The 288358-nt window shown below is 44.2% G+C and overlaps 2 protein-coding genes and 2 long non-coding RNA genes across 8 annotated transcripts in view; 1 reads left to right on the forward strand and 3 right to left on the reverse strand.

Moving 5' to 3' along the window:
• palld (palladin, cytoskeletal associated protein) overlaps positions 1-22072 on the reverse strand; it is a 452869-nt gene extending 430797 nt beyond the window's left edge. The window contains exon 1 of one of the 2 annotated variants that reach the window (XM_063049510.1): positions 21773-22072. The gene's annotated coding sequence lies outside the window, so the exon portion shown is untranslated. Of the gene's footprint in view, positions 1-21440; positions 21578-21772 lie in introns of those variants that run through there. The other variant, XM_063049511.1, reaches the window with a different exon arrangement.
• Positions 22073-56903: 34831 nt separating this feature from the next.
• Positions 56904-66656, reverse strand: LOC134347217 (uncharacterized). Its single transcript, XR_010018109.1, has 3 exons — positions 66451-66656; positions 63088-63172; positions 56904-57571 (listed from the first exon to the last, which is right to left on the reverse strand). It is a non-coding gene; the product is annotated as an uncharacterized LOC134347217 (long non-coding RNA).
• Positions 66657-66844: 188 nt separating this feature from the next.
• Positions 66845-239838, forward strand: LOC134347212 (probable ATP-dependent RNA helicase DDX60). 3 transcript variants are annotated; one of them, XM_063049505.1, is made up of 37 exons: positions 66845-67431; positions 69162-69231; positions 77773-77962; positions 81530-81886; positions 89308-89424; positions 90922-91086; positions 101521-101676; positions 104129-104273; positions 106022-106177; positions 109306-109411; positions 109976-110094; positions 112612-112793; positions 113372-113627; positions 120844-121022; positions 123957-124115; positions 131955-132104; positions 135300-135419; positions 136414-136509; positions 144815-144930; positions 145945-146075; positions 148130-148239; positions 151280-151384; positions 159319-159447; positions 170790-170917; positions 177763-177921; positions 178955-179093; positions 180748-180900; positions 195082-195186; positions 196809-197009; positions 199018-199122; positions 200681-200822; positions 208396-208517; positions 210671-210818; positions 216476-216624; positions 220294-220445; positions 225004-225066; positions 238156-239838. In XM_063049505.1, the coding sequence occupies exons 1-37, from the start codon at positions 67050-67052 to the stop codon at positions 238259-238261; spliced, it is 5568 nt and encodes a 1855-aa protein (XP_062905575.1). In that variant the 5' UTR covers positions 66845-67049; the 3' UTR covers positions 238262-239838. The 3 variants fall into 3 exon arrangements, with proteins under 3 accessions (XP_062905575.1, XP_062905576.1, XP_062905577.1); XM_063049506.1 differs by having other exon boundaries at positions 101524-101676; XM_063049507.1 differs by lacking the exon at positions 220294-220445.
• Positions 135043-223542, reverse strand: LOC134347216 (uncharacterized). Of its 2 annotated transcripts, none has more exons than XR_010018107.1 (5): positions 222770-223542; positions 182634-182832; positions 177812-177901; positions 171090-171177; positions 135043-135449 (listed from the first exon to the last, which is right to left on the reverse strand). It is a non-coding gene; the product is annotated as an uncharacterized LOC134347216 (long non-coding RNA). The 2 variants fall into 2 exon arrangements; XR_010018108.1 differs by lacking the exon at positions 135043-135449 and adding an exon at positions 160298-162170.
• Positions 239839-288358: the final 48520 nt, after the last annotated feature.

The raw sequence follows: 288358 nt of genomic DNA on the forward strand, positions 1-288358 counted from the left end.
AGAGTGAACTTATCTATGCCAGTTCAGGAGCGAAGTGAAGATGGCGCTAAACAGCGACTCCTTTGTTTGCATCTTCACAAACAGCTCTATTTCCATCTTTCATATCTCTTTTTTTCTTTTTCAAGGTTCTTTAGAAGACCCTGACCTGGAATTACACTCTGACTTCAGTTCTTTGCGAGAATGGGATCTGCTCTCAGGGCCTCACGACTGGTCGCTTTTTGATATCCCAAGGACACGCCTTTGGGGTACAAGATTTTTGTGGCTCTGGAGACAGGCTGACTCTAGGTCAGTGCCCTGACTGAGGTGTCGCAGGAGAACACAGAACATTGGGAGCAGTGGGTTAGCTGCCGTGGGCTGTGTGTCCAGAGACCTGAGCCTTTCTGGAGCCGACTCTCTGGGCACAGAGCTCGGAAGAAGCAATGCAACAGATTTTTAACATCGTAAATCAGCGAGTTGTTTGCCTTGTCTCCCCTCTCACTGTGAAACGGAGACACCTCTTTTTCCCTTATTAGGGAGAGAGAGCGCCTGTGGTATGTCAAACACCGGGGAATGAGTAGTCTTCAGGGTACTGTAAGTCTGTGCCTTTATTGATACTTTGCTGCATGCTTGAGTGCTTGGTGGAGGGCACTGATACTTTTTTGCTGGTGGGGGAGGGGGGCTTGTTGCTTTGCTACTGCTTGTGGGAGAGAGGAGCTGGGGGTGTTGGGGTTCTAACGCTTAACTGTCATTCATTCTTTGAGGCACTCTGTTTTCGTGTATGTTTGCGGAGAAAAAAGAATTTCAGGATGCATATTGTATATATTTCTCTGACATTAAATGTACCTACTGAATCGCCGTTTTTTTGACTTTGTCATGTTAGGCAAAGATCGCAAGATCCTACATCTACGGACTCCAGAGCCTGCCGGCCCCGACGCTAGCAGGCATGAACTTCAGATTGCGGCTCCTGCCATTGATCTCGGCGGCTCCAACACCTCAGGGCATATTCAAAACCCGGACTCCAGCAACGACCATGGACACCTTCACAGCGATCGCGCAACCACCAACTGCATCTCCAGCCTTGAACTCCAGGCCGGGTCTTTATGTGCTGCTGTTGTGACTCCCGTCTCCCCTTCCCCCACCACCACTCCGCAGCCCCGTCTTCCTCAGATCCCACCGTCAACTCCTGGGCCCTCAGAGGCTCCATCTTCCTCTCACCCCAACCCTCCCCTCTCCATTGACACCTCCAGCCTCCCCCCTCCCCCCTCTGATCCCAGCTCTCATCCGTGCCGGGTCTTTACCATCCCCTCCGACCTTCAACTGTCAGAGGCAGAGCGCTCTGTCCTCAGTAAGGGCCTCACCTTTGTCCCCCTTCGCCCACACCTCAGCGAGTTCCGTGTTCGCCACGATGCGGAACTTTTCTTCCGCCGTCTCTGTCTCCGAGCCTACTTCTTCGGCAAGGACTCTTCCACTCCCACCGATGACCCCTTCTCCCATCTTCAACCCTCCTCTTCTTCATGGACACCCCGCTCTGGTCTTCTGCCTGCTCTGGATCTCTTTATTGCTAACTGCCGACGGGACATCAACCGTCTCGACTTTACCGCACCTTGTCCCCATTCCAACCTCACTCCTTCGGAACGCTCTGCTCTCCACTCCCTCCGCACTAATGCTAACCTTATTATTAAACCCGCCGATAAGGGGGGTGCTGTTGTAGTCTGGCATACTGACCTCTATCTTGCCGAGGCACAGCGACAACTCGCAGATACCTCCTCTTACTTACCCCTCGATCGTGACCACACTAAGGCGCACCAGGCCATTGTCTCCCACACCATCACCGACTTTATCCGCTCAGGGGATCTCCCATCCACTGCTACCAACCTTATAGTTCCCACACCCCGCACTTCCCGTTTCTACCTCCTACCCAAGATCCACAAACCTGCCTGTCCTGGCCGACCTATTGTCTCAGCTTGCTCCTGCCCCACCGAACTCATTTCTGCATACCTCGACACTGTTTTATCACCCCTTGTTCAATCCCTTCCGACCTATGTTCGTGACATTTCTCACGCTCTTTAACTTTTCGATGATCTTAAGTTCCCTGGCCCCCACCGCTTTATTTTCACCATGGATGTCCAGTCCTTATATACTTCCATCCCCCATCAGGAAGGTCTCAAAGCTCTACGCTTCTTTTTGGATTCCAGACCTAATCAGTTCCCTTCTACCACCACTCTGCTCCGTCTAGCGGAATTAGTCCTTACTCTTAATAATTTCTCCTTTGGCTCCTCCCACTTCCTCCAAACTAAAGCTGTAGCTATGGGCACCCATATGGGTCCTAGCTATGCCTGCCTTTTTGTTGGGTTTGTGGAACAATCTATGTTCCGTGCCTATTCTGGTATCTGTCCCCCACTTTTCCTTCGCTACATCGACGACTGCATTGGCGCTGCTTCCTGCACGCATGCAGAACTCGTTGACTTTATTAACTTTGCCTCCAACTTTCACCCTGCCCTCAAGTTTACCTGGTCCATTTCCGACACCTCCCTCCCCTTTCTAGATCTTTCTGTCTCTGTCTCTGGAGACAGCTTATCTACTGATGTCTACTATAAGCCTACTGACTCTCACAGCTATCTGGACTATTCCTCTTCTCACCCTGTCTCTTGTAAAAACGCCATCCCCTTCTCGCAATTCCTCCGTCTCCGCCGCATCTGCTCTCAGGATGAGGCTTTTCATTCTAGGACGAGGGAGATGTCTTCCTTTTTTAAAGAAAGGGGCTTCCCTTCCTCCACTATCAACTCTGCTCTTAAACGCATCTCCCCCATTTCACGTACATCTGCTCTCACTCCATCCTCCCGCCACCCCACTAGGAATAGGGTTCCCCTGGTCCTCACCTACCACCCCACCAGCCTCCGGGTTCAACATATTATTCTCCGTAACTTCCGCCACCTCCAACGGGATCCCACCACTAAGCACATCTTTCCCTTCCCCCCTTCTCTCTGCATTCCGCAGGGATCGCTCCCTACACAACTCCCTTGTCCATTCGTCCCCCCCACTGGGAGACCGCTTTGCTGAACATCTACGCTCTGTCCGCCAGAGAAAGCAGGATCTCCCAGTGGCCACACATTTTAATTCCACATCCCATTCCCATTCTGACATGTCTATCCCCGGCCTCCTCTACTGTAAAGATGAAGCCACACTCAGGTTGGAGGAACAACACCTTATATTCCGTCTGGGTAGCCTCCAACCTGATGGCATGAACATTGACTTCTCAAACTTCCACTAATGCCCCACCTCCCCCTCGTACCCCATCTGTTACTTATTTTTATGCACACATTCTTTCTCTCACTCTCCTTTTTCTCCCTCTGTCCCTCTGAATATACCTCTTGCCCATCCTCTGGGTCACCCCCCCCACCCCGTCTTTCTTCCCGGACCTCCTGTCCCATGATCCTCTCATATCCCTTTTGCCTATCACCTGTCCAGCTCTTGGCTCCATCCCTCCCCCTCCTGTCTTCTCCTATCATTTTGGATCTCCCCCTCCCCCTTTCAAATCCCTTACTCACTCTTCCTTCAGTTAGTCCTGACGAAGGGTCTCGGCCTGAAACGTCGACTGCACCTCTTCCTAGAGATGCTGCCTGGCCTGCTGCGTTCACCAGCAACTTTGATGTGTGTTACCTACTGAACCTATTGGGCCACCTGTTTCTGAACCTGGTGGTGGGGGATCCACAGCTCCTGTACCCCCTTCTTGATGGCAGCGGTAAGAAGAGAGCATGGCCGGGATGGTGGGGGTCCCTGATGATGGATGCTGCTTTCTTGTGGCAGTGCTCATTGCTCATTGTAGGTGTGTAGAGGGCTTTGTCTGTGAAGGACTGGGCTGTATCCGCCACTTTTTGTAGGCTTTTAAATTCTTGAGCATTGGTGTTTCTTCACCAGGCTGTGACGAGACCAGTCAGGATACTCCCCACTGTGCATTTATAGAAGGCTGTCAGTTTTAGGTGACGTGCTGAATCTACACAAACTTCTAAGGAAGTAGAGGTGCTGCCATGCCTTTCTGTAATGGCGCAGGGCTGAATCACTGATATGATAACACTAAGGAATTTAAAGTTACTAGTCCTCTCCTGCTCCCAGCCCCTAATGAGTTCTGGCTCACGGACTCCGCTCTCCACCCCCCCCCCACCCACTTCTTCCTCCAGTAGTCAATAACCAAACTGACATTGAGTGAGAGGTTGATGTTGTGATACCATTCAACCAGATTTTCAAACTCCCTCCTATATGTATCAATATCATTCTGTAACTCAAAACCACCACCCTTACTATTAACATCGACCAATTTTCATGTCATTCACAAACTCGCCATTCATTCTTTTTATATGTAGAATTAAGTCATTAATCAACAAGGATCCCAGCGCAGATCCCTACTGACCAAATCGCTAATTACTAATCACAAAATCAATCTTTCTCTCCTGTCCCTCCTCCTATCATCTTCATCATTATGTGCTTATTCGTATGACGTAGATGATCATGGTCTTCCCGCTATCCTGCCTGGTGTCAGTGGTTGCATAACTAGGACTTGTGACATGTACCAGCTGCTTATATGACCACCTTACACCTCCTTTGGTAGAGACGTATCTCCACCCCACCATCCAATCCTCCTCCTATCACCAAGACAAGTTCAAATCCAATCTGCCAAATTGCCCTAGACCCACTTGTGGAATGTGGAACCCTGCCTATGGCCTTACTGAAGACTAAATCAGGTGATTTCCCCTTTGAGGCACAAGTGAGATTTCAGATGCTGGAACCTGGAGCAATCTACAAGATGCTGGAAGAAATCAGTGCGTCAGGCAGCAACCATGGAGGGAAGTAGATATCCTTCAGTCCAGATGAAAGAGTAGTTTTATTTGTCACATGTACATTGAAACATGGACACATACAGTGAAATACATCACTTGGGGATGTGCTGGGGCAGCCCACAAGTGTCTCCATGCATCCAACACCAATGTAGCATGCCCATAACTTCATCAGTCCTGATGAGGGGTCTTGGCCCGAAACATTTACTCTTCTCCATAGATGCTGCCTGGCCTGCTGAGTTCGCCCAGCATTTTGTGTGTTGTTGCTTGGATTTTCAGCATCTGCAGATTTTCTCTTGTTTGTGGATGCCCACAATCTACTCGTTCTAACTTGTACTGGAAAGTGGAAGGAAAGCAGAACATCCCGAGGAAATCCACACAGTGAAGGGGAAAATAAACAAGCTCCTTACAGATGATCCTCCACGAGGACCATAGGGTTTGGAGGCTTGCATGCCCCAATGACTTGGAGAGCTACATCGGCTGGAGTCAGGGCTTTATGCTTTGGTTCTGGGCAGGGTCACCCACACCAAACAGGTCAAAGGGTAGAGACCAGACTAAGGTTGGTCCACTGATCCTCCAAGTTTAGGGGTACAGCTCAGAGTTAATAACCCTGATGGTAAAACAAAATTATTACGGAGGCAGCAATGAAGAATCCTTCTGCATTTGAGCGCGATGGTACTCCTGAGCCTCCACCAAGGACTTGAATGACTGGCAGCGGTGAAAACCGAGAGGAATCTTCCAGCACAATGAAGAAAGCCCTGAACACCGCCAGAGATGGAGGACCTTCACTGCTGCCCTAGATGTCAGTGGTGTAATGAGCAGTAAGTAAGTAAGTTCCAGACAATGGAATGAACTGAACTCCGATTCATGATTATTGGTGCTGTAAAGTGTTATGCTAACTGGTACACCACTGTGCCAGATGACAGGGCTCAACCCAAAATATCGACAGTCCGTTTCCTTCCATAGATGATGCTTGACCCACTGAGCTCCTCCAGTGTTTTGTGTGACTTCTTCTCTGACAGATCAGCACGACTCAACCACTCACCACGAGGGCTACATCAACCGCACAGCCCCCGCCTGCTATTCCTTCAAATGAAAAATTCAATCCAGTTAGTCGGACAGAATCTCCCCTCTCGTTGGCTCTGTGGAACAATTCAGGAAATAGATTGCAGCTGCTCTCTCCGGGGTGTCAGCTGTGATTCAGCTGAGACAGAAGGCTCTAGATGAAATCCCACCCCAGTCACTGGAGCACAGAACTCTCAGCGGATGGCTCGAGAAGTGTTGCCAGATCACCACCACTGAGGAGAGGAAGGACCCGAGAGGCCGCCTCATTGTATCCGCGGCTCAGCGAGGCCAGCAGAGTCTAAATCCTTCAAATGTGAGGATAGAAAGCTGAGAGAAACGTGCAACTATCTCTCGGGAAGAACTTGGCTCTTAGCCCATTGTTCATTGAAATGCTTTTGATCGGCAGGCGTTTGGGAGGACGTAGGAGAAGAGGTAAGTAGAGTCATGGTAAATGAAGCCATGACCCAAGATGAAAATAAAGTTCAAAGTACAAAGTAAATTTATTATCAAACTGTGCTGTATAGATGTCACCATACACTAATTACCCTGAGATTCATTTTTCTTGTGGGCATTCATGGTAGATACAAAAAACACATTAGAATCAATGAAAAACCTCACAAAAAGATGGACAAACAATCAAAGTGCAAAAAATGACAAACTGTACAAATACAATAAATAAATAATATTCAGAACTTGATTTGAAGAGTCCTTGAAAAGGGAGTCCATAGATTGTGCAATCCATTCAGTGTTGAGGTGAGTGAAGTTATCCACCGTAGTTCAGGAGCCTGATGGTTGAAGGGTAATAATTGATCCTGAACCCGGTGGTGTGGGACCCAAGGCTCCTGTACCTCCTTCCATATAGCAGCAGCAAGATGAGAGCATGAAGGGGTATAAATGGATGGGTAATGGATAGTAGAGATTCAGAGGGCTGAAGGGCCTGTTGTATGTCTGTGACTCAATGACTTTATGATCTCATTGAATAGGCTCAAGGATTAGTGTTGATACATACACTATCAAACATTAGGAAATTATTTTGCACAGAAAGAGTTCACGATGGCTCCCAGAAGAGTAAAACACACAAAATGCTGGAGGAATACAGCAGGTCAGGCAGAGTCTATGGAGAAAAATAAATAATCAATGTTTCATCAAGACTCAGCCCAAAACATCAACTGTTTATTCCTCTCCACACATGCTGCCTGACCTGCTGAGCTCCTCCAGCATTTGTGTGTGTTGCAGCATGTGCAGAATCTCTTGTGTTTATGATTGCCTACAGCAATCCCATCAACCCTCTCCCTTTCTCATTATTTCCCAGTAACACTGAATTTATTCTGTTTTCATGGCCATCATCTCTCCTTTGATTCCTTTGTTATGAACTTACACGGAAGGGTACAATGCCAATAAAAAGTATTCACTCTCCTTGGAAGTTTTCATGTTTTATTGCTTTACAACATTGAATCACAGTGGATTTAATTTTGCTTTTTTGACACTGATCAACAGAAAAAGACTCTTTATGTCAAAGTGAAAGCAGATATCTACAAAGTGACCTAAATTGATTAAAAATATAAAACACAAAATAATTGATTGCATAAGTATTCACCCCCTTTTATATGACACACCAAATCATCACTGGTGCAGCCAATTGGTTTTAGAAATCACAATTAGTTAAATGGAGATCACCTGTGTGCAGTCAAGGTGTTTCAATTGACTGTAGTAAATATACAACCATATCAGGAAGGTTCAACTGCTGGTGAGTCAGTATCCTGGCAAAAACTACACCATAAAGACTAAAGAATACTTCAAGCAACTTGTGGCAAAGTTATTGAAAAGCACTGGTCAGGAGATGGATACAAGAAAATTTCCAAGTCACTGAATATCCCTTGGAGCATAGTTAAGTTAATCATTGAGAAATGGAAAGAATATGGCAAAGCTATAAATCTGCCTAAAGCAGGCCATCCTCAAAAACTGAGTGATCATGCAAGAAGGGGACTAGTGAGGGAGGCCACCAAGAAACCTATGACAACTCTGGGGGAGTTACAAGCTTCAGTAGCTGAGTTGGAGAGACTGTGCATACATCAACTTTTGTCCGGCTGCTTCAACAGTCACAGCTTTATGGGATAGTGGCAATGAGAAAGCCACTGTTGGGGGGAAAAAACTCACATGAAATCTTGCCTGGAGTTTGCCAGAAGACGTGGGAGACTCTAAAGTCAGCTGGAAGAAGCTTCTATGGTCTGATGAAAATAAAATTGAGCTTTTTGGCCATCAGACTTAACACAATGTTTGGTTTATGCCTAACACTGCACATCATCAAAAGCACAGCATCACCATTGGGAAGCATGGTAGTGGCTGCGATATGCTGTGGGGGTGCTTCACTGAAGCAGGCCCTGGAAGGCTTGTGAGGTTTGAGGGTAAAATGAATACAGCAAAATACAGGGAAATCCTGGAGGAAAACCTGATACAGTCTGCGAGAAATTGTGCCTTGGGAAAAGATTTTTTTCCAGCAAGACAATGACCCCAAGCATAAAGTCAAAGCTACACAGGAATGGCTTAATATGTGGCTGCACTTCGAAAGGGCCGTTCACTCACAAATCCCCATGCAATCTGACAGACCTTGTGCAGTTTGTGAAGAAGAATGGGGAAATATTGCAGTGTCCAGATGTGCAAAGCTGATAGAGACCTATCCACACAGACTCAAGGCTGTAATTGCTGCCAAAGGTGCATCTGCTAAATATTTAGTTGAAGAGGGTGAGTAATTATGCAGTCAATTTTTTGTGCTTAATAACTGCAATAAATTTAGATCAATTTGTTTTCACTTTGACATGAAAGAGCCTTTTCTGTTGATCAGTGTCAAAAAAGCCAGATTAAATCTGCAAACAACAGGAATTCTGCAGATGCTGGAAATTCAAGTAACACACATAAAAGTTGCTGGTGAACGCAGCAGGCCAGGCAGCATCTCTAGGAAGAGGTGCAGTTGACGTTTCAGGCCGAGACCCTTCGTCAGGAAGTTAGTCCTGACGAAGGGTCTCGGCCTGAAACGTCAACTGCACCTCTTCCTAGAGATGCTGCCTGGCCTGCTGCGTTCACCAGCAACTTTTATGTGTGTTGCCAGATTAAATCCACTGTGATTCAATGTTGCAAAACAATAAACACGAAAACTTCTGGGGGGAGTGGTGGTGGTGTGAATATTTTTTATAGGCACTGTAACATACAACAGCCAATGAACCTACTGGGGTAACCAATCAGCAGTCTTGGCATTTATGTAGGAGGTGTTGAGCTCACTGGAACGTCTTTGGGATGTTGGAGCACCAGAGGAACTCTGTGCAGGAGCTCACGGAGAAGGTGTAAGCTCTCGGGAGAAGAACACTAGATGTCAGGGTCAGAGTAAGGTATCTGGAGTCTAATACCACACACCTCAACAATAAATAATTAGATAGACAGATGAAATTGAGAACATTAGTTGTGAAGTCCTTGAATGACAGGACCCTTGCTAATGTGGGCAAATGGGAGTAATGTAGATGGGATCAAACGTCAACATGGATGTGATGGACTGAAAGGACAATTTATAAAAAAATACATTCATTCAAGAGGCATGGGCTTTGCAGGCTGAGCCAGCATTTTAATAGTCTATTTACGTTGCCCTGGAGAAGGTGGTGGAAAGCTGTCTTTGACCACTGCAGTGCTTGAGTTTAGGATTATCTTTGTCATGTGTACATCAAAACATGCAGAGAAATCCATCATTTGTGTCAAATCAAATCTGAGAGGATTGTGCTTGGCAGCCCGCAAGTGTTGCCACATTTCTGGCGGCAACATAGTATGCCCACAACTCACTAGCCCTGACCTATGTCCGTGGAGTGTGGGTGGAAAGCCATATGGTCACGGGGAGAACATACGAACTCTTTACAGACAGCGGGGGGGGGGGGGATGGAAATTGAACCCCGATCTTGCAGCTGGCTCTGCAAAGCTTTTGTTTTGATCCAGTGACAGTGAAAATTAGACAATTATGTTTCCAGGTCAGGATGGAGTGCGGTGTGGGGGGCAACCTCCATAGCATCATAGAACTACACAGCATGGTAACAAGTCCTTGGCCTAAATGGTCCATGCCAACAAAGATGCCCAATCAAGTTGGTCCCATTTTCCAGTGTTTGACCTACAATCTTCTACACCTTGGCTATCCATGTATCTGTCCAACTGTCTCTTAAAACAAGATTCGAAGTTCAAAGCAAGTTTATTAACAAAGTGCATATATATCACCATACACAACCCTGAGATTAGTTTTCTTGTGGACTCACTTTCAAGGACTCTTCCTCTCATTTTCCTCATATTTATTGCCATTTACTTATTATTATTTCTTCTTTTAGTATTTGCGCAGTTTGTTGTCTTCTGCATCTGGTTGAATACCCTAGTTGGGTGGACTTTCATTGATTCTGTTATGGTTATTATTCTATAGATTTATTGAGTGAAGTTATCCCCTTTGGTTCAAGAGCCTGAGGGTTGAGGGGTAATAACTGCTCCTGAACTGGTGGTGTGAATCCTGAGGCTCCTGTACCACCTTCCTGATGGCAGCAGCGAGAAAAAGCATGTCCTGGATAGTGGGGTGGGGAGGGGTGTCCCTGCTGATGGATGCTGCTTTCCTGTGACAGTGTTTCACGTAGATGTGCCCAATGGTTGAGAGGAATGGACTGGGCTGTACGCATTACTTTTTGTAGGTTTTTCCCTTCTTGAGAACTAGTGCTTCCAAATCGGGCATGATGCAGCCTGTCAATACACTCTCCTCCACAAACCTATAGAGGTTTGTCAGAGTTTTGGGTGTCATGCCCTGTAGATGAGGATATTCCCATGCTTTAGGTGCCCTTATCCTTGTAGTTGTACTAGGATCGTGCACGTGATTGGAAAATGCTACAGACTGTTGCAAACTCAGCCGGATCTATCCTGAGCACGAGCCTCCCCGGCATCACAGACATCTCCAAAAGGTGATGCCTCAGAAAGGCAGCATCCATCATTAAGGGCCCCCATCACCCAGGACATGCCCTCTTCTCATCGCTACCATCAGGGATAAGGTAGAAGAGCCTGAAGATAAACACTCAATGTTTCAGCAACAGTTTCTTCAAGGAAAATGAGCTCATGAACACTACCTCATGACTTTGCTCATTTTGCACTAATTATTTAATTTTCATTTTTTATATATTTTATAGCTTTATTATTATGAATTGCAATGCACCGCTACCACGAAAGAACAAATGTCAGGATGTGTGCCAGCAGTATTAAAACTGGTTCTGAGTAAGGAGCGATGTAGACTGTGCTAATGTGGTAGCAGGGAACTGCATACAACGCCAGCAAGTAGAGACATGGAACGCAGCGATAACATCAGATGCCAGGCAACTTGATAGAGGTGTACATGATTGAGAGGCATAGACAAAGTGGACAGCCAGTGTCTTTTTCCCCCCAGGGTCTCAATGACTAATATGAGAGGCCATCATTTTAAGGTTGTTGGAAAGTATAGGTGAGAATATCAGAGGTAGATTTTTTTGCACACAGAGTACTGGGAGTGCAGAACCTCCAGGGGTGGTGGCTAGGCAGATTCATTAAGGGACAGATTTAAGAGCGTCGGTGGTGTAATGGCTTTGGCACTAGACTTCGAAGCGGATGGTCCTGAGTTCAAATCTAGCTGGGTCCCAGCAGCAGTATCTGCACAGAAGAAAGACCGGGCAATCTACTGAAAACCCTATGGACAACTACACTATCTATAGGGTAGCTATCAATCAACGACGACTCAGTGGCACCCAACAGCAACAAGAAGATAGTCTTACATAGGCACATGGACGAAAGAAATAGGGAAGGTTATGGCCTCTGCAGCAGGGAAAGGTTAGATTGATCATGGAGTACATTTATATTGATTGAATTTATTTAAATCTTATATCCATCCCACAACATGACGGAGTAAAAATCTTTGCGTTATGAATCCATCGCATTAAGTCAGTGCAGTTCCTGTATCAGTGGTGATACAGCCAGTCAGGATGCTCTCAACGGTGCCCCTGTAGAAGGTCTTGGTGATTTGGGGGCTCATGCCGAACTTCTTCAGTCACCTGAGATGGAAGAGATGCTGTTGTGCTTTTTTTTTGCCACAAACCTGACATGTAGAGTCCAGCTGAGATCTTCAGTGATGTGTATACTGAGGAACTTGAAGCCACTCACCCTCTCAACTACAGTCCTATTGATGCTGATCAGGCCGAGCCTGTCCCCATTCCTGTAATCCACAACCAGCTCTCTTGATTTTTTTGGACATTGAGGGAGAGGTTGTTATCTTGGCACCACTGTGTCAGGGTATTGACCTTTCCTCTGGCACAACATCGTAGGCAGAGGGCCCATGTTCTATGTTGTATATTCTAAATACTGTAATTGTAACCACTTCCTCTGAGAGCTCGTTCCAGATCTGGACCATGTGGACATGGCTGAATTGGGTGGGGGGTCTTAAACAGCAACTGATTAACTTGGTGGCTGACGCTGCTAGATTTAACTCACAACGCCGGATCATCAGCACAGTCAGGGGGAGTCTAGGACCAGAGGGCATAGCCTCAGAATACACGTATGTCCCTTGAGAACAGGGATGCGGAAGGATTTCTTTAGGAGGAGGGTGGTGAATCTGTGGAATTCATTGCCACAGTTGGCCTTGGAGGCCACGTCATTGGGTATATTTAAAGTGGAGGTTGATAGGTTCTTGATTAGTAAGGGCATCAAAGGTTACGGGGCAGCATGGTAACACAACGCTTTACAGTACCAGCAACCCGGGTTCAATTCCTGCCGCTGCCCGTATCGAGTTTGTACATTTATCTGTGACCGTGTGGGTTTCCTCCGAGTGCACTGGTTTCCTCCCACGATCTAAAGATGTACCGGTTAGCAGGTTAATTGGTCGTTGTAAAACTGCCTGGTGATTAAGCTAGGATTAGATCAGGGGATTGCTGGGCGGTGCGGCTCAAAGGGCCAGGGTTGAGGGGGTAATAAATCAGCCCTGATGGAGTGGCAGAGCAGACTCGATGGGCTGAGTAGCCTAATTCTGTTCCTACAGTATGTTTTAAGCTCTTATGGCATCACACTCTAGTGACTTGCGTTACTTTTGTTATTCATGGGCACAGTAATTTTTAGACCACTGCCAGCTCCTTCTAATTTAGTAGCCTGCAGAGCCTTGTACCCAAGGGGGAATTCTTTGGCAAGCCTGTACAAATCATGGCTATTTCAGCTCTGGACTAGGGACTTACAAATAACTCTGACATCACTCAGTCACTCAGCAAAATCACTGACCTGCATGCACGTTCACTGTGGTCACTGATGTTAAGCCCTGATAAAGTACAGTGGGAGCATGTAAAGGCACAGAATAGACGATTCAATTAGCGTTTATCACTCTGAGCTTTGTGCCAATGGCCCAGGAACAGCATCCATTACTGAACTTCTAAGGACGTAATTTCACAACCTTCATTTTATGCCTCCGACAACTGGACAATTTCAAAAATGGGAAAATCAGCAGATGCTGGAAATCCAAGGAACACACACAAAATGCTGGAGGAACTCAGCAGGTCCGGTAGCAAATATGGAAAAGAGTAAACAGTCGCTGTTTTGAGCTGAGACCCTTCATCAGAAATGTTGACTGTTTACGCTTTTCCATAAATGCTACCTGGCCTGTTGAGTTCCTCCAGCATTTTGTATGTGTTGCTTGGACAATCCCAAAACTAACTTTTGCCTCTAACCTCTCCAGGTTGACCATCAAGTGCCCATTCACACTGACCCCATTTTATTTCCCACCCCCACGAAACGCCACAATTTACTTACTCACCAGGAAAAACTTATACTGGCCAATTAACCTACCAAATCACACACTCTTGGGATGCCACAAGGAACAAGAACATCCAGGGGAAACACAAGAGGTTCTGCAAATGCTGGTAATCTCTTACAAAATGCTGGAGAAACTCAGCAGGTCAGGCAGCATCTACGGAAAGGAATAAATGGCCAATATTTCAGGACTGGAAAGGAAGGGAAATTAAGAAGGTGGAGTGGAGGGAAGGGAAGAAGTACAAGCTGGCAGGTGATAGATGAGACCAGGTGAGGGGGAAGGTGAGTGGGTGGTGAGGGCAGATGAAGTTAGAAGCTGGCAGGTGATGGGTGGAAAAGGTAAAGGGTTGAAAAAGGAAGACTCTGATAAGAGTAGAGAGTGGACCATGGAAGAAGAGGGAGGCAATAGGCAGGTGAGGAGAAGAGGAGGGGCAAGAGTGGATCCAAAATGGTGGGGGGGGGTGGGGGTAAGAGGGAAGGGAGAGAAAATGATCAAAAGTTGGAGAAATCGATGTTCATGCCATCAGGTTGGAGGCTAACCGCACGGAATATGAGGTTTTGTTCCTCCAACCTGACAGTGGACTCATCGTGGGAGTAGAGGAGGCCATGGAGTGGGAACGGGGAGTGGAATTAAAATAATTGGCCAATGGGAAACTCTGCCTGTTGCAGATGGAGAGAAGAAGCTTGACAAAGTTGTTCCATATCTATGTCTGGTCTCGATGATGTAGAAGCAACTGCACTGGGAGCACAGGATACAGACCCACACAAATCATAAAGGAGAACATACAGTTTCCACACCAACAGCATCAGAGGTCGGGACTGAACTGAGGTTGCTGGAACTGTAAGGTAGTGGCTCTAGAGCTGAGCCACTCTGAGCACAGCCTTGCCCTCCCCTGGCGTCTGCACTTCTTGGATCATGTATGTGGAGTGGTATTAGGGGAGTTTCAATGGCCTAATTCTGCTCCTATGTCTTGTGCAGTTGCTAGGTAACATACACCAGAAATAACACTGGTTGTTCATTCCCTTCACCCCTACCTTCTCCAGTATCATCCCTATGATTAATCACACCTTTTCCTACCCCCACTCCCTCTCCACTTTCTGTAAGGATCACTCTCTACCCTGACTCCCTTGTCCACTCATCCCTCCCTCCCAGCACTTACCCCTGGAAATGGAACAAGTGTTACACCTGCCCCTTCTCCTCCGCCCTCACCACCATTCATGGCCCCAAACAGTCCTTCCAGGTGAAGCAACACCTCACCTGTGAGTCTGTTGGTGTCATCTATTTTATATGGTGCTCTCAGTGTAGGCTCTTCTCCATTGGTATGACCCAACACAGATCTGGGGACCACTTTGACAACCACCTTCATCACGTCCACAGCAAATGGCAGGATCTCCCAGTGGCCAGCCATTTGAGTTCAACTTGCCATTCCCATTCCGACATGTCAGTCCTTGACGCACTGAACTGTGTCCACTTCTCCACTGCCAGGATGAGGCCAAGCTCAAGGTAGAAGAGCAACACCTCATATTTTGTCTGGGTAGCCTCCAAACTGATGGCATGAACATTGATTTCTCTAACTTTTTCCCAGAATTCCCCCTCCCTTCATCTTTTTCCATTCCCCATTCTGGTTACCCTCTCAGCCCTTCTCACCTGCCTGTCAGATCCCTCTGGGTTCTCTCCCCAACCCCCACCCCCATGGTCCACTGTCCTCTCCTCTCATGTTCGTTCTTCCTCAGCCCTTTATCCCTTTCACCTGTCACCTCCCCCACCCATGTTCCCCCTCACCTGGTCTCACCTGTCACCTGCCAGCTTGTACTCCTTCCCCTCCTCCCACCTCCTAATTCTGGCTTCTTCTCCCCTTCCTTTCCAGTCCCAACGAAGGGTCTCAGTTCAGAAGGTGAACTGTTTATTCCTCTCCATGGATGCTGCCCTGACCTGCTGAGTTCCTCCAGCATTTCAGATATTTCTCCGGTGGTATAGTGTGAGATAATTATTTGCCCCACCATCCTACAGTCCAATTGGAATTGACTGAGAACTGGGGGAACATTTGCATGAATACTGAATAATAATGAGGCCACCCCTGGCTGGAGAAGCAACATCTTGTATTCCATCTGGGTACACCCAGTCCGATGGCCCGAATATCAATTTCACCTTCTGGTGACCAAACCTTCCCCCCACCCTTCCCTTGTACCCCATACTGACCTTTTACTACTTCTCAACTGCCTACGACTTCCCCTGGCTCCCTTCCTCCTTCCTTTTTTTCTCTTCTCCTTGACCTTTCCCACCCACCTAGCTTCAGCTATCGCCTTCCAGCTAGCCTCTTTCCCTTCCCCACCTTTTTATTCAGGCATCTTCCCCTTTCCTTTCCAGTCCTGAAGAAGCATCTCGGCCTGAAACATCGCCTTTTTACTCTTATAATTTTTTTCATTGATGCTGCCTGACCTACTCAGTTCGTCCAGCGTTACACTAAATTATAAAACCATTGAAATACAAACATAAAAATCTCCCTATCCAGATGTACGCTGCTCTGTCCTAGGCCACAAGAAACTGCAGAGTTGTGCACAAAGTTCAGCACATCATGGAAAACAGCCTTCCCTCCTTGGACTCTGTCTACACTCTCTTGCTGCCTCAGTAAATCAATCATCACAATCAAAGACCCTACCAAACCTGCATATTCTCTCTTCTCTCCCCTCCCAGCGGGCAGAAGTTACAAATGCATGAAAACACCTTCCACCGGGCTCAAGGACAGCTTCTATCCTAATGTTCAAAATTCAAAGTAAATTTATTGTCAAAGTACATGTATGTCACAATATACTACCCAGAGATTCACTTTCTTGCAAGCATTCGCAGTAGAACAAGGAAATACAACAGAATCCATGAAAGCTATGCACAAAAACGGGCAACTGATGTGCAAAAGGCAAACTGTACAAATACAAAAATATAACGCTAATAAAGTCAATAAATAATACCGAGATCATGAGATGTAGGGTCCTTGAAAGTCAGTCTGAAAGTTGTGAAATCAGTTCAGAGTTGGGGTGGGTGAAGTTGTCCACACTGATTTAGGAGCCTGGATGGTTGTAGGGTAATAACTGTTCATGAACCTTGTGGTGTAGGACCTAAGGCTCCTGTACCCCCTGCCCAATTGCAGCCGATTATTGAATGGTCCTCTAGTATGATAAGATGGAATCTTGACCTCATAATCTACTTTGTCATGAGCTTGTACCTTGTCTGCTTGCACTGCACTTCCTTGTCACACTGTGACATTTTCATTCTTCATTCTGTTATTGTTTTCCCTTGTACTACCTTAATGTACTGAAGTAATGAAAAGATCAGTATGGATGGCATGCAAAACTAAGTTTTTTTTTTAACTGTACCTCTGTACATGTGACAATAATAAACCAATTTGCCAATTTACGATAAACACAAGAGATTCAGTAGATGCTGGAAATCCAGAGCAATTTGCCAATCTCTTTCGAGCTATACTGGTAAAAGATTTCAACCCAACACTCCAGTAACAGAGTAACAGAAGGTGATATGGCAGCCTTCTCTTAGTGGCCATGTTATGAGGTACTGCCTATACCTAGTGAAATGACCACTGAGTCTGTTTGCGATCATCTGCTGCTGTAGCCAATCCACTTAAGGTTTGAGGTGCTGTGCATTCAGCGCACCACTGTTGTAACATATGGTTATTTGAGTTGCTGTCACTTTCCTGTCAGCTAGAACCAGTCTGACCATTCTCCTCTGACCTCTCTCATTAACAAGGAGCTTTCATCCACAGAGCTGCTGCTCACTGGATCTTTTCCACACCTAAATCTGTAAACTCTAAAGACTTTATGTGTGAAAATCCCAGGAGATCAGCAGTTTCTGAGATGCATAAACCAACAATCATTCCATGATCAAAGTCACTTGGATCACATTTCTTCCCCATTGTCACTTTTGGTCTGAACAACAACTGAGGCTCGTGCCCATGTCTGCATGCTTTTATGCATTGAGTTGCTGCCACATGATTGGCTGATTAGATACTTGCATTAATGAACAGGTGTACCTGATTAAGTAGCCATTGAGTATATTAACACATGGCAACTCCTAGAATGATAAGTCAAGACCATTTTTCCCTTTAGATAGAATGGTGACATAGGACAAGAGACAGTGATTCAGTCCCTTGCGTTCTGATGAAGGGTTGCAGACCAGAAACATTTACTGTTTCTTTTTCATGGATGTCAAGTTTTTCCAGTGTCTGGTGTTAGCCCCTTAAAGCTGCTCCATCAGTCAATAGGATCATGCATGATCCAGATCTGGCCTCAAAACCACTTTCTACTTCTCATTTAACTTCCGTGTAGTTTTAATCTTTGTGTTGAATATATTCGATAACCCTTCTCCAAGATGGAGAGGACTGTGAGTTCCTGATATCCTGTGAGCGATGCTGTCTGGATTTTAGCCATCTAGCGCCTTGTTCCTGGTGGGCTTACCCATGGCGGTCAGGTCAAGAGGGAGGTTCCAGACAAATCAAGACCTCAACAGTGGAGCTGGCAGAAGATGATGTCACACAATGCCATTGAAAGTGGGGGAAGGCTGCAGCCGTGAAGGGTCGTCAGTTGTCTTGCATTCAAAGCCACTGGATCCTGACCCTGATCTGTCAAGCACCGTGCAGTGGCTGCCCATGCATCAGACTCCCCATGTCAAACAAAGTTGCGCACAGACATTCTCCATTAAGGGAATTCATCCTAACAACGTGGAGACAACTCTTTAGGAGAACATCATACTTGACTCAAGCGATCACACTATTGCTATTCAACAACTACACTACCTGAGGTAAAAAGTTCCAAATGTTCTCTACACCACATGAGACAGAATTACACACCACCAGGTTCAGGGACAGTTATTACCCTAAACCATCAGGCTCCTGAACCAGTGTGGATAACTTCACCCACCCCAACACTAAACTGTTCCCACAACCTATGGATTCACTTTCAACGACTCTACAACTCATGTTCTCAATAGTATTTATTAGTTTTTTGTTTTTATTATAATTATTTTGTTTTGCAGTTTGTCTTTTGCACGTTGGTTGTTTGTCTGCCTTTGTGTGTAGATTTTCATATTCTACATTGTAACCACTGTGAAGAAAATAAAATTCAGGGTAGTATATATGTAATTTAACTTTGAATTTTTCATCCACATGGTCCCTCATTCTGACCCCCCCTCCCCGCCCCCCCCAGTTTCTAGTTTCTTGCTTGGAGGTTTTTCAGCTTTGCCCTGTCAGTCCTTCTCAATAAAGTCACCTCCAAAGCGTTATACATCCCTTCGTAAGTTAACCCCTTCATGCCCAGATTCAACCCTCTCCAAACTGCCTCCAGAGCAAGTACATACAGATGTGCGCTCAGCTACTTTCTGATTATTGGGTGGCACGGTACCGCAACGGTTAAACATAACACATTTACAGCAGCAGCAACTGGGTTTCAATCCTCATTGCTGTCTGTAAGAGTTTGCACGTTCTCCTTCTGGCTGTACAGGTTTCCTCCGGGTGCTCTGGTTTTCTCCCACAATCCAAAGATGTACAAGTTAGGTTAATTAGTCACATGATGTAACTGGGCAGCACGGGCTCGTATGGCCAGAAGGGGCTGTTACTGTGCTGTATCTCTAAACTAAAATATTAAAATTAAATTAAATTCTCCTTTTGATCCACTTTCCATCAAGCTCAGGGATTTCTTCTATTTCACTATTATAAGTGGTTGATGGCTCTGGGCCTGTACGCATTGTTTAGAAGAATGAGAAGGGATCTGATTGAAACCTATTGCATATTGAGAGGCCTAGATAGAGTGGACATGTAGAGAATATGGGCAATAAAATTCAAAGTTAAAAATAAATTTATTATCGAAGTATTTGTCACCATATACAACCCTGAGATTCAATTTCTTGCAGGTATTCACAGTAGAGCAAAGAAATACAATAAAGTTACACAGACAAAATACCAACAAGCAATCAATTATGCAAAAGGAGACAAACTGTAAGTACAAAAAAAAATCATAATAAATAAGTAAATAAATAATATTGGGAATGTGAGCTGCAGTGGCCATGGGTTGTGGAATCAGTTCAGTGTTGGGGTGAGTGAGTGAAGTTATCCCTTCAGGTGGAGGAGCCTGGTGGTTAAAGAGTGATAACTGCTGGTGCTGGTGTGGGAGTGAGGAGTCTAGCACCAGAGGGCACAGCCTCCGAACACAACGACATCACTTTGGAACCGAACTGAAGAGGAGTTTCTTCAGCCAGATGATGGTGAATCTGGGGAATTCAATGCCACAGACGGCTGTGGAGGCCAAGTCATTGGGTATATTTAAAGTGAAGGTTGACAGGTTTTTGATTAGTCAGGGCGTCAAAGGTTACAGGCAGAAAACAGGAGACTGGGGTTGAGAAGGTAAATGAATCAGCCTTAATGGAAGGAAAATAATGAAATGCAATTGTGAGAAACTATACATAAAGTATGACTATTATGACTATGAAATAAATACTGACAAATACTCATATGGAAAAGAAAACAAATCATGCAAATAAAATATGATAAAATAATACTGAGAACACGAGTTACGGAGTCCTTAACACCTAGACTGTAGGTTGAGGTGAGTGGAGTTATCCACACCGGTTCAGGAGCCTGATGGTTATAGAGCAGTAACTGTTCTGAACCCAGTGATGTGGGACCCAAGGCTCCTGTACCTCCTTCCCGATGGCAGCAGCAAGAAGGGAGAATAGCCTGGATGGTGAGAGTCTTTGATGGTGGATGCTGCTTTCTTATGGCAGCGCTCCTTGTAAATGTACTCACTCAATGGTGGACAGGGCTTTGCCTGTGATGCGCTGGGCTGTATCCATCGCTTGGACCCTCCGGCAGATTGTTGGTTACAATATAGAACTTTCCCATTAGCCCCACTGAGCCTGATGCTGGCAAATCACCCCCTTTTTGTAAATTCCCCTTGAATCAGCTTTCAGGCAGCGAAAACCAAAAAAAAAAGAGTGAATTGCAATCAAAAACACAAAGGAAATGAACGTTCCCTGTCATTGAACCGGGACCCCTCTGTACCCTGAGCCAAGTATAGATTTGGACCACACAGTCATTCGCCAACTTTTCACTCTGACTAAGCTAAGGTTTTAACTACAATCAAATTGCTGCATGAACTCAGCGTGTCCAGCAGCATCCGAGGGGGTGGGGAGGAGGGTAAAGAACTGTCGAGATTTCGTGTCGAAACCCCCAAATTGCGGCTCAGGATGTCTGGGGATGGCGTGCTGCTCCAGATTCCGGTATCTGCCGTTTCTCGAGTCCCTGAAGATTTGCTTCAATCGATTATTCCATTTCTTAAGACCATAAGATGTAGGAGCAAAGTAGGCCATTCGGCCCGTTGAATGCTCCGCCATTCCACCATGGCTGATTTATTATTCCTCTCAACCCCATTCCCCTGCCTTCTCCCCGTAACCCTTGAATCCCGGTTGCGTTACGGCTTGTAATGACAACTGTTCTCCCCAAGACCGCAAGAAACGGCAGGGAGATATGATCACAGCCCAGTCCATCACCCAAACCGACAGCCCCTCCATCTACACTTCCCGCTCTTTCGTGAGTCATGAAGATCGAGGACCCCCTCTCCTCCCACCCCGGCCATTGTCTCTTCTCCCCTCTCCCGTCCCGGAACGTACAAACGCCGGAGACCACGAACCGCCAGACTCAAAGGCAGTTTCTAACCCGTCTGTTATCAGATTATTTAACGTACCTCTCACACTCCGAACGATGAACTCCTGATCTCCCGGTCTACCTTGATTCGGCCCTTGGCATTTTATTTGTCCGCCTGCACTATACTTACTGAAACACTGTATTCTGCAATCTCTTTTCCATTTTATTGCTTCCAGGTAATAATATATGGAATAATCTGTCTAGACTGTACGTAAACTTTTCAACGAGTCACTTATTATGTGTCAAGAATAAGATACTAGGATACAACACCCAGTTCCCGAATTATCCAACAACCCTATCGCTTTGTGCTGCCGATAGAGCCACACTACAGCCCACTGCCGACGGACGAATCCGCTTTAAAAAGGGTATTACCTCTCCTGTTCGACGTGAAGCAGCGGTCCTGACCGCCAGCAGCTCCGAGACCCGTCGGCGAGGTGGGGGTAGCGGTTCTGGGAGGGTTCCTCCTCCTCCGCGTCGATGGCCGGGGATCACCCCGTGCACACCTCCCCGCCCCCTCCTCTCGGCAGGCGCCTGCACTCGGACCGAGCCTCCGTGGGGACCGCAGCGAGCGGCCCACCGCAGTTAACATCTGCCGTGTGCCCGCGGAGTCACTGCCGGCACTCGTCTATATTTGGAGACGGGGATCAGGTTTCAGTGGAATGCCCTGTATCAGGAGTTCTTGCAGCAGACTCCCTCCGCTTAGGAGCCTGGAAACTGGGAGTTTGCCGGACCTCTGAAACTTTAGCAAACAAAAGCTTCTGTGCATTGGACAAGAAACCGGTCAGGGATGCAACAGATCTGATCCGTCCGTGGTAATCAACAACCTGGCGGCAGGAACTTAGCATTTAGTTAATTAAAATTACCGTGTTACTGAAGCTGGAAAGAGTTCACAGATATGTTACTGGGACCAGGGGACTTGAGTTAATAAGAGACTGGATAGGTTAGGAGTAATGGACACAAAATACTGGAGGATCTCAGCAGATCTGTGGAGGGGAATAAACACTGGATGTTTCCAGTCGACTGCTCACACACTCACAAAATGCTGGAGGAACTCAGCAGGCCAGACAGCATCTATGGAAAAGAGTAAACAGTGGACATTTCGGGTCAAGACCTTTCTTCAGGACCACGTCGTGTGCGTCAAATCACGACAGGTCTCAGTCCGAAATGTGGGCTGTACTCTTTTCCATAGAAGTCTGCTGAGCTCCTCCAGTATTGTTGCTCTGGATTTCCAGCATCTGCAGAATCTCTTGTGTACTGGGACATTTTTTCCCTGGAGTGTAACAAGGCTGAAGGGTACACGATTAATGGTTTAAAAGATAACTTTATTTGTCAAAGCATACAGTGAACTGAGTGGTGTGCATCAAATCAAATCGATAAGGGATCCACGTAGGATGCTCACTGCTTACTAACGCTAACCAGTACGTCTTTGGACTGTGGGAGGGAACCGGAGCACCCGGAGGAACACACGTGGTCACGGGGAGAACGTACAAACTCCTTACGGACAGCAGCGGGTATTGAACCCTGATCGCTGGTGCTAAGAAGCATTGTGCTAACCACAACGCTATCCCAAGAGGTTTATAAAATCATGAGGGGCACAGATAGAGTGATGGTCACAGTCTTTTACAGAGGGTAGGGAGTCTAAAATTAGTGTACCTGGGTTTAAAGTGAGAGGGGAAATGTTGAAAAAGGGGTGTAAGTGTAAACTATTTTGCACACTGTGTTTGGAATATGGAACACATTGCCAGAGGAAGCTGCAAATGTACAGACCTCGACAATGTCCAAAAGAGTTTAGACAGATGCATGGATAGGAAGGGTTTATAGAGGAATGGGCCGAGTGCAGGCAAATGGAATTAGATATGGTGGATGAGTTGGGCCAAGGTCCTGAAGAAGGTCTCGACCTGAAACGTCGACTGTTCATTCCCCTGGCCCGCTGAGCTCCTCCTGCACTTGTGTGTGTTGCTCTGGATTTCCAGCTTCTGCAGACTTTCTCGTGTTTGCAAAGGGCCTGTTCCCATATTGTATAACTCTGAAATGACCTGATGAAGGGTCCCAGCCTGAAATGTTCACTGTTCATTCCTCTCTATAGATGCTGTCTGAGTTGCTGAGTTCCTCCAGCATTTAGTGTGTGTTGTTCTGGATGTCCAGTGTCTGCAGAATCTCTTGTTTTCATGATTCTAACATGATGTAGACCTAAAATATTACCTGCAGATATAACAACAGTGAAGAGCCGGGTTTCCATGAAGGCCCAACAACTTCAGCTCTGTCCTGTGGGAAGTTGGCCTAAAGATTAAAAAATTTGGACGATTAACTTTATTTGTCACATGTAATCAAAACATACAGTGAAATGTGTTGTTTACATCAATGACCAACACAATTTGTGGATTGTGCTGGGCGGCCCACCATGCTTCCAATGCCAACATGGCATGCCCGCAACTTACTAACCCTGACCAGTAGGCGTCTGGAATGTGGGAGGATACCTGAGCACCCGGAGGAAACCCACGCGGTCACAGGGAAAATGTACAAACTCAAATAGCGGTAGGAACTGAACCTGGATCGCTGGCATTGGAAAGTATTAATGCTAACCACTATGTCACCATGTTGTAATATCTGTTGCAATATTTGTTTTTAGGCTGCCTGACCCATAGGTACAGTAATTCCAGGCATTTTCCCCACAGCCAACTCACATAGTTCAAAAAGTAATAAACACTGCTTTCACCCACATCCTTGAAGAGGAAAGAATTGACAATGGTATTTTTATATGAAGTAAGTCAACGGACAACTGCATGTGAGGGGTGTTTATACAACTTCGAGTCAGACAGTCAAGATTAATATGGCACCAAAACAGGCCCTTCAGCCCAACTCATCCATGCTGACCAACAAGCTTCACTCAGCTAGGCCCACTTGCCTGCACTTGGTTCACATCCTTTAAATCTGGGTTTCTCAACATTTTTTATAGCATGGAGCCTTACCGTTAACTGAGGGGTTCGTAGACCCTGGGTTGGGAACCCCTGCTATAATATTTTTATCCATGTACTTGTCCAAATGTCTTTTAAACATTGATATTGTACCTGCCCCAACCATGTCTTCTTGTGCCAAGATGAGGCCACCCTTAGGGTGCAGGAACAACACCTTGTATTCTGTCTGGGTAGCCTCCAACCTGATGGTATGAATGTTGATTTCTCCTTCTGGTAAAATAACCTCCCCCCTTTCCTCTTTTCCCCACTATGATCTTCTACCTCTTCTCACCTTGCCAATTACTTACCCCTGGTTCCCCTCCTCCTTCCCTTTCTCCCATGGTCCACTCTCCTCTCCTATCAGATTCCTTCTTCTCCAGCCCTTGACCTTTCCCATCCACCTGGCTTCACCCATCCGCTTCCAGCTAGCCTCCTTTTCCCTCCCCAACCTTTTTATTCTGTCACCTTCCCCCTTCCTTTCCAGTACTGAAGAAATGTCTCGGCCTGAAAGTTGACTGTCTTTGCTTCCAGAGATGCTGTCTGGCCTGCTGAGTTCCTCCAGCATTTTGTGAGTCACTTCTTCTTGTAGCTTGTTCCATGTATGCATCACTCTCTGTGTTAAGAAGTTACCCCTCAGATCCCTCTCTCCCTTCTCTCCTTAAACCTATGCCTTCTCGTTTTTGATTCCCCAAATATGGGGGAAAAGGTTGTGTGCTTTCTCCCAATCTATGTCTTTCATAATGTTGTACACTTCTGTATAATCACCCCTCAATCTCCTATGCTTCAAGGAATAAAGTCCTAGCCTGTTCCTTATAACTCTGTCCCTCGAGTTCTGGTCTGATCCTCATAAAACTTGATAATGATTTAGTGCGAGGATAACGAATGGTTAGCCGTGTTTTAGTCTTTAAAATTCTGATTGTGTTTCTTTCTGAATGCAAAATTGTTAACAAAAGTTAAAAGCTTTCAAAAAATGATTTTCAAAATCAGAATGTTAATATATTCCCGGAAGTGGATGACACTAGCAAAGCCAGTATTAATGGTCCACTTCTCATCTCCCTCTGAAATGAATGGCCATCTGGACTATTTCTGAGAGCTGCCAAGAGTCAATCAGTTTGGGGGATTTGCACTCACAGAGAGGGCAGATGAGATAGGGGTGGCTAAATCTCCTCCCTGGAAGAAAGCAGATGAGTTTATACCAATAATCCAATAATTCTGTGGTCACCATTACCGATACAAGCAGGTTTAGCTCCTTAAATTTGAGTTCTCCATGGTTGCCATGGCGAACTGTCTGTTGGCCAAGGCCTTGAAATACAGGCCCAACATCGTAACCACTGTGGTACCATAAAACCCAGCTCAATCCCGGAGAATTTTTGGCTGAGAGGTGTAGAAACTTATTGGAGAGGAAACGATGGACAAATGAAAAGTTAGTTTGCCATATGTGACAACGGTAGGGGAGTGTGCCCCATGAAGGATAGCAACGGCGACAGAGATGTCAGGATCGCTTTTGGAATGAACTTTTGGGAGCCCTTTTATTACCGTTCTACCTCCAGACTACTGTGAGGTCAAAAACATCAAAGCCCAAGTTTGCTCTCTGCCTAAGCTTAGCAACTTAAAAATAACACCAGCTATAGTGTAGAGATCGAATGCCAATGCATAAAATTAACTCATTGCTCTCTGATTGCCCAGGACTGTTCAAACCACCTGTGTGCAACCTTCATAGAGGCTGTTGGGTCAATGAGGAGAAGGTGAGGTAGGGGGCAAAGTCAATAGAAACAGGCCCCACTCTTAGGGCAAATTGCATTTGGTATCAGCTGTTGGGGTGGTGGGGGTCGGCGGGGGGAGAAGGAATTATAAAAAGCTTGGTGGGCCAAAACAGCAGTGAGGTTACTTATCGAGAGCTCTTGGGATGAAATCATGTGTGGTCTATTTTGGGAGCATTGTGCCATCAGTCAAAGAAGCTGTCAGATTCTATGGCTCTTTAACGATTGGACAGTTAGGCATCAGGAAAGTGGGACATGACCGACTGTACTGGTATCAGGAGCAAGTTCAATCATTAAAGGGGTAGTCATGAGCTGAGCTCAGAGGAGGGAAGAACAGAGCTCGAAAGCTGATCAGCTATTTTTTCCTTCTGAGAGGAAGAGGGTGTATTTAGTTCTCTGTTCTTACTCTGTCATTCTTTTCTGCACCTTCCGGACAGCAACCTTGCCGTTTCTCTTTCACTTTTGTCTGTTTTTTTACGAGACCAAGTCGCTGGCTCGACCCAGCACAGATGGAAAACGTGCAAGGAGCTGGCCGGATTCGAACCCTAGAGCACTCGCCTTGAGGTCCAGTGCGGATGCCACAACACCACAGGCCAACTTTCTGTGCTTACTTTGCTACTCAGTAAAATAATAAGATAATATTAGTTTATCTGTCGCATGTACATCAAAACAGTGAAACGTACAGTGAAATGCATCGTCTCGCATCAAATCAGATCAGTGAGGATGTGCTGGGGGCAGCCCACAAGAGCGTACAAGCTTCTGGCACAAACAGAGCATGCCCACAACTCACTAACCCTAACCCCGACCTGTGCATCTTAGGACTGTGGAGGAAAGCAGAGCACCTGGAGGAAACCCATCCGGTCACGAGGAGAACGTTCCAACTCCTTGCAGACAGTGGTGGGAATCATAGTTATGCACACAAAATGCTGCAGGAACTCAGGAGACCAGGCAGCATGGTGCAGTTCTGATGAAGGATCTCTGCTCGAAACATCAACTGCTTGTTCCTTTCCAGAGATGCTGCCTGACCTGCTGAGTTCCTCTAGCATTTTGTGTGTGTGTTGCTATGGATCTCCAGCATCTGGAGAACCTCTTGTGTTGATATTTCCTTTGCCTTGCTCTACCAGCTGAGTAGAGTCGGAGAAAGCTACAGCTGCTTCAGCTTACCAGGTCCAAGCATATCATCAACCCACTTACCCTAATCTGATCTCAATTCCTTCTTCGCATTCTTCCCACACACCCTTCAACTCCCCTACCCCCGCCCAGATGCAACCCCTCATCTACTTACAAGGGACATTTTACAGGGACAGATTAATCTGCCAGCTAGATGTGGAGGGAGATCAGTTTGCTGAGGGGAAACCCACGCAATCAACAGGGCAAACTCCATACAGGCAGTGCTAAGGTCCATGATCAAACCTGGAAAAAGATCTATGTGTGTGTACGTGAGTGTGTGGATATATAATTTATAATTATAATTTATAAGGATTGATTTTTTTTTAATTTCTGAGGAAGGGTCTCTGCCCAAAACATCAACTGGTTATTCATTTCAATAGACAATAGGTGCAGGAGTAGGCCATTCGGCCCATCGAGCCAGCACCACCATTCATGGTGATCATGGCTGATCATCCACAATCAGTATCCTGTTCCTGCCTTCTCCCCATATCCCTTGACGCCGCTATCTTTAAGAGCTCTATCTAACTCTTTCTTGAAAGCGTCCAGAGAATTGGCCTCCACAGCCTTCTGAGGCACAGCATTCCACAGATCCACAACTCTGGGTGAAAAAGTTTTTCCTCAACTCCGTTCTAAATGGCCTACCCCTTATTCTCAGGTTGTGGCCTCTGGTTCTGGACTCCCTCAACATGGGAAACATGTTTCCTGCCTCTAGCGTGTCCAATCCCTTAATAATCCTACATGTTTCAATCAGATCCTCTCTCATCCTTCTAAATTCCAGTGTATACAAGCCCAGTTGCTCCAATCTTTCAACATATGACAGTCCCACCATCCCAGGAATTAACCTCGTGAACCTCTGCTGCACTCCCTCAATAGCAAAAATTTCCTTCCTCAAATTTGGAGACCAGATCTGTACACAATACTCCAGGTGTGGTCTCACCAGGGCCCTGTACAACTGCAGAAGGACCTCTTTGCTCCTATACTCAACTCCCCTTGTTACGAAGGCCAACATGCCATTAGCCTTCTTCACTGCCTGCTGTAGCTGCATGCTTACTTTTAGTGACTGATGAACAAGGACACCCAGATCTCGTTGCACTTCCCCTTTTCCTAACTTGACACCATTCAAATAGTAATTTGCCTTCCTGTTCTTGCCACCAAAGTGGATAACCTCACATTTATCCACATTAAACTGCATCTGCCCACTCACCCAACCTGTCCAAGTCATCCTGCATTATCTCAACATCCTCCGCACATTTCACACTGCCACCCAGCTTTGTTATCTGCAAATTTGCTAATGTTACTTTTAATCCCTTCATCTAAATCATTAATGTATATTGTAAATAGCTGCGGTCCCAGCACTGAGCCTTGCGGTACCCCACTAGTCACTGCCTGCCATTCTGAAAGGGACCCGTTAATCCCTACTCTTTGTTTCCTGTCTGCCAACCAATTTTCTATCCATGTCAGTACCCTACCCCCAATACCATGTACTCTAATTTTGCCCACTAATCTCCTATGTGGGACCTTATCAAAGGCTTTCTGAAAGTCCAGGTACACTACATCCACTGGCTCTCCCTTGTACATTTTCATAGTTATATCCTCAAAAAATCCCAGAAGTTTAGTCAAGCATGATTTCCCCTTCGTAAATCCATGCTGACTCGGACCGATCCTGTTACTGCTATCCAAATATGCCGCTATTTCATCTTTTATAATTGACTCCAGCATCTTCCCCACCACTGATGTCAGGCTAACTGGTCTATAATTCCCTGTTTTCTCTCTCCCTCCTTTCTTAAAAAGTAGGATAACATTAGCTACCCTCCAGTCCTCAGGAACTGATCCTGAATCTATGGAGCATTGGAAAATAATTACCAATGTGTCCACGATTTCTAGAGCCACCTCCTTAAGTACCCTGGGGTGCAGACCATCAGGCCCTGGGGATTTTTCAGCCTTCAGTCCCATCAGTCTATCCAACACCATTTTCTGCCTAATATGAATCTCCTTCAGTTCCTCCATTACCCTAGGTCCTCCAGCCTTACATCTGGGAGACTATTTGTGTCTTCCCTAGATTTCCATAGATGCTGCCTGACCTGCTGAGTTCCTCCAGCATTTTACTCTGGATATCTAGCATCTGTAGAATCTCTTGCGTTTGGGAATTGTGGTTGGTCTTTCACTTCAGCGTCACTTTTCTGTGGTACCAAAAGTTTATCCTGAATATAGTCGATGACTTAACTCCCCTAGCCCTCTTATGCACTGAATTCCAAAGCTTCACTGCCCACTGAGTGAAAAAAATTTCTTCTCACAGCCCTGACTGACCAAGCCCTCAGCTTAAGTGGACTAGTGGTTCTAAATACCTCAGGCTGGAGAAACATCAGTCCCACCTCTAGCTTGTCGAGCTCCATGTGAATCTTGCGTATTTGAACGCATCCTCTGTCACACGGAGACTATATGTTCACTCCACTTAAAAGTTCCTTAAAGAATCAGAATCCAAATCAGATTTAATATCACTAGCATATGTCATGAAATGTGTTGCTTTGCAGTTGAAGTACATTGCAATACATAATAAAAGCTATAATTTACAATAAGATGTATGTGTGTGGGTGTGTGTGTATATATATATATATATATATATATATATACACACACACACATATATACATATATATATATATACACACACACACACACACACACACACAATTAAATAAATAATGCAAAAGCAGAGGAAACAAAATACTTAGGAAGTGTTCATGGATTTAATGTCGATTCTGAATTTTGATGGTGGAGGGGAAGAAGCTGTTTCTGAGACATTGAGTGTGTGCCTTCAGGCTCCTGCATCGCCTCCTTGATGGTAGCAATGAGAAGTGGGCAAATCTCGGTTGCTGGTGGTCCTTAATGATGAATTAGATTAGATTAAATTAGATTCAACTTTATTGTCATTGTGCCGATGAAATGCCAATGAAATGCATTTAGCATCTGACCAGAAATGCAAAGAATAGTGTTATTTACAAAATAACTGCGAATAAAAAAGTGCTACAGCACACAAATATAAAAGTACTGAGACAGTACAATATGGGTGCAATACTGCTCAGCGCTGTGATGAGCAGTTCAGCATTGTCACAGCCTCAGGGAAGAAGCTCTTCCTGTGCCTGCTGGTGCGGGAGCGGAGGCTCCTGTAGCACCTACCGGATGGGAGGAGAGTAAAAAGTCCATGGTTAGGGTGAGATGCATCCCTGATAATGCTCTTCGCCCTGCCCAGGCAGCGTTTACGGTAGATGTTCTCAATGGTGGGCAATTGGGTGCCAATAATCTGCTGGGCAGTTTTCACCACATGCTGGAGTGCTTTGCGGTCCGATACGGGACAATTGCCAAACCACACTGAGGTGCAGTTGGTGAGTATGCTCTCAATGGTACAGTGGTAAAAGTCCTTCAGTATCCTGGGACAGAGGTGAGTTTATAGGTGTCCTCACAATCTAATCTAATCTTCATGCTCCGCAGGAAACGCCGCCTTTCTGAGGCATCTCCTTTTGTAGATGTCCTGGACACTGGGGAGGCTGGTGCCCATGTTAGAGCTGGCTGAGTTCACAACTTTCTGCTGCTTTTTCCCGTCCTGTAGAGTGGCCCCTCCATTCCAGATGGCGATACACCTAAACTAGAAATCAATCTGAAGGACTTTCACTCGCTCCTTCTATCATGTCTCTTCTCAGCACATTAATTTTGCTGCGCTTTCTAAACATTGAGAGATCCCGAAGACCCACCCTCAACGTTCTAGAAGCAACTTCTTTCCCCACCATCAGATTTCCAAATGATCCATGAACACTACCTCACTATTTTGCTGTCATTTTGCACTATTTTTTATATATTCTTATTGTAATTTATAGTACTTTTAATGTATGAGGTAACTCCTGCACTGGGTAGAGTGGCCACTGACTCTACGCCCGTGGCCTTCTGCTGCCATAGCCCACCTGCTTCAAGGTTTGACATGTTGTGCGTTCAGAGATGCTCTTCTGCACACCACTGTAGTAGCATGAGGATCTTTGAGTTACTGTCTGCTTGAACCAGTCTGGTCATTCTCCTCTGACCTCCCTCATTGACAAGGTGTTTTCACTCACAGAACAGACACTCACTGGATATTTTATCATTTCTCACACCATTCTCTGTGAACTCTAGAGACTGTTGTGTATGAAATCCCAGGGGATCAGCAGTTTTTGAGATACTCAAACCACCCTGTCTGGCACCAACAATCATTCTACGATCAAAGATGCTTAGATCACATTTCTTCCCCATTCTGATGTTTGGCCTGAACAACAACTGAACCTCTTGACCATGTCTGCATGCTTTTATGCACTGAGTTGCCGCTACATGATTGGCTGATTAGATATTTGCAATAATAAGCAGGGGTACAGGCGTACCTAATAAACAGGCCATTTAGTGTATGCCAGTGACAATAAATTTGATTCTGATTCCTTTACTAGTACTTGCTTCCATTGCAATAAATGTTTCTGTATTGAAATCCTCTTGCAGTAATAGGGCAACTTAACATTTGCCTTCTTTATTGTTTAATATACTGTACCAGTATTGTTTGATATCTGATTTGTAGTGAAGAGTAACACACAAAAATGCTGGAGGCACTCCACAGGCCAGGCAGCATCTGTGGAAAAGAGTAAACTGTCAACATTTCGGGCCGAAGTCCTGCTGAAGGTCTCAGCCTGAAACATTGACTGTACTCTTTTCCATAGACGCTCCCTGGCCTGCTGAGTTCCTCCAGCATTTTGTGTGTGTTGGTTGGATTTCCAGCATCTGCAGATTTTCTCTTGCTTGTGATTTGGATTACTATACTACATTGCAAAGACTCTTCTGTGAATGCTTACCCTGAAGATGTTTAAATCTTCCCTTCGACCGGAGTTGAGTGAAACCCTCTCTCACTGCTCCCCCTCTGTGCTCTCTGCAGCTTTCCTGAGCCCTGCTGACAGGTCTCAGCCCGAAATGTCGAATGTACTCTTTTCCGTAGATGCTGCCTGACCTGCTGAGTTCCTCCGGCATTTTGTGTGTGTTGCTCTGGATTTCCAGCATCTGCAGATGTTCTCCTGTTTGTGTAGTGATGAATATGTTAACTGGTTGCATCACAGCCTGGTATGGTAACACAAATGCCCGGAAAATCCTGCAAAAAGTAGTCAATACAGCCCAGTCCATCACGGGTAAAGCCCTTCCCACCATTGAGCTCATCTACATGAAATAAGACCATAAGATATAGGAGCGGAAGTAGGCTATTCAGCCCATCGAGTCTGCTCTGTCATTTAATCATGGGCTGATCCAATTCTTCCAGTCATTCCTACTCCCCTGCCTTCTCTCCATACCCTTTGCTGCCCTGTCTAATCAAGAACCCTTCTATCTCTGCCTTAAATACACCCAATGACTTGGCCTCCACAGCCTCTTGTGGCAACAAATTCCACAGATTCACCACCCTCTGACTAAAGTAATTTCTCTGCATCTCTGTCCTAAATGGATGCCCTTCAATCCTGATGTCGTACCCTCTTGTCTTAGAATCCCCTACAATGGGAAATAACTTTGCCATATCTAATCTGTTCAAGTCTTTTAACATTCGGAATGTTTCTATGAGATCTCCCCTCATTCTCCTGAACTCCAGGGAATACAGCCCAAGAGATGCCAGGTATTCCTTATATGGTAACCCTTTCATTCCTGGAATCATTCTTGTGAATCTTCTCTCCAATGTCAGTATATCCTCTCTAAAATAAGGAGCCCAAAACTGCATACAATACTCCAAGTGTGGTCTCACAAGTGCCTTATAGAGCCTCGACATCACATCCCTGCTCTTATATTCTATACCTCTAGAAATGAATGCCAGCATTGCATTCGCCTTCTTCCCCACCAACTCAACCTGGAGGTTAACCTATAAGTTATCCTGCACAAGGACTCCCAAGTACCCTTGCATCTCTGCATTTTGAATTCTCTCCCCATCTAAATAATAGTCTGCCCGTTTATTTCTTCCACCAAAGTGCATGACCATACACTTTCCAACATTGTATTTCATTTGCCACTTCTTTGCACATTCCCCTAAACTATCTAAGTCTCTCTGCAGGCTCTCTGTTTCCTCAACACTACCCGCTCCTCCTCCTGTCTTTGTATCATCTGCAAATTTAGCCAGAAATCCATTAATCCCATAGTCCAAATCATTGACATATTCCTTCTGTCGCAGGAAAGAAGCATCCATCATCACAAACCCACACCAGCCTGCTCATGCTCTCTTCTCACTGCTGCCATCTTCACGCAACTTCACGTTCCCATCATTGAAATGTTCCCACAACCACTGGACTCACTCTCAAGAACTCTTCATCTCATGTTCTCCATATTTATTGCTTATTTATTTATTATTATTATTTCATTCTTTATCTATTTGCACAGTTTGCTGTCTTCTACACATTGGTTGAACACCCTAGCTGGGCGGTCTTTCATTGATTCTGTTATGGTTATTATTCTATAAATTTATTGAGAATGCCCTCAAGAAAATGAATCGCAGGATTTTATACGGTGACATATACATGTACTTTGATAATAAACTTACTTTGAACTATATGTGATTTGGTTGTGATAACATCGACACATTTATGATCATCAGTATTCCTCACCCTCTCAACTTTATAACACTGTTCTATCTTTTTTCCTAAAGTGAATCGCTACATCATACTTCACCCCTCCCCTTGCTACCCCCGCCACCCCTTTCCTTATCACCCAGGAGTCTCTCTGCATTGTTGTCATACCTCACACTGCTGACAATACTTGAATCATCAACAGACTCGAATATATAAAGAGAGATAAAGGTTAGTTTTATTTGTCATATGTGCACTGGAACATCGAAACATACAGTGCTATGCACCACTTGCATCATTGTTTTTGGTGCTCTGGGGGCAGCCCACAAATGTCACAGTGCTTCCATCACAGCATACCCACACCTTACTAACCCTAACTCGTATATGTTCCATCACAGTGTATCCACACCTTACTAACCCTAACTCGTATATGTTCCATCACAGCGTACCCACATCTTACTAACCCTAACTCGTATATGTTCCATCACAGTGTACCCACATCTTACTAACCCTAACTTGTAAATCTTCCATCACAGTGTACCCACATCTTACTAACCCTAACTCGTATGTCTTTTGAATATGGAAGGAAAGCAGAGCACTCACAGGAAATCCACACGGTTACAGGGGGAACCCTCAAGGACGACGGTGGAAATTGGATCTCCATCAGTTATCACTGGCAGTGTGAAGCGATGGTCCTAACCTCTACACTACCATGTCCTGTCATGTTATACCAAGTGCCTGGATGTATTGGGGTGTATGGGGTGTCCAGGGACGGGTCCAGAATAACACCTCCGGTGAAGGGACTTGTCATGTCTATTCCTGTGGTTCCACATAGCTGCCTGTATGCAACAGCAGCCCCACCTCTGCACACGGCTTCGACAGGTGGGCTAAACTAGGTGAGGGTAGCCCGCGGGCCTCATACCCTGATGAGACAGGGTCAGGACTGTCCGAGTGTGCAAAGTCAGCCCAGGCAGACTAGTGGACGAGATCTACCGTGAGATCTAACGGCCAGGAAGGGGGTTCTGCGACACTCCATGGACAGCGAAGGGCATGACGAGGCACAGAAGATGTCCTGGTCATCCACTGCAACTGAGGAACACCCCATTTGTGACACTTGTTCATACCACTGGACCTGGACTTCTGAGGTTGAGAGAGTGGAACAGCACCAGTCCAATGGTTGTTCCACTTTAATAACCACCACAATGGATATATTACACTTGATGTAGCATAGCTGCAAGAAGTGGCAGTAGTGTAGTGGTTGGTCCAACACTTTACAGTACAGACAACCTGGGTTCTGTTCCTGTCACTGCCTGTAAGGGATGTGCAAACCTCATGGGTTTCCTCCGGGTGTTTTGGTTTCCTCCCAAGGCCCAAAGATATACCGGTTAGTGAGTTAATAAGCCATTGTAAATTGATTCATGATTAGGCTAGGGTTAAATCTGGTGTTGCAGGGTGGTGTGGGTCAGGGGGCCAGAAGGGCCTGTCTGCCCCGTAGCTCAATCAATCAATAAATATAGTGATGTCTTCGGAAGGCAACATCCATTATTGGAGACCCCCCGCCATCCAGACCAGACCATGCCACCTTCTCAATGCTGCCAACAGGCTGGAGGTAGAAGAGCCTGAAGAACCCACAGGTTTAACTCAGCTGAGATATTGAATATGGACCAGGCACGTAGAATCTCATCTATTTCCTCAGATGAGCACTGTATGACCTTTTGTACCGGATCCTCATGTTTCAGCTTCTGTTTGTACACAAGGAGAAGGAGCACAGCCTGGTGGTCTGATTTACCTCAGCTTGAAGAAGGGATGGCTCGGTCATCAAAGATACTCAGGCCCCTAAGTCACTGGCTATGATGAAGAGGGCTTCATGGTATCCTGTTTCAAGGCCAGAGAGTATACTCTCAATGCCCTCTTTATGAGGTACCTCCTCTACCTAATAAAGTAGCCACTGAGAGTATGTTTGTGATCTTCTGCTGCTGCAGCCCGTCCACTTCCAGGTTTGACGTGTTGTGCATTCAGATATGCTCTCTGTATACCCATGACTGTGTCGCCACCCACAGCTCCAATCTGCGAATTAAATTTGCTGACGATACTACATTGATTGGCCTCATCTCAAATAATAACGAGGTAGCCTGCAGAGAAGTCATCACCCTGGCACAGTGGTGTCAAGAAAACGTCACAAAAACAAAGGAGCTGGTTGTGGACTACAGGAGAAGTTGAGACAGGCTAACCCTATTGACATCAATGGATTTGGGGTTGAGAGGGTGAACTGCTTTAAGTTCCTCGGCATACACATCACTAAGGATCTCATGTGGTCTCTACATACCGGCTGTGTGGTGAAGAAAGCACAATAACACTTCTTTCACCTCAGATGGTTGAAGAAGTTTGGTATGGGTCCCCAATTCCTAAGGACTTTCTGCAGGGGCACAACTGAGAGCATCCTGACTGGCTGCATCACTGTCTGGTATGGGAACTGTACTTCCTTCAATCGCAGGACTCTGCAAAGAGTGGTGCGGACAGCCCAGCTCATCTGTAGATGTGAACTTCACACTATTCGGGACATTTACAGAGACAGGTGTGTAAAAAGGGCCCAAAGGATCATTGGAGACCTGAGTCACTCCATCCACAAACTATTCCAGCTGGTACCACCTGGGAAACAGTACCACAGCATTAAAGCCAGGACAAACAGGCTCCAGGACAGCTCGTCCACCAGGTGATAAGACTAATTAATTCACACTGATACAATTGTATTTCTATGCTATTTTGACTGTCCTGTTCTACATACTATTTATTCCAAATTGCTATAAATTGTACATTTAGACAGAGACGTAACGCAAAGATTTTTACTCCTCATGTATGTGAAGGATGTAAGTGATAAAGTCAATTCAATTCAATTCTGCACACCACTCTTGTATGCATGGTTATTTGTGTTACTGTCACCTTCCTGTCAGCTTGAACCAGTCTGGCCACTCACTATCATAACGAGGGCTTTTTTGCACACAGAACAGACACTAACTGGATGTTTCTTTTGTTTTTTGCACCATTCTCTGTAAACTCTAGAGACTGACGTGCATGAAAATCCCAGGAGAACAGCAGTTTCTGAGATACTTGAACCACCCTGTCTGACACCAATAGCCATTCCATAGACCATAAGACCAATAGATATAGGAGCAGAAGTAGGCCATTCGGCCCACCAAGTCTGCTCCGCCATTCAATCATGGGCTGATCCAATTCTTCCAGTTATCCCCACACCCCTGCTTTCACCCCATACCCTTTGATGCCTTGGCTAATCAAGAACCTATCTATCTCTGCCTTAAATACACCCAATGACTTGGCATCCGAAGCCGCTTACGGCAACAAATTCCACAGATTTACCACCTTTTGACTAAACTAATTTCTCCGCATCTCAGTTCTGAAAGGACGTCCTTCAATCCTGAAGTTGTGCCCTCTTGTCCTAGAATCCCCTACCATGGGAAATACCTTTGCCATTTCTAATCTGTTCAGGCCTTTTAACATTCGGAATATTTACATAGAACACAGAACATAAAATAGTACAGCACAGTACAGGCCCTTCGGCCCACATTGTTGTTCCGACTCTCAAACCCTGCCTCCCATATAAACCCCCCCATCTTAAATTCCTACATATACCTGTCTAGTAGTCTCTTAAATTTCACTAGTTTATCTGCCTCCTCCACTGACTCAGGCAGTGCATTCCACAAACCAACCACTCTGAGTAAAAAACCTTCCTCTAATATCCCCCTTGAACTTCCCACCCCTTACCTTAAAGCCATGTCCTCTTGTATTGAGCAGTGGTGCCCTGGGGAAGAGGTGCTGGCTATCCACTCTATCTATTCCTCTTAATATCTTGTATACCTCTATCATGTCTCCTCTCAACCTCCTTCTCTCCAAAGAGTAAAGCCCCAGCTCCCTTAATCTCTGATCATAATGCATACTCTCTAAACCAGGCAGCATCCTGGTAAATCTCCTCTGTACACTTTCTAATGCTTCCACATCCTTCCTATAGTGAGGCGACCAGAACTGGACACAGTACTCCAAGTGTGGCCTAACCAGAGTTTTATAGAGCTGCATCATTACCTTGTGACTCTTAAACTCCATCCTTCGACTTATGAAAGCTAACACCCCATAAGCTTTCTTTACTACCCTGTCTACCTCTGAGGCAACATTCAGGGATCTGTGGACATGTACCCCCAGATCCCTCCACTCCTCCACACTACCAAGTATCCTACCATTTACTTTGTACTCTGCCTTGGAGTTTGTCCTTCCAAAGTGTACCACCTCACACTTCTCCGGGTTGAACTCCATCTGCCACTTCTCAGCCCACTTCTGCATCCTATCAATGTCTTGTTGCAATCTTTGACAATCCTCTACACTATCTACAACACCACCAACCTTTGTGTTGTCTGCAAACTTGCCAACCCACCCTTCTACCCCCACATCCAGGTCGTTAATAAAAATCACGAAAAGTAGCGGTGCCAGAACAGATCCTTGTGGGACACCACTAGTCACAATCCTCCAATCTGAATGCACTCCCTCCACCACGACCCTCTGCCTTCTGCAGGCAAGCCAATTCTGAATCCACCTGGCCAAACTTCCCTGGCTCTCATACCTTCTGACTTTCTGAATAAGCCTACCGTGTGGAAACTTGTCAAATGCCTTACTAAAATCCATATAGATCATACTCACTGCACTACCCCCAGCTATATGCCTGGTCACCTCCTCAAAGAACTCTATCAGGCTTGTTAGACACGATCTGCCCTTCACAAAGCCATGCTGACTGTCCCTGATCAGACCATGATTCTCTAAATGCCCGTAGATCCTATCTCTAAGATTCTTTTCCAACAGCTTTCCCACCACAGACGTAAGGCTCACTGGTCTATAATTACCCGGACTATCCTTACTACCTTTTTTGAACAAGGGGACAACATTTGCCTCTCTCCAATCCTCCGGTACCATTCCCGTGGACAACGAGGACATAAAGATCCTAGCCAGAGGCTCAGCAATCTCTTCTCTTGCCTCGTGGAGCAGCCTGGGGAATATTCCGTCAGGCCCCGGGGACTTATCCGTCCTAATGTATTTTAATAACTCCAACACCTCCTGTGCCTTAATATCAACATGCTCCAGAACATCAACCTCACTCATATTGTCCTCACCTTCATCAAGTTCCCTCTCATTGGTGAATACCAAACAGAAGTATTCATTGAGGACCTCGCTCACTTCCACAGCCTCCAGGCACACCTTCCCACCTTTATTTCAAATCTGTCCTACCTTCACTCCTGTCATCCTTTTGTTCTTCACATAATTGAAGAATGCCTTGGGGTTTTCCTTTACCCTACTCGCCAAGGCCTTCTCATGCCCCCTTCTTGCTCTTCTCAGCCCCTTCTTAAGCTCCTTTGCTTCCCTATATTCCTCAATAGACCCATCTGATCCTTGCTTCCTAAACCTCATGTATGCTGCCTTCTTCCACCTGACTAGATTTTCCACCTCACTTGTCACCCACGGTTCCTTCACCTTACCATTCTTTATCCTCCTCACCGGGACAAATTTATCCCTAACATCCTGCAAGAGATCTCTAAACATCGATCACGTGTCCATAGTACATTTCCCTGCAAAAACATCATCCCAATTCACACCCGCAAGTTCTAGCCGTATAGCCTCATAATTTGCCCTTCCCCAATTAAAAATTTTCCTGTGCTCTCTGATTCTATCCTTTTCCATGATAATGCTAAAGGCCAGGGAGTGGTGGTCACTGTCCCCCAGATGCGCACCCACTGAGAGATCTGTGACCTGACCCGGTTCATTACCTAATACTAGATCTAGTATGGCATTCCCCCTAGTCGGCCTGTCAACATACTGTGACAGGAATCCATCCTGGACACACTTAAAAAACTCTGCCCCGTCCAAACCCTTGGAACTAATCAGGTGCCAATCAATATTAGGGAAGTTAAAGTTACCCATGATAACAACCCTGTTATTTTTGCACCTTTCCAAAATCTGCCTCCCAATCTGCTCCTCGGTATCTCTGCTGCTACCAGGGGGCCTACAGAATACTCCCAATAGAGTAAGTGCTCCCTTCCTGTTTCTGACTTCCACCCATACTGACTCAAAAGAGGATCCTGCTACATTACCCACCCTTTCTGTAGCTGTAATAGTATCCCTGACCAGTAATGCCACCCCTCCTCTCCTTTCCCCCCATCTCTATCCCTTTTAAGGCACTGAAATCCAGGAATATTGAGAATCCATTCCTGCCCTGGTGCCAGCCAAGTCTCCGTAATGGCCACTACATCATAATTCCATGTATGTATCCAAGCTCTCAGTTCATCACCGTTGTTCCTGATGCTTCTTGCATTGAAGTACATGCACTTTAGCCCTTCTACCTTCCTACCTTTACACCCTTTATTCTGCTTCTCTTTCCTCAAAGCCTCTCTATATGTTAGATCTGGCTTTACTCCATGCACTTCTTTCACTGCTCTATCGGTCCGGGTCCCATCCCCCTTGCAAATTAGTTTAAACCCTCCCAAACCATGCTAGCAAACCTACCTGCAAGGATATTGCTCCCCCTCGAGTTCAGGTGCAACCCATCCAATCTGTACAGGTCCCACCTTCCCCAGAAGAAGCAAACTGTTGAGGCCAGTTCATTGGCTATGTTTAAGAGGGAGTTAGATATGGCCCTTGTGGCTACAGGGGTCAGGGGGTATGGAGGGAAGGCTGGGTTCTGAGTTGGATGATCAGCCATGATCATAATAAATGGCGGTGCAGGCTCGAAGGGCCGAATGGCCTACTCCTGCACCTATTTTCTATGTTTCTATGTTTCTATGTTTCTATATCAACCCTCAACTCTCCTTTACCCTTTATATACTTAAAAAAGCTTTTAGTATCTTTTTTGATATTAGTCACCAGCTTCCTCTCATAATTTATCTTTTCTTTCTGAATGACCTGCTTAGTTTCCTTCTGTAAGTTTTTTAAATCTCCCCAATCCTCTCTCTTCCCACTAGCTCTGGCTTCCTTGTATGCCCTTTCTTTTGCTTTTATTTTGGCTCTGACTTCACTTGTCAGCCACAGTAGTGTCCTTCTTCCCTTTGAAGATTTCTTCTTATTTGGAATATATCTGTCTTGTATTTCCCTCATTTTTTGCAGAAACTCCAGCCATTGCTGCTCTGCTGTCCTTCCTGCAAATGTCCCTTTCCAGTCAACTTCGGCCAGTTCTCCTCTCATGCCATTGTAATTTCCTTTATTCCACTGAAATACCGACACATTGGATTTTATTTTTACCTTCTCAAATTTCAATGTGAACGCGATTATATTGGATCACTGTTTCCTAAGGGTTCCGTAACCTTAAGCTTTCTTATGACCTCCGGATCATTGCACAACACCCCATCCAGCGCAGCTGATCCCCTTGTAGGCTCAATAACAAGCTGTTCTAAAAAGCCATCCCTTAGACATTCTACAAATTCTCTCTCTTGAGGTCCAGTAATGGCCTGGTTTTCCCAATCCACTTTCATGTTAAAATCTCCAACGATTATCATAACATTGCCTTTCTGACACACCTGTAATTTGTAATCCACATTCTGGCTGTTGTTTGGAGGCCTATATACAACTACAATTAGGGTCCTTTAACCCTTGCCATTTCTTAACGCAACCCATAGAGACTTGACACCTTCTAATCCTATGTCATCTCTTTCCAATGATTTAATATTATTTCTTATACACAGAGGCACACCACCCCCTCTGCCTACTAACCTATCATTACAATATCCTTGGACGTTCAGCTCCCAATGGCAGTCACCCTTTAGCCAAGTTTCAGAGATGGCCAAAACGTCATATTTGCCAATCTGTAGCTGAATTTCAAGATCGTCCATGTTATTCTTTATGCTGTGTGCATTCAAATACAACACTCTCAGTCCAGTATTTTTTGCTTTCTGTTTTAACTGCACCATGCCTCTATTGCCCTGTAACTCATCCCACTAGCTTTGATTAAGCCTCATCTCCTGCCTGTTCCTTCTGTAATCTCTGTTGCACGCTATCTTTGATTGATTTCTGTTTTCCTCTTCTTCAGCCCTATCACTCTGGTTCCCATCCCCCTGCCAAATTAGTTTAAACCCTCCCTAACAGCTCTATTAAATGTGCCTACTAGGATATTGGACTCCTTTGGGTCCATGGTCAAAGTCACTTAGATCACATTTTTCCCACTTCTGAAGTTTGGTCTGAACAACAACTGCACCTCTTGACCATGTCTGCATGCTTTTATACATTGAGTTGCTTCCACCTGATTGGCTGATTAAATATTTACATTAATAAGCAGATGTACAGGTGTACCTAATAATGTGCTCTCAGAGTATAATTCATTGAGTGCAGAATTCATGCCCGCTTGCAGTGGATGTAGACTGTTGCCAGGATGACTGAAGTGAACTCCCATGGCAGGTAGCATGGGAGACTCTTCACTGTTAGGTATTCAGGCTGGGTGAGCAGGAACTCACAAGGACTTTCGCATTCAAATACCATGAGGTGTTAGTTAGGAAGCAGACCCCTCTGCCTCTAACTTTGCCTGAGGGGGCCAAAAGTTCCATCCCATGAAATGAGAAACCCACTGGCTGTATGGTGCAGATCGGGCAAAACAGATGTAAGCCACATTTCAGTGAGACACAGCACAAAGCAGTACCTGGGTTCTCTTTGGTAGGTCAGTCTCGCTCTTCGTTCATTAACTTGTTTCTAGTGGCCTCAGTATTCAGTAGGGTGCTGGGGAGAGGTGGAGGAGAACTGGAACCCATGCTGCTTTGGTCTATCACATGCTACATTCTTCAAATTCCTTGCTTTGTAGACCCTTAGTTCTCCATCTTTTCCGGGCAGCAAAATTATTCATCTTTACACAATCACAAGATTTATACAGTGTGGAATAGCCCCTGCCAGCCCTTCGAGCTGTGTCACCCAGCAATCCTGGGATTTAATCCTAGCCTAGTCACAGGACAATTTACAATGATCATTTCACTTATCAACTGGTACATCTTGGAACTGTGGGAGGAAGACAGCGGTGGGAATTGAACCCTGATAGGTGGCACTGTAAAGTGTTGTGCTAACCATTATGCTACCGTGTTCCTTTCAGTTCTATTTCATTTTCTATCTCTCCAGCATGATTTCTCTTGGCTCAGTTGAAAGTGATATGCTTATCTACAGGAGCCTTTGCAGTCTAGTTTAATGCAGCTCAGAAGATTATTCTTATATTCTACTTTTCCTTTTCTTATCAATTTATTGGCTATCTTTTGCTGAATTCCAAAATATTCCCTATCCCCAGGCTTACACTTACAACAGTTTTGGCCTCTTCCTTTGATTGACTGCTATCTATAATTTCTCTTGTTAGGCATGGCTAAGCTACACTTTCTGCTGGGTTTACAATAGTAAGCTCTGAAATACTTACTGACTGATAGAGGGGGATGCCAGAGAGTGGTGGGTGTGTGGAACACGCTGTGAGGAGTGATGGTGGAAGCAGATACATTCGGGGCATTTAAGAGGCTCTTAGATAGACATGTGGATGATAGAAAAATGGCGGGCTATGTGGGAGGGAAGGGTTAGATTGACTTGGACAAAATGAAAAGGTCAACATAACATTGTGGGCCAAAGAGCCTGTACTATGCTGTACTGTTCTATGTTCTATGTTTTATTAGTGCACTGCACCATTTAACCTGCTCCAAGATCAATCTATCGTTTCCCTCTCGCATAGCCCTCCAATTTAAATTTTTTGGTTTACTCATTTGCCATAACTAACTCATACCTCCTGCTTTTTTAGTTTGATTCTTTCATGTTGAAGTACTTGGCTTTAGATTGGAACCAAAACATTTTCAATCTCTGCATGAAATGCTTACATACCATTTTATTAGAAACACCTGTACACCTGCTCATTAATGCAAATATCTAATCAGCCAATCACGTGGCAGCAACTCAATGCATAACAGCACGCAGACATGGTCACAAGGTTCAGTTGTAGTTCAGACCAAACATCAACATTGGGAAGAAAAGTGATTAATCACTTCGATAGTGGAACAATTGTTGGTGCCAGATAGGATGGTACGAGCATCTCAAAAACTACTGATTGCCTGGGATTTCCATGCACAGCAGTCTCTAGAGTTTACAGAGAATTGTGCAAAATTAAAATTCAGTGAGCAGCAGCTTTGTGGGCGAGAACACCTTGTTCAAAATGCAAAGTAGATTTATCATTAAAGTACATATATGTCACGATGTATAATGCCGAGATTCATTTTCTTGAGGACATACGCAATAAATTCATAATAGAATAATAGAATTAATGAAAGACTGCAGCAACTGGATTGACAACCAGTGTGCAGAAGACAATGAACTGTGCAAATACAAAAGGAAAAATAATGATTTTAAAAAGCAATAAATATTGATAACACGAAGAGTCCTTGAAAGAGAGTCCATAAGTTATGGGAACATTTTAGTGATGGGTAATATCTATACCTCATCCTGGTGGTGTGGGTCATGAGGCTCCTGTACCTTTTTCTTGATGGCAGCAACGAGAAGAGAGCATGTCCAAGGTGGCGGAGGTCCCTGATGATGGATACTGCTTTCCTGTGACAACACTTTGTGTAGATGTGCTCAATGGTGGGGAGAGCTTTACCTGTGATGGACTGGGCTGTATTCACTAGTTTTTGTAGGATTTTCCTTTCGATGGCATTGGTGATTCCATAGCAGGCTGTGATGCAGCCAGTCAATCTGTCGAAGTTTGTCAAAGTTCTAGATGTCATGCCAAATCTTCAGAAACTCCTAAGGAGGTAGTGGCACAGCTGTGCTTTCTTTGCAATTGCACTTGTCTGCTGGAGCCAGGACAGATCCTCTGAAATGATAACACTGAGGAATTTAAAGTTGCTGACCCTCTCCACCTCTGGTCACCCGGTGAGAACTGGCTCATGGGCCTCTGGTTTCCTCGTCCTGAAGTCTATAATAATTTCTTGTTCTTGCTGACATTGAGTGAGAGGTTGTTGTTGTGACACCACTCGGACAGATTCTCAGTCTCCCTTCTATATGCTGATTCATCACCATGTTTGATTCGGCCTACAATAGCGGTGTCATCAGCAAACTTGAATACGTCAAGTTTCAAGACAGAGGGCAGAGGAGGATGGTCAGACTGGTTCAAGCTGACAGGAAAGCTAAAGCAGGTGAAATAACCACATGTGACAACAGTGGTGTGCAGAAGAGCATCTCTGAACGCATGATACATCGATTGTCCTATGGCAGCAAAAGGACACACCAGGTTCCACTCCTGTACCTAATAAAGTGGCCACTGAGTGTACTTTGATAACTAAAAGCTCCTTAACCAAAAAATTAATTAGAACATACGACACATACAGCACAGTACAAGCCCTTCAGCCCATGATGCTGCACCGACATTTTAACCTTCTAAGGTCAATCTGACCCTTTGCTTCCACAGAGGCCTCCATTTATCTTTCATTAATTGACCTTCAACCTTGCACAGTCTGGATCTAAAAGAGCTTCACACACATTTCTGTGATGTGGCGCCGCCTCAGAATAGAGGGATGTCCATTGAGAATAGAGATGAGGAAAACTTTCTTTAGCCAGAGGGTGGTGAATCTCTGGAATTTATTGCCACAGGTGGCTGTGCAGGCTAAGTCACTGGGTATGTTAAAGCTGGGGTTGATAGGTTTTTGATTAATCAAGGTGTCAAAGATTACAGGGAGAAGGCAGGAGAATGGGGTTGAGAGAGATAATAAATTAATCATGATTGAATGGCAGAGCAGACTCCTTGAGCCAAATAGTCTAATTCTACTCCTATGTCTTGTGGTCTTAAAATCACCAGAGGAACTCAACAGGTCAGGCAGCATCTATGGAGGGAAATGGACAGTCAGTGTTTCAGGACTGAAAGAAAGGCTGTCTCTCTTGTTGCACATGGAAGGAATTGTGGCTTGAGGATGGTTGCTAAAGGGTACACCAGGGTATCGATCAGTTGGATGGTTGCCTCCAGGAGAACAGCAGGTTTGTAGAGCAAGGGAACCGAAGAAATTAGCATGAGTTAAAATACAGTGTAGGAGAAAGTAATGTCCTGTAAGCCCATGAAGTAATGACTTGCATTCTAACGTTTGAGCAAACCAAGAATGCTAGCTACAGGAAATTTCTGAAAACACAGCTAGTTCCTTTGGTGCTTTGTGTCTTGCTCCAGATTCCAATATCTACAGTCTCTTGTGTTTTTATCTAATATACATGTTCCCTAGTCAGTTCCTCACAATACCTCTGCAGAAAGCCATGACTTAAATAGTTCAGGAATTCAGTTTGCACACTATACATCTCATTGGGTTTGTCTGTGTTAGGATTGGTTAAATCCCATCACCTTTACTGGGGCAACACACATCAAAGTTGCTGGTGAACGCAGCAGGCCAGGCAGCATCTCTAGGAAGAGGTGCAGTCGATGTTTCAGGCCAAGACCCTTCGTCAGGACCCTTACTGGGGCATAGGCTGTCAGAGTCCTCTATCCCGGACCAGACTTTCACATTGTCCCCAGGTTTTATTTTATTTATTTATTGAGAGGTGCTGCACGGAACAGACCATTCCAGCCTTTCAAGCTGCTCTGTCCACTACTTAACCCCAGCCTAATCACGGGACAGTTTACAATGACCAATCAACCTGCTAACCAGTACGTCTTTGGACTGTGGGAGGAAACAGGAGCACCCAGAGGAAACCCACATGGTCAAGGGGAGGATGTACAGACTTCTTACAGGGGACACCGGAATTAAACTCCGAACTCCGATGCCCCGAGCTGTAATAGTGGCGCACTAACTGCTACGCTACCGTGGCGCATATCTTCTTGGAGTCAAAGATTCTTCCTCTCCCTGGGATTTAGGTCTTTGGAACTTCCATTGGCATTTTTGTAGCTCTGGATTTTTATAGGGGGGGCTCCCAACCCTCCTCCTTTGCAGCCAGGCTTGAGACTGTCTATGGCGGAGCTGAGATTGTCCAGACTTAATGTAATTAACATACCTCATGAATATTACTTGTAATGCACACACTTCTAGTTTCCTTATTTACACTGTCACGCACTACTTACATTCGGGACCAGTATACTTTGGCCCAATTAAGCGGCGGCACCAATTAGCTGAAGTTTCACAGAAATAGTTAAAAGGTGAAAAAAAGACAAACTACCATTTAACTGAGTAACAATGTATGTATTTAAATGAAATACAGAGCAAATTACAACACTACAAATTTGAAGACAGAATATAACATTAACAGTAAGACTCTTGGCAGTGTGGAGGATCAGCGAGATCTTGGGGTCCATGTCCATGGGACACTCAAAGCTGCTGCACGGGTTGACAGTGTTGTTAAGAAGGCGTATGGTGTGATAGCCTTCATCAACTGTGGGATTGAGTTCTAGAGCCATGAAGTAATGTTGCAGCTATATAGTACCCTGGTCAGACCCCACTTGGAGTGCTGTGTTCAGTTCTGGTCACCTCACTACAGGAAGGATGTCGATATCATAGAAAGAGTGTAGAGGAGATTTACAAGGATGTTTCCTGGATTGGAGAGCATGCCTTATGAGAAAAGGTTGAGTGAACTTGGCATTTTCTCCTTTGAGCAATGGCAGATGCGAGGTGACCTGATAGAGATTGCTTGTTGCTCCAGATTTCAGCACCTGCCATCTTGTGTGTCCCCACAACATAGAAACAGGCCAGTCATTCTATTATATCCATCCTGACCTGTGGGTTTCCATCTATGTTCATCCCATCTGCCAACTCTTCCCGTATACCGTGGGCTTTTCTTTTGCATTTGACCTGTCAAAATGCAATGCCTTGTATTTGACCAGGTCCCACTACATCTGCCATTTCTACACCCAAAATGATCTATAACCTGCTGTATCCTTTGACGACCTCCTTCAAGCCACAACTCCTCCAATCCTTGTGCTGGCATGTCAGAGCTGCACTGCTGTACCGTTTGAAAGAATGGTTCTGATTGGGTAGATTGGTGCGTGATGGAAGACTTAGCAGGGAGATGCAAAACAAATTCACTCAATGAATGGAGCTGGTCAATAGCTTACTGACTGAAAGGCTGTAGGAGGCAGCTCATATAAAAGTGGACACTTGCGGGCTGCCCCCAGCACATCCTCAGACTGTGTTGGTCGTTGATATAAGTAATGCATTTCACTGTATGTTTCGATATACAAATAAAAGCTACTCTGACCTTTAGAGGGCTACGGGTGCAATGCAGGCAGATGACAGTAGCTAGCTGGTCAACATAGTCAGTATCGATGAGTTGGGCCGAAGGGCCTGTTTTATGCCTCTATGACTCCGTGCCTTGGATAGACACTGAAATAACTGTGATCTGCAGGCTTTGGGCTGTTTCCATTTTAGGCGGTGTATATGGTAAGGCCCCCTCCTGTGACAGAAATCTCTAGGATTTCAGAATCGCTGGTTTACTCCTGGGCCTGTCATATTGTATAGAGTTCTGGTCACCTACTTACAGGAAAGATGTCAATAAGATTGAAAGAGTACAGAGAAAATTTACAACCGTGTTGCTGGGACCTGAGAACGTGAGTTACAGGGTAAGATTGAATAGATTAGGAGATTTTTCCCTGGAGCATGGAATAAGGGAAAATTTGATAGGCGTATGCAAAATTATGAAGGGTATAAATAGACAGGATAAATGCAAGCAGCTTTTTACACTGAGAATAGTGAGTCTCAGGTGAGGTGAAAACTAAAGGGCATAGGCTAAGGGTGAAAGGTGAAATATTTAAGGGGAACGCAAGGTCTGAGGGAATACCCTGTCAAGTCCTGGGGTTTATCTACTCTGATTTGCCTCAAGATAGCAAGCACCTCGTCCTCCTCAATCTGTATAGGTTCCATGACCTCACTACTTCTTTGCCTTATTTCCATAGACTCCATGCCAGTTTTCTTAGTAAATACAGACGCAAAAAACCCATTTAAGATCCCCCCCCCCATTTCTTTTGGTTCCATACATAGTCGACCACTCTGAAACTCTTTGGATTATCCTTCACTTTGACTGCCAAAGCAACCTCATGTCTTCTTTTAGCCCTCCTGATTTCTTTCTTAAGTTTTTTTTGCACTTTTTATACTCCTCAAGCACCTTATTTCCTCCCTGTTTTCTATACATGTCATACATCTGTTCTTTATCAGAGTTCCAATATCCCTTGAGAACCAAGGTTCCTTATTCTTATTTACTTTGCCTTTAATCCTGACAGGAACATACAAACTCTGCACTCCCAAAATTTCTCCTTTGAAGGCTTCCCACTTACCAATCACATCCTTGCCAGAGAACAACCTGTCCCAATCCACACTTTTTAGATCATTTCTCATTTCTTCAGATTTGGCCTTTTTCCAGTTTAGAACCTCAACTCGAGGACCAGATCTATCTTTATCCATGATCATGTTGAAACTAATGGTGTTATGATCACTGGAACCAAAGTGTTCCCCTACACCCACTTTCGTCACCTGTCCTAACTCGTTTCCTAATAGGAGATCTAATATTGCATCCTCTCTAGTTGGTACCTCTATATATAGATTTAGAAAACTTTCCTGAACATATTTTACAAACTCTAACCCGTCTAGACCTTTAACAGTATGGGAATCCCAATCAATATGTGGAAAATTAAAATCCTCTATTATCACAACTTTATGTTTCCTGCAGTTGCCTTCTCTGCAGATTTGCTCCTCCAATTCTCGCTGACTATTGGGTGGTCTATAATACCACCCCACTAATGTGGTCATACCTTTTTTGTTTCTCAGCTCCACCCATATGGCCTCGGTAGACAAGCCCTCTAATCTGTCATGCCTGAGCACTGCTGTAACATTTTCCCTGACTAGCAATGCCACCCCCCCACCCTTCATTCCTCTGCCTCTATCACGTCTGAAACATCAGAACCCTGTGAATGATGATAAACCTGATTCTGATACGGGTCTTTATTGTGGACTGAGAGTGGGAAGAGGGCCGGGAGACCATAAGACACAGGAGCAGAATTAGGTCATTCAGACACTCCAGTCTGCTCCGCCATCCCATCATGGCTGATTCCGGATCCTACTCAACCCCATACACCTACCTTCTTGCCATTCCTTTGATGTCCTGACTGATCAGGAAACGATCACCTTAAATATACCCACGGACTTGGCTTCCACTGCAGCCTGTGACAGAGTATTCCATAGAGGGGAATCATGGTAGGGAAAAGGGGAAGGGAGAGGGGAGGGAGTGGGAGACATTCTGTAATGATCAATAAACCAATTATTTGGATTCAAATGACCTTGCCCTGTGTTTCAGGGTCGTGTGTGTCAGCACCTGTGCCACCCCCTGCACCAGGCACATCTCCGTCTCTTGTCCCACACCCCTCCCGTGGTGCTCCACCCTCACCATTCTCAACATCCTCTGTTCCCACCTGATTTACAAACTCGCTCTCTGCTCCACGTTGACGAATACAGTACTGTGTAAAAGTTTCAGGCACCCGTGCTATAAACATGTGCCAGAAGGGTTTCGGCCCGGAACGTCGACTGTTCTCTTTTCTGTAGATGCTGCCTGCGCTGCTGAGTTCCTCCAGCATTTGTGTGTGCTGCCATATATATATGTGCCAAAGACTTTTGCACGGTACTAAACCTGCATGAGAGGTTTTGGATTCTGAAAACACTTTCAATAACAATTAAGCTGTCTAATCCAACGGGGGGTATGGAGGGCTGTGATCCAGGTGCAGGTCGATGGGACTAGGCAGAATAACAGTTCAGCATAAGCTAAAGGGACTGAAGGGCCTGTTTTTGTGCTTATGGTGCTCTATAACCTCTCCATTTGCAGGATCTTGTTCACCTTCATCGTTACTTTTAATGACTGGTGATCTTATGTCGCTCGCATGCAGTGAGGACAGGTGTAACCTTCCACTGGGCAAGGTTAAACTGGATTTAGTGACAGTGTTTACCTTTGCTCCCAGGGTATGATGAGCTTTTTCCCTATTAATAGATCCGACGCAGAGCAAGACGTACACGTTTTCTGATCGTCACTCAATAAAATGGATCGCTGCTTCTAAAACCTGACGGAAAAGTCAATGCCTTCCGTTCATTGTGTTTGGGCAGAGGCTGTGGTATACGTGACACAATCAAGGGAACACAGGCAGTGTTGTCAGCACGTTGACTCTGCACTGTCAATGCCAGGCGCACTTCACAAAGGCAAAACTCAGTGGATTATCTTGAAATGGAAACATTTTGTGTACACAATTCTGTAAGCACAAAAATCAGCCATCCCTATTTGTCCTGATTACATCAGTTCCTTCCCTTTATAATGCAAACCAACTTCCCCTCCATTGACTTATTCCAAGGGCAGAAATGCCCAATACAAGGGGGCATAATTTTAAGATGATTGGAGGAAAGTGCAGGGGAATGTCAGAAGTGATTTTTTCCTCACAGAGAGTGTTGGGTGTATGGAATGCTCTGCTGGGTGTGGAGGCAGAAGCAAATACATTAGTGCCATTTAAGAAAGTCTTAGATAGGCTCATGGATGATAGATAACAGAGAAATTAGAGGGTAGTGGTCGAAGGGACTTATTCTAACTGTGATTAGTGGTGTTGAGCTCTGACCAGTGACCAAATGGGAGATCAGAAGCTTGAGAGAAGGGAATTTCAAATTTCATTCAGGTCCACTGATGGAGTATAAAAGGGCAGCAACTCACAGCAGTTTGTTTGGAGCTTTGACCAGTGACCTATCGGCGTTCGGGATTGACTAGCAAGAACAAATTAAAGGAAGGCAGGGGCAAGTGGTGCGGCCAACAACGCAGTGGCCATCGTTGGAGTGGACAGAGTTAGAGTGACTATCGTTAGAGTAGACAGAATAGAGTGGTGTTCGTTAGAGTGGACAGAGTTAGAGTGGCCATCATTAGAGTGGACAGAATTAGAGTGGACAGAGTTGGAGTAGACGGAGTTAGAGTGGACAGAGTTGGAGTGGCCATCGTTAGAGTGGACAGAGTTAGAGTGGCCATCAATGGAGTGGACAGTGTTAGAGTGGCCATCATTGGAGTGGACAGAATTAGAGTGGACAGAGTTGGAGTAGACGGAGTTAGAGTGGACAGAGTTGGAGTGGCCATCGTTAGAGTGGACAGAGTTAGAGTGGCCATCAATGGAGTGGACAGTGTTAGAGTGGCCATCGTTAGAGTGGACAGAGTTGAAGTGGACAGAGTTACAGTGGCCATCGTTAGAGTGGACAGAGTTACAGTGGCTATGGACAGAGCATGGATCAGTACATGGAACTATGATGTGGCCATTGCAGAGACTTGGTGGAGAGAGGGCCAGGAATGGGTGCTTGATTTTCCAGGGTTTTGACATTTTAGAAAAGATAGAGAGAGGTGAACGAGGTGGGGGGTTGTACTACTAATCAGGGACAATAGCACAGCTGGCTAATGCAGCATTTGTCCTCTGAGTCTTTATGGGTAGGAAGGGTGCAATCTCTAATGGGATTGTCCTATAGACCCCCAAGTAGCCTCTGGGACATTGAGGAACAGATATAGTCATAGTCATAGTCACAGTCATAGTCATACTTTATTAATCCTGGGGGAAACTGGCTTTCGTTACAGTTGCTCCATAAATAATAATTAGTAATAGAACCATAAATAGAAACATAGAAAATAGGTGCAGGAGTAGGCCATTCGGCCCTTCGAGCCTGCACCGCCATTTATTATGATCATAGCTGATCATCCAACTCAGAACCCCGCCCCATAGTTAATAGTTAAATAGTAATATGTAAATTATGCCAGTAAATTATGAAATAAGTCCAGGACCAGCCTATTGGCTCAGGATGTCCGACCCTCCAAGGGAGGAGTTGTAAAGTTTGATGGCCACAGGCAGGAATGACTTCCTATGACACTCTGTGTTGCATCTCGGTGGAATGAGTCTCTGGCTGAATGTACTCCTGTGCCCACCCAGTACATTATGTAGTGGATGGGAGACATTGACCAAGATGGCATGCAACCTAGACAGCGTCCTCTTTTCAGACACCACCGTGAGAGAGTCCAGTTCCATCCCCACAATATCACTGGCCTTATGAATTAGTTTGTTGTTTCTGTTGGTGTCTGCCACCCTCAGCCTGCTGCCCCAGCACACAACAGCAAACATGATCGCACTGGCCACCACAGACTCGTAGAACATCCTCAGCATCATCTGGCAGAAGTTAAAGGACCTCAGTCTCCTCAGGAAATAGAGATGGCTCTGACCCTTCTTGTAGACAACCTCAGTGTTCTTTGACCAGTCTAGTTTATTGTCAATATACAGGCAGATTAAGGAAAGGTGTAAAAACAATAGGGTTGCTGCCACAGGGAACTTCAAGTTCCCTAATATAAACTGGGACCTTCTCAGATCAACTGCTTTAAATGGGGCAGAATTTGTTAGGTACATCCTGGTGAGCTTATACAAACAAAATAAGTCCCAGATATCCCATCTCCCAGTCGCACAGTAGGATCATCGCCCTGTCTCAACATGGCTTGAACATTAATGGGAGCCACCTCTAAATTCTGTACTTTCATCAGCTGACAGGCTATCTGTATATTCGTATTTTCTAACTTCGTAGCCCTGCTCTGAGCCATCAATAGTGATTTGCTCAGAATAATACAGCGCTGACTGTCTTCTTCCAATTCATTCTTAAAACTCGCTATCATTTTATACTGATGTCTTATAATTGTGCAAAAAGACAGAAAGCATCCCGCTGGCTATCTTTTCTTTTGGGAAAAGCCAATGATTTAAGTATAGAAACAAAGTGATGTCCCATTTCAACCCTGACAAAATCTAACCTGTCAGACTAATCCACCGGCATTCCATAATCCGTCGGTAAATTAACAAGACTTCCAAAGCCTGCACTATTACCAGTCCACCCTGGGACTCTGCGGCTCTCATACTGAGGGTCCTCTCTTTTAAATAACCTCTTAAATAAATACATTTCTGCTTAAAAAGGCAGACCCTGCTCACAGCGCCAAATGTGATGTTCAACCAGGTTTGTGGGATTGGCTAGTGATACAGAAAGCACTCTGCGAATAGGTATATTAGTCATTAATTTACAACCAGTAAAAGTTCATCCAAACATTCATGTACCCAGGATATTTGAAACTGGGCACCAGGCATCTATCCAATGGGAAAAGCAGCTGCAGTTTTTAAACTAACCAATCACAACAACGTGACTTTCGGCAATCAGAATAAGGCACGCCCCAACAGGACGACTGCACATGGGTGATCCCCATTTAACTAATTATGCGACTTCCAAATCCCATCGGCTGCACCAGTGATGACTTGGTGTTATACTAAAGGGGGTGAATACTTATGCAATCAATTATCTAGTGCTTTATATTGTGATTAATTTAGATCACTTTGTAGAGATCTGTTTTCACTTTGACACAAGTGAGGCTTTTTCTGTTGATCAGTGTCAAAAAAAACCCAAATTAAATCCATTGTGATTCAATGTGTAAATCAATAAAACATGAAAACTTCTGGGGGGGGGAATTCTTTTTATAGACACTGTATTTATACTTATTGTGCTTTTTTGAATTATTGTATTCATTAACTTTTGGGGTTTTTTTTGTGCTGGATTGGATCTGGAGTAATTTCGTTCTCCGTATACTTGTGCCCTGGAAATAACATTAAACAATCTTGAATCTTTAAACACACAGTCTATTTTCGTGCACAGTGATCGTTGTGTTGCTGTACCGAGGGAATGATTAGGGTTGTGCAGGTTGGTTCAAGAACCCAGTGGTTGAAGGGAAGTAGCTGTTCTTGCACCTGGTGGTGTGGGACTTCAGACTTCAGCGACTGCTGCCCAAAGGGAGCTGCAGAAAGATGGCATGTGGGTGGTGAGTATCCCTGATGATAGACATTGCCTTCTTGAGGTAATGCCCGCTGTAGAGGGATAGGACTGTGTTGGATTATGTCACAGTCATATAAGACTTCAATGAGGCATCATTTGGAATATTGTGTATGCCTTTGGTCACCCAGTTAAAGGAAAGATTGTATTAAACTAGAAAAGTCTGGAAAGGATTTACCAGGACGTTGCTCAGACTTGCAGTCTTGAGATACAAGGAGAGGTTGCGTAGACTAGGATTTTATTCCCTAGCGTGTAAGAGATTGAGGAGTGATGTGATAGAGGTATGTACGATCATGAGGGGCATGGACAGGGTGGAAGGATATTTTTCAGGGAGGGATGCTAAAAACAAGAAGGTTTAAGATCAGCATTGAAAGGTTTGAAAGGGACATCAGGGGCAGCTTCTTCACACAAAGGGTGGTGCATATTTAGAAAGAGCTGCCAGAAACAGTGGTTGAGGCAGGCACATTAGCAACACTTAACGGCCATCTAAATAAGTACATGGGTAGGAGGAGTTTAGAGGGCTAAGAGCCAAACATGGGCAGATGGTTTCCTACCAGATAAGGAAAGGACTGGACACAGTAGATATGGAGAGGATGTTTTCGTTAGTTAGAGAGTCTAGGAACAGAGAATGATGCCATTTCCCTTTAATACGGAGATGAAGAGGAATTTCTTCAGCCATTATGGGACCATAAGACATAGGAGCAGAATTTGGCCACTTGGCCCATCGAGTCAGCTCCATCATTTCATCACGGCTGATTTCTTATTCCTCTCAGCCCCAGTCTCCTGCCTTTTGCCCTTATCCCTTCATGCCTTGACTAGTCAAGAATCTATCAACTCTCCTGTAACTATACCCAGTGACTTGGCCTTCACAGCCGCCTGTGGTAAAGAATTCCACAGATTCACTACTCTTCTGCTAAAGAAATTCCTCCTCATCTCTGTTCTAAATGGAATTCCCTCTCCTCAGAGGCTGTGCCCTCCGTCGTTAGACTCCCCCACCACAGGAAACATCCTCTCCACATCCACGCTATCGAGAACTTACAACATTCATTAAGTTTCAGTGAGAACCCCCTTCATTCTTCTGAATTCCAGTGAGTCCAGTGTCATCAAATGCTCCTCATACGAAAAGCCTTTCTATCCTGGAATCATTTTCGTGAACTCCCTATGAACCTACTGTAATGACAGCACATAAGACATAGGAGCTGGTGGTGTACTGGGGGAATTCATTGCCACAGAGGAGGCCAAGTCATTGTGTGTTTTTAAGAAGAGATTGATAAGTTTATAATTCCTAAAAGGGTTAAGGTTAACAGGGATAAAGTGGGAGAACTACAATAGAATTGTAATTCCCACTAGGAGTACTGTGTTCCCGGAAATTCTGCTTTTGCCAGACGGAGCAGAGGTGCTTGAAAAAGTGTACAAATATGAGAAAGTCTGCAGAAGCTGGAAATCCAAAGCATCGCACATACAATGCTGGAGGAATTCAGCAGGCCAGGCGGCATCTATGGAAAACAATAAACAGTTGACACCAAGACCCTTCATCAGGTTGGGTTTCACCAAGGTAAAGGAGGAACATTTCTTATTATGTCCTTATGTAGGCTGCATTGGGAGCATTACAACAGATTTGCAGGAGTGTTGCCTCACCTGGAAGGACTGTCTCGGGCCCTATTCCTCCTCATTTCTGTTCTAAAGGTACGTCCTTCTATTCTGAGACTGTGCCCTCTGGTCCTAGACTCCACCACTATACGAAACATCCTCTCCACGTCCACTCTACCTAGGTCTGACGCTCTGCGGTGATGTTCTGTGTTCTGTTGCTTTCTTCCAGAAGGACATTTCCTACAATGCCAAACACATTCATAGTCCTTAATGACAGGCAGCACATCACGACCTTGCAATTATCTAATTATTTCCTTTGAAGAAGTCAGCTCTGAAAAGGGTTTGAGATAATGTAGATCAGAATGAATATTATCATGCTGTGTTGAAATGGGCAAACCATTAAAGACTCCAAGGTCATTACCATTTCAATGAACTTAATTAGACAAGCATTGTTAAAGTACAATGTTTTTGTGCATTAGAGCATGTGAGGAAATAAGTGAGCCTTGGGCTACTGGGAGTTCATTTCTAATGAGTACTAATGGATATAGAGTCAATCTTTAGCGGTAGAGAGTGAAGTTTATTTTGATGGACTGTGACTTTGTATACAATATAAAGGTAGTCACTGGGGTTACTTACAAGTCATGCCACATCTTCAGTTCATCTTTACAACTCTTTCACTATGATGTGCTCCTCAAGGTAGTACATTTCAGAATGAGGTTTAATATCACCGGCATATGTTGTGAAATTCACTAAGTTTACGGCAGCAGTGCAATGAAATACATGATAAATAAATACAGAGAAAAATACTGAATTACAGTAAGTATATATATGTCTATTACATAGTGCAAGAAAAAAACAGAAATAAAAAAAAGCACTGAGGTAGTGTTCATGGGTTCGATGTGGATTCAGAAATCAAATGGCAGAGGGGAAGAAGCTGTTCCTGAATCGCTGAGTGTGTGGCTTGGCTACCTCCTTCCTGATGGCAACAATGAGAAGAGGGCTTGTCCTGGATGGTGGGAGCCCTTCCTGAAGGCACCGCGCCTTGAAGTCACACTTGCATGTGATTTGAATATACCGCAGGCAGCGTGGCAGTGTAGAGGCTAGCACATTACAGCACCAGCGACCGGCGGTGAGCGATTGGGTTCCAATTCCCGCTGCTGCCTGCAGGGAATTTGTATCTTGTCCCCCTGACCGCGTGGGTTTCCTCCAGATGCTCCTGTTTTCTTACTTAGAAAATCTATGGATTATGTTCATTAACACAGAATTAATTACAGGGTAGTTAACATAGAATTACAAACTTATCTTAGCATAATTCCAAAATTATATTAACATTATATGGTAACTTCTGATATGGTATACATGCTGAAGGTGCTTTTTTCTTTGTTAAATGTGTTTGTATACATGGCAAAACTATTCTTGACTCCAGTAACTGCCTTTACAGAAGTGTTACGTAAACGGCAACAATGAATATCAGTCGAGACAGGTTATATAAAAACAACCAAACATTTATTAAACACGTATAAACAATAAGGGGAAAAAAACAAAGGAAAACTTTAACCGGAAGTTAACAGATATGCAGCCGTTCACCAACTCGCCACTTGGCTCTGGTTCTTAAAGCATTAAATGCGAAAACAGTTCTTAAAGCGATACAGTCAGATATAGTTCTTAAAGCGATAACTTCGAAAGTCCAACAGTTTTACACATTCAATTGGGAGAGACTTCTCTGGAGAAGGATTTCTTCACAGACACACCTTTGCTGCTGGTTCTGTCTACAGGATTCACGATGCCAAAAATAAACGGTTTAAATCGACTGACCTTAAATTCCTTTAGACAGAGAGAGAGAGAGAGCACCTTTTTGCATGAACTCATTGCTCTTTCTGGCAAGAGTTATCTCGATACAGGTACTCCTCCAACGAAGACTCAATAAGGTCGATTCTTTACTAAACTGCCAAACGATGCCGACTTCTCTCGATCCTTCGATAAATTCTTCACTCTCCCTTCAACTGTTGAAATTGAGTAAATTGGCACATCCAGCCACAAATTTCCAGTCCAAATAATAAGGTATTTTACAACAGAACGCACAACCGTTTCAAAAATGAAACCGCGTCACCAAAAACAAACACGCAACAGAAATGGAGATACAGCACGTTCTACCTGGAAATCTACAAACTCAAAAAACATACTGCGTCACCTGGGTCGACCCTTATATAGTCACGGGGCACATGTCATCACATGACCTCACACCGGCGGGAAAATCACATCAGGTGACCTCCAAAAGACCATTACATCATTCTCACTAAAATAAAGCAGATCTCCTTGAGCATGTAACAGAAGCTCCACCGCATCAGTGAGCTACTTGTTTTTCAGAGTAGCCGGCTGGTGGTTCAGAGAAGGTGAGTCAGCCTGTTGGTCCAAGAGAGTCAGGTCAGGCCAGCAGGACGAAGGATTCAAGTCAGGCCATCAGGCCGAGGGATTTGTCAAGCTGTTGAGCCAAGGGATTCGAGTCAGGCCATTGGGCCGAGGAATTTGAGTCAGATCATTGGCCGAGGAATTCAAGTCAGGCCTTCGGGCTGAGGGATCCAAATCAGGCCTTTGAGCTGAGGGATTCGAATCAGGCCTTCGGTCCGAGGGATTTGTCAGGCCATTGGGTCAAGGGATTTGTCAGGCCGTTGGGCTGAGGAATTTGTCAGGCCATCGGTCGAGGAATTCGACTCAGGCGGTTGGGCAGAGGGATTTGTCAGGCCATCGGTCGAGGAATTCGACTCAGGCGGTTGGGCAGAGGAATTTGTCAGGCCATCGGTCGAGGGATTTGTCAGGCCGTTGGGCTGAGGAATTTGTCAGGCTATCGGTCGAGGGATTCGACTCAGGCGGTTGGGCAGAGGGATTTGAGTCAGGCCTTCAGGCCAAGGGATTCGAGTTGGGCTGTCAGGCCGAGGGATTCAAGTCCGGTCATTGGGCCGCAGGAGAAGCCAGTTTGTGTTCGGAAGAGCAGATCATGCTACTCGGAGGCACTGGATTTGGTGCCTTAGAGTTGGCATGAAAGCAGCATGTAGTGAAACCATGAGTGACTGTCTTGGGCATTCCTTTTGTGATCGCAAGACCCTGTTGGACATTGATTGCCACAGGCCTGCTTCCCTTGTTTGGTGGGGAGGCAGGTAGTGAAGCAACAGTGTCGCCCCAGTTTTATCGAGGACTAGGCCTCCAGCTGTGGGCTTATGTTGTAACATGGTATCCAGGCTCTGCAGGGGGCGGGATGCCCTTTCCTGTCAGTGTTGGATCGGTGGAATTATAGCTGGGACCTGGAATCAACGTTTTGTGGGACTTGTCACTCAGGGTCTTGGACTAAAATTGTGTTTTCTTACGTGAGTATGTTTTTTTTTTCTCGTTATTTTGAATGCGTTTGTATGTTTTTGCACCTTGGCGCCAGAGGAACACTGTCTCATTCAGCTGTATCCACGTAGGGTTTGAATGACAATGAAACTTGATTGACTTGATTTGATGTAAAAGAAAACTCCATCTGCACGGCAGCAAAGACTACATGTGGGGGAGCTTTTCAGTTACTTCTTGACCGCACATCCGTGCAGCTAAGAGGGACCAGTGGTCATAGTCAGAGTCCTAGACCATGGAAACAGGTCCTTTAGTGCAACTCATCCATACAGACTGTGTTGCCCTGTGGACTTGTCCCATCCATGGTAAACCACACATCTTGTGCCGGTGTAAGGGAGAGTTGCTGGGAATGTCGGGAGAATTGATATTGGAATGTGAGCTGGCCTAGCCTTGATGGGCCGTATTGCCTACATTTGTCTGTGTCATAGAGTGATAGAGTCATACTACACAGAAACAGTCCCCACAGCCCAACTCCTCCCTGCAGACCAAGGTGTCCACCATTTGCCATTTCCAATTCACTCGTTACTTTAAGGACACCGTGTTCCTCAGATTAGGAGGCATATAACTTCAGCATTCAAATCCAAGTGTAGGTTGGCTGAATGGGGCCTCTCTTGGCAATTCCATTATTGTCCCTTTAGCATTTGTATTTTCACTACCTCAGTTTGCACCTTTCTGTTGCCCAAAACCATAAAACATAGGAGTAGAATTAGGCCATTTGGCCCATTGAGTCTATTCCACCATTTAATCATGGCTGACTTATTTTCCCTGTCAGCCCTGCCTTATCCCTGTAACCTTTGATGCCATTACTAAGAAACAACCCATCAACCTCTGCCTTTTTTGGCCTCCACAGCTGTCTGTGGTAATGAATTCCACAGATTTACCCCCTCTGGCTAAAGAAATTCCTCCTCATCTCTGTCCTAAAGGGGTGTCCTTCTATTCTGAGGCTGTGCCCTCTGGTCCGAGACTCTCCTACTGAACATAGTGTCGCGGTGTGTGTTCGCTGGAGCCAGGAGCAGAGGAATGGCAGACTCCGTCACGGCGGGTGCTGACAATGACTCAGCTCAGGTGCGGGGATGGCTGCCTCTGTTACAGTGAGTGCCAGCAATGACTCAGCCCACAAGCGGAAGAGGAAACAAGAGGTTACACACAGGAATACCAGCAGAGCATCCCAGGCATAGCCAAGCAACACTGCGAGACAAATCAGTCTCCACAAACAAGGACTCCACTACAGTGCTCAACAGGAGTCCCCTTTAAATAATCACAGAAAGTGGGAAACCCATGCCAGTCACAATTAACTTGACAAGACCAAACATAAAACACCAGGGTTTAATAGTAATTACAGGTGCTCGAAAAACCAAAGCCCAAGCCTCTCTGACAAGCTACAGAGGCCTGCAGGGCTCAGGGCGTTAAGAGGGTGACGGAGCTGCGGAATGAGCTGCCAGGGAACGTGTTGGAGGCAGGCACAGTAACGAGGTTGAATAGACATTTGTACAGTTACGTGGATGGGAAAAGCGTAGGAGCTCAGAATCAGAATCAGGTTTATTATCTCCGGCACTTGCCATGAAATTTGTTGTTTTGGGACAGTAGTACAGTGCAATACATAAAAATGTTGCTATAAGTTACATAAAAATATGAAAATATAAATAAGTCGTGCAAAAGGAGAGCAAAATAGCAAGGTTGTGTTCAAGGACAATTCAGACATCTGATGGTGGAGGGGAAGAAGCTGTTCCTAAAACATTTAGTGTGTCTTCAGGCTCCGTAAGGTGTCACTGATGTTCAAAGTTCAAAGTAAATCTTATTATCAAAGTACATATATCACCAAAAACAACACCGAGATGCTTTTTTCCTGCAGGCATACTCAGCAAATCTATAGATAGTAGCCATAATAGGATCAATGAAAGATCAAGACAACACACTATGCAAATGCAAATACAAATAAATAGCAATAAATAATGAGAACATGAGGTAATGAGATAAAGAGTCCTTGAAGTGAGATCATTGGTTGTGGGAACATCTCATTGGGATGGGAGAGTGAGTGTCGTTCAGGAGCTTGATGGTGGTGGGGTAGTAACTGCTCTCGATGGGGAGAGTTGTACCCATGGTGGAGTTCACGACTTCCTGCAACTTGTTCCAATCCTGTTCATCAGCCCCTCTATACCAGGCCGTGATGCTACCAGTCAGAATGCTTTCCACGGTACATCTGTAGAAATTTGCTTTGGTGACATACCTAGTCTCCTGAAAGTCCCAATGAAATATACTCACTGAGATGCAATTGGATCAATATGTTGAGGCTTGAAGGTCGAGGATCAAAGATGGCAAGTGCAGGAGTTGGGGCCCAGTATCTGCAACCCTGCAACTGCGAGTCCTGGTTCAATAACTGCAAGTCTAAGAGTCCAGGGACAAGGACTCTGGAGGCAGCCTGTCCTGGGGTTGGAGGGGTGTGTGTGTGTGTGTGTGTGTGTGTTGGGTGCGAGAATGTGTGATGATACTTACTGTCTGCCTCCAGCACGTCCTTAGGTTGTGTTGGTTGCTAATGCAAAAGATTCGTTTCACTGTATGTTTTGATGGACCCGTGATAAATCAATCTGAATCTGATGACTAAAAAGGACTTGTTAGCAAGGAGTTTGTATGTTCTCTCCTTGACTGCGCGGGTTTTCTCTGGGTGCTCTGGTTTCCTCCCATATTCCAAAGACATGCTGTTAGGATGAGTAAGTTGTCGACATGCTGTGTTGGCGTCAGAAGCATGGCGACATTGCAGCTGCCCAACACGATCCTCGTGGATTTGATCTGACCAAACAACACATTTCGATGTTTGTTTCGCTCGACGTGTACAAATAATATTATCTTATAAAATCTCTTGTCTTATTGTGAATGATTGAGAAGGCTATGAGTCAGTGACAATCAGATTTGTCTTGCTTTGGGAGAAAGAAGACAGGAACTAGATGATCCTAATGTGGTGGAGAGTATATTGACTGGTTACGTCTTGGCCTGGTATGGAAACATTGCCGCCCCGAATGGAAAATCTTACAAAAGTAGTGGATATGACCCAATCCATCGTGGATAAAGCCCTCCCCACCATTGAGCGTTGTTGTAGGAAAGCAGCATCCATCATCGGGGATCTCCACCATCCATACCACACTCTCTTCTTGCTGCTGCCACCAGGAAGGTGGTACAGGGGCCTCAGAACCCACACCACCGGGATCAGGAACAGTTATTACTCCTCAACCATCAGGCTCTAGAACCAGAGGGGATAACTTCTCTCAACTTCACTTGTCCCATTACTCACAAACTATGGACTCACTTTCTGGAACTCTTCATCCCAATTTCTCGATATTTAGTGCTTATTGATTTTTGTTTGTTACTTACAGTTTGTTGTCTTATACACATTGGTTGTTGGTCCATCCAGTTGGGTGCAGTCTTCCATTGTGTTCCTTGGAGTTACTGTATTTGCCTGCAAGAAAACAACTCTTAGGGTTGTATATGATGACATATATGTACACTGATGACAAACTTACTCTGAACTTGGAATATAAACTGATTTTCTTGCCCAGAGGAAATGGATCAAGTAATTTTTCTGTTATTATAACGATTTGTATAAGGCACAAACCTTTGGATTTGGAAAGAAACTGTGAATACTGGAGAAACTCCTCTGGATGGAATATAAAAATGGAAAATGCAGGTCAAAGAACAAGTGTCAGGGAATCATTCTGACACTGAGGAACACCTTTTCCAGGACCAGGGGATGGTGTTTGGAGTGTGACCGCTAGATGGCGATGTGGGCAACACTTTGCTATGACACCAGATCAGGCACGGGAATGTCAGAGGGAGAACTGGGGACAGAGAGTAAAGTAATACAGGCTTTTCGGCACACTCTGGTCATGCCGACCAATAAGCACACATCTATGATAAACCCATCTACGTCTACGCCTGGCTAGAGAAAAAATATCCATAAACTTGAAAGAATGCAGAGAAAATTTACAATGATGTTGCCGGGAATTTTGAGGACCTGAGTTATAGGGAAAGGTTGACTAGGTTAGGATTTTAGGAGCAGGGGATAATGAGGGGAGGTTGGATATTATGAGCGGTATAGATAGGGTAAATAGACTGCATGCAGGCTTTGGCTCCTGAGTTTTGGAGAGACTAGAAATTGAGGTCATATAGGTGAAGCATGAAAGGTGAAATATAGAAGGGATTCCGAGGGGGAAAGTCGTCACTGAGAGGGTGGTGGGAGTGTGGATCGAGCTACCAGAGGAAGTGGTGGATGGGGGTCCAATGGCAACATTGAAGAGGAGTTTGGATAGGTACATGGATGGGAGGATTAAGGAGGGCTATGATCTGGGTGCGGGTCCCAGTATAACTCACCACGGTCCTTGCATTTTATTTGTCAGAATCAGAATCAGGTTTAATGTCGCTGGCACATCATGAAATTTGTTAACTTTGCGGCAGCAGTACACAGAAATAAAAGCTATAAATTATAATAAGTGTAAAAAATAAATTAAATAACTCGTGCAAAAAGGGGAAAAATTAGTGAGGTAGCATATGTGCTTTCATTGTCCATTCAGAAATCTGATGGAGGAAGAGAAGAAGCTGTTCCTGAATCGTTGAGTGTGTGTCTTTGGGCTCCTGTACCACATCTTCGATAGTAGCAATGAGAATTGGCACAGCTCTGCAATTTCCCTGTAATTGTTGCACCTTATTCAGCAGTCTCTTGACGTGTTACTTCCTAAACATACTTATATCTGGAATAATCAGCCTGAATGGCACTCCCAGTGTATCTCTGTGTGTTTAACAATAATAAACTGACAGGAATTATGTTCTCCTTGCCAACAGACCAATATCATGCTGTAACCTCATGACTACTTATTCCAGCAAAAACAACGCTGATTTTCATATCGTTGGTGAAATTACTGATCAGGACTGAGGGACAGAATTAATCTCGACTTGGAAAGTCTGGGATTAAATAAAGGTTGTCAGGCAACACACATCAAAGTTGCTGGTGAACGCAGCAGGCCAGGCAGCATCTATAGGAAGGGGCGCAGTCGACGTTTCAGGCCGAGACCCTTCGTCAGGACTAACTGAAGGAAGTGTTGTCAGCGTGTCTTTGACAAAGTAAAGATCAGAATCAGGTTTAATATCACTGGCATATGTCGTGAAATTTGTTAACTTAGCAGCAGAGTACAATGTAAAACATTGTTTATACAGAAAAAGTCTGTGAATTACAGTAAATATGTACATTAAATAAGTAGTGCAAAAGTAGAAATAAAATAAAAGTATTGAGGTAGTGTTTGTGGGTTCGATGTCCGTTCAGAAATCGGATGGCAGAGGGGAAGAAGCTTTTCCTGAATCACTGAGTGTGTGCCTTCAGGCTTCTGTACCTCCTTCCTGACGGTAACAACGAGGAGAGAGCATGTCCTGGGTGATAGGGGTCCTTAATGATGGATGCCACCTTTTTGAGGCACCGTTCTTTGAAGGTTTCTCGGATACTACGGAGGCCAGGGCCCATGATGGAGCAGACTGAGCTTACAGCTCTGGATCAAAGTCAAAATCAAGTTTATTGCCAGATGCACAGATACAGTACATGGATTCACATTGAACGCAGCACAACACAGCACAGTCTCTTCAGTCCACCTTTCAAACTACTCTGAGGTCAATCTAACCCTTCCCCCTCCATTTTTCTATCATCCGCGTGCTTTTCTACGGGACCTTGAAAAGCCCCTGTGGCTCCGTAGCGTGACTCTATTACAGCATGGGGTGTCAGAGTTCAGAGTTCAGAGTTCAAGCCCGGCCCACAAGTAGGTTTTTTCCGGGTGCAGTTTCTTCCCACAGACCAAAGATGTAATGTTAGTTGGTCATTATAAATTGTCCTGTGTGGTTTGAAGGGCCTGAAGGGTCTTGTCCATGCTGTACTGCTAAATAAAATAAGTAAATAAATAAAATGAAATAAACCAGCCTCTACCTTGCCCCCTGGCAAGGCAAGTGCAATGAAAACCTTTCTTGTATCGCAGACACATAACATCAGGATTCACAAGAAAAACGTAAACTAGAAGTACATTAGAGACAATTTTTGCAAGCAGACACAATCCGAACAGAAGCAGCACACACTAAAATGCTAAAGGAACTCAGCAGGTCAGGCAGTATCTATTAAACAGTCGATATTTCAGGCTAAAACCCTTCATCAGGATTCATCAGGGAGAAAAAAACAAAGATCATTTAATTGTTGGAGGAGATACTCATCCAACTAATTTTGTATCTGGTGACATATATGCACTTTGATAATAAATTTGTTTTGAACGAACTTGGGGGATGGGGGCATCAGCAGCATCGGTGAAGGAAAGAAGCCGACAATGTTTTGCGTTAAAGCTGACGGCAGAAAGGCAAGATGGCTGACAAAGAGAGGAGAGGAACAAGAAGGTGGTTGGTGTAACTGAGGAGGGGTGTAACTCCTGCCTATCATCTAATTGATTCTACCCTCCCGTCATCAAAAGGTTCTTTAATCAACAATGCCAGCTCTTTTTGCCTGACACTGAAGAGAATTGAACTCTTAGTCTTGTTCCTCATCCAAGCACAGCACTCTGCTTGCCAGCAATCTAAGAAAGGACATGTTAGCATTGGAGAAGGACCAGCAGAGCTTCATGAGAATGATCCCAGGAATGAAAAGGGTTAACTTATGAGGTAACCCCCACCCCCACCTTCAGCATTCCCCATTTCCATTTCCCTCTTTCACCTTACCTGCCGATCACCTCCCTCTGATACTCCTCCCACTTTTCTTTCTTCCGTGGCTTTCCTATCAGATTATCTCTTCTCCAGCCCTGTATCTCTTTCACCAATCAACTTCCCAGCTCTTTATTTCACCCCCTCTTCTCCCGGTTTCACCTATCACCTTGTGTTTCTCCTACCCTCCCACTACTTTCTTACCCTGACTCCTCATCTTTGGTACTGAATCCCCTGACCCTGCTCCTGAAGCAGACGTCATTATCAATGCTCAGAAGAGGTTCCGTGTGCAAATCTGCACGGAGCTTGCCCTGATTAATTATACATCGGTGTTGTTGTTGTTTGATGTCACTGAGTCAGCTTACTTTCATTTTCAGCAGAAATGAAACTTAGTTGAGCCCAGTCATATAGTTTCAGTTACTGAGTATCAGTGGTTAATATCTCAGTGCACTGTACTGCTCAGAGTGGATCCCTCCGCGTTACAGTGTAGTTGACGACCAAAGTGAAGCAGAGACTTGGGTGACTTTCCATTTGGTGAGGTGGTGCAGTCAGGAGGACTAGAACAGCTTCTGAGCCCAGTCAAACAAGTGTCCTTTGGATTGAAGAAGGACCAAGCCATGGCAGAAGCCCCTGTGAGCCAGGACATCCTTGGTTCAAGGTCGTCCAAAGGCAAGGCGACAAGACCCTCTATGCTCAAGGGACAACACAGAGATGATCGAGACAGTCTGGAAGAAGAAGATCTGGACAAGGAAGATGAAGTATATCTGAACGAGGAAAGGGAGTACAGCCTAGTCAGAGACAGCAAAAAGAGTCTGGACGAAGAAAGTGAGGATGAATTTGATGAGGAAACCCAGCTGAGCCGCGGTGAGAACACAGATGATGCCGAGGTTCAGCTGCCTGAGATTTCCTTCAGCTCCTCAGAATCAGATGAGTCTGAAGAGGAAGGTGACTCCAGGGATCTAGCGGTGAGATCGAAGACCAACAAAAAAGGGGACAACGGTAAGCATCAGAGTCAAACCTCAGTAACTGCGAAGAGATGAGCTTAATGGTTGTTTTGAGGAGAGTTGGTTGGAGGGAGGGGAGACTGAGGTGGGACAAACAGCTGAGGGTTGGTGAACATTTCAGAAACAGAATTAGAATCACAATCAGAATCACGTTTGCTATCACTGACATATGTTGTGAAATGTGTTGCGTTGCGGCAGCAGAACAGTGCAAGATGTAAATTTACTGTAAGTTACAAAAAGAAATATGTAACAAATATGAAGTGCAAAAAGAGAGCAAAGTCATGAGGTAGTGTTGTTAGGTTCATGGACTGTTCAAAAATTGGATGGCAGAGGGGAAGAAGCTGTTTCTGATTCTTTGAGTGTGTGTCTTCAGGCTCCTGGACCTTTTCCCTGATGGTAGCAATGAGAAGAGGGCATGTCCTGGGTGATGGGGGTCCTTAATGACAGATTTCAAGATCTCCTTTCCCCCACACATACTGTATTTTCTTCTACATCTGGCTCGGCAGGGCGAAGAATCAGGCATTTGGGATGCCTGAACATCACGGGAGTGTTGCCCCGAGAGACCGATAAAGTGGTGGGAGAGAGGTAGACAGGGTGGAGAAGAAAGAGGATGGGATGAGATACTCTATAACCTCCCCGGCATCAAGGACATTGTCAAAAGGCGATGCCTCAAAAAGATGGCATCCATTGTTAAGAACCTCACCACCCAGGACTTGCCCTCTTCTCATTGAGGGAGAGAGGGAGAGAGAGGGGGAGGGAGGGAGGGAGGGAGGTTGGGGTGGTGGGGTGGAGATACGTCTCTACAAAGGAGGTGTAAGGCACTCCTTCCCTTTGCCAGCCTGCAGGTCACCCTTGGCAAGGTGTAGCATCAAACCCACCCACCCCCCCACCCCTCCTAAAGACACTGCCCAGAAGAAAGCAATGCAAACCACTTCAGTAGAAAGATTTGCCAAGAACAATCATGGTCATGAGACCGTGATCACTCATGTCTTGCGTCACAGCACACGATGATGATGTCATATAACACAACCCATAATGATGATGTCATACGACATGGCACGTAGGGATGATGATGCCTGATGGGAAGGGGATAGAAGAAAGAATGAAAAGGGTGGGAGGGTCTTTGATTATGTTGACTGTTTTTCCAAGGCAGAAGGAAGTGTAGACATAGAGTCCATGGAGTACAGGTTGGCTTTCCTGATGGACTGAGCTCTGTCCATATCTCTCCGTGGTTTTTTGTGGTCTTGAGCAGGGCAGATGCCATACCAATTTAAGACGCATCTGGAAGGGATGCTTTCTACGGTGCATCTGTAAAAATTGGTGATGGACAATTTGGACATGTCAAATAGAGTATGTAGTGGTTAGTGCGACACTATTATAGGGCCCAGAGTTCAGTTCTGGTATCTGTAAGAAAGTTTGTACGCTCTCCCCATGACCATGTATGTTTATTCCAGGCCCTCCAGTTTCCTCCCACAGTCCAAAGACGTACAGCCATGTAGGTTAATTGGTCACAGTAAATTGTCCTGTGATTAGGTGGGTTGCTCTGCAGTGTGGTTCGTTAGGCTGGAGGGGCCCGTTCCATGCCATATCTCTAAATAAATTAGCATTCTTAGTTGCTGATGAGATTCCTTGGCCAAAGTGTCCACATGTCTACATGAACCAGGGCAAGCTATGGCTGACATTTACAGTATTTTTAATTGATAACAGCCAAACTCTGTTTTTCAGAAGGGAAGAATATTAGCAAGATTTTGAAGTGGTTGTCATCGTGTATGGCTAGTTTATTTTCAGAATTCCGGTAAGTATTGATCCACAGACTTCCACAGACCAAAGTTGTCTATTGTTAAAAACACTAAGCAGGCCAGGCAACATCTGAAGAAGAAACAGTTAATGCAGTGGATTCCAGTTAATTTGGACACATCAGCACCAGTACATTTTGGCCCAATTAAGTAGCTGACCAAATTAGCTGAAGTTTCATGGAAATAGTTTAAAAAGGACAAGCTACGTTAACGGAGTAACAAATTATGTATTTAAATGAAATTCAGAATAAATTAGAATACTACCAATATTACTACAATACTCTAAAACTGTATTTGTTCCTAAGAGTTATCGACAGAGAATTCATATAGTGATTCTCTTTTGATTGTGTATAAATGAGCAAAATCAATGTGGGCACCTAGTGCAGATAATGAACTGCCTCCATTTCCTTCCTGCATGAGGTAGTATCAAAAATTACTGCTTTTTAACTTGGGGTCTGTCAGAACAAATGAATAACATAACACAAGCATACACAACAGACACTATATACAAACGTTTGTGAAAACTGTTCATTCTAAGCACGGTGTAGAGTCCAACGGCCACACAACGGCACATACCTGACACTAGTTAGAAACTGTTCAGCAAAAGTTGCCTGCCCCAACTAAGCAGCATAGTGCACCAAATAAGTGAAGAGAATCGCGGCTAAATTCTTGATTAGTTTTTGTTCTTTAAGAGTTGTCCCAGATAAACAGCTTCCCCAATTAGCCAATGGCCCGGTTAACCAGAATCCGCTGTACTTCAGTCTGAAGGCCCCTCATCGGAATAGAAGCCAATGAGTTAGTTTTAAGCACCGACAGGATAGGAGTGGGATACAGAGGACAAAGGTATCGTCTCTGATTACGAGGCTAAGGATGCCATGGTGACATGCTGTGAGTAAAAGTCAAAAATCAAGTTTATTGTCATGCACACGTCCACTTTAAGCACAGGTGCAGAGTACTTGCAGCAACTTCACAAGAAAAACATAAATTTACACAGTTTTTACAAGAAAGAGCACAAATAAACAAAGAAAAACACTAAGTCAATTCTTGTACAAAGCGATGAAAGAAATTATAGTGTTGATAAACTGAAGTAGTGATTGTAGTAACTTCTACTTTGAAAAAGGAACACTCGGCAATTTCATGCCCAAGAAACAACTTTATCTCAAACTTCAAAACCGTTATGTATATACAGAGGCTTTCACAACCCGTACGGCATGGCAGGCACACTATATACAAAGCCCACTGGAAGTAAACCCCCCCCCCATTATCCTAATTAGTATTAACTTACTTTTAATAATGCTCACATTACAACACTTCTCCCCCTTTAAAATCCAACATTTCCAAATGTAAAAAACTAGGAAATAAAAACAGTGGTGTTATTAACTTGCGTACCCCTGAAAACTTATACTAATATCTCAGCAACAGCTTATCAGTACAAAACATCAGGAAAACATGACAGATTCAACATTCAATCTAACAACAACAAAAAAGAACTGTCCCGTCAAAGATTCAGTCTGTCAGGAGGTTTACGAGTGCGCTGTGATCTGCGCACTACCCCCGGTGACCCAGCAGGCACCGCTGGTGAGGGTGTTTTGGGTGGGTCTGGTGTTGGGGGCATGAGAGGGGTCTGTGTGTCTGTGTGAGAATGTCCATCCTCCTCAGGGGACCCCGACCCCTCTGCCAGCATCTCTCCCTCTGGCAAAGTCACTGGTGGACATGCTTCCACCGTAGTCTGTCTCACAAATGGAAACTCCATGGAACTGCCTGCCTCTGAGCCGGTATCATGACGCAGGCGCATATGGTCCTGATGCCTGCTGAAAACACGCCCATCAGTCAGCTTAACAACATAGGAGACGGGACCACTCTGTTTAAGAATAACCCCAGACAGCCATTGCTGATTGTTTCTCACATAGACATTGTCATCCGGTTTTAACAGTCTCTCTGACGCACGTTGATCATGTCCCTCCTTCTGCTTTTCCTGCTTTCTCTCCACTTTCGCCTTCAAAACTGGATCAATGGGAGCTGCTCACCTTGAAAACTGGACGGGCTCAATAATGCCCAGCCTCTGTAAACAGTCCAGCTCCTCCTCGACTTTGCCCTTCATGGCATAGGGCACCGACCTGGGCTTAAAAAAACATGGTGTAGCCTCAGGGTCGACATGGAGTTTCACTGTCACGCCCTTCAGTGCTCCTAGCTCGTCCCTGAAAACGTCACTGTACCGCTGCAGAATGTCCTCCGTCGGGTGTGCATACTTAATTTCATGCCAGTTTAGCCGGATTTTGCGAAGCCAATCGTGACCCAAGAGACTGGGTCCCCCGCCCTTAGCTATCACCAGCCTGGCTTCAGCATTCTGACCCCCGGCTGAGATATCCACATGTAACACCCCTAAATGAGGTATGGGCTGCCCCGTATAGGTCCCAAGTTTGAGCTTTGACGATCTAATGGGAGGCTGGTTGGACCCTCATGTACTCCTGTAGGTCTCCTCACTAATGACTGATGCAGTAGCCCCTGAATCAATCTCAAACTTAATGTCCTTTTCCATGACAGTGACTGTGGCATAATATGGTTCAGGTGGTTCCTCATCTGTTTCCACTGCAAACATGTTGTAGGCACACGCTGCCTCTTCATCTGCTTCTTCTAGACGGTGTGTGGCTGCCTGAGCCTGTCGAGTTTTCCCCTGCCCAGGCTTAATCTTACCCTTTAAACTTCTGCACTTTTTAGCTAAATGTCCCTTTTTGCTACAAGCATGGAAGACAGTGTCTTTGAATTTGCAATCATTTGCATAGTGCGTCCCTCCACACCGGAAATAGTCCACCCGCTTTGCCTGTTAACTGTCTCCCTCCTGACTTGGTGCACTGCTGATGACTGCAACTCCCCATGTCCTTTCTGAATATCCTTGACATTATTAGCAGCCATCTCCATGTCTTGGGCAATCTGCTGCTGCTCCCGCTCGAAACATGCCGACACGTCCACAAGACCAGTTCACCTCGTCGCCAAAAATATGTGGTAACTTCTACTTTGAAAAAGGCACACTCGACAACTTCATGCCCAAGAAACAACTTTATCTCAAACTTCAAAACTGTTATGTATATACAGAGGCTTTCACAACCCGGTACGGCATGGCAGGCACACTATATATAAAGCCCACCGAAGTTAAAAAAAAGGAACGGAAGTAAAACCCCCCTATTATCCCAATTAGTATTAACTTACTTTTAATAATGCTCACATTACAACAGTGATTAATGTTGCTCGGGTTGGTTTAAGAACCAAATGATTAAAGGGAAGAAGCTGTACCTAAACCTGGTGGTGTGGGAGTTCAGGCTTCTGTACCTTCTGCCTGATGTTGGCTGTGAGAGGGTGTCATGACCTGGATGGCGGGGATCTTTGATGTTGGATGTTGCTGTTCCTCTCCATGACTTGTGCTGCATCGGGTGACAACCTTGCCGTTTCTTTAGCATTTGTCTGCTTTTTTTTACGAGGCTGAGTCGCTGGCTTGATGCTCAATGCATGTAGATCCTACTAATGGTGGGGAGGAATGTGACCATGATGTACTGGGCAGAGTCTACTTCATTCCTTATGTTCCTGCGCATTCATCTTGACTTACCAGACCATGATGTAACCAGTCAGAATACTTGTAGCAGTTTATTTGTGGAAGCTTGTTCGAGTATTCGGTGGCTTGGTGGGCCTTCTTAAAAGAATACTGAATGATAGAATTAAGAAAACCATTGGTGGCTACTTCATGATTTGCAAGGGAAGATGCGAGTGAGGAATTAAACAAAGGAATGTAAAAGCTGTGAAATGCAGGGCAGAGATGTTCCCGAGAGCTAAAAGCAAAACGAGAGCATTGGGAATGCCCAGCAGATCAAGTAAAATTGAAATTGAAAACCTTTCGGATGGGGTGGCACAGTAGAGTAGTGGTTAGTGCAAAACTTCACCCACCGGTGTCTGTAATGAGTTTGTATGCTGCATGGGTTTCCTCCGGCTACTCCAGTTCCAAAGTTCAAAGTAAATTTTATTATCAAAGTACATTATTTTACCATATACAACCCTGAGATTCATTTTCTTGTGGGCATACGCAACAAATCTATAGAATCTATAACACAGACAAAGAAAGACCACCCAACTAGCGTTCATTCAGAGTATAGAGGACAACAATCTGTGCAAATGAAAAAGAAGAAGCAATAATATGGATAGATAAGTAACAAATTGTCATGGTCCGGTCCGTGAAGTCCATGTTCCAGTTCACGGTCCAGTCCGTGGACTCCGGGTCTTCCGGCTGTCCCTTGTTTCAGTTGGACTTAATCATAGGCACCTGATGCTCATCTTGGAGCTGGGAATATCAGTGGCCCTAGGTTCGAGTGTGGGTGCTAGTTCGTCTCATCAATATCCCGTCCTCATCTCCGTGGGGTAAGTCAGGCCGTCTTTGCCGTTACCCTGCGATTGGATCTGTCCCTTCCTGTCCTTGCCTCCATTGGGTAAGCCAGGCCATCTTTGCCGTTACCCTGAGGCTGGACTGTTCCCTTCTCTTCCGTTTCTTCTGAAGCCTTGCCTGGTTCGCTGTCAAGTTCTACCGCTGGAGCGAGACCAGAGCCTTGCTGTGTCAAGATAAGAAATTGTCTATTGTTGTTTGAAACTGTCTCTTTGTGCCCTTGCCTTCGCTAGGTAGATCCGGCCGTTTGCCACTACCTTGTGTTGGGAACCGTCTTGTCGTGTTCAGCATTCTGTGTACGAGTCCCGGCCCTATGTCCTGCTCCCTAGGAGGGGAACTGACTCTCTGTAGAGCCCCGGCCCTAAGTCCTGTTCCCAAGGATGGGTCCCGGCTCTGTGTTCTGCGTTCCTGTCTCCCTCGACCAAGGCTCTGCATTCCTTTCTCCCTCGACCAAGTCAAGGCTTTGTGTTCTCGTCCTGTCCTTGTGCCTCACCCAGCCCAGGAGTACCTTGCCCAGCCTGGTGCTGGAGATTCCTTGTCCTAGGCTGGAGTTCCCTCATCCTGTCCAGGAGTCTCATGTCCCGTCCTGTAGCCACATCTTGTCCTCCCCTAGATCCAGGTTCCGAGCCAGAGTCAAGACCCAGGTTCTGGGTCCCTGTCCAGTCTCTGGTTCGGGGTCCTAGTCCAGTTCCTAGTACTTCAGTGTCTGTGTCTTGCATTTGGGTCCTCCACCAGCACCTCCCCCCCATTACACATATATTGAGAACATGAGATGTAGAGTCCTTGAAAGTGAGTCCACAGGTTGTGGGAACAGTTCAGTGATGGATGTAGTGAAGTTGAGTGAAGTTCAGGATTTTACATGTGATAAATAAAGCTCATCTTTATCTTTAAATGGATGACTATACAATAGAAATAGCCAGTTCTGAAACAAAGGAAGTGACCAAGGTCATAGCTTCCTGAAATTGGCTTCACAGGTTGATAGGGTAGTTAAGAAGGCATATAACACGCTTGCCTTTATTACTCGAGCCACTGAGTTCAAAAGTCAGGACGTTTTGTTACAGCTTTAGTTAGGCTGCATCTGGAGTATTGCTACAGCTCCATGTAGTTGCACCACTATAGGAAGGATGTTGAAGCTTTGGAAAGAGTGCAGAAGAGGTTTACTGGGATGCTGCCTGATTAGAGGACATGTTCTATAACAAGAGGTTGGACAAACCTGGGTCATTTTCTCTGGAGTGGTGGAGGCTGAGGGGAGATCTGATAGAGGTTTACAAGATTATGAGTGGCATAGATAGAGTAGATGGTATCTTTTCCCAGGGGTTGAACTGTCTAATACCGGAGGGCATGCATTTAAGGTGAGAGGGGTGTAATTTCAAAGGAGCTGTGAGGAATAGGTTTTTTACAGAGTGCTGGCTGCCTGGGGTGATGGTAGATGCAAATACATTACAGCCTTTTAAAAGACATTTAGATAGACAGATAAATGTGAGGAAAATGTAAGGATATGAACAATCTGTAGGCAGAAGAGATTAGTTTAGTTGGCCTTTTATTTTTATTTGGCTCAGCACAACATTGTGGGCCGAAGGGCCTGTTCCTGTGCTGAACTCTTCTATGCTCCGTGTTCAATTACCTGAACTGTTCGATTTTAAAAATTGTATCCAGAAGACTACAGTATGCCTAGACACGTTCATTGACTTTTTTCCTAATTCTTTTTTGTAAATGTATAATTAATGTTTAATCTTTTGAGCGCTACTTACATTTACCTGTGATGCTGCAGACAGTAAGTTTTTCATTGTACCAGTGCGCATTGCAAATTACTCAACTTTGACCTTGACAGTCCACAAGGTGCCGTCCCTCAAGCATAAATTGCCCCTTGTTGGAGCAATACAGGAAGCCAAAGGCAGAGAGATTAAAGTGTGAATAGGCTTCAGTACCAAGTCCAAGTTCAAGTTTATTGTCCTTCAACGGTGCACACGTATACCGCAAATGAAATAATGTTCCACCAGACCAACACAACACAGTACATATAATTCACACACACAACACATAAAGTAATATTACTCGCAGTCGACCATGGATGTTATATCCCAGCTGTGTATGTGATAAGCAAGCCAGGTCAGTACAATATGGAGAGCAAGCTGTTGCCTATGCTGCAGACTCCCTTTCTCCAGCAGCTGATGAATCCAGAAGAACGACAGGGACTGATGTCGTTTGGCACCGGCAGTGTCGCAGGAGATGCCAGTCGTGTTGAACTCAATGTAGGACTGCCTTAGGGACTCCAGCTCCTGATTTTTCCTTGGGGTTTACTCCTGAAGCCTTCTTCATAAGTGGGTATAGCTACAATGTAGTGGAGGTTTGAGATTAGAGTTTTGCCTCACCTAGGTGAACAGCCAACCACAGCTAACAAGCCCTAGCTGCCCAGAAGGACTGGTTTTAAGGCACCAGTAACTCGTCTATGCCCCTTCTCCTGACAGTAGAAATAAGAAATCAGAGTGGAGGGGGAGGAGCACAAGGTGAAAGGTGAATCCATGTGGGAAGGAGAAAGTAGTAAGATGGGGGGAGGGCTGTGCAAATTGGAAAGTGAATGATATGAGAAGCTGGAGCTGGCGGACATAGTGAAGGGTGATCAGGGAACTCTGCTCTTCTCTCCAAAGAGGCTATGAGCAGGAATCTGGGAAAGATTGTGTCAACTCTGAAGGGGAAGCCACAACTAAGGAAAAATAAAGATGTTTCAGGGAGGCTGAATTGACAGTCTACACCTGCAAAATAAACAACAACATACACTCTGTGGCTACTTTGTTAGGTACGCCTGCTTGTTAATGCAATTATCTAATCAGCCAATCATGTGGTAGCAACTCAATGTATAAAAGCATGCAGACATGGCCAAGAGGTTCAGTTGTTGTTCAGACCAAACATCAGAATGGGGAAGAAATATTATCTAAGTGACTTTGACCATGGAATGATTGTTAGTTGCAGATGGGATTGCTTGAGTATCTCAGAAACTGCTGATCTCCTGGGATTTTCACCTACAACAGTCTAGAGTTTACAGAGAATGGTGCGAAAAACAAAAACATACGGTGAGCGGCAGTACTGTGGGTGAAAATTCTTTGTTAATGAGAGAGGTCAGAGGAGAATGGCCAGACTGGTTCAAGCTGACAGGAAGGTGACAGTAACTCAAATAACCATGTGTTACAACAGTGGTGTTGTCCTGCTTGGTAGTGCAATAATATCAGCGCCAGACTCCGGAGTGAAGGTTCCCGAGTTCAAATCCAAGTCGGCTTGAGTGTTGAGCTAGCAATTCGGCCTCGTAAAAGCAAGAATAGCTTGCTACAGAAACACTGTCAAAAAGACGGTGCCCCGATAGCTCCACTGCCGAGTTAAGGGCTATTAAAAAAAAACAACAGCAGTGGTGTGCAGAAGAACATCTCTGATCGCACAACATGTCGAAACTTGAAGTGGATGGGCCACAGCAACAGCAGACCGTGAACATACACTCAGTGGCCACTTCATTAGGCACAGCAGGTACCACTGAGTGTAGGTATAATGACACTAAAGCAAGATTGAGAGTGAGAGAGAAGAAAGCATATAGTCCAAGGTTGCTCTCTGAAGACCTGGCATGAGATATTTAGCAGGCAAAGAAGTTATCTCATCCAAGATAGTTTTAATGCCCCAGTATCTTGTGTGGGATCTCACATAGTTAACTCCCTTCGGAGTGTTACCTAGTGATTCATATATGGCACTGATGAGCAAGGGTACAGATACCTGCGGTGATACCAACAACACATCCTCGCTAATACAGAGGGTGTGCTTATCCGTTAAACCACCGGAAGTCAGAGACTAAAGTCAAAATCGGGTTTATTGTCATCTGCACAAGTATGTGTGTGAACAGGCACGATGAAAAACTTACTTGAGCAGCAGCACAAGCACAGAGCATCAGGTAAGCAGCAAATCTGCCAAGATCAAGGTCATAGATAGACCATGATCTCCGTCATACAACACGGCACGTAATGAATAACAGTGACTCCTCTTCTGAAGTACTACATTGGATGAAATTGGCTTGGGCTTCTTGAAAACTTCTACGGTAAATACAAGCCTCTATTTAATGTTTTTCTTCAACCAGCATGACCAGTCTGCTTCGCGACTTCGTTGAGTCAGAGTTCTTTGTCATCGATGGCGACTCGTTAATGATAATGTACATTCACAATTCAACTGTTGACCCTGGGCAGAACCTGCACTTTTTTTATCTGGTGGAGTGGTTCCTGTTTGATTTGATCCAAAAGCAGGCCAAGTTCATCATCACATTCTTTAAGGTGAGAATTAAATAAAATTTTGTCAAATTGATGTTATTTTTATTGAAAGGGCTGGTTGTTTCACCTGGGACTATATGAAGGCATTCCACATGTGGGCGTGGTGGCATAACAACACTGAGCCAACACAGTTCAAATCCCACTAATTAAAGGCAATGTTGGAAAATCCTATCTGGTTTACAGATGTCCTTCAAGAAGGAAATTTGCAATCTTTATCCAGTCCTGTTTAACATATGAGGAGCATTTGATGTCTCTAGGCCTGTACTTACTAGAGTTGAGAAGAATGAGGGGGGATCTCACTGAAAGTTGGGGAGTCTAGGATCGATCAGAGGGCACAGCCTCAGAATAGAGAGGAGTCCCTTTAGGACATAGATAGAAACGTAGAAATCTACGGCTCACAATGTTGTGCCAACCATGTAACCTACTCTAGAAACTGCCTAGAATTTCCCTACTACATAGCCCTCTATTTTTCTAACGTGAAGGCTCATGGAAGATAAAGAGTAATTTCTTTAACCAAAGGGTGGTGAATCTGTAGAATTTATTGTTATATATGGCTGTGGAGGCTGCGTCATTAGTATATTTAAAGCAGAGTTTTAAAGATTCTTGATTGGTAAGGGCATCAAAGGTTATGGGAAGAAAGCAGGAGAATGGGGTTGAGAGGGATAATGAATCAGCTGTGACACACAAAATGCTGGTGGAACTCAGCAGGTCAGGCAACATCTATGGAAATAAATAAACAGTTGATATTTTGGGCTGAGACACTTCGCCAGGACTGGAGAGGAAGGGGAAAGTTGCCAGAATAAGAAAATAGTGGGAGGGGAAGGAGTACAAGCTGGAAGGTGATAGACAAAGCCAGCTGGGTGGGGAAGGGATGACATAAGAAGCAGGGAGGTGATTGGTAAAAAAGGTAAAGAGCTGGAGAAGAAGGAAGCTGACAGGAGAGGAGAGTGGACCATGGGAGAAAAGGAAACCGGAAGGGCACCAGGGGGAGATGATAGGTAGGCATGGAGAAAAGGTAAGAGGCCAGAGTGGGGAATTGAAGAAGAGGGAAGGGGGAGGAGAAAATTTACTGTAAGTCAGAGAAATCGATGTTCATACCTTCAGGCTGAAGACTACCTAGATAGAATATGAGGTAAACACCAGGAAATCTGCAGATGCTGGAATTTCAAGCAACACACATATTCTGATTTGTCTATCCACGGCCTCATCTACTGTAAAGATGAAGCCACACTCAGGTTGGAAGAACAACACCTTATATTCCGTCTGGGTAGCCTCCAACCTGATGGCATGAACATTGACTTCTCTAACTTCCGTTAATGCCCCACCTCCCCTTCATACCCCATCTGTTATTTATTTATCATTATTACATTTTTTTCTCTCTCTCTTTTTTCTCCCTCTGCCCCTCTCATTATACTCCTTGCCCATCTTCTGGGCTTCCCCCCCTCCCCCTTTCTTTCTCCCTAGGCCTCCCGTCCCATGATCCTCTTCCTTCTCCAGCCTCATATCCCTTTTGCCAATCAACTTTCCAGCTCTTAGCTCCATCCCTCCCCCTCCTGTCTCCTCCTATCATTTCGGATCTCCCCCTCCCCCTCCCACTTTCAAATCTCTTACTATCTCTTCTTTCAGTTAGTCCTGACGAAGGGTCTCAGCCCAGAACGTCGACTGTACCTCTTCCTAGAGATGCTGCCTGGCCTGCTGCATTCACCAGCATTTTTTGGAATATGAGGTGTTGCTTCTCCAATCTGAGAGTGGCCTTTTTGTGGCAGAAGAGGAGGCCCTGGACTGATGTGTTGGAATGGGAATGGGGATAAGAATTAAGATGGTTGGCCACTGGGAAATTACCCTTTTTGCAGATAAAGCAAAGGTGATCCACAAAGTGGTCTGTCAGTCTACTTTGGGTCTCACTAATTTAGAGAAAGCCTCATCAGGAGCACAGGTGCAGTGGACAACCCCAACAAATTTGCAAGTAAAGTGTTACTGCACCTGGAAGGTCCTGAATGGAGATGAGGGAGGAGGTGAATGGGTGGGTATAGCACTTCTGTTGCTTGCAGGGATAAAAGCCAGGAGGGAGAATAGTGGGGAAGAATGAATGGACAAGGGAATCATGGAGGGAGTGGTCCCTGCAGAAAGCAGAGAGTAGTGGGGAAGTAAAGAAGCGATTGGTGGTCGGATCCCGTTAAAGATGGTGGAAGTTATGGAGAATGATGTCTTGGACGTGGAGGCTCATGGATTGTTGGGTGATGACAAGAGGAACGCTATCCTTGTTTAGCCAGCAGGTAGATGGAGTGAGTGCGGTAGTCCAGGAAATAGAGGAGATGCTGGTGAGGGCAGCATCAATGGTAGAGGAAAGGAAACCCATTCTTTGAAGAGAACACTTCTGATGTCCTGGAAAGGAAAGCCTCATCCTGGGAGCAGATGTATTGGAGACAAAGGAACTGAGAAAACAGAATGGCATTTTTATAGGAGAGAGGGTGGAAAAAAACATGGTAATTGGTGGGTTTATAGAAGATATCGGTGCACATTATAAATCAGCCATGATGGAACATTGAAGCAGATTCAATGGGCTGAAAGGCCTAATTAGCTCCTATGTCTTATTGTCTTATGGTCTGATGAGTTCAAACTCTCGTATAGTGCTGTTTCTTAACTGCCTCTTTGATCCAAGGGAATGAAAGTTTATTAGTTTATTAAGTATCAAAGACTAATGATTTACCTTATTTGCCACGTATATGTTATGACTAATATAGAAAAGCTTAACAATTGGCCTCTTTAGCAACCTATCAACTTGTGTGAACTCTTTTAAAGAGCTATGGACTTTGTTCCCAAAATCCCTCTTGTTAATGATCTTGCCATTAATTGTGCACTGTCCCTTTACAGAGCCATAGAACACTACAGTACAGAAACAGGTCCTTCAGCCCATCTAGTCCATGCCAAACCATCAATCTACCTAGTTCCATGGACCTGCACCCAGACCATAACCCTCCATACCCCTCCCATCCATGTATCTATCCAGATTTATCTTAAATGTTGAAATCACTCTCTCATCTATCACTTCCACTGGCAGCTTGTTCCACACTCTCACCACCCTTTTCATGAAGTTCCCCCTAGTGTTTGCCTTAAATATTTCACCTTTCACCTTTAACCCATGACCTCTAGTTGTAGTCCCACTCAACCTCAGTTGAAAAAAAACCTACTTGATTCCACCCTATCTATATCCGTCAGAATTTTGTATACCTCTATCAAATCTCCCCTCATTCTTCTACACTCCAGGGCATAAAGTCCTAATTTTTTCAATCTTTCTCTATAACTCAGGACCTCAAGACCCGGCAATATCCTTGTAAATTTTCTCTGCACTCTTTCAACCTTATTGACAGTGGTAGGAAGGTGACCAGAATTGCACACAATGTTGGATCGCCCAAAATGCAACACCTCACACTTCTCTAGATAAAGCTCTAATTGCCATTCTCCGCCAATTTCTGCAACTGATTTAGAACCCCCTCTGTCCTTGGGTAATCTTCCACAGTATTAACGCCATCAATCTTTGTTCAGTAATTGTCTGCCCTCTCTTCCCAGGATGTTGAATGTATTTGGAACCGAAGTTGCCTGTGCCTCTCAATCCGTGAGGCACTGATTCTCCACCTTCAGCACAACACAGATATCCCAGTCCACACGGAGTTCTCTAGCTGTTTAGATCCCAAATGGAAGGCCTTCTTGGACGAGAACCACCCGTACTTTGTGATGATTTCTGAAACAGCTAACCCAGGAGAAAAGGGGCCATATGCTCCCACCGCACTGTTCCACACGCTGATGATTCACACACTGGGGAATGGAATTAATGTGGTCCTTACATCAGGAATCAACCAGGACATTCTCAGAGTGAATGGGTATCACAAGACCAGCAACGCATTATTAATTTCTGTGTTTCAGCAGGTAAACTTACCGTTGTGTCTGTGCACAACTACATATCAATTAAATAAAAGCATGCACGTGGGAGCTGGCTTTAACTGGTGTATTCACATTGTAATGAGAGAGAGAGAGAGAGAAAAAACAATGCACATTCACAGAGAACAGATCAATACATAGTGCATAAAAGAAATCGAAACATACATTACATTTCTCCCCCCCCCCCAAGATTAATGCAACATCAAACTGTATATGTACAAAACATTCAATTTCCCTTTCATAAACCCATATTAGATAGATTCTGACATTGTACCGGATGACTGGAAAATTGCAAATGTTACTCTGCTATTTAAGAAGGGTGGGAGGCAGCAGAAAGGAAACTATAGACCTGTTAGCCTGACATCAGTGGTTGGGAACTTGTTGGAATCAACTGTTGGGGATGAGATTACGGAGTACCTGGAGACACATGGCAAAATATTCCAAAACCAGCATAGTTTCCTGAAAGGAAAATCCTGCCTGACAAACCTACTGCAATTCTTTGAGGAAATTACAAGCAGGGTAGACAAAGGAGATGCAGTAGACGTGGTGTACTTGGATTTTCAGAAGGCCTTTGACAAGGTGCCACACATGAGGCTGCTTAGCAAGATAAGAGCCCATGGAATTACAGGAGAGTTACTAGCGTGGGTAGAGCATTGGCTGATCAGCAGAAAATAGAGAGTGGGAATAAAGGGATCCTATTCTGGCTGGCTGCCGGTTACCAGCGGAGTTCCACAGGGGTCGGTGTTGGGACGGCTATTTTTTACGATGTACGTCAATGATTTGGACTACAGTATTAATGGATTTGTGGCTAAATTTGCCGATGATACAAAGACAGGAGAAGGAGCGGATTGTGTTGAGGAAACAGAGAGCCTGCAGAGAGACTTAGATAGTTTAGGGGAATGGGCAAACAAGTGGCAAATGAAATACAATGTTGGAAAGTGTATGGTCATGCACTTTGGTGGAAGAAATAAATGAGCAGACTATTATTTAGATGGAGGGAAAATTCAAAGTGCAGAGATGCAAAGGGACTTGGGAATCCTTGTGTAAGATACCCTAAAGGTTAACCTCCAGGTTGGGTTGGTCGTGAAGAAGGCGAATGCAATGTTGGCAGTCATAGAATATAAGAGCAGGGATGTGATGTTGAGGCTCTATAAGGCACTTGTGAGACCACACTTGGAGTACTGTGTGCAGTTTTGGGCTCCTTATTTTAGAAAGGATATACTGACATTGGAGAGGGTTCAGAGAAGATTCACAAGAATGATTCCAGGAACGAAACGGTTACTGTATGAGGAACGTCTGGCAGCTCTTAGGCTATATTCCCTGGAGTTCAGGAGAATGAGGTGGGTTATCGTAAAAACATTCCAAATGTTAAAAGGCCTGAACAGATTAGCAATGACAAAGTTATTTTCTAGGATAAGAGCGCACAACTTCAGGATTGAAGGACATCCATTTAGAACTGAGATGCGGAGAATTTACTTTAGTCAGAGGGTGGTAAATCTGTGGAATTTGTTGCCACAAGCGGCTGTGGATGCCAATTCATTGGGTGTATTTAAGGCAGAGATAGATAGGTTCTTGATTAGCCAAGGCGTCAAAGGGTATGGGGTGAAAGCAGGGGAGTGGGGATAACTAGAAGAATTGGATCAGCCCATGATTGAATGGTGGAGTAGACTTGATGGGCCAAATGGCCGACCTCTGCTCCTATATCTTATGGTCTAATTAAAAATAAACATGCTTTCATAATAACAGTCCATAACTAACTTCACAGTTCTAAAGGTTGAGTCTTTTGGGTAGCGCTCTGCTTCTTTCAGGATAGCGCCTCTGGGCCTGGGGAGTGGCAACAGGTTTGGTAAGTTTCTTGTCTAAGACGTCATTCTCCGTTTCTGCTGTCAGTGGCATCTTCTCTGAGAGGTAAGGCCAGTGACTGTAATGTGTCAGTCTTGTTGGATGCAATCAACTCAGGTGTGTTCTTCGGTTGAGCATCCGGTATCTGGTCCACATGACATCTCCATGTCTGATCTCCAACATCAACTGTGCACATCAGTGGTCCAGTTCCTGCAGCTATCCTGCTGGGTGTCCATTTGTCTTCTCCATAATCATCACCAGGGCTTCCTGTCCAATCTCAAAGGTCCTTTCTGCTTCACTTGGCAACTGACTGAATTGTTTATTCTGCACTTCCCTCTGTAGATCTGGTTTCAGGAGGTCTATGTGAGATCTCAGATTCCTGCTCATGAACAGCATTACAGGTGTTTGATTTGTTGTCGCATGAACATGGTTCCGATACACAAAAAGGAAGTTGTCCACCTTGTGGTGTAGAGAAATGTCCTCCTTGTCCAATCTTTAATGGACTTCTTGAAGGTTTTTCAGCTTTCACAGGGGACAAGGCAAGGCTGTCCATTAAGTCCTTTAATTTAATATTAGAACCCCTTGCTATTGCTCTTCGTGAGGCTAAAAATATCCATGGGATCTTTGTGAATGAGACCATGCATAAGGTCTCTCTTTATGCTGATGATTTATTGGTTTATATATCTAACCCTGATGAATCCATTCCTGCCTTGCTAAAATTATTTAATGAATTTGGAGGTTTTTCAGGATATAAAATAAATTTTAGTACAAGTGAATTGTTTCCTTTAAATGATTCTGTCTCTATAGATGATAATACTCCTTTTAAAGTTTCAGACTCTTTTAGATATTTAGGTATTATAATTACTAAGAAATATAAGGATCTTTACAAAGCTAATTTTGTTCCCTTAGTAGACTCTATGAAGTATTTATTTAATGGATGGAGTCCACTTACATTTTCACTTGTTGGTCGTATTCATATAGTTAAAATGACGATTTTACCGAAATTTTTATATTTATTTCAGAATATTCCTGTTTTTTTGACTAGGAAGTTTTTTGATCGGATTGATTCTATTATTTTATCTTTTATTTGGAATAATAAAAGACCAAGAATTAGTAAATGTCATTTACAAAAATTGAAAAAGGATGGAGGTCTTGCTTTGCCTAATTTCAGAATGTATTATTGGGCTGTTAATGTGCGATATATGTCTTTTTGGTTGTACTGGGTTGATAAGAGTGATCGGCCAATTTGGGTAGACCTGGAACTGAAAGTTGTAAAACAGTTTTGTTTAACCTTGTTATTGGGAGCTCCTTTACCTATGCAATTAGGTAAAGTTGTTAATTTAAACCTATATCCTGTGATTAAGTATTCTTTACAAATTTGGCTCCAGTTCCGCAATTTTTTTAATCTTAAAAAATTTAAACTTTGTAGTTTAATTTACCGAAATTACTTTTTTAAGCCTTCTTTGAGTGATCCAATTTTTTTACTTTGGAAAAATAAAGGTATTAATTCTTTTTTGGATTTATTTAAAGAAGATAGATTGATGTCTTTTGAACAATTAATTGATAAATATTCTCTTTCATACTCACACTTTCTGCAATACCTTCAAGTTAGATATTTTTTACAAAAATATTTAAGTAATTTTCCTTACATATTGGAGGCTGACCTGTTAGATACTATTATGAGTCTGATTAAGGGTTCTTTTGGAAGAATTTATAATTTATTATTACAATGGGATAAGCGTCCTTTATCTAAGATTAAACAGGATTGGGAAAAGGAACTTAATTTGACTTTTATGACAGAGGATTGGATGCGGATATTGAAGTTGGTTAACTCTTCTTCAATTTGTGCTAGCCACTCATTGATTCAATTTAAAATTGTACATAATTATCATTTGACAAAGGAGAGACTTTCTAAAATCTTTCCTAATGTTGATAGTCATTGTGATAGATGTAAAATTGAGATAGCTACACTGACACATATGTTTTGGTCTTGTTCTATATTGTAACAGTTCTGGAAGTTGGTTTTCTCAACAATTTCTAAAGTACTTAAAATTAATTTACAACCTAATAAATTAACTGTGCTTTTTGGAATAGTTCCTCAAAATATTCATGGTATTTCTGTGTCTGACCAACATGTTATTGCATTTGTTACATTGATAGCTAGGAGGGCCATTTTGTTGAAGTGGAAGGATACATCAGCTCCCACTTTGTCACAATGGTTCTCTCAAGCGATGCTATGTCTTAGTTTGGAGAAAATTAGAAGTTGAACCTTTGAACCTTTATTTGCTTTTGAGAAAAGATGGGGCTCATTTGCTCGTTATTATCATTTGAGTCAATTGATATAATTTTTTCACGATCTAATTGTAAATTTTTTTAGTATATTTTCTTGCTGGCGGTTTGATGTTTATTTTTAGAAGCTTTTTGTATGACGCATGACTCCGGGGTTGTACACCTAATGGGTTCTTTTTCTTTCTCACTTTTCTGCTTAGTAGGTTTTTTTTGTTATCACAAAATTTTTTTTCAATCTTTAAGATAATTTTTTTTGAGGCATTGTAAGTGTTGTTACTTCAATGTACTCATGTTATTTTTCCTGTATATAACAATAAAAAGATTTGAAAAGAAAGACTTCTTGAAGGTTTGGATAAACCTTTCAGCTAAAGCATATGTTGCTGGGTGGTGGGGAGCTGACGTGAAATGTCTGTTGCCATTTTTCTCATGAACAATCAGAATTCTTCTGACATGTATTGTAGTCCGTTGTCACAATTTGTTCTGGTAAGCAGTTTCTGGCAAAGATAGTCCGTAGGGCAGAGGTAGTCTTTGCCGAGATGATTGATTTCATTGCTAAAACCTCCGGCCACTTTAAATGAGTATCTACAGCAATCAGGAACATGGAGTCCATGAATGGCCCAACAAAGTCAATATGTACTTTTTGCCATGGTGAAGGTAGCCACTCCCACGTGTGTAATGGTACCTGTGGGGGTGCATTTTGAACTTTCTGGCATCTCAAATAGCTTTTGGCCAAGTCTTCGTTGTGTTTATCTATTCCCTTCTCAAACACCTTCTCATTAGCATTAAGCATCTGTGCCAGTCTCTGGTTAGTGCTACCATTTAGGCTGCAGTTATGTGTTGATGCCACACTGGGAGCTTTGTTTGAGTGCCAATCTAGTTGGATTTTTCTCAACCATTCACATCTGAAAAGTGCTGGCCCTCCACGTTTCAATATATTGAGCTCTAATTGCTGCGTCTGGTATGTCACATTTATTTTCAGTTTGCCTGTGGGAGACACTTTTTCACCTGTGTAAGTCTCTGGCATCACTGAGGTCTTCTCTCGTGTTATCTTAGAAAACAGTCTGTTGTAGCCAGGCTCTGGCTTTACATCAGATACATTTATTGTGATCCAGATGATTTTGTGATCTGCTTCAGTTATACTATACAGTTCACCTTTGTCAGACTCTGTTGACTGATTGTTTTACATTTGGTAACTTCATGCATTTGCTTTGTTTTGTGTTTGAGACTTTTCACTCAGTTGTGCTTTTTGTCTGCCTTGCACATTTTCTCTATGTGGCCTTATATGTGCAGACTTTTTCTTTGAACCAACAGTGATTTGCATCATGGGAGGACTTGGTGCATTGATAACATCTTTGGCTTTTTGCACCATTCAGGGACATTTCGTGCATTTCACAAACTAACCCCCTTTTCTGTTATTCTGCTGCATCCTTTGCTGCAGTCCCTAATGATATTGCAATAGTCAATGCCTATTCTAAGGTTAGGTCTCTTTCGGATAATAGCCTCTTTTGAGTGCTTTGACTACGCATGCCACATACAAGCCTGTCCCTTAATGCATCAGAAAGTCCATCTCTAAAGTTATAGTACTGGGAAAGTTTGCACAGTTCTGCAATGTATTCAGAAATGCTTTCATTTTTTGACTGGTTCCTTTTGTAAAATCTAAACCTCTCAGCTCTTGCCAGCAGTTTAGGGCTCAAGTGATTTTGTAAAATTGTAACAATTTCAATAAACGTCTTGCTTGCTGTCTTTTCGGGAGTTGCCAAGACGCGTAAGAGACTATGTTTTTAGGCTCATTGAGCTAAGAAGTGTGGAGACGAGGTGAGGTTATAGATGAAGTTCTGGGCTACTTAGAGGCACATGATAAAGCAAGGCCAAAGTCAGTATGGTTTCCTGAAGAGGAAATAACGGAGTGTTATTAAAGGAGAGTCAGTAGATGTCGAATTTTCAGAAGGCCTTTAACAAGGTGCTGCTCACAAGGCTTCTAGACAAGATAAGAGCCCATGGTATAATAGGAAAGATACTAGCATGGATGGAAGATTAGATGACTGGCAAAAGGCAAAGAGTGCGAATAAAGGGGGCCTTTTCTGGTTTAGTGACAAAGAATGGGAATGAAGGGTGCCTTTTCTGCCCAGTGATTAGTGGTTTTCTGCAGGAATCTGTATTGGGGCCACTTCGCTTGACAGTTATATGTCAATGACTGGATGACAAAATTGATGGTTTTGTGGCCAGCTTTGCAGACAATACAAAGATAGGTGGAGGGGCAGGTAGCGTTGAGGAAGCAAAAGGACTTAGACAGATTAGGAGAATGGGCAAAGAAGTGGCTGATGAAATACAGTGCAGGGAAGTGTACTGCATGGTCATACACTTTGCTAGAAGGAATAAAGGCATAAACTATTTTCTAAATGGGGAGAAAATTTAGAAATCAGAGGTGCAAAGGGACTTTGGAGTCCTTGTGTAGGATTTCCTAAATATTAACTGATAGGTTAAGTCATTGGTAAGGAAGACAAATGCAAGGACAGAGTCTTATAACCCTGTTGTTATAAGACACTTAAATAGACCTCTTGTAGAATAGATCTCAGTCTACCACGTTGTGGGCCTTGCACTTTATTGTCTACCTGTTCTGTAACTGTTACACTTTATTCTGCATTCAAAGTTGTAAGCCCAATTTAACTTTATTGTCATAGTATGCATTATGGCCCTCCGTTGGTTGAGGTCGACCGTGGATGTAGCGTCCTAGCTGTCCACTTTGTACAGCACCGTCTCTGGCTGACTAGACTAATGCAAGTGCAGCAGTCTCAGTTGCAAAGGTAGCATCTATATCTTCTGCTGCTTTCAGGAATTTTTCCTCACCTGATTTCAGGATGCTTCTCCACCTGGTGTGGTTAGCTGCAAGTTCCTCCCAGGGCTCAATGTTGATGTACTTGTCAGTAAGTACAGATCTCTCTGTGCCTCACTGATTATTGTTGTAAGAGGTTTTGTTTTAACAACACAACGATTCAGGAACAACTTCTTCCCCTCTGTCATCCAATTTCTGAATGAACATTGAACCTATGAACAGTACTTAACTACTTTTCCCCCCGTTTTTTGCAGTACTTATTTAATTTAACTATTATACAGTATATATACACACATACACACTTACTGTAATTCAGTTTTCTTTTTTCACTATTATCATGTACTTTATTGTAAAGTTAACAAATTTCACAACGTATGTTGGTGATATTAAGCTTGATTCTGATTCTCTCTGCACTGAATGTCCTGCTTTTCACCCCACAATGCAGAGGGCAGCAGATCTGAAATGTGCTCAGGAGCAACTGCTGAGAACTGCACCGGAGTTTCACTGGCAAGTGTTTGGTGCTGCAGATGGAAAAAAACTGGTGGATACTCTCCACAGTGAGGTAAGATTTCTTCTTGTTGCTCATGGAAATCTATCTGGAAAATACTGTCTGGAAATAGAGCCAAAAAATCAGATTTTCTGTCTCAATCTTGTCCCAATAGTTTTATACCATCTTGAACAAGGTTCCTGATTAAGGTTCGTGAGAACGAATCCAGAAATGAAAGGGTTTGATGACTCTGGGCCTGTACTCCCTAGAATTTAGAAGAATGAGGGGGGATCTTGTTGAAACCTATCGAATATTGAAAGAGTGAATATGGAGAGGATGTTTCCTATGATGGGGGAGTCAACCTCAGAACAGAAGGATGTTCCTTTAGAACAGAGATGAGGAGGAATTTCTTTAGCCAGAGGGTGGTGAACCTGTGGAAATCATTGCCACAGATGGCTGTGGAGGCCAATTGGATATATTTAAAGCACATGTTGATAAGATCTTGATTAGTGAGGGTATCACATGGTATAGGGAGAATGGAGTTAAGAGTGATAATAAACCAGCCATGATGGAATGGCAGGGCAGATTCAATGGGCTGGATGGCCTAATTCTGCTCCTATGACTTATGATCATTTGGAATTTACCTCTTGGACGATAAAGAGGAACTCTTGATTGCTTAGTCTATCACATCATAATCTTATAGTCTTATTATTTAACCATTTGCTAACTCTATATATCAGAAGCAGACTCCGATTCAGATTAATTTATCACACGTACATCGAAAAATACAGTGAAACATGCCATTTGTGTTAACAACCAACACAATATAAGTCTGCCCTGTGGAAAGGGGGCGGCCCGCAAGTATCGTCACACATTCCAGCACCAACATACCACGTCCACATGCTCAGCAGAACAACACAGAGCACAACTAGCAACAAAACGACAAAAGCAAAACAAGCCCTGTTCCCCACTCCCAATGCTGATTCACAGTCCTCCAACTTCAGGGCAGGCTGTCTCCAGCTCCCCACATCCTGAATGCACGCTGGTAGGTTAATTGAGCCCTGGTGTGTACAGGATTGGTGGAATTTGGGTAGGATGGGAGAATAATGAAATTGGGATTTGTGGAGGATTAGCATAAATAGGTGCTTGGTGCCCAGCATGGAATCAATGGGTCAAAATGTTTGCTGGTCTTACAGGTCAGATACCTCTGGAAATTGCAAGCTAAACTCAGTTTCTCTATAATTTCACTTTCCCTCTCTGGCTGTCATTCTCTCTCTCACTCTCTACCCTCATCTTTCTCTGTCTGTCTCTCTCCTTGTCTCTCTCTCTCTCTCTCCCTCTGTCTGTTCCTCTGTGTCTCCCTGTCTGCCTATCTCTCTGCACCCTCTCTCTATCTATCTATCTATCTATCCAGCTTTCAGTCTCTGTTTTTATCTTGTCTCTCTATATTCATTGTAAAGTGTTGTGGGATGATTAGGGATTACGGGCAGGAGGAGGTTCCTAATATAATGTGAGGTTCTGGCTAAATGACAGATGTTCACGTAGAGAGATGGCTACATTATACCTCCCCAGATTCACCAGACCTTCTCCGCCCTGAAGCTTCTGTGGCCCCAAGGAGAAGATGTCCGAAAAATTGTGTGTGCTGTGTCTTGCTCTGTGGCACTGAAAATCTATGGCTACAAGATGACAATGGCCAAGTCAACAGGAGAAAAGACTGGAGCATCAGGCAATAATGAGGTGAATCTCTTTCTCTAACATTCTGTGACGTTTAATGACAGGACTTTCAACAGCATTGATGTACAGAGGGATCTTGGGGTCCAAGTTCATAGCTCCCTGAAAGTGGCTGCACAATTGAGAGGGTCATAAAGAATACAAAACGCATGCTTGCCTTTTTTAATCGAGGCATTGAGTTCAAGAGTCATAAAGTTATGTTGCAGCTGGTTAGACCATACTTGGAATAATGCATTCAGTTCTCATTGCCCAATAACAGAAAGGATGTGGAGATTTTGGAAAGGATGCTGCCTGAGTTAAAGAACATGTGCTACAGGGAGAAGACAGATGCCAAAGGGAGTCAGTGCAATGTAATGCATTTTGGGAAGTTATAGAGTCATAGACCTACCTCAGTAGCCACTTTTCTGTACCTATATCCTGTACCTAGAATTGGTGGTCTTCTGCTGCTGTAGCCCATCCACTTGCAGGTTCGACTCTGATGTTTTGTACATTCAGAGGTGCTCTTTGGCACACCACTGTGACAGTGCTATTTGAGCTACTGGCACTTTCCTGTCAGCTTGAACTAGTCTGGCCATTCTCTTCTGACCTCTCTCATTAACAAGGTGCTTCACTGTATGCTTTTTGTTTCAAGCACTATTCTCTGAAAACACTAGAGACTGTTGTGTGAGATCAGAAGTTTCTGAGATACTCAAACCACCCTGTCGGGCAGCAACAATCATTCTGTGATCAAAGTCACTTAGATCACATTTCTTCCCCATTCTGATGTTTGGTCTGAACAACTGAACCTCTTGACCATGTCTGCATGCTTTTACGCAGTGGCTTTCTCTTTGCCACTTTCCCATAAAGCTGCAACTGGTGAAGCACCCAAGCAACAGTTGTTATATGTGCTGTCTCACCTATCTCAGCCACTGAAGCTTCTAACTCCTCCAGAGTTGTCACAGGTCTCTTGATGGCCTTCCTCACTAGTCTCCTTCTTGCACAATCACTCAGTTTATGAGGACGGCCTGCTCTAGGCATATTTACAGCTGTATCATATGCTTTCCATTTCTTGATGATTGATTTAACTGTACTCCAAGGGATATTCAGTGACTTGGAAATTGTATCCATCTTCTTACTTGTGCTTTTCAATAACCTTATTATAGAGTTACTTGGAGTGTTCTTTTGGCTTCATGGTGTAGTCTTTGCCAGCAGTTGGACCTTCCAGATACAGGTGTATTTTTATTACAATCAATTGAAGCACCTTAACTGCACACAGGTCTCCAAAAACAGATCTTAATTTAACTGATGATGTGGCTTCTAAAATGAATTGGCTGCACCAGCGATGATTTGGCAAATCCTATTAAAGATGGGGGGGGGGTGAATACTTAAGCGATCAATTATTTTGTGTTTTATATTTGTAATTAATTTAGATCACTTTTTAGAAATGTTTTCACTTTGACATGAAAGAGTCTTTTTCTGTTGATCAGTATCAAAAAAGCGCAATTAAATCCACTGTGATTCGATGTTGTAGGACAATAAAACATGAAAAGGGGGTTGTATACTTTTTATAGGCACTGTAACTCCCATCAGGGTCTTTTTACCTTTGCAATTTCTTAGCCCCACCTACCCACGATGATTCTACAAATTCCAGTCCTATGTCACCTCTTTGCAAGGATTTAGTTTCATTTTTTACCAACAGAGCCAACCCACACACTTTGGCTATCTGCCTGTCTTTTCAATATAATTTGTATGCTTGGATGCTAAGTTCCCAACTATGATCTTCTTTCAACCACGACACAGTGATGTCCACAATGTCAAAACTGCCAGTCTCTAAATGCGCTACAAGATCTACCTTTTTCCTTCTACTGCATGTATTCAAATACAATATCTTCAAGTCCTGTATTCATCACTGTTTTTGATTTTGCCCTCATGTTATACTTCAACTCATCCCACTGACTGCAATTTTGCCCTGGCATCTGCCTGTCCTTTCTCACAATCTCACTACATACTGCATTTAATTGTATCCCAACTGCCCCATCTTCAGGCCTATCACACCAGTTCCCATCTCCCTGCCAAATTAGTTAACACCCTCTCCAACAGGTCTAGCAACTTGCCTCCAAGGATATTGGTCCCCCTAGGGTTCAGGTGTAACCCGTCCCTTTTGTACAGGATATATCTCCCCCAGAAGAGATCCCAATGATCCAGAAGTCTGAAACACTGCCCCCTGCAACAGTTCCTCAGCTGTATATTCAGCTGTATCATCATCCTATTCCTGCCCTGACTAGCAGGTGGCACTGAGGGTAATCCAGAGATTACTGCTGTTATGTTTTGTAACTCCAAAACATTAAACTAATTAAAAGGAAAACAGAACCTGAAATGTGAGTGTAACTTAGTTTTCACTTCAAGCGAGGCACGCATGTATCACTTGGTAGCATCATGATTTATGCAATTCACGTATATTTACCTATAACCATAACAAATTATATAAACAAAGAACGCTTAATTAGACAATACATTTACAAGATTACTGGAATACTAAATACACAACAACTACCTTGGAGGTCCTGCTCCTCAGCCTCGTCCAAGCTCCCTCTACTCATTGCGCAGTACTTTGTCCTCTTTTCTACCTGTCGTTGGTGCCAATGTGTATCACAACCTCTGGCTGCTCAACGCCCCTCTAGAGCAGGGGTTCCCAACCTTTTTTATGCCATGGACCAATACCATTAAGCAAGCATCCATGGATCCCATGTTGGGAACCCCTGCTCTTGAGAATATTCTGCAGCCAGTCTGAGGCATCCCTGACCCAGCACCCTGGGAAGCAAGACAAGATCCTGGTGTCTTTTTCGCAGCCACAGACTCTCCTGTCCGTCTCCTGAACTATCGAGTCTCCTATCAGGTCACACTACCTGACTCTACCTTTCCCTGCGGAGCCTCAGAGCTGAGAACAGTGCCACTGGCCTGGCGGCTGCTGCTGTGCACTAATAGGTCATCCCTCTCAGCAGTATCCAAAGGGTAGACTCGTTGCTGAGGGAAATATCCCTGCACTGACTGCTTACTCCCTTTACATCTCCTGGTGGTGACAAACTGCTATTTGAACCCTGCACTCTGGGTGTGACCACCTCAGTAAAAGACTTACCTATGAAATTTTCAGCCTCCCAGATGGTCCCGAGTACACTGAACTCCATCTCGAGTTCCTTGACCTTGCCTGTCCGGAGCTGAAGTTGCATGGACTTCCTGCAGATGTAGTCATCAGGGAAACTATTAGCTACCCTGAAATCCCACATCTCACAGGAGGAGCACTCCACTGTGATGACTCTGGTGCCAAACTGTATCGGTATTTGCCCTTCCCTTGGACTATATCAGTGACGTGGAGAGGGAGAACCCACTGCATGGGCAACAGCTGGTTCTTCAAATCTTCCTGTCCAGGTTTGCACCCTGGAGAGGACACAGTCCACTAGAGGTGTAAACCCCTGATCTGCTGGGATCGATGGCTGCCTGTTATTCCACTGCCTGAGTTACCTTCCTGTCTACACTTGTTATACATTTGGCTCTGACTTCTTATGCTTAAGTTCTACAGTAACCTAAATGACTCCAGAAGACTCAACAGTGTTAGGCTACGCTTGTTCTTGCGCAAGCTGTTGAGCTGAGGGCATGTGGTTTCAGAGGTGAACTGTGCACTGTACATTGCCCCTGGTGTGTGGGTGAGTGGTAGAAGCTGATGGGAATGCAGAGAGAATAGGTCACAAGGATAATTATTGTGGAATGGAATCACTTTGTGTGGGATCAATGGACAGAGCAAAACACAAACTGCTGGAGGAACTCAGTTGGTCAGGCAGCATCTGTGAAGGGAAAGGGGTGTTTTGGAGTCAAAGACTTAAAGTGGTGACAGCCAACATGAAGGGGTGAGCAGGAGCTAGCCAGTGAGAGGTAGGTCCAGGACAGTGTCAAAGCAAGTTTAATTATCAAAATATGTATATGTTATGGAAAAGCCTACAAAGGGTATTGGACACAACCCAGTCCATCTCAGGTTTGACCCTTCCCAACACTGAGCACATCTGTGAACAGCACTGTTGAAGGAAAGCACATCAGATACGTTCACTGTCCAGGCCATGCTCTCTCCTCGCTGTTGACATTAAGAAGGTGGTACAGGAGCCTTAGGTCCCACAATACCGGGTTCAGGAACAGTTATTACCTCCTCCCCTTCCATCAGGCAGAAGATACAAAAGCCTGAAAGCACGTAACACCAGGCTCAAGGACAGCTTCTACCCCATTGCTGCACTGAACAGTTCCCCGAGTACAATAAGATGGACACTTGACCTCACAATCCACCTTGTCATGGCCTTGCAGCTTATTGTCTGCCTGCACTGCACTTTCTCTATTTGTGTAACACTTTATTCGGCATTCTGTTATTGTTTTCCTTTGTACAACCTCAATGTACTGATGTGATGAAATGATCTGTATGAATGGCATGTAAACAAAGTTTTTCACTGTACCTCAGTACACCTGACCATAATAAACTAATTTAACAACTACCCTACAATAGAGAATTACGTCACTCTTTCGAAGAACGAGAAAGTACTGGGAAACAGACCATGCAAAAAATTCTATGGAAAGAATGCTCCGAGCCAAAATCCTTTATCAGGACTTCCATCTGCCTGAAGCATTGAACGTTTATTCTCCTCCAGAGATCCTGCCCCATGTGCTGATCCAGCATTCTGTGTGCGCTGTTCAACATTTCCAGCAGCTGCAGAATCTTTTGTGCTTACGCAAAAAAATTCTGCTCCTTGTACAAACCCTTCCTATTTCATAACCTCTTGCTCAACTCTAAATTTAACCACAGAAACAGCCCCTTGTCCATGCCGACCAATATGAGTACCTGAGCTGGTCTCATTTGCCTGAATTTGGCACGCCCCATACCCTGGAGAGTATTCTAACTGGCTGCACCACCGTCTGGCATGGAGGGGCCACTGAACAGGATCAGAAAAAAGCTGCAAACAACAGAACATAGAACATAGAATAGTACAGCACAGTACAGGCCCTTCGGCCCACAATGTTGTGCTGACCCTCAAATCCTGCCTCCCATATAAGCCCCTACCTTAAATTCCTCCATATACCTGTCTAGTAGTCTCTTAAACTTCACTAGTGTACCTGCCTCCACCACTGACTCTGGCAGTGCATTCCACGCACCAACCATTCTCTGAGTAAAAAACCTTCCTCTAATATCTCCCTTGAACTTCCCACCCCTTACCTTAAAGCCATGTCCTCTTGTATTGAACAGTGGTGCCCTGGGGAAGAGGCGCTGGCTATCCACTCTATTCCTCTTATTATCTTGTACACCTCTATCATGTCTCCTCTCATCCTCCTTCTCTCCAAAGAGTAAAGCCCTAGCTCCCTTAATCTCTGATCATAATCCATACTCTCTAAACCAGGCAGCATCCTGGTAAATCTCCTCTGTACCCTTTCCAATGCTTCCACATCCTTCCTATAGTGAGGTGACCAGAACGGGACACAATACTCCGAAGTGTGGCCTAACCAGAGTTTTATAGAGCTGCATCATTACATCGCGACTCTTAATCTCTATTCCTCGACTTATGAAAGCTAACACCCCATAAGCTTTCTTAACTACCCTATCCACCTGTGAGGCAACTTTCAGGGATCTGTGGACATGTACCCCCAGATCCCTCTGCTCCTCCACACTGCCAAGTATCCTGCCATTTACTTTGTACTCTGCCTTGGAGTTTGTCCTTCCAAAGTGTACCACCTCACACTTCTCCGGGTTGAACTCCATCTGCCACTTCTCAGCCCACTTCTGCATCCTATCAATGTCTCTCTGCAATCTTTGATAATCCTCTACACTATCTACAACGCCACCAACCTTTGTGTCGTCTGCAAACTTGCCAACCCACCCTTTTACCCCCACATCCAGGTCGTTAATAAAAATCACGAAAAGTAGAGGTCCCAGAACAGATCCTTGTGGGACACCACTAGTCACAATCCTCCAATCTGAATGTACTCCCTCCACCACCACCCTCTGCCTTCTGCAGGCAAGCCAATTCTGAATCCACCTGGCCAAACTTCCCTGGATCCCATGCCTTCTAACTTTCTGAATAAGCCTACCGTGTGGAACCTTGTCAAATGCCTTACTAAAATCCATATAGATCACATCTGCTGCACTACCCTCATCTATATGCCTGGTCACCTCCTCAAAGAACTCTATCAGGCTTGTTAGACACGATCTGCCCTTCACAAAGCTATGCTGACTGTCCCTGATCAGACCATGATTCTCTAAATGTCTATAGATCCTATCTCTAAGAATCTTTTCCACCAGCTTTCCCACCACAGACGTAAGGCTCACTGGTCTATAATTACCTGGATTATCCCTACTACCTTTTTTGAACAAGGGGACAACATTCGCCTCCCTCCAATCCTCCGGTACCATTCCCATGGACAACGAGGACATAAAGATCCTGGCCAGAGTCTCAGCAATCTCTTCTCTCGCCTCGTGGAGCAGCCTGGGGAATATTCCGTCAGGCCCCGGGGACTTATCTGTCCTAATGTATTTTAACAACTCCAACACCTCCTGTCCCTTAATATCAACATGCTCCAGAACATCAACCTCACTCATATTGTCCTCACCATCATCAAGGTCCCTCTCATTGGTGAATACCGAAGAGAAGTATTCATTGAGGACCTCACTCACTTCCACAGCCTCCAGGCACATCTTCCCACCTTTATCTCTAATCGGTCCTACCTTCACTCCTGTCATCCTTTTTTCTTCACATAATTGAAGAATGCCTTGGGGTTTTCCTTTACCCTACTCGCCAAGGCCTTCTCATGCCCCCTTCTTGCTCTTCTCAGCCCCTTCTTAAGCTCCTTTGCTTCCCTATATTCCTCAATAGACCCATCTGATCCTTGCTTCCTAAACCTCATGTATGTGGCCTTCTTCCACCTGACTAGATTTTCCACCTCACTTGTCACCCATGGTTCCCTACCGTTCTTTATCTTCCTCACCGGGACAAATTTATCCCTAACATCCCGCAAGAGATCTCTAAACATCAACCACATGTCCATAGTACATTTCCCTGCAAAAACATCATCCCAATTCACACCCACAAGTTCTCGCCTTATAGCCTCATAATTTGCCTTTCCCCAATTAAAAGTTTTCCCGTCCTCTCTGATTCTATCCTTTTCCATGATAATGCTAAAGGCCAGGGAGCAGTGGTCACTGTCCCCCAGATGCTCACCCACTGAGAGATCTGTGACCTGACCCGGTTCATTACCTAGTACTAGATCTAGTATGGCATTCCCCCGGTCGGCCTGTCCACATACTGTGACAGAAATCCGACAATTGTAAAATCAGCCAGCTCCATCACCCAGGCCATGCCCTTTTCTCATTGCTACCATCAAGGTGGTGGTCTGGATAGTGAAGGTCTCTGATGGTGCTTTCCTGCGACAGTGCAGCTCATATATGTGCTCAGAGTTGGGAAAGGCTAAACCTGTGATGGACAGGGCGGTGCCCACTGCCCTTTGTCGGTTTTCCATGACATATATGTACTTTGATAATTAACTTTACTTTGATATTGTCCTGGACCTACCTTTCACTGGCCGGTTGTCCAGAGGAGAAGCTTAATGACCCGGGGAACCAGGGTTCAAATCCCACCACTGAACAACCTGAGACCAAACTCAGTTATCAAGGCTGGATAATACCTGGTGTCAGTTTAGATGACAATGAAACAAGTGGAGGTTATGGAAACAAAAATTCTAATGGACAGATTAATCTACTGTTGGCAAAAAGTAATAATCAAAGATAGTCAGCATGGCTCTGGTAGGGGAAGACCTCGTTTATCATTTTGATGGAATGTGTCGAAGTGCATTGATGAGGGAGGTGCAGTTAATGGAATGTACATGGATTTCATTAAGAAGAAATTCAGTACGATTCCAGTCCAGCTGAGGGGTCTCGATCCGAAACGTCAACAGTCCAGGTCCCTCCCCAAATAACACCACAAGACACGAGCAGGGTTAAGCCAAGTCATTGGGTTTATTTAAAGTGGAGGTTGACAGGTTCTTGATTCATCAGGGTCTCAACGATTATGGGGAGAAGGTAGGAGAATGGGGTTGAACATGATGGAATGGTGGAGCAGACTTGATGGGCTGAATATTCTAATTCTGCTCCTATGTCTAATGATTTTGTTAGTGGGTGGAATGAGCATTTAATGATAGTGATGTTTTCACAGCCTCTCTCACTGAAAACAGTGTTTTATTTAATTGGTGAGATTTGAAACCTCAGCTCCCATGGCGGGGTTTGCACTCTCCTCTGGCTCCTTCACCCAGGCTTTGGATATATAACAGCTGGTCTGGCAATTGTCTTGTGCCTCAGCTTTCACTGCAGAAACAAGCGTACTTACTTAACGGAGCAGAACAGATTGTCTCCCATCTGGACCAATGAGCAGCCTTTCTTAGCTTCGCTGGCAGCCACGAACACTGGTAGCTCATCTGGAGTGTCCCTGCAGTGGATACAACACACCAGAGTATGAAGTCTGTCCACTTCTTTGGCTCATGTCTTCTTTGTGTTACTATCATCAGGGAGGAGGAACAGGGGCTCAAAGACCTGCACTGTTTTAGGAACAACTTCTTCCCCTGACATCAGATCTCTGAATGGTCCACAAACCCATGAGTTCTCATGAATGGGGATGGCAAATCTGCGTAGCTGTTAGCTTAGATCTTTAAGCATTAGTGATCTGGGTTCAAGTCCCACCACGATCTGTAAAGAGTTTGTCCTTCTCCCCACAACCACGTGGGTTTTCACTGGGTTCTCTGGTTTCCTCCCACATTCCAAGGACGGATGGGTTAGTAAGCACGGAATGAATTGCCATGTGGTAGTGGAGGTGGGTTCATTAGGGACATTTAAGAGACTCTTGGAATAGAGGGACATCCATTTAGAACAGGGATGAGGAGGAGTTTCTTTAGCCAGAGTAATGAATCTGTGGAATTCACTGCCACAGATGGCTTTGGAGGCCAAGTTATTGGGTACATTTAAAGCAGAGCTTGATAGGTTCTTGATGAGTCAGGGTGCAAGAGTTTACAGGGATAAGAAAGAAGAATGGGGTTGAGAGGGATAATGAATCAGCTATGCTGGTGGAGCAATCTTTTTCTGTTGATCAGAGTCAAAAAAAAGCCAAGTTAAATTCACAAATGAAAAAATCTGCAGATGCTGGAAATCCAAGCAACACACATAAAATGCTGGAGGAACTCAGCAGGTCGGGCAGCAGCTTTTGAAAAAAGTACAGTCAGCATTGGGTAGCCTCTAACCTGATGGCATGAACATCGATTTTTCAAACTTCCGATAATGATTCCCACCCCCTCCCCCTCACCTTCATCATTTCCCATCCCCTTTTCCCTCCCTCACCTTATCTCCTTGCTTGCCCATCCCTCTCTCTGGTAATCCTCTCCCCCCGTGCCCCCCTCTTTTCTTTCTTCCATGGCCTTCTGTCTCTTTCACCAATCATCTTTCCAGCTCTTTACTTCATCCCTCCCCCTCCAAGGTTCACCTATCACCTGGTGTTTCTCTCTCCCCTTCCCCAACTTTTGAATCTACTCCTTAGCTTTTTTTCTCCAGTCCTGCCAAAGAGTTTCAGCCTGTACTTTTTTCTGTAGATGCTGCCTGGCCTGCTGAGTTCCTCAGCATTTTGTGCAAATTAAATCCACTGTGATTCGATGTTGTAAAACAATACAATATGAAAACTTCTGGGGGGCGGGGTGGTGAATACTTTTTATCAGTACTGTTAAGTTACTTTGATAATACATTTACTTTGAACGTTGCCTGGACTGAGAGGCTTGACCCCTGGTCACCAACCTCCATGCAGAATATGACCCACCTACAAGCACTCTTTGCTTTCTGTGGGCAAACCAATTCTGGATCCACAAAGCAAAGTCCCCTTGGATCCCATAGGTTTACGAGAAGGGAAAGATTCAAAGAGCAACTTCATCACACTGAGGATAGTGGAATGAGCTTCCTAAGGAAGTGGTAAGGCAGGTGTAATTACATTGATTAAAGACATTTGGACAGGAAATGTTTAGTGTGATACTGGCCAAGTACAAACAATTGAGATTAGTAAACGCAGGTGTGGTAACTTGCATGGCTGAGTTGAGCCAGAGGGCCTATTTCTGTACAAGAATACTTCATGAATTTAAATATCTACCACAAGTTCCAGGAAGGCTCACTTGAGAGAGGAGGCAATTTTCATTCAACTTTTCCTCTTTTGCACAATTGACTTATTATTGTAACTTGAAGTAATTATTGTAATGTATTGCTCTGTACTGCTGCCACAAGTCAGCAACTTTCATGACACAACAGAGACTCCCAGTTCTGATTCATTGTTGTTTTTTAGGGTGGAGTGATATTTGCTTCAAATGTTTACTTGAATGTCAGTTCTTACAATTCTGATTTGGTGCATATTTAAGCAGGAGGATCCTGAAGAAGTGTCGGTGCAGGGAGCAAAGGAGCTCTGCCGAATGTACTGCCTACACGTGGCTCTCCTCTGCAACCTTCCATTGGCTCAAAGGGCTCTCAAGATCAAGGCCAAGTGGCAAAAATCAGCCATGTCATTCCTACGACTGGTAAGCATAGAGACTGGTGACCAATAGAGAACAGAAAAGGCCATTGGCACAACTGGCTCATATAGATACATCCCACTGCTGGTCCAGATTGGCTCTGTGACACCAGAGCTGGCTGTCATTGGCTGTTATACTCCACAGATGCCTCTTATTGGCTCTTATACCACAGAGCTGGTTCTGGTTGGCTATTATACCCTACACTCACAACACGCTGGAGGAACTCAGCAGGTCGGGCAGCATCCGTGGAAACGATCAGTCAACGTTTCGGGCCGGAACCCTTCGTCAGGACTGAAGAGGGAAGGGGCAGAGGCCCTATAAAGAAGGTGGGGGAGAGTGGGAAAGAGAAGGCTGGTAGGTTCCAGGTGAAAAACCAGTAAGGGGAAAGATAAAGGGTGGGGGAGGGGAGGCAGGGAGGTGAGAGGCAGGAAAGGTGAAGAAGGAATAGGGGAAAACACAATGGGTAGTAGAAGGAGGCGGAACCATGCGGGCGGTGATAGGCAGCTGGGGGAAGGGGCAGAGTGATGCTACCCAACCTGCTGAGTTCCTCCAGTGTGTTGTGGGTGTTGCTTTGACCCCAGCATCTGCAGAGTATTTTGTATTTATTATACCCTACAGCTGGCTCTTTTTTTCTATGTCAGAGTTTTGTCTGACTGACTGTTTTATCTCATTGTTATCTCTGATTGGCTGCTATACCCCATTGCTGGCTCTGTTTGGCCATTAAATCTCACAATTGGCTTGGGTTGGCTATTTCACCTCAAAGCCATCTCTGATTGGTTGTTATATTCCATAGAGTGATGTGATTGGCTGTTACACCCATGCTTCCTGTGAGACACCAGTAGCTTCCATCTTTTTTTCTCTCTTATTTTACCTCACCTCTCGACACAGCCTTCCATTGCCTTCTCATTGGATCATGCAACTGGGGAGATGATGGAAGATGAACAGTGATGTTTGATCCCACGTCAACATCACTGGCTGAGGGGTGGACAACAAAGCAATGTCCCCATTCAGAGAAGTGCAGGGTCAAGGTCTTCTAAAGCATATTAGTGTTAATTGCCTCAAGGTCTCTGCTTGGGAACGCCTCCCATACTCTCATGAGATTGTAGGCCTGTCACAGCACAGAAAGAGGCAATTTGTTCCATCATTTCTGTTTCATCAATTTTACCTTTGTCCCAAAGCAAAGTAAAGTAAATTATTATTTTTCCCCTCAAGTGCCTGTGCAATTCTTTTCTGGATTCCCTGATTGGTTCTGATTCCACTAATAAAAATGATTAGTCACGTCCTTATTGTCCAGAAAACAGACCTTCATGACCTCCTTGAAAAATACTGTCAGCTTAGTTAGACCTGACTTGCCCCCTTGCTAAGAGCAATGGCTCTGAAAATTCACAGAAATCCTGTCCCTAAGAATCCTCTCCTGTAGGTTCCCTACCATTGACAAGAAATTCACAGAACAATGGCTCCAGGATTATCCCTATCTCCATTCTTAATCAACGGAACATTCAATACTTTAATACTTCAATCCTCCAATATCACGTCTGTAACTGAAGAAAACATGAAGATTTTGGTCAAGTTCTTAGAAATCTCATCACTTGCATTTCTCAGTTGTCTGGGGTACCTCCCATCAGGCTTTTGGGACTTGATATAATATATGCTCAGTGGCCTCTTGATTAGGAGTAGCTAGTAAAGTTGTACTGAGTGAATATTCATGGTCTTCTGTAGTCCATCCATTTCAAGGTTCAATGTGTTGTGCCTTCAGAAGTACTCTTTGACACACCACGGTTGTAATGCATGGTTATTTGAGTTACTGTCACCTTCCTGTCAGCTTGAACCAGTCTGGACATTCTCCTGACCTGTCTTACTAATGAGTGGTTTTCGCCCACCAAACTACTGCTTACTAGATGTTTAATTTTGTTTTTTTGCAACATTCTCTGTAAACTCTAGAGACTGTTGTGCCTGAAAATCCCAGGAGATCAGCAGTTTCTGGGGTACTCAAACCACCCTGTCAGGCACCAAAAATCATTTCGCGGTCAAAGTTACTTAGATTATATTTGTTCTCCATTCTGATGTTCGTTCTGAACAACAACAGAAACTCTTGACCACGTCTGCATGCTTCTATGCATGGAGTGCTGCTACATGATTGGCTGATTAGATATTTGCATTAATGAACAGGTGCACAGGTGCACCTAATAAAGTGGCCACACACAGTAAGTGCAAAGTGTACAAGTCAGAAGACCCAACACTATCTCTTCCTTTATCTGAAGTTGGTAGCAAACTCCCCAGAATGTAGGCCTTATATTTTCACAAGCTTTAGTGGCTTGTCTTTGTGTTCAGGATGCTAAGATAATCTTTCAGTAGAACCAGAATCACAAGTTCCCTCAGCATAGTTTACCCTTCCATTTCTTCACACAGCACATTCCCGATCCAGACAATTGACAGGAATTCTCTTTCCTTCCCACAGAGGAGGATGACGGAATTCCTGGTGCTGAGGAAACTGGGTGCCACCCGAAACTGGCTGGTCGACATGACATATTTGACTGACCTGAGTGACGAGCATCTCTTTAAAAGTGTGGCAAAGATCTGCTCTGAACGGCCACCTGGTGCAGGTAAATGTAGAAACGGCAGCCCTTCTTAACCAGAAAATATCTGAGCTGCACTCAGCGGAGTTGAGTTTGCCACAGACAGTAGTTTTTTTGTCTCTTGACTCAGAAGGTGGTGAGTTCAAGTCTCATCCAAGTACACAATTTGTCAACACATTCCTGTGTGAGGGAGTGCTGCAGAGTCAGAGGTGCCTTTTCTCAGTGAGACTTCAAACTGAACCTGGGTGTAAAAGATTCCACGTCACTTTTATTTTCCTATGAGGATACGTTGAGTAAGCTAGGGCTTTTTCCTTTGGAGTGGAGCAGGATGAGATGTGCTTTGATAGAGGTGTACAAGATAATAAGAGGCATGGATGGGGTGGATGGCCAGAGACATCTATCAGAGAGTATTCTGCCTGGAGGTCAGTGACTAGTGGAGTGCCGCAAGGATCTGTCCTGGGACCCCTGCTCTTTGTGATTTTTATAAGCAACCTGGATGAAGACGCGGGAGGATGGAAGAGTAAGTTTGCGGATGACATGAAGACTGGAGGAGTTGTGGATGGAGCTGTAGGTTGTCGAAGGTTATAAGAGGATATACACAGGATGCAGAGTTGGGCAGAAAAGTGGCAGATGGAGTTCAATCTGGATAAGTGTGAGGTGATGCATTTTGTAAGGACAATCCAGAAGGCTGAGTACAGGGTTAATGGTCAGTTACTTCAGAGTGTGGACGAACAGAGGGACCATGGGTCAACTCCATACATCCCTCAATGTCGCTGCACAGGTTGATAGGATAGTTAAGAAGGCCTATGGGATACTAGGCTTCATTACTAGGGGGATTGAGTTCAAGACTGGAGAGGTCATGTTGCAACTCTACAAATCTCTGATGAGACCAGACTTAGAGTATTGTGTTCATTTCTGGTCACCTCATTATAGAAAGGATGTGGAAGCTATGGAGAGGGTGCAGAGGAGACTTACCAGGATGTTGCCTGGATTGGAAAACAAGTCTTATGAGGCAAGGTTAGCAGAGCTGGGTCTTTTCTCTTTGGAGCGTAGAAGGATGAGAGGGGACTTGATAGAGGTCTACAAGATTATGAGAGGCATAGATAGGGTGGATAGCCAGTACCTGATTCCCAGGGCACGAATAGCAAATACCGAGGGCATATGTACAAAGTTAAGGATGGGAAGTTTAGGGGAGACATCAGGGTTTTTTTACACAAAGGGTTGTGGGTGCCTGGAATGACTTGCCAGGGGTGGTGGTGGAGGCTAAAACATTAGGAGCCTCTTGGACAGGCACATGGATGAAAGAAAAATAGAGGGTTAGGGGTAGTGTAGGTTTAGTACTTTTTTTTTAGGAATATATGGATTGGCACAACATGGAGGGCCAAAGGGCCTGTACTGTGCTATGGTGTTCTAGTGTTCTAATGTTCTAGACTTTTTCCCAGGGGGGAGATGGCTTACAGGAGGGGGCATAATTTTAAGGTGATTGGTAGAAAGTCTTTTGGAATGTCAGAGGTAGTTTTTTTTATACACAGAACTGTACACAATACTCCTAATTAGGCCTCATCAATGTCTTGTACAGCTTCAGCATAACATCCAACTCCTGTACTCTGTGCTTAGATTTATTAAGGGTAATGTGGCAAAATCTCTCTTTACAACTCTACTTACCACTGATGCCATTTTCTGTTAGAGTGGTGGGGGTCTGGTTGTTCAGAGTGTGGAGGAGCGTGGTCCCACTCCAGTGTAATCTCCATTTTGCGGCTCCTGCTGTTCAACAGGGTCAGAGCTGCGGCTGGGAGAAATAGTCGGGACAGAGTACCAAAGCATCTGGGAGGCCATAACCACGATTTCTCCTGCTTTCGATGTTGGAGCTGCTTTTCCAGTGACATGTCCTCCTGGGCTACTTCTGCTGTCAGCTGACACCACAGCACCAGGTACCTCCAGTTACTGTGTGTAAGAGACATTTAGAGAGTCGCTTCAATAACCAAGGTATAGTGTAGAAGGATATGGACTAAGTGGGCAAACTGGGATTAGTGACGATGGCCAAAAAGATCGGTAAACTGGTAAATTGGTGCAATATTGCCCTAAACCATTGGGTTAGTAAACTGGTAAATATAGTTATATTAAATTTCCCAATAATATTGAACTTGTAAATTTAATATACAATAACTAAATTTACCTGTTGACCGACCTCAGTGTTTTAGGAACAGCTTGTTCCCCTCTGCCATCAGATTTCTGAATGGCCCATGAACACTACCTCACTAATAATCTTTTCACACTATTTATTTATTTGTTGTAACTTACAGTACTCTGTGCAAAAGTCTAAGGCACACATGTATGTAGCTAGGATGCCTAAGACTTTTGCACAGTACTGTATTTGTCAACGTGGAGCGGAGAGTGAGTTGGTAAATCTGGTGGGAGTAAGAGATGCTGGGAATGGCGAGGGTGGAGCGCCATGGGAGGGATGTGGGACTGGTAGCAGAGAAAGGATGCCAGGGACTGGGGGGGGCGGTAGCACAGGTACAGACACACCCAGCCCCGGCACCTCAGGGAAAGACATTTGCTTCCAAACAGTTGGTTTATTGATCACTACAGAATGCCTCTCTGGTGCTTCCTGCATCCCTGTCGTGAGAGGTGGAAACGGGTAAGGCTGGCCAACAAAGCGCTGGTGAAGCTGTATAGGCCAATCCCCTGTACAGTGGATACAATGGATGACAGAAACATTGATGAACTCCAACCATACCATCGGCTTTGTGAGAAGAGGCTCATCATCGAATGAGCACATGACATAGTGCAGGGAAAGTCATCGGTATCCTGCACAGCCGATGATGGGGACACTCCTGGTCCACCCTCGAGTAACCGGCTCAGAACAGAGGACGATGGAGGTGGGAGATCATCAATGGTCCATGCTCCACTGGGAGCTAAGGGCCCACGAAGAAGGAGAAGATGCTGCCTGACCTGCTGAGTTCTTCCAGCACTTTGTGTGTGTCACTCTGGATTGCCAGCATCTGCAGAATCTGTTGAGTTTAGGAAATACTACCAATGTACTTAATCAGAATCAGGTTTATTATCAGTGGCATGTGTTGAAAGGAGAAAAACGCAAAGGAGATGTGCAGGGTAGGTTATATACACAGAGAATGTTAGTTGCCTGGAATGGGCTGCCAGTTAGAATGGAAGCATTTAAGACTCTGTTTGACTATGAAACGAATGGGAGGTTTGGATTCTTCTGGCAAAAGAGATTTTATTTGGGATTGGGTTTGGCAAAGACAAAGTGGGCTGAAGGGCTTGTTTCTATGCTGAATGCAGAATAAAGTGTTACAGTTACAGAGAAAGTGCAGTGCAGGCAGACAGTAAGGCACAAGCCTACAACAAGGTACATTGTACACTGAAAGGTCAAGAGTGCATCTCATCATATGACGAGACCACTCTGTAGCTTTAAAACGGCGGGGCAGAAGGTGTCCTTAAACTTCAGGCTCAAGCTCTCATTAATGACAGTCAAATGGCATTGTGCAGGACAGGTCATATCTCATGAACTGAGTTCTTTGATGAGCTGATGAAGCTAATTGCTGAGGGAAGGGGAGTGGTTGTTATCCATATGGACTTCAGCAAGGCACTTGACAAGGTCCCTCGATGAAGGCTGATCCAGAGTAAGATATAGATTCTTATAAGATAGAAAAGAGTGAAATGGTTGGTGAAGGTACATTGGAATCAACATTGGCTTGGATGAGAGGATAGTGGTGGAGAAGTGTTTGTCTGACTGGCTGGAGATCTGTGATCAGTGTGTTCTCCAGGGATCAGTGCTGGGACCTTTTGTTTGTGACATGCTCTCAGTGGCTACTTTATTTGGTACAACTGTACACTTGCCCATTAACACAAATATCTCATCAGCCAATCTTCTTGTATCTTCTGCCCAACAGGGAGGGGGAGAAGAGATAATGACCAGGGTGAGAAGGTCATTGATTATGTTGACTGTTTACCCTTGGGCAAGGTGGAGCACCTGCTTAGCCCACGATCAGGGTCACGTGAAGCCATGGAGCTGGTGGTGGATTGTCGTATGAGCAGCTGGTGCATATCACAAGTCCTGGTTATGTGACCACTGATGCCAGGCAGACAATCTCTGAAGAGCATTGATAATGGCTGGGGTCACTCATCTTGTAAAGACACTGCCCAGAAGGAGGCAATGGCAAACCACTTCTGTAAAAAGACAATGATCGCCTATGTCATATGACACGGCACATAATGAACAAACTGTATATACATTGTGTGTGTGTGTGTGTGTGTGTGTGTGTGAGTGAGTGAGTGAGAGAGAGAGAGAGAGAGAGAGAGAGAGAGATCAGTGTCACATATGCACTCAGTGGCCACTTTATAAGGCACTCCTGTACACCTGCTCATTAATGCACATATCTCATCAGCCAACCTTCTTGCGTCTTCTGCCCAACAGGGAGGGGGGAGAAGAGAGAATGACCAAGGTGAGAGGGTCTTGGAATATGTCAGCTGTTGTCCTGAGAAGGAGGGAAGTGTGGACAGAGTCCATGGGCTGGAGGGTGGTATCCGAGATGGTCTGAGTGGTGCCCACGGCTCTCTACAGATTCTTGTGGTTCCATGCAGAGCAGTTATCATGTCAAGGCATAGTGCATTCGGATAGGATGCTTTCTGTCGTGCATCAATAAAAAGAATGCAGTGAATCTTTGGAATTCTCTACCTCCAAGGATTTCATTTAGAGATACAGTACGGTTACAGTCCCTTTCGCTTCAACGAGCTCACGCTTCCCAATTACACCCATATTACCAATTAACCTCCCAACCCGCAAGCCTTTCGGAATGTGGGACCAAAACAGAGCGCCAGGAAGAAACTCGCGCAGTCCCAGGGAGAACGTACAAACTCCTTACAGACAGTGGTAGGAATTGAACCTGGGTCACTGGCACTGTAATAGCTTCAGCTAACTGCTTCACTATGGTGCTGCGTCAGGGAGCTTGTTCAGTGATGAGTGAGAGATGTGGAGACTCTTTATTCCATGCTTCTCGGAGTGTAGGTCTCTAATTCAAAACTTTTGTTTGCACAGCCCATAAGGAGCAAGGGATTCCTCCCATTGGTTTAATCCCAGTGACCTCTGAACTGGTGGAAGAATACCTTGGCAAAATGCTTGAAGAAATGCCTCAACTTCACAGGTATGTAAAACATTAGTGACAGCATCAATTATCTCTTGTGGTTAGATCTTTATTGGTCCAGAGGAGGTTCACAAGAATGGTTCTGGGAATGAAAGGGTTAATGTATGAGGAGCGTCTGATGGCTTTGGGCTTGTATTCACTGGAGTTCAGAAGAATGGGGGGGGGGTCTCATTGAACCCTACTGAATGTTGAGAAGTCTAGATAGATAGAGTGGATGTGGTGAGAAAGATTCCTTTCATGGGTAAGTCTCGGTTCAGAGGGCACAGGCTCAGAATAGAGGGACATCCTTTCGAACAGAGATGAGAAGGAATCTCCTTAGCCAGAGGGTGGTGAATCTGTGGAATTCATTGCCACAGGCCGCCGTGGAGGCCAAGTCATTGGGTATATTTAAAGGGAAGGTGAATAGGTTCTAGATTAGTAAGAGCAACAAAGGCTACGGGGAGAAAGCAGGAGAATGGGGTTCAGAGGGATAATAAATCAGTCATAATGGAATGATAGAACAGACTTGATGGGCTGAATGGCCATATATCTTGGTTTTTGTTAATTGCTCTCGTTAATCCCTAGTGAGGACCCCAGTGTTGCATCGCTGTTGAAGCTCAGAGAGTTTGATGAGGTCTTACATTGGCATTCAAGAAAGCCCTTGTTGGAGACATGGCTTGACAGAACGCATAAGCTTCCATCAGGTAAAATGGCTAAAGTACTTGGATGTAATTATTCATTGATAACTGGTTTATTATTGTCACATGAGCCAAGATACAGAGAAATCTTTTGTTCTGTAGTCAGCAGGTCCAGCATCATCTATGGAGGGGAATAAAGAGTCAATGGTTTGGGCCAAAATCTTTCATCAGGACTGGAAAGGAAGGGAACAGAAGTCTGAATAAGAAGGTAGGGGGAAGGGTAGGAGCACAAGCTGGAAGGTGATTGGTGAGATCAGGTGAGGGGGAAGGCGGATGGGTGGGTGAGAGGGGATTAAGTGAGAAGCTGGGTGTGATAGGTTGAAGAGATAAGAGGCTAAAGAAGAAGGAACCTTATAGGAGAGGAGAGTGGATCATGGAAGAAAGGGAAGGGGGAGGGGCAAGAGAGGGAGATAATGGGTGGGTCATGAAGGGGCAGGGGCCATCAGAATGGGAGAAGAGAGTTCAAGGTGATAGGTGAGACCAGGTGAGGGGGATGGTGAGTGGGTTGGGGTGGGGTGGGGGGGATGATATGAGAAGCTGAGAGTGATAGGTGGAAAAGGCAAAGGGCTGGCTGAAGAAGAAGGGATCTGGTAGGAGAGGAAGGTGGGTCATTGAAGGAAGAGGAGTGGGGAACCAGAGGGAGATGAGAGGTGACAGTGAGGATGGGAAAGGAGAAGAGAAAGAATGAGTAAGTTACTGGAATGGGGAATAGGAGGAAAAATCACAATGTAGTACAGGTAGGGTAAATATAATCCAGCTTGTTCCACTCAGGCTGGGTGAGACTATAGCTAGAGTCATGGGTTAAGTGTGAAAGGTGAAAAGGTCAAGGGGAACATGAGCGGAAACTTCTTCACTCAGAGGGTCGTGAGAGTGTGGAATGAGCTGCCAGTGCAAGAGGTGCATGCGAGCCTGATTTCAATGTTTAAGAGAAGGTTGGATAGGGACATGGATGGTAGGGGTATGGAGGGCTATGGTCCCGGTGCTTTTCAAAGGGAGTATGCAGTTTAAATAGTTCTGCATGGGCTAGATGGGCCAAAGGGCCTGTTTCTGTGCTATACTTTCCTATGAAAGGGTAAGGGAGGCAGGGGATCGGGGGCGGGGGGAGAGATTCCTGGAAGTTAGAGAAATCACTGGGGTTTGAGTTTAAAGGAGAGACTGGATAGACTGAAAATGTATTTACTGGAGCCCATGAGACTGAGTGGTGACTTAGATATGTTTATATAATTATGATATTTCCCCAGGAGTGGGGAGTCCAAACCTAGAAGGTGTGGGTTTAAAGTGAGAGGGGAATGATTTAAAAGGGGCCTCAGAGGCAACTTTTTCACACAGAGTGTGGTGGGTATAGGTAATAACCTGCCATAGGAAGGAAGGAAGCAGGTACGATTATGGCACTAACACAGGTATATCAATAGCAAAGGTTTAGAGGGCTATGGGCCAAACATGTTAATAGGACTAGCTTAACTGGTAACTTAGTTGCCATTGGTGAGATTTTATTTTCTATTTCTTTAGAGATACTGCACAGTAACAAGCCCTTCCGGCTCACCACCCAATTACACACATGCATACACACTCAGTGGCCACTTTATTAGGTACCTCCTGTCTGTGGTCTTCTGCTGCTGTAGTCCATCCACTTCAAGGTTCAATGTGTTGTGCGCTCAGAGATGCTCTTCTACATGTCACTGTTGTAACACGTGGTTATTTGAATTACTGTTGTTTCCTGTCAGTTTGAACCAGTCTGCCCATTCTCTGACCTCCCTCATTAACAAGGTATTTTCTCCCACAGAACTGCTGGTCACTGGATGTCTTTGTTTCTTGCACCATTCACTGTAAACTCTAGGGACTATTGTGTGTGTGAAAATCCTAGCGAATCAGCAGCTTCTGAGATACTCAAGCCACCCTGTCTGGCACCTGCAATCATTCTATGGTCAAAGTCACTTAGATCATGTTTCTTCCCCATTCTGATGTATGGTCTGAACAACAATAGAACCTCTTGACCATGTCTGCATGCTTTTACACATTGAGTTGCTGACACATGATAGGCTGATGAGATATTTGCATTAATGAGCAGGTGTACCTAATAAAGTAGCCACTGAAAGCATGTCACAAACAAGAGGTCCAAGCACTGATCCCTGGAGAACACACTGATCACAGATCTCCAATCAGAGAAACACTTCTCCACCACTATCCTCTCATCCAATCCAAACTACCATCTCTATGCATCGTATTCTTGGATCAGCCTACATCGAGGGACCTTGTCACATGCCTTGCTAAAGTTCATATGGATAATATCCACTCCCATTCCCTCATCAATTCCTCAAAAAACTCAGTTCATAAGACATGACCGGCCCTGCACAAAGGCATTTGACTGTCATTAATAAGCCCATGCTTTTCCAAAACATCCCTTTCCCAAAAGCTGGGGGGCCTCTATCTGTGCAGTATGACTGTAGGTCTAATGCACTTCCAGAAGATGAGAACTTGCAAAGATTTCTTGTTCACTTACCTCCTGCTCTTGAATTCCCAAAGATCCATGGGAGAGGAAGTCAACATTAAGAAAGCAACAAAAGCTGGTTGTGTTTGAGAGACTTTATGCAGAGTCACTTGAGGAGAATGCAGCGTTAACAGTTGTCAGTGGTCATGCAGAGGCAGCTGACAGCCCGTCAAAGTCCCACGCAGGACATGGCAAGGAGAAAAGCAAGAAATCTGGGGTAAGCATGGCAGAGTGTTTCAGTGTGGGTCTGTACTCCAGCAGTCTCTCTGTTGGTCTGCACCACCTCTGGTCATTCCCTCTGTTGGCCTGAACTCCACCTCTGGTCAGCCTCTCTGCTGGTCTGAACTCCACCTCTGGTCAGATCCTCTGTTGGTCTGAACTCCACCTCTGGTCAGCCTCTCTGCTGGTCTGAACTCCACTGCAGGTCAGCCATTCTGCTGGTCTGAACTCCACCACTCCTCCACATACAGGTGCAGACAGACAGACACGTGCGCACACACACACACACATATATTTACGTACAGAGATACACACATGCACACAGATATTCATACATGTGTGCATGTATATATATACACACACACACACACACACACTCGTTATCACACATTACCAGGGTCTTTCTGACCCAGGATTAATAAAGATGATAGTCACACCCCTACCCGCCTTTCCCCTCCTCTGTGTCAGAGTTATTTCCCCGACATTCCCACTTTCAACTCTGACCCCAACATCCCAGCGCGTGAAACGTTGCCGTCTGGCCTGTAACAGCCCTCCTTTTCTAAATTCTCCACAAAGCCAAAGAAAAGAGCTGAGCTCATTATTGAGGCCCAGAAGCAAAAGAAGATGGAGGAGAAGGAGAAGGCGGCCAGGGAGCAATGGGGCTCAGTTCAAGAGACTGTTGGGAAGGAAATTGCTCAGGACTTGGAGAAAGGGCTGAAGACTCTGGACAAGTTTCTGCAGAAGTGTGGCAGTGCCCAAGTGAAGGTGAAAGCTCAGATGGAAGGAATTAAACACAGCTATAAAGCCTGGGTGGAACATTACAGATCTACAGGTAGGAACAGTGTACTCACTCTAGCATTGGAGAAGGACCAGAGGAGGTTTACAAGAATTATCCTGGGAATGAAAGGGTTAATGCCTGAGAACCACTTGATAGCTGTTGTCCTCTACACACTGAAATTCAAAAGAATAATGGGGGATATTATTGAATCCTATCCAATATTGAAAGGCCTAAATAGAATGGATGTTGAGAGGATGTTTCCTTTGGTGGGGGAGTTTAGGTCCAGAAGGTACAGCCTCAGAATAGAAGGATGTCCCATTAGAACAGAGGTGAGGAGGAATTTCATAGTCAGGGGTTGGTGGCAGAGCCCCAGCCCCGCTAACCAGATGGAGATGCAGCCAGTTAGAATGCTCTTCATGAATACATCTGTAGAAGTTTTTGGTGACATCCAAAATCTTCTCAAACTCCTAATGAAATATAGCCGCTGTCTTGTTTTCTTTGTTTTCTCTTGTACAACCTCAGTGTACTGTTGTAATGAAATGATCTGTATGGATGGCATGCAAGACAAAGCATCTCACTGTACTTCAGTACATGTGACAATAATAAACCAATTTACTGATTAAAAAGGAAGAGGGAATTGGAAACGAATGGTAGACTGTTACCATGACTAATAGGGTTCAAATCCAAGGAAAGATCAGTCAGTACATTGAGTGTAAAGGTTGGGAAGTTGTAGTCATTGAACACGACAGCACAGAAATAGGCCCTTCAGCCCAACTAGCCTGTGCTGAACCATTAATCTGCCTAGTCCCATTGACCTGCACCCATAGAGTCAGAGTTGTATAAGGTGTTAATGAGGCCACATTTTGAGTATTTTGATCAATTTTGGCCATCCTGCAATAGCAAAGAATCCATTACGCTGTAAGTAGTGCAGAGGAACATTATGAGGATTTTGCTGGGACTTGAGAGGCTGAATTATTGAGAGAGATTGAGCAGGTCTCTCTGGAGCAGAGGAGAATAAGGAGTGATTTTATGGAGGTGTATAAGATCATGAGTGGCATAGATAGGGTCAATGCACAATGTCTTTTTCCCCAGGATTGGAGAATCAAAACTAGAGGGTATAAGGTTTAAGGTGAGAGGGGAAGAATTTATAGGAGCCCAAAGGGCATCTTTTCCACTCGAGTGTGGTCTGTGTAAGGAATGAGTTGCCAGAAGAACTGGTTGACACAGACGCATAATCAACTTTAAAAGAGACTTGGACAAATGCAAAGATAGGAAAGGTTTACAGAGATATGAACAAAGCATGGGAAAATGGGTGTTTCTGGCTGTAACATCAACTGTTTATGGCTCTGCATGGGTGCTGATAGACCTGCTGAGTTCTTCTAGCATTTTGTTTGTCTTGCACTGGATTTGCAGCATCTGTAGAATCTCTTGCCTTTATACTTTGTCCAAATGTCTTTTACAAGTAGATGGAAAAATGGTGAGAAAAATTGGGATTAATGTAGAATTAGTGTAAATGAGTGGTTGAGGGTCAGTGCAGACTCTGTGGGGGTGAAGAGCCTGTTTTTGTGTGTCTTGCTATGACTCTCTATAAAATATTGCTCCATGCTTCTGAAGAATTATACAACAGCAAGTACCATAAAATGCTGCCATGAACACATAGAAGGATATGGGCTCAGCTGTTCCTTGTTTGGCAACCTCTGTTACCAGGACCTTACACAACTTTAACTCTTGATTGTATCATGCAACTGGCATATATTCCTCCTTTGTACTGTGTCATATATTTCTGTGGTTCTCTCTATTAGTGGTGGAACAGCATAGGGCAGATTAATGGTTCAGTTTAATATGAGATAGTGTACAGTTTGTGGTATACAACCTGAAATTCCTACTCTTCACAGACATCTGCAAAACAAGAAACCCCAAAGAATGAATAATAGAAACATCAGAATCCCAAAGCAACCCCCTGCCTCCCACGCACAAGTAGTGGCAGGAGCATCGATCCTCCCCTTCTCCCTCCCCCACTTGTAGCAGCAGAAGCACTGACCCCCTCCTTACCACTCCACCATGCAAGCCAAAGCAAAAGCACTCCAAAGAGAACTTGATCTAGAGCCTCTAATAGTCTCCACTTGCTTGTTTAACAATGAAAGATAAATAAATATAGGTTATGGTGACGATGATATTGGTAACTGGTTTGTTATTGATACATGCTAACTAGGCTGAGGAAGAGGTCAGTCAGACAGAGAACATGACAGGCATCGTGGTGGCATAGCAGTTAGCGTAACCAACAACCTGGGTTCAATTCCCACTGCCGTCTGTAAGGAGTTTATACATTCTCGGCCCCATGACCTTCAGGTTTCCTCCAGGTGCTCCAGTTTCCTCCCACATTCCAAAGATGTACAGGTTAAGGTTAGTATGCTATGTTGGCACAGGAAGCGTGGCAATACTTGTGAGCTGCCCCAGCAAAATCTTCAGACTGTATCAGTCATTGGCACAGGCAACACATTCCACTGCATGTTTCGGTATACATGTGGCAAATAAAGCTAATCATTAAAATCTTTAAAACGCAACGATATCAACTGGTGAATGGTTCTGGGAACATTCACAAACAGATGCAAGCCAGGCTGAGCCATTAAAATACTTGTAGAAACAGGAAGGTTAATGGCCTCATTCTTACAAAGGTACATTGGGCCAACAAGATACACAAGAACTGAGAAGGAAGGACTTTCCACACCAGTGATGCAGACACAAATAACAGACTGCCAATGCATATTGAGCAATAAATGGAAACATAAAATAATAGAAGATTGCTGCAATAGGGCGCTGGAGTGTGGTGACACCTTGCAAGCAGCTCCCTACAGCAGGGGTCCCCAACTTCTTTTGCACTGCGGACCAGTTTAATATTGACAATATTCTTGCGGACCGGCCGACCGGGGGTGGGGGTAGGGTTGCCAACGGACAAGAGTAGCAGTGACATATGTTGTGTTTACCCCGAGAAAGACTACAACGACCATGAAGCCTTGCACAGGCATCAGTGTGCATGCATGTACGTGCTGATTTTTCTCTTCTACAAATTGTTTTTGGCGATTCTGTTCTTGGGGGGGGGGGTGTTAATCACGACCAGAATATAGGTGATAAGTGGCTAATACACTCAATTTCGTTTCTAAAATGGTTTATCTAACAAATTTAATATTAAACACATAGCGCATATTTTCCTCGCATGAATATAGTGCTAAGTCAATTATCAGGGGAGCTTGAAGTAAGTGTTGAACGAACTTTCAGTAGAAGTGGTAGAGGCAGGTTCGATATTATCATTTGAAGAAAAATTGGATCGGTATATGGACAGGAAAGGAATGGAGGGTTATGGGCTGAGTGCAGGTCGGTGGGACTAGGTGAGAGTAAGAGTTCGGCATGAACTAGCAGGGCAGAGATGGCCTGTTTCCGTGCTGTAATTGTTATATGGTTATAGAGTATGTCACTTATAAGTCAATAGCATCATAACATTTTAAGTAACGGTTGGATATTAAACACACAGCACATATTTTCCCCGTATGAACATATAAAATAATTGCAACACACCAATATCGCTGAATCAGTGGGAGCCCTGGGCTTATTTCCCTGCAACAAGACGGTGATGGGAGACAGCAACACTCGAAGGGGGTTCCTTATGTTCAGTCTATTCCACAATTTAGTTTTCGTTGCATTCATTGCAGAAAACCTCACTTTGCAGAGATATGTTGATAATGGAAGCAACGTTTTCAGTGCTTTCGCGGCTATCTCAGGATATTTAGCCTTGACTTTGATGCAGAATGCCGGCAGAGATGTTATGTCAAACATACTTTTCAGCCCGTCGTCATTTGCAAGCTCGAGGAGTTGATCTCCTTCCCGCACTGACATGGATAACGCGCGGGTAATGACCTTGCATGCGTAATGGCTCAACAGTGGGCGTGACAGGGAATGAGGAAAGGTTTCTTCGCAGCCCAGTAGCTCATGCTTTGTGGCCCAGTACCGGTCTGCAGCCTGGTGGTTGGGGACCGCTGCCCTACAGGTCTCCTCACTATTATTGTAATCAATCTGCTCTTTTCAATGCAGTGTGGAATTATGTGATCTCTATGAACAGTATGCAAGACAAGCTTTTCACTGCGTTGTGCTAGCTAGGACGTTTTTCTTTGGAGCAAGGGAGGATGAGAGGTGACTTGATAGAGGTGTAGATCAAGTGTACTGTTCTGTGGTGTACATTCTATGTGGGATGTTGCCATCCTACTAGAGCAATGCAAATTCTTCTATTTCTTTTGACTCTAAACCAACCTTGTTTTATTTTTATTTATTTATTGAGCAACAACACAGTACAGCCTCTTCTGGCCCTTCAAGCCACCGAGCAATCTCCCGATTTAATCCCAGCCTAATCACAGGATAATTTACAACGACCAATTCACCTACCAAACAGTGCATCTTTGGACTGTGGGAGGAGCCCAGAGCACCTGGAGGAAACCCATGTGGTTACAGGGAGAATGTACAAACTCCTTACAGGCAAAGGCAGGAAACCCAGGTTGCTGTGTTACGAGAATAAACATAAAATTAAGATGTTTTGCTGGCCTGGGCTAGCATCAGTGGCATCAGCAGTTGGTCTACCACCTGCCCTCAGGGGAAGGAGAGATAAGGAACAATGGAGCAGCGTCTGGAGATGTGTAATGAAGGGATGTGGGAGGGAGAGCTGTCTGGAGCGGCTCCCCCCTTTGAACCCTGAACTGTTTGAAGTGATGGACAGGCGATATCCCAGCAGGGGGATAAAAAGGGGACAGGTTCGCTAAGACGGACACACGCCACCCGAGGTAACGAGACCCTGGAAGCGGTACGCTTCTCACGAGTGGGTGGAAAGGTACGATCAGCGGGAACCCGGTGTGTGTCCGCCCTTGCCTGGGTGCCGGGTTCACTGCAGAGGATCGACCGCATCTGGAGGAGGGGTCACAGTCGGTGACCTCAGGTGACATCGCCAAGGACCTGCCCAAAAGCTGTTTGTGAGCCATCTCGCTGGTCTGTGAGCCATCCCGCTGGTCTGTGAGTGAAGCTGTGCTGAATGATGAGTTGTTCCTATTCTATGTCTCTCTTCCCCCACCTTGTCCATCGCCATGGCAACGATTACTGCGAACTGAACTACACACTGGACTGAACTTTGAGTCATTTTGAAATTGGTCATTTAACCCCTAGACAACGATAGAGCTTGATTGATGCTGTTATCTTAATTCTGTGCACATGTGTGGTTATCATTGTTGAATTGTTGCATTTATTATCCTTTCGATTAATGTGTTGCTTGTTTCTTTAATAAAACTTTCTTAGTTCTAGTACTCCAGACTCCAACTGAGTGATCCATTTCTGCTGGTTTGGCAACCCAGTTACGGGGTACGTAACAGCTGGTACTGTAAAGCATTGTGTTAACCATTACATTACCGTGTTTTATGGGATGTGGGGCTCCTTTGTAATCAAGGTGCAGAAGCTTTAGAGAAGGCACAGAGAAGATTTACCAGGATGCTGCCTGGACTAGAGAGCATGTTTATGAGAGTAGGTTGGATAGGTTGCAAACTGGGGCTTTTCTCTCTGAAGTGAAGGGGGGATGAGGTGACTTGATAGAGGTGTACAAAATGTTAAGAGGCTTAGATCGAGTGCTTAGCCAGAGACTTTTTCCCAGGGTGGAAATGGTTAATTCGAGGGGATATAAACTTAAAGAAATTGGAGGCAGAGTATAGTGGGGATGTCAGAGGTAAGTTCTTTTAAGAGATCGTGGTGGGTGCCAAGGACGTTAGTAGAGGCAGATAGATTTGGGGCATTTTAACAAAACTCGTAGATTGACACTTGGATGACAGAAAAATTGAGGGCTATGTAGGAGAGGAAGGTTAGATTGATCTTAGCGAAAGTTATGGTAGCATAGTGGGTAATACAATGCTTTACAGCTTGGGGCGTCGGAGTTCAGAATTCATTTCTGGAGTCTTCTGTAAGGAGTTTGTACATACTCCCCATGAACATACTGGTTTTCTCCAGGTGTTTCGGTTTCCTCCCACTGTCCAAAGACATACTGATTAGAGGTTAATTGGTCGTTGTAAGTTGTCCTGTGATTAGGCTAGGGTTAAATAGGTGGGTTTGCTGGCGTTGTGCTTGTTGGGCTGGATGGGCCTGTTCCTGAACTTGAAAGCCTGAAGGCACACACTCAGCAATTCAGGAACAGCTTCTACCCCACTGCAGTCTGATTTCTAAATGGACATTGAGCCAATGAACACTACCTCACTACTTTTTTGTATTTCTGTCAGTGATATTAAAGCCTGATTCTGTACTCTGTGCTGTAGAGTTCTATGTTTGACGGTATGTTCAGATGTTCAGTGTTCTATGTATCCTGGTACATGTGACAATAATAAACCAACTCCAAAGTACCAAGTGACAGTGAAAAGCTTGGCTCAGCAGGCCATCCACACAGATCATTCCGCAACATTAGTACGTCAAGGTGGACAAGGGAAAATAAAGTACAGAACATAGTGTTACAGCTGCAGAGAAAGTATGGTGCACGTGGACAAAAGGAAGCAAGGGCCACAACTTAATCTTTATCTTACAAATTACTTAGTTACTGCCCATTATGCCAAAGGCATTTAGGGCAGCAATGAAGGTCCTCCATCTCTGGAGGTGTTCAGGGCTTCCTTGATCATGTCAGTAGCTTCCTCTCAGTTTTCATTACTGCCAGTCATGCAAGTCCTGGGTGGAGACTCAGGAATACTATTGCACTCAGATGTAGAAGGATTCTTCATTGCTATTTCCATAACAGTTTTGTTTGACCAGTCAGGGTGGTTAGCCTTGAGTGAACTCCCGAACCTGGTGGACCACTCTTACTCTGGCCTCTGTCCTCTGACCTGTTTGGCATGGGTGACCCTACCAAGAACCAAAGCATAAAGCACTGACTCCAGCCAGCACAGCTCTCCAGGTCATTGAGGCATGCAAACCTCCAAACCACGACAAGATTGTGGTCCTCTTGCAAGAGGGCCATTAAATCATCTTATAACCATAAGATAGAAACTGTCCTTCAGCCTGGTGGAGAGTGTTTTCAAGCTTCTGTATCTTCTGCCCAATGGGAGGGGTGAAAAGAAAAAATGTCTCGGGTGGGAGGGGTCTCTGATTATGTTGGCTGCTTTCCCAGGGCAGCAAGAATTGCGGAGGAGGGGAAGCTGGTTTTTGGGATGGACTGTGTTGTGTCTGCACCTCCTCCTGACATTTGTATCCACATTATTCTGAGCAGCGCCGTCCCTAAGAGACATGAAATCCGCAGTGATGCTGATGCACAGAATCCACATGGTTCTGAGCCAGTACGAGGAGCATCTGGACCCAGGACTACTAACCAAGTTGGCTTCTTACCTCAAAGATCTTGGATTCCTGAACCTCAGAGATTCACTCCTGGAAAGAATCGATGAACATCAGGTAAAGCACTTGGGAAAGGTACAGCACAGATAGAGGGTCTTCATGTTTTTCGAACTCCTGTCCAATTCATCCCATTCCCCGTTTCTCTTCTCCCACAGCACACCTTGTACTTTACAAAGATATTGGGTGGCAAGGTGGAGATACGTCTCTACCAAAGGAAGTATAAGGCGCTCCTTCCCTCCGCTAGCCTGCAGGTCACCCTTGGGCAAGGTGTAGCACCTGCTAAACCCCCCTGATCAGGGTCACGTGAAACCATGGGAGCAGGTGGTGGATGGTCATCTGAGCAGCTGCTGCATATCACAGTTCTTGGTTTTGTGACCACTGATGCCAGGCAGACGATCTATGAAGAGTATTGATAATGGCTGGGGTCACCCATCTTGTAAAGATGCTGCCGAGAAGAAAGCAATGGCAAACCATTTCTGTAGAAAAAATTGCCAAGAACAATCATGGTCACGAGGCCATGATTGCTGCATTATATGACACGGCACATGATGATGATGACGATTACCATTCTAATAGATTGGTCATAGCACAGGAAGGTTACTGCCCAACAGCTTCAGCAAGTTTGATCCTGACCTCGGGCACTCTCTCCTGATGACTTTTCGTGTTTCAGGGCAGTGCACTAGCGCAGCGGTCAGTGCATCGCTTTACAGCACCAGTGATCACAAATCAAGGTTCAATTACCGCTGCTCTCTATAAGGATTTTGTACGTTCTCCCTGTGACCAGGTGGATTTCTTCCAGATGTTCCGGTTTCCTCCCACAGTCCAAAGATGTACAGGTTTGGGGTTAGCGGGGTTTGGCAGGCTACGCTGGCGCTGGAAAAATGGCAACAATTGAGGCTTGTGTCCAGCACACCGTATTGGTCATTGATGCAATTGACACATTTCACTGTATGTTTCAGAGTACATGTGACAAATAAAGCTCATCTTTCCTCTGGGAGCTCCAGTTTCCTCCCACATCTCATAAACTGAGGTGGGTGGTCAACTGGCTGCTGTGACTTGCCCCTTGAGTGTAGGTGAGTGGTGGAATTTGGAAAGAGTTAACGGGAAGATGGGAAGAAAACACGGGATTCATGTAATCAATTTGGAGGGCCAAAGCTGATAGATTAAGTAGGGGCAGGAGATGGCAGTCATCTTTCTCTCTGGTGATAAACTTTAGGAAAGTTACTCGTTCTCAGATGGGCTCACTTGCACACATTTCGTTCACCTGAACATCAATAAAAGCAAATTTACTAGTATGTTGCCAGGACTTGAGGACCTAAGTTAAAAACCATAAAATACAGGAGCAGAATTAGCCCATTTAAGTCTGATCCGCTCCCTCCTGGTACCCTGAAACCTCTTAATAATGGAATCCAACATCTTCCCAAACTCTGGAGTAAGGCTAACTGACTTACAATTTCCTGTCTTTTACCTCCCTTGCTTCTTAAAGAGTGGAGTGATACTTGCAATTCTCCGGTCCTCCAGAACCATTCCAGAACCTAGTGATTCTTGAAAGATCATTACTTTTGTCTCCACAATCTCTTCAGCTACCTCTTTCAAAATGTTGCTGTGTACACCATCTGGTCCAGGTGACTTATCTATCTTCAGACCTTTCAGCTTCCCAAACACCTTCTCCTTAGTAATACTAATAACACTCACTTCTGGGCAGTGTCTTGACAAGATGGGTGACCCCAGTCATTATCGATACTCTTCAAAGATAGTATGCCTGGTGTCAGTGGTCGTATAACCAGGACTTGAGATACTTTATACTTTATTGTTGCCAAACAATTGATACTAGAACGTACAATCATCACAGCCATATTTGATTCTGCGCTTCCCGCTCCCTGAATTACAAATCGATAGTAAATATTAAAAATTTAAATTATAAATCATAAATAGAAAATAGAAAAATGGAAAGTAAGGTAGTGCAAAAAAACCAAGAGGCAGGTCCGTATATTTGAAGGGTACGGCCCAGATCCGGGTCAGGATCCGTTCAGCAGTCTAATCACATTTGGAAAGAAGCTGTTCCCAAATCTGGCCGTACAAGTCTTCAAGCTCCTGAGCCTTCTCCCGGAGGGAAGAGGGATGAAAAGTATATGCACCAGCTGCTCATATGACCATCCACCAATTTCTCCCATGGCTTCATGCAAACCTGATCAGGGGGCTAAGCAGGTGCTACACCTTGCCCAAGGGTGTCCTGCAGGCTAGCAGAGGGAAGGAGCACCTTACACCTCCTTTGGTAGAGATGTATCTCCACCCCATCACCCTAATGGGATGGGGGAGAAGAAAGAATGTCCAGGTGGGATGCGATGACCCAGATGGAGTCCATTCTACCCATCAGGACCACAGCGGCTCTCAGTTTCTTCCCACAAATCATATTCTCCCACTTATTATCCTGTAACCTATTTTCTCCTAAACGGTCATCAACTCTAGACTCTCCACCACAAGGGTAATTTTCTGTGGCCAGTTAACCCACCAGCTCCCATGGCTTTCAGATGGGTGAGGGACCTGGAAAACCTGGTGGGGAAACCCATGTGGTCAGAGAGAACATGCAAACTCCAACAGACAACACCCAAAGTTGGAAACAAATCTGGTTCACTGAGAGTAAAAAAAATGAAACCATAATGGAATGAAAATATGATTGTGATTTAAAAAAAATATTTTGGTTAATACTATGCTGGATCAAAATGTAAATTAAAGCAGTGTACACCAAATTATTCTGGTTAAAAATATTTTAACACTTTGCAGGCTGCCTCCCTCTGACCCCGGACGTCTTCGGGTGTGTCGTTTGCTGATGCAAATGATGCATTTCACTGTTTCGATGTACACGTGATAAATAGATTTGCATCTTGAAACTTGATGTAACGTATCTGTGGGATAAGTTGAATCCACAAAGATTTACTGGTTACTAGTTACTAGTGAAGCTGATTAAATATCCCGTTTTATTAATTACAGAAAGAAAAGGTGAAGAAAGAGCTGATGAGCGATCCCAAGGTTCCGGTTGGGTTAGGAGCAGTTCGTTTTCATCTGAAACATATGGGTCCTTTTCTAATCCGGGATGAAAGGAGCGATCCAGATCCAAGAGTCCGACATTTCATACCGGACACATGGCAGGTAATTTCCAATGTTCAAAGATCTGCAGGGGCTAAAAATCTGAGTCAGATTTGTCACTAGCTTATGTGACGTGGAATTTGTTATATTTCAGCAACAGTACAATGTAAAGACATAAAAACAGTTATAAATTACAAACAAAATAAATAGTGCAAAAAAAGAATAATGAGGTACAGCGTTCATGTGTTCAGGGAACACTCAGAGATCCGAGCAGCAGCTGTTTCTGAATTATTGACTGGGGTCTTCAAACTCCTATACCTCCTCTCTGATGGGAGAGGGCATGTCCTAGATGGTTTTATTTAGTAATGGCAACTTCAGACCCCCGACGTTCTTGAACCTCTAGCATACTGCTAGTGTCTTTTGTAGTGAAGGCTGATGCAAAATACTCATTCAGTTCATTTACCATTTCCTTGTCCCCCATTGCTACCTCTCCAGCATCGTTTTGCTGTGGTCTAAAATCCACCCTTGCCTCTCTTTTACACTTTATACATCTGAAGAAACTTTTGGTATCCCTTTTAATTTTATTGACTCATATTCCATCTTTTCTTTCTTTTTTAGTTGCCTTCTGTTGGCTTTTAAAAGCTTCCCAAGCCTCTAAGTTGCCACTAATTTTGCTCTATCATCTGCCCTCTCTTTGGCTTTTATGTTGACTTTGACTTCACTTGTCAGTCACGGTTGTGTCATCTTGCCCTTAGAATACTTCTTCTTTGGGATGCACTGTATATATCCTGCGCCTTCTGAATTGCTCCCAGAAATTCTAGCCATTGCTACTCTGCTGTCATCCCTGCCAATGTTCTTTTCCAATCAATCTTGGCCATCCGGGTGACTAATTAACCTACTAACCTGTACATCTGTGGAATTTGGGAGGAAACTGGAGCACCTACAGGAAGCCCATGTAGGCCATGGGGAAAACACACAAACTACTTACAGATGCATCAGGAATTGGCATTGTAATAGCATTACGCGAACTGCTACCATGCTGACCCATGCACATATGTCACAATGCACAACCCTGAGATTCATTTCCTTGCAGGCATTTATAGAACATACAATGAAACACAAAAGAGTCAATGAAAAATGACACAAAGATGGACAAACAACCAATGAACAAAAGAAGACAACGGTGCCAATTAAAAAATACAAATAATAATAATAAATATTAAGTAATAAATTATATTGATAACATGAGTTGCAGAGTCCTTGAAAGTGAGTCCAAATGTTGTGGAATCAGTTCAGTGTTGAGGTGAGTGAAATTATCTGTGCTGGTTCAAGAGCCCGATGGGTAATAGCTGTTCCTAAACCTGGTGATGTGGGATCTAAGGTTCCTGTACCAGCTTCCTGACTGTTCCACACCACCAGGTTCAAGAGCAGTTGCTTCCCTTCAACTACTCATTGTTTTTTTTTAAATATAATTTTTATTGAATTTTCAAAAAGAATACATGAAAAAAAAATCTACCCTCCCCCCGCATATATAGTCCTACCTAAAAAGAAAGAAAAAGAAAAAAAAAGGAAAAAAAGAAAAAAAAAGAAAAGAACCGCCTGGTTATTGGAAGGTTTCCACATGCTCCATGGGATTCAAAATGAATTTGGTATAATTATTCGTTACTTCCCCCAAGCGACCTAAGTCTTTATCGGAGCACTTAAATATGCCATCCTATCTTTTGTAAATAAGGGCGCCAAATATTCAAAAAAGTTACATATTTATCTCTTAAATTATAAGTAATTTTTTCAAGTGGAATAGAACTAGCCATTTCATTATTCCAACGATCCATACTTAAATACGAATCAGATTTCCAAGTAACTGCTATGGTCTTCTTAGCTACTGCCAATGCAATTTTTATAAATTCTTTCTGATATTTATTCAATTTAAGTTTCGGTTTTATCCCTTCAATATCACCTAATAAAAATAATACAGGGTTATGTGGAAGTTGAATTGCAGTAATTTGTTCCAATAAGATTCTTAAATTTATCCAAAAGGGTTGAATTTTAAAACAAGACCAAGTAGAATGTAAAAAAGTACCAATTTCTTGATTACACCAAAAACATTTATCAGAAAAATTTGAATTTAATCTATTTATTTTTTGCGGTGTAATATATAATTGATGTAAAAAATTATATTGTACTAATCTAAGTCGAACATTTATTGTATTTGTCATACTGTCAAGACAAAGTCTTGACCAATTTGTTTCATCAATAATAATATTCAGATCTGTTTCCCATTTTTGCTTTGACTTATGGGTTCCTTGTTTAATTGTCTGTTCTTGAATCAAATTATCCATACAAGAAATAAATTTTTTAATTTTCCCTTTTTGAATTAAAATTTCAATTTCATTAGGTTTTGGCAAAAATATTGTTTGACCCAGCTTACCTTTTAAGTAAGCCCTTAGTTGAAAGTAACAAAAGAAAGTATTATTAGATATTTAATATTTATCCTTTAAATTGTTCAAATGACATCAATATACCTCGTTCAAAACAATCTCCTATAAATTTAATCCCTTTTTGGTACCAATTATATAAAAGTTGATTGTCCATTGTAAAAGGAATAAGTCTGTTTTGGAACAAAGGTCTCCTTGCTAATAGAGATTTCTGTGTTTCATTATAAACATTTATCTTATTCCATAGATCAATCAAATGTGTTAATATAGGAGATTCTTTCTTTTCCCGTATCCATTTAGATTCCCATTTATATATAAAATCTTCAGGTCTATTTTCTCCTATCTTGTCTAGTTCTATTTTAATCCATGCTGGTTTTCGATCATCGAAGAAAGATGCAATAAATCTGAGTTGATTTGCTTTATAATAGTTTTTAAAGTTTGGAAGTTGTAACCCTCCTAACCCAAATTTACATGTCAATTTTTCCAATGATATTCTTGACATTTTACCTTTCCAAAGAAATTTTCTCACACATTTATTTAACTTTTGAAAAAATTTCTGTGGCAATTGTATTGGTAATGTTTGAAACAGATACTGTAATCTAGGAAATATATTCATTTTTACAACATTGACTCTACCTACTAATGTTATTGGTAATATCATCCATTTGTCAAGATCTTCTTGAATTTTTTTCAATAGTGGTAAATAATTAAATTTATATAAATTCTTTAGATCATTATCAAGTCTTATACCTAAATATTTTATACCATTTACCGGCCATCTAAATTGGGTTACTAATCGACATTGACTATAGTCTCCTTTAGTAAGAGGTAAAATTTCACTTTTATCCCAATTTATTTTGTAACCTGATACCTTCCCATATTCATCCAATCTAGAAGATAATTTATGTAACGAATATTGTGGATTTGTTAAATAGATCAAAACATCATCAGCAAAAAGATTAATTTTATATTCCTCCTGATGAACTCTAAAACCCATAATATCTGGATCAATTCTAATTAGTTCTGCTAATGGCTCTATTGCCAATACAAATAAAGCAGGTGATAGTGGACAACCTTGTCTAGTTGACCTTTTTAACTGGGATGGTGTTGAAATTTGAGAGTTTGTCACCACTTTAGCTTTAGGGTTAGAATTTAAAGTTTTAATCCAATTTATAAAAGCTGTTCCTAACCCATATTTTTCTAGTACTTTAAATAAAAAATCCCATTCTAATCTATCAAATGCTTTTTCTGCATCCAAAGCTACTACTATACTCTTCTCATCCCTTTTTTGTGCCAAATGAATTATACTGAGTAGCCGAGTTACATTATCTGCCAATTGTCTATTTTTAATAAATCCTGTTTGATCCATATGTATTAATTTTGGTAAATATTTAGATAATCTATTCGATAAAATTTTTGCTATTATTTTATAATCCGTATTCAATAAAGAAATAGGCCTATATGATGCTGGTTTCATAGGATCTCTATCTTTTTTTGGCAATACTATTACAATCGCTGTTGAAAAAGATTCTGGAAGTTTATGTATTTTTTCTGCTTGACGTATTAGTTCCATAAAAAGAGGAAATAATAAATCTTTAAATTTTTTATAAAATTCAGGTGAAAAACCATCTTCTCCTGGAGATTTATTACTTTGGAGTGATCCTAAAGCCTCTTCAACTTCTTTTAATGTAAAAGGCATATCTAATCCCTTCTGTTCTTCCAAATTCAATTTTGGAAGAGAAACTTGTGATAAAAACCTTTCTATCTCATTAACATCATTTTGGGATTCTGATTGATATAATTCAGAATAGAAATTTTTAAAAGTTTCATTTATTTCAAGAGGTTTATAAGATATTTTATTTGCCCTTGTTCTAATTGCATTTATTGTTTTGGAAGCTTGTTCTGTTTTCAACTGCCAGGCAAGATTTTTATGTGCTCTCTCACCTAACTCATAATACCTTTGTTTAGTTCTTATAATTGCTTTTTCCGTTCTATATGTCTGAAGCATATTATATTGTAACTTCTTATTGACAAGTTGTTTTCGTATTTCTTCTGACATATATCTTTGAGATTCTTTTTCTATTTTTGTAATCTCTTTTTCCAATTGATCTAGTTCTGCCATATATTCTTTCTTAATTTTAGACGTATAACTTATTATCTGGCCCCTAAGATATGCTTTCATCGCATCTCATAATATAAATTTATCATCCACTGAATGAAAATTTGTATCCAAAAAAAATTGAATCTGCTTTTTCATAAAATCACAAAAATCTTGACATTTTAATAATGCTGAATTAAATCTCCATCTATAAGCCACTTCTTCCTTATCAGCCATTATTATTGTCATTAATAAAGGGGAATGATCTGATAATATTCTTGCTTTATATTCCATATTTTTCACTCTGTGTTGAATATGCATTGATAATAGAAACAAATCTATCCTTGAAAAAGTTTTATGTCTATGGGAATAGAACAAATAGTCTCTTTCTTTAGGATTGATTCTTCTCCATATATCAATCAGATTTAAATCCTTCATCAATGATAAAGTTAAATTTACTACCTTCGATTTTATAACAGCCTTGGTTGATCTATCTAAGACTGGGTCTAAGCAAAAATTAAAGTCTCCTCCAATTAATATTTTTTCATGCGCATCCGCCAAATTCAGAAAAGCTTCTTGTATGAATTTTGCATCATTTTCATTTGGTGCATAAATGTTCATAAAAGTCCATAATTCAGAAAAAAGTTGACAATGTATAATCACATATCTCCCCGCAGAATCAGTTATTACATTTTGTATTCTAATTGGTAATGTTTTATTGATCAAAATTGCTACTCCCCTCGCTTTTGAATTAAATGAAGCCGCAACAACACTACCCACCCAATCTCTCTTTAGTTTCTGATGTTCTGTTTCCGTTAGGTGCGTTTCCTGTAAAAAAGCTAAATCTATCTTCATTTTTTTAATATGTGTTAAGATTCTTTTTCTTTTCACTGGTCCATTAAGTCCGTTAACATTAAAACTCAAAAAATTCAATAAATTAGTCATTATTCTTCACAAAGTTACTCCAATCTAAAACATTATTTATCTTCTCAACTTTCATAGTTCCTTGGGGAATCTCTTTAAACTTCACCATGTTGCTATGTGTCTCCCTCCCAACCTTCCAGGCAGAAAGAAAAAAGAAGAAAGAAAAAGTACAAAAAAAGAAAAAACAAAATACCCCCCCACTAATGTTGTGAACGAAAGGATACATAACACTACCCCCCTCCATTTTGCGGGTCGTGGCAAAAGCCACGCTTGCACACATGACTAGCATAGCAATCGATCAGTGCTTCTTCCAGCTCCCCCGCAACAAAAAAAACATTATATATATATAGACAAAATTAGTATTACTCTTCCCAACTAGTATTCCTCCAGTCTTAACCTTTCTTACCCCCCTCGTATAATTAATAATATATTTATACATTTATCCAGCTTCAAAAATCCATCAAGTCCATTCTTTAACCCAATCTTCATCTTCAATCTATCTCACTCTCCTGGGTTTGTTCTTGTGTCTGGTGAGTTTTCAGAGAATCTCGCACAAACTGCTCTGCTTTCTGATAATCATCAAAAAATCTTTTTTCTCCACCAGACAAAAAAATCTTCAAAGTTGCAGGATAACGCAGTGTAAATTGATAACCATGCTCCCATAGGGTTTTTTTCACTGGATTAAATTTCTTCCTTCTCTTCAAAAGTTCGTAACTTATATCAGGATAGAAAAAAAAACTTTGTTCCCTCCAATTATCAATGGCCCTTTTCTATCTTTGGCAGCTCGAGCAGCTGCCTGTAGAATCCTTTCCTTGTCTTGAAATCTTAAGAATTTTATTAAAATCGATCGTGGATATTGGTCATCTTTTGGTTTTGGTCTTAAAGCTCTATGTGCTCGCTCAATTTCAATTGATCGAACCTCCTCTTCCATTTGCAAAACATCCTGGATCCATCTTTGAAAAAATTCTATTGGTTTATCTCCCTCCATACCTTCTTCAAGACCAACAATTTTAATATTATTACGTCTACTAAAATTTTCCAACATGTCCACTTTCTCCAAGAGTCGGTTTCTTTCCGAATTCCAGACAAGCAAATCATTTTCTGTTTTTTCCACTCTATCATTCATATGCCCCATTGCTCTTTCCATCTTCTGAAGCTTCTTATCCATTTTGTCCTGTCTTGCCATAACTTTATCATAGCACATCTTCGTATCTCTAAGTTCTTCTCTTACTTTTCTTAATTCAGCCGTTAATTGCAATATAGCTTCTCTCATATCACTATCATCTCCTTTACTTCCAATCGCTTCCAGTTCTTCCTCCTCTTCTTCATCTATGTTCTCTGCAGAATCTGATTCTGACTCTGAGTCATTTTCAATTGCAGTGGCTGTCGGTTCTTGTAGTTTGTATTGTGTCGGTTTGCGCATGCGCATTTCCGGCATCTTCTTCGAAGAAGACGTTGCCACCGCCGTTGCTCATTGTTCTACCGAAGGAGATCCAACCTGAGTCCGAGGCTCCATCGTTGCAGTAGGCCTTTTTTCTTCCTGTCTCGCGGCTGCTTCACAACAGCAGACTTCTTTTGTTGCGGTTTAGGAGGCATATCGTAAAGTAATCTTACAAAGTTTATAAATAGTTTTCAGAAAATATTTACTAACTTTGTTTTATTTAAACGGTACTTTACTGACTTGTTGCGGGAGAGCTGGATTTACACGTCTCAATCCCACGTCATCACGTGACGCCCCCCCCCCAACTACTCATTGTTGAACCTACCAGTACAGCACTATGGCACCAAGGTAGGGTAGTGGTTAGCACAACACTATTACAGCATGGGGTGTCGAAGTTCAGAGTTCAATTTCAACGTCATCTGTAAAGAGCCTATACGTCCTCCCCATGGAATGCGTGGGTTTCCTCTGGGTTCTCCGGTTTCCTCCCACAGTCCAAAGACATACCAGCTGGTAGGTTAATTGGTCGTTGTAAATTGTCTTGTGATTAGGCTCAGGTTCAAATAGTGGTGGCTGGGTGACGTGGCTCAAAGGGCCAGAAAGGCCTATTCTGTGCTGTATCTCATTAGATAAATAAATAAGGAACACACACAAAATGTTGGACGAGCTCATCAGGTCAGGCAGCGTCTATGAAAAAGAATAAACAGTCAACGTTTCGGGCCAAGACCTTTCACCTGGAGTTTCTCCAGCATTTTGTGTGTGTTGCTTTGGATTTCCAGCATCTGCAGATTTTCTCCTATTTGAAATAAATAATCACCACCGTTTAGCAACATTATGACCACCTTGATCACTTTGCACTAAAACAGATTCTTATGAATGCCTTTTATCTGATGCTCCGTGCCTGTGATGCTGCTGCAGGTAAGTTTTTCATTACACCGGTGCACACATTTCCTTTGGTACACAACAATGAACTTGACTTAGACTTGACCTTTTGGATTGGATTACAGAGAGAGCTATTGGATGCTGTGGACAACAACGAATCTGCACTGATTGTTGCCCCCACATCATCGGGTAAGACCTACGCATCCTATTACTGCATGGAGAAAGTGTTGAGGACAAGTGATTCGGGCATCGTGGTGTACGTGGCACCGACAAAGGTAAAGCCATTTCAAGCTGGCCGCGGTGCAGTGGAGCTAGACAGTGCATGGAGGCTTGTGCTGTGATTTCCCTCTCAGTCAGAACTTCTCATTGATGCCACTTGGGAGTTTTAACCGCCATGATATACACAGCAAGATTTCACAAAGAGATATGTGGTAATCAGCTGATAGTCAGATATTGGTTTATTATCGTCATGTGTAACAGGATACAGTGAAAAGTTCCCCAACTCTTTCCGCGCTACATTGACGACTGCATTAGTGCTGATTCCTGCACCCATGCTGAGCTCGTCAATTTTATCAACTTTGCCTGCAACTTCCCTCCGATATCAAATTTACTCAGTCCACCTATGATACCCCTCTCCCCTTTCTTAATTTGTCTCCGACTCTTGAGGAAGACTGTCTACTGATATCTTCTATAAACTTACTGACTCTCATAGTAATCATGACTATACCTCTTCCCACCCTGTCACCCTGTAAAAAGCGCATGCCCTTTTCTCAGTTCTTCTGTCTCCACCATATCGGTTCTAAGGAATGGAATCTCCATTCCAGAACATCTGAGATGTCCTGCTTCACAGAATGGAGTTTCCCTTCCTCCACCATTGATGCTGCTGTCACCCACATCTGCTCCATTTCCCAGATATCTGCCCTCACCCCATCTTCCCATCACCTTAACAGGTTTAGAGTTCCCCTTCTCCTTGCCTACCACCCCACAAGCACATCATTCTCCATGATTACTGCCATTTTCAACAGGATGCTACCAGTAAATACATTTTTACCTCACTCCACACACCACTTTCCACAGGGATCACTCTCTATGTGGCTCCGTTGTCCATTTGTCCCTCCCTGGTGATCTTCCTCCTGGTACATATTCCTGCAAATGGGACAGGTGCGACACCTGCCCACTCACCTCCTCCGTCACTACTATTCAGGGCCCCAGGCAATCCTTCCAGGTGAGGCAACACTTCATCTATGAGTCTGTCAGGATCTTCAACGTAATGATGGGGTGAGACCCGACGTAGGTTGGACGATCATTTTGTGGCAAGTGCTCAATGAAATGAGTGATTTCCTAGTGGCAACCCATTTGAATTCTACTTCCCATTCCCATTCCGATATGTGGTCCATGGCCTCCTCTCCTGCCACGATGAGGCCACGCTCAGGTTGCAGGAGCAACACCTCATATTTCTGATTGATTTATCATCCGTCTCAATCACATTCTCCTGCTTTCTCCCCATAATTTTTGACACCGTTAAAAACCAAGAACGTATGAACCTCTGCTTTAAATATACCTAATTGATTTGGTATCCATGGCTGTCTGTGTCAATGAAGTCCACAGATTCACCACCTTCTGGCTACAGAAATTCCTCCTCATGTCTGTTCAAACCGGATATCCATCTCTTCTGAGGCTGTGTCCTCTGGTCCTTGATGCCACCATTATTGGAAACATCCTATTCATGTCCACTCTATCTTAATTACTGCCAATTACACCACTGGTGTTTACTGCAGCAATGAAGGTCCTCCATCTCTGTCTGTCCATAGTGTCGCACACAGACATAGAAAGATTCTTCAATGCTGTTTGTGTCACAATTTTTTAGCCCTGAGCTGAACCCCCGAACCTGTATCATTGCTGGACCACTCTTAGTCTGGTCTCTACTCATTGATCTATTTGTCATGGGTGACCCTACCAGGAGCCAAAGCACAAGACCTTAACTCCAGCCAACATAGCTCTCCGAATCACTGAGGCACACAAGCCTCCAAACCCTACGACAAGGTTGTGGTCCTCTAGGGGGGCCACTCGATCTAGGTCTTTCAATATTCAATAGTTTTCTATGAGAGTCCCCTCATTGTTCTAAACTCCAATGAGTACAGGCCTAGATTCATTAAACGCTCCTCGTATGTTGAACCTATCGTTCATGGGATCATTCTCATGAACTTTCTCTGGACCCCTTCCAATGGCAGCACATCCATTCTGATGCCTACAGTCCCTAGATCACCTTCCCTTCAATGCAGAGCAAAGGCTGAAGAGGCTCAAGTTCAAGTTCAGTTTATTGTCATTCAACTGTTTACATGTACCTCCAAACAACGTTTCTCTGGACCAAAATGCAAAGCACACATAACTCACACACGTAACATTAATATTGCCACAAATAAGGAACAATAAGGTGTATTTATAACACAACTTAAAAAGTAAATGGTATATCACTACTGGTGCTTCAGATGTGATGAGACCAAGGTGGTGGCAGGCAGCTCAGTAGTCTTATGGCTTGGCTGCCATCCCAACAGTCCTTGTCCTAATGTTATGGTACCTCCTGCCTGATAGTTGGGGGTCAAAGAGATTGTTGGATGGACGGGAGGGATGACTGACAATGCTAAGAGCCCTGTGTGCGCAGTGCACCTGATAAATATCTCTGATGGGTGGAGGAGAGACTTTAATGATCTTCTCAGCAACCCTCATAATCCTTTGTAAGGATTTGAGGGCTGGTAGCTTGCAATTCCTATAGCAGATGGTGATACAGTTGGTCAGGACACTCTATGGTGCCCCTGTAAAAATCGGTTAAAATGGGGGTGGGAGGCTCAATCATCTTAATCTCTTCAGGAAGCAGAGACACTATTAGACTTTCTTGCCTAAAGTGTTGGTGCTGAGGGACCAGGTGAAATCGTCCATTACATCTGCTCCCCGAAACTTGGTGCCCTTAACTCTCTCCATTAAGAAGCCGTGTATGTGTTGCGATGAGTGGTCAGTGTGCACCTTCCTAAAGTTTGCGATCATCTCTTTGGTCTTGTCCACGTTGAGCCTCAAGTTGCTGTGCTTGCACCATTCTACCAGTCTCCCTACCCCCTCTCTGAACAAAGAGATGATAGATCTCCTTTCTTCCATAGCCCCCTGTCCTCTCCTATCAGATTTCCTATTCACCAGTCTTTATCTATTTCACCAATTGACTTCCCAGCTCTGTACTTCACCCCTTCCCCTCTCCCAGTTTCACCTATCATCTACTACCTTGTGCTTCTTCCTTTCCTCCCGCCACCTTGTAATCTCTTTGTTCCAGTCCTGATGAAGGGTCTCAGCCCGAAACATCAACTGTTTACTCTTTTCCATAGATACTGCCTGGCCTGCTGAGTTCCTCCAGCATTTTATGTGTATTGCTCAGATTTTTAGCATCTGCAGATTTTGCAAATGTGATTTTGTCTCTTTGTTAGGCACTTGTCAATCAGGTGGTAGCAACTGTGTACGGGAGGTTCACCAAGAACTTACCTCATGGAATGGTGGTGTGTGGATACTTCACGAGGGACTATCAGAACCATGTTCATAATTGTCAGGTATATTTCCATCTGATTTCTGTTATCGTCCTAATAAAGTGGAGAAAGTATCAATGGGTTTTAGTCACATGGAAAGAATGTACAGGCTGGGTCTGTTTGCCCTGAAGCAGAGAAGGCCGAGAGGTGACGTTGTTAATTTATTTAGAGATTTAGCATGGTATCAGGCCCTTCTGGCCTGACAACTCCATGTCAACCAATTACTCCCTGAGACCAATTAACATAGAACATAGAACACTACCACACACTCACCACGTGTAAAAAAACTTACCTCTGTACTACCTATATTTTCCTCCAATCACTTTAAAATTATGCCCCCTGGTATTAACCCCTTCCACCCTGGGAAAAAGTCTCTGGCTATGTACTCAATCTATCCCTTGTACCATCTAGTACACCTACATCAAGTCACCTCTCATCCTCCTCCAAAGAGAACAACTCTAGCTTGCTCATCTGAATAATCCGTACATGTTTGGACTGTGGGAGGAATCTGGAGGAAACCCACACGGTCATAGGAAGAAGGTACAAGATTCTTACAGAGGCGGAATTGAACTCAAGTTGCTAGCATTGTAACGCCATTTCAGATTGACTTCCCATTTCCATTCTGACATGTCAGTCCATGGCCTCTTCCACTGCCACGATGACTCCCTTGATGCCCTGACTAATCAAGAACTGATCAACCTCATCTTTAAATATACCCAATGACTTGGCCTCCATAGCCGTCTGTGGCAACAAATTCCACAGATTCACCACCCTCTAGCTAAAGAAATTCCTCATCTCTGTTCTAAAGAGACATCCTTGAATTCTGAGGCTGTGCTCTCTGGTCCCAGACTTGCCTGCTATAGGAAACATCCTCTCCAAGTTCAGGAGATGGGGATGGTCACAAAGTTTTGCAGAGACTCAAGGTTAATGAGGATGAGGAGAGAGAGAGGTTACTGATGAACAGTGCTCATTTCTCCATTGCTCTTGGAAAGACTGATTGTTTACTCCATATTCACAGGTGCTGGTTACAGTGCCACAGTGCTTGGAAATTCTCCTGCTTGCCCCCCACCAACAGGACTGGACAAAGAGAATTCAGTATGTGATTTTTGACGAGGTAAGAAATTGGAGGTACAGAATCACAGGGTACAGGGACAGACCCTTCGACCCACTGAGTCTGTACTGACCATTCAACACATATCTGTTCAGTATTAGGTGTGCTTGTCAGCAAGTATTTGCAATCTACGTCACAATGATGGGAAATAATTTAATTGAAGGTGTTGATGCCTAATTTAAACATAGATCACAGAAGAGTACAGCGCAGTGTAGGCTCTTCGGCCCATGATGTTCTGCTGACCTTTTAACCAATTTCATAATCACTCTAACACTTCCCTCCAACTAGCCCATAACCATCCATTTTTATTAAATCCATGTGCCTATCTAAGAGTCTCTTAAATGCCCTTGATATATCAGCTTCTATCACCACTCTGGCAGTGTATTTCAGCCATTCCACTCTCTGTATAAAAAACTGCCTCTGAACTTTCCTCCAATCACCTTAAAAGGATGTCCCCTCTGGTATTGACCATTGCACTGCTGAGGAAAAACGTTGCCGGCTGTCCACTCTATAATAATCTTATACACCTCTATCAGGTTGTCTCTCATCCTCCTCCAAATTAAAAAAAAACTAGCTTGCTCAGCTTTTCCTTACAAGACATGGTCTCTAATCCAGGCATCACCCTGGTAAATCTCTTTACGCCCTCTCTAAAGCTTCTATATCCTTCCTATAATGAGGCAACCAGAACTGAACACAATACTGCGAGTGTGGTCCAACCAGGGTTCTATAGAGCGGCAACATTATCTCATATCTCTTGAATTCAATCCCCTGCGTAATGAAGGACAACAGTCCATCACGGGTAAAACCCTCCTCACCATATACACTGCCTATAAAAAGTATTCAGCACCCCCCTCCCCGCCCACCATATGTTTTCATGTTTTATTGATTGTTGTTTACAACATTGAATCACAGTAGATTTAATTTGGCTTTTTTTGACCCTGACAACAGAAAAAGACTCTTTCATGTCAAAGTGAAAACAGAACTCTACAAAATTATCTAAATTAATTACAAATATAAAACACAAATAATTGATTGCATAAGTATTCATCCTCTTTAATATTCCACACCAAATAATCACTGGTGCAGCCGATTAGATTTAGAAATCACATAATTAGTTAAATGGAGACATGGGTGCAGTCAAGGTGTTTCAATTGATTGTAGTAAAAATACACCAGTATCTGGAAGGTCCAACTGCTGGTGAGTCAGTATCCTGGCAAAAACTACACTATGAAGACAAAAGAACGCTCCAATGAATTTTGTAAAAAGGTTATTGAAAAGCACAAGTCAGGAGATAGATACAAGAAAATTTCCAAGTTACTGAATATCCCTTGGAGTACAGTTAAGTCAATCATCAAGAAATGAAAAGAATATGGCACAGCTGTAAATCTGAGCCACCATGCAAGAAGGGCACTAGTGAGGGAGGCCACCAAGAGACCTATGACAACTCTGGTGGAATTACAAGCTTTAGAGGCTGAGATGGGAGAGACTGCACACACAACTGTTGCCTGGGTGCTTCACCAGTTGCAGTTTTAAGGGAGAGAGGCAAAGAGAAAGAAACATCAAATCTCAGCTAGAGTTTGCCAGAAGGCATGTGGGAAACTCTGAAATCAGCCGGAAGAAGGTTCTATGGTCTGATGAAACCAAAATTGAGCTTTTTGACCACCAGACTAAATGCTATGTTTGGCGTAAGCCAAACGCCACACATCATCAAAAACACACTATTCCTACCGTGAAGCATGGTGGTGGCTGCATTATGCTGTGGGGATGCTTCACTGCAGCAGGCCCTGTAAGGCTTGTGAAGGTGGAGGGTAAAATGAATGCAGCAAAATACAGGAAATCCTGGAGGAGAATGTGCAGTCAGATTGTCAGGAAGTGCTGGCAGGTGATGGGACTTAGTTGCAGCCAACAGGCTGAGTATCAAATCATTAGCGATGCAGAATCAGAAAGGATAGCAAATATGGTACTCAAGGTGTTGTATCTAAATATGCGTAATATAAGAAAGAAAGTGGATGGTCTTGTTGCACTATTACAGATTGTCAGGTATGATGATGTGGCCATCACTGAATTGTGGCTGAAGGATGGTTGTAGTGGGAGATGAATGTCCAAGGTTACATGTTGTCTCGGAGGGATAGGAAGGTAGGCAGAGGGGGTCGCATGGCTCTACTGGTAAAGAATGGCATCAAATCAGTAGAAAGATGTGACATAGGATCGGAAGCTGTTGAATCCTTGTGGGTCGAGTTAAGAAACTGCAAGGGTAAAAGGACCCCGATGGCAGTTATATACAGGCCTCCCAACAGTGGCTGGGATGTGGACCACAGATTACAACAGGAAATAGAAAAGGAGTGTCAAAAGGGCAATGTTATGGTAGTCATGGGAGATTTTAACATGCAGGTTGATTGGGAAAATCAGATTGGTAATGGATCTCAAGAGAGTGAGTTTGTTGAATGCCTAAGAGATAGCTTTTTAGAGCACTTTGTCGTTGAGACTACTAGGGAATCAGATATACTGGATTGAGTGTTATGTAATGAACTGGAGGCGATTAAGGAGTTTGAGGTAAAAGAACCCTTAGGAATCAGTGATCACAATATGATTGTGTTCAACTTGAAATCTGATAGGGAGAAAGTAAAGTCTGATGTAGCAGTATTTCAATGGAGCAAGGGAAATTACAATGGTATGAGAGAGGAGTTGGCCAAAGTAAATTGGAAGGAGATGCTGGCAGGGATGTCAGCAGAGCAGCAATGGCATGCATTTCTGGGAAAAGTGAGGAAGGTGCAGGACGTGTATTCCAAAAATGAAGAAATACTCAAATGGTAATATAGTACAACGATGGTTGACAAGGGAAGTCAAAACTTTTATAAAAGCAGAAGAAAGGGCAAACAACAAAGCAAAAAATTGTGGGAAGATAGAGGATTGGGAAGGTTTTTAAAACCTACAGAGAGCAACTAACAAAATCATTAGAAGGGAAAAGATGAAATATGAAAGCAAGCTAGCAAATAATATCAATGTGGATAGTAAAAGTTTTTTCATGTTAAAAATAAAAGAGAAATGAGAGTGGATATAGGACCACTAGAAAATGAGGCAGGAGGAATAATAACAGGGGACAAGGATAAGGCTGATGAACTAAATGAGTATTTTGCATCAGTCTTCACTGTGAAAGACACTAGCAGTATCCCTGATGTGGTGTGTGAAGGAAGAGAAGTGGGTGCAGTTACTGTTACAAGAGAGAAAGTGCTCAAAAAGCTGAAAGACCTAAAGGTACATAAGTCACCCAGGCCAGATAAACTGCATCCTAGAGTTCTGAAAGAGGTAGTGTTAGAGACTGTGGTGGCAGTAGAAATGATCTTTCAGAAAATCATTAGACTCTGACATGGTGCCAGAGGTCTGGAAAATTGCAAATGTCACTTCACTCTTTAAGAAGGGAGGAAGGCAACTGAAAGGAAATTACAGACCAGTTAGCCTGACCTCAGTGGTTGGGAAGATGTTAAAGTCAATTGTTAAGGACGAGGTGATAGAGTACAAGGTGACACAGGACAAGATAGGACAAAGTCAGCATGATCTCCATAAGGGGAAATCCTGCCTGACAAACCTGTTGGAATTCTTTGAGGAGATTACAAATTTATAAATTAGAGCATTGAGTATAGGAGTTGGGATGTAATGTTGAAATTGTACAAGGCATTGGTAAGGCCAAATTTGGAGTATTTTGTACAGTTCTGGTCACCGAATTATAGGAAAGATGTCAACAAAATTGAGAGAGTACAGAGAAGATTTACTAGAATGTTACCTGGGTTTCATCTCCTAAGTTACAGAGAAAGGTTGAACAAGTTGGGTCTTTATTCTTTGGAACATAGAAGGTTGAGGGGGGACTTGATAGAGGTTTTTAAAATTATGAGGGGAATAGATACAGTTGACATGGATAGGCTTTTTCCATTGAGAGTAGGGGAGATTCAAACAAGAGGACATGAGTTGAGAGTTAAAGGGCAAAAGTTTAGGGGTAACATGAGGGGGAACTTCTTTACTCAGAGAGTGGTAGCTATGTGGAACAAGCTTCCAGTAGATGTGGTAGAGGCAGGTTCGATGTTGTCATTTAAAGTTAAATTGGATATCTATATGGACAGGAAAGGAATGGAGGGTTATGGGCTGAGTGCAGGTCGGTGGGACTATGTGAGAGTAAGAGTTCGGCACGGACCAGAAGGGCTGAGATGGCCTGTTTCCATGCTGTAATTGTTATATGGTTATGGTTACAAGTAGGATAGATAAAGGGGATGTAGTGGATGTTGTATATTTGGGCTTTCAGAAGGCTTTTGACAAGGTGCTTACCAAGTTAAGAGCCTATGGTATTACAGGAGTTACTAACGTGGTTAGAGCATTGGCCGATTGGTAGGAGGCAACGAGTGGGAATAAAAGGATCCTTTTTTGGTTGGCTGCCAGTGACTAGTGGTGTTCCGCAGGGGTCAGTGCTGGGACCAGTTCTTTTTATGCTGTATATATATATATATATGATTTAGATGATGGAATAGATGGATTTGTTGTCAAGTTTGCAGATGATATGAAGATTGGTGGAGGGGCAAGTAGTGTTGAGGAAACAGGTAGGATGCAGAAGGACTTAGACAGATTAAGAGAATGGGCAAGAAAGTGGAAAATGAAATACATTATTGGAAAATGCATGGTCATGCACTTTGGTAATAGAAATAAATATGCAGGCTATTTTCTAAATGGCGTGAAAATCCAAAAATCTGAGATGCAAAGGGACTTGGGAGTTCTTGAGCAGAACACCCTAAAGGTTAACCTACAAGTTGATTCGGTGAGGAAGCAAATGCAATGTTTGCATTCATTTCAATAGGTCTAGAATACACAAGCAGGGATGTGGTGCTGAGGCTTTATAAGGCACTGGTGAGGCCTAACCTTGAGTATCGTGAATAGTTTTGGGCCCCTCATCTTAGAAAGGATGTGCTGGTATTGGAGAGGGTCCAACGGAGGTTCACAAGGATGATTCCAGGAATGGAAGGGTTATCATACAAGGAATGTTTGATAGCTCTGGGTCTGTACTCACTGGATGAGGGGGGAATCTCATTGAATCCTTTCGAAAGTTGAGAGGCCTATACAGTAGATATGGAAAAGATGTTTCCCATGGTGAGAGAGTCTCGGACAAGAGGGTACAGCCTCAGGATAGAGGGGCGCCCTTTCAAAACAGAGGAGCAGAGAAATTTCTTTAGCCAAAGGGTGGTGAATTTGTGGAATTTGTTGCCATATGCAGCTGTGGAGGCCAGGTTGTTGGGTTTATTTAAAGCAGAGATTGATAGGTTCTTGATTGGAAATGTCATCAAAGCTTTGGGGAGATGGCCGGGAACTGGGGTTGAGGAGGAGAGAAAAAAAAGGATCTGCCATGATTGAACAGCGGAGCAGACTCAATGGGCCAGATGGCCTAATACAGCTCCTTTGTCTTATGGTCTTATAAATCCTAATGCAGTCTGCAAAAGAAATGTAACTTGGGAGAAGAGTTGTTTTCCAGCAAGACAATGACCCCAAGCATAAAGCCAAAGCTACAGCTACAAAGGAATGGCTTAAAAACAAAAAAGTTAATGTCTTGGAGTGGCCAAGTCAGAGTCCAGATCTTAATCCAATTGAGAATTTGTGGCTGGATTTGAAAAGGGCTGTTCACTTACAATCCCCATGGAATCTGACAGAGCTTGAGCAGATTTGTAAAGAAGAATGGGGAAAATTTGCAGTGTCCAGATGTGCAAAGCTGATAGAGACAGACTCAAGGCTGTAATTGCTGCCAAAGATGCATCTATTATATACTGACTTGAAGGGGGTGAGTAATTATGCTGTCAATCATTTTGTGTTTAATAATTGTAATAAATTTAGACCAATATGTAGAAATTTGTTTTCAGTTTGGCATAAAAGAGTTTTTTCTGTTGATCAGTGTTAAAAAAGCCAAATTAAATTCACTGTGATTCAATGTTGTAAAACAATAAAACTTCCACAGGGGTGAATACATTTTATAGACATTGTACATGGAGTGTGTCGCAGGAAAACAGCATCGATCAGCGAGGACCCCCACCACTCAGGTCATACTCCCTTTTTATTTCTGCTATCAGGAAGAAGGTAGAGGACTCACGGCACCAGGTTCAGGAACAGGTATTAGCCCTCAACCATCAGGCTCTTGAACCAAAGGGGATAACTCCACTTGCCCCATCGCTGAACTATTCCCACAATGTGACAACTCACTTTCTGTGACTCTTTATCCCATATTCTCAATATTTACTGCTTATTTATCTATCTATCTATTTATTTATTTATTATTATTATTATTATTATTATTTCACTCTTTTTATTCTTGCACAGTTTGTTGATTTTGCACACTAGTTGTATGCCTAGTTGATGCAGGTTATCATTGATTCATTTATGGTTATTCGATTTATTGAGTATGCTTGCAGGAAAATGAATCTTAGGGTTGTATACAGTGACATACATGTACTTTGATAATAAATTTTGTTTGAACTTAATCACCCTACCAACTTGCATGGTATTGGCTTGGAACCTGAGATCCCTCTCTTCCTCGTTTTGATGTAGGAGAATTAACGCGGGCCTTTGCTGATGCAGATAGGAACGTGTCATCTTCATGTCAGTCTGAAAGCCATGTCTCTTGAGCAGCCTGCCTCCTGATGTGGACAAGTGCTCTGGGCTTGTTCATGTGCATATGACAACAAACTCTACTTCAACTTTGACATTGACAACACTGTCTGTTTACAAAGCTGTCTGGTAACCTTCAAGCAACAAACGAACTGCTGGAGGAACAGTAAAGGGAAATGGGCAGTCGTGGTTTCGGATTGAGATTGTTCATCTGCACTGAAAGCAAAAAGGGTTATAGACAGTATATAGAGCTGGTTGAGAAAAAGCTAGTGGCTGATAGGTAGAGCTAGTGGATCCAGGTGAGGTGGGAGGGGGTGGTTAATAGGCAGATGAGAGGGTGGGGGGAAGAATGGATCTGATGCAAGAAGCTGAGTGATGATCCACCCTGAGGGCACTTTATTAGGTCCCTCCTATACTTAATAAAATGTCCATGAAGCGTGTTTGTGGTCTTCTGCTGCTGTAGCCCATCTACTTCAAGGTTTGTTGAGCTGTTGTAACCTGTGGTTATATGAGTTACTGTTGCCTTCCTGTCAGCTTGAACCAGTCTCAAAGTCTCGTTTATTATCAAAGTACGTATGCAGTGTGCATCTCTGAAATTCATCTTCTCTAGACAGCCACAAAACAAAGAAAATCATCGAAATCGTTCAAAGAGAAACATCAACCCACCCCACCCCCCAAACTGAGAAAAAACAAATACTCAAACGGCAAGAACATTATACCCCAAACCCCACCCTGCACAAAAAAAACTACCAAATCGTGCCAAACATTAACAAGACAGATCAGGCGAAACACAGAACAGAAAAAGCATCAAACTGAAAGAATCCAGTCCAAAGAGAGGGAAGAAACCACTCGAACGCAGAGGCAAAGCAGCAAGTGATAGGCCATCACACACAGACACCTTATCCAGCAACGAGGGAGAGATAAGCCGTCACACACTACCTTATCCAGCAGCAATGAAAGATGTGTCACAGTTACAAGTGACAGGCAGGTCGTCAGTGCTGAACACTCATTCACCTTCCACAAAGGAGAGTCCGACCATTCTCCTCTGACCTCTCTCATTAACAAGGCATTTTTGCCCACAGAACTGCAACTCACTGGATATTTTAGCTTTTCCCAATTTTTCTCTGGAGACTGGTAACTCTAGAGACTGTTGTGTGTGAAAATGTCAGGAGATCATCAGTTTCTGAGATACTCAAGCCACCCTTTCTTACACCAACAATCATTTCACAATCACCGGCACTTAGATGACATTTCTTCCCCATTCTGAAGTTTGGTCTGAACAATAACTGAACCTCTTGACCATGTCTGCATGCTTTTATGCATTGAGTTGCTGCCATGTGATTGGCTGATTAAATATTTGCATTAACAAGCAGGCGTACCTAATAAAGTGGCTACTCAGTGTAGGTGTAAGTGACAGAAAGTTGAAGAGGGAGATGGAGTATAGAACAAAGACGGAAGTGGGAACTGGCAGACACACAAAGCCTTGGAGTAGGAACTGGCAGACACAAAGCACTGGAGTGCTTTTAATTTCAAACTGATTTTGTTATATACACTTTGCATTAAGAATTGATTCTGGATTGAATTAGTGTCTGCAATTTTCACATAATTCCTTAACGCCTGAATCCCCAACCCCATTCTTGGGGTGAATTAATGAACTCTTGACCTTGCATTACAGGTGCATTGCCTAGGTGGTGAGATCGGTGCGGAAGTTTGGGAGCATCTCCTGGTGATGATCTGTTGTCCTTTCCTGGCCCTGTCAGCGACCATCAGCAATCCGCGGGACCTGCAACAGTAATTCCACCCTAAACCTTTTCTGTGTTTGTGTAGGCCTGGAATTTCCTCAAAGCGGGCAATGACCTGCTGGCTAATTTGAACGGGTCCATCAGCAACTCCAGTGTGTTAACCCCCCCCCATCCAATGCACCTCCCTTCATCAATATTCTCTGCCTTCTGCAGAGAGAGGAGCAAAAGTCTTTCCTCCATGTGTTCCATATGCATATCTTGGGTCCAGCTGAAATTTATTCAGGTTTGGCACTCAAATGAAACGTGTTTTGTTCCTCTGTGTATACACCGATCTTACTGCAGAGCAGTACAGCACATAATGTCTGTGCTGCACCCAATACACAATTCACCTAAATACCTTCTGCCTGCACACGATCTTGTGAAAAGAGATGGCACAGACTGGGCCTATACAATACTAGCATTAGGAAGAATGATACAAAAAGGTGTAAAATTCTTGTGAGCATGACGCTAAGAATAAGTTCCTTAAGCCCCAATGGGTACTGAATCATTGGAATTCTCTACCCAAAAGGGCTGTGGACAGTTAGGTGCTGTATTTTCTTAATAGATCCTTGGATTTATTTAATTAGAGATACAGCCCTTCTGGCCCACTGAGCCACACCCCTCAGCAACCCACCTATTTAATCCGAGCCTAATTACAGGACAATTTACAATGGCCAATTAAGCTACTAACCAGTCTGTGGGAGAAAACCGAAGCATGTGGAAAAACTCACATGGTTACTGGGAGAACATACAAACAGCTTAAAGATGGCTCTGGAATTGAACCCTAAACTGTGATGCCTCCAGCTATAATAGCATCACTCTAGCCACTATGGCACCCTATATGACTTGGATTAAAGGGAATGGGGTTAGTGATAGAGAGTGGGTCTGAGGTAAAGCATTTTGAATGGGAGGGTTGATGCCAGAGACAGAATGGCCCACTTTGCCTCTGTCTATTTCTTGATCAAAGTGTACGTGGGAAACCACCCCATGAACTTTTACTGAGCCTGTACAATGTTATTCACAGGTGGCTGCAGTCGGTGAAGACCTACTGGGAACGAATAGAGAGGGATTCTGAGAAACCTTCCTCTGCAACCACCAAGCAGATGGGCAAAAGAAAGGAAGGCGCTGAGAGGCAGTCCTTCAAAGTGAGACTAGGTACTGACAACAACGTGGTTGAAGAGGGCAATCCCTTAGTGCAACTTTTGCTTGTAGGCTTTGCAGAGGTTTGCCAGCATATCGTCTGGATTAGAGGGTATGAACTTCAAAGAGAGTTTGGACAAACGTGGGTTGTTTTCTCTGGAGCGGTGGAGGCTCAGGGAAAACCTGACAGAGATTTATAAGATTAAGGGAGGGGTAGCGTAGACAGGTGATATATTTTTCCCAGGGTCAAAATGCTTAATAGAAGAGGGCATGCATTTCATGTGAGAGGGGATAATTTCAATGGAGATGTGCAGGGCAAGATTTTTACATGGTGGTGGGTGCCTGGGTGATGGCCATAATTTTAAGATGATTGAAGGGAAGTATAAGGGTGGGAATATCAGAGGTAGTATTTTTTACATGGAGAGTGGGGGGGAGGGGAGCGTGGAATGTGCTGACACGTGTGCTGGTAGAAGCAGATACCCTAAGGGCATTTAAGAAATTCTTAGGTAAGCACATGGATCTTAGAGAAATGAAAGGCTATCTGGAGGGAAGGGGTAAATTGATCTCAGAGTAGGTTATGAGGTCAGCTCAACATTGTGGGCCAAATGCCCTGTACTATGTGTAGTGTTCCTTGTTCTGTGCTCTATGTGCACAAGTTCTGTGCTGGTAACCTTGGATGATAATGATGTCCAGAAGGCATCAGGAGTTTCAAAACTGGATGAAGGTAACAAAAATAACTTTATAAACCTCTGTAAGGTCATCCTCAACTTACCAACTTTTCTGAAAAAGATGCAGCCCATCCAATGCTGGAAGAACTCAGCAAGTCAGGTAGTCATGTTGCCGGGTCTTCAGGAGTTGAGTTATAGGGAAAGATTGAACAGGTTACGACTTTGTTCCTTGGAGCGTAGAAAAATGAGGGGAGATTTGATAGAGGTTTACAAAATTATGAGGGGTATAGACAGAGTAAATGCGAGTAGGCTCTTTCCACTTAGATTACTAGAGATAAATATGAGAGGACATGGCTTTAGGGTGAAAGGGGAAAGGTTTAGGGGGAAACATTAGGGGGAAACATTAGGGGGGAACTTCTTCACTCAGAGAGTGGTGGGAGTGTGGAACGAGCTGCCATCTGATGTGGTAAATGCGAGCTCACTCTTAAGTTTTAAGAATAAATTGGATAGATAGATGGATGGGAGAAGTCTGGAGGGTTATGGACTGGGTGCAGGTCAATGGGACCAGTGGAATAATGTTTCAGCACAGACTAGAAGGGCCGAATGGCCTGTTTTCTGTGCCGTAGTGCTCTATGGTTCTACATCTATAGAAATGGTGAAACGGTTGATGTTTCGGGTCGACACCCTTTATCATGAATCTAGACTGTCTTTATAATCAAGCCCTTAAATCCTGTTAAGATCCTTATGATTGTTTACTAGAACATTTTTTTGTGAAGTGGAAATGGTTTATTATTGTCAAGATACAGTGAAATATTTGTAAATACAAGAGATTCTGCAGATGCTGGAAATCCAGAGTAACACTCACAAGATGCTGGAGGAACTCAGCAGGTCAGACAGCATTTACAGAAAGGAATAAAGAGTTGATGTTTCAGGTGGAGACCCTTCACCTGGGCTGGAAAGGAAGGAGGAAGAAGCCAGAATAAAATGGTGGGGTTAGAGTGCAAGCTGGCAGGTGATAGGTGAACCCAGGTGAGTTGGGGGGATGAAGTAAGAAGCTAGGAGCTGATAGGTGGAAAAGGTAAAGGGCTGAAGAAGAAGGATAGGAGAGGAGAGTGGACAATCTGAGAAAGGCAACAAGGAGGGGCACCAGAGGGAGGTGATAGGCAGGTGAGAAGAAAAGGCATAAGAGGGGAGCCCAGAATGGAGGGCTACTTCAGGATATCGAAACATACGGTGAAATGCATTGACTGCATTAAAAATCAATGCACACAAGGATATGTTACAGGTCGCACTTACTGATCAATATTGCCAAATGGGTTTACTTACAGATCTTGAAGCTACTCACACACACTGCAACATCACTCATAGTTTAATGCTAATGGTGCATTCTGTTGTTCGCAGTCACTTACGAAGAACGGTATAATGACCTTGAAAAATTTGTCTGTGATTTTGAAGATGGTGAATACAAATTTGTACCCTATCATCCCTGTGCTGCCTTAACAGTCGATCATGTAAGTTGGAGTTACTTTGAAATAACTTAGAATAAGTTATAATTTGGAATAATTTAGGAATAACTTTGGAATAATTTAGCTGATACACTAATGTAGGGATTGAGATGGCATAATAAGGTCAAAGAATAATACAGGACAGAAAACTGGCCATTCAGCCAAGTGGTTCATGCTGGCCGAGATGGCCACCTAAGTCAGTCCTATTGGTCCATGTTTGGTCCAAATCCCTCTGAAACTTTTCCAGTCCTTGTACCTGTACAAGTACCCTTTTAAATTTCAAGTATGTTTGTTTTCCCCTCTAAGACTAGAACTAGAAGTCTATAATGTCAAGGGTTAGTTTTTGTGTCAGTCGAAAGCTGCTTCTGCCATGCTGGACATTAACTGGGCCATTCGATGGATGCAGCAGCTCTTTCCCGTTGGTTGCCTTGTGTGCCACGGCACCGGTGTCCGGTTTCAGGACTAGTGACTTTCCTTTGTCTCCAGGGACTCATCTTCACACTGAGGTTGTGACCAATGCTGAAGAACCATTGGGAAAGTAATCTGTAGATACTGGAGGGCCCCATGTGTGCAATATTGTAGCTGTGTAACTTAGGGAGACTTACTGAGATACCTGTTGAGTTTGAAATATTACTGAAAGTTTAATATCGTTGTTTTTGTAACTTCAGATGGCTTAGATGTTTGATCTAATGTTTTACAGTTTGTAAATAAAGGTTAATGTGCTTATTCATAATCAGTGTCTTCTGTCTCACCTATCAAGCCCATGAACCCCTTTCCTCATAACAAGATCACAGGTTAAGAGTGAAAGCTGAACTATTCAAGGGGAACCTGAGAGGGAGTTTCTCTCTGAGTGGTGGTGAGAGTGTGGATTGAGTTGCCAGCAAAAGTGGTGGGTGGGGGTTTGATTTTAACATGTAAAAGAAGTTTGGATAGCTACATGGATTGGAGGGGTGTGGAGGTCTGTGGTCCAGGTGTGGATCAATGGGACTAGACAGAATAATAGTTCACCATGGACTGGATGGGTCAGAGGGCCTGTTACTGTGCTGAAGTGCTCCATGACCCTATGACTTTTACTGTTGTATACATCTGTCTCAACCACACAAAATGCTAGAGAAACTCAGCAGGCCAGGCAGCATCTATGGGGGGGGATAGACCCTTTGTGAGGGCCCTTCATCAAGATCTCTGTGTCTCAACCACTTCCTCTGGCAGCTTATTCTGGTTTGCACTGTATTAGTAGCACGGGGCTTGAAATAACAATTTGGATTCAGGTGAATTTTGTCAAACCAACAGTTGATGTTTGAGTATATATTGATGCACTTCTAAAATTGTAAAATGTTTTAGAGTGATTTACAGGAGAAGACTCAATGGGCCAAATGGCCTACTTCTGATCCTGTGTGTTATGGTGTGATACCAACCTGCTGAGAGGATCATTGGGGTCCCTCTTTAGATTAGATTCAACTTTACTGTCATTGTGCTGAGTACAGATACAAAGCCAATGAAATGCAGTTAGCATCTGACCAGAAATGCAAAGAATAGTGTTATTTACAAAATAACTGCAAATAAGAAGTAAGTGCTACAGCACACAAATATAAAAGTACTGAGACAGTACAATATGGGTGCAATACTGCTTAGTGCTGTGATGTGAGGTTCAGCAGGGTCACAGCCTCAGGGAAGAAGCTCTTCCTGTGCCTTCCGGTGCGGGAGCGGAGGCTCCCGTGGCACCTACCGGATGGGAGGAGAGTAAAAAGTCCATGATTAGGGTGAGATGCATCCTTGATAATGCTTTTCGCCCTGCCCAGGCAGCATTTATGTTAGATGTTCTCAATGGTGAGCAATTGGGTGCTGATAATCCACTGAGCAGTTTTCACCACACGCTGGAGTGCTTTGTGGTCCGATACGGGACAATTGCCATACCACACTGAGATGCAGTTGGTGAGTATGCTCTCAATGGTACAGCGGTAAAAGTCCGTCAGTATCCTGGGACAGAGGTGAGCTTTCCTGATGCTCCACAGGAAATAAAGGCGCTATTGCGCCTTTTAGTTCAGGATGGAGGAGTTCAGGGACCAGGTGCAATCCTCGGAAATGTGGACACCAAGGAGTTTGAAGCTTGATACACGCTCCACTACAGCTCCGTTGATCTAGATGGGGACGTGAGTGTGGCTCCTAGCATGCCTGAAGTCCACAATGATCTCCTTGGTCTTCTGGGTGTTAAGGGCCAGGTTGTTGTTGGCACACCACGCGGCCAGGTACTGGACCTCATCCCTGTAGGCCGTCTCGTCATCCCCTCTGATCAGGCCAACCACCGTGAAAATGTCGTCTGTAAACTTGATTATGGAGTTAGAACCATGTACAGGAACGCAGTCATAGGTGAAAAGGGAGTACAGAAGGGGCTCAGCACACAGCCTTTAGGCACGCTGGTGTTCAGGGTGAGAGTGGAGGAGGAGAGGTTGTCTAACTTAACTGATTGGGGTCTATTAGTCAGAAAGTCCAAGGTCCAATTGCAGGGGGATGTGCTGATACCAAGCTGGCGAAGTTTGGCGTTCAGCTTGGAGGGGATCACAGTATTGAATGCCGAACTAAAGTCAATGAACAGCATTCTGATGTACTAGTTGGGGCTGTCCAGGTGGGTCAGGGCAGAGTGAAGTGCCGTGGAGATGGCATCCTCTGTTGCCTTATTGGTGCTCTTCCACACATCCGAGATAATTATTAGGAGTGCTGTACATGCTGAGCCCTTAGCATTGTCTATAATCTCTCCCAACCATCCAACAATCTCTTTGACCCTCCTACCATCAGGCAGGAGGTACTGGAGCATTAGGGCAAGAGCTGTTAAGATGGGAAACAGCTTCTTCCCCCAGGCCGTGAGACAACTGAATTCCCTGCCACCATCCAGGTCTCTTCACGTATAAAACCCCAGTTATACTGTTCACTTTTTAACTTGTGTGTAAATGCACCTTGGACTAGAGGAACGATGTTTCATTTGGCCATATACGAGTGTGTAGTTGAATGACAATAAACTTGAAATTGAACAATGGGTTTTGCCCCACAGATGGAAAAGTATGGGATCCCATCTGATCTTGCACTTTCTCCAGCCGAGTCCCTTAGATTGTACGACACAATGGCAAATGTTTGGCAGGACTGGCCGAGGGCACAGGTAGGTAAAAGTGCTGAACTGGCGACAAAGAAGCAGTTCATTATTCCCTCTGTTTTGTGTTTATTTTATATTTTCCTTGTGAATGCAGCTTATCTGAAACTCAGTGCCTGTGATGCTGTTGTAAGTTAGATTTTCATTGCATCTGTACGTACATGGATCTGACTTTGACATTGACAACTCAATATGACATCCGACGCTTTGTGTTGTCAATCACTAGATCCACCTTACCTCACCCAATGGGTGTCAACAACAGACCAAGTTTACCTCACTCACCGGGTGTCAATCCAATCACATCTTGCATCACCCACTGGATGTCAACACCCACCCCCACTAAATCTCTCCCACAGGGTGTCAATGCACATGTGCATTTTGTCTCACCCATTAGGTGTCAATAACTGTGCTGACCTGTTGGGTGTCAATACTACCCTTGTCATACCCCTCCCATTGGGTGTCATGTCCACAGTTCAACTCAGGGACTTTTTCGTGTAGGAATGGAGCAGGAAACAGGACAATAAAACCAAAGCAAACTGAAAGCAGTGTTGAGGAATGGGTGTGGGGATGGAGGGGCAGAACTGAGGGAGGGGTGTAGGGATTTTAGAGCAGCTTGTGTTTGAGCCCACTAAGAAATCACAATTCTGCATTGGGCATTGTATAATGAACCAGATTTGATTATGGAGCTTATGGTAAAGGAACTCTTAGGAGGCAGTGATCATAATATGATAGAACTCACCCTGCAGTTTCAGAGAGAGAAGCGAAAATCAGAATGTATTTGCATTACACTGGAGTAAAGAGGACTAAAGTGGCATGGAAGAGAAGCTAGCCAGAGTTGATTGGAAAGGGACACTACCAGGGATGATGACAGAACAGCAATGCCTGGAATTTCTGGAGGAAATTTGGAAGGTGCAGGATAGATGTGTCACAAAGATGAAGAAGTATTCTGAAGAGGGAATGACACAACTGTGGTTGATAAAGGAAGTCAGACAGCATAAAAGGAAAAGAGAGTGCATGTAATACTGTATAACAAAAATTAGAAGGAAGTGAGAGGATCGGGAAGCTTTTAAAAACCAACATAAAAAGAGCTTTGACCAGCGGTCAATCCACACATCGGAAGTTCTGAGAGGAGGGGACTTCAAACAGGTCCACTGCCCGAGTACAAAAGGCAGCAATGGATCGCTAAAGCAAAACAAAACTCTAACCAGCAACCAATTGGCATTTGGGATTGACCAGCAAGTGCAAATCAAAGGAAGGCAGGGGCAAGTGCAGTGGCCACTGTCACAGCGACTATCATCTGAGTGGACAGAGTCAGAGTGGTGATCTTGAGGCTTTAGCTCTTCAAGACTTCAGCAAAGAGAAATTCCATCCAGAGAAGGCAAAGAAAAACTCAAGTTTTTTATTCCTTCCCTTCGTTATATCTGCTCAGATGTCTGGCAGGATAGTGGAATGCTCCTCTTGCGGGATGTGGGAAGACAGGGAGACCTCCAGTGTCCCTGACGATGACAACTGCGAGAAGTGCATCCAGCTGCAGCTTCTAACAAACCCTGTTAAGGAGCTGGAGCTGGAACTGGATGAACTCCGGATTATTTGGGAGGCTGAAGGGGTGATGGATAGGACATATAGAGAGGTAGTTCACCCAAGGTGCAGGACACAGGAAACTGGCTGACAGTCAGGAAGGGGAGAGGGGTTCAGGAGTCAGTGCAGAGTACCCCTGTGGCCATCCCCTTCAATAGCAGGTACATCATTTTGGATACAGTTGGGTGGGGAGGATGACCTAACATAGTGGTCTCGAGAACTGAGTCTGCCTCTGAGACTCAGAGGGAAGGGGGAAGAAGAGACACACTGTGATGATAGGGGATTCATTAGTTAGGGGAACAGACAGGAGGTTCTGTGGGCAAGAATGCGATTCCTGGATGGTATGTTGCCTTCCAAGTGCCAGGGTCCAGGACATCTCAGATCGAGTCCTCAGCATTCTTAAAGGGGAGGGTGAACAGCCAGAAGTCGTGATCAGTGTAGGTGCCAATGACATGGGCAAGATGAGTGACAAGGGTGTGTATAGGCAGTTCAGGGAGTTGGTGTGGGAGGGAGGGCATAACATTTTTAGATCATTGGCTCTCTTCCAGGGAAGGTTGCACCTGAACTGGAGGGGGACTAATATCCCAGTGGGAAGGCTTGTTAATGCTGCACAGTGGGGTTCAAGCTAGAGTTGCAGGAGGATGGGAACTGGAGTACCAGAACAGTTAGTGGAGAGGTTGTGGAGGCAGATGTCGGTATTGAAATCCCCCATGACTATTGTAACATTGCCCTTTTGGCATGCATTTTCTATCTCCCGTTGTAATTTGTAGGCAACATCCTTACAACTGTTTTGGGGGGGTCCGTATTCAACTCCCAACAGGGACCTTTCTCCCTTGCAGTTCCTCAGGTCTATCCACAATGGTTCAACACCTTCCTACCCTATGTCACCTCTTTCTAATGATTTGATTTCATCTTTTACCAATACAATAAATGCCCCCCCTCTGCTTTTATGCCTGTCCTTTTGATACAATGTGATTCTTTGGACAGTAAGCTCCCAGCTATAATCTTCTTTCAGCCATGATTCAGTGATGCTTACAGCATCATACCTGCCAATCTGTAACTGTGCTGCAAGTTTATCTACCTTATTGCATATACTGCACACATTCAAATATAACACCTTCAGTCCTGGATTCATCCTTTTCGATTTTATCTGCATTTTACGTTGCAACTCATTCTGCTGACTGCAATTTTGCCCCATCAACAGCCTCTCCTCACTACACATTGCCTCTGTTTGTAAACCAGCTGTCTCATCTTTAGCACTATCATCTGCCGTCCCTACGATACCTCTTGCATTGAGGTATAGGTAGCTCAGTACTCTAGTAGAACCATGCTCAACCTTTTGATTCCTAACTAACAGGGGCCATGAAATGTGTGAAGTTACCATAACTAGAGAGAAGGATCTTGGGAAACTGAAAGTTACCATAAATAGAGGAAAGGTTGTTGAGAAACCTTCAGAGGTTTCAAAAGGATTGGAGCAGGGGGCAGGGATTCAGACTTCTGGATCATTGGGACCTCTTTTGGGGCAGGTGTGACCTGTACAAAAAGGATGGGTTGCACTTGAGTCCCAGGGGGACCAATATCCTGGTGGGGGAGGTTTGATAAGGCTACTGGGGAGAGTTCAAACTAGAATTGTTGGGGGGTGGGAACCGAACCGAGACTGGGCAAGAGGTGGTTGGCTCACAAATAGAGAAAGCTTGTAGACAGTGCGAGAAGGAGGATAGGCAGGTGATATAGAAGAGATGTGTCTATTTTAACGCAAGGAGTATTGTGAACAAAGCGGATGAGCTTAGAGCTATGATATGGTGGCCATTACAGAGACTTGGATGACTCAGGGACAGGAATAGTTACTTCAAGTGCCGGGTTTTAGATGTTTCAGAAAGGACAGGGAGGGAGGCAAAAGAGGTGGGGGTGTGGCACTGTTGATCAGAGATAGTGTTACGGCTGCAGAAAAGGTGGACGCCATGGAGGGATTGTCTACGGAGTCTCTGTGGGTGAAGGTTAGGAACAGGAAGGGGGTCAATAACTTTACTAGGTGTTTTTTATAGGCCACCCAATAGTAACGGGGATATCAAGGAGCAGACAGGGAAACAGATCCAGGAAAGGTGTAATAATAACAGAGTTGTCATGATGGGAGATTTTAATTTCCCAAATATTGATTGGCATCTCCCTAGAGCAAGGGGTTTAGATGGGGCGAAGTTTGTCAGGTGTGTTTAGGAAGGTTTCTTGACAGAATATGTAGATAAGCCTACAACAGGAGAGGCTGTACTTGATTTGGTATTGGGAAATGAACCTGGTCAGGTGTCAGATCTCAGTGGGAGAGCATTTTGGAGATAGTGATCATAATTCTATCTCCTTTACAATAGCATTGGAGCGAGATAGGAACAGACAAGTTAGGAAAGCGTTTAATCGGAGTAAGGGGAATTATGAGGCTATCAGGCAGGAAATTGGAGGCTTAAATTGGGAACAGACGTTCTCAGGGAAAAGTACGGAAGAAATGTGGCAAATGTTCAGGGGATATTTGTGTGCAGTTCTGCACAGGCACGTTCCAATGAGACAGGGATGTTATGGTAGGGTACAGGAACCATGGTGTACAAAGGCTGTAATAAATCTAGTCAAGAAGAAAAGAAAACCTTACAAAAAGTTCAGAGAGCTAGGTAATGTTAGAGATCTAGAAGATTATAAAGCTAACAGGAAGGAGCTTAAGAAGGAAATTAGGAGAGGCAGAAGGGGCCATGAGAAGGCCTTGGTGGGCAGGATTAAGGAAAACCCCAAGGTATTCTACAAGTATGTGAGAGCAAGAGGACGTATCAAGTGTGACAGTGGGAAAGTATGTATGGAACCGGAGGAAATAGCAGAGGTACTTAATGAATACTTCAGTATTCACTATGGAAAAGGATCTTAGTGATTGTAGTGATGACTTGTAGCAAACGGAAAAGCTTGAGCATGTAGATATTAAGAAAGAGGATGTGCTGGAGCTTTTGGAAAGCACCAAGTTGGGTAAGTCGCCGGGACCGGATGAGACCAAACTACTGTGGGAGGCGAAGGAGGAGATTGCTGAGCTTTTGGTGATAATCTTTGTATCATCAATGGGGACGGGAGAGGTTCCGGAGGATTGGAGGGTCGCGGATGTCGTTCCTTTATTCAAGAAAGGGAGTAGTGATAGCCTAGGAAATTATAGACCAGTGAGTCTTACTTCAGTGGTTGGTAAGTTGATGGAGAAGATCCTGAGAGGCAGGATTTATGAACATTTGGAGAGGTATAATATGATTAGGAATAGTCAGCATGGCTTTGTCAAGGGCAGGTCATGCCTTACAAGCCTGATTGAATTTTTTGAGGATGTGACTAAACACATTGATGAAGGAAGAGCAGTAGATATAGTGTATATGCATTTCAGCAAGGCATTTGATAGGGTACCCCATGCAAGGCTTATTGAGAAAGTAAGGAGGCATGGGATCCAAGAGGACATTGCTTTGTGAATCCAGAACTGGCTTGCGCACAGAAGGCAAAGAGTGGTTATAGACGGGTTATACACAGCATGGAGGTTGGTGACCAGTGTTGTGCCTCAGGGATCTGTTCTGGGACCTTTGCTCTTCGTGATTTTTATAAATGACCTGGATGAAGAAGTGGAGGGATGGGTTAGTAAATTTACTGATGACACAAAGGTTGGAAGTGTTGTGGATAGTGTGGAGGGCTGTCAGAGGTTACAGCGGGACATTGATAGGATGCAAAACTAGGCTGAGAAGTGGCAGCTGGAGTTCACCCCAGATAAGTTTGAAGTGGTTCATTTTGGTAGGTCAAATACATAATATAGTATTAATGGTAAAACACTTGGCAGTGTGGAGGATCAGAGGGATCTTGGGGTCCAAGTCCATAGGATGCTCCAAGCAGCTGCGCAGGTTGACTCTGTGGTTAAGAAGGCATACTGTGTATTGGCCTTCATCAACCGTGGAGTTGAATTTAGGAGCTGAGAGGTAATGTTGCAACCCTGGAAGACCCTACTTGGAGTACTGCGCTCAATTTTGGTTGCCTCACTACAAGAAGAATGTGGAAGCCATAGAAAGGGTGCAGAAGAGATTTAGAAGGATGTTGCCTGGATTGGCGAGCATGCCTTATGAAAACAGGTTGAGTGAACTCGGCCTTTTCTCCTTGGAGCGACAGTGGATGAGAGGTGACCTGATAGAGGTGTATAAGACGATGAGAGGCATTGATTGTGTGGATAGTCAGAGGCTTTTTCCCAGGGCTGAAATGGTTGCCACAAGAGGACACAGGTTTAAGGTGCTGGGGAGTAGGTACAGAGGAGATGTCAGGAGTAAGTTTTTTACTCAGAGGGTGGTGAGTGCGTGAAATAGGCTGCCGGCAACTGTGGTGGAGGCGGATAAGATAGGATATAAGATACCTGTCAAATCTGTTGGAATTCTTTGAAGAAATAACAAGCAGGGTAAACAAAGGAGAATTGGTTGATGTTGTGTACTTGGATTTTCGGATGGCCTTTGACAAGGTGCTACACGCATGAGGCCGCTTAACAAGCTACGAGCCCATGGTATTACAATTGATAAAGCAGTTGCTGATAGGCAAAGAGTAGGAATAAAGGGAGCCTTTTCTGGTTGACTGCAGGTGACTAGTAGTGTTCCACATGGGTCTGTGTTGGGACCAATTATTTCTACTTTAAACATAAGTGATTTGGATGATGGAATTGATTACCTTGTTGCAAAGTTTGCCAACGATATGAAGATGAGTGCAGAGGCAGGTAATTCTGAGGAATTAGAGAGACTGCAGAGGACTTAATCAGATTAGGAGAATGGGCAAAGAAATGGCAGATGGTATACAGTGTCAGGAAGTATATGGTCATGCACTTTGGTAGAAGAAATGAAAGGATTGACTAATCTCTAAATGGAGAGAAAATACGAAAAAACTGAGGTATAAAGGGACTTGGGAGGCACATGATAAAATATGCGAAAGTCAGCATGGTTTCCTTAAAGGGAAAACTTACCTGACAAATCTGTTGGAATTCTTTGAGGAAATAAACAGAGTCAATGGAGGTTGTTTACTTAGATTTTCCAAAGGCCTTTGACAAGGTGTCACACATCAGGCTATTAAACAAGATAAGAGCCCATGGTATTCCAGCAAAGATACTAGCACGGATAGTAGATTGGCTGACTGGCAGGAGGCAAAGAGTGGGAATAAGGGGGACTTTTTGTGGTTGGCTGCCGGTGACTTGTGGTGTTCTGCAGGAGTCTGTGTTGGGACTGATACTTTCCACATTTTTTGAAAGGTGGAATTGATGGCTTTGTGGCCAAGTTTGTGGAAGATACGAAGATAAGTGGAGGGGCAGCTAGTGTTGAGGAAGCAGGGAGGCTGCGGAAGGACTTAGACAGATTAGAAGAATAGGCAAAGAAGTGGCAGAAGCAATACAGTGTAGGGAAGTGCACGGCAACGTACTTTGATTGAAGGAACAAAGGGGTAATGTATTTTCTAAATGGCAAGAAAATTCAGAAATTAGAGGTGTAAAGGATCTTGCTTGTCCTTGTGGAAGTTTGCCTAATTAACTTGCAGGTTGAGTCGATGGTAAGGAAAGCAAATGTAATGTTAGCATTAATTTCAAGAGGACTAGATTATAAAAACAAGGATGTAATGCTAAGGTTTTATAAGGCATTGGTCAGACTGCAGGTGGAGTATTATGAGCAATGCTTTCTCAGAAAGGCTGTGTTGGCATTTGGAGAGGGTTCGGAGGAGGTTCACAAGAATAATCCTTGGAAATAAGGTGTTAACGTATGAAGAGTGTTTGTTGGCTCTGGGCCTGTACTTGATGGTGTATAGAACAATGTGGTGGGGGGGGTGGATCTCACCGAAATCTATTGAATATGGAAAAGCCTGGATAGAGTGGGCATGGAGAGAACATTACCTTTTGTGGGAGAGTCTAGGACCAGGGGGCACAGTCTCAGAAAAGAAGGACACCCCTTTAGAATGGAAATGAGGGGAGATTTATTTAGACTGAGGGTGGTGAATCTCTGGAATTCATTGCCACAGACTTGGTTCTAAATGTAAAGCAGAGGTTCTAAATTAATAAGGGCTACAAAGGTTACAAGGAGAAGACAGGAGAATGGAGTTGAGAAGAAGGAGAATCAATCAGACATGATGGAATGGCCATGCATATTTGATGGGCCGAATAACTTGATTCTGCTCTGATATCTTGTGGTTATATGGGTGGAGGGGCAGAACTGTGGGAGGGTTCCAGAGTGGGATGGACAGTATTGAGGGGAAGTACTGAAGGACAGTTGCGGAGTGTGAGGGGCGGTGTTGAGGGAGGAGTGTGGAGTGGGAGGGGCCGTGCAGAGTTCATTACTAATAGCATGCTTCCACTTCAGGAACTCGAACCGGAAAAGAACAAGTCCTTCAAGGACAAGATTGTTATCCGGAAATCCGATGTGAGAGAATATGAAGCTGAACTGAAGAGGGAACTTGCAGAATGGATTAAAATTGGACGGACAAATGAGGTAGGCGTGTCCAAGTGGAATTATGTATTAAAATACCTAGTTTTCACTACAGCAGACTGGGTTTTTGCTCTTTCTTACACCTTTTTCACCCGTCACCACAGCACATTCTTTTCTCTGTCATCTGGTGAGTTTCTCTTTCAATGCATTCCTTCGTCAACCATTCCAATGCCAATCGTTTCCAGAATTCACTGATCTCAAGTTTGGGAATGTTGAACAGATTAGAACTTTATTCCCTGGAGTGAAGAAAAATGGGGGGAGAATTGATAGAGGTATGCAAAAAGATGAGGGGTATAGATAGGGTAAATGCAAGCTGGCTTTTTCCAATGAGGTTGGTTGGGTCAGACTAGAACTAGAGTTCAGGGTGAAAGGTGAACTGTTTAAGGGGAACATGAGGGGATTCTTTTTTCACTCAGGGTAGTGAGAGTGTGGAATGAGATACCAGCAGAAGTGGTGGATATGGGCTTGATTTTATCATGTCAGACAAATTTGGACAAGTACATGGTTAGGAGGAGCGTGGGGGGTTATGGTCCAAGTGCAGGTCAATGGGACCAGGCAGGTTAAGAGTTTGGTCCAGACTAGATGGGCTGAAGGGCCTATTTCTGTTCTTGCAATGTTCTATGACACTAGTCTTCAACACACAAGTTCATTTATCCATATGCGCGGAGCAAGGATGATATTAGAGTAGTATGATTAAACATTTTTACTGAGTCACATTAGTAATGGTATACGCTGGTCAACAGTATGGGAGCGACGAGCAAAGCTAGCCAAGATAAACACATGCACACTTGAAAACCTGCGCACAAAAGAGAGAGCCCTCCGCGTGCAGGAGACTCAGCCTATTCACTGCGCGGACAATCGGATGCATTCGCACTCGCCACATTCTTGCAATCAATCTGATGCGGTACACACCTCATGGCCTTTTGTTCTGGGCTCGCCTTCAAACGGACACACTTTGCACACGTCAGTCCCATGAAACTCTTCTCATGATGTTAAAGAACTCTTGTCACCTTTGTACATTGAGGAAGGAGAATCCCAATTTGTTTGACTTTCCAATCAATAAAATCTTGTCACTGATCTTAACAACAACAGCAGGTTCTATAACAAGAGAATGGGCAAGCATAATTGTTTTCTGTGCAGTGGTGGAGTCTGAGGGGAGATATGACAGATGTTGATTAGATTATGAGAGACATAGGTAGAGTTGGGTGGTGGGGTGGACATACGTCTCTACCAAAGAAGGTGTAAGGTGCTCCTTCCCTCCACTAGCCTGCAGGTCACCCTTGGGCAAGGTGTAGGACCTGCTTAGCACCCAATCAGGGTCACATGAAGCCATGGGAGCAGCCGGTGGATGATCGTATGAACAGCTGGTGCATATCACAAGTCCCGGTTATGCGACCACTGACACTAGGCAGACTATCTCTGAAGGGTATTGACAATTGCTGGAGTCACCCACCTTGTGAAGACACTGCCCAGAAGAAGGCAATGGCAAACCACTTCTGTAGAAAGATTGCCAAGAACAATCATGGTGATGGAAGGACCAGGATCACCCACGTCATATGACACGGCCCATAACGAATGAATGATATACAGAGTAGACAGACAATGTATTTTTCCCAGGGTATGCATTTAAGGTAAGAGTGGGTGATTTTAAAGGAGATATAAGAGGCAAGTTTCATGCACAGAGAGTTGTGGGTGCCTGGAATGCAATGCCTGGGATAGTGGTACAGGCAGATACATTAGGGACTTTTAAGAGACTTTATGATAGGCACATCAGTGGGAAGTAAATGGAAGGATATGGATATTCTGTAGGCAGAAGGGATTAGTTTAGGCAGCCACTTGATTGCTAATTTAATTGGCTTGGCACAACATTGTGGGCCAAAAGGCCTGTTCCAGTGCAGTACTGTTGGATATTCCGTGTAACAACCTCTGGAACCAGAATCAGAATCAAAATCAAGTTTGTTATCACTGATATACATTATGAACTTTGTCGTTTTTTTGGCAGCAGACCGTGCAAGACATAAAAATTGCTATAAGTTACAAAATAAATATTTAATGCAAAAAACAAATAGCAAGGTCATGTTTATGGATTTTTGGACCATTCAGAAATCTGATGGTGGAGAGGAAGAAGCTATTCTTAAAAATTTGAGTGTGGGCCTTCAGGCTCCTGTACCTCTTCAGCAATGGTAGTAATGCAAGGAGGGCATTTCCCAGATGGTGAGGGTCCTTAATGAATGATACCAATTTCTTGAGGTACCACCTCTTGAAGATGTCCTTGATGTTGGGGAGGGTTGTGGCTGTGACTGAGCTGGCTGAGTCAACAGCCCTCTGCAGCCTCTTTCGATTCTCTGCCTTGGTGCCTCCATACCAGATGTGTGATGCAACCAGTCAGAACACTTTCCGCCATGGAACGTCTGTAGAACAGTGTAGATCAGTTTTACGCTGCCAGAGGATAGTCTTGCTTCTGGCACCCAAAGCATGGTCAGTATCCCAGACTTGCCCGATTGAGTGTAACTCCAACAGCCAAGGATCTCAACCCAATCCATCAACCATAATCCTGTAAGTACTTTGTACGTTCTCCCGGTGACTGCAAGGGTTTCCTCCTGGTGCTCTGGTTTCCTTCCACTGTCCAAAGATGTATTGGTTTGTAGGTTAACTGGTCATTGTAATTTGTCCTGTGATTAAATCGGGGGGCTGCTGGGCGGCGTGGTTCGAAGGGCTGGAAGGGCCTATTAGAACATAGAATAGTACAGCATAGTACAGGCTCTTCGGCCCACAATGTTGTGCTGTTGTGCCTCAAACCCTGCCTCCCATATAACCCCCCACCTTAAGTTCCTCCATATACCTGTCTAGTAGTCTCTTAAACTGTACGAGTGTATCTGCCTCCACCACAGACTCTGGCAGTGCATTCCACGCACCAATCACTCTCTGTGTAAAAAAAGCTTCCTCTAATATCCCCCTTGAACTTCCCACCCCTTACCTTAAAGCCATGTCCTCTTGTATTGAGCAGTGGTGCCCTGGGGAAGGGGTGCTGGCTATCCACTCTATCTATTCCTCTTAATATCTTGTATACCTCTATCATGTCTCCTCTCATCCTCCTTCTCTCCAAAGAGTAAAGTCCTAGTTCCCTTAATCTCTCATCATAATGCATACTCTCTAAACCAGGCAGCATCCTGGTAAATCTCCTCTGTACCCTTTCCAATGCTTCCACATCCTTCCTATAGTGAGGCGACCAGAACGGGACACAGCACTCCAAGTGCGGCCTAACCAGAGTTTTATAGAGCCGCATCATTACATCGCGACTCTTAAACTCTATCCCTCGACTTAATGAAAGCTAACACTCTGTAAGCTTTCTTAACTACCCTATCTACCTGTGAGGCAACTTTCAGGGATCTGTGGACATGTACCCCGAGATCCCTCTGCTCCTCCACACTACCAAGTATCCTGCCGTTTACTTCGTACTCTGCCTTGGAGCTTGTCCTTCCAAGCTGTATCTCAATAAATAAACAAATTAAATAAACCTTCCCTCCACCAGCAGAACACAGATTAAAGATTAATTTTATTTGTCACATCTACATCAAAACATCGAAAAATAGAGTAAAATGTGGCCCTTGCATCGGGAATGTGGTGGGGCAGCCCACAAGCATCTCCAGGTTTCCGGTGCCAACATAGCATGCACACAATTCACTAGCCCTAACCTGTGCATCTTTGGACTGTGAGAGCTTGCAGAGGAAACCCACATGGTCATGGGGAGAATGTACAGACTCCTTGCGACCAGCGGTGAGAATCAAACCTTGATTGGTGATCACTGCTACTGTAAAGTGTTTGAGCTAACTGCTATGCTACCCTGCACCACAGTGGCTACAGTGTGTGTTATTTACAAAATACATTGCATTTAGTCACCTCTGACAGCGTCTCCCAAATTCATGGCCTCTACCATCAAGAGGGATTAGGACAGTAGGTGAACACCACCACCTGCAGGTTTCCCTTCATCCTGATGAAAAGACTGAAAGATATTGTTAGTCCTTCAAGTTTTTGGGTTTGAGACTGGAACTCCCTCCTCAACAACACTGTGGGAGGACCTCCAACAGAGGGACCAATGCGGAGTAGGAAGGCGGTTCACATTCTCAAAGACAGCTGGAGCTGCTCAGTAAATATCAACCACAGCCATATTTCAAGAATAAATATATAATAACAGGGCACTCGACAAGTTTTCAGAATTCTCCAGTAGGGACATGAACTGACACGGGGGCGGGGGGGGGGTATATGACCATATAACAATTACAGCAGGGAAACAGGCTATCTTGGCCCTTCTAGTCCGTGCTGAACTCTTACTCTCACCTAGTCCCACCGACCTGCACTCAGCCCATAACCCTCCATTCCTTTCCTGTCCATATACCTATCCAATCTTTCTCTAAACAACAAAATCGAACCTGCCTCTACCACTTCTACTGGAAGCTCGTTCCACACAGCTACCACTCTCTGAGTAAAGAAGTTCCCCCTCATGTTACCCCTAATCTTTTGCCCCTTAACTCTCAACTCATGTCCTCTTGTTTGAATCTCCCCTACTCTCAATGGAAAAAGCCTATCCACATCAACTCTATCTACCCCCCTCATAATTTTAAAAACCTCTATCAAGTCCCCCCTCAACCTTCTACACTCCAAAGAATAAAGACCCAACTTGTTCAACCTTTCTCTGTAATTTAAGTGATGAAACCCAGGTAACTTTCTAGTAAATCTCCTCTGTACTCTCTCTATTTTGTTGACATCTTTCCTATAATTCGGTGACCAGAACTGTACACAATACTCCAAATTTGGCCTCACCAATGCCTTGTACAATTTCAACATTACATCTCAACTCCTATACTCAAAATCAATGTTCTGTTTTATAAAGGCCAGCAAACCAAAAGCTTTCTTCACCACCCTATCCACATAAGGTTCCACCTTCAGGGAACTATGCACCATTATTCCTAGATCACTTTGTTCTACTGCATTCTTTAATGCCCTACCATTTACCATGTATGTCCTATTTCGATTAGTCCTACCAAAATGTAGCACCTCACACTTATCAGCATTAAACTCCATCTGCCATCTTTCAGCCCACTCTTCTAACTGGCCTAAATCTCTCTGCAAGCTTTGAAAACCTAGTCCATTATCCACAACGCCACCTATCTTAGAATCAGCTGCATACTTACTAATACAATTTACCACCCCATCATCCAGATCATTAATGTATATGACAAACGGTATTGGACCCAGTACAGATCCCCGAGGCACACCACTAATCACCTGTCTCCAACCTGACAGTTATCCACCACTACTCTCTGGCATCCCCCATCCAGCCACTGTTGAATCCATTTTACTACTTCAAAATTAATACCTAACGATTGAACCTTCCTAACTAACCTTCCCTGTGGAACCTTGTCAAAGTCCTTACTGAAGTCCATATAGACAACATCCACTGCTTTACCCTCGTCAATTTTCCTTGTAGCCTCTTCAAAAAGTTCAATAAGGTTTGTCAAACATGACCTTCCACCCACAAATCCATGTTGACTGTTCCTAAGCAGACCCTGTCTATCCAGATAATTATATATACCATCTCTAAGAATACTTTCCATTAATTTGCCCACCACTGACGTCAAACTTACAGGCCGATAATTGCTAGGTTTACTCTTAGAACCCTTTTTAAACAATGAAACAACATGAGCAATCCGCCAATCCTCCGGCACCATCCCCGTTTCTAATGACATTTGAAATATTTCTGTCAGAGCCCCTGCTACTTCTACACTAACTTCCCTCAAGGTCCTAGGAAATATTCTGTCAGGAATCGGAGACTTATCCACTTTTATATTCCTTAAAAGCGCCAGTACTTCCTCTTCTTTAATCATCATAGTTTCCATAACAACCTTACTTGTTTCCCTTACCTTACACAATTCAATATCCTTCTCCTTAGTGAACACCAAAGAAAAGAAATTGTTCAAAATCTCCCCCATCTCTTTTGGCTCTGCACATAGCTGTCCACTCTGATTCTCTAAAGGACCAATTTTATCCCTCACTATCCTTTTGTTATTAATATAACTGTAGAAACCCTTTGGATTTATTTTCACCTTACTTGCCAAAGCAATCTCATATCTTCCTTTAGCTTTTCTAATTTCTTTCTTAAGATTCTTTTTACATTCTTTATATTCCTCCTGCACCTCATTTACTCCAAGCTGCCTATATTTATTGTAGATATCTCTCTTTTTCCAAACCAAGTTTCTAATATCCCTTGAAAACCATGGCTCTCTCAAACTTTTACCTTTTCCTTTCAACCTAACAGGAATATAAAGATCTTGTACCCTCAAAATTTCACCTTTAAATGACCTCCATTTCTCTATTGCATCCTTCCCATAAAACAAATTGTCCCAATCCACTCCTTTAAATCCTTTCGCATCTCCTCAAAGTTAGCCTTTCTCCAATCAAAAATCTCAACCCTGGGTCCAATCCTATCCTTCTCCATAATTATATTGAAACTAAGTACTGAAGAAAATTATGAAGGGGATAGATAGAGTTGACGTGGATAGGCTTTTTCCATTGAGAGTGGGGGAAAACTCAAACAAGAGGACATGAGTTGAGAGTTAAAGGGCAAAAGTTTAGGGGTAACATGAGGGGGAACTTCTTTACTCAGAGAGTGGTAGCTGTGTGGAATGAGCTTCCAGTAGAAGTGGTTGAGGCAGGTTCAATGTTGTCGTTTAAAGTTAAATTGGACAGCTATATGGACAGGAAAAGAACGGAGGGTTATGGGCTGAGTGCAGGTCGGTGGGACTAGGTGACAGTAAGAGTTTAACACGGACTAGAAGGGCCCAGATGGCCTGTTTCCGTGCTGTAATTGATATATGGTTATAAGATGTGCCAGATTCCCGGAGGGTCAGACATCACAGAGGCCACTGTAATTTGCAGGACAACTGGGACTCTGCCTACTCTTCCAGCTGCCTCAGGAATGCAGCCAGCATAATCAAGGACCCTTCCCACCTTGGTCATTCTCGCATCCCCCTCTTCCATCAGAGAGAAAATACAAATGCTTGAGAACATGTGCCAACAGGCTCAAGGACAATTTCTATCCCATTGGTGTAAGACGTTTAGAGAAACATTTCATACAGTAAAGGTGAACTCTTGATCTGCCAGTCTACCTTGTTGTGTACCTTGCAATTCCTTTGTCAAGCTGAACAGCACTTTCCATACAACTGAATCTCTACACTCAGTGGCCACTTTGTTAGGTACACCTGTACATCTGCTTATTAATGCAAATAGACCAAACGTCAGAATGGGGAAGAAATGTGATCTAAGTGACATTGACTGGAATAATTGTTGGTGCCAGACGGGGTGGTTTGAGTATCTCAGAAACAGCTGATCTCCTAGGATTTTCATACACAACAGTCTCTAGAGTTTACAGAGAATGATGCAAGATGCAAAAACAAATCAAGAGAATGGCAAAACTCCTTGTTAATGAGAAAGTTTGGAGGAAGATGGTCAGACGAGTTCAAACTGACAGGAGGGCGACAGTAGCTCAGATAACCATGTGTTTCAATAATGTTGTGTAGAAAAGCATCTCTGAATGCACAACAAATTGAAAGTTGAAGTGGATTAGGCAGCAGAAGACCATAAACATACAGTCAGTGTCCATTTGGTTAGATTACAGGGGGTACCTGCTGTAATAAAGTGGCCACTGAGTATAGGTCTCTGGCAGATCCCCCCTCCTCCAAAAAAAATAAAACAACAAATAAATGGATAAACACAAAAGTGTTTGCTTTGTTGGTCCTCCTCTAATATATTGCCACACAGTTGACTGGACAGAATATTTTTCGGCTTTCTGTCCCATAAGAGCCTCATTAACCGAGAAGCCCTGTGCAGTTTGTGAGAGAAGGAAATGATACAAGGAGTAAAGTGAAAGTTGTTATTTATGCACGTCAGGAGACCAGAGAAAGTGGTAAACAAATCACTGTCATTTCATAGTGTCAGGTACAGAAGGTGCCTAATGGCCGCCAAGTGTATGTTATGCATTCTAGTTTCTTACTAGCTCAATGTGCTTTTTAACAAAATCGTTTCACACTGTATCTTGGTATGTAACAATAATAAACCAATAAACCGGGAAGGATGAACACAAGAGATCCTGACGATGCTCAAAGTGGTCTGAGGAACTCAGCAGGTCAGGCCAGCATCTATGGAGAGGAATATACAGTTGATGTTTCAGGCCGAGGCCCTACATCAGGAGACTTTGTAAAGGTTATGATCACCAGTAATATATTTGTACCTTCTTTAGCCATGGGTGAGCTGCTGAAAGACCGGCAGTAGCTAATTTTGTGACTTTACTTAAGAGTGTATGGAAGGACAAGTCAGGTAAACACAGGCTTGTGAGCCTGACATCTGAGGTGAGAAGGACACAGCAGAAGATTCTGAGACACAGGATCTACCAGCATTTGGATAGGCAACGACAGGTTAGGAAGAGACAACATGGTTTTGTGTGTGAGAAAATGTGTCTCACAAATTTGGGTTTTTCAAGAGAGAGAGAGAGATTAGTTTTGTTTGTCATGCACATCAAAACTTCAGTCAGGCCACACTTGGAATATTGTGAGTAGTTTTCGACCGCTTATCTAAGAAAGAATGTGCTAGCACTGGAGAGGGCCCAGGGGAGCTTCTCGAGAATTATCTTGGGAATGAAAGAGTTAACATATGAGGTGTGTTTGATGAAACTGGGCCTGTCCTTACAGAATTTTAGAAGAATGATGAAGGGAATCTCATTGAAACTTATCAAATATTGAAGGGACAAGATAGAGAGGATACGGGGAGGATGGTTTCTACAGTGGGGGAGTCTAAGACCAGAGAGCACAGCCTCAGGATAGAAAGATGTTCCTTTGGAACAGAGATGAGGAGGAATTTCATTAGCCAGATGGTGGTGAATCTATGGAATTCATTGGCACAGATGGCTGTGGAGGCCAAGTCATTGGGTATATTTAAGTGAAGGTTGATAGGTTCTTAGTTAATCAGGTTGTCACAGGTCACAGGGAGAAGGCAGGAGAATGGGGTTGAGAAGGATTTTAAATCAGCCAGGAAGGAATGGCAGAGTAGATTCGATGTACCAAGTGGCTTAATTCAGTTCTTATGTCGTCTGGTCTTATGGTCACTGTTGTAAATTGGTGTGATTTGAGTTACGTTTTCCTTCCTGTCAGCTTCAACCAATCTGACCACTCTCCTTGACCCACCTCGTTAATAAAGTGATTTCACTCAAAGCACTGCTGCTCACTGGATGCTTTTCTTTTTGTGTGTTGTTTGCACCATCCCCTTTAAACTCTCGAAACTGTTGTATGTTGAAATCCCAGGCACTCAGCAGTTTCTCAGATACTCAAACCACCACATTTGGCACCAACAATCACTCCCCAGTCAAAGACACTGAGATCACATTTCATCCCCATTCTGATGTTTGGTCTGAATAACATCTGACTATCTTGACCATGTTTGCATGCTTTCAAGCATTGAGTTGCTGCCACATGTTTGGCTGATTAGATACTTGCATTAACAGGCTGTTTCAGGTGTACCTAATAAGGTGGCTACTAAGTGTAGAATTGCCAAGACTGTAGACTTCCATAGTGTTTCAAGATTAAATAATACTCTCCCACCATGAGCCTCAAGGAGAGAAGCATCCGAAAGATCATTCCTCCATTTCCGAACATTTGGATAAGGGATAAGGCCAATTGATCATGGAAATTTAGGAAGTTAGAGAGCAGGTAAAGCATTGTATTTGGAATTGGTGTTGATTTATGATTGAAACAGCTATCGAGAATGAACTGCCAGAGTAACTGGTGGATGCGGATTCGTTTTCAACATTTAGGAGATGTCTTGATCGGAGACGTATGGAGGGCTATAGTCCAGGTGCAGGTCAATGGAACTAGGCAGATTAATAGTTAGGCATGGACTAGATGGGCCGAAGGGCCTGTTTCTGTGTTGTATACTGTTTATGACTTTATACAATGAAAAGCTTTTGTTTGCGCACCATCTGGGTAGACCATGCCATACATCGACATTCTACCAGACATAAAGGAAAACAGAATGCCCAAAATGGAGTAGAAGGTACAGGGAAAGTGCAGGTAAGTAAATAAATGGCAAGGAGGTAGGTTAGTAGATCAATTCATCTTTAGCGAACGAGGTCCATTCAAGAGACCGATAACAGCACGGTAGCAGCTGTCCTTGAGTCTGGTGGTAGGTGTTTTCATCCTTTTGTGTCTATTGTCCAACAGGAGAGGGGAGAAGAGGAAGTGTCCAGGGGGGGCAGTCAAGCAATCAGAACAATGAGTTGGACCAATATAAAGAGGAGCACTTGGCAGAAACAACACTCAGTTGTGCACTGATGTTGTCACCTCAACTGGTGACAAACCTAACCTCCCGGCTCGGTGAACAACCCTACAAACAATAGTGGCTTTTAGAAAGGCCCTTGAACTGCCAGGGAATGAAAGAATACCGGTCGTTAACAGACAGAGGAGATTTACATTAATTTAACTCAGCATCATGCTTGGCACAGACATTGTGCACCAAAGAAGCAGTTTCTGTGCTGGGCTTTTTCCTCTGAAGTTGGGTGAGCCTACAACCAGAGGTTGTGGGTTAAGGGTGAAAGATGAAAAGTTTAAGGGGAACATGAGGGGAAACTTCTTCACCGAGGGTCAAGAGGGTGTAAAATGAGCTGCCTGCACAAGTGGTGCAAGCGAGCTCTATTTCAACATTTAAGAGAAGTTTCGATAGGTACATAGATGGTAGGGATATGGAGGGCTATGGTCCCGGCGCAGGTCAATGGAAATAGGCAGTTTAAATGTTTGACATGGACTAGATGGGCTGAAGGGCCTGTTTCTGCGCTGTATTTTTCTATGAGTCTGCTGTTCTGTGATCTGTGTTTTATCTTATTGCAGAGTTGGATTATGATGTAGAATTGTTTCTTTTCTAGTATTTTCCTTGCATTTTAACTTCCCTATGTTTGCTTATAATTTTTATATAATCACCTATATACGTGAAATTGTTCAGTAAATTTTCTAGTAAACTGCAGTATAGCTGAATCTGCATTTTTCTAGAGGTTTCTCAGTTTTTCTGGAGCAGGTGTCAGGCTATTTAATAGGCCAATTGCTATCACTGGAATGTTTTTATCTCTTGCCCGAGTATGAGGCAACCACAGCTTCTTTTCCTTTGTCCACCTTACCTAGTTCATTCTTTGTTCCTGTAATGCAGCCGTAACCACCAAGCTTATGTCCCATTCTTGACTTCCAAACAAGCTCCAGATCTCTTTCAAAAGATCCAACAGCTGTAATATCAATTCTGAATTTTCACAGCTTAAGGATGTGCTGCTGATGCTGGATCCAAAAGTCAAAGGGATTTTCGGGATACGACACCCTGATAACTTCCCACGTTTGGTCGAAGCGCTTCAGAAACAGAATGGTTTGCCAGCTATATTCTTCATGTGAGTAGTTTTCCGCATTGACCGGTCTGTTTACAATAGAGCCATATACCACAGAAACAGTCCATTCAGCCCATCAGGTCAATGCTGACTATCAACTACCTTATTCACACAAATCCCATTTTATTCTAAACATATTTTTATTTTTATCTATGTGAGCAATTAACCTACTTACCTGTATGTAATTGGGATGTGGGAAGAAACCAGACAAAAGTACAAACTCCTTACAGACAGCAGCGGGAATTGAACGTGGGCCACTGGCACTGTAATAACATAAAAGTACCACAGTTTGAAAGCTGTTACAATGGATATCAACAGCATTTCGAGGAATCTTTACCTAATTAGGCAGTGCTTATTCAGACAAAACATCAAAAGCAAGCAAACATCAAAGCTGCACATCTAGCCAGTTCAAAAGAAAGAATAAGATGTCTGCATTGTACCTGAAAGACAATGTTTTTAAAGCTGGTGGAATCATGAAACATGCTGTTTCAGAAATGCATATCTGTTTTTCTTACCCACAGTAACAGAAAGGCCTAGATAGAGCAGATATGGAGAGGATATTTCCTATAGTGGGGGAGTCCAGGACCAGAGGGCACAGACTCAGAATAAGACCATAAGATCATGACATATCAAAGCAAAATTATGCCATTTGGCCCATTAAGTCTGCTCCACCATTCTGTCATAGTTGATCTATTATCCCTCTCAACTGCATTCCCCTGTCTTCTCCCTGTACCCTTTGATGCTCTTACCAATCAAGAATCTATCAACCTCTATCTTAAATATACCCAGTGACTTGGCCTCCATAGCCATCTGTGGCAATGAATTCCACAGATTCAGCACTTTCTGGCTAAAGAAATTCCTCCTCATCTCCGTTCTAAATGAACATCCCTCAAACGTTCGAGGTTGGCCAAGGTGTGACGAGTAAGTAAGTGAGTGAAGGGATTGGCTGAGAAGGAGCGGTTGATTTAAAAACTGGTCGGGACTAGCCTGCAACACAAACGTTCGAGGTCGGCCGAGGTGCGACAAGTGAAACAAATCATTCAAAATATCAGCCAATATAATCAAATTTGCTCTAAGGGAGCGGCCTTGTCGAGGGAAGTGCCTTGTGAGAAAAGTGCGAGTCTTTGTCTCAAGTGTCTTCGGTGAGGAGGCTGAGGGAGGAGACTACGCCACAGTTGGAGAGGCTGAGAAGTGGTGAAGAAATGACAGGTCAACTGTTTCAGTGTGATGCTTCCATGATGTAGGAGGTCAGGGACGTTGATGGTGCCTCTGGCTGCTGCAAATGTGGAAAGTGTGTCCAGGTTCAGCTCCTGAAGGACCGTGTTGAGGCACTAGAGAAGCAACTGGATGACCTCAGGTTCATCCGGGAAACAGAGAGTTTTCTGGACAGAACCTACAGCGAGATCGTTACTCCAAAGATACCGGAAGAGAGAAAGGGGGGGGCGACGATGAGGAAGGGATGGATGCTTGGAGTACAGGAGACCCTGGGGGATGTACCTCTTGAAAACAGGTTCACCCTCTTGGAAGCTGTTGGGACAGAAGACATTGCCAGTCTGAGAGGCGGACAGGTCTGCGGGTCAAAAATTAGCGCTGAAAGAAAGCCGAGGAGACAGAGGTCAGGCAGAGCCGTGGTAGTAGGGGACTCCATAGTGAGAGGTACAGAAAGGGGTTTCTATGGCAACAGGCGGGATTTAAGGATGGTATGTTGCCTCCCTGGTGCCAGGATCCAGGACGTCACATACCGATTGCAGGGCATCCTCAAGGGTGAAGGTGAACAGCCAGAAGTGGCGGTGCATGTCGGCACAAGTGACGTCAGGAGGAAGAGGGAAGAAATTCTGCAGCGTGACTTCAGAGAACTCGGAAGAAGACTGAAAAGCAGGACCTCCAGGGTGGTTATCTCCAGTTTGCTTCTAGTTCCTTGTGCTGGTGAGGGCAGGAACAGGGAGATAGGGGATCTGAATGTGTGGCTGAGGAGCTGGTGCGGGAGGCAGGGATTTAGATTCTTGGACCACTGGGATCTGTTTTGGGGTAAGGATGAATTGTACAGAAGGGATGGGTTGCATCTTAACAGACAGGGGACCAGCATTCTGGCAGGCAGGTTTGCTACTGTTACACGGGTGTGTTTAAACTAAGTAGTGGGGGGTGGGGGGAGGGGACAAACTGGAAATATAAGGATGGAATTAAAGGGAAAGAGAGAATAAGAAAAGTTAAGAAAGACAACAGAATTAACAGGGCAGAAAGCTCAGGAAGGGATCGGAGAGTATGGCCAAGTGCAATAGGAATTGATGTGAAAGGTGAGGGGAGTAAAAGTATTACTTTAAATGGATTAGAAGTATTATATATGAATGCCCACAGTATAAGAAATAAAGTGGATAAGCTTGAGGCTCAGTTGGAAATTGGCAAGTATGATGTTGTGGGAATAACGGAGATATGGCTGCAAGAGGACCGGGGCTGAGAAATGAATATTCAGGGAAATACATCCTATCGAAAGGAAAGATGGGTTGGCAGAGGGGGTGGGGTGGCTCTGTTGGTGAGGAATGAAATTCAGTTACTTGTGACGGGGGACATAGAATCAGGAGATGTAGAGTCAGAAAGAATAGAACTGAGAAACTTTAAGGGCAAAAAGACCCTAATGGGAGTTATCTACTGGCCCCCAAACAGTAGCAAAATTAGGGCACATGGTATTTGGGGTAGGATACTGACATCGATAGAAAATTGATTGGCAGACAGGAAACAAAGGGTAAACATTAACGGGTCCTTTTCAGAATGGCAGGCAGTGACTGCAGGGTATCGCAAGGCTCGGTGATGGGACCGCAGCTATTTACAATATACATTAATGATTTAGATGAAGGGATTAAAAGTAACATTAGCAAATTTGCAGTTGACACAAAACTGGATGACAGTGTGAAATGTGAGGAGGATGTTATGAGAACGCAGGGTGACTTGGACAGGTTGGGTGAGTGGGCAGATGCAGTTTAATGTGGATAAATGTGAGGTTATCCACTTTGGTGGCAAGAACAGGAAGGCAGATTACTATCTGAATGGTGTCAAGTTAGGAAAAGGGGAAGTACAATGAGATCTGGGTGTCCTTGTTCATTAGTCACTGAAAGTAAGCATGCAGGTACAACAGCAGGCAGCGAAGAAAGCTAATGGCATGTTGGCCTTCTTAACAAGGGGAGTTCAGTATAGAAGCAAAGAGATCCTTCTGCAGTTGTACAGGGCCCTGGAGAGACCCCACCTGGAGTATTGTGTGCAGTTTTGGTCTCCAAATTTGAGGAAGGACATTCTTGCTATGGAGGGAGTGCAGCATATGTTCACTGGGTTAATTCCAGAGATGGCAGGAATATCATATGTTGAAAGATTGGAGCGACTGGGCTTGCATACACTGGAATTTAGAAGGATGAGAGGGGATCTGATTGAAACATATAACTGTGGCGGCCCGCACATGCGGGACTCGAACTGCCATCGGCAGCCACAGGCAGACATGCGGTAGCGCGTTTGGAACTATCCGCTCGGGGCGGACCTTCCGGGGACAGTCTGACGTCACGTCCGCCCCGCGGGTCGCAGGGGCCCATGGGAGGGGAGATTTAAGTGCGCGATTTTGAATCAGTAAAGGCATTCTGAGTTGAGCTCTCGCTGCCTCTGTGTGCTTCTTTAGTAGTGCGTTTGCGCGCAACTACATAAGATTATTAATGGATTGGACACGCGAGAGGCAGGAAACATGTTCCCTATGTTGGGGGAGTCCAGAACCAGAGGCCACAGTTTAAGAATAAGGGGTAGACCATTTAGAACAGAGTTGAAGAAAAACTTTTTCACACAGAGGGTTGTGGATCTGTGGAATGCTCTGCCTAAGAAGGCAGTGGAGGCCAATTCTCTGGATTCTTTCAAGAAGGAGTTAGATAGAGCTCTTAAAGATAGCGGAATCAAGGGATATAGGGAGAAGGCAGGAACGGGGTACTAATTGTAGATGATCAGCCATGATCACAGTGAATGGCGGTGCTGGCTCAAAGGGCCGAATGGCCTACTCCTGCACCTATTGTCTATTGTCTATTTTGAGGCTATGTCCTCTGGTCTTAGACTCCCCCACCACAGGAAATATTCTCTCTACATCCACTCTATCAAGGCATTTTAACATTCAATAGGCTTGAATGAGATCTACCCTCATTCTTCTGAATTCCAGTGATTACAATAGTGGGGTGTCCATTTAGCACAGAGATGGGCAGAGCTTTCTTTAGCCAGAGGGTAGTGAATCTGTGGAATGGATTGCCACAGATAGCTATGGAAACCAAGTCACTGGGTATACTTAAAGCAGAGGAGAGGCTGTACTTGAACTGGTATTGGGAAATGAACCTGGTCAGGTGTCAGATCTCTCACTGGGAGAGCATTTTGGAGATAGTGGTCACAATCCAATCTCCTTTACCATAGCATTGGAGAGGGATAGGAAAAGACAAGTAGGAAAGTGTTTAGTTGGAGTAAGGGGAAATATGAGGGTATCAAGCAGGAACTTGGAAGCATAAATTGGAAACAGATATTCTCAGGAAAACGTACAGAAGAAATGTGGCACATATTCAGGGGATATTTGTGTGGAATTCTGCATAGGTACGTTCCAATGAGACAGGGAAGTTATGGTAGGGTACAGGAACCGTGGTGTACAAAGGCTAGAATAAATCTAGTCAAGAAGAAAAGCTTACAAAAGGTTCAGAGAGTTAGGTAATGTTAGAGATCTAGAAGATTATAAGGCTAATAGGAAGGAGCTTAAGAATGAAATTAGGAGAGCCAGAAAGGGCCATGAGGAGGCCTTGGTGGACAGGATTCAGGAAAATCTCAAGGCATTCTACAAGTATGTGAAGAGCAAGAGGATAAGACGTAAGAGAATAGGACCAATCAAGTGTGACAGTGGAAAAGTGTGTATGGAACCGGAGGAGATAGCAGAGGTACTTAATGAATACTTTGCTTCAGTATTCACTACTGAAAAGGATCTTAGCGATTGTAGGGATGACTTACAGCGGACTGAAAAGCTTGAGCATGTAGATATTAAGGAAGAGGATGCTGGAGCTTTTGGAAAGCATCAAGTTGGATAACTCACTGGGACCGGATGGGATGTACCCCAGGCTACTATGGGAGACGAGGGAGGAGATTTCTGAGCCTCTGACGATGATCTTTGCATCATCAATGGAGACGGGAGAGGTTCCAGAGGATTGGAGGGTTGCAGATGTTGTTCCCTTTTTCAAGAAAGGGAGTAGAGATAGCCCAGGAAGTTATAGACCAGCGAGTCTTACTTCAGTGGTTGGTAAGATGATGAAGAAGATCCTGAGAGACAGGATTTATGAACATTTGGAGAGGCATAATCTGATTAGGAATAGTCAGCGTGGCTTTGCCAAAGGCAGGTCGTGCCTTACGAGCCTGATTGAATTTTTTGAGGATGTGACTAAACACATTGATGGAGGTAGAGCAGTAGATGTAGTGTATATGGATTTCAGCAAGGCATTTGATAAGGTACCCATGCAAGGCTTATTGAGAAAGTGAGGAGGCATGGGATCCAAGGGGACATCGCTTTGTGGATCCAGAACTGGCTTGCCCACAGAAGGCAAAGAGTGGTTGTAGACAGGTCATACTCTGCATGGAGGTCGGTGACCAGTGGTGTGCCTCAGGGATCTGTTCTGGGACTCCTACTCTTCATGATTTTTATAAATTACCTGGATGAAGAAGTGGAGGGATGGGTTAGTAAATTTGCTGATGACACAAAGGTGGGGGTGTTGTGGATAGTGTGGAGGGTTGTCAGAGGTTGATAGGATGCAAAACTGGACTGAGAAGTGGCAGATGGAGTTCAGCCCAGATAAGTGTGAGATGGTTCATTTTGGCAGGTCAAATATGATGGCAGAATATAGTATTAATGGTTAGACTCTTGGCAGTGTGGAGGATCAGAGGGATCTTGGGGATCCGAGTCTATAGGACACTCAAAAGCTGCAGTGCAGGTTGACTCTGTGGTTAAGAAGGTATATGGTGCATTGGCCTTCATCAATCGTGGGATTGAGTTTAGGAGCTGAGAGGTAATGTTGCAGCTATTTAACACCCTGGTCAGACCCCACATGGAGTACTGTGCTCAATTCTGGTCGCCTCACTATAGGAAGGACGTGGAAACTATAGAAAGGGTGCAGAGGAGATTTACAAGGATGTTGCCTGGATTGGGGAGCATGCCTTATGAGAATAGGTTGAGTGAACTCAGCCTTTTCTCTTTGGAGCGACAGAGGACGAGAGGTGACCTGATAGAGGTGTATAAGATGATGAGAGACATTGTGTGGATAGTCAGAGGCTTTTTCCCAGGGCTGAAATAGCTAGCACATTAAGGCACAGTTTTAAGGTGCTTGGAAGTAGGTACAGAGGAGATGTCACGGGTAAGGTTTTTTTTACACAGAGAGTGGTGAGAGCATAGAATGGGCTGCCGGCGACAGTGTTGGAAGCGGATATGATAGGGTCTTTTAATAGACTCCTGGACAGGTACATGGAGCTTAGAAAAATAGAGGGCTATGGGAACCCTAGGTAAGTTCTAAGGTAAAGACATGTTCCGCACAGCTTTGTGGGCTAAAGGGCCTGTATTATGCTATAGGTTTTTGTATGTTTCTATGTTTCAGAGTTGATAGGTTCTTGATTAGTCAGGGCATCAGAGAGAAGGCAGGAGAATGGTGTTGAGAAGAATATTAAATCAGCCATGATAGAATGGCAGAGCAAACTTGATGGGCTGAATGAGCTAATTCTAATTCCACTTCTATGCCTTGTGTCTTACGGTGGCACACTGACACATTGCATTGCTGGCTTCAGCCACTAACCAGCTTGCGTTGTTGTTTCAGGTTCAACATAGAATTAGTCGAGAAGTTTGCTGATAAAATACTAGCTCACCTGTTGGAGAAGTCACAAGGCAAAAAGGATCAAGATTCTGACAGAGCTCAACTGAAGATAAAAAGCAGGATGACCAAGCTATCGAAGTATCTGGAAAAAGAGGAAACTATGTAAGTATTATCACAAACAGGAGAAAATCTACATATGCGGGAAATCCAAAGCAACACAGACAAAATGGTGGAGGAACTGATCGTAGCAGCAGAGATATGTAAGCAGCAGTTTAACATCTGCCATTCCAAGGACTAGAAGTCTTAGGTGATGAAGGGCTCTGCCTGCCAGACAGAACAATTCACACCATTGTTTGGAGGGCGATGACATTTTGGTGGAAAAATGCTCGTCTACAAAGTGTAACAAAGTTCCTGTTCAAGATTATCCAGAGTAAGAGGTGGTCCAGAGGTGTGGACCACTCCTGCCCTCATCATGTCAATCACTTTCAGCTCCCTGGCTCTGATTGCCTTTTTTTTTGCTATGGCTGTACAGTCCCTATACACTTCCATCCCCCATCAGGAAGGCCTTAAAGGTCTGATGGCATGTACATTGATTTCTCCAACTTCCAGTAACCTTCCTCCTCCCCATCCCCTCTTACCTCTTCTCTTCTCCTCATCTGCCTATCACCTGCCCGGGTTCCATTTCTCCCATGGACCACCCTCCTCTCCTCTCAGATTGCCTTCTTCTCCAGCTCCTTTACCTTTTCCATCTATCATCTCCCAGCTTCTTACTTTATCCACCACCCACCCCGCACACCCACCTGTCTTCACCTTTGAGCTAGTCCTTCTTCCCCCTCCCCTCACCTTAATATTCTGGCTCCTTCCGGATTCCTTTCCAGTTCTGATGATGGGTCTCAGCCCAAAACGTTGACTGTTTATTCCCCTCCATAGATGCTGCCTGACCTGCTGAGTTCCTCCAGCATTTTGCATGTGTTGCATCAAATTTTGTTTTCTTATTCAGTTCTCTGACTTCAGATTTGAACTGGAAAACTGACTACAAAATTCTAATTCTGTGCTGAGAGAACATCATCTTTGAAAATTAGGTATAAATCTGGTAGCTTAGTACCATCCCAGGGTCGGCAACTCTAAGCTTTAAATAAATATTTGCTGCATTTCCTTCTCCATTCTTTTCTCCCCTACCCCCGTCCTTCGAAAGGACACATCCCTCCAGGAAAGAAGCTGAGAAACTACAACAATGCAGGGATGAATATGAATTGTTAATCAAGAAGTACCTGTCACTTCAAGAACTCCCTTCGGACTGCACGTTTTCCCAGATTTCTGCAGCAGATGAGAAGGTGAGTGGTGATGACACAAGAAAGCAGCATCCATCATTAGGGACCCCATCACCTAGGACATGCCGTCTGCTCATTACTACCATCAGGGAAGAGTATAGGAGCCCAAAGACACACACTCAGTGTTCTAGCAGCAGCATCTTCCTCTCTACTATCAGATTTCTAAACAGTCCACAAACCATGAACACTACCTCAATTTAAACGCAAACAACAGGAATTCTGCAGATGCTGGAAATTCAAGCAACACACATCAAAGTTGCTGGTGAACGCAGCAGGCCAAGCAGCATCTGTAGGAAGAGGTGCAGTCGACGTTTCAGGCCGAGACCCTTCGTCAGGACAGAAGGGTCTCGGCCTGAAACGTCGACTGCACCTCTTCCTACAGATGCTGCTTGGCCTGCTGCGTTCACCAGCAACTTTGATGTGTGTTGCTTACACTACCTCAATATATATTTTTCTTTTTCACTCTTTTGCACTTCAGTGAATTGAATTGAATTGACTTTATTACTTACATCCTTCACATACATGAGGAGTAAAAATCTTTACATTATATCTCCACCTAAATGTGCAATGTGCGATTTATAGTAATTTATAATAGTATGTACAACAGGATAGTCAATATAACATAGAAATACAGTTGTATTAGCATGAATTAATCAGTCTGATGGCCTGGTGGAAAAAGCTGTCCCGGAGCCTGTTGGTCCTGGCTTTTATACTGTGGTACCGTTTCCCGGATGGTAGCAGCTGGAACAGTTTGTGGTTGGGGTGATTAGGGTCCTCAATGATCTTTCGAGCCCTTTTTACACACCCGTCTCAATAAATGTATATACTGTATATTTGTAGTGCAAAAGAGTAAAATATATATACAGCACATGTAAATTAAATTAAATGTTTTACTGTATTGTAATTTAAAAATTTTCTTATGTTTTGCAAGTTTTACTGCTACTGTAAAACAGATGTTTCAGGATGTGTGCCAGTGATATTCTGATTCTGATTCTGGGTGCATTTGGGACAGGGTCTCTTGTAGACCATACCATTAGTCATCACAGCACACAGCTTTTTGTGCTGAGTTATAGGGAATGGGAACTGGTAATGGCAAAGTGGAGGGAGGGGGCAACACACACACAAAATGCTGAAGGAACTCAGCAGGTCAAGCAGCATCTATGGAATTGAATAAACAGTCGACGTTTCAGGGCAAGACCCTTCTTCAGGATATAGGCTCAGAACAAAGGGATGTCCCATTGGAACTGAGATGAGGCGGAATTTCTTTAGACAGAAGGTGGTAAATCTATGGAATTTGTTCCTGCAGAGGGCTGTGGAGGCCAAGTCATTGGTTGTGCTTAAGACAGAGTTTGATAAGTTCTTGATTGGTAAAAATGGTTAGGGTTATGGGGGGAAGGTGGGAGGATTGGTATGAAAAATTTAATCAGCCATGATTTAATGGTGGAACAGACTCAATGGGCCAAATGGCCTAATTCTGCTCCTGTGTCTTTTGGTCTTAAGGGTTCACAACTTACTTACTCACTATAAATTGGTCTGGTGTAGCTGGGTAGTAAAGTTGGAAATGAGAGTAGAATAGGTGCTGGGAATGGGAGTGCTCTGACAGCTAGCGTAGACTTGATAAGCAAAACATCCTTATTTTATGTTTGTTCCTTTGCAGTTCTTGGACAAGGTCTTCTTCCGCATGCGTTTCATCCACAAGAGTGCCCACTACCAAGATATGTTGCGTCGAGGGATTGGTTGTCACCACCGCTCCCTAAATCTCAGGCTTCGGACTGCTGTCGAGATGTTGTTCAGGCGCGGCCTTGTCAAGGTGAGGACAGGTTCAAAGCCTCAGTGCCTGAGCCGGGTTTTAATTCATCATTCTCAAGGGCCAAACAATATAGCTTATGACTGTTAAATTGTGTGAGTGGGGTGCTTTGTAATAAGAACATGCTTTCTATCATGAGATTGACCGTCTTCACTTCCAAGCATCTCAGATTGGTGAAAGTAATGCATCTGTCACTGCCAGCCACAAAATAATATTATCTTAGCCTGAGCCAGAAAAATGTTCAGAGCTCCACAGTGATTAAGTAAGAGCAGTTCCAGAATCATGAGGTTACCTGATAGAGATCATAACATAAGAACATAAGAAATAGGAACAAGAGTAAGCCATCTGGCCTGTCGAGCCTGCTCCGTCATTCAATAAGATCATGGCTGATCTGGCCATGGACTCATCTCCACCTACCTGCTTTTTCCCCATAACCCTTAATTCCCCTACTATGTATAAAAACTGTCCTGGGCCCAGCACGTAAGTGCCATTATGAAGAAAAGAGGGTAGCACTTCTACTTCGTCAGAAGTTTGCGAAGATCCAGTATGAAATATGCTAATTAAATTTGCTAATGACACTACACCGATTGGCCGAATCTCAAATAATAATGAGGCAGCCTACAGAGAGGAAGTCATCACTCTGACACTCAGTGGTGTCAAGAAAACAGCCTCTTTTTCAATGTCACAAAAACAAAGGAACTGGTTATGGAATACAGGGGGAATAGAGACAGGTTAACCCCTATAGACATCAATGAATCTGGGGTGAACAGCTTTAAGATCTTTGGCATAAACATCACAGAGGATCTCACGTGGTCTGTACATACCGGCTGTGTAGTTTAAAAAGCACAACAACGCATCTTTCACCTCAGACGGTTGAAGAAGTTTGGTATGGGCCCCCAAATTCTAAGAACTTTCTATAGGTTCACCATTGAGAGCATCCTGACTGGCTGCATCTCTGCCTGGGATGGGAACTGCAATCGCAGGACTCTGCAGAGAGTGGTGCGGACAACCCAGCGCATCTGTAGATGTGAACTTCCCACTATTCAGGACATTTACAAAGTCAGATGTGTAAAAGGCACCCGAAGGATCATTGGAGACCCGAGTCACCCCAACCACAAACTGTTCCAGCTGCTACCATCTGGGAAACAGTATCCAGCATAAAGCCAGGACCAACAGGCTCCGGGACAGCTTCTTCTACCAGGCCATCAGACTGCTTAATTCATGCTGATGTAATTGTATTTCTATGTTATATTGACTGTCCTGTTGGACATACTATTTATTATAAATTACTATAATTGCACATTTAGACAGAGACGTAATGTAAAGATTTTTACTCCTCATGTATGTGAAGGATGAAAGTAAGTCAATTCAATTCAAATCTAAAACCTTGACAAAGCTCTGTAGATGTGTGGTGGAGAGTATACTGTCTGATTGCATCATGGCCTGGTATGGAAACACCAGTGCCCTTGAACGGAAAATCCTAAAAAAAGTAGTGGAATCGACCCAGTCCATCATGGGTAAAGCCCTTCCCACCATTGAGAACATCTACATGGAGCGTTGTTGCAGGAAAGCAGCATCCATCATCAGGGATCCCCATCACCCAGATCATGCTCTCTTCTAGATGCTGCCATTGAGAAGGAGGTACAGGAGCCTTGGTTCCCACACCACCAGGTTCAAGAACAGTTATTACCCCTCAACTATCAGGCTCTTGAACCAGAGGGGATAGCTTTACTCACCCCATCACTGAAGAGTTCCCACAACATATGGGCTCACTTTCAAGGACTCTTTTTCTCGATTTTCATTGTCTGTTTTTTTGTTTATTTATTTATTTTGTGTTTGCATAGTTTGTTTCCTTTTGCACACTGTTTTTTGTCAGTCCTGTTGGGTGCTGTCTTTCATTAATTCGGCAGTATTTCTTGGACTTCCTGTGTATGCCTGCAAGAAAATAAATCTCAGTGTTGTATATGGTGATATATATGTACTTTGATAATAAATTTTACTTTGAACTTTAAATCTGCCTACAGGAAAGGCATCAGTAAGATTGAAAGAGTACAGAGAAAATTTATGATATGCTGCAGATGTTGCCAGGACTTAAGGACTTGAGGACCTGAGTTACAGGGAATGATTGAATAGGTTAGGACTTCAGACCCTATACGTTCCTCATAGTTGTTCTAGATGAGAGTGCTAGTGAGGATAAGCTCCCACTACCTACTCAATATGCATCTCAAATGGCCTCTGACAACCAAGTCCAGCTCCTGGCATCACATGTGACTATGTAAGAAGTTTGTTGGTCTTTCCCGTGTGTGTGTGTGGGTTTCCTTTGGGTGCTCTTGTTTGCTCCCACAGTCCAAAGGTATGCCAATTAGTAGGATAATTGGTCATTGTAAGTCGACCTGTGGTTGAATAGGTGGGTTGATGGGTGGTGCAGCTCATTGGACTGGAAAGGGTCTGTTCCATGTTGTATCGCTAAATAAATAAAATTATGAGGGGTACAGATAGAATAAATGCAAGCAGCTTTTTCAATTGTGATTGGATGAGACTAGAACTGGAGGTCATGGGTTAAGGGTGAAAGGTGAAATATTTAATGGGAACCTGAAATGCAACTTCCTCACTCAGAGGGTGATACAAGTGTGAAACGAGCTGCCAGCAGGAGTGGTAAACACAAAATAATCTGCAGATGCTGGGGCCAAAGCAACATTCACAACAAGCTGGAGGAACTCAGGTCGGGCAGCATCCGTGGAAAAGATCGGTCGACGTTTCGGACCGGAACCCTTCGTCAGGACTGAAGAGGGAAGGGGCAGAGGCCCTATAAAGAAGGTGGGGGGAGGGTGGGAAGGAGAAGGCTGGTAGGTTCCAGGTGAAAAACCAGTAAGAGGGAAGATAAAGGGGTGGGGGAAGGGAAGCAGGGAGGGGATAGGCAGGAAAGGTGAAGAAAGAATAGGAGAAAATACAATGGGTAGTAGGAGGTGGAACCAAGCGGGAGGTGATAGGCAGCTGGGGGAGGGGACAGAGTGACATAGGGATAGGGGAAGGGAGGGGGAGGGAATTACCGGAAGTTGGAGAATTCTATGTTCATACCAAGGGGATAGATTAGTAGACTCATCTAGGGAGGCTATCTGGGTGGAACTGAGGAATAGGAAAGGTGTTGTGACGCTTATTGGGGTGTATTATAGACCACCTAATGGGGACCGAGAACTGGAGGAGCAAATTTGTAAGGAGACAGCAGATATTTGTAGTAAGCACAAGGTTGTGATTGTGGGATATTTTAATTTTCCACACATAGACTGGGAAGCCCATTCTGTAAAAGGGCTGGATGGTTTGGAGTTTGTAAAATGGGTGCAGGATAGTTTTTTGAAGCAATACATAGAGGTACCAACTAGAGAAGGAGCAATGTTGGATCTCCTGTTAGGGAATGAGACAGGACAGGTGACGGAAGTATTTGTTGGGGAGCACTTTGGGTCCAGTGATCACAATACAATTAGTTTCAGTGTACTGCAGTTGTACAAGGCCTTGGTGAGACCACACCTGGAGTATTGTGTGCAGTTTTGGTCCCCTAATCTGAGGAAAGACATCTTTGCCATAGAGGGAGTACAAAGAAGGTTCACCAGATTGATTCCTGGGATGGCAGGTCTTTCATATGAAGAAAGACTGGATGTACTGGGCTTGTACTCGTTGGAATTTAGAAGATTGAGGGGGGATCTGATTGAAACGTATAAGATCCTAAAGGGATTGGACAGGCTAGATGCAGGAAGATTGTTCCCGATGTTGGGGAGGTCTAGAACGAGGGGTCACAGTTTGAGGATAGAGGGGAAGCCTTTTAGGACCGAGGTTAGGAAAAACTTCTTCACACAGAGAGTGGTGAATCTGTGGAATTCTCTGCCACAGCAAACTGTTGAGGCCAGTTCATTAGCTATGTTTAAAAGGAAGTTAGATATGGCCCTTGTGGCTACAGGGGTCAGGGGGTATGGAGGGAAGGCTGGGTTCTGAGTTGGATGATCAGCCATGATCATAATAAATGGCGGTGCAGGCTCGAAGGGCCGAATGGCCTACTCCTGCACCTATTTTCTATGTTTCTATGTTTCTATGTAATTATGGAGAAGGATACGACTGGACCTAGGATTGAGATTTTTGATTGGATAAAGGCTAACTTTGAGGAGATGCAAAAGGATTTAGAAGGAGTGGATTGGGAAAATATGTTTTATGGGAAGGATGTAACAGAGAAATGGAGGTCATTTAAAGGTGAAATTTTGAGGGTACAAGATCTTTATATTCCTGTTAGGTTGAAAGGAAAGGTTAAAAGTTTGAGAGAGCCATGGTTTTCAAGAGATATTAGAAACTTGGTTCAGAAAAAGAGAGGGATCTTCAATAAATATAGGCAGCTTGGGGTTAATGAGGTACTCGAGGAATATAAAGAATGTAAAAAGAATCTTAAAGAAATTAGAAAAGCTAAAAGAAGATACGAGGCTGCTTTGGCAAGTAAGGTGAAAATAAATCCAAAGGGTTTCTACAGTTATATTAATAGCAAAAGGATAGTGAGGGATAAAATTAGACCCTTGGAGAATCAGAGTGGACGGCTATGTGCGGGGCCAAAAGAGATGGGAGAGATTTTGAACAATTTCTTTTCTTCAGTATTCACTAAGTCATAGTCATAGTCATAGTCATAGTTATACTTTACTGATCCCGGGGGAAATTGTTTTTTGTTACAGTTGCACCATAAATAATAAATAGTAATAAAACCATAAATAGTTAAATAGTAATATGTAAATTATGTACAGATTGGATTTTTCGCACCTGAACTCGAGGGGGAGCAATATCCTTGCAGGTAGGTTTGCTAGCATGGTTCGGAAGGGTTTAAATTAATTTGCGAGGGGGATGGGACCCAGAGCAATAGAGCAGTGAAAGAAGTGCATGGAGTAAAGCCAGATCTAACATACAGAGAGGCTTTGAGGAAAGAGAAGCAGAATAAACGGTGTAAAGACAGTAAGGTAGAAGGGCTGAAATGTGTGTACCTCAATGCAAGAAGCATCAGGAACAAAGGTGATGAACTGAGAGCTTGGATACATACATGAAATTATGATGTAGTGGCTATTACAGAGACTTGGCTGGCACCAGGGCAGGAATGGATTCTCAATATTCCTGGATTTCAGTGCTTTAAAAGGGATAGAGAGGGCGGAAAAAGGGGAGGAGGGGTGGCATTACTGGTCAGGGATACTATTACAGCTACAGAAAGGGTGGGTGATGTAGCAGGATCCTCTTTTTAGTCAATATGGGTGGAAGTCAGGAACAGGAAGGGAGCAGTTACTCTACTGGGGGTATTCTATAGGCCCCCTGGTAGCAGCAGAGATACAGAGGAGCAGATTGGGAGGCAGATTTTGGAAAGGTGCAAAAATAACAGGGTTGTTATCATGGGTGACTTTAACTTCCCTAATATTGATTGGCACCTGATTAGTTCAAGGATTTAGATGGAGCAGAGTTTGTTAAGTGTGTCCGGGATAGATTCCTGTCACAGTATGTGGACAGGCCGACCAGGGGGAATGCCATACTAGATCTAGTACTAGGTAATGAACCGGGTCAGGTCACAGATCTCTCAGTGGGTGAGCATCTGGGGGACAGTAACCACCGCTCCCTGGCCTTTATAATTATCATGGAAAAGGACAGAATGAAAGAGGACAGGAAAACTTTTAATTGGGGAAAGGCAAATTATGAGGCTATAAGGCTAGAACTTGCGGGTGTGAATTGGGATGATGTTTTTGCAGGGAAATGTACTATGGACATAGAAACATAGAAAATAGGTGCAGGAGTAGGCCATTCGGCCCTTCGAGCCTGCACCGCCATTCAGTATGATCATGGCTGATCATCCAACTCAGAACCCTGTACCTGCCTTCTCTCCATACCCCCTGATCCCTTTAGCCACAAGGGCCAAATCTAACTCCCTCTTAAATATAGCCAATGAACTGACCTCAACTGTTTCCAGTGGTAGAGAATTCCACAGATTCACCACTCTCTGTGTGAAGAAGTTTTTCCTCATCTCGGTCCTAAAAGGCTTCCCCTTTATCCTTAAAGGGTGTAATCCGTCCTTTTTATACAGGTCATTCCTTCCCCAGAAGAGAGCCCAATGATCCAGAAATCTGAAACCCTGCTCCCTGCACCAATTCATCTGCCAAATCAACCTCTTCTTTCCCTCATGTGGTCGATGTTTAGAGATCTCTTGCGGGATGTAAGGGATAAATTTGTCCTGGTGAGGAAGATAAAGAATGGTAGGGTGAAGGAACCATGGGTGACAAGTGAGGTGGAAAATCTAGTCAGGAGGAAGAAGGCAGCATACATGAGGTTTAGGAAGCACGGATCAGATGGGTCTATTGAGGAATATAGGGAAGCAAGAAAGGAGCTTAAGAAGGGGCTGAGAAGAGCAAGAAGAGGGCATGAGAAGGCCTTGGCGAGTAGGGTAAAGGAAAACCCCAAGGCATTCTTCAATTATGTGAAGAAAAAAAGGATGACAGGAGTGAAGGTAGGACCGATTAGAGATAAAGGTGTGAAGATGTGCCTGGAGGCTGTGGAAGTGAGCGAGGTCCTCAATGAATACTTCTCTTCGGTATTCACCAATGAGAGGGAACTTGATGATGGTGAGGACAATATGAGTGAGGTCAATGTTCTGGAGCATGCTGATATTAAGGGAGAGGAGGTGTTGGAGTTGTTAAAATATATTAGGACAGATAAGTCCCCGGGGCCTGACGGAATATTCCCCAGGCTGCTCCATGAGGTGTGAGAAGAGATTGCTGAGCCTCTGGCTAGGATCTTTATGTCCTCATTGTCCACAGGAATGGTACCGGAGGATTGGAGGGAGGCGAATGTTGTTCCCTTGTTCAAAAAAGGTAGTAGGGATAGTCCGGGTAATTATAGACCAGTGAGTCTTACGTCTGTGGTGGGAAAGCTGTTGGAAAAAATTCTTAGAGATAGGATCTATAGGCATTTAGAGAATCGTGGTCTGATCAGGGACAGTCAGCATGGCTTTGTGAAGGGCAGATCGTGTCTAACAAGCCTGATAGAGTTCTTTGAGGAGGTGACCAGGCATATAGATGAGGGTAGTGCAGCGGATGTGATCTATATGGATTTTAGTAAGGCATTTGACAAGTTTCCACACGGTAGGCTTATTCAGAAAGTTAGAAGGCAGGGATCCAGGGAAGTTTGGCCAGGTGGATTCAGAATTGGCTTGCCTGCAGAAGGCAGAGGGTGGTGGTGGAGGGAGTACTTTCAGATTGGAGGATTGTGACTAGTGGTGTCCCACAAGGATCTGTTCTGGGACCTCTACTTTTCGTGATTTTTATTAACGACCTGGATGTGGGGATAGAAGGGTGGGTTGGCAAGTTTGCAGATGACACAAAGGTTGGTGGTGTTGTAGATAGTGTAGAGGATTGTCAAAGATTGCAGAGAGACATTGATAGGATGCAGAAGTGGGCTGAGAAGTGGCAGATGGAGTTCAACCTGGAGAAGTGTGAGGTGGTACACTTTGGAAGGACAAACTCCAAGGCAGAGTACAAAGTAAATGGCAGGATACTTGGTAGTGTGGAGGAGCAGAGGGATCTCGGGGTACATGTCCAGAGATCCCTGAAAGTTGCCTCACAGGTGGATAGGGTAGTTAAGAAAGCTTATGGGGTGTTAGCTTCCATAAGTCGAGGGATAGAGTTTAAGAGTTGCGATGTACTGATGCAGCTCTATAAAACTCTGGTTAGGCCACACTTGGGAGTATTGTGTCCCGTTCTCACCTCACTATAGGAAGGATATGGAAGCATTGGAAAGGGTACAGAGGAGATTTACCAGGATGCTGCCTGGTTTAGAAAGTATGCATTATGATCAGAGATTAAGGGAGCTAGGGCTTTACTCTTTGGAGAGAAGGAGGATGAGAGGAGACGTGATAGAGGTGTACAAGATAATAAGAGGAATAGATAGAGTGGATAGCCAGTGCCTCTTCCCCAGGGCACCACTGCTCAATACAAGAGGACATGGCTTTAAGGTAAGGGGTGGGAAGTTCAAGGGGGATATTAGAGGAAGGTTTTTTACTCAGAGAGTGGTTGGTGCGTGGAATGCACTGCCTGAGTCAGTGGTGGAGGCAGATACACTAGTGAAGTTTAAGAGACTACTAGACAGGTATACGGAGGAATCTAAGGTGGGGCCTTATATGGGAGGCAGGGTTTGAGGGTTGGCACAACATTGTGGGCTGAAGGGCCTGTACTGTGCTGTACTATTCTATGTTCTATGCCAGTAAATAATGAAATAAGTCCAGGACCAGCCTATTGGCTCAGGGTGTCTGACCCTCCAAGGGAGGATTGTAAAGTTTGATGGCCACAGGCAGGAATGACTTCCTATGACGCTCTGTGCTGCATCTTGGAAGAATGAGTCTCTGGCTGAATGTACTCCTGTGCCCACCCAGTACATTATGGTAGTGGATAGGAGACATTGTCCAAGATGGCATGCAACTTGGACAGCATCCTCTTTTCAGACACCACTGTGAGAGAGTCCAGTTCCATCCCCACAACATCACTGGCCTTATGAATGAGTTCGTTGATTCTGTTGCTGTCTGCTACCCTCAGCCTGCTGCCCCAGCACACAACAGCAAACATGATAGCACTGGCCACCAGAGACTCGTAGAACATCCTCAGCATCGTCTGGCAGATGTTAAAGGACCTCAGTCTCCTCAGGAAATAGAGATGGCTCTGACCCTTCTTGTAGACAGCCTCAGTGTTCTTTGACCAGTCCAGTTTATTGTCAATTCGTATCCCCAGGTATTTGTAATCCTCCACTATGTCCACACTGACCCCCTGGATGGAAACAGGGGTCACCGGTACCTTAGCTCTCCTCAGGTCTACCACCAGCTCCTTAGTCTTTTTCACATTAAGCTGCAGATAATTCTGCTCACACCATGTGACAAAGTTTCCTACCGTAGCCCTGTACTCAACCTCATCTCCCTTGCTGATGCATCTAACTATGGCAGAGTCATCCGAAAACTTCTGAAGATGACAAGACTCTGTGCAGTAGTTGAAGTCCGAGGTGTAAATGGTGAAGAGAAAGGGAGACAAGACAGTCCCCTGTGGAGCCCCAGTGCTGCTGATCACTCTGTCGGACACACAGTGTTGCAAGCACACGTACTGTGCTCTGCCAGTCAGGTAATCAAGAATCTATGATACCAGGGAAGCATCCACCTGCATCGCTGTCAGCTTTTCCCCCAGCAGAGCAGGGCGGATGGTGTTGAACGCACTGGAGAAGTCAAAAAACATGACCCTCACAGTGCTCGCTGGCTTGTCCAGGTGGGCGTAGACACGGTTCATCAGGTAGACGATGGCATCCTCAACTCCTGGACGGGGCTGGTAGGCGAACTGGAGGGGATCTAAGTGTGGCCTGACCATAGGCCGGAGCAGCTCCAGAACAAGTCTCTCCGGGGTCTTCATGATGTGGGAGGTCAATGCCACCGGTCTGTAGTCATTGAGGCCGCTGGGGCGTGGCGTCTTCGGCACAGGGATGAGGCAGGACGTCTTCCACAGTACAGGAACCCTCCGGAGCCTCAGGCTCATGTTGAATACATGGCGAAGTACTCCACATAGCTGAGGGGCACAGGCTTTGAGCACCCTGGTACTGACACCATCCGGTCCTGCAGCCTTGCTTGGGTTCAGACGTTTCAGCTGTCTTCTCACCTGTTCAGCCGTGAAGCCCACCGTGGTGGTTTCATGTGGGGGAGGGGTATAGTCATGAGAGCAGGGTGGGGGACTGTGAGGAGGGGTAGGAGGGGAGAGTGGAATATGTGTTGGTTGGGGGCTGACAACAGATGGCTCAGGAGAAAGGTACTGAATTGTGTAAGGTAAAGGAAACAAGTAGGGTAGTTAAGGAAAGTATGACAATTAAAGAAGAGGATGTACTGGCACTTTTAAGGAATATAAAAGTGGATAAGTCTCTGGGCCCGGATAAGATATTCCCTAGGACTTTGAGGGAAGTTAGTGTAGAAATAGCAGGGGCTCTGACAGAAATATTTCAAATGTCATTAGAAACAGGAATAGTGCTGGAGGATTGGCGTATTGCTCATGTTGTTCCATTGTTTAAAAAGGGTTCTAAGAGTAAACCTGGCAATTATCGGCCTGTGAGTTTGACGTCAGTGGTGGGTAAATTGATGGAAAGTATTCTTAGAGATGGTGTATATATAATTTTCTGGATAGACAGGGTCTGATTAGACAAATCTTACAGAATTTTTTGATGAGGTTACTAAGAAAGTTGACAAGGGTAAAACGGTGGATGTTGTCTATATGGACTTCAGTAAGGCCTTTGACAAGGTTCCACACGGAAGGTTAGTCAGGAAGGTTCAATCGTTAGGAATTAATATGGAAGTAGTAAAATGGATTCAGCAGTGGCTAGATGGGAGAAGCCAGAAAGTAGTAGTGGATAGCGGTGTGCCTCAGGGATCTGTACTGGGTCCAATGTTGTTTGTAATATATATTAATGATCTGGATGATGGGGTAGTAAATTGGATTAGTACGTATGCAGATGATACTAAGATAGGTGGTGTTGTGGATGATGAGGTAGGTTTTCAAAACTTGCAGAGAGATTTAGGACAGTTAGAAGAGTGGGCCGAAAGATGGCAGATGGAGTTTAATGCTGAAAAATGTGAGGTGCTACATTTTGGTAGAACTAATCAAAATAGGACATACATGGTAAATGGCAGGGCATTAAAGAATGCTTTAGAACAGAGGGATCTAGGAATAATGGTGCATAGTTCCCTGAAGATGGAATCTTATGTGGAAAAGGGTGCTGAAGAAAGCTTTTCGTTTGCTGGCCTTTATTAATCAGAGCATTGAGTATAGGAGTTGGGATGTAATGTTGAATTTGTATAAGGCATTGGTAAGGCCAGATCTGGAATATTGTGTACAGTTCTGGTCACCGAATTATAGGAAAGATGTCAATAAAATTGAGAGAGTACAGAGGAGGTTTACTAAAATGTTGCATGAGTTTCATCTCGCATTAGGGAAAGGTTGAACAAGTTAGGTCTTTATTCTTTGGAGCGTAGAAGGTTGAGGGGGGACTTGATAGAAGTGTTTTAAATTATGAGGGGGATTGATAGAGTTGATGTTAGACTTTTTCCATTGAGAGTGGGGAAGATTCAAACAAGAGGACATGGATTGAGAATTAGAGGACAAAAGTTTAGGGGTATCATGAGGGGGAACTTCTTTACTCAGAGAGTGGTAGCTGTGTGGAATGAGCTTCCAGCAGAAGCGGTTGAGGCAGGTTCTATGTTGTCATTTAAAGTTAAATTGGATAGATATATGGACAGGAAAGGAATGGAGGGTTATGGGCTGAGTGCAGGTCGGTGGGACTTGGAATAGGGTAAGAGTCCGGCATGGACTAGAAGGGCCGAGATGGCCTGTTTCCGTGCTGTAATTGTTATATGGTTATATGTACTAGATGGGCTGAAGGGCCTCTTTCTGTGCTGCCGTGCTCTATGGCTCTATGACTCTTTCAGAGCCACTGATCTACACTGTCGTCCAGTACAGTGAGAGTTGACTGCGTCTCAGACAAAGAGTTTCTAGCAGCATCACAGACAGAGGACATTCAGCCATTGATCTTGTGCTGGCTTTTGGTCGAGTCATTCCTTCAGTCCCTTTCCTAGAAAAAAAGTTTAAAATTCAAATACATACAGTATATGTCCAACTTTGAGATTTATCTTCTTGCAGGCATTTATAGGGAAAAATACAATAGAGTTTTATGAAAAACTAAACAGGCAGTGTCTTATAAACATCCAATATGCAAATATAAATACTACTGAGAACATGATAAGCACAAGAGATTCCATAGATGCTGAAAATCCAGATTAACACACACAAAATGCTGGAGAAGCAGATCAGGCCAGTGTCTGTAGAAAGGAGTAAAGAGTCGGTGTTTTGGGCTGAGATCCTTCACTGAGAACGTGAGTTGAAAAGAGGGTTTATAGGTTGTGGAATGAGTTCAGTGCTGGGGTGAGTGAAGTTATCCCCTCTGGTTCAGGAGCCTGATGGTTGAGGGGTGAGAACTGTTCCTGAACCTGTACCTTCAGTCGGGTGGCAGCAGCGGCAAAAGGGGGCACGGCCTGGATGGTAGGGTGGTGGGGTTCTTGATAGTGGATGCTGTTTTTTTGTGGCAGCGCTCCTTGGAGATGTGCTCAGAGGTGGAGAACGTGGAACTGTACAACACAGAAATAGGCCCGTCGGCCTTCGATGTCCATGGCAAACAAGACGCCAAGTTAAACTAAATCTCTTTTGCCTAAACATGATCCACTTCTCACTATTCCCTGTATAAGCATGCCTATCTAGCAGCCTATTAAACACCAGCATCGTGCCTGCTGTCACCACCAGCCCTGGCAGCCAGACCTAAGCACCTAGCACTCTATAAAAACCTTGTCGCACACATCTCCTTTAAACATCCTGCTTCTCACCTTAAAGCCATGTACCAAGAAGCACTGTTCATTGTATCAGTATAGTTATAGAACACTACAGCACAATATAACCCTTTTGCCACACGATATTGTGCCAACTTTTTAACCTACTCTAACATCAGTCTAACCCTTCCCACCTGCATAAACCTCCATTTCTCTTTCAGCTATGTGTCTATCTAAGAGTTTATTAAATGCCCCTAATGCATCTGCCTCTACCACCAACCTTGACAGTGCATTCCACGTGTTCACCACTCTCTGTGTGAAAACCTTACCTCTGTAGTCCCCCCATACTTTCCACCAATCACCTTAAAATTATGGCCCCTTCACCCTGGGAGAATGTTTCCAGTAATAATAATAATGAGCATGGGTAATTATTAATGTTAGTTACTGTTTCATCTATTATTGGGAATATTTCAGATTCAGATTATTTAACACAAAAAACATGAAAACATGCAATGAACAATTCTGGTCACCGAATTATAGGAACAATACTTTTGTATTAACAACCAGCATACCCAAGGATGTGCTGGGGGCAGCCCACAACTGTTGCCATGTATTCCAGCACCAACGTAGCATGCCCACAATGTTCAGCAGAGCAACACAAGCAGCTATTACTGCAAAAAACAAGCCAGTTTCCCATCCCTCCCACCTTTACACACAATTGGACAAGGCTCCAATCATATGACAGGCTGCCTTTGGGCCTCCAGTCCTTGCCTCTGAATTCTCACTCTTGCATTAGCCTCCAACTTCCGACTACACCCCAGGATGCTGATCAGGGGTTTGAATTTTGGACGTGCACAGACATCTGACTCCAGTGACCTAGGCCCCTCATGACTCCTTCGGGCCTCTGCTTTCAGTCTTTGACCTACCTTCGGCTTTGCCCTCTGAACTTCACTGGTTTGACCTTCAGGCTTCCATTTCCAGGCTCACACATACCTCCGACCCTAATGAACTGGAAGTGATTGGGGGGGGGGCACCATTGTACACATGTAGTTGTTAGTCATAATTGTCAACACAGTAAATGCACAGTTACACTCCTGTACCTAATAAAGTGGCCACTGAGTGTATGTTCATGCTCTTCTGCTGCTGTAGCCCATCCACTTCGAAGTTCAATGTGTTGTGCATTCAGAGATGTTCTTCTGCACACTACTGTTGTAATGTAGTCACTGTTGCCTTCCTGTCATCTTGAACCAGTCTGGACATTCTCCTCTGACCTCTCATATCAACAAGACATTTTTGCCAAAAGAACTGCAGCTCGCAGAATGTTTTTTTTTGTTTTTTTTTTCTTGCACTGTAAACTCTAGAGACTGTTGTGCGTGAAGATCACAGGAGATCAGCAGTGTCTGAGATACTCAAACTACCTTGTCTAACACTAACATTTAGTCCACAGTTAAAGTCACATAGATCACATTTCTTCCCCATTCTGATGTCAACAACTGAACCTCTTGACCACGTCTGTGTGCTTACTGACACGATTGTCTGATTGGATATCTGCATTAACGAACAGGTGTACAAGTGTACCTAATAAGTGGCCACTGAATGTGTGTGTGATGATAATTATCAATGGCAGAGTCTTACAAGGAACAGGGCAACAACTTGTAGATGAAGAACTATGGAGGCAAAATTGGGACCTACCCCTTACCCATCCCTTACCCCGAGAGCAGAGTAGGAAGTGCTTTAGATCAACGTGTGATGAGCACGTTTACTCAACTCATTAATTCCCTGTTTCCTTTCAGGTCATCAGCTCCACATCAACTCTGGCTCTGGGAATCAACATGCCTTGCAAGACTGTTGTTTTTCTCGAAGATTCAGTCCACCTGGACTCTCTCAACTACAGACAGGTAGTGGAAAAGTGGCACTGTTTGAGCAGCAAACCTGATTCCAAAGTCCAGAGTCTGGGCAGGGTCTGGCAGGTAGAGAACAACATTGGTAAATCAGTCATCCACTTTGGAAGGAAAAATAGAAGATCCGATTACTACTGGAATGGTGAAAGCTTGCAGCATGCTGATGTGCAGAGGGACTTGGGAATGTTTGTGCATGAACCACAAAGTTTGGTGTGTAGGAGCAACAGGTTATCAAGAAGGCAAATGGAATGTTGGCCTTTATTGCTCTCGACATAGAATTTAAGAGCTGGAAGGTTATGTTGCCACTGCACAAGGTGCTAGTGAGGCTGCATCTGGAGTATTGTGACAGCAGTTCTGGTCTCCTTACTTCAGGAAAGATACACTGGCTTTGGAGGCAGTGCAGAGGTGATTCACCAGGTTGATTCCGGAGATGAAGGGGTTAACCTCTGAGGAGAGATTGAGTCACCTGGAACGATACTCAGTGGATTTCAGTAGAATGAGAGGGAATTTGATAGAAACATATAAAAATATGAAAGGGATAGATTGGACAGAGACAAGGAAGTTGTTTCCACTGGTAAGTGTGACTAGAACTAGAGGACATAGCCTCAATATTCAGGGGAATAGCTTTAGGGTGGAGATGAGGAGAAATTGCCTTTCCCTGAGAATAGTGAATCTGTGGAATTCTCAGCCCAGGAAAGCAGTAAAGGCTACCTCACTGAATATCATTAAGACAGAGTTAGATCGATTTCTGCATAGCAGGGAAGTAACTGTTATGGGGAAAAGGTAGGCAGAGCTGAGTCCACGCTCAGATCAGCTATAATCTTATTGAATGGCAGAGTAGAGAAATGGCCAACTCCTGCTCCTATACTTGCTTTCAGCAGCATCACTATCACAGAACATCAGAGACACTATGTTCACAAGAAAAGACATCATTTAAAGATAAAATATAAACAATTCGAACAAAAAGAACAAAGCCCCTTGTCAAATCAAGTCAACTTTATTGTCATTTAACTACATACATGTAAACTGCCAAATAAGATGACGTTTCTCCAGAGCAGGATGTAAAGCACAGTAGTATACATAACACACATACAGTGTATAACACACAGTAACTAAGAGTTAAACCTACAAATGAATTTCACATAGATGAACAAAGCAAAGTGCGTAAATTGAATACTGCAGGGTATAGTGCACATTATCTTGTGATACTTTAAATGCGATGTAGCAGGGAGTTCAGAAGCCTAACAGGGTGAGGGAAGAAGCTGTTTCCCATCCTGACCATTCTTGTCTTTATACATTGGAGTCTCCTGCCTCATGGTAGAAAGTCAAAGAGGAGGCTGGATGGATGGGTGGGATCCTTGATAATACTAAGGGCCCTGCGTACACAACGCTCCTGATAAATGTCCATTTTGTAGTGCAAAGTGGTCAGAATGGACATGGTAGTGATGAGGACTGAGCAGTTTGGTTCAAGAACTGATTGGTTGAAGGGAAGTAGCTGTTTTTAAACCGAGATGCGTGAGACATCAGACTTCTATACCTCTTGCTCAATGGTAGCAGTGAGAAGAGGTGTGATTCCCAACCTTGGCTGTAGACGTAACCCTATCTTTTTTGCTGCTCAGATGTCAGGAAGAGCCGGCCGTCGAGGGTTGGACAAAGAGGGGAATGTGATTTTCTACAAAGTGCCGTTGTCCAAAGTGCAGAGACTGTTGAAGGCCAACGTTCCACAGCTGAGGGGCCAGTTCCCCCTGTCCATATCCCTGGCTCTCCGCCTCATGATGTTGGCATCTAAAGCCAGCGACAAAGTTGATGCCAAAGCCAAGGTATGCCGTTCAGAACCTCTCCCTCCCCGTTGTATTCTCTCGTTCCTCTTCAAAAAGCTTCGGCTAGGATGTATGTAGAGTACTGTGTAAATTGCAGGAAGGATGTGGAGAGGTTCCCCAAGATGCTGCCTGGATTAGAGGGTACGAGCTAGAAGGAGACCAGTTAGACAAACTTGGTGTTGTTTCTCTCTCTACAGCAGTGGAGTTTCAAAGCAATAAAAATTTCGTGTGATTTTAGTCAATGATAATACAATTGAATCTGAGGCTGAGTTCAGATATAATTGAAGTTCACAAGATTATTTATAGTTCACTTTTTATCTAGAGACGCATGATAACAAGCCCTTCTGGCTCAGCAAGTTCGCATCGCCCAATTACACCCATGTCACCAATTAACCTCTCCTCTACAATCACTCTGAGCACCGGTGTCCCACAAGGCTGTGTACTCAGCCTCCTGCTGTACTCACTGTACACCCATGATTGTGTAGCCAAGTTTCCATCGAACTCATATTTGCTGATGACACCACAATTGTAGGCTGTATCTCGGGTAATGATGAGTTTGAGTACAGAGAGGAAATTAAGAACCTGGTGGCATGGTGCAAAGACAATAATCTATCCCTCAATGTCAACAAGACGAAGGAATTAGTTGTTGACTTCAGAAGGAGTAGCGGACCGCATGACCCCATTTACATTGGTGGTGCGCAAGTGGAACAGATCAAAAGCTTTAAGTTCCTCAGGGTCAATATCATAAATGACCTGACTTGGTCCAACCAAGCAGAGCCCACTGCTAAGAAGGCCCACCAGCGCCTTTACTTCCTGAGAAAGCTAAAGAAATTTGGCCTGTCCCCTAAAACCCTCACTAATTTTTATAGATGCAGCGTAGAAAGTATTCTTCTGGTGCTGCAGTAGTATTACACTAACCGCTATGCTACCATACCACCTGGTAACTATGAGAGGCACACACTCAGTGGCCACTTTATTAGGTAACTGCTATTCAAGGTCTTCTGCTGCTGTTGCCTGTCCACCTCAAGGTTCGACGTGTTGTGCATTCAGAGACGGCTCTTCTGCACACCACTGTTGTAATACATGGTTGTTTGAGTTACTGTCACCTTCCTGGTAGCTTGAACCAGCCCGGTCATTTCTCTCTGAGCTCACTCATTAACACACCATTTTTGCCTACAGAACTGGCGCTCACTGGATTTTTTTTTTGTTTTTCGCACCATTCTCTGTAAACTCTCTAAAGACTGTCATGCATGAAAATCCCTGGTGATTAGCAGTTTCAAAGATACTCAAACCACTAACAATCATTCCACAGTCAAAGTCACTTAGATCACATTCCTTCCCCATTCTGATGTTTGGTCTGAACAATAACCAAACCTCTTGACCATGTCTGCATGCTTTTATGCATTGAATTGCTGGTGCATGATTGGCTGATTTGATATTTGCATTAATGTACAGGTGTACCTAATAAAGTGGTCACTGAGTGTAGATCTGGTACACGATCAGAATCATTTTACCAGTGGTTGAAATGTCAAATACTAGAGGACATCCATTTAAACTGAAAGAGAGGTAAGTTAAAGGAAATGTGCAAAAGGCCAGTTCTTTACATAGAGATTGTGATGTGTCTGGATTGGTCTGCCAGTGGTGATCGTGGAAGCTGACACAACAGTGGTGCTCAGGAGTAATTTGAAGGTTGATAGATTCTTGATTCTTGATAAGGACATGCAAGGTTTTGGGGGGAAGACAGGAGAATGGGGTTGAGAGGGATAATAAAGCAGCCATGGTCAAATGGTGGAGAAGACTCAATGGGCTGAATGACCTAAATTGGTTCATATGACTTACGGTCTTATGGAGAAGGGTTATCTGGAAATGAAGAAGAAGGGCGTGAGGAGGAAGGGAGTGAGAATATGAGGGGTGTAGTCATGAGAGGGGCTAATCAGGGTAGAAAAACATCAGCAAGGGACGGTCTGGTTCGGTGTTGTGACGTAGCTGTTTGGAATCTCTCCAACAGGCACTGTCAGTCCTACAGTATTCCCTGATGACCTTCAATCAGCCCAGAAAACAGAACATCGTCAAATTCTACTTCCTCTTCTCTCTTCAGTTCCTCCTCAGAGGGGTGAGGCATTCTTGATTTTGTGTCATTAACATTCCCTGTCATTTCTGGGTATACCTTCGTGCCTGTTCTATGGGAAGTGGGGTTTTGAAGGCGGGTAATCTCGAGAATGCTGGGCTCGGGGAGTGGTGGAGCTGTGGAGCTGCACAGTACAGAAACAGGCCCTAAACACAAGAGATTCTGCAGATGCAGTAAAACCCAGAGCGACACACACAAAATGGAGGAACTCCACAAGACAGGCAGCATCTGTGGAGGGGAATAAATAGTCAACCGTTTAGTCTGGGACCCTTCATCAGGACTGGAAAGATAGAGGGAAGAAGCCAAAATCTTTCCCATGCCTGAAAAGTCAACTATTTATTCCCTCCATAGATGCTGACTGACCTGTTGAGTTTCTCCATTTTGTGTGTGTTGCTATAGAAACAGGCCCTTTGGCCTACATGTCAATCTCAGACTACTGACCCCCACACCTTTAGGATGTGGGAGGAAGCCATAGCACCTGGAAGGAGCTCAGGGAGGACATGCAAGCTCCACATCGACAGCACTTGGGGGTTAAGATGGAACCCAGGTCATTGGAACCGTAAGGCAATGGTGCTAGATTACATCTTTTAACCTCATTTTAGTTTAATTGTGGAAAATGTTTAATTATATTTGGGAGTTCAGAGTTAACTTGTAAAGTCATTTAAAAATAAAGCATGGATTCATTGGAACAACCTTGGCATTCACTTAGCCTGAGTTACATGGAGAAGTTGAGCAGGCTGGGACATTACTTTTTGGAATTTAAGATACTGAGGAGTAACCTTATAGAGGTGTATAAAGTCATGATGGGCATAGAGAGAGTGAATGTGCACAGTGTTTTTCCCAGGGTTTTGGAATCAAGAACTAGAGGGTTTAGCATTATGGAGAGAGGGAAGAGATTTAATACGAACCTGAGGGACAACTTCTTAATACAGACGGCAGTCTCTAAGTGGAATGAGCTGTTAGAGAAAGTTCAAAGTAAAAGTACATATATGTCACCATATACCACCCTGAGATTTGTTTTCTTACTGGCGTTTACAGTAGAACAAGGAAATACAATAGATTCAATGAAAAACTACACATAAACAAAGACTGACGAGCAACCAATGTGGAAAAGAAGACAAACTGAGCAAATAAAAACAAAATGATAAATAATAGAGAGAACATGAGGTGTAGAATCCATAGGTTGTAGAATCAGTTCAGTGTTGAGGTGAGTGAAGTTATCCCCTCTGGTTCAGGAACCCGATGGCTGTGGGGTGATAACTGTTCCTCAACCTGGTGATGTGGAACCTAAGGCTTCTGTACCTTCTGCCTATTGGCAGCAGCAAGAAGAGAGCATAGCTCGAATGGTGGTTGAAGCAGGTGCATTAACAATATTAAAAAGACCCCTTGATGGGCACATGGTAAGGAAAGATTTAGAGGAATAGGGGCCAAATACAGGCAAATGGGATTAATTTAGATGTGAATCGTGGTCAGTTTGGTCAGATGGGCTGAAGGACCGTATGATTCTGTGGGTCTAATTGAATATGATGCTTGATTGTTTCAGGGTTTTCTGGATCAAGAGGGTCAGCCTCAGGGACCAGCGGGCTTGGTGATGCATCTCCATTACCATGAGCCTGCCAACTTTGTTTTTATCCATTTTCTGGTACAAGGCCTTCTGCATGAACTCTGCCAACCCGTGAACCCAAGTGAGTCCAACATAGTGGGGTGGGTCGGGGGAGGCGTTCGCATCTGGGTTCAGAATCAGATTTATTTCACTGTCATATGTTTCTGGCAGCAGTACAGAATGAGACATAAAAAAAGTTATGATAGGAAGATATAAAGATAATTAGAAAGACAGTTAGAGAAAAAGAGAAGAAGTGAGGTAGTATTCGTAAACACAAGAAATCCTGCAGATGCTGGAAGTTCAGAACAACACACACAAAATTCCAGAGGAACTCAGCAGCACAGGCTCAGGTTGCTGGTTGTGTTATTGTGTGTGGTGTGTTTTGTTGTTCTGCTGAACATGGTGAGCATGTTATGTTGGTACCGGAATGTGTGGCATCAGTTATGGGCTGCCCCCAGCCCGTCCTTGGGTGTGTTGGTTGTTAATGCAAACGACTCATTTCACTGTGTGCTTCGATGTGTGCATGTGATAAGTAAATCTGAATGTGAATTTGAATGCTAAAACATTGACTGTGGGTCTTTGGACCCCAGTATCTCCTCCTCATAGGTAGTAACGAGAAGAGAGCAAGTCCTGGGTGTTGAAGGTCCTTAATAATGGGTGCCATCTTCCTGAGGCCCTGCCTTTTGAAGATCTCTTTGAAGGTGGGGAGGGTTTTTCCTGGGAAGGAGCTGGCTGAATTTACAACCGTCTGCAGCCATTTTCCATCTTGCACATTACAGCCTCCATATTAGGTGGTCAGAATGCTCTCCACCGTACATCTATAGAAATGTCAGGGTGTAGTAGATGAAGTGAGATACTTGCCCAGCCACTGTTGACTTTCCAGCCAGTGTGCAGACTTCCCTGAAGTGGAGATCACAGGAAGTAGTCTCCATCAACTGCTTGTCCACAGTGGAAGGAGGGAATGGGGAAATATTCCCATCCCTCCCAATAATGTTGCTGAATGTTTTTTTTACTTAATGGTGGGATGTAGACATTATTTACAAGGCAGCGTTAAGTGTCCTTGTCCGAGTGAAAGTTGTGGCATGCTGCCTTCTTGGTATCTGTGTGAATTATGGGGCCATTGGCGAATGGACTTCCCATAGACGGACAGAGCATGGAAACAGGCCTGGCCCACCTTGTCTCTACCAACCATCACCTGCCCATTGTTGCCCAATTTTATTCCATTTAAGACATATGAACACTGATGGTTCTTTTCTGTCTCAACCCCATTCTCCTGCCTACCCGCCCATCACTTTTTAACCCTCTTACCGATCAAGAATCTATTGAACTCTGCCTGAAATGCACCCAGTGACTTAGTCTCCACTGCTCTATGTAGTGATGAATTCCAAAGATTCACCACTGAATCTTTGAAGAAATGGCAGAAGAATTCCTTCTTCATCCCTGTTCTAAAGGGATGTCCCTTTAATCTGAGGCAGTGCCCCAGATCCGAGACTTTCCTACTAATGGAAGTATCTTCTCCATGTCCCCTCTCTCCAGGACTTTTTGAATCTGGTAGGTTGTATTTCATTTCCCATTTTATTCTCCCCACATTCCCAATAACACCCCCAAAAAAATTCATTTAAAATAAATTAAACTCCATACAATAAACAAATCATACAATAAAAGAGCATGACTTCAAAAAACTAGGTAATGATATGAATCTAGAAGATTATAAGGTTGGCAGGAAGGAACTTAAGAATGAAATTAGGAGAACCAGAAGGGGCCTTGAGAAGGCCTTGGTGGACAGGATTCAGGAAAACTCCAAGGCATTCTGCAAGAATGTGAAGAGCAAGAGGATAAGACGTGAGAGAATAGGACCAATCAAGTGTGACAATGGTAAAGTGTGTATTGTAACGGAGGAAATAGTGGATACTTTGCTTCAGTATTCACTACAGAAAAGGACCTTGGTGATTTTAGGGATGACTTGCAGTGGACTGAAAAGCTTGAGAATGTAGATATTAAGAAAGACGATGTGCTGGAGCTTTTGGAAAACATCAAGTTGGATAAGTCACTGGGACCGGACAGAATGTACCCCAGGCTACTGTGGGAAGGGAGGGAGGAAATTGCTAGGCTCTGGCAATGATTTTTGCATCATCAATGAGGATGGGAGAGGTTCCGGAGGATTAGGGGGTTCCAGATGTTGTTCCCTTATTCAAGAAAGGGAGTAGGGATAGCCCAGGAAATTATAGGCCAGTGAGTCTTACTTCAGTGGTTGGTAAGTTGATGGAGAGGATCCTGACAGGCAGGATTTATGAACATTTGGAGAGGCATAATATGATTAGGAATAGTCAACTTTCTCAAAGGCAGGTCGTGCCTTACAAGCCTGATTGAATTTTTTGAGAATGTGACTAAGCACATTGATGAAGGTAGAGCTGTAGATGTAGTGTTTATGGGTTTTAGCAAGGCATTTGACCAGGTACTCCATGCAAGGCTTATTGAGAAAGTAATGAGGCATGGGATCCAATGGGGCATTGCTCTGTGGATCCAGAACTGGCTTGCCTACAGAAAGCAAAGAGTCTTTATAGACGGGTCACATTCTGCATGGAGGTCGGTGACCAGTGGTATGCCTCAGGGATCTGTTCTGGGACCCCTACTCTTTGTGATTTTTATAAATGACCTGGATGAGGAAGTGGAGGGATGGATTAGTAAATTTGCTGATGACACAAAGGTTGGAGCTGTTGTGGATAGTGTGGAGGGCTGCCAGAGGTTACAATGGGACATTGATTAGATGCAAACTGGTCTGAGAAGTGGCAGATGGAGTTCAACCCAGATAAGTGTGAGGGGGTTCATTTTGGTAGGTCAAATATGATGGCAGAATATAGCATTAATGGTAAGACTCTTGGCAGCGTGGAGGATCAGAGGGATCTTGGGGTCCGAGTCCATAGGACACTCAAAGCTGCTACGCAGGTTGACTCTGTGGTATATGGTGCATTGGTCTTCACCAATCGTGGGATTGAGTTTAAGAGCCGAGAGATAATGTTGCAGCTATATAGGACACTGGTCAGACCCCACATGGAGTACTGTGCTCAATTCTGGTTGCCTCACTATAGGAAGGCCGTGGAAACCATAGAAAGGGTGCAGAGGAGATTTACAAGGATGTTGACTGGATTGGGGAACATGCCTTATGAGAACAGGTTGAGTGAATCCAGCCTTTTCTCCTTGGAGCGACGGAGGATGAGAGGTGACTTGATAGAGGTGTACAAGATAAATGAGAGGCATTGATTGTGTGGATAGTCAGAGGCTTTTCCCCAGGGTTGAAATGGCTAACACGAGAGGGCACAGTTTTAAGGTGCTTGGAAGTAGGTACAGAGGAAATGTCAGGGGTAAGTTTTTTATGCAGAAAGTGGTGAGTGGGTGGAATAGGGTGCCAGCGGCGGTGGTGGAGGTGGAAACGATAGGGTCTTTTGAGAGACTCCTGGATGGGTACATGGAGCTTAGAAAAATATAGTGCTATGGCCTGCTGCGTTCACCAGCAACTTTGATGTGTGTTGCTTGAATTTCCAGCATCTGCAGAATTCCTCGTGTTTGGGCTATGGGTAAAGCCTAGGTAGTTCTAAGGTAGGGACATGTTCAGCACAGCTTTGTGGGCCAAAGGGCCTGTACTGTGCTGTATGTTTTCTATGTTTCTATGAACCAAGAAAAAGGCCATTGCAGTACAATGTACTGATGGTGTTGCTCAATGTTCCCTCTAATTTTTTTTTAGTGAGGTGCGCACATATGACGTGGTAGCGTAATGACATTTGTCATTCCTGTACTTCTACATTTAATCTGTAATGAATTATTTAAACAAACAAAGAATGCTTAATCAAACAATAAATTTACAATATTACTCAAATAATACTGAGATATTAAATGTGCAACACTCCCCTCTGCTTAGATGTAATCTCCAACTCAGTATAGAGTTCACCTAAACTTACACTCTATATCCTCACTGCCTAGGACCTCTTCCCCTTTTCTGCCGATGTCGTTGGTGTCAATATGCACTACGACCTCTGGCTGTTTCCCTCCCCCTTGAGAATATCCTGTATCCCATAGCAGCTGTTCTGATATATTACGGACCTTAGTACCTAGGAGGCATCACACCATTCTGGTGTCTCTTATGCAGCCACATGTGTCTCTGACCATTGAGTCCCCTGTAACTACCACACTGCCTGACTTTAACCTTCACTGTCAAGCCTCAGAGCTGGCCACAGTGCCACCAGCCTGGCTGCTGCTGCTGTGATCTAATGGGTCATCCTCTCCAGCAGTATCCAAAGGGGTATACTTTTTGCTGAGGGGCACGGCCACAAGGGAACCCTGCACTGACTTTTTAATCCCATTATCTCTTCTGGTGGTCACCCATCCGTTGTCCGAAGCCTGTTCTCTGGGTGTGACCACCTCTTCAAAGGTCTCGTCGATAATACCTTCAGCCTCTCGAATAATCCTGAGTACATCCAACTCCAGCTCCAACTCCTTGACCCGGTCAGTCACGCACTGAAGTTGGGTGCACTTCTGAGATGTAGTCATCCGGGAAACTGTCAGGTATCCTGAATTCCCACATTTGGCAGGAGGAGCATTTCATCCTGACAATTCTACACTTAAAAAAAAGAAAAAGGTTTACCTCGTCATAACCGTGCCTCTGCCTGTTTACAGCAAAGCCTTCACAATCAATCACTGGCACACTCTGACAATGGCCACTCCACTTGAGCCCACCCTCCTTTTATTTGCAGGTGAGTTTAGGCCTCAGACACTGACTCTTTCCACAGACCAAAAAGACCAGCCTTGCCTGAATCTGCTCCTTTTATCCTCTCTTGACTTCCACAGGGCTCTGACACTGACAATCACACACACTTCTCGTGCCTGAGCCGTCGACAAAAGACCGACTTTACCCGAGTCTGCTCTTTTGATACTTGCACTTCAAACTTCGGCTGGCCTCTGACACTGCCACTTTCCATGCCTGCCCAGCCTGAAAAGACCAGCCTTGCTGGAATCTGCTCCTTTTATCACACTCCTCATGTATGAGCTGCCAAATAATATAAATTGATTTTACGTCCGTAAAATGACACTATGTCTATAATGTGACTCTGACAGGAAATGATAAAGTAATAGTGGGATAGTGGGTGGTGTTGATCAACCTTACTGCTTGAGAAAAGTAACTGTGTTTGAACCTGGTCATCTTGGCGTGGATGCTACATAGCCTCCTCCCTGATGGGAGTGGGACAAACAGTCCATGAGCAGGGTGGGTGGGATTGTTCATGATGTTACTGGCCCTTTTCCAGCACCTTTCTGTATATACAGTATGTCCTTGATGGTAGATAGGCTGGTGCCAGAGATGCTGTTACACATCAGCAGCAATAGATATGAAATTGAGTCAGGTATTTATAAATAAACAACAAAATTTATTAACCACTACTCAAAACATAGAAAAGTAAACAAACAACTAACTTCAACAGAAGTTAACAGTGTTATGCATCCATAGTTACCAAACAGTCGAACTTAAAGACAATTCTTAACACATCTTACTTAAGCATAGTCTTAAAGGTGGTACAGTATTTCAAACAGTCCAAGTGATTTATGAAATAAATGAAAGGAGAAACTTCCTGAACCAGCGATGGAGAAAAGACGACACTGCTGACGCAGATTCCAGCCGAGAAATGCCTTTTTCCGAAGATACTACAAAGAGTGAGTTTTCTCAAAGTAACTGACCTTTCGCCAAAAGTGGTCATCAGACAACACCCGAGACCATGCAGGGGTTAACCAAAAGCATGTGCCACAAGTCACATCAATCTCTTCGAGACACACAGAATGCCGGTGATTTCTACCCAATTCTTTGGGTTTGTCTGAAAGCTGGAAATTCTTCACACTCGCTCTCTCTCGACTCTCTCCCTCTCCTTCTGCAATTGCACCGGCTGTGACTCCCCAACAAAGCGACTATGCAACAAACTGCGGTTTCACTTTTATACCGGTTGGAACATGCCATCAAGTGACATCACATCACCCCGCTATCATGACACAATTACATTATGCCCATCACGAGATTATGACATAATGCTCACAAGAGAATAACATCAAACTCACAAGGTAATTACATCATGCTCACGGGACAGGTAACAATGCATTGGGGCAGCTTGGACTACCTGTTGTAGAGCCTTCCTGCATGCTGCAGTGCAGTTTTCATACCGCACAGTGATGCAGCGTGCTTAGATGTTCTCTACCATGCATCTGTAGAATGACGCGAGTATAGATGTTCCTAGTCCAGCTATAGTGTTGTAGTTACCGAGAACGTGCAATGCAGGTAGACAAATAAACCTTCAGGGCTATGGCAGGGTAGGTTAGAGATCAAGGACTCATCTTCTGTGTATAGAATGGAATAGAACAGAACTTTATGGTCATACCTCAAGACAACGAGACTGCAGTGCTACTCCAGTCCGTGCAAAACAGATATTTACAATGCATGTGGTACAGCTTAATTTTAAGAAATCCCCATATTTACTGCAACCAGTGACTTTGATAGTCTACAATACTCAAATGCTATTGGCAAGCCAGGGTGTAGCTACTTTCAGCTGCACAACAACCCTCAGGAAGAAGCTGTTTTTCAGTCTTACTGTCTTGGTTAAGCTGTTTCTGTATCTCCTGACAGATGGCAGGAGGTTAAAAAGACAGTGTCTGGGATGAGATGGGTCTTCAGTGATGTTACAAGCACATTGTAGGCTTTGAGAGTTGATTGTCTCCAGGTTTGGTAGTTGAGTCCCAGTGGTGTGCTGAGCCGTCCTAATCACCTGTTGGAGTGCTTTGTGATCTGTCTTGCTGCAGCTAGAGCACCACACTGTCATTCCTTATGTCAGTATGCTCACTATCACACACCAATAAAGTTGGCGGGCAAATTTTGAGGCAGATTAACACTTCAAGTAGTATGACGGACCAAGAAAGCTCCTTGGTGACGTTCATCCCCAAAAACTTGTAATTGGAGACCCTTTCTACGACTACACCATTTATGATTAGTGGGGCTTGTTAAGGGTCTGATGTCAGCATGGTTGATGATGCCCTTGAGCCTGGCGCTCTCAAACTTTTGTATCTTTTGCCCAATGGATGTGCGGAGAAGAGAGAATAAATCGGGGGTGGGTGGGGGGGGGGTTTGTAGGGAAGAGTCCTTGACTGGCTGCTTTCCAAAGGCAGCAGGAAATGTAGGTGGATTCAATGGAGGGGAGAGTGGTTTGTGTAATGGACTGAGCTGTGTGCACAACTCTTTGCAATTTCTTATATCTTGGGCAGAGTAGCGGCCATGCCAAGCCATGTTGGATTGAGATAGAATACTCTCTATGGAACATCTGTGAAAATAGGTGAGAGTTATTGAGGACTTGCTGAGTTTCCTCACCCCTACTGAGGAAGTGGGAGCACTGGTGTGATCAAATGTCTCCAATGTGTCAGGCTGGGTGGCATCATTTCCTGTTTGAAACCTGCATTGAGCTCATTGGGGAGGGGTGTATTGTTGCCAGAGATACCGTCCATTGTTTTGTAGCCTGTTATATCATGCAAGCCTTGCCACAGTCAGCGGCTGGACTGGGTCTCTGCCACTGGGCATTTTGGGGCACTTATGTCACTTGGCTTCTGGCTAACATTCCTACACTTCCTTCCAGCTTCCAATGTGTTTTCAGAAGATGTGATGGAGACCTTAGTTCTCATCCTGGCCAATCTCTATGGGAGGATGCCGCTACCATCAGTTTTGTGGGAGCAGAAGCTGACCTTTGGACAGTCCAAGGTGAGTGCAATCTCTGTGCCTGCCAAAGACCGGGCCTCTGCAGTCTCAGACTTCCACCACCCTCCTCAACCGGCACACACCAGAGGTGAAGTTTGGGAAGGTACACCGTGCCTCTGAAACAGCCAATAGAATCGAGGAGTCCTCCCACCTTATCATTCTTGCTCCCCCTCTCTCCTGTTGGGCAGGAGAGAGAAAAGTTTGAAAGCATGAACCTCCAGGCTCAAGGACAGCTTCTATCCCTCTGCTATAAGTCTCTTCAGTGGGCCTCTCAAACACTACAGGTGAACTCTTGATCTCGCATTCTACCTCATTATGGCCTTTGCACGTCATTTGTATACCAGCAAGAACTGCACTTTCTCTGTAGCTGGAACGTTACACTCATTGGAGACTTTATTAGGTACACCTTTACGTCTGCTCATTAATGCAAACATTCAACCAGCCAATCATGCAACAACTCAATGCATAAAAGCATGATAAAGAAGTTCAGTTGTTGTTCAGACCAAACATCTGAATGGGAAAGAAATGTGATCTAAGTGACTTTGACCGTGGAATGATTGTTGGTGCCAGACTAGATGGTTTGTGAATGTCAAACAGACTTCTTAGTGTTTTCATGCACAATAGTCTCTAGAGTTTACAGAGAATGGTGTGAAAAACAAAATAAAAATCAGTGGCAGTTCTGTCGGTGAAAATGCGTTGTTAATGAGAGAAGTCAGAGGAGAATGGCCAGACTGGTTTATGCTGACAAAGGTGATGGTAACTCAAATGACCACACGTTGAACCTTGATGTGGATCACAGACATACACACAATGGCCACCTTATTGTCTACAGGAGTGGAACCTGCTCTGGTCTTCTGCTGCCTTAGCCCATCCATTTCAGGTTTGATGTGTTGTGAATTCAGAGATGCTCTTCTGCACACTACTGTTGTAAGGCTTAGTAACCTGAGTTACTGTCACCTTCCTGTCAGCTTGAACCAGGCTGTTTTTTTGCTCTAATCTGACCTCTCTCATTAACAAGGTGTTTCCACCCACAGAACGCTGGTCACCGTATTTTTTTTAGTTTTTTGCACCATTTTCTGTAAACTCGAGACTTGTGCGTGACACCTGCAGTTTCTGAGATACTCAAACCATCCTGTCTGGCATCAACAATCACTCCACGGTCAACGTCTTTTAGATCATATTTCTTCCTCATTCTGATTTGAACAACAAATGAACCTCTTGACCAGGTCTGCATTCTTTAATGCAATGAGCTGCTGCCACATGATTGGCTGATTAGATATTTGCATTAATGAGTAAATATACCTGATAAAGTGGCCACTATACAGTATGCATTCCAAAGGGTTGCTGAATGTCCAGAAGAAAGATAAGATGTTATTGTAGTTTACAGTTTAGCTGGGTGCTAAGGTTGCATAGTGGTAGCAGGATGTTATAACAGCTCAGAGTTTGGAGATACAAGGCTGGAGAAGGGGAAATCTAATAGGAGAGGACAGAAGGCCATGGAAGAAAGAAAAGGGGGGAGGAACACCAGAGGGAGATGATGGGCAGGGAAGGAGATAAAGTGAGAGAGGGAAAAGGAGATGGGGAATAGTGAAGGGGCGGGGCATTACCGGAAGTTTGAGAAATTGATGTTCATGCCATCAGGTTGGAGGCTACCTAGCTGGAATATGAAGTGTTATTCCTCCAACCTGAGTGTGGCCTCATCACCACAGACAGGAGGCCACGGATTGACGTATCGGAATGGGACGCGAAGTAGGAATTAAAATGGCTGGCCACTGGGAGATCCTGCTTCCTCTGGCGGATGCAGCGAAGGTGGATCAGCAAAGGATCTTCCAATCTACGTTGGGTCTCACCGATGTACAGGAGGCCACCCCTCCCAGTTTGACCTACCACCTTGTGTTTCTTCATCCCCTCCCTCACTGTTTAAATCTACTCCTGATCTTTTTTCTCCAGTCCTGCTGAAGGGTCTTGGTCTGAAATGTTGACTGTACCCTTTTCTATAGAAGCTGCCTGGCCCACTGAGTTCCTCCAGCATTTTGTGTGTGTCGCTCAGACTTCCAGCAACTGCAGATTTTCTCTGGTTTGTGATAGGAAGCTAAGGATAATCCCTTTGTATCGAGTTTGGCTGCCCCACTATTCAATCGTTGTTTTGTCCTTAGGTATTCCTGAACGATCTCCCGGAAAAGTTTGCAGCGTCTGTGGACGAATACAACCTGAATGCAATCCATGTTTTTGGAAACTTCCTGCTCACTATCTCCCAGCAGGCTGACCTAAAAGCTGAATTCAAGCTTCCCCTCACTAACACAAGTAAGATCTTTCCTGACTATATCCTGGGTGAAGGTTGATGGGACTAGGCAGATTAATATTTTGGCACAGATTAGATGGGCTGAAGGGCCTGTTTCTGCACTCTGGTGTTCTGTGACTCTAAGTGCTGTAGCCTGATTGGTTTCAGGATTGACGGGGCACACGTGAAAGGGTTAATTTAAGCTGAATTGATCACTGGCATCTCCAGTAATGATCAGGCTCTGCAGACCAGCCCTGTGAAAGTCAGACAGCTGAAGATGTTTTAATTTTGGAATTATCAGCAGCTCAGGCAGTCTCTGCAGGGAAAAAAAAGCATAAGACAGCAGATGGAGAAGCCTTGTCAGAAACATAGTCACACACTCAGTGGCCGTTGGATCCCTCCTGTAGCTAATAAAGTGGCCACTGAGTGTCTGTTGTAGCCTTCTGCTGCTGTAGGCTATCCACTTCAAGGTTTGATGTGTTGTGCATTCAGAACTGCTTTTCTGCACACCACTGTTGTAACGCTTGGTTATTTGAGTTACTGTCGCCTTGAACGAGTCTGGCCATTCTCCTTCGACCTCTCTCATTAACAAGGCATTTTCACGCACGGAACTGCCACTCACTGGATTTTTTCTTGTTTTTCGCACCATTCTCTGTAAACTCTAGAGGCTGATGTGCATGAAAATCCCAGGAGATCTGAGATACTCAAACCATCCCATCTGGAACCAAGACTCATTCCGCGGTCAAAATCACTTATGTTATATCTCTTCCCCATTGTGATGTTTGGGCTGAACCTCTTGACCATGTCTGTACATTTTTATGCATTGAGTTGCTGCCACATGAATGGCTGATTATATATTTACATTAGCAAGCAGGTGTACCTAATAAAGTGGCAATTGAGTGTTGAGTTATACAGCATGGAAACAGGCCCTTCTGCCCATGGGTCCATGCCAACCAATAGGCCATATCCAAGCCAGTCCTATTTGCCTACTTTGGGCCTGTTTCCTTCGAAACATTTTCTATCCATGTACCTGTTCAACTGTCTTTTAGGAACTATTTTGTGCATATCTCAATCAATTCATCTGGTAGCTTACCCCACATACAGTACAATCCTCTGTATGAAAATGTTTCCCCTCAAGTTCCTATTAATCAGACCCTCTCACCTTAAACTTATTCCCCCTAGTTTTTTATTCCCTAACCTTGGGAAAACAACCGAGTACATTTGCCCTGTTGATGCCCAAAGGACAACCAAAACTAAACAAATTTTAGAGGGTGCATAGGAGATTTGCCAGCATGCTAACTGAATTAGAGAACACATATTATGAGGATAGATTGATCGAGCTGGGGCTTTTCTCTTTGGAGCAGAGGATGAGAGGTGGCTTGTTAGAGATGATAAGATGCTTTGATAGAGCGGAGAGCCAGAGACTTTCTTTCCAAGGTGGAAATTGCGAATACAAGGGAGCTTAATTGTAAGGTGATTGATGGAAAGTATAGGGAGGATGTCAGAGGTATTTTTTTTTACACAAAGAATGATGGGTGTGTTGAACACCCTGCCGGGGAGATGGTAGAGACAGGTACAGTAGGGGCATTTAAGAAACTCTTAGATAGCTACATGGATGATATAGAAATGTGGGACGGAAGGGTTGGATTGATCTTAGAATGGGTTAAAAGGTTGGCACAACATTGTGGGCTGAAGGGCCTGTACTGTGCTGTAAGGTTGTAATGTTCTATAATGTTCCAAATTTATCCTCATCAGCATTGTGGGCACCATGACCTCTTGACTTTTATAGTTAATGCCTTTAATTGCTTACAGTAGTCTAACCAAAGTGCCATCAAACTAGAGTTTACAGTTACAAGATAAATTTTGCCTTTTTGGCATAATTGCCAAAAACATGGTGTCCAGAGTAAAGATAAAAGAGAACTGTTCTTGAGGAGAGAGATAAGACAATCTGGCAGAAAAGGTGGTAAAGAAAATCCAAAGGCTGCTATCAAAAATAACCTATACAGGTTGAGTACCCCTTATCTGAAATTCCAAAATCCAAAATCCTCTGAAATCTAAAATTTTTTTGAGTGCTGATATAACATCACAAATGGAATATTCCACAAGGCACTGGGAAGGTTCCCAGGTTCCGAGAAGTGACTCAGAATGTAATGAACAGAATTTAATGAAAAATAGAAAAAAATTGCATTAAGCGAAAAATGAAGATCTCGAAAGTGTATTGAAAGAATGGATTCATCAGTGTCGGAGTAACCATATGTCGCTTAATGGTATGCTGATAATGAAACAGGCAAAAACCTATCTATAGGTATCACATTATATTGATACAAATATTCCAAAGTCTAAAATCTGAAACTCTTCCGGCTCCAAGCATTTCGGATAAGAGTTGCTCAACTTGTATTTCTAAACAAGTTTAAAGATGGCCAACAAAAATAGTTTTGTTCAAAAAATGGGGCAGCTCACAACAGCGGGCCAATATCAACATCAAGCCTTGTTTTATAACTAATATTTCAGCTGGTTATTAAAGCGTTAGATTATGACTTTGGTTTTAATCTATGCTATGACTGAAAGATTAAATAATTTCAAAAGGTTATTAATTAATTTTCTTATCAATTAATCTTTGCCCAGCATAGCTACATTTAAAGTGAAAGGGAAACAAGGTACAGGGCAAAGTTTTATCACAGAGAGTGATGGGTGTCCAGTACAAGTTGTCAGATATGGTAGTATCATTCAAGAGGCTGTTAGGAGGCAGGTTGGTAGCTTAGCAGTTAGTAAGTATCAAGCTTTACAGTGGCAGAGATCCACAGTCAGGGTTTAAGTCCTGCCATTGTCTGTAAGGAGGTTATAATGTGACTAACGAAACACTAGCAGGGATGATGGCAAAACAGCAATGGCTGGTGTTTCTGGGAGCAATCAAAAAGGCACAGGATAGATACATCCCAAAGATAAAGAAGTATTCTAAAGGCAGGAGGATGCAACTGAGGCTGACAAGGGAAGTCAAAAACAGCATAAAAACAAAAGAGAGAGCATATAATAAAGCAAAAGTAAGTGGGAAGTTAGAAGAATTGGAAGCTTTTAAAAACAAACAAAAGGCAACTAAAAAAGCCATAAGGAGGGAAAAGACGAAATATGAAGGTAAGCTAGCCAATAATATCAAAGAAGATATCAAAGGTTTTTTCAGATATAAAGAGAGGCAAGAGTAGATATCGGATAACTGGAAAATGACACTGAGAGGTAGTAATGGCGGACAAGGAAATAGCAGACAAACTAAATATGTATTTTGCATCTGTCTTCACTATGGAAGACACAAGCAGTTTGCAGGATGTTTGAGAGTGTCTGGGATGGCTGATTGGCTGGAGGTAAAGAGTGGGGATAAAGAGAGCCCTTTATGTTTGGCAGCCAGTGTCCAGTGATTGTGTGGCTGCTGTGTGATTCGTTACCCTGTTACAAATAAGTACCACAAAATAATGGACAGTACACCACATACAATTAAACGAATTAGCTTTATAATTCTTAATTTGACTGAAGGATTAGTAAAGAAAAACCAAAAAAAGAAAAGGGCCCATTTTAATGAAACAGTCTAATGTGCACAAGGTAGAGCTCACAGTTTCCCTTTCGCCAATCCTCTTTTGATCTCCCTGGGCTTTGTTGAATCATGGCCCCGCTCCGGGCCATGTCCTATGACCTCTTCTCTCCAGCGTCTTCTCCCTTCATCTCCCGCCGAATCAAAAGACCCAGCTCACACTGGTGTCAGGCACACAGCATGAAAAGCACACTCCCTTCATTGGACAACTCACATTCCAAAGTACCCGCTATCTCTAACCATAACCCAAACACTGCTTCTACAGAAAGACTTACATTAGCAGTGAAACCTTTCCCAAGGTGTTACAGTTATAAGTCAGTGATTTGGATGAGAAATCGCTGGCTTTGTGGCCAAGTTTACAGATGATAGGAAGATAGGTGGTGCAGCAGGTGAGCTGGGTCTTTAATTCGGCGGTAGTGGTGAGGAGGCAGACAGGCTGCAGAAGGACTTAGACAAATTAGTGCAAAGTAGTAGTTAATGGTATACAGTGTGGAGAAGTATATGGTCATACAATTTGGTAGAAGGAAGAAAAGAGTAGAATATTTTCTTAAATGAGCAGAAAATTTGAAAATCCAAGGTCCAAAGGAACTTGGGAGTTCTCATTCAGCATTCCCTAAAGATTAGATTGCAGGTTGAGTCATTGCTGAGGAAGGTAAATGCAATGTTAGCATTCATTTTGAGAGGACTGGAATATAAAAGCAAGGATGTAATGCTGAGGCTTTTAAGGCATTATTGAGGCCTCATTTGAAGTATTGTGAGCAGTTTTGGGTCCTTTATCTAAGAAAGGATGTACAGCTGTTGGAGAGATTTCAGAGGAGGTTCACGAGAATGATCCTGGAAATGAAATTGTTAGTGTTTGAGAAGCATGGTTCTGGGCCTGTACTCACAGAAATTTAGAAGAATGAGGTGGGGGGGGGGAATCTCATTGAAACCTACTGAATAGTGAAAAGCCTAGATAGAATAGATGTGGAGAGGATGTTTCCTATAGTGGGGAGTCTAAGACCAGATGACACAGCCTCAGAATAGAAGGACTTCTATTTAGAACAGAGATGGGATAGAATCTCTTTAGCTGGAGCATGGTGAATCTGTGGAATTCATTGCCACAGGTGTCTGTGGAGGCCAGGTCATTGGGTATACTTAAGGTGGAAGTTGATAGATTCTTGATTAGTCAGGGCATGAAAGGTTATGGGAGAAGGCAGGAGAATGAGGTTGAAAGGGACAATTGGATCAGCCATGATGGAATGGTGGAGCAGGCTCGATGGGATGAATGGCCTAATTCTGCTCTCATCTCTTCTGGTTTCCACCAGGTTCTTCAGTTTCCTTTCCTTCCACATTCCAAAGACATACGGGTTAGGGTTAGTAGGTTGTGGGCACACAGTGTTGATACCAGAAGCATGGTAACACTTGCGGGCTGCCCCCAGCACATATTCGACCATGTTGGTTGTTGATGTAACCAATACATTTCAGTGTATGTTTCAAGGTTTCAAGATTTGTGTAACAAATAAAACTTTAGATAGACAAAATAATATGCAGAGAATGGAGGGATATGGATCACACAAAGGTAGAAGAGATTTAGTTTCATTTGGTTTCATGTTCAGTACAGAACTTGTGGGCTGAGTGGTCTGTACTGTTCCATATGCTCTATGAACAGGTGCTTGCCCAGTTAGAGCTTTTACTAGTTGAATATTGACAGGCTATTGGATAAGAGTTGAGCTCCACTAAAAGGACCAGTAGATATACTTGGGCCAGCTGGCCTCTTTCTGAGTCATGTAAGCAATAATCAAATGGTAGCAGGTAAAAGTGGCTTCTACCTACACTGACCAGGACCAGTGGGCTTTCCCTTTAGAACGGAGATGAGCAGGAATTCCTTTAGCCAGATGATGGTGAATCTGTGGAATTCATTGCCACGGATGACTGTGAAAGCCAAGTCATTGGGTATATTTACAGCAGAGTTTGATAGGTTCTTGATTAAGTAAGGATATTGATGAGCTGAATGTTCTAATTCTGCTTCTATGTTTTATAGACTTATGGTAATGTGTGTTCTTGAAGGTTACTACAGGCACTGTGAATGTGCCAAGGTATTAATGTTTCTCTTCCCAGCATTTCCATGTCCCCAGGAGCAGGAGGGAGATGACTTCACCGCAGAGTTGTCCAAATACTTAAATGGTCCAGTCACAGCAGTGTCACCGTTCGCCTGCTTGTCCGGTCACACCGATCATGACCTGTTCAAGTGTTGCGACGTAGATCAAGTAAGTAACCAGCAACCGTGGGCAATGGGGTGCTTTACTGTTGCTGTCTTGTTTTGTTCTGTTGTTTTTGCTGCTGGTGTTGTTGACATGCTAAAGTACTGTGCAAGTTTTATGCACATATATATAGCTATGAATTTTGCACAGTACCGTGGTAATTTTATGCATTGCACTATACTGCCGCCACAGAGAAAAACAAATTTCACGACGTATGTGAGTAATGATAAAACTGATTCTGATATGGGTCTCTTTTGTGGATTGAGAGTGGGAAGGTGGCAGGGAGAGGAGAAACATGGTTGGGAAAAGGGGAAGGGAGAGAGGACTTCTTCTCTGATCTGTCTCACACTCCTCCCATGGCCGACAGGCCAACCCCTATTGACATCAATGGATCTGGGGTTGAGAGGATGAACAGCTTTAAGTTCCTTGGCATAAACATTACCGAGGATCTTGAGTGGTCTGTACATACCGGCTGTGCGGTGAAAAAGACACAACAGAGCCTCTTTCACCTCAGATGGTTGAAGAAGTTTGGTGTGGGCTCCCAAATCCTAAGAACTTTCTACAGGGGCACAATTGAGAGCATCCTGACAGTCTGCATCACTGCCAGGTAAGGGAACTGTACTTCCCTCAATTGCGGGGCTCTGCAGAGAGTGGTGTGGACTGTAGATGTGAACTTCCCATGATTCAGGACATACAGAGACAGGTGTGTAAAAAGGGCCCGAAGGATCATTGGGGACCCAAGTCAACCCAACCACAAACTGTTCCAGCTGCTACCATCCAGGAAGCGGTACCACAGCATAAAAGCCAGGACCAACAGGCTCTGGGACAGCTTCTTCCACCAGGCCATCAGACTGATTAATTCATGCTGACACAACTGTATTTCTATGTTATATTGTTGTACATACTATTTATTGCAACTTACTATAAATTCTGGGCACGTGGCCAAGTGGTTAACGCATTGGACTAGCGACCTGAAGGTCGTGAGTTCGAGCCCCAGCCGAGGGAACGTGTTGTGTCCTTGAGCAAGGCACTTAATCACACATTGCTCTGCGACGACACTGGTGCCAAGCTGTATGGGTCCTAATGCCCTTCCCTTGGACAACATTGGTGCCGTGGGGAGGGGAGACTTGCAGCATGGGCAACTGCTGGTCTTCCATACAACCTCGCCCAGGTCTGCGCCCTGGAGAGTGAAGACTTTCCAGGCGCAGATCCATGGTCTCGCAAGACTAACAGATGCCTTTTAAACTATAAATTGCACATTGCACAGTTAGACGGAGACATAGCATAAAGAGTTTTACTCCTTGTGTATGTGAAGGATGTAAGTAATAAAGTCAATTCAATTCAATTCAATTCCACCCTCGCTATTCCCAACATCTTTTGCTCCCGCCAGATTTACATACTTGCTATCCGCTCCATGTTGACAAATACTGTAAGTATTTTGGTGCTAGAATGTGTATGGCAACACCCACTGTCTGCCCCCAGCACATCCTTGGGTTGTGTTGGTTGTTAACACAAACACCACACTTCAATGTACATATACCTTGATGAACATATGATAAATAATTCTAAACGGGGCTTGAGTTACTTTTATTGTTTCGATCTTCTCTGTTGTTTCGTTGAGCATTTTGGACATGCTGTGTTGGTGCCAGAAGCATGGCCCCTGGCACACTCTTGGGTGTGTTGTTTGTTAAACACAAGCAATGCATTTGACTGTTTGCTTTGATGTACATGTGATAAATAAATCTGAATCTGATTTACTGGTTTAGAGCCACAATAGACTCAACTTGGCTGTGAGAATCCATAAGGTGACACATAATTCCAGAGGATTTCAAGCATCACAACTAGTAGGGCTGACATCTCACAGTGTGAGAGACTTGGGTTCAGTTCTGACCTCAGGTACTGTCCGTGTGGAGTTTGCATGTCCTCCCTATGACTGTAGGAATTTCCAGTCTGGTGCTCTGATTTCCCCCCACATTCCTAGGGAGTGCTGGTTGGAAGGTTAATTGGGTCCTAACATGTAGGTGATTGTCAGATTTTGGGGAGTATTGAGAATGTGGGGAGATTAAAATGTGTAGAATCTGAATCAGGCTTACATCACTGGCATGTGTCATGAAATACATTGCTTTTTTGGCACCAGTACATTGAAATACATCATTCTAAAAGCTATAGATTACAATCAGAAATATATTGCATATATATATATAAATTAAATTGAGTAATTAGTGCAAAAAGAGTAAAAATAAGAAATAAAAGGAGTGAGGTAGCATACACGGGTTCATTGTCTATTCAGAAATCGGATGGCAGAGGGGAAGAAGCTGTTCCTAAAACGTTGTGTGTCTTCAGGCTCCTATACCCCCTCCTCAATGACTGCAATGAGAAGAGGGCATGTTCTTGGTGATGGGAGTCCTTAATGGTGGATGCTGCCGTTTTTAGGCACCGCCTTTTGAAGGTGTCCTCAAAAACAGGGAGATTGGTACCCAGGATGTGAGTTTACAACTTTCTGCAGCTTTTTCTGATCATGTGCGGTGGCCCCTCCAGACAATGATGCAACCAGTTAGGATGCCCTCTGCAGTATATCTGTATAAATTTGATGACATAAAAAGTCTTCTCAAACTTGTAATGAAATATAGCTTCTTTGTAATGGTATCATTATGTTGGGCCAAGGATAGATCTTCAGAGGTGTTGACACTCAAATCTGGATGGTGGGGGTCCTTGATGATGGATGCTTCTTTCATCCATCAAGAACCCCCCACCATCCAGATCTGAAGATCTATCCTCCAAGGGAACCTGTGACTGAGGGAGAGCAATGATATCGTCAATTCCTCAGAACTAATCCTAAATTATTTATGATTAGAAATTTCTATTGGAAATAAGTTATCAGAATCAGGTTTATTAACACTGATGTATCTCATGAAATACTGAAAGGTCTGGATAGAGTGAACGTGAAGAGGATGTTTCCAACTGTGGGGGAGTCTAGGACCAGAGGGCATAGCCTCAGACTACAAGGATGCTTCTTTAGAAAAAAGATGAGGAGGAGTTTCTTTAGCCAGAGTAGTGAATCTGTGGAATTCATTGCCACAGATGGCTGTGGATGCCAAGTCACTGGGTATATTAAAGCAGGGATTGATAGGTTCTTGATTAGTAAGGACGTTAAAGGTTACCGGGAGAAGGCAGGAGAAAGTGAGGGAGAGGGGTAATAAATTAGTCATGATGGAATGCTGGAGCAGACCTGATGGGCTGAATGGCCTAATTCAGATCCTTTGACTTATGGTCTCATAGAAATTTGTTGTTTAGCAACAGCGGTACAGTACAACACATAAAAATTCTAATAATTTACAGTATAAATAATATATATTAAAAATAAATAGTGTTAAAAGAGGGCAAAATAGTGAAGTAGTGTTCGTGGACCATCCAGAAATTTGATGGTAGAGGGAAGATGTTGTTCCAAAAATGTTGAATGTGAGCTTTTGGGCTCCTGTACCTCCTCATCAATAGCATAATGAGAAGAGGTCATGTTCTGTATGGTAAGGGTCCTTCGTGATTGTTCTTCTGAGGCATTGACTTTCGAAGAAGTCGTCAATGGTGGGGTGGCTAGTGCCTGTGACGGAGATGACTGAGAAAGAGATCAAAGATGCTGTTGTACAACTAAAGCATGGATATACATCTCATTTTCAGATTATCTTCCGCACACTTGGAATTCATATGAGCAACATTCCCATCCTGCCTTTGAAGTACTATGACAGACAAGGAAGACGTATGCCATTTAATGCCTATGCCCTCGACTTCTACAAACATGGCAGCTTAGCTGCTTTGAGCAACGACAACGGGTGAGAAGCCATTCTCTCATACGTGATTATGTTCTTGTGTAAGCAGTTCATCTTCAGGCTGAGTCCATCATCACCTTCCAGGCTCAGATTTCATGTGATGGTTAGGCCACTGGATGGGCAGCCAGAGTTTCGAACCATCATTTTCAAGACTTGAGTTCAAATTCTGCCATGGTAACAATTTAAATTCTAGTAGCTGAATTAATCTGGGATTTCAAAAAAAATTATTCCTCCATGAGCAGCAACATTGTCATAAAACTGCACCAGAGACCAGAGCTCAATCCTGACCTCCAATGCTGTCCATGTGGAGCTTGCCTGTTCTCTCTGTGACTATAAGACCATAACATACGAGCAGAATTAGGCCATTCAGCCCATCAAGTCTGCTGCACCATTCCATCATGGTTGATCCTGGTTCCCACCCAATCCCACGCAGCTGCCTTCTCAACATATCCCTGACCGACCAGGAAACAATCAGCTTCCGCCTTAAATATATACACATGGACTTGGCCTCCATTACAGTTTGTGGCAGAGCATTCCAAATATTTACTACTCTCTGGCTAAAAAAGTTCCTCCTCACCTCTGTTCAAAAGTGTCGTCCCTCAATTTTGAGGCTGTGCCCTCTAGTTCTGGATACCATTGGAAACATCCTCTCCACATCCACCGTATCTGGTCCTTACAATATTCAGTAGGTTTCAATGAGGCTGTGCCTTCTAGTTCTAGATACCCCAGCAGAGGAAACATCCTCTCCACATCCATCCTATCTTGTCCTTTCAACATTCGGTAGGTTTCAATGAAATCCCCTCGCATTCTTCTAAATTCCAGTGAGTACTGGTCTGAAGCTGCCATACACTCCTCATATATTAACCCTTTCATTCCCAGAAGCATCCCTGTGAACAATCTCTGGACTTTCAATGACAACACATCCTTTCTGAGATATGTGCCCAAAACTGCTGACAGTACTCCAAGTGCGGCTGACTGCTGTCTTATAAAGTCTCAGCATTATCTCCTTGCTTTTATATTCTTTTTCCCTTGAAATAAATGCCAACATTGCATTTGCCTTCTTTACCACAGACTCAATCTATAAATTAACCTTTTGGGAGTCTTGCACAGTGGGAGAGGATTTGATTATGTTTGATGTCTGAAGCTCTTACCTGGCCTGGCTTAAATGTAACTCCAGACCCATCAAGCTAGTTGTCTCTTTTATTTATTTAGAGATACAGCATGGACCAGGCTCTTCCAGCCCAACGAGCCACTCTGCCCGGCAACACAGCTATTTAACCCCAGCCTAATCACAGGACAATTTACAATGACCAATTAACCTTATAACCACTACATCTGTGAACTATGGGAGGAATTCAAAGCACCCAAGGATACCCACATGGTCACGGGAGAATGTACAGACTTCTTACACAGGAACTGAACTCTGATCTCCAACACCCCAAGCTGTAATAGTGTCATGCTAACCACTACTTTACTGTTGTGACTCTCTTAACAGCCTCCTCCAATCAGTTATAAATAATATTTACCAGTGATGACCACATCCACTTAGGAAATAAACAAAGTCTTGGGTGCCTGCTTCATGGAACACACTTGAGGAAAATACACACGATACCCTCCAACAGGTCCTGACGAAGGCTCTTTGCCTGGACCGTTGCCTGCTATTTCCCTCCGTAGACGTTGCTCAACCTTCTGAGCTCCTCCATCATCTTGCATATGTTGCTCAAGAGTTCCGACATCTGCGGAAATTCTTGTATCTTCATGGAACATAGTTGTTCGGACCCCAAACATGAGCCTATCTACTTTCAGTCCCCATTCGGACATTCCAGCACTAGCTCAGGGAACATCTCCTCATCTTCTGATGTACACCCATCACAGCTTTCTCGATTCCACATGACCAAGGCAGAGTGGCACCGCTAGGAGGCCCACAGCCTCCCCGTGGCCGAAATCCAGGTTCAAACCCGACCTCGGTTTCTGTCTGTGTGGAGTTTGCACGGTCTCCATATGACGCGGTGGGATCCCCTCACTCAAGTGCACCGGTTTCCTTCCACATCCCAAAGACAAAGCAGTACACCCTATCCTCGTTATATGCAGGGGATATGTTTCTTGCAGTGGACGCATATGTGAATATTTATTTAAATGGAGGAAATAGGGATGCGTTCCAGAGGGCTTCCTAAATATGTTTTATCTGTAATTATTCACATTTTCATACCAATACAACACAAAACCAGTACCACAAGGCAACATTTGTATTATATTTAATCAATTTAAGATAATATTCAATGTAATAAATCATAGAAAGTTAACATCCAAGGGTGTACATTACTCACCAACAGTGGCAGGTGTGTTCACTCCGGGAGATGAGTGGTTGTTGTGGTGTCGGGCAGCTTTACATGGATAAGGTGGATGGTTGTGGTCGTCAGGATCATATCAAGCACAGCAAGGGGTGAAGGAAGACTCACAGAACTCTTAGAACTGCCAGCAGCAGAAGATGACACGGGTTTGAAGAAAGTGGTGAGGGTTGTTTGCTTGGCAGCATTTTGTTTTTCAGCATAAATTTGCTTGTAGGGAAGAAGGGTTGACGGCAGGGAACGACTGAAATGCTGACTCCGTTTTAAATTTGGGCCCACGTCCGTCGCCATTTGTGCCAAGTGTTCCGACTTCCACCATTGGTAAACTCCTGGGATTTTCAAAATCGTCTGTAGCTTGCAGCATCTGAGGGATAGTTTGCCGTAAAAAAATACGCCTTGAATGTGGATCACACCTTGGTCGAGTGGTTGAATCAGCGATGTTGTGTTAGGCAGCAGGAAACGCACTGTTATGTTAGGATGAATGCTGTTCAAATGTTTAGGATGGGCTGGCGCATCGTCAAGCAACAAAAGAACTTTAAAGGCAAGATTCTGTTCCCGGCAGAAGCGTCCCAGAGCTGTGTTACCTTTCAGCTGATGCCACGCTGTTTATAATTGTTAAAGCGGTTCTCTGCCGCTCGGCTGACGGCCCAGGACATGGCATCGGACGCTTAGGAGGCATAGTTAAATATTTCAAGCACAAAATCACTGCACCGTAGGTAAAACCAGCAGAAGTTTAAGATCGCGCAACCACACCTTGCCAAAACCAATGCGAGAGTGGCGGGAGCGAGACCGTGAGGCGCGCGCACTTGACTTGCACTGGCGGGAACGCGGTGCTCCTCGTCCCAACGGTGAGACCGTGAGGCGCGCGCACTTGACTTACACTGGCGGGAACGCGGTGCTCCTCGTCCCAACGGTGAGACCGTGAGGCGCGCGCACTTGACTCGCACTGGCGGGAACGCGGTGCTCCTCGTCCCAACGGTGAGACCGTGAGGCGCGCGCACTTGACTCGCACTGGCGGGAACGCGGTGCTCCTCGTCCCAACGGTGAGACCGTGAGGCGCGCGCACTTGACTCGCACTGGCGGGAACGCGGTGCTCCTCGTCCCAACGGTGAGACCGTGAGGCGCGCGCACTTGACTCGCACTGGCGGGAACGCGGTGCTCCTCGTCCCGACAGTGAGATCGTGAGGCGCGCGCACTGACCTGTATTGGCGGGAACGCGGTGCTCCTCGTCTCGACGGTGAGACCGTGAGGCGCGCGCACCTGACCTGTATTGGCGGGAACGCGGTGCTCCTCGTCCCAACGGTGAGTTTTGGACACATATAAGGAGCCGTTGGTAGAAATAGGTTTGTCGCATAACTGTGAATCCGCATTGTCTGAAGACGCATATAACGAGGATAGGGTGCCATTGGTAACTGTAACTTGCTCCTAGTGAGTGATAGAATCTGGGGTAGTTGAAGAGAATAGTTGGGGGGTGGGGAGGGAAGAATAAGAAAATAGGATTTACATAGGAGTTGTGTAAAAGGTTGGTTGGTGGTCAGTGCAGACTCTCTGATTCCAGATCATCACCGTCCAGTAGGGGGTGGGTGCTACAGCACAGGAACGGAATCAACTGCAGGGAGTTGTAAACATAGTCAGCTCCATCATGGGCACTAGCCTCCATAGTATCCAGGACATCTTCAAGGAGTGATGCCTGAAAAATACGGTGTGCAGCATTAAGGAACCCCGGTGATATTAACTCTGATTCTGATAACGATTCTGCTGTTCCTATTTAGCTGAAACATTGACTATCCATTTCTCTTCACAGATGCAGGTACAGAAGCCTGAAGGGACACATGCAATGGTTCAGGAACTGCTTCTTCCTCTCTGCCATCCGATTTCTGAATAGACATATAGGGTTCAAGGGTTCAATGTCTATTCAAAAATCGGGTGGCAGAGGGGAAGAAGCTGTGCCTGAATCATTGAATGTGTGCCTTCTGGCTTCTTATTAAGCCTGATTCTGATCCACAGTTCTTCCAGTATTTAACTTTTTGCCCCAAGTTCCGGCAGGTGCAGTCTCTTGTGTCTCATCTGAGTGTCCTAGTTTTTCTCACTGCATAGCTTATCTACATGTTCACTGTCTGCTGGAATTTCGTACGATGTTGCAGGGACTGAACAAAAGATAACAATTGATAGGCTGATGGTAAATTCATGTCTACTTGTTCTTGACCCTGCAGCATAAATCGAGGAGATGCGTTCAATCTGATCAAAGATTTCTCAATGGTAATTGCTGCAATCAGGTGAGAGAATTTTTTTTTCTCTATTACCACTGCTTGATCTTTCACTTTAATTCATTTTGTTCAATTGTTGATCTGATATTATTTATTTATTGAGATGCAGTGTGGAACAGGCCCTTCTAGTCCTTCGAGCCACACTGCCCAGCGAACCGCATCTATAGAAAGGGTGCAGAGGAGATTTAGGATGTGGAAACTATAGCAGTGTGCAGAGGAGATTTAGGATGTGGATAATTTGGAGAGAGAGCAGAGATTTATAAGGATGTTTCCTGGATTGGGGAGCATGCCTTATGAGAATGGGTTGAGTGAACTCGTCCCTTTTTCCTTGGAGCGACGGAGGATGAGAGGTGACCTGATAGAGGTGTATAAGATGATGAGAGGCATTGATTGTGTGGATAGACAGAGGCTTTTTCCCAGGGCTGATATGGCTAACATGAGAGGGCAGAGTATTAAGGTGCTTGGAAGTAGGTACAGAGGAGATGTCAGGGGTAAGGTCTTATGCAGAGAGTGATGTGTGCATGGAATGGGCTGCCGACAATGGTGTTAGAGGCGGATAAGATAGGGTCTTTTAAGAGACTCCTGGATAGGTATATGGAGCTTAGAAAAATAGAGGGCTATGGTAACCCTAGGTAATTTCTAAAGTAAGTACATGTTTGACACAGCATTGTGGGCTGAAGGGCCTGTATTGTGCTGTAATTTTTTCTATGTTTCTATGTTTCTAACCCTAGCCTGATCATGGGACAATTTACAATGACCATAAGATATGGGAGCAAAATTAGGCCATTTGGCCTGTCATGTCTGCTCAACCATTTCATCGTGGCTGATTGATTTCCCTCTCAGCCCCAATTTCCTGCCTTCTCCCCGTATCCCTTCTGCCCTGACCAATCAAGAATCTATGAACCTCTGCCATAAATATACGTAAAGACTTGGCCTTCACACCTGCCAGAGGCAAAGAATTCCACAGATTTGCCACTCTGTGGCAAAAGAAATTCCTCCTCATCTCTGTTCTAGAAGGACACTCCTCTATTTTGAAGCTGTGAATTCTGGTCTTAGACTCTCCCACCATAGGAAACATCCTCTCCAGATCCACTTTATCAAGGCCTTTCACCATTCAATAGGTTTCAATGAGGTCACCTCTCATTCTTCTGAATTCTAGTGAATACAGGCCCAGAACCACCATATGACAAGCCATTCAATCCTGGAATCATTTTCGTGAACCTCCTTTGAACCCTCTCCAGTTTCGGCACATCCTTTCTAAGATAAGGGGCCCAAACCTGCTCACAATACTCCAAGTGAGGCCTCACCGGTGCTTTATAAAGTTTCAACATTACATCCTTACTTTTATATCTATTCCTCTTGAAATGAATGCCAACATTGCATTTGCCTTCCTCACCACAGACTCAACTTGCAAATTTACCGTTATGGGAATCCTACACAAAGACTCCCAGGTCCCTTTGCACTTCAGTTGTTGTATTTTCTCTCCATTTGGAAAATAGTCGGCCCCTTTATTTCTTCGACCAAAGTGCATGAGCATATGCTTCCCGAAACAGTATTTCATCTGCCATTTCTTTGCCCATTCTCCTAATTTTTTTAGTCCTTTAGTAGCCTGTCTACTTCCTCAAAACTACCTGCCCCTCTACCTATCTTCATATCATCTGCAATCTTTGTAACAAAGCCATCAATTCTATCATCCAAATCATTGACATATAACGTAAAAAAGATCAGTCCCAACACAGACTCCTGTGGAATACCACTAGTCCAGCAGCCAGCCAGAAAAGGCTCCTTTTATTCCCACTCTTTGCTTCCTGCCGTTCAGCCACTGCTTAGTCCATGCTAGAATCTTTCCTGTAATACGACGGGCTTACAGCTTGTTAAGCAGCCTCATGTGTGACACCTTGTCAAAGGCCTTCTGAAAATCCAAGTACACAACGTCAACCAATTCTCCTTTGTCTATCCTGCTTGTTATTTCTTCAAAGAATTCCAACCAACTTGTCAGGCAAGGTTTTCTCATATTACAATCACTTGTCCCCAAAACTCTCTAATCAATTCTGGTTCATTGCGTAACACGCAATCCAGAACAGCTGATCCTCCAGTGGGCTCAACCACGAGCTGCTCTAAAAAGCCATGTCACAGGATCTCTAGAAACCCCCCTGCTGTAATCCAGCACCAAAGGGATTTTCCAGATCTACCTGCACATTGAAGTCCCCCATGACTATTGTAACATTGCCCTTTTGGCATGCATTTTCTATCTCCCACTGTAATTTGTAGGGCACATCCTTACTACTGTTTGGAGAGGGGGGTCTGTATACAACTTCCATCAGGGTCTTTTTACCTTTACAGCTCCATAGTTCTATCCACAATGATTCAACACCTTCTGACCCTATGTCACCTCTTCCTAATGATTTGATTTCATATTTTGCCAACAGGGCAACACTGCTCCCTCTGCCTTCCTGCCTGTCCTTTTGATATAATGTGTATCCTTGGACATTAAACTCCCAGCTATAATCATTCAGCCATGATTCAGTGATGCCTACAACATATATGTGCCAACCTGCAACTGTGCTGCAAGTTCATCTACCTTATTCTGTATACTGTGCACATTCAGATACAACACCTTCAGTCCTGTATTCATCCTTTTCGATTTTTACTGCCTTTTATGTTGCAACTCATTTTGTTGACTGCAATTTTGCCCTATAGACAGCCTCTCCGAACTACACGTTGCCTCTGTTTGTAAACCAGCTGCCTTATTTTCAGCACTATCATTCTCCTTTCCTATGATACTTCTTGCATTGAACTATATGCAGCTGAGGACACTAGTCGCACCATGCTCAACCTTTCGATTCCTAACTTTGTCTGAGATTTTACTGATATTTGCCTCCACAACCTCTCCACTAACTGTTCTGGTACTCTGGTTCCCATCCTCCTACAACTCAAGTTTAAACCCCACTGTGAAGCATTAACAAACCTTCCCGCTAGGGTACTGGTCCTCCTCCATTTCAGGTGCAAACTGTCCCTTCAGTACAGGTCTCCCATTCCCTGGAAGAGAGCCCAATGATCCAAAAATCTCATGCCCTCCCTCCTTCACCATCTCCTTAGCCATGTATTGAACTGTATAATCTTCCTAGTTCTCACTAACACATGGCATGGGTAGCAGTCCAAAGATCACAACCCTGGAGGTCCTGCCCTTTAACCTAGCACCAAACTCCCTGAACTCCCTATTCAGAACCTTGTCACTTGTCCTAACCATGTCATTAGTACCTACGCGGCCAACGACTTCTGGCTGTTCACCCTCCCACTTAAGAATGCTGAGGACTCATAGAACATAACATAGAACATAGAATAGTACAGCACAGTACAGGCCCTTCGGCCCACAATGTTGTGCCGACCCTCAAACCCTGCCTCCCATATAAGCCCCCAACTTAAATTCCTCCATATACCTGTCCAGTAGTCTCTTAAACTTCACTAGTGTATCTGCCTCCACCACTGACTCAGGCAGTGCATTCTACACACCAACCACTCTCTGAGTAAAAAACCTTCCTCTAATATCCCCCTTGAACTTCCCACCCCTTACCTTAAAGCCATGTCCTCTTGTATTGAGCAGTGGTGCCCTGGGGAAGAGGTGCTGGCTATCCACTCTATCTATTCCTCTTATTATCTTGTACACCTCTATCATGTCTCCTCTCATCCTGCTTCTCTCCAAAGAGTAAAACCCTAGCTCCCTTAATCTCTGATCATATTGCATACTCTCTAAACCAGGCAGCATCCTGGTAAATCTCCTCTGTACCCTTTCCAATGCTTCCAGATCCTTCCTGTAGTGAGGCGACCAGAACTGGACATAGTACTCCAAGTGTGGCCTAACCAGAGTTTTATAGAGCTGCATCATTACATCGCGACTCTTAAACTCTATCCCTCGACTTATGAAAGCAATCTGAGATATTCCGGATCCTAGCACCCAGGGAGGTAACATATCCTCCAGAAATCTCGTTCTCACCCACAGAACCTCCTGTCCATTCCCCTATCTAACAAATCCTCTATCACCACAGGGTACCTCTCCTCTCCCCTTCCCTTCTGAGTCACAGAGGCAGACTCAGTGCCATAGACCCAACCACTGATTTCCTCTGTTGGGTAATCCCTCCCGACAGTATCCAAAATTATGTACCTGTTGTTGAAGGGAATGGCCACAGGGGTACTCTGCACTGGCTCCTTAACCCCTTTCCCTTTCCTGACAGTCACACAGGCTTCTGTGTCCTGCACCTTGGGTGTAACTATCTCTCTATATGTCTTATCTATCACCCCTTCAGCCTCCTGAATGATCTGGAGTTCATCCAGTTCCAGCTCCAACTCCATAACACAGTTTGTTAGAAGCTGCAGCTGGATGCACTTCTCGCAGTTGTAATTGTCAGGGACACTGGAGGTCTTCCTGCCTTCCCAAATCCTGCAAGAGGAGCATTCAACTGTCCTGCTGGACATCTCTACTTTCCTAGCTGATCAGATATAAGATTTCATAAAACCTGTGTGAATGAGTGTGTGCCTACAAAGACTTGCTGTACATTCTCAAAGCAAAAGCCGTGGATGAACCAGGAGGTACATTGTCTGCTGAAGGCTAGATCGGTGGCATTCAAGGCTGGCGGCTCAGGTCTGTACCAGAAAACCAAATATGACTTGCAGAGGGCTATTTCAAGGGCAAAGAGATAATTTCGAACAAGGTTGGAGGCGTCATCGGATGTACGACAACTCTGGCAGGGTTTGCAAGACTTCCTACAAAGCGAAACCTAATAACATGATTGACAACGATGCTTCACTACCAGATGAACTCAAAGCCTTCTGTGCCCGCTTTGAAAGGGAGGATATAACTACAGCTGTGAAGATCCCTGCAGCACCTGGTGACCCTGTGATCTCTGTCTTGGAGGCCAGTGTTAGGCTGTCTTTATGGAGGGTGAACCCTCACAAGACAGAAGGCCCTAACAGAGTACCTGGTAAGGCTCTGAAAACTTGTGCAAACCAACTGGCGGGTGTATTCAAGGACATTTTCAATCTCTTACTGCTATGGGTGGAAGGTCCCATTTGCTTCAAAAAGGCAACAATTATACCAGTGCCTAAGAAGAATAGTGTGAGATGACTTACTGAATATTGCCCAGTAGCACTCACATCCACAGAGATGAAATGCTTTGAGAGGTTGGTCATGACTAGACTGAACTGATGCCTCAGCAAGGACCTGGACCCACTGCAATTTGCCTACCGCCACAATAGGTCAATGGCAGATGAAATCTCAATGGCTCTTCACACAGTTTTAGACCACCTGGACAACATAAACATCTATGTCGGGATGCTGTTCATCAACTATAGCTCAGCATTTAACACCATCATTCCCTCAATTCTGATTGATAAGTTACAGAACCTAGGCCTCTGTACCTCCCTCCGCAAATGGATCCTCGATCCTAACTGCAAGACCACAATCTGTGCGGATTGGTGATAATATCTCCTTCTCGCTGATGATCAGCACTGGTGCACCTCAGAGGTGTGTGCTTATCCCACTGTTCTACTCTCTCTATACCAATGACTTTGTGGCTGGGCATAGCTCAAATACCATCTATAAATTTGCTGATGATAAAACCATTGTTGGTAAAGTCTCAGATGGAGACAAGAGGGCATACAGGAGTGAGATATACCAACTACTGGAGTGGTGTCACAGCAGCAACCTGGCACTTAACATCAGTAAGACCAAAGAGCTGATTGTGTACTTCAGGAAGGGTAAGATGAAGGACACACAATAATCCTCGTTGAGGGATTAGAAATGGAAAGAGTGAGCAGTTTCAAGTTCCTGGGTGTGAAGAACTCTGAGGACCTAACCTGGTCCCAACATATCAATGCAGTTATAAAGAAGGCAAGACAATGACTATACTTCATTAGGAGTTTGAAGAGATTTGGTATGTCAATAAGAATACTCAAAAACTTCTATAGATGTAGCGTGGAGAGCATTCTGACAGGCTACATCACTGTCTGGTATGGGCGTCTACTGCACAGGACCGAAAGAAGCTGTAAAGGGCTTTAAGTTTAGTCAGCTCTATCTTCGGTACTAGCCTACAAAGTAACAGGACATTTTCAAGGAGTGGTGTCACAGGAAGGCTGAGTCCATTATTAAAGACCCCCAGCACCCAAGGCACGCCCTTTTTTCATTGTTACCATGAGGTAGGAGGTACAGAAGCCTAAAGGCACACACTCAGCGATCCAGGAACAGCTTCTTTCCCTCTACCATCCGATCTCTAAATGGACTTTGAACCCATGAGCACTACAGTACCTCACTTTTTCAATATATATTCTGTTGCACGATTTTTAATCTCCAATATACATATACTGTAATTTATTTATTTTTCTTCTATATTATGTATTGCATTGAACTGCTGTTGCTAAGTTAACAAATTTCACGACACATGCTAGTGATAATAAACCTGATTCTGAGAAGAGAAGGAAAAATCTTGAGCTTTTCTTTCATTTGCTTTCTCTGAGAGAAGCCTCCCTTTGCTGAAGCATCGAAGATCTAAAGCCTTAAGGTCACCACTCTGACTCTGTCCACTCAGATGACAGACATTGCGATCGCCCCTGTCTTCCTTTAGTTTGCTCTTACTAATCAATCCCAAACGCTGAGTGGTCACTGGTCAAAGTGGCCCATTCTTGCCTTTTCTCGATGGTCAATGGTACTGTAAAGAGTCGTGCTAACTGCTACACTACTATGCCACCCCATGTTAATCTATTCAGAGGACGCAGCCACAGATGGCAGAGACGGCCGTGAAAGCCAAGTCATTGGGTATATTTAAAATGGAAGTTGATAGGTTCTTGATTATTAAGGGCGTCAAAGGTTATGGGGAGAAGGCAGAAGAATGGGGTTGAGAGGAAGAATTAATCAGCCTTGATCGAATGATAGAGCAGACTCGATGGGGTAAAGAGTATTATTCTGCTCCTATGTCTTATTGTCCAAATAGGAAATTGGGAAGGTGCAGATTTTTTGAGCAGGTGTATGAACAGGAATGGTGAGAGTAATCTGTTCTATCTATTGAGTTAGGATTATCATCAATCTATACCTCAACCCGTGACCCAGGAGGCCAGTCGGCCCATTGAATACTTATCAGCTTCTAGAACAGCAATTCCTTTAGTCTAATCACCCCTTCTCACTATCCAATTATATCCTCTCAGTGGAAAAAGCCTGCTTGCATTCACCCTATCTCAAAATTTTGTATACCTCCATCACATCTCTCCTCCTGTAACGCAGCAGGCCAGGCAGCATCTCTAGGAAGAGGTACAGTCAACGTTTCAGGCCGAGACCCTTCGTCAGGACTAACTGAAGGAAGAGTTAGTAAGAGATTTAAAAGTGGGAGGGGGAGGGGGAGATCCAAAATGATAGGAGAAGACAGGAGGGGAAGGGATAGAGCCAAGAGCTGGACAGGTGATAGGCAAAGGGGATATGAGAGGATCATGGGACTGGAGGTCTGGCGAGAAAGACAAAGGGCGGGGGGAACCCAGAGGATGGGCAAGGGGTATAGTCAGAGGGACAGAGGGAGAAAAAGGAGAGAGAGAGAAAGAATGTGTGTATAAAAATAAATAACGGATGGCTCTCAGGATGAGGCTTTTCATTCCAGGACGAGGGAGATGTCCTCCTTTTTTAAAGAAAGGGGCTTACCTTCCTCCACCATCAACTCTGCTCTCAAACGCATCTCTCCCATTTCACGCACATCTGCTCTCACTCCATCCTCCCGCCACCCCACTAGGAATAGGGTTCCCCTGGTCCTCACCTACCACCCCACCAGCCTCCGGGTTCAACATATTATTCTCCGTAACTTCCGCCACCTCCAACGGGATACAGCCACTAAGTACATCTTTCCCTCCCCCCCCCCCGCTTTCCGCAGGGATTGCTCCCTACGCGACTCCCTTGTCCATTCGTCCCCCCCATTCCTCCCCACTGATCTCCCTCCTGGCACTTATCCTTGTAAGCGGAATAAGTGCTACACATGCCCTTACACTTCCTCCCTTACCACCATTCAGGGCCCCAGACAGTCCTTCCAGGTGAGGCGACACTTCACCTGTGAGTCGGCTGGGGTGATATACTGCGTCCGGTGCTCCTGATGTGGCCTTCTATATATTGGCAAGACCCGATGCAGACTGGGAGACCGCTTTGCTGAACACCTACGCTCTGTCCGCCAGAGAAAGCAGGATCTCCCAGTGGCCACACATTTTAATTCCACATCCCATTCCCATTCTGACATATCTATCCATGGCCTCCTCTACTGTAAAGATGAAGCCGCACTCAGGTTGGAGGAACAACACCTTATATTCCGTCTGGGTAGCCTCCAACCTGATGGCATGAACATTGACTTCTCTAACTTCTGCTAATGCCCCACCTCCTCCTCGTACCCCATCCGTTATTTATTTTTATACACACATTCTTTCTCTCTCTCTCCTTTTTCTCCCTCTGTCCCTCTGACTATACCCCTTGCCCATCCTCTGGGTTCCCCCCCACCCTTGTCTTTCTCCCCGGGCCTCCTGTCCCATGATCCTCTCGTATCCCCTTTGCCTATCACCTGTCCAGTTCTTGGCTCCATCCCTCCCCCTCCTGTCTTCTCCTATCATTTTGGATCTCCCTCTCCCCCTCCCACTTTCAAATCTCTTACTAACTCTTCCTTCAGTTAGTCCTGACGAAGGGTCTCGGCCTGAAACGTTGACGGTACCTCTTCCTAGAGATGCTGCCTGGCCTGCTGCGTTCACCAGCAACTTTGATGTGTGTTGCTTGAATTTCCAGCATCTGCAGAATTCCTGTTGTTTCTCTTCTCCTGTGTTCCAGGTAATAAAATAGGGTTAGGACATATACTGTACAATAAATTAGTCAGGCACCAAGGAACATTAATGAACAGAGAGACCGAAGGGTCCAAGTCCATTGTTCCCTGAAAGTGGCAACACAGGTTGATAGGGTAATGAAGAAGGCATATGACATGCTTGCTTTCATAGGTGAAAGCATTGAATATACGAGTTGGGATTTTATCTTGGGCCAGTACAGTAGTGTAGTGGTTAGTGTAAGCTGGTGTGGAAACACCAATGTGCTTGAACAGAAAGTGCAGCAAAAAGTAGTGGATACACCCAGTCTGTCACAGGTAAAGCCCTCCCCGCCACTGAGCCACGCCTACACGGAGCATTGTTGCAGGAAAGCTGCATCCATCATCAGGCACTCTCACCTCCCAAGTCATGCTCTCTTCTTACTGCTGCCATCAGGAAGAAGATACAGGAGCTTCTGGACCTGCACCACCAGGTTCAGGAACAATTATTACCCCTCAGCCAGCAGGCACTTGAACCAGAGGAGATAACTTCACTTGCCCCATCACTGAAATGTTCCCACAGACTCCAGACTCACTTTCAAGGACTCTTCATCTCATGTTCTCAATGTTTATTGCTTATTTATTTATTTACTTACTTTTCATTATTTCTTTTACTTTCTTTTTGTATTTGCACAGTTTGTTGTTGTTTGCACATTGGTTGAATGCCCTGTTGGTGCAGTCTTTCATTGATTCTATTATGATGATTGGATTTATTGAGTATGCCCACAAGAAAATGAAATTGGGGTTGTGTATGGTGACATATATGTACTTTGATAATAGATTTACTTTGACCTTTATTACAGCATTAGCAGTCAGTGCTTGGGGTTCGATTCCTACTGCTGTCTGTAAGGAGTCTGTACATCGTCCCTCTGATTGTGTGAGTTTACTCCAGGAGCTCCAGTACCCCCCCCCCCCCCACATTCCAAAGGCGTACTCTTTAGGGTTTGTGAGTTATGGGCATGCTATGTTGGCGCTGGAAGCATGACAACACTTGCGGACTGCCCTCACGCACATCTCAGACTGCGTTGGTCGTTGATTCAAATGAATCATCTCACTGTAACTTTCGATGTGCACATGACAACTAAAGCTAATCTTTAGGAAACTTTGGTTCAGTCACATGGAGTATGGGCAATCCCTGAGTTACAGTTGTTCAAGTACAGCAATTCGCCCTTACAGAATTCATAACTCACTACCCAAAAATGTGAGATAAGGGAATAAAATTCACTCTCTCAGAAGCTGTGTGGAAAAACAAGTTAATAAATCAACACAAAATGTATTTCCCTTTCCTGTTCTGTCGATCTCTATTTCTCCATACTTGTATTGCCCTGAGACTGATATAGACTCATTAGAGTGCAATGCCTCCTTCTACACTCAGTGGCCACTTTATTAGGTACACCTGCTTGTTGATGCAAATATGGATCATGTGGCAATCATGTGGCAGCAACTCAATGAATAAAAGCATGCAGGCATGGTGAAGAGGTTCGGCTGTTGTTCAGACCAAGCATCAGAATGGGGAAAAAAATGTTATCTAAGTGACTTTGACCGCGGAATGATTGTTGGATAATCAGTTCTGAATGTAATTTGCTTACTTTTATCGTTTGCATGATTTGTTTTTGCACATTAGGTGTTTGACGGCCTTTTTAATGGGTTCTATTGGGTTTCTTTGTTTTGTGGCTGCCTAAAGACAAATCTCAAAGTTGTATGGAGTATATATACTTTGATAATAAATGTACTTTGGTGCCAGACAGGATGGTTTGAGTATCTCAGACAGTGCTATGTTCCTGGGATTTTCATGCAGAACAGTCTCTAGAGTTCTCAGAGAATGGTGAGATAAATAAAAAATACCCAGTTCTGTGGGCAAAAATGCCTTGTTAATAAGAAAAGTCAGAGGAGAATGGCTAGATCTGTCCAAGCTGACAGGAAGGCGACAGTAATTCAAATAACGCAGAAGAGAGAGCATACAAAGAAGCCAGAGCTAGTGGGAAGATAGAGGATTGGGGAGCTTTTAAAAACTTGCAGAAGGAAACTAAGAGGGTCATTTGGGAGGAAAAGATGAATTATGAGAGGAAGCTGGTGACTAATATCAAGAAGATACTAAAAACTTTTTTAGTACATAAAGGGTCAAAGAGAGCCGAGGGTAGATATAGGACCAATACAAAATGACGCTAGAGATATTGTAATGAGAGATGTAGAGATGGCAGAGGAACTGAATGCATAATTTGCATCAGACTTCACAGTGGAAGACGTCTGCAGTATACTGGACATTCAAGAGTGTCGGGGAAGTGAAGTAGATGAAGTGAAAATTACGACTGAGAAGGTGCTCGGGAAGCTTAATGGTCTGGGGATGGATAAATCTGGACCTGATGGAATACACCTTTGGGTTCTGATGGAAGTAGCTGGAGAGATTGCAGTGCCATTACCGATAATCTTTCAAGAATCGATAGGTTCTGGCATTGCACCAGATGACTGGAAAATTGCAAATGTTACTCCGCTATTTAAGAAGGGTGGGAGGCAGCAGAAAGGAAACTATAGACCTGTTAGCCTGACACCAGTGGTTGGGAAGTTGTTGGAGTCGATTGGTTGGGATGAGACTATGGATTACATGGAGGTACATGACAAGATAGGCCACAACCAGCATGGTTTCCTGAAAGGAAAATCCTGCCTGACTAACCTACTGCAATTCTTTGAGGAAATTACAAGCAGGGTAGACAAAGGAGATGTAGTAGATGTGGTGTACTTGGATTTTCAGAAGGCCTTTGACAAGGTGCCACACATGAGGCTGCTTAGCAAGATAAGAACCAAAGGAATTACAGGGAAGTTACTAGCATGGGTGGAGCATTGGCTGATTGGCAGAAAACAGAGGGTGGGAATAAAGGGATCCTATTCCGGCTGGCTGCCGATCACTAGTGTAGTTCCACAGGGGTCGATGTTGCAATGTTGGGACTGCTGCTTTTTACGATGTATGTCAATGACTTGGACTATGGTATTAATGGATTTGTGTCTAAGTTTACCGATGATACAAAGATAGGAGGAGGAGCGGGTAGTGTTGAGAAAACAGAGAGCCTGCAGAGAGACTTAGATAGTTTAGGGGAATGGGCAAGGAAGTGGCAAATGAAATACAGTGTTGGGAAGTGTATGGTCATGCACTTTGGTGGAAGAAATAAACGGGCAGACTATTATTTAGATGGGGAGAGAATTCAAAATGCAGAGATGCAAAGGGACTTAGGAGTCCTTGTGCAAGATACTCTAAAGGTTAGCCTCCAGGTTGAGTCAGTTGTGAAGAAGGAGAATGCAATGTTGGCATTAATTTCTAGAGGTATAGAATATAAGAGCAGGTATGTGATGTTGAGGCTCTATAAGGCACTCGTGAGACCACACTTGGAGTATTGTGTGCAGTTTGGGGCTCCTTATTTTAGAAAGGATATACTGACATTGGAGAGGGTTCAGAGAAGATTCACGAGAATAATTCCAGGAATGAAAGGGTTTCTATGTAAGGAACGCCTGGCAGCTCTTGGGCTGTATTCCCTGGAGTTTAGGAGAATGAGGGGAGGAATCTCATAGAAATATTCCGAATGTTAAAAGGCCTAAACAGATTAGATATGGCAAAGTTATTTCCCATGGTAGGGGAGTCTAGGACAAGAGGGCATGACTTCAGGATTGAAGGACGTCTTTTCAGAACTGAGATGCGGAGAAATTAGTTTAATCAGAAGGTGGTAAATCTGTGCAATTTGTTGCCATGAGCGGCTGTGGAGGCCAAGTCATTGGGTCTATTTAAGGCAGAGATAGATAGGTTCTTGATTAGCCAGGGCATCAAAAGGTATGGGGTGAAAGCAGGGGAGTGGGGATGACTGGAAGAATTGGATCAGCCCATGATTGAGTGACGGAGCAGACCTGATGGGCCAGATGGCCTACTTCTGCTCCTATATCTTGTGGTCTTATGGCCACGCTTTACAACAGTGGTGTGCAGAAGAGCATCTGTGAGTGCACAGCGCATTGAATCTTGAAGTGAATGGGCTACAGCAGCAGGAGACCATGAACATGCACTCAGTAGCTGCTTTAATAGGTAGAGGAAGGACTGAGTGTGTTTTCTGTACTTGTACTGTGAAGCTCTTTGTCCGTAAGAATATTGCTTTCAGAACTGCTGTAGACTCAGTGGACTCCAATGCTTCCTTCCATGTCAGCTGTACTAAGTGATTCAATTATTAATCTCCAACAATGGCTTTTGTTTTTACAGCACGTCTCTAGCGGATATGTGCGACAGGGATGACGACCCTGTTGTATTAGCTTTTCAGCAGCTCAACGAGGATTACCATGCTAAGCTTGTCAAAGTTTACAGCTAATGCACTGAAGATTCCAACACTGTCATCATTGAATGTGGTATAGGACGGCATGGGGACATTTCTGAGCTATGATAAGATCCTGTCTGGTGGGAAAAGGAAACATTTCAAAGACATCAAAATCAGCCTGAAGAAATCCAACATTACATCCAAACTTATTGACCTCAGTAGATACACCCGGAGGAAATCTGTTGAAGAGGGATCTGCGCTACGTGAGAGCGATCTTGAGAGACTGAACAACCAAAAGACCCAATCACCGAACACAGCCACCACTTACTCTTGGCCACACTGCACCAGAATATGTGGAACCTGGATTGACCTCTCCAGCCGCCTGAGGACACAGCAATAGAAAACTCCTCAGCAGAACCCCATACTCAACTTGAGTGAGCAGTCCGTTGCTAAAATCCTTAGCTGTTCTGGGAACTCGGGTCTATGGACTCAATTTGGTTCGGAATGCTGTAGCTTGCTTCTATTATTTACATGATTTGTGTTTAATTTATCTTTCTTTGCACATTGGGTGTTAATATTTTTTTAATTAAGTTCTTTCGAGTTTCTTGCTTTGCAGCTGTCTGTAAGCAAACAAAACTCAGGGTTGTATAATTTATACACTCTTTGACATTAAGTGTACATTGAATCCTAACTGCCTCTTCCCTTCAATGCCAAACAGATAATAATATGTTGCAAAAATTACACATTGATAGATAGACAGACAGACGTCATATTTTTCCCAGGGTTTAAGTGTCTAGTAGCAGAAGACATGAGTTTAAGATGAAGGGGGTGATTTCAAAGGGGATATAAGGCCCAAGTTTTTCACTTAGATGGTGGTGGGACCTGGAATGTGCTGCCTGTCTTGGTAGTAGAGGCAGATACATGAGAGGCTTTCAAGAGACATTCAGATAGACACATGAATGAGAGAAAACTGGGAGGATAATGGCCATTATTAATCCACTCCCTGTTTAGTTGGCCATTTGACTACTAATTTAATTGATTTGGCACTTTGTGGGCTGAAGAGTCTTCTCCTGTGCTGTACTGTTTGATGTTCTATGATTGCTTCTGTTTTGGGGGATATTTATTATCAATATATTGGAATAAAGTTGTATTAATTCACCTACACCTTCAGGAAGAAACCATTCAGCCCAGTAGGCCAACTTCTCGAGTCCATCTATCCAGTCGGCGGCACAAAGGACAGCAGTTAACGTAACGCTATTACAGCGCCAGCGATCACCGATCAGCATTCGGGGTTCAATTCTGTGCCACCTGTACCCTATGACCATAGGACTTTCTTCCAAGCTCTCTGGTTTTCTCGCACGTTTCTCCCATGTGTACGGCTTAGGGTTAATAAGTTGTAGACATGCTACGTTGGCGCCGGGAATGTGGCAACACTGGAGGGCTGGCCACTACAATGCTTGCAATTTGGATTTGACTAAAACGACACATTTCGCTCTATGTTTTGATGTACGTACGTGTGTGAAATAACATTAATCTTTTAAGATTCTTTTGAATGAAGTCAAAATCAAGTTTATAGACGTGTGTACAAGTCCATGTATGCAGAAGGTACAATAAAAACTTACTTACAGAGCCATCACAGGTACATGACAGGACTATGGACTTTTTCAGTCTTATGGTTTTTATATTCTGTGTTTTTGCCCATTCGTTCTCGTGGTTTTCTGTTTGTACGGAGCGGATTGGGGCTCAATGTCCTTATTTCATTTTTGTTAGTTTTCTTGTGCATGGGAGGGGGATTAGGGGGCTGAGGTTCTTGCTGTGTTCCATACGTGGAGGGGAACAGAGGATGGGGGGGTTAATGATCATGTTGACCTTTAGTTTTGCAGGATGGGTGGGTTTGCTGTTTCTCTTTGAACTGACTTCCATGTATTTTCTTTGTTTTGTGACTATCTGGAGAAGAAGAATCTCTGAGTTGTACACTGCATACTGATTGTATGATCCTAAAATGATTCTGTACTAACTGTGACCCTCATAAACACAAGTGACTGTGAAGATGCTGGAAATCGTGGCCAACACACACAAGATACTAGAGGACCACGGCAGGTCAGGTCAGACAGTTAATGTTGTTTTGGGGAATCAAGGTGCCGAGAATTATGACGGTTTATTTCCCTCCATGGTGCTGCCTGACAGGCTGAGCTCCTCCAGCATTCTGTGTATGTAACTATGACACTCTGCTGCCTCTTCAAGTTGCTTGCCAATAACATGGAATCCACAGCATATATTCTAGTGCGACAATGTACTGGTGGCTTTAGTGTATACCAGCATCGAGTCCTGTATAGGACTGATATCACAGCAAAGTTTCTGTATTATGCTTTTCATCCTGGATCATACCAATGTCACAGCCATGGAAACATAGTACATCTATGTCACACCCATGGTCCCATGTCAATTCAACGTTCTCCCACATTCCCATATTACATCAATATACACCCACAGTTCATTATTACATCAACATACACTCACGGTCTCATAGTACATCTACGTAAACTCAGAGTCCCATGTTGTATCAGTGAAAACCCATGGTCTCATTTTACACCAGCCTATACCCACAGTCCCATATTAAACCAGTGTAAACCCACAGCCCCATGTTAAGCCAGTGTACTCCCATGGTCCCATATTAAACCAGTGTACACCCACGGTCCCGTGTTAAACCAGTGTACACCCATGGTCCCGTGTTAAACCAGTGTACACCCATGGTCCCGTGTTAAACCAGTGTACACCCACAGCCCTGTGTTAAACCAGTGTACACCCACGGTCCCGTGTTAAACCAGTGTACTCCCACGGTCCCGTGTTAAACCAGTGTACACCCACGGTCCCGTGTTAAACCAGTGTACACCCACAGCCCTGTGTTAAACCAGTGTACTCCCACGGTCCCATATTAAACCAGTGTACACCCACAGCCCTGTGTTAAACCAGTGTACTCCCACGGTCCCGTGTTAAACCAGTGTACACCCACAGCCCTGTGTTAAACCAGTGTACTCCCACGGTCCCGTGTTAAACCAGTGTACACCCATGGTCCCGTGTTAAACCAGTGTACACCCATGGTCTCATATGACATCCGTGTACATACACAGTCCCATATTACATCCATGTACTCCCACAGACCCCTATTAAATCCACCAATATTCCCTATAATATTTCAGGGCCAGTGTGCACATAACTCTTGTGCTGTGAGATTTTTTTGCCCAGTGACAACAACATGTGTATACCGAATAATTTCTCCAATACAAACAGTATAAATAGGAAGTTCTAAAACCTGCAGATAATTATCATAAACTCCACATTGTCAACACTATCCGCATCAGAAACCAGAAAAGGAAATGTGATTGTGTAGATTTGTGAAATATACTTAACGTGCCAACTAGGTGGAGGATAACAACCTTTGTGAGCAGTTTAAATTCCTTCGTGTGCTAGGTGTGTGCACTCATACCTTAGAGGGAACAAGAACACATTGGAGTTCCATGTTACATCAACGTACTGGGAGGTCCCTGCCTGTGTAGGCCCGACAAGTAGTTTGCAATTAAGTCAATTCTGGAAAGGCTGTGACATAATCTAGGTCATAGGAAGATGCAGAACAGGCCCTTCAGCCCATCAAGTCTATGCTGACCATCAAGTACCCATTTACACCAATTCCATTCTCTATTCACCCCATATATTCATCAAATCCACTCACTAGCTTCCACTATTGGTCAGCTAACCTACCAATCTTTGTATCTGTGGGATGAGGGAGTACCTCGAGAAAACGCACAGATCCTATACTAACACCAACGTTTACACCTGTTACTGACTAGGAATGGTGTGATAACATTTACCATTGGGTGTGGAATGTGAATTAGTAGCTGTTTATAAACACTAACGTCATTTATGATCAGCTAAAGAGCATGCAGAAAGATTTACTTGGACTGAATTATGAGGAGAGGCTGAATAATCTCCGATATTAATCCCTGCAGTGAAGGAGACTGACAGAAGATCTTCAAGATTGAAGATTGTTTAATGTCACTTTCAGCACACAAGTGTAAAGGAGATCAAAATAATTGTTACTCTGGGTCTGTATCACAAAAAAAACACAACAAGATAAGGAACACAATAATAATAAAAAACACAAAAATTATTAATACATGGGATATCTTATATACATTGATTGTATGTCCATAAAGTGATTCTAGGCACTGGAGTGTCTGTACATAAGATGACTGACAGGAAATGATAAAGTAGTGGTGGTTGGGGGTGTGAAAGGTTGGGTTAGTGGGTGGAGGTGTTGATCAGCCTTACTGCTTGGGGAAAGTAAATGTTTTTGAGTCTGTTGGCCCTGGTGTGGATGCTATATAGCTTCCTTCCTGATGGGAGTGGGACAAACAGTCCATGAGCTGAGTGGGTGGGATCCCTCATGATGTTACAGACTGTTTTCTGGCACCTTTCTGTGTAGGTGAGCTTGATGTCCTATGTGAAAGTCTATAAAATTTTGAGGGTATTTTTCCCTGGGTAGGGGAGTCTGGACCTGGAGGGCATACCTTTAAGTGTAGAAGGTAAATAACTAAAGGGGGTCACATTTTTCACACACAGGGTAGTGGACACATGGAACGAGCTGCCTGTGCAAGTCGGAAGATGGGCACAATTACAAAGTTTAAAAGACATTGGTTTGGATATATGGATAGGAAATGTTTGAAGAATATGTGCTAAACACAGACACCTGGCATTTAGTGTAGATGGGCATTTTAGTTAGCAAGGACAAGTTGGCCTGTTTTTGTGCTGTATGCCTCTATTAGAATAAACCAATCTAGTAGTTCTCTCTGTTTTCTTTAAATGACATTAATTTTACCTGTGGGATGCAAATTTCTTACCATGAAACGGACAATTTACTTCAGGTTCAGATTCACAGGAGTTTATTGCCATATAGATCAGGGTGCAATGAAATTCCTTGCTCGTGTGAAGCTCAGAGGAGACCGGATACCTGGTGATAACAAATCCAGCAGTGAGAGCAAAGCCAGTAGATTGGGCAAAGGCCAGTTGACCATAAGACCTAGGAGCAGAATTAGACAGTCAGCCCATCGAATCTGCTCTCCCATTCAATCATGGTTGATTTGTTTTCCTTCTCAGCCCTGTTTTCCTGCCTGCTCCTTATAATCGTTGATGCCTTTACTGATCAATCTCTGCTTTAAATATACTCAATGACTTGGCCTCCACTGCTGTCCATGGCTATGACTTTCACAGATTCACCACCCTCTGGCTAAAAGCTTCCTCTTCATCTCTGTTCTAAAGGAATGTTCTTCTACTCTGAGGTTGTGCTCTCTAGTTCCAGACTCCCCCACTATAGGAAACATCTTCTCCAAATCCAGTCTATGGAGGCTTTTCAATATCTGGTAGGTTTCAATGAGATTCTACCCCCCACCTCATTCTTCTAAACTCCAGCAAGTACAGGTCTTGATCTATCAAATGATCTTCATACATTAACCCTTTCATTCACAGGATTTTTCTCATGAACCTCCTCTGGGCCATCTCCAAACCACCTGCCCTGCTGATCTCTTTTGAACTTCCTATCTCCCACGGTAAGTGCACGACTTCCAGTCAAGGAACCCCACCATCCAGGCTATGTTCTCTTCTCACAATTACCATTAGAAAGGAGATACAGGAGCCTTAGGTTGCATACTAGGGTTCAGGAGCAGTTGCTACTCTTTAACCATCAGGCTCCTGAACCAGCATGCATAACTTCACTCACCTCAACTCTGAACTGAATCCATGACCTATAGTCTCACTTTCAATAACCCTACAACTCATGTTCTCAGTAGTATTAATTTACATTTAAAAAATTAAACAGTTTTTCTTCTCTTGGACATTGGTTGGTTGTCTTTTGGACACTGTCTTTTTTGTGTAGTTTTTCATTGGTTCATTGTTTACTATGAATGCCTGCAAGAAAATGAATCTCAGGGTAGTACAAAGTTGAAAGCAAATTTATCTCAGAGTTGTATATGGTGACATATATCCACTTTGATAATAAATATGCTTTGAACTTTGAACTTTAGATCTAATAGAGCAGACGGCCAGTCTTTTCCCTGGGATCAGAATGTCTAATAGTCAAAGTCCAAAGCAAATTTATCTCAGGGTTGTACTACCCTGAGATTCATTTTCTTGCAGGCATTCATAATAAAACAACAAAATACAATAGGATCACTGAAAATCTACACACAAGGACAGACAAACAACCAACATGTAAAAGACAAAAAAATGTGCAAATACAAAAAAAAAGAGAAAAACAACCATAATTAGAAATAAATAAGAAACAAATATCGAGAACATGAGATGAAGAGTCCTTGAAAGCGAGTCCATTGGTTGTGGGAACATTTCAACAGTGAGGCAAGTGAAGTTGAGTGAAGTTATCCCCTTTGGTTCAAGACCCTGATAGTTGAAGCGAATTAACTGTTCCTGAACCTGGTGATGTAGGTCCTGATCTTATTGCACCTTGGACATGGAAGAGAAAGGATCACTACTATCCATTAATCAATGGGTGCTTTGCCAGGTTGGTAGTCTTTACGCTCATTGACAATCAGAACAAAGTCACCCCACAGGTCCCAGTTTCTCCAAGACAAAATAAAAACAATAATCAGATTAATTATCACCTAAATGGGAAGCCATTGTTGGGGAGGTCTAGAACGAGGGGTCACAGTTTGAGGATAGAGGGGAAGCCTTTTAGGACCGAGGTTAGGAAAAACTTCTTCACACAGAGAGTGGTGAATCTGTGGAATTCTCTGCCACAGCAAACTGTTGAGGCCAGTTCATTAGCTATGTTTAAAAGGAAGTTAGATATGGCCCTTGTGGCTACAGGGGTCAGGGGGTATGGAGGGAAGGCTGGGTTCTGAGTTGGATGATCAGCCATGATCATAATAAATGGCGGTGCAGGCTCGAAGGGCCGAATGGCCTACTCCTGCACCTATTTTCTATGTTTCTATGTTTCTAAACTGTAAAAGGGCTGGATGGTCTGGAGTTTGTAAAATGTGTGCGGGATAGTTTTTTGCAGCAATACATAGAGGTACCAACTAGAGAAGGGGCAGTGTTGGATCTCCTGTTAGGGAATGAGATAGGTCAGGTGACGGAGGTTTGTGTTGGGGAGCACTTCAGGTCCAATGATAACAATGCTATCAGTTCCAATATAATTATGGAGAAGGATAGGTCTGGACCCAGGGTTGAGATTTTTGATTGGAGAACGGCTAACTTTGAGGAGATGCGAAAGGATTTAGAAGGAGTGGATTGGGACAATTTGTTTTATGGGAAGAATGTAATAGAGAAATGGAGGTCATTTAAAGGTGAAATTTTGAGAGTACAGAATCTTTATGTTCCTTTTAGGTTGAAAGGAAAGGTTAAAAGTTTGAGAGAGCCATGGTTTTCAAGCGATATTGAAAACTTGGTTTGGAAAAAGAGAGATATCTGCAATAAATATAGGCAACATGGAGTAAATGAGGTGCTTGAGGAATATAAAGAATGTAAAAAGAATCTTAAGAAAGAAATAGAAAAGCTAAAAGAAGATATGAGGTTGCTTTGGCAAGTAAGGTGAAAATAAATCCCAAGGGTTTCTATCGTTATATTAATAGTGTAGCCCCCCTGGCCACCCTCAGGGTCGCTTGGCTGGCTGTCGTCTAGGGAAACAGCCCTTGGCCCCGCCAAAATGGGTAATTAGTTTGTGTGGATGCTGTGTGATGTACCCCACCCCGCCCAAATAACAGACAATACACCAGATACGATTAAATGATTTACAGTTTATAGATATTACTGGAACTATATAATTAATAGAGAATAAAATATAAAAGGAAAATAAAAGGTGCCACACTTATCAAAGTTCAATCACTTCATGCACAAACAGTTGGAGCTCAGGACCCTTCTTCTTCACCCTGCGACCTCTCGGACCACTTCAACCGGCCGCCTGGGACCAACAACGGTGGTCGACCAGACGCTCCACACGAGTCCATCTCTGTCTCCTCTCCTCGCCGAATGCCCTCCTCAGGGTCCGACCCCGTTAGCGGACTCACAGCACCCGGTCCATCCTCTGTCTCTCTCTCCCGCCTTCTGCCCCAAAACCCCGCGCATATAATATCTTACAGATACACCAAAAACATAACAACTATCCCAATTGGTTCGTAACATATTCTTATCACACTCCTAACCTAAAACAAGCTGCTAGCGCAAAAACTTTCTCAGCGTTTAACATAACAAAGAAGCATTCCCAAGTATAACATAACAAAGAAGCCATTTTAATTAGCCTCTGCAGTAACATAAGAGACGAAACCCCCTTACACTCTCCCCCCACCAAATAAAGTCATGTCCCCATGACTTCTAAATAACTCGCCAACCAGCCCTACAGACGCACACCACACACAGTGACAGTGCTCCCCAAACAGTGGACCGTACGCCCGTCCCGCGGGCGCTACATAGGCCAACTTATCTGGGAGTTTCTTAACCCTCTGAGACCTCTGTACCGGCTCACCTGAACCCAAAAGGCTCAGACATTACTAGGGATACCTTGGGCCTGCTTGCCAACTCCTCTCTCACTCAGGCCACCATTACAGCTCGGAACCCCCTGTGCCGTGTCCGGGGCCCCGCTTCTTTTCCTTCCTGATCCTGCTATAACTCAGACTGCCCACAGCTAGCCCTCCCCACTACACCTGACTCATTGGGAGAAGGGCCAAAGGTCTCTTCCTCAATCACGGGGAAGCTAGCGAAAGGCAGTATGTACCGCGTGTGCAGCACATCATCCTTGATCTTCTTCAACTTGTAAGTCTTCCAATCTTTTCTGAATCGACGTTTTGAGTTTCTGCTGATCCCTTTGAAGGTGGGTCATTGTTTCTTCTCGCTGAATTAATTCATCAGTACATGACCGCAGTGTCAGCTCGGAATTCCGTTGCTCCTTTTCCACGTTGACGAGCGTGAATTCCAAGTGTGCAATGGTTGTCCCACAAGTGCGGCACTCAGTCTCCGGCCGGCATTTTTGAGCACTCAGTTCAGCGGTGCAAATCCCCTCTCTGCCCTGTGTTTTGTTCAAATTGACGACCTGGGTTTCCATCCCCAGGTCCACCACCGTCTATTCCAACTCCAGGAAGTTCAACTGGTATGTCGGGTCATTTTTCTCACATTGCAACAAACTCCTCCGGCCAAAAAATCCTCCACATTTGACACTTCGCTTCTGTCACCCGGGCTCAGCCACTCGCCTCGCCTCATAGTCCCCCCCCCCCCAGGCGAATCCAAGCTCTAGGCGGTCATCCACATACAACAAAACTCCACACACCTTCACTTCCCCCATGGTCTTCCTCATGCCCCGCGGGAAGGATGCAGGGGCTCCGGATATGCTCTTGAGCATCTTTTCAGATCGGAAGAATCCTAGGGAACTAATAACGGCCGTCTTCGGCTCAACAGCCACACTCCTCAGGATCTGGCAACATCCACTCCTCAGATCCAGCACATTAAACCATGTCGCATAATCCACACACACGCTGCCTCTATCTTCCATGGTGCCAGGGTCCAGTTGCCGCGACCTCTCTCTCACTAAGGTGTCTTCAGCGGTCAACTACCCTCCCTCGTGGTAGTTCAGAGTATCTACTAAGAGGGTCTCACCCTCAGCTACTTTCCCCAGGCCATACCACTGCTGGGTCTCGCTTAAATTCGGTACCGGCTCAAGGCTGCTACACACGTCCTCAGAAGCAACTCGACACGCTGGGTGCCCAGACAATGCCCCCATGAACTCCAGGGTCATTAACCAATCATCGTCTTCTGGATAACTACTGGCACTGGTACCCAAAATCTCCGGTGCCCTTGCGGTTGTCAAGGGTAAATGCTTCAGACACCGGTTGTAAAACGAACTGTACAACAACTTGACCTGCGCCCCGTGGTCGATGATGGCTTTAGCATCGCTTCCCTCTATCCATAACGACACCCTGGGGTATGGTCCCTCTAAGCCTTCAGGAATAGGGTCTTTTCCTTGTGGAGGTTCATTGGTACATTGCTGGGAACGTGCTTCCCCAGACACCCCAAGCCGTTCCCCCACTGGGCCTCCACTAAGTTTCCCAGCACCTCTCTGATCAGCTGAACAACTGAAGGAGGGGCTGACCCCCTGAAATGATCCCCCTGGCCTCGCAAGCAATTTAGCTGCCCTCCTAGCCAAAGAAGACACACTGAAAACTTTCCCCCCTCTTTCAAATAACTGACAGCTGTCATTACGGTGTAAGTGAACCTGACAGCTCTAACACTGTCACCAGCCCGCCTACTCAAACTTTCAACCAATCCCTGTCGCTCTCCCTCAACCGTGCACTGCCACTCATCTAACAACTGAGAGATCCACTCCGTCCACGTCTTGCACGCCTCCGCCCCTCTTGGGGTGGACACTATCCCAAACGCCAGGCGGAGCCTGCCAGAGCTAGAATATTTATTCACACACACTACCTCCAAATCAGACCACTCTTTCCTCTCTCTCCCAACTGCATAGACAGCCCCGAGTGCCACCTCCAACTCGTCAATGCCAGCCTGAACTCGAACAAAGACCTCACCCAACACGCATACAGCAATAACCAGCAAATAACCCAATCCCAGACAAAAGCCCACACAATGTAGACACCCTGACCACCCTTAGGGTCGCTCAGCTCACTGTCGTCTAGGGAAACAGCTCTCGGCCCCGCCAAACTGGGTAATTAGTTTGTGTGGATGCTGTGTGATGTACCCCACCCCGCCCAAATAACAGACAATACACCAGATACAATTAAATGATTTACAGTTTATAGATATTACGAGAACTATATAATTAATAGAGAATAAAATATAAAAGGAAAATAAAAGGTGCCACACTTATCAAAGTTCAATCTCTTCGTGCACAAATAGTTGAAGCTCAGGACCCTTCTTCTTCACCCCGCGACCTCTCGGACCACTTCGACCGGCCGCCTGGGACCAACAACAGTGGTCGACCAGACGCTCCACTCGAGTCCATCTCCGTTTCCTCTCCTCACCGAACGCCCTCCTCGGGGTCCAACCCCGTTAGCGGACTCACAGCACCTGGTCCGTCCTCTGTCTTTCTCTCCCGCCTTCTGCCCCAAAACCCCGCGCATACAGTATCTTCAAATACACCAAAAACATAACAACTATCCCAATTGGTTCATAACATATTCTTATCACACTCCTAACCCAAGACAAGCTGCTAGTGCAAAAACTTTCTCAGCGTTTAACATAACAAAGAAGCATTCCTAAGTATAACATAACAAAGAAGCCATTTTAATTAGCCTACGCAGTAACATAAGAGACGAAACCTCCTTACAATAGCAAAAGGCTAGTGAGGGATAAAATTGATCCCTTAGAGAATCAGAGTGGACAGCTATGTGTGGAGCCAAAAGAGATGGGGGGAGATTCTGAACAATTTCTTTCTTTGGTATTTACTAAGGAGAAGGATATTGAATTGTGTAAGATAAGGGAAACAGGTAGGGAAGTTATGGACACTATAATGATTAAAGAAGAGGAAGTACTGGAGCTTTTAAGGAATATAAAAGTGGATAAGACTCCGGGTCCTTACAGGATATTCCCTAGGACCTTGACGGAAGTTAGTGTGGAAATAGCAGGGTCTCTGACAGAAATATTTCAAATGTCATTAGAAACGAGGTGGTGCTGGAGGATTGGCATATTGCTTATGCTGTTCCATTGTTTAAAAAGGGTTCTAAGAGTAAACCTAGCAATTATCGACCTGTGAGTTTGACGTCAGTGGTGGGTAAATTGTTGGAAAGTATTCTTAGAGATGGTATGTATAATTATCTGGATAGACAGGGACTGATTCAGAATAGTCAACGTGGATTTGTGCATGGAAGGTCATGTTTGACAAATCTTATTGAATTTTTTGAAGAGGTTACTAGGAAAATTGACGAGGGTAAAGCAGTGGATGTTGTCTATATGGACTTCAGTAAGGCCTTTGACAAGGTCCCACACGGAAGGTTGGTTAGGAAGGTTCAATCGTTAGGTATTAATATTGAAGTAGTAAAATGGATTCAGCAGTGGCTGGATGGGAGACACTAGAGAGTGGTGGTGGATAACTGTTTGTCAGATTGGAGGCCAGTGACTAGTGGTGTGCCTCGGGGATCTGTACTGGGTCCAAAATTATTTGTCATTTACATTAATGATCTGGATGATGGGGTGGTAAATTGGATAAGTAAGTATGCAGATGATACTAAGATAGGTTGAGTTGTGGATAATGAAGTAGGTTTTCAAAGTTTGCAGAGAGATTTGGGCCAGTTAGAAGAGTGGACTGAAAGATGGCAGATGGAGTTTAATGCTGATAAGTGTGAGATATTATATTTTGGTAGGACTAATCGAAATAGGACATACATGGTAAATGGTAGGGCATTGAAGAATGCAGTAGAACAGAGGGATCTAAGAACAATGGTGCATAGTTCCCTGAAGGTGGAATCTCATGTGAATAGGGTGGTGAAGAAAGCTTTTGGTATGCTGGCCTTTATAATCAGGGCATTGAGTACAGGAGTTGGGATGTAATGTTAAAATTGTACAAGGCATTGGTGAGGCCAAATTTGGAGTATTGTGTACAGTTCTGGTCAACGAATTATAGGAAAGATGTCAATAAAATAGAGAGAATACGGAGGAGATTTACTAGAATGTTACCTGGGTTTCAGCACCTAAGTTACAGAGAAAGGTTGAACAAGTTGAGTCTTTATTCTTTGGAACGCAGAAGGTTGAGGGGGGACTTGATAGAGGTATTTAAAATTATAAGGGAGATAGATAGGGTTGACGTAGATAGGCTTTTTCCAGTGAGAGTGGGGAGATTCAAACAAGAGGACATGAGTTGAGAGTTAAAGGGCAAAGGTTTAGGAGTAATATGAGGGGGAGCTTCTTTACTCAGAGTGGTAGCTGTGTGGAATGAGCTTCCAGCAGAAGTGGTTGAGGTAGGTTCGATGTTGTCATTTAATGTTAAATTGGACAGATAGATGGACAGGAAAGGAATGGAGCGTTATGGAATAAGTGCAGGTCGGTGGGACTAGGTGAGAGTAAGAGTTCAGCACGGACTAGAAGGGCCGAGATGGCCTGTTTCCGTGCTGTAATTGTTATATGGTTATATAGTTATAAATGAATGCTAACATTCAATTTGGCTCTTTAGTACAGACTTAACCTGCAAGTTAACATCGAGGGAATTAGAGTTATAGAGCCGCAGAAACAGGCCCTTTGGCCCATCTAGTCCTTTGCAAACTATTAATCTGCCTAGTCCCATCGACTTGCACCTAGACCATAGCCCTCCCATCCTATTACCTATCCAAATTTCTTTTAAGCCCACGTTCACCACTTCCAATGACAGCTCGTTCCACACTCTCACCACCATCTAAGTGAAGAAGTTGTCCCTCATGTCCCCTTAAACATTTCACCTATCATCTCTAGTTCTAGACACATCCAACCTCAGTGGAAGAAGCCTGCTTCACATTTACCCCGTCTACACTCCTCATAATTTTGTATATCTCTATTAAATCTCCCCCATTCTCCTACTCTCTAGGGAATAATATCCTAACCTAGTCAACCTTTCCCTATAACTCAGGTCCTCAAGTCCCTCTTCATGTTCCTCTGAAACACCTAACCTTACACCCTTAACCTTTAGTTCTAGTCTCACAGAATCTCAGTAGAAGAAGCCTGCTTGCATTTACCCAATCCATACCCCTCATTCTGAACTAAGACTCACAAGTCTCTTTGCACCTCCAGTTTCAGAATTCTGTCTGCAGCTTTGTTCTTCCAGCTACGTATATCCACTCTCCATTTCCTACAGCCACACTGGGGCAGTCAGAGTAGCTGTTCCTTGCTCTTACACAGTGTTCGTGTTACTGTTCATTATCAGTCCCAGTCGGGGGTGCTGTGAATGTGGAACAATTAATGCAGCAGACCTCTAAAGCTCTAATCAGAGAATAAAAGATGAATGGAGCTTCACCTCAATTAGAAAACAAGACAGCACTGACAGAAGAAGAATAAAAGAGAAAGCTGGAAACACTCAGCAGATAAGGCAGCTCTGTGGAGAGAGAGACAGACAGACAGACAGAAGTAACGCTTCTCCACAATTGGTAATTGACAATTTGTTTATTTATTTATGTGGCGATAAAGCACCGAACAGGCCCTTCCAGCCCACGTAGTCTAGCCACCCAGCAACCCGCCTATTTAATCCAAGCCTAATTGCAGGACAATTTACAATGACCAGTTATCATCTTTGGGCTGTTGGAGGAAACCGGAGCACCCAGAGGAAACCGGAGCACCTGGAGGAAACCCACACGTGCACACACATGCCCACGCACACGGGAAGAAGATACAAACTTTCATACAGATGACGCAGAAATTGAACTCCAGACTCTGATTCCCCGGGCTGAAATAGCATCACACTACCCTCTATGCCCCATTGTTGTACTGAGATGCAGCAGAAAACAATTCCTTTCCCTGCACAGATGGTGATCGACCTTCTGGGTTTCTCCAGCACATTGCTTTTTGCTCCAGATTCCAGCATCAGCAGTCTCCGTGCCTCCAGGCAAATGGGCAAATTCTGGACAGATTTACACATTAATTAACATCTGAGGGAGCTCTGTGGGCACTGTCAACGTTTGAAGAGGAAGCAATTAAAAACAATTGTGCTGAATCAATACTCAGCTTGAACATTGAATAAACTCTGGGGAAGAAGATTGGAACAGTAATTATTGAGCTATGCAGATGTACTGTAAATTGGATTGAGTTCTTTCAGAGTATTTGGAAGCTTAGTACATGAGTGATTTGAGAGGTGGATGTGTCTCAAGCAGATCACTGTTCATCCATTATGTGCCGTGTCGTATGGCGTGAGCAATCACGGTCTTTCTATGACCGTGACTGCTCTTGCCATTTTATCTACATTAATGGTTTGCCATTGCCTTCTTCTGGGCAGTGGCTTTACAAGATGGGTGATCCCAGATACTATCAATACTCTCAGATATTATCAATACTCTTCAGAGATTGTCTGCCTGGCACCAGTGGTCGCATAACCAGGACCTGTGATATGCACCGGATGCTCACATGACCATCCACCACCTGATCCCATGGCTTCACATGACCCTGATCGGGGTGGGGTGGGGGGAGGCTAAGCAGAAGCTACACCTTGTCCAAGGGTGACCTGCAGGCTAGTGGAGAAAAGGAGTGCCCTACACCTCCTTTGGTAGAGATGTGTCTCCACCATGCCAAACAAGATTACTGAAGTTATTCAAAAAGGAAGTAGACATATTGAACAATCCTTAAGAAGGCTCTCGGCCCAAAATATCAACTGTTTGTTTTCCTCCATGGATGCTGCCTGACCTGCTGAGTTCTTCCAGCACATTGAGTGTATTGCGCTTGAAATTAGTGGCTTGTTTGAACATTCCAGGGGCTTATTGTTCTGAACCTAGAGTCAGATTTCATAAGACATAAGGCATAGGAGCAGAATAAGGCCATTCAGCCCATCGAGTCTGCTCCAATAGAGACCAAACCCACAATAATGACGGGCATTCTTTTCTACCACACATACACACAAAACAAAGTACTGGAAGAACTCAGCAAGTCGAGCAGTATCAATGGAAAAGAATAAACAGTCAACATCTTGGACTAAGACCCTTCATTAGGACTGGAGAGGAAGGGGAAAGAAGCCAGAATAAGAAGGTGGGGAAAGAGAAAAGAGTACAATCTGGCAGGTGATAGGTGACGCTAGGTGAGGGGATAGGTGAAGAAGTGAGAAGCTGAGAAGGGGCAGGTGAAAAAGGTAAAGGGCTGAAGAAGGAATCTGATAGGAGAGGATAGTGGACTAGCTAAGAAAGGGAAGGAGAAGGGGAACCAGAGGCAGATGATGGGCAGATGAAGAGAAGAGAAGGGATGAGAGGGTAATGAGACGGGGAATGGATGGGGGGGGAAGGGGGAGAAGAAATTACCAGAAGTTAGAGAAATTGATGTTCACGCCATCAAGTTAGAAACTACCCAGATGGAATATGAGGTGTTACTACTGCTGTCTACACTTAAACAACTTCCAGTTTATCATCACTCACATATGTTGTATATATGTGCCTAAGACTTTTGCACAGTACTCTATCTCACACAGAGCGCATGAGTACTATCACAAATAAATTCATGAAATTCAATCCAAAGTGCTTGTAGTACGTAACACAGATAAACAGTAAACAGCTCGCTGTCCTAGCGATGAGACCTTGGTGGTGGCAGAGCATTCATTAGTCTCACAGCCTGGGGGAAGAATCTGTTACCCAGTCTGGCAATCCTAGTCCTGATGCTCTTGTACCTCCTTCCTGGCAGTAGTTGGGTGTAAGAGTTTCCTAAAACAGGAAACACAATTTTCTAAAGGCACCCTCTCCAACATCTTGTACAACAGCAACATATCCTCCTGACCTCTTTGTGTCTTGCCTGACTGATGTAGGGTTCAGAATCGGCTTGCGCATGGAAGGCAGAGGATGGATGCAGATGGAGCATTTTCTGTCATTCATCAGTGACAGAGGGATGGGAACCAGTGCAGAGAGACAGAGGGGTGTAAAGTGAGCGTAGAAGCAAAAAGTACAAAGGAGAAAAGTAAAAGTGGCAGGCCGACAAATCCAGGGCAAGCATTAAAAAGGGCTAAGAGAGTTGTAAAAGAGCGCCTGAAGGCTTTATGTGTCAATGCAAGGAGCATTCGTAATAAGGTGGATGAATTGGAAGTGCAGATTGTTATTAATGATTATGATATAGTTGGGATCACAGAGACATGGCTCCAGGGTGACCAGGGATGGGAGCTCAACGTTCAGGGATATTCAATATTCAGGAGGGATAGACATGAAGGAAGGGGAGGTGGGGTGGCGTTGCTGGTTAAAAAAGAGATCAACGCAATAGAAAGGAAGGACATAAGCCGGGAAGATGTGGAATCGATATGGGTAGAGCTGCGTAACACTAAGGGGCAGAAGACGCTGGTGGGAGTTGTGTACAGGCCACCTAACAGTAGTAGTGAGGTCGGAGATGGTATTAAACAGGAAATTAGAAATGTGTGCAATAAAGGAATAGCAGTTATAATGGGTGACTTCAATCTACATGTAGACTGGGTGAACCAGATTGGTAAAGGTGCTGAGGAAGAGGATTTCTTGGAATGTATGCGGGATGGTTTTTTGAAACAACATGTCGAGGAACCAACTAGAGAGCAGGCTATTCTGGACTGGGTTTTGAGCAATGAGGAAGGGTTAATTAGCGATCTTGTCGTGAGAGGCCCCTTGGGTAAGAGTGACCATAATATGGTGGAATTCTTCATTAACATGGAGAGTGACACAGTTAATTCAGAAACAAAGATTCTGAACTTAAAGAGGGGTAACTTTGAAGGTATGAGACGTGAATTAGCTAAGATAGACTGGCAAATGACATTTAAAGGATTGACGGTGGATATGCAATGGCAAGCATTTAAAGGTTGCATGGATGAACTACAACAATTGTTCATCCCAGTTTGGCAAAAGAATAAATCAAGGAAGGTAGTGCACCCGTGGCTGACAAGAGAAATTAGGGATAGTATCAATTCCAAAGAAGTAGCATACAAATTAGCCAGAGAAAGTGGCTCACCTGAGGACTGGGAGAAATTCAGAGTTCAGCAGAGGAGGACAAAGGGCTTAATTAGGAAGGGGAAAAAAGATTATGAGAGAAAACTGGCAGAGAACATAAAAACGGACTGTAAAAGCTTTTATAGATATGTAAAAAGGAAAAGACTGATAAAGACAAATGTAGGTCCCCTGCAGACAGAAACAGGTGAATTGATTATGGGGAGCAAGGACATGGCAGACCAATTGAATAATTACTTTGGTTCTGTCTTCACTAAGGAGGACATAAATAATCTTCCAGAAATAGTAAGGGACAGAGGGTCCAGTGAGATGGAGGAACTGAGTGAAATACATGTTAGTAGGGAAGTGGTGTTAGGTAAATTGAAGGGATTGAAGGCAGATAAATCCCCAGGGCCAGATGGTCTGCATCCCAGAGTGCTTAAGGAAGTAGCCCAAGAAATAGTGGATGCATTAGTGATAATTTTTCAAAACTCGTTAGATTCTGGACTAGTTCCTGAGGATTGGAGGGTGGCTAATGTAACCCCACTTTTTAAAAAAGGAGGGAGAGAGAAACCGGGGAATTATAGGCCGGTTAGCCTAACGTCGGTGGTGGGGAAACTGCTGGAGTCAGTTATCAAGGATGTGATAACAGCACATTTGGAAAGCGGTGAAATGATCGGACAAAGTCAGCATGGATTTGTGAAAGGAAAATCATGTCTGACGAATCTCATAGGATTTTTTGAGGATGTAACTAGTAGAGTGGATAGGGGAGAACCAGTGGATGTGGTATATTTGGATTTTCAAAAGGCTTTTGACAAGGTCCCACACAGGAGATTAGTGTGCAAACTTAAAGCACACGGTATTGGGGGTAAAGTATTGGTGTGGGTGGAGAATTGGTTAGCAGACAGGAAGCAAAGAGTGGGAATAAACGGGACCTTTTCAGAATGGCAGGCGGTGACTAGTGGGGTACCGCAAGGCTCAGTGCTGGGACCCCAGTTGTTTACAATATATATTAATGACTTGGATGAGGGAATTAAATGCAGCATCTCCAAGTTTGCGGATGACACGAAGCTGGGTGGCAGTGTTAGCAGTGAGGAGGATGCTAAGAGGATGCAGGGTGACTTGGATAGGTTGGGTGAGTGGGCAAACTCATGGCAGATGCAATTTAATGTGGATAAATGTGAAGTTATCCAATTTGGTGGCAAAAATAGGAAAACAGATTATTATCTGAATGGTGGCCGATTAGGAAAAGGGGAGGTGCAACGAGACCTGGGTGTCATTATACACCAGTCATTGAAAGTGGGCATGCAGGTACAGCAGGCGGTGAAAAAGGCGAATGGTATGCTGGCATTTATAGCGAGAGGATTCGAGTACAGGAGCAGGGAGGTACTACTGCAGTTGTACAAGGCCTTGGTGAGACCACACCTGGAGTATTGTGTGCAGTTTTGGTCCCCTAATCTGAGGAAAGACATCTTTGCCATAGAGGAAGTACAAAGAAGGTTCACCAGATTGATTCCTGGGATGGCAGGTCTTTCATATGAAGAAAGACTGGATGAACTGGGCTTGTACTCGTTGGAATTTAGAAGATTGAGGGGGGATCTGATTGAAACGTATAAGATCCTAAAGGGATTGGACAGGCTAGATGCAGGAAGATTGTTCCCGATGTTGGGGAGGTCTAGAACGAGGGGTCACAGTTTGAGGATAGAGGGGAAGCCTTTTAGGACCGAGATTAGGAAAAACTTCTTCACACAGAGAGTGGTGAATCTGTGGAATTCTCTGCCACAGCAAACTGTTGAGGCCAGTTCATTGGCTATGTTTAAGAGGGAGTTAGATATGGCCCTTGTGGCTACAGGGGTCAGGGGGTATGGAGGGAAGGCTGGGGCGGGGTTCTGAGTTGGATGATCAGCCATGATCATAATAAATGGCGGTGCAGGCTCGAAGGGCCAAATGGCCTACTCCTGCACCTATTTTCTATGTTTCTATGTTTCTATATCAGTGGTGTTCCGCAGGGATCTGTTTTGGGTCCCCTGCTCTTTGTGATTCTTATAAATGATCTGGGTGAGGAAGTGAGGATAGTGTAGAAGGTTGTTGTAGGTTACAATGAGATATTGACAGGATGCAAAACAGGGCTGAGAAGTCTCCTGATAAATAGGCACCCAGTAGAGGAGGCAGAAAGTCGAGGGTTGTAACTGGGCTGACAGCCTGCCCCCCCCCCCACACTTTTCAGGGATACGTTCATGCTTGAGTGTCCTTGGAGAGGGAGCATGGGTAATTTGAATTTTTTCACTGTCTTGTAAATCCTTGTGGTCTGTATTTTGTGTATTTTTGTGTGAATAAGTGTTTGTAAATTTGTGAAAAAAAAAAGGGCTGAGAAGTGGCAGATGGAGTTCAGTCTGGAAATGTGTGAAGTGATTCACTTTAAAATCAAATTTGAAGGCAGAATACCAGGTTGTGTTGAGTGGAAAGATCTTTTTCCTGCCACGAAATACAACTAAGTTGTTGCCTATTAAACTAGGTTTTCTGTACCCTGTACAGGATACTGGTGAGGGCACACCTGGAGTACTGTGTGCAGTTCTGGTCTTCTTACTGGAAGAAGGATATACTGGCTTTGGAGGTGGTGCAGAGGAGGTTCACCAGGTTGTTTCCAGAGATGAGAGGATTAGGCTATGAGGAGAAATTGAGTTGCCTGGGACTGTACTCACTGGAATTCAGAAGAATGAGAGGAGACCTTATAGAAACATAAAATTATGAAAGGAATAGATAAGATAGAGGCAGGAAAGTTGTTTCCACTGGTCGGTGGGACTAGAACTAGGGGGCATAGCCTCAATATTTGGGGGAAGAAAATTTAGGACGGAGATGAGAAGGAACTGCTTTTCCCAGAGAGTGGTGAATCTGTGGAATTCTCTGCCCAGTGAAGCAGTGGAGGCGATCTCAGTAGATATATTTAAGACAAGGTCGGATAGATTTTTGCATAGTAGGGGAATTAAGGGTTTTGGGAAAAGCCAGGTAGATGGAGATGAGTCCATGGCCAGATCAGCCATGATCTTATTGAATGGTGGGGCAGGCTCAACGGGCCAGATGGCCGACTCCTGCTCCTATTTCCCATATTCTTATGTTTTTATGTTCTGTCTCATGTTATCCTGTATTCTTGTATCCTTATGACACAGAAAGAATCCATTTGGCCCAAAGGGCACGGATTTAAGCTGAGAGTGGGATAAGTTCAGCGCTGATGTACAGAACAAGTTCTTTTACAGGCAGAGAGATAGGTGCTTGGAATGCGCTGTCAGAGCTGGTGGTGGACACAATTCCTTTGGTGGGGAGTCTAAGTCCAGGGATACAGCCTCTCAAAATAGAAGGACAGTCAGCTAGAATGAAGATGAGGAAGAATTTCTTCAGCCAGAGAGTGATGAGTCTGTGGAATATTTTGCCACAGACAGTTGTGGAGGCCAGGTCACTGGGTTCATTTAAGGCAGATGTTGATAGGTTTGTGACCAGTCAGGACGTGAAAGGTTATGCGGAGAAGGCAGGAGAATGGGGTTGGGAGGGAAATGGATCATTCATGATGGAAGCTCAATGGGCCGAATGGCCTAATTCAGCTCCTATACATCTTAAGATCTTAATTGCGATAAAAGTGTTCGAGCAGATCATAAATAAGCAGAGAACGGACTGCATGCAGTCAGAAGAGACTAGTTAAAAAGTTAAGTTTTATTTGTCATGGGAATATTGAAACAAACAGTGAAAGGCATCATTTGTGCCAATAACCAACACAGAACCAAGGATGTGCTAGAGGCAGCATGCCAGCATTGCCATGCTTTCAGCACCAGTATAGCATGCCCACAATTTCCTAACCCTAATACGAATGTCTTTGGGCTGTGGGTGGAAACTGTAGAGCCCAGAGGAAACCCATATGTTCACAGGGAGAATGGAGAAACAGCAGGAATTTAACCCAGCTTGCTGGCACTGCGGTGGCATTACACTTTAAGCTACACTAACGCATCCCCCCACTAGGCATCATTAGCTTAACTAGCTTGGCAATACCACTTGGGACAAGGGGTTTGTTGCTGTGCAGTACTTTTCAATGTCTGCTTTCAGTTTCCCAGTTGCACATTTATCTTGCAGCACAAGCAATGTAAAAAAAAATCCAAGGAAATAGACGTGAACTGAAATATCCCAAAAGCAGTATTGTGCTTGTAAGCAGATCTACCTCAGTGGACACTCTATTAGGTACTTCTGTACGTGGTCCCTATATTCTTGGTCTTCTGCTGCTGTAGTCCATCCATTTCAAGGTTCGACATGTTGTGTCTTCTGCACACCACTGTTGTAACGCTTGGTTTTTGAGTTACTGTCACCTTCCCGTCAGCTTGACCTAGTCTGGCCATTCTCCTCTGACCTCTCTCATTAACAAGGCAACTTTGCCCACAGAACTGCCGTCCTCTGTAAACTCTAGTGACTACTGTGTGTGAAAATCCCAGATCAGCAGTTTCTGAGATACTCAAACTACCCCATTTGGCACCAACAATCATTCCACAGCCAAAAGCATTTCATCCCCAGGATGATGTTTAGTCTGAACAACAACTGAACCTCTTGAACATGTCTGCATGCTTTTATGCATCAAGTTGCTGCCACGTGATTGGCTGATTAAATATTTGTATTAGCCAGCAGGTGTACCTAATAAAGTGGCCATTGAGTGGGTGTTTAGGCAGTACTTGGCATATTGGGTCAGGACACAAGAGGAAACGTTGTCAAAGAGCAGAAGAATGGTCAGAACAATATTCCTTTTGATACCATTTGCCCTTTGCAGAATTGTTTTGCAGGATTGGAACATCAAAGGTCAATATTAATCTGATTCGTCAAATTGATCCATTGACCTTTTTGTCATTTGGTTGTTTGCCAGAGGCTTTCCAGTTGGTTTATTGCAGTTCCTCTCTCCTCTCTCTAATCAGATGTGAGAACAAAATTTTTTCAAAAGAGTGTATGCTTTTGCTGCCTCTTGTGCTTCAGAGGGGGAGGGGAAGGGGGCTTTGGGGTTCTGATGTTTCTGTCACTCATTCTTTGCATTTTTCTGTTTTGTGGATGTCGGTGAAGAGTAAGAATTTCAGGTTGCTTACTGTATACATTCTCTGATATTAAATTGAACCATTGAAGATATAGTCTGTAGTGGTAGTGGAAACAGAGACAACCAGGGCCTTCAAAGCCTAATGAACTCTTGAGTGAGAATTATTGGCAAGGCTATAGGGAAAGTGAGGAAATGGGACTGACATGACTGAACTTCTAGAAGTAACATAAACTCATTGGACCAAAGTGACCCATTGCAAAATATGATTTTGAACCTGTCATGAACTCTCCAGGCCACTGTGGGGAGCCGCAGAACATTAGTCTCTGAGGTTTTTAGAGCACCTTCATTAATTTATTGTAGTGTAATTATCAATAATTGTTTAACCTTGTGAAGTTTATTTTGATAGGCTCAGGGCTTCCGGACACTTGGCTATTTAAGCAGATGCTTTTAGCGCCCATTGTAGAGTCTGAGCCACTGATGTTCTGTTGGAACTCTTATGAATAAACTCCGACTGCTGTCTCGACAAGGGAGTCTCCCTTTCCTCCGCTCTTGGGTTCTGTGATTGCTAGTGCACACCAGGTCAGATCCAATCAATACTTTTTGGCCAATTATTAAGCAACCAGTAACAAGGAGAAAGGTAAACATCTTTCATGGCAGCAGCAAATATAAAAGTCATAAAGTCATACAGAACTGGAGACCGGAAGCAGGCTCTTCAGCCCCTCTAGTCTGTGCTAAGCTACTCTGCCTAGTCCCCTAGACCATAGACCCCCATACTCCTCCCATTCATGCCCTTTTACCAGCCGCCTTAAATGTTGCCATCAAATCCACATCCCCCGCTTCCACTGGCAGCTCGTTCCACACTCACTCCACCCCAGGAGTGAAGAATTTTCCCCTTATTTTCCTCTTAAATATTTCACCTTTTACCCTTAACCCTTGATCACTAGTCCCAGTCTCACCCAACTTTAGTGGAAAAAGCTTGTTTGCATTTATTTATATCCCTATATACCTATTGTATTTGTCTATCTATACCCCGCATAGTTTTGCATACCTCTATAAAAGCTCCTCTCATTTTCCTACACTCTAGGGAGGAAAATCATAATCTATTCAACCTTTCCCTATAACTCAGGCCCTCAAATCCTTGCAATATCCTTGTAAGTTTTCTCTGCACTCTTTCAAAACTGCAAACAATGCTCCAAAGTAAGCCTCACCAACGTCAACATAACATCCCAACTCCTGTACTCAATACTTTGATTTATGAAGATCATTGTGCCAAAAGCTTTCCTTACGACCCTATCTACAGTACCTGTGACACCACTTTCAAGGAATCATGGATATGTATTCCCAGATCCCTTTGTTCTACTGCACTCCTCAATGCCCTACCACAAACCACAAGTCTTACCCTGGTCTGTCCTCCCAAAGAGCAACCCCTCACACTTATCTGCATTAAATTACACCTGACATATTTTGGCCCATTTTTCTAGCTGGTTCAGATCCCACTGCAAGCTTTGATAGTCTTCCCTGCTGTCCACTACACTCCGCATTTTGGTGTCATTTGCAAATTTGCTGATACGATTTCCCACATTATCATCCAGATCATTGCTATAGATGACAAACAACAATGGACTCAGCACTGATCCCTGCGGCACACCACCAGTCACAGGCCTCCATTAGAGAGGCAGCCATCTACTACCACTCTCTGGCTTCTCCCATAAAGCCAATGTCTAATCCTGTTTATTACCTCATCTTAAATACCAACCAACTGAACCTTCTTGAATAACCTCCCATACGGGTCCTTGTCAAGGGTCTCGCCAAAGTCCATGTAGACAACATCCACTGCCTTGTCTTCGTCCACTTTCCTGGTAACTTCCTCGAAAAACTCTGTAAGATTGGTTAGACATGACCTACCACGCACGAAACCATGCTGACTATCCTTAATCATCCCTGTGTCTATCCAAATACTTATATATCCGGTCCTTTACAATACCTACCAGTAACCGACACACTACTGATGACAGACTCGCCAGCCCATAACTTCTTGGCTTATTCTTGGAGCCTTTCTTCAACAATGGAACAACATTAGCCATCCTGCAATCCTCCAGCACCTCACCCGCGGCTAAGAACATTTTAAATACCTCTGCCAGGGCCCTGCAGTTTCTGCACTTGCCTCCCACAGGATCTGAGGGAACACCTTGTCAGGCCCTCGGGATTTATTTGCCCTAATTTGCCTTAAGATAGTAAACAGCTCCTCCTCTGTAATCTGTATCGGGTCCATGACCTCACTGGTACATTTCCTCACATCTATAGACTATCTGTCAGTTTCCTGAGTGAATACAGATGCAAAAAGGTCCATTTAAATTCTCCCCCATCTCTTTCAGCTCCACTCTGTTCTTCCGGAGGATCAATTTTGTCCCTTGCAATCCTTTTGCTTTTCATATATCTGCAGAAGCCCTTGGAATACTCCTTCACCTTGTCTGCTAGTGCAATATCATGCCTTCTTTTAGCCTTCCTGATTTCCTTCGTAGGTGTTCCATTGCATTTCCTATACACATCAAGTACCTCCTTTGCTCCTTCCTGCCTCTACCTGCTATGCAGTTCCTTCTTTTTCTAACCAGAGCCTCAATATCTCTCAAAAATTAAGGTTCCCTAAACCTATTATCCTTGCCTTTTATTCTGACAGGAGCATACAGATTCTATGCTCCTTTCTGGTACCATCAGAATTGGTCTTTCTCCAACTTAGAAGCTTAACTCAAGGTTCAGACCTATCCATCTCCATAATAATCTTGAAACTAATGGCATCATGATCACTAAATACAGTGTTCCCCTACACAAACTTCTACACCTGCCCTATATTGTCTCTTGATAGGAGATCTAGTACAGTATCACACTCTCTCTAGTTGGGATCTCTATGTACTGATTAAAGAAACTTTCCTGAACACATTTGACAAATTCTATCCTATCCAGCCCTTTTACAGTATCAAAGTTCAACGTTCAAACTACACTTATTAGTTGGCGCATGCCCAAGTGGTTAAGGCGTCAGTCTAGTGATCTGAAGGTCGCTAGTTCGAGCCTCAGCTGAGGCAGCGTGTTGTGACCTTGAGCAAGGCACTTAACCACACATTTCTCTGCGACGACACCAGTGCCAAGCTGTATGGGTCCTAGTGCCCTTCCCTTGGACAATATTGGTGGCATGGAGCATGGGTAACTGCCGGTCTTCCATACAACCTTGCCCAGGCCTCAGTCAACATCGAAATCGATGGGACAGCCGAAGAAGAAGATTATTGAATTATATATACATTATACAATCTTAAGATTCCTCTCCTTACCACCAGCCACAAAACAAAGAAACACAAATGAACCCATTAAAAAAGGACCATCAAACAACTAATGTGCAGAGAAAAAAGAAAAACAAATTGTGCAAACAATAACAGTAAACAAAAATGAGTCCACAGACATGAAGCCAGGCATCACTGTAGACGGAGCAGACCACACCCTCAGTTCAGTGCAGAGCCAAATAAATGTTGCAGAACTGGCCCGACCCTTGCCTCTGGTCCGGACGCCCTGCCTTTTCTATCTGGCATGGCATTTAAATTATCCAAACGTCGGGTTGTTCCTCACTTTACCACCTCGGCTCTGTTGATTAGATATGCTCCAGGCCTGGACCTCACCAAGTAGCGGCCTATACCCAACCACTACAAATTGGCTTGGTGCTTAGATCAGTCACACCTCGGGTCTTTCCTCGCTCTCGGTTTTGGTGGATGAGCCTCACCTCATTCACCTCAACTTTGCCTGGTACTCGACTCTACCTTGCACTCCCTCGCCTGTCTTTGGCTTGACTTCACCTCCCCTCCACTCACCCCCATTGGTTGAGGTGATCATTTACCAGAAAAAAAATGTTATTAGTGAAGCATTTTGTAGTCGCTGTGCTTCACCAGCGCCATCTTAAACCGGAAGTCGGTGTCAATATGTGGAAAGTTAAAATCACCAACTATCACTGTTGTGTCTGTACAACGACATATCAATTAAATAAAGGCACACAGTCAGAGGAACAGTTAACATTGTCTATTCACTTTGCAGTGAGAGAGAACAACAGATCAACGTGCATGCGTAAGTTATCAGTCAATAATTAGTGTATTCATTGTGCTAAAAGAAATAGATCTGTACACTACACTTCCTCCCCCTTTAGATTAATGTAACATAAAACTGTATATGTACAAAACGTTCAATTTCCCTTTCACAAACCATGTACAAATAAACATGCTTTCACAGTAACAGTCCATAACTCAAGATTCAGTCTTTCGGCTGGCACCCTGTTTCTTTCAGGATGCCGCCTCTAGACCTGTGGAGTGGTATCAGGTTTGGCAGGTGTCTTGTCAAAGACAACCTTCTCTGTTGCAGGTGTCATGTTGCTGTAGGTGACATGATCATCACGGAGAGGTAGGTCCAGTAGCTGTAATGTGTCAGTCTTGTTGGATGCAGTCGACTTTGGTGTGTTCTTCAGCTGAGCATCCAGTATCTGGTGCACATGATAGCTCCATGTCTGATCTCCAACATTCACAGTGTACATCAGTGGTCTAGTTCATGTAGCCATCCTACTGGGTGTCCACTTGTCTTCTCGATAATCATGCACCAGGACTTCCTGTCCAATCTCGAAGTTCCTTTCTGCTTCACATGGCAACTGACTGAACTGTTTATTCTGCACTTCCCTTTGTAGATCTGGTTTCAGAAGGTCTATGTGAGATCTCAGATTCCTGCTCATGAACAGCACTACAGGTGTTTGATTTGTCGTTGCATGAACATGGTTCCGATACACAAAAAAGGTTGTCCACCTTGTGCTGAAGAGAAACATCCTCCTTGTCCAATCTTTAATGGACTTCTTGAAGGTTTGGATTGCTGGGTGGTGAGGAGCTGACTTGAAATGTCATGCCATTTTTCTTCATGAACAGTCAGAATTCTTCTGACGTGTATTGTGATCCGTTGTCACTCACAATTTGTTCTGGAATGCTGTTTCTGGCAAAGATAATCCTCAGGGTTAAGACAGTCTTTGCTGAGGTGGTTGATTTTATTGGTATAACTTCCAGCCACTTCGAATGAGCATCCACAGCAATCAGAAACATAGAGTCCATAAATGGCCCAGCAAAGTCAATATGTACTCTTTGCCATGGTGAAAACAGCCACTCCCACTGGTGTAACAGTGCCTGTGGGGGTGCATTTTGAACCTTGTGCCTTCCCGAACAGTTTTTGGTCAAATCTTCAATCTGCCTATTCCCAGCCATCCCACATAGCTCTGGGCAATCTTGACTGTAACCAGGTGTCCTTTATGCAGATTCTCTAACACTGGTGCGCAGTTAAGAGGGAACCACAACACAAGATCTACATATCAGCATTCTTTGACATACAGACAGTTAGTCTCGTCTCACTGAGAACTCTCAAAACAGGATTACCATGAGCTGGCCTTCCTTGCATGGTGATGTCACAGACTTTTGACAATGTCGGGTCATTCCTTGTTTCCCTTTGCATTTCGGAATTTGTTACTGACAACTGGTCCACTTCTGTGTGGAACACTTCTGCTGGGTCACAGAGTGAATACCTTTCTCCTTCAATTGTCAACAGTGGAAGATGTGACAAGTGTATTGGAGGGGTCGTGAGTGTCACCTGACAGCACTGCCCATTACCTGGTCGAAAGACATGCCACCTGCCAACAAATGTTTGACCCCTCCTTGCTCATCAATGCACACCTAACCATTGGCCCCTTTAATTAGCCTTGTACTTGGCCTCGGGCAATTGGCCTTTGTAATCGGCTTAACTCAGCTGACACCGAGCCATTGGCCCCCCCTGTGAATTACCTGGGTGGGACCCTCCAGCCCTACTGCACTATAAAGGGTGCCGCGTGTGCTGGACCCTTTCTCTTTTTGCCATACGAGGGATCACCCTGTCTCACTCCAGGCTGAGAACTGTGGAACAGCGCTGGAGAAATTATTGGTGAGTTGTGCATTGAATAGGGTTGGCAGCGTTGGTTATTGTCCCTAAAAGCAGAGAGCCGTGCCTGCACAGAGTCAAGGGGTGGCGGGTATCGTACTGACTTTTCCCTTGGTTGTATGTGTGTGTGCGTGTGCATGTACTTTGTTCCCACACGATTTTCCCACATTCGTTATTAATTGTCCACGTGTGTTTTATTGCCGATCCGACTACCGTAAATTGTGCGTGTGTGCATGTTGCTTCTGTTGCCCTTTTCCCATGTTTGCATCCTATAAATAAAATCCTTTACTACCAAGGCTGCGTGTCCAGGGTCCTCGCCTTTGAGACCCTAGCAAATTTGTTTCCTCACTTACAACAACAAGCCATCAGCATTGCTGTGTTGTTTGGTAACCTTGAGCTCTACGTCATAAGAGTGGGCTCCTAGGAGAGGTGTCCAAATTTGCAACCTGTTGGCAGTCATCTTTATGGTTCCCTTCTGTAGAGATAGTGATGGAATTACTTTATTCCCTGTACTAGACTAAGGGCTTCTTGGCCAATCTGTGTATAATTGGGTTGGATGTTCAAATCCATCTTTCAAAGTGTCTGACAAAATGGCACCAATGCCGTAAGGGGACGCATCGCACTCCAGTCTGATGGGCAGAGATGGGCCATAATGGGTGAGTGGTTCATCGGATGCTTTTAGTCTCTTTGTTTCCTTGAACGCTCTTTCACATCTTTCTGACCGTTCCCACTTTGCTCCTGTCTGTAACAGTGTATTCAATGGGTGCAGCACTGTAGCAATGTTTGGGAGAAACCGGTGGTAGTAGTTTACCGGGCCCAAGTATGACATGAGTTGTGACACATTTTCCGGTTTGAGTGCCTGTAGCACTGCTTCAGTCTTCTCTTGTGACTTATGTAAACCATGAGATTTCATTCTCGAAAAACTCACTTTTGTCTCTCTTTGCACACAGACCATGCTCACTCAGCCTGGTAAGCACTTTACCAAGATTCTGGAAATGCTCTTCATCATTTTTGCCAGTCACAGTGATGTCATGAAGGTAACATAATGTTCCTGGGGTATCTTGGAACACTTGGTCTATTGCTCTTTGCCAAATTGCTGGAGCTGATGCATTGCCAAAGATGAGACAATTATACTGGAACAGTCCCTTGTGAGTGTTGATTGTGAGGAACTTCCTGCTTGACTCCTCAATCTCCATTTGCAGATCGACTTGTGACAAGTCAATCTTTAAAAACCTCTCCCCGCCTGCCAAAGATGCAAAAGTGTCTGTGGCAGGGTTTACTGCATAGTACGCAGCACTGGGTTAATGCTCACTTTGAAGTCCCCGCATATGTGAACAGCTCCAGCCTCCCGTTTCTTGATCACCAGGACAATGGCCGTGGCCCAATCGCTCTTCTCAGCCTTGGAGAGAATTCCAGATGCCTCCAAGCTCTTGAGTTCAGCATTCACCTTAGGATGTAGTGTGTAAGGCACTGGACTCACTATATGGAATCTTGGTGTTGCTGCTTCATCCAGTCCAGTTCTGGCCTTCATACCTTTGAATTTACCAATGCCTTTCTCAAACACCTCTCATTAGCATTAAGCTGTGGCTGTCACTGGTTAGTGCTACCATTTGGGCTGCAGTTGCCCGTTGATGACACATTGGGAGCTTTGTTTGTGTACTAGTCTAGTTTAATGTTTCTCAACCATTCAAGTCTAAAAAGTGCTGATCCTCCACTTTTCAACACATAAAGCTCTAATTGCTGTGTTTTGCCTTCGTACATCACATTTGCTTTCAGTTTGCCTTTGGAAGACACTTTTTTGCCTGTGTAGGTCTTTAGCATCACTGACGTCTCTTCTAATGGTAGCTTAGAAAATGTTCTAGTCAGCCTTGGAAATTACAGACAAAGCTGGCCATGTATCCAGCTCCATTTTCAGTTTTACACCAGACACATCTGTTTTGTGATCTTGTAATCTGCTTCATTTATACTATGAAGTTCTTGGCATGATAGTTCACTTTTGTCAGACTCTGTGTTGTCTGATTCAGTTTCACATTCAGTCACTTTATATATTTGTTTAGTTTTGTGTTTGAAACTTTTCACCTGTGTAATTTTACTCTTTGGTTGTGCTTTTGTTTTGGACTTCCACAGTCTCTCTATGTGGCCTTGTCTGTGACACTTCCTGCAATCTTTTTCTTTGAACCAACAGTCATTTGCATCATGAGAGAATTTGCCACATCAATAATATTTTTGGCTTTTTGCACCATATTTGTGCATTTCACATTCTAACCTCCTTTTCTGTAGTTCTGCTGCATCCTTTGCCACAGTCTCTAACGATACTGCAATGTTCAATGCATACTCTACGGTTAGTTCTTTTTCTGACAGTAGACTCTTTTGAGTGCTTTGATTATACATGCCACATACAAGCCTGTCCCTTAATGCATCAAAAGTCCATCTCCAAAGTCACAGTTTTGGGAAAGTTTGTAATGTATTCAGGAATGCTTTCATCCTTTGACTCGCTCCTTTTGTGAAATCTAAATCTGTCAGCTCTTTCTAGTGGTTTAGGGCTCAAGTGATTTTGTAAAATTGTTACAATTTCATTGAACGTCTTGCTTGCTGGTTTTTCAGGAGTTACTAAGTTGCGCAAGAGCCTAGCCATTTTAGCACCCAATAAGCTAAAAAGTGTAGAGGTTTTCTTTTCTTTATCCATGTCAATACAGTTCAACCCTCTTGAAATACGATTCCCAGTCCTCATTAGCACTATCAGATTCATCGTCACGTTATTTTGACTTTAACTTTGTCAGTTGTGCATCTCTCACTGTGTAATATACACTGTTACTCATGCATCCCTTTGTTAGTGTCAGTGCCGGCCTTCTCCTCTCACACTCTCTCTCTCCCCTCCTCCGAATTCTGGTGTTGCAGTTGGTGATGCTCGCTAACATTCAGGTTCGTACTCGTTGCCAATGTGTTGTGCCTGTACAATGACATATCAATTAAATAAAGCAGGTAGTCAGAGGAGAAGTTAACATGTACAGTATATTCACTTTGCAGTGAGAGAGAACAACAGATCAATGCCCATGGGTAAGCTATCAGTCTATGATTCAAGCTAAAAGAAATAGATCCGTACATTATAGTCTCAGTCTTATGTTTTTTGTAACGGTCTGCGATCCCTCTACAAATATGCTCCTCTAAATCCTGCAGACTGGTGGCTGGTCTATAATATAATCCCATTAGTGAGGTCATAATTTTCTTATTCCTCATTTTCACCCGTAAAACCTGAATAGATGAGTCTGTCGGGTCTGAGCACTGCTACAACATACCCCCTTACTAGTAATGTCACCCCTCACCCTTATCTCTCCCGATTGATCACATCTAAAGCAAAGGAACCCTGGAATACTGAGCTGTAGATAGCACTACCCCCAATCCCAGTCCAGAGCTGAATGAACCTACATGACTTACATACATATAATCAAGCAACATAAGACCATAAGATATAGGAGCAGAATTAGGCCATTTGGCCCATTGAGTCTGCTCCACCATTTCATTTTGGCTGATCCAATTTCCCTCTCAGCCCCAGTCTCTCTCCTTCTCCCTGTATCCCCTCATCCCCTGTTAATCAAAAATCTATCAACCTCTGCCTTAAATATACCCAAAAACTTGGCCGGTGACAGTGAATTCCATAGATTCGCCACTCTCTAGCTAGAGATTCCACAATGTGCTGTGCCTTTCCTTCAATGTGATATATTACCATAGCAAACAAGCTTTTATTAACCTGGTAACACGTTAACCGTTACCACATGAGAGTTTTTTTTAACAACGTTAGCTCTAGCTATCACGAAGTATTAAGAGACTACTGGAGCGGCATCACCCACAATAGCCTGACCTGATTCAACCATGTGCACACCACGCCAAGAAAGCTCACCAGTACTTTGACTTCCTCAGGGTTTAAAGAAGTTCAGCATGTCCCCTTTGATCCTCACCAATTCACCAGAGAAAGCATCCTTGCGTTGCACTGGAATGGAAGCTGCTGTAACAGAAACTATAGGAACTCCAGAGAGTTGTGCACACAGCTCAGCGCCTGACGAAAACAGCCTTCCCTCCACTGACTCCGTCTACACATCTTGCAGCCAATGTAATCAAAGGCTCCTCTCTCCCTGGACACTTCCCCCTCTCCCACCTCCCACTGGACAGAAGATTCAGAACCAAGTATATCAGCAGCATATGTCGTGAAGTTTGTTGACTTTACAGCAGCAATACAGTGCAATACATAATAACAGAGAAAAAAACTGAGTATTATAGTGTGTGTGTGTATATATATACACACACATACTAAAATTAAGTAGTGCAAAAATAGAAATAAAGAAGTAGTGAGATGGTGTCCATGGGTCAATGTCCATTCAGAAATCAGATGGCAGAGGGGGAAAAAGCTGTTCCTGAATTGCTGAGTGTGTGCCTTCAGGTTTCTGTACCTCCTTCCTGATGGTAACAGTGAGAAAAGGGCATGTCCTGGGTGATGGTGGTCTTTAATGATGGCATCGCTGCTTTAAGATGCCCTGGATACTACGGAGACTAGTGCTCATGATGAAGCTGACTAAGTTTACAACTCTTTGCAGCTTATTTCAATCCTGTGCAGGAACCCCATCCCCCCCTCATACTTACAGTGATACAGCCAGTTATAATGCTCTCCCATCTGTAGAAATCTTCAAATGTTTTTGGTGACATAGCAAACCTCCTCAAACTTCTAATGAAATGCAGCTACTGTTGTGGATTCTTTGTAGTAGCACAAGATACAAAAGTTTGAAAGCACGTACATCAAACTCAAGACCAGCTTCTGCCCTGCTGTATGGTTCCCTAATATGATAAGATAGACTCTTGACACAAACAAGAGAAGATCTGTGGATGATGGAAATCTGAGCAACACACATAAAATGCTGGAGGAACCCAGCAGGCCAGGCAGCATCTATGGAAAAAAGTACAGTCGACATTTTGGGCCCAAACCCTTCCGCAGGGCTCCACACCTCACAATCTCCCTTTTATGGCCTTGTCCAGTATTGTCAGCCTGCACTGCACTTCCCCTGTAACTGTAACACTTCATTCCGTATTCTGTTATTGTTCTCCCTCGCACTGTTGTAAGAATCTGATCTGCAAGGATGGTATGGAAAAAAGTATGTTTCACAAAACATGTTACAATAATAAACCAAGTTGAAAAGTATAATATCACAATTCTAAAGTAATTATTTGTATTTGTATTGGTTGGTTAGTGTCACATTAACGAGATACAGTGACAAGCTTGTCTTGCATACTGTTCATACAGATGAGAACATTACACAGTGCATTGAGGTGGAACAAGATAAGACAATAATGAAGTTTTTTTATTAGGTTAAAATACCAGTTTTGCCACCTTCTGCAGCACTCTTTTAACAATTCTCTGTATCCATGAAGGGCGATGTGAGCACTGAAGCCCAGTATGGAGTTGTTATGCTTTGTATCTACAACACAAGACCATGTTCAAGCCACCTGTCCTAACATCTGGCTGGGTAGCAGGATTTGCTTCATCAATCTCCCAGGAAGGGCTTTGCACACCTAACTATATTAAACACCTAACGCTGGAGCGAAGCTTTGTGACTGCAAACATTAATCTATCCCTTTGACGGTACGGTGGCGTGGTGGTTAGCGCAACCCCCTCCAGCGCCAGTGATAGGTGTTCAATTCCTGCCACCATCTGTAAGGAGTTTGTCCGTCCTCCCTGTGACAGTGTGGGCTTCCTCTGGGTGCTCTGGTTTCCTCCCACATTCCAAAGACGTATGGGTTAGGGTTAGTGAGTTGTGCACATGCCATGTTGGTGCCGGAATCACAGTGACGCTGACGCGGGCTGTATCCCGGACATCCTTGACTGTCTTGCTCGTTGACACGAACGAAGCATTTCAAAGTATGCTTCAAGGTACATATAATAAATAAAACTAATCTTTAAACTTTCAGACTATTCCTCTCAATTTCACTTTCCCCACAGTTTGTTCTTAGAGTCAGTCATTAGAGCACTACAGCACTGAAACAGGCCATTTGGCCCATCTAGTCCATGCCCGCCTGACCTTCTGCCTAGTCCTATCTACCTGCACTTGCCCCTCTCATGCCAACCCTTGCAGGCCGCCCCAAACACATCCTCGGACTACATTAGTTGTTGACGTGAATGACGCATTTCACTTTACGCTTTGATGTCGATGTGACGACTGAAGCAAATAAAGTTAGAACTATTGTTTGAGTTGAAAAGTTGACTTTTCCAGCAATTTCCCAGAGAGCAAAATATCATCAGATCAATAAGAGGAAATGGATCACTGACAGGGATATTTCAGAAGAAGCAGCTGACCCAATTATGTAGGTCCCACAGCTCCCTCTAAAAGAATCTGAAGTTTGACAGGTTTCATTTCCTGTCTGCTCACCTTCTAGCACCTACTTATGGCAAAGTAATGCTTTCAAGATTGAAATATTGCTTTGTGAATATTATTCAAATGTTATTCCCTACAATACTCACTGCTGTCAGAATTCATGTGGATCAGATGGGGGGAGCACAGTGTTGTTATTGAATCTGTTTCAGCCACTTTCTCTGGCAGCTAATTCCATAGCAGACATCCCACCTCTCCCGGAACTTCTGGGAGTATCCCGCATATTAATAGTGGCTCCCTGATGCCAGCAAATTATATACAATATCACAGAAATCAATTTTTTTGAGAGCGAGTGAGGGAAAAGCAAGAGAGAGCACGAGAGAGCGACCACGAGAAAGAGAGAGAGAGCGCGCGAGCGAGAGCGAAGGCAAGCGAGCAAGAGAGCGAGAGAGAGCGAGAGCGCGCGAGTGACCACGAGAGAGAGAGCGAGAGAGCGAGTGAGCGAGAGCGCGCGAGTGACCACGAGAGAGAGAGAGAGCGCACCATGGCAGAGTGTTCCAAGAAAATATAAAACGTACGTCACCCCAGACAACACTAAAGTGTACCCCTGCCTAATAGAGGTCAAAATAATGACAGTATTGCTCGCTGCACTGTTTGCAACAGTGACTTTTCTATTGCCCATGGTGGGTTAAGACTGTAAAAGACATGTTGAGGTGAGTTTAACAGATGTCATTCGTTCATTAGCATAGCTAACATTATTCAAACTAGCTGGCTGGCTGCTAAGGAGCTACTCTATTGCAGACATCCCACCTTTCCTGGGAGTGTCCCGCAAATTGATGGTGCTACCTCCCTGAAATGAGTTTTTGCAGGGTGGGATGTCTGGCATACTCAGGCCACAGTCTGTGTAAAAATCTGTGAGAAAATCTGCAGATGCTGCAAATCCAAGCAACACACACAAAATGCTGGAGGAAATCGGTCTTGGCCTACAACGTCGACTGGACTTTTTTTCCACAGATGCTGCCCGGCTGGCTGAGCTCCTTCAGCTTTTTGTGTGTGTTGCTCTGTAAACAGTGTTGCCCATCAGGTTCCTGTTAAATGTTTCCCATCTTACCTTAAAACTGTGTGTCTAGTTCTTGTTTCCATGTCCCTGGGAAAAAGACTCTGCACTCTGCCCCTCATAATGTTATACTCCTTTATCAGGTCACCTCTCAGTCTCTTATACTCCAAAGAGGTAAGTCCTAGGCTGCCAACCTCTCCCTATGACCCCGTCCCTCAAGTCCTGGTGACTTCCTTGTAAGTCTTTTCTGCACTCTTTTCAGTTTAATAACATCTTTCTGAGGGAGACTTAAGAGTCATACAGAATGGACACAGAACCTTCAGTCCAATAGGCCCATGGCAACAAAGATGTCTATCCAAGCTAGTCCTGTTTGCCTATGAAAGGTCCATAGCTCTCTCGACCTCTCCTATCCCTGTACCCGTTCGAAGGTCTCTTAAACATTGTAATTGTTTCCACATCTACTGTATCACTTACTCTGGCTGCTTGTAACATAAACCACTGTGTGAAACAGTTTCTCTTCAGGTCCGTTTTAAAGCTTTCCCCTCTCACATTAAACATATACCCTCTACTTCTACTCTCCCCTACAAAAGGGAAAGGTTGTTGTCATCCACTTTATCTGTGCCCCTCATGATTTTATACACCTCTATAATATCACTCCTTGGTCTTCTATGCTCCAGGGAAAATACTCCTTTTTTTTTTCCCACACTTAACTTGGGCTCTCAAGTCCTGGTAATGTCCCCATGAATGTTATTTCTGCCCCCACCCCCTTTCCATTTTAATAACACTTTTCTTAAAGCTGGGTGACCAGACTTGTGCACAGTACTCCAAAGTGTTGTCTCACCAATCTCATTGGCTTGTCACGCAGCCTTGGAGCACCCGCACAATACAACCAGCAATGTCAGGATGCTGCTTACTGACAAGAGTTCAGCACTTAACACAATCATTCCTACTGTCCTGACCAAAAAGCTACAGACCCTGGGCTTCTCTACCCCACCTCTGCAACTGGATCCTGGGCTTCCTCACCAGAAGACCACAGTCTGTGCAGATTGGAAATAACATCTCTCCCTCGCTGACAATCGACACTGGCGCACCTTGGGGATGTGTGCTTATCCCACTGCTCCACTCGTTCTACACCCATGACCGTACGGCTAGGCAGAGCTCAAATGCCATTTATAAACTTGCTGATGATATGACTATTGTTGGCAGAATTTCAGATGGTGGTGAGAGGGCATATTGGAGTGAGATATACCAGCTAGTTGAGTGGTGCCGTAGCAACAACCCTGCACTCACTATCAGTAAGACTAAAGAACTGATAGTAGAGTTCAGAAACGGTAAGACAAGGCAATCCTCACAGAGGAATCAGAAATGGAAAGATTAAGCAATTTCAAGTTCCTGGGTGACTGTATCTCTGAGGATCTAACCTGGTCCCACCTTACTGTTGCAGCTACAAAGAAGGCACAACAGTGGCTAAATTTCATTAGGAATTTGAGAGATTTGGTACATCAGCAAAGACACTTGCAAATTATACAGACGCACTGTGGAGAGCATTCTAACTGGCTGCATTACTGCCATATGGGTGGGGGCACTGCACAGGATCAAAATAAGCTACAGAGAGTTGAAAACTTAGCTCCATCGTGGGTACTGGCCTCCATAGTTTCTAGGACATCTTAAAGGAGCGATGCCTCAGAAAGGCAGTATCCATCATTACGGACTCTCCTCACCCAGGTCATGCCTTATCCTCATTGCTATTATCTGGAAGGAGGTACAGGAGCCTGAAGGAACACACTCAACGATTTAGGAACAGCTTCTTCCCCTCTGTCATCTGAATTCTGAATGGACAACGAACCCATGAACACGACCTCACTACTTTTTTATTTCCATTTTTGCACTACCTATTTAACGTAACTATTTAATATAATACTTGCTGTAATTCACAGTGTTTATCTCTATTATTATGTATTGCATTGCATTGCTGCCACAAAGACTACTAATTACACAACCTATGCCGGTGATATTAAACCTGATTCTGATTCAGCAAAGCCCTGTACAGTATTGACATGACCTTCCAACTCCTGAACTCATTACCCCGACTGATGAAGGCAAGTGTGTCAAATGCCTTCACCATCACCCTCTTGCCTCTTTGAGGGATCTTTATAGCCCTTAGAATCTTTATTCCCACAACTCTACCCAGCCTCTACCATTTAATGTGCAAGTCCCTGGTTTCACTAACCAAACTTCTTCTTCATAAGCCCATTAACCCTACTGGGGCACTGGCCCCTGACAAGCAGCTCGCCAGAATCCGCTGCCCTGGGCCTGTCTTTCAAGTTGTCCCCAGGTGTAGCCCATCTTCTTGGTGTACATCTTCTAGGCAAAGCTCCTTTCTCTCCCAGGGATGAGTTCTTTGGAGATTTTGCTGGCATTTTTGTAGCTCTGGGTTTTTACAGGGTGGGGTTGCTAGCCACATGCCCGGCCCTTCTCCTTTTGCAGCCGGGACCGTCCATGGCAGATTTCACTAACCAAAAATCGAACACAACATATTCCTGGAGGTGGCAATCAATGCTTAGCACTTCTTTCTTTTGGGAGAGAGAGTTCCTACGTTCGACCACTGTTTGTGTAGAAAAAATGTGTTTGCTCAATGGCTTGTCTCTAAATCAGCAATATGTATGCTCACTTTGAGACAAACCTCAAAGTATCAGCCTGACACTCGTCAGATTGATGCTCCGAGCAAACAAGGTTTCTCTGTCCATCGTGACCCTGCAGGCCTCTGTAAAGTAATTCATTAGTCCCTTTGCCTGCTCTTTCCACAGATTATTTTCCCACATGTGTCAATCACATTTCATTTTGAACGCTGTTTGTTTCTACCACCCTCTGTTAGCATCGTTTCATAACCACCCTCTAAATAATTTATTCACTTGGCGAGGGGCTCACTTGTGTTGAACTGAAATGCAGAATGGTTTACCAGCAGCTCTCCATACAGGGCCTCCGTTGGTCATGGTTGACCATCGACGTTCGTAGGTGTTGCGTCCCAGCTGTCTGTATCGTTGGTGCAGCGTGCCAGTGCGCAAGCCAGGGCAGTACGATATAGAGGCCAAGCTGTTGCTCATGTAGCAAGCTCCCTCTCTCCACACAGCTGATGAATCCAAAGAAATGGCAGAAACTGATACGGTTTGGCACCAGAGTGTTGCCAGTCAACACTGGACTCAATGTAGGACTACCTCAAGGACTCCAGCTCCGCATGTTTTCCTCAGGGTTTACTCTCGAAGCCTTCCCTATGAGCGGGTATAACCGCAAGGCAGCAGTGGTTTGAGATCAGAGTTTTCCTTTTCCTAGACGAGTGCCAACCACATTGACGAGCCCCACCCCCAGAATGAGTGGTTTTTAAGGTACCAACAACCTGCCTTTACCCCCCTCTCCTGTCAGTTGAAATGGTTTGTCCAGGCTAAGCTACATGTGTAGGCCAGGAGGCTTTGAGATGCACGCCATTGTGAGCATTTAATAGGTTAGTGGGAGCTTATCCTCACTATTCCCCCCACCACCGGCAATGACAGCCTTAAAGAACCAGCTTTTCATATGAGCACACATATAAGGAACAAGAGTAGACCATTTGGTCTCTCAAGCTGATCATAGAATCATAGAACACTACAGCACAGAAAACAGGCCATTCGGCCCTTCTAGTCTGTGCTGAAACTCTTTTTTTAGATTATGAGGAAACTCAGTTCTCTTTTATTGTCATTTAGTAATGCATGCATTAAGAAATGATACAATATTCCTTCGGTGTGATATCACAAAAACACAGGACAGACCAAGAATGAAAAACTAACAAAACCACGTAATTATAACATACAGTTACAACAGTGCAACAATACCATAACTTGATGAAGAACAGTCCATGGCACAGTAAAAAAGTTCAAAGTCTCTCGAAAGTCCCACATCTCACGCAGACAGGAGAAGGAAGAAAACTCTCCCTGCCATGTCCGACCACAGTCCGACTCTGAGTCGTCCAAAAACTTTGAGCTCTGATCAGCCCTCCGACACCGAGTACTGAGCACCATCTCTATCTGAACATTTCGACCTCAGCCTCGGTCACCAGCAGCAGGCAAAGCCGGGGATTTTGGGGCCTTCCCTCCAGAGATTCTCAACCGAACAGTAGCAACGGCAGCGAAACCAGGCATTTCAGAAATTTCTCCAGATGTTCCTCTGCTTCTCATGTCTGTCTTCATCAAATCAGAATTGTCCACGGCCCCTATTTAACAGATACAATATCATTTGACCAGAGAGCTGCGTCGCGCTGCCATCTTCTCCTCCCGCCGTTAATCTCTCCCATCCATGTACCTATCCAATTTATTCTTAAAACTTAAGAGTGAGCCCGCATTTACCATGTCAGATGGCAGCTCGCTCCACACTCCCACCACTCTCTGAGTGAAGAAGTTCCCCCTAATGTTCCCCCTAATCCTTTCCCCTTTCACCTTAAAGCCATGTCCTCTCATATTTATCTATCCTAATCTGTGGAAAGAGCCTATTCATATTTATTCTGTCTATACCCTTATGATTTTGTAAACCTCTATCAAATCTCCCCTCTTTCTTCTACGCTTCAAGGAATAAAGTCCTAACCTGTTCAATCTTTCCCTGTAACTCAACTCCTGAAAACCTGGCAACATCCTAGTAAATCTTCTCTGCAGTCTTTCAATCTTACTGATATCCTTCCTATAGTTAGGTGACCAGAACTGTACACAATACTCCAAATTTGGCCTCACCAATGTCTTATACAACCTCCCCATAACATTCCAACTCCTATACTCAATACTTTGATATTTGATTGCCAAGATGCCAAAAGCCTTCTTTACAACCCTGTCTACCTGTGACGCCACTTTCAGGGAATTCTGTATCTGAACTCCCAGATCTCTTTGTTCCTCGGCACTCTTCAGTGCCCTACCGTTCACTGTGTATGTCCTACCTTGATTTGTCCTTCCAAAATGCAACACCTCACACATCCTGGCTGATCTGACAATAACCTCAACTCTTCATTCCTACATACACCCCATCACCTTTCACTTCACTGCTCATGCCAACCTCAGGTTAGACAATAAAAGCACAAAAGCTGTCCCTGATGTAATCAATAGATTGTGTCCAATCTGTCAAAATTAGTCAGAATCTTGAGTTCTTTATCAGATCTCCTGTTAGCACTCTGCATTCCAAGGAGAGCAGGCAAAGCTTCTCCAGTCATACGGTCATAGAGTGCTCCAGCACAGAAACAAGCCCTTCAGCTCATCTAGTCCATGCTGACCTGCCTAGTGCCATCCACCCATACCCCTCCCATTCATGTACTTGTCCAAATTTATCTAAGATGCTTAAATTGGACCCATATCCATCACTTCCATGGGAGCTCATTCCACACTGAGTGAAAATATTCCCCATCTGGTTCACCATAAATATTTCACCTTAACCCATGACTTCCAGTTCTGGTCTCACCCAACCTCAGTGGAAAAAAGCCTGCTTGCATTGACCCTATCTATACCCCTCATAACTTTGTATATCTCCCTTCATTCTCTTACGCTCTAATGAGTAAAGTCCTAACCTATTCAACCTTTGCCTATAACTCAGGTCCTCAAGTCCTGGCATCATCCTTGTAAACTTTCTCTGTATGCTTTCAGTCTTATTGATAACTTTCTGAACTGCACATAATTCTCCAAATTAGGTCTCAACAGCATCTTATACAACTTCAACATAACATTCCAGGAGAGGAGAAGATGGTGGCGCGACACAGTTCGCAGTGGCCACTCCGGTGGTGATGTCCGTTATTTGTCAAGTAGGGTGCTGTGCATAATCCTGATTTGATGGAGACGGACGTGAGAGTACGGAGGAACATCTGGTGAAACTTCTGAAATGGCTGCTTCGCTGTTGCTGCTACTGTGTGGTCCGAAATCTCCGGAGGGGAAGGCCCTGAGCCCTCAGCTTTGCTTATTGCTCAGCGGCCGGGGCGGGGTTGAAGCACTCGGCAGAGGATGGTGCTCAGTGCCGGAGGGTTGGTTGGAGGCTCAAAGTTTTCAGACGGACTCAGAGTCCGCTGCGGTTGGGTGCTTCCAATGGTGCTGCATCGGCAAGTTTGCGGCGCTTGGAGGTTCACGGCAGGGAAAACTTCTCCCTTCTACCGTCTGCGTGAGATGATGGGGCTATCGGAACTTTGAGACCTTTTTTTACAGTGCCCATGGTCTGCTCTTTATCAAATTACAGTATTGCTTTGCACTGTTGTAACTATATGTTATAATTATGTGGTTTTGTCAGTTTTAGTCTTGATTTGTCCTGTGTTTCTTGTGATATTATTCTGGAGGAACATTGTATCATAATCTAAAGAAAAATTCCCTACCTCAGCAGTTTGATTTATGAAGGCCAACATAGCAAAAGCTCTGTTTATGACCCGATCTACCTGTGATGCCACAATCAGTGAAGTCCTGGAATGCACTCCCGTTAGGATGTTGGGAGATTGGTGTCAGTGGGTTTAGGCAAGTAGACAGAATGGAACAACAAGCAGGACTTTAGTTAGTGAAATCAGGAACCCCAGCCAGAGAGCTCTGCCAATCCTGTCACAGGGTCATAGACTTGTACAGCTTGGAAACAGGCCATTGACCTTGTGGACTGAGGTGCCTTTCTGGGCTAGTCCCATCTGACTGCATTTCATCCAGATCCCTCTCAGCCGGCGGCTGCCAGACTTCTTCATGCCATTGACCAAAACAATTAAGCAAGGGGTACATAGACCTAATGTTGGAAAACCCTTCTCTAAACCTCTCCCGTTCACGTATCTGTCTGAGTGACCTTTACACGTAATTGCACCTATTTGTGTGTGCCCTTTTAAAACACAGAACATGGCCCCTCAGCTCATGACTGAGGGGTGACAAATCATGAAGGGCATGGACAGGGCAAGACTAAATGCTCTTTTTCCCATGAGAGGGGGGGTTAAAACAGGGGGGGGCAGGTTTAAGATCAGAAGAAGCAAGAGATTTAAAAAGGACATCAAAATCGGATTCAGGTTTATTCTCACTGTCATGAAGTTTGTTGCTTTGTGGGAATGATAGAGTGCAAGTGTTACAAAGTTCTATAAATTACAATGAATATAAAAATAGAAGAACAGAGCAGAAGAGGAATAGTGAGGTGGCGCTCATGGGTACATTGTCCATTCAGAAATCAAATAGCAGAGGGGAAGAGGCTGTTCCTAAAACATAGCGTAAGGGTTTTTTTTTATGTCTCTGCACAGTCTAATTAAAATGGCTTCTTTGGTATGTTATAATCGAAAGGGCTTCTTTGTTATGTTAACCGCTGAGGAAGTCCTCCCACTAGTAAATTGTTTTGGATTATCTATTGATAAGAGGACGAATGAACCAATTGGGATAGTTGGTTTTCTGTGTGTCTGTAAGATATTGAATGCGTGGGTTTTTGGGCAGAAGGCAGGAGAGAGATACAGAGGATGGACCAGGTGATGTGAGTCCGCTAACGGGGTCGGACCCCGAGCAGGAGTCCGAGGTCCAGGGTGTTCGGCGAGGAGAGGAGACGGAGACGGACTCGTGTGGAGCGTCTGGTCGACCACCGTTGTTGGTCCCAGGCGACAGGTCGAGGTGGTCCGAGGGGATTGCAGAGTGAAGAAGCAGGGTCCTGAGCTCCAACTGTTGTGCACGAAGAGATTGAACTTCGGTAAGTGTGGCGCCTTTTATTTTCCTTTTACATTTTATTCTCTACTAATTATATAGTTCCAGTAATATCTATAAACTGTAAATCATTTAATTGTATCTGGTGTATTGTCTGTTATTTGGGCAGGGTGGGGTACATCACACAGCATCCACACAGCATCCGAGGGTGTTTCCCTAGACAACAGGGAGCTGAGCGACCCTGAGGCTCGCCAGGGGGGCTACAATAGAGTGTGGGTCTTCAGATTCCCCCACTGGTCATAATAATAAGAGGGCATGTCCCCAGTGGTGAGGGTCCTTAATGATGGATGCCCCCTTCTTAAGACACTGCTTCTTGAAGCTGTCCTCCATGGAGGGGGATGTGCCCGTGATGAAGCTGACTGAGTCTACAGCCCTCCGAAACCCATTTTGATCCTGCGCATTGGAGCCTCCATGCCTGCCAGTGATGCAATCACTCAGCATGCTCTCCACGGTACACCTATAGAAATTTGCTAGAGTCTTTGTTGGCATGGCAAATCTCCTCAAGCTTCTTCATGCGAAGGCAGTAGGTATTTGCAACGAGCTGCCAGAAATCATGGTGGAGGTGGGCACATTAACAATATGTAAAACCCACCTAGATAAGTACTTGGGGTAGGAGAAATTTAGAGGGCTAGGGGCCAAACATGGACAGATGGGACAAGTTCGCTGGGTAACGCAGTTGGCATGGGCGGGTTCCATGGTGTATTTCTCTATGACTCTAGTCCAGGAGTTCCCAACCTTTCTCATGCCATGGAGCCTTAGCATTAACCAAGGAGTCCGTGGACCCCATGTTGGGAACCCCTATTCTAGTCAATGCCAAACTTGACGCTATTGTCATCAAGGTAGAACTATAAGTAGGACCTCCTTTACTGAAAGCAGTAAGTCTCAAACAGTACCTCTCCACATCGAATCATACCATGGGATGCATTAGTTCCCAAGTATACTCCAGCATGGATAGACTACAGGAGCAAAGTCAGTACTAAGGAGAACTTGAAGAGAAAGGGGAAATGCTGACAGGGAGTGCACAGGTGAATTAGGATCAATTGGACAAGGACCTGGTACAGATCCTGAGGACCCAGCGGTCTATTTCTCCTCTATGACTCCATGACTCTAAGGATTAGATGGGTAAGTGGAGTTAGGATAGGAGATCATCCTGGGTGACTGAACGGCTTAGATTAGATTAGATTATGGGGACACTCAGTCCTCTTTTATTGTCATTTAGAAATGCATGCATTAAAAAATGATACAATGTTCCTCCAGAATGATATCACAGAAACACAGGACAAACCAAGACTAAAACTGACAAAACCACGTAATTATAACATATAGAAGCAATACCATAATTTGATAAAGAGCACGGTTAAAAAAAAGTCTCAAGTTCCAACAGCCCCATCATCTCACGCAGACGGCAGAAGGGAGAAACTCTCCCTGCCATGAACCTCCAAGCACCGCAAACTTGCCGATGCAGCACCATTGGAAGCACCCGACCGCAGCGGACTCTGAGTCTGTCCGAAAACTTCGAGCCTCCGACCAGCCCTTCAACACCGAGCACTGAGCACCATCCTCTGCCGAGCGCTTTGACCCCGCCCCGGCTGCCGAGCAACAAGCAAAGCCGAAGACTCGGGGCCTTCCCCTCCGGAGATTCTGGATCACACAATAGCAGCGGCAGTGAAGCAGGCATTTCAGAAGTTTCACCAGATGTTCCTCTGTGCTCTCACGTCCATCTCCATCAAATCAGGAATGTGCACGACATCCTACTTGACAGATTACAGACATCACCACCGGAGTGGCCGCTGCAATCTGCGTCGTGCCGCCATCTTCTCCTCCCACCTTTTGGTTTCAAAAGCATTGAGTCTTATTCCTCTCCCTATTTCTTAAATTCCCTCTTTACACCAGATACTACTTGCAAGATTCCCAAGCTTTGCTACCTTTCTTCTTCTTCACTCATCACCCCTACAAGGGCATAAGCAGCTCACCAGAGTCCTCTGTCCTGGGCCAGTCTTTCAAGAGGTCCCCAGGTGTAGCCCACCTTATGTCTTCCAGTGGAAGATCCTTCCTCTCTCAGGAATGAGGTCCTTGGAGCTTCTGTTGGTGTGTCTGTAGCTCAGGGTTTTTTTTACAGGATGAGATCTGGAAGAAGATGGCACCAGTGAACAACACAACCAAGGGCGACTTCCTTCAGACGGTTCACGAAGCTACTTCTTTCACTTCTTTTACGTCTTATTTTTCTTTCAAATGTGGTTCTGCTACTGTTGGAGCTTGTGTGATGTACCTCCTGGTGGTGTACTTTCAGGCAGGTTGAGCCATCTGGTGCTTTGCTGTTTTGACTGAAGTGTGTGGCTTCAAGGCCAAGAAGCCTGGAGATGGGGCGCAAGCCAATGATTGACTCCATTTCTTGCCGATCTCATCAATAGAAAGGTCGAGAAAGATTGAAATCATTGAGGCAGAAGGTGAGCGGATGTTCGGTGAAGTCTACCGGCCTCACGCTCACTGCTCTGGAAGGAAGGTGTCTGCGTGTGACAGTCTCTCTCTACCCCTCTTGCTTGCTGCTCTGGAAGGAAGGTCCCTGTGTTCGAATGGTTTCTCTCCCACTTGATGCTGTCGGAGTCCAAGGTCTTGGGCAAAGTTTAATCAACACGGTTTGTGACTGGGCTCTGTAGTTCATGTTATGATATATCTCTGGCTTCTGGTCATTACTTTTTTTGTCGCTATTTTGGGTGATTTTGAATCGGGGCAGCCTGCAGAAAATGAATACCGAGCTGAACTGAATATGCATGGACTCTTCTGATTTTGTGCTTTATTTTCTGTGATTTCTGCTCGTTCTTTTTCCGTTGCTGTTGGCACAATTTGTTTTTTTCTGCACAGGGGTGGGGAGGTTTGATGTTTATTCTTTGAACGGGTTTTATGGTTTTCTTTGTTTTCTGGCTGTCTGCAGGGAAGATGAATCTCAGGGTTGTATACCACATACTTTAAAAATTTAAATTATAAGTCATAAATAGAAAATAGAAAAGGGAAAGTAAGGCAGTGCAAAAAAAACCGAGAGGCAGGTCCGGATAATTGGAGGGTATGGCCCAGATCCGGGTCAGGATCCGTTCAGCAGTCTTATCACAGTTGGAAAGAAGCTGTTCCTAAATCTCGCCGTACGAGTCTTCAAGCTCCTGAGCCTTCTCCCAGAGGGAAGAGGGACGAAAAGTGTGTTGGCTGGGTGGCTCGTGTCCTTGATTATCCTGGCAGCACTGCTCCGACAGCGTGCGGTGTAAAGTGAGTCCAAGGACGGAAGATTGGTTTGTGTGATGTGGTGGGCGTGTTCACGATCTTCTGCAGCTTCTTCCGGTCTTGGACAGGACAACTTCCATACCAGGTTGTGATGCACCTTAGAAGAACGCTTTCTACGGTGCATCTATAAAAATTAGTGAGGGTTTTAGGGCATACATACTTTTAAAATAATAAATGTTTCTTGAAACTTTGAATCTTTGCTAGCCCTATGCACAGCCCTTCTCCTTTTGCAGACGGGCTTGGGACTGTCTGTGAAGGAGTTTTGCTATCTTTCCTTCAGATGAAATTGGAATCCATCCGCACTACCCAAGCTACACAATTATGATTACAAGATTGCTTCTCTCCTGTAACCATAACAAACCTCTTAACTAAATATACAGGACATTTGTAGATGATATTCAAACATTTGCAGAGAGTTATAATTCACTCTTGAGAGGAAGAGCTGAGCAGAAAAATGAGCAATTCCTTCAGGGAACGGAAATAGTTTACTGTAATGGAATTGTTTATTGGCCCACAGAATCAATTTGCAGTTCGTAAGTGAGGTTGTTTTGCACAGACACATGGAGTCATTAACTGGTCTCTCAGGGTGCTCTCTATCTCACTGCTTGTTTACTGTGAGCACTGAGCAATGGGTCCCCGTCTCTAATGGGCCATCACCTCCTCATTATCACCAGCCGCTGCTTGATTTGCAGTTGGACACAATGTCAGCAGAAAATCGATGGGACAAGAGAGAGACATGTGTTTATGGTGCACCTTCCACCTGACTTTAAGGACACCCAGAAGAACTTTACAGCTACTGAGGTGCTGTTGTTCTTAGATTGCTCTTGGAATGTAGGCAGTGTAAACAGCCAGCTGGCAATGTGATAATGATGGCCTACCATAACACCATTAATCCATTCGGCCCAATGACTCTACTCCACCAGTCCATCATGGACGATTTGTAATCCTTCTCAACCCCATTCTCCTACCTTCTCCTCGTAAGCTTTGATGCCCTGACTAATCAAGAAACTATCAACCTCTGTTTTAAATATACCCAATGACCTGGCCTCCACAGCCATCTGTGGCAATGAATGCTACCCTCTGGCTACAGAAATTCCTCCTCACTTCTATTCTAAAGCAACATCCTTGTATCCTAGACTCACCCATTATAGGAAACGTCCTCTCCACATCCACACTGCAGATGCTGGAAATCTAGAGCAAACTCAAAAAAGCTGAAGGAACTCAGCAGGCAAGGCAGCACCAGTTTAGGGAAATGGACAGTCGACATTTTGGGTCAAGACCCTTCATCAACCTATCTGTGCTGGAGAAGATGACACTAGATGCACCTTATTGTCTGCCTGCGCTACATTTTCTCTGGAGCTACGACCACACTCGGTGGCCACTTTATTAGGTCCCTCCTGTCCCTAATAAAGTGGCCAGTGTGGTCGTCTTCTGCTGCAGACCATCCACTTCAAGACCCGACATGTTGTGCATTCAAAGATACTGTTCTGCACACCTGAGTTACCGTCGACTTCCTGTCAGCTTGAAGCAGTCTGGCCATTCCCCTCTAAGCTCACTCATTGACAAAGCGTTTTCACCCACAAAATGTTGTGCATGAAAATCCCAGATCAACAGTTTCATAGGTGCACACACCAAGCCATCTGATACCAAGAATCATTACACGGTCAAAGTCACTTAGATCAAATTTCTTCCCCAATCTGACATTTGGTCTGAACAACAATTAAATCTCTTGACCATGTCTGCATGTTTTTATGCATCCAGCTGCTGCCATATGATTGGACGACTAGATGCTTACATTAACGAGCAGGTGTGCAGGTGTATCTAATAAAGCAGCCACTGAGTGTAGGCTTGGAGTGATCTGTTTGGATGATCAAAAGCCTTTCACTTTGCTCTGGTGTACATGACACTAATAAACTAGTAACCAATGACATGATGAAGTGTGTGTAAAGCTGGTGACTGCAAAATCTCCCACACATTGATCAGGACTGAAAGAAAGAGGGGAGATAGCCAGTACCATGAGGTGGAGGGAAGGGATGGAGCAAGAGCTGCCAGCTGACAGGTGGATCCAGGTGATGGGCAGGTGGCAGGGGAAGAGTGGGAACAATGTGAGAAGCTGGGAGGTGATAGGTGGAAATGGCAAAGGGCTGAAGAAGATGGAATCTACCGGGAGAGGATGGTAAACCAAAAAGGGGAGAAGGGGAGTCAAAGGGAGAAATGTGGGGGCGATGGCAGATTGAGAGATTAGGAGGAAGGGGGACAGATTGTCCATTTATCACTGAGGTTGTTTGTTGGGTAGAATTTTAACTGGAAACTGAGGATAATGCCTTGGTCTTTTTTGGAATAGTAACTTTGGATTCTTTGGTTCAACAGAGAGACGCTGCCTCTGTGATGGAAGCTGATATCTAGGCAGGCACACGAACAGGCAGGGAGTGGAGGGATATAGACCATGTGCAGGCAGATGGGATTAGATTTGTCCTCTCCTGTGCGTTTTGTTTGGCATCACGGTTGACCCGAAACAATCGTGTTGTCCTGCTTTAGAGTGGATGCCCGGAGTTGGAGATGCATAGATACACAATAGATACACCTTACTACCTACCCACTCTGTAACTGTAACGCAAGCCAGATTGTGATCATCTGCGGCTGCACTAATGCGTGATGAGGAACTGCTTCATATTTGTTCTTGCAGAAACATGGCTCCAGGGCAATATCCTACTCCTATTGCTATGACACCCAAAAACGTGGGCTATATTATTATTTGTAGTGATTATATGCTTGTCTGCTTTCATAATTATATGTGCCTTGTACTGTGTGTGACTATTGGTACTGTGTTTTGTACCTTAGCCCCAGAGGAACACTGATTCATTTGGCTGTAGTCATGGGTATTCATGTACAGTTGAGTGACAATTAAACTTGAACTTGAACTTGATTATGCATTCTATTGTTGTTTTCCTTTGGTACTACCTTGGTGTACATAACTTTGGATCAATCTGATGGTTGCCATGGCAGTAGTTTTCACTACATGTGACAGTAACAAACCAATTACCAGTTCCCAAAGGCATTGCTCACAGACTCCATCGATACATGTGCCGACAATAAACTAGTAACCAGTGATGTGGTGAAAGGTGGGTAAACC

This window comes from Mobula hypostoma, chromosome 5 (assembly GCF_963921235.1).
Source record: "Mobula hypostoma chromosome 5, sMobHyp1.1, whole genome shotgun sequence".
NCBI lineage: Eukaryota > Metazoa > Chordata > Chondrichthyes > Myliobatiformes > Myliobatidae > Mobula > Mobula hypostoma.

What these genes read in the sequence shown, in the direction of transcription:
- LOC134347212 (XM_063049505.1), top strand. Translation starts at nt 67,050, where the DNA reads ATGGCAGAAGCCCCTGTGAGCCAGGACATCCTTGGTTCAAGGTCGTCC. An exon ending in TAATTTCTGTGTTTCAGCAG is followed by an intron (nt 81,887 to 89,307) that starts GTAAACTTACCG and finishes CCCACAATGCAG; the next exon opens with AGGGCAGCAGATCTGAAATG. An exon ending in AACGCATAAGCTTCCATCAG is followed by an intron (nt 110,095 to 112,611) that starts GTAAAATGGCTA and finishes GAATTCCCAAAG; the next exon opens with ATCCATGGGAGAGGAAGTCA.